This window comes from Oryzias latipes, chromosome 19, assembly GCF_002234675.1.
Source record: "Oryzias latipes chromosome 19, ASM223467v1".
Taxonomy (NCBI): Eukaryota; Metazoa; Chordata; class Actinopteri; order Beloniformes; family Adrianichthyidae; genus Oryzias; species Oryzias latipes.
In genome coordinates this window covers 4,394,861-4,683,218 of record NC_019877.2, presented here as the reverse complement: position 1 = coordinate 4,683,218, position 288,358 = coordinate 4,394,861, and the positions used below count along the sequence as shown (strand labels likewise).

At 41.5% G+C, this 288,358-nt stretch overlaps 7 protein-coding genes across 14 annotated transcripts in view; 6 read left to right on the top strand and 1 right to left on the bottom strand.

Annotated features, from left to right (window-relative positions):
• LOC111946448 (leucine-rich repeat-containing protein 3B-like) overlaps window positions 1–5,060 on the bottom strand; it is a 5,875-nt gene extending 815 nt beyond the window's left edge. Inside the window, exons 1-2 of the mRNA XM_023949775.1 lie at window positions 4,641–5,060; window positions 1–667 (exon numbers count right to left, since the gene is read on the bottom strand). The exon at window positions 1–667 is cut by the window's left edge and continues 815 nt beyond it. Coding sequence (XP_023805543.1) covers window positions 1–643 — 643 coding nt within the window. The 5' untranslated portion in view covers window positions 644–667; window positions 4,641–5,060. The remainder of the gene's footprint in view (window positions 668–4,640) is intronic.
• A 7,370-nt stretch (window positions 5,061–12,430) lies between these two features.
• top2a (DNA topoisomerase II alpha) lies at window positions 12,431–26,940 on the top strand. The gene is made up of 35 exons (XM_023949579.1): window positions 12,431–12,573; window positions 13,183–13,329; window positions 13,774–13,864; window positions 13,960–14,023; window positions 14,119–14,264; window positions 14,347–14,444; window positions 14,520–14,732; window positions 15,330–15,503; window positions 15,805–15,906; window positions 16,106–16,243; window positions 16,316–16,454; window positions 16,634–16,791; window positions 16,864–16,989; window positions 17,640–17,750; window positions 17,974–18,079; window positions 18,216–18,325; window positions 18,416–18,508; window positions 18,582–18,696; window positions 19,058–19,179; window positions 20,202–20,350; window positions 20,440–20,671; window positions 20,745–20,879; window positions 20,955–21,155; window positions 21,230–21,425; window positions 21,561–21,652; window positions 21,733–21,888; window positions 21,967–22,050; window positions 22,129–22,335; window positions 22,413–22,530; window positions 24,989–25,141; window positions 25,321–25,501; window positions 25,573–25,625; window positions 25,709–25,822; window positions 26,261–26,484; window positions 26,569–26,940. The coding sequence occupies exons 1-35, from the start codon at window positions 12,556–12,558 to the stop codon at window positions 26,716–26,718; spliced, it is 4,716 nt and encodes a 1,571-aa protein (XP_023805347.1). The 5' UTR covers window positions 12,431–12,555; the 3' UTR covers window positions 26,719–26,940.
• Window positions 26,941–36,743: 9,803 nt separating this feature from the next.
• On the top strand, window positions 36,744–37,906 carry LOC101173981 (gap junction delta-3 protein-like). The gene has a single exon (XM_020712319.2). The coding sequence runs from the start codon at window positions 36,782–36,784 to the stop codon at window positions 37,556–37,558; it is 777 nt and encodes a 258-aa protein (XP_020567978.1). The 5' UTR covers window positions 36,744–36,781; the 3' UTR covers window positions 37,559–37,906.
• Window positions 37,907–44,059: 6,153 nt separating this feature from the next.
• LOC101173745 (gap junction delta-3 protein) lies at window positions 44,060–46,974 on the top strand. Its single transcript, XM_004080232.4, has one exon. The coding sequence runs from the start codon at window positions 44,385–44,387 to the stop codon at window positions 45,222–45,224; it is 840 nt and encodes a 279-aa protein (XP_004080280.1). The 5' UTR covers window positions 44,060–44,384; the 3' UTR covers window positions 45,225–46,974.
• Window positions 46,975–87,020: 40,046 nt separating this feature from the next.
• LOC100049282 (retinoic acid receptor alpha) lies at window positions 87,021–264,825 on the top strand. 2 transcript variants are annotated; one of them, XM_011487934.3, is made up of 10 exons: window positions 87,021–87,303; window positions 110,067–110,136; window positions 166,831–167,556; window positions 247,693–247,841; window positions 253,409–253,550; window positions 260,431–260,591; window positions 260,684–260,860; window positions 260,937–261,141; window positions 261,229–261,387; window positions 262,528–264,825. In XM_011487934.3, exons 3-10 carry the CDS (start codon window positions 167,403–167,405, stop codon window positions 262,722–262,724), a joined length of 1,344 nt encoding a protein of 447 aa, XP_011486236.1. In that variant the 5' UTR covers window positions 87,021–87,303; window positions 110,067–110,136; window positions 166,831–167,402; the 3' UTR covers window positions 262,725–264,825. The 2 variants fall into 2 exon arrangements, with proteins under 2 accessions (XP_011486236.1, XP_011486237.1); XM_011487935.3 differs by lacking the exons at window positions 87,021–87,303; window positions 110,067–110,136; window positions 166,831–167,556 and adding an exon at window positions 221,551–222,466.
• Window positions 264,826–266,567: 1,742 nt separating this feature from the next.
• On the top strand, window positions 266,568–275,705 carry LOC101173508 (proliferation marker protein Ki-67). Of its 7 annotated transcripts, none has more exons than XM_023949479.1 (16): window positions 266,568–266,738; window positions 267,208–267,308; window positions 267,575–267,656; window positions 267,789–267,904; window positions 268,477–268,546; window positions 268,648–268,723; window positions 268,883–269,500; window positions 269,604–269,833; window positions 269,916–270,287; window positions 270,354–270,867; window positions 270,942–271,060; window positions 271,176–271,347; window positions 271,425–271,553; window positions 271,625–272,598; window positions 272,687–272,726; window positions 273,192–275,705. In XM_023949479.1, the coding sequence occupies exons 2-16, from the start codon at window positions 267,220–267,222 to the stop codon at window positions 275,471–275,473; spliced, it is 5,883 nt and encodes a 1,960-aa protein (XP_023805247.1). In that variant the 5' UTR covers window positions 266,568–266,738; window positions 267,208–267,219; the 3' UTR covers window positions 275,474–275,705. The 7 variants fall into 7 exon arrangements, with proteins under 7 accessions (XP_023805247.1, XP_023805248.1, XP_020567559.1 ...); XM_023949480.1 differs by having other exon boundaries at window positions 269,916–270,292; window positions 270,446–270,867; XM_020711900.2 differs by having other exon boundaries at window positions 269,916–270,532; window positions 270,584–270,867.
• Window positions 275,706–275,973: 268 nt separating this feature from the next.
• Window positions 275,974–285,217, top strand: tut1 (terminal uridylyl transferase 1, U6 snRNA-specific). The gene is made up of 10 exons (XM_004080230.4): window positions 275,974–276,211; window positions 277,274–277,464; window positions 277,535–277,741; window positions 277,842–277,956; window positions 278,254–278,381; window positions 282,005–282,231; window positions 282,309–282,418; window positions 282,793–282,915; window positions 283,164–283,256; window positions 283,901–285,217. The coding sequence occupies exons 1-10, from the start codon at window positions 276,136–276,138 to the stop codon at window positions 285,013–285,015; spliced, it is 2,385 nt and encodes a 794-aa protein (XP_004080278.1). The 5' UTR covers window positions 275,974–276,135; the 3' UTR covers window positions 285,016–285,217.
• The last annotated feature ends 3,141 nt before the right edge of the window (window positions 285,218–288,358 follow it).

Sequence of the window (288,358 nt, the reverse complement as noted above, 5' to 3'; positions counted from 1 at the left end):
CTGGTTTCAACAGGAAGGAATGTCCTTCAACGCCTATTTCCTCTGGGTCAGAAGTCTGGCACACAATGCCTGTGAGCGACACAGGCTCCAGGTCCACGCGGGGCATGGCCATCTGCAAATTGCAGTCACAGTGCCATGGATTGTTCGTTAGGTTGGCATATGCCCGTAGGCCATCAAAGGCCTCGGGGTTAAAGTTAACTAACTTGTTCGAGGACAGGTCTAGGAACTGAAGCGAGGGGCCGAGGCCTCTGAAGGCACCGGGCTCGAGCTGGGTTAATTCATTATGCGATATGTCCAGTTCAATCAAGTTGGATAAACCTCCAAAAGCGTTCGTTGGGACCGAGGTCAAAAGGTTAAAGTCCAAGTAGATGCGTTGTGTGTCATTGGGGATGTCCAGTGGGATCTCTGTGAGCTGAAGGTTGCTGCAGCGCACCGTCTTTCCTCCGGTCTCGCTCTCAGAGCAGTAGCACCGGTTGGAGCACGTGGTGGCAGCATGATGAAAGCAGAAGGTCAGCAGGACCAAACTGTGCAGCAGCAAACACATGACCACTGAGTGGCGCAGTAGCCAGTCTGTAAGCAAGGGCATTGTGGAGAATGAGCATTCTTCAGTAGGACTGTTTGAGTTGAGGGTTGAGGTCCACATCAATCTCTCCAGCTACTGCAGAACCTGGAAAATAAAAGTAAAAAAGTCATGCAGAGGAAAAAAAATTGAAAACAGGAAAAGAAAACAGACTCTGTGACACCGGGGCAGTCCAGAGACTGTTTAACCAGCGCTTTAGCTTCTGTGTTTACATTCTTATAACTATGTAACTATGTAACTATTTAACCATTTAACGCAATTCACGTAATTCCAGTGGGTTTTGAGCAGCGAAAAAGCAGATTTTTGCTGATATGCAATACTTCACAGTAGTAAATTCCTTATGGAATCAGGGTATATCCGCATGAGCGGCTTTATGACATTATGCAACACTTTACGCTAGTACTGTGTTGCTCATCGTCATAAAGCTGATATGAAAAGCAGCTTTTCTCCACGCCAGAGTCAATGGAGTCACTGTGATCTGTAATGGGTTAAAGAGGTACAGTATTTCAAAGAGCGTACATTTTAGAGGTTTCCAGCAACATATCTAGTGTTGAGGACCTACTTCAATAAAAAATTGTGTTTTTGGTGTTTTTAACACGTTCTTGCAGCATTTTTGTAGTGATAGAGATCATATATGAAGAAAATTATGATTAACATTGCTTTTCTGAGTATGTCTTTATTCAAATCTTTAATGAGGAGCAGACAAAAAAATGCAGTTTGGAAAATCATATTTGTGACATTGAAAATACACTGGGCGGAGCTTCCTGCTCCGTTCTGTTCGGATGCATCCCGTTCTAGATGACTAGATCCATGTACATCTTTGTTTTCCTCGTCTGAGTTGACATCTGATTTAAAACTCTACAGCTGGATAACTAAAATAGGGCTCGCCATTTTAGTTGCCTTAGGAATGTTAGGCTGGGGGTGTTATGGACTGTAAGCTAGCAGGGAGAGAGTGTAAACAGAGAGCTCTCAGCTACAGGGAGGGTAAGACGGGCGGGGTTGCGCCTTCCCAATGGTTCCGCCCATAACTCAGTTTTAAATTTTTACTAAACTACTGCTTCTCTACAGAAACTATGACCTAGAAAATGGCATACACAAAAGACAATGGGAAAATGGCTCAAATAGCTCTAAAATACCTCAAAAAATGGGACTGGGAGTGGGACTTTAAAGGGTTAATTTTACAGAGATTGCAGGAAATATTCACACTTTATGTAGGTTTGATTGGGTTTTTTTCTTTAAAAGGCTTATATCATGCTTTTTGTAAGTCTTTCAGAGTAAACTACTGTAAATCTATCTCTCTCTCTCTCTCTCTCTCTCTCTCTCTCTCTCTCTCTATATATATATATATATATATATATGATATATTACATTTGGCACTCTACAAAACACATTTTTTATGAAATATGAGTCATTTTCCGAGCTCAAGGGACTGTTCCTCACTTTGTGATGTCACAATGTAAGAACCTGCTCGTTTTCATGGATTGGGAGGGGCTGAAGCTCAAAGCACAGGATTTGGAGAAATACTTAGAAATGCATGAATGGATCAAAATAACACTTTGGGGTTTTTGCTTGTGAGGAATGAACATTATAATACACTAAAACGCTCAAACAAATTCATTTTGAATGATATATGCCCTTTGACACAGGGGTCCCCAAATCCAGGCCTCGAGGACCGGTGTCCTGCTGGTTTTCCAGAAACCCTGCCTTATCTGCTGCTCATTACCTGGATCAGGTGTCTTTAGCCAATAAGGAGCTTCAATGGCAGGCTGGTTGGAAAACATGCAGGGCACCGGCCCTCAAGGCCTGGATCGGGGACCCCTGCTTTAACAGACCAAAACTAATTGTATGCAGACCTCTCCTTTTTTAGGGGTGGTATTGATGACCACAGCCAGGATGTTCTCTCAGCCTATGACAGTAATTTATTGTTTGGATAAAACTACTTTCCCAGATATGACATTAGCCAACCTTTTCTGATTAACCAATTCAAAAATGTGCAGCATGTAGGCTCAATTGGACCATTTACCTGGTTACACCAGGTGAACTGTGAGGAGCAGTGTGGAAACACACTACGAAAATTCAGCCGCAGCAGCGTCATTTAGGCCCATGCTCGTTCCAGCACACTGACGGTCAGATAATCAAACAATAAAACGTAGCTGCTTCTCCAGAGAGGTCCGAGGATCAAACGCCGCCTTCAACTCTGCAGCCCCATAAACAAGCGAAGAAAATACTTTGGTGTCACTGTGCCTCTTCTATAATTGACGTCCGTGGTGCCGCGCTATTTCAGAGGACAGACACTGTCTGGTCTTCACATTATGATAGAAAGTGAAATAAAATATTCCAAGCTTTGAATAAACACAACAGAAATAAAACTATTTGGAATAATTTGCCATTTAGAGGTCTTATTTTTATATTTGTCGATTCAGTTAACAGTTTCCCTGCTCATTTAGTCAAGAAGTGCAAGTAACACAAAGCCTGCCTGTCAGCCCTGTAAATTACACTTTATATAATGTAGATAGGCCATTGAAAATGGCAGATCTACCCACCCTAACACACTTCATTAATAGCTGATAAGGCTTTACTCCTATCAAGTTACTAATCCTCTTCAGGAAAAACTCCCTCAGTGACTGTAGCATCAACATTGGCCACCCAATCCTTTTGTCGAGGTAAATGCTAACACCGTCAACAGCAACATGACCAACAAAACCGGCGGTGTCAGACAAAAAGGGGATCAGAAATTCCACCAGAGTTTTGAACAGAATCACACTGGGAAGGAATTCTTTATCACAAAATGAAATGAGCCTCCAAAGAGCCTCAAAGTCCGCAGATGGGCAGAAGGAAGCTCTGTGTGCTCCTGGTTTCGTGAAGCCGGTGCTTTCAAGCTCCAGCTGCTGCCGTTCTCCTCATCATGCAGATCACAGTCGGGAAAAGCAACTTTGGCATGATTTCACTGTGGAGCCTGACATCAGCGGGGTGCATTACACACTGCAGAAGCAGATTCTGCCATTACAAGGTCTCACGCGGTTAACACTAAAAGCTGTAGTTTTCCCATCACTTTGTATGCCAGCTCATTATTATTTCCCTGAAAGATAACGTGGGAGCAGAGGAGGGATGGAGGAGGAGAAAGCAACGGCTAAACTGGACACATGTGGAAGATTTAAGGGGGGGGGTCACATAACAAGACCGAGAACAATGACACTAATGCGATGGTGGGGAAGATGGGGAGATAAAGCCTAAAGAGGATAAAAACTGATGAACAGCAGGGTGGGGCAGGAGTGAATAACACATAAATTCACCAAAAAGGGAGTTTGTTCTTAATGAAACACTGTTTGCATCTTAGAATATATGTTTTCCAGATTTCAGAAACGCTTCAGAAATAAATAACCACTTTGCTTTTAACCTAAACAATAAATGCAACATTCTGGAAGATATACTGCCTTCCTGCAGCCACAGGTCAGACTCACTTCATAAATTCTTGGCTGTCAGGGCTGCACTATGAGGCACCGGTTGGAAGAGGAGCAGTCTTGCAAAACCAAATCACAAATAAGCTTCATCATTAAATTTTCTTCTGTGATTTTGTGCTTTTAAAAAGAATGTTAAGCTCAATTTGAAAAACATAAAGATGCATGCATTTTGAAAATTAAAATAATTGTCACTGTAAGATTATATTATTTAAACGGGCAACTCAGTAGAATCAAATATAATGCAATTGGCTTTTATTGTAAATAAGCTACATAGTTTTTCTCTAATTATTCCTACAAATTGTTTTATTTTATCCATAAACGTCCACAAAAAAGCAAAAATGTACTGGAAACACAATAAAATTAAACTTTAAAGCATATCATTTGCAGTCCTCTGTAATTCTATTGCAAATTTAAAAATTTTAGAACTCTTAAATTCATTTTCAAAAAATTAAGACTTTAAAAGTTTGGATTGATCCCCAACATCCTGCTTTGGCGTTAAACTATTTTTTATATAAATAAAGAAAAGCTTTTGTAGATTAATATCTGAATTTAAAAGGACTTTGCGCGTCGAATCATTCTCGCCGAAAACACTGACTTACCTCCTCTCGGCTTTCCTTTTCCCTTCCATCATTTGTTTCTGGCTGTGTGTTTTCTGCAGCGTAGGAGCATCTGCTTCGCTCCCATCAGATCCCCTCGCCGTCCGTTTAACTTGTGCACGATCATGCGCCGCAGGAGAAACGCTCCTGCGCCCCGGAGCTGCAGCTTCTTAGTTTCCACGCAACCAGAAAACGAGGCAACATTTGCCCGAGCAGAGGAGTGCGGCGGCGGGAGGGCTGGACCGTCCCCCTCTGACCCGGGATCATGTGTGAGATAATTAGCGCACCAACTAGTTTAACCGGAACTTTACGCACGCGTCGATGGAGGGAATACCGCAGCGCGAAGGGGCAGAGTCTAGTGCAAACAGTCTGCTATGATTATGTCAATACTGACCATTATGATTGGATTCTGTGCATTTATTCCCATGCAGACTAAATGGGTTTTATGTCCATCCCTTCCCACAGAAATGATCTCATTCATGGCTGGGGTTGAGCCCAGAACACCAATCATGTTTGATTCGAAGCTTGTGTCAAACATGCAGCAGCCAGCTCCGTGGATCTTTGGTCGCCTCCTTTCCTGCCTGCTGCCAGCAGATAAGGAGAACCCAGGCAGATCCAGCATGAAAACAAACCCGAGGAGGCAGCCAAGTGGAAACTCTCTACATATAAATGGAATTCAAATCAATAAAGTTGGATGCTCCATCAATTTTCTCCGTGCTGCTCTATGACAGAATATTTATCATTTCTTTCTTTGAAATGTATTGACTTTTTGACAATTCTAGGGGGGGGGGGGTCAAATGAGCTTCCCTTTTTTTCCAATAAATCTTGCCATTCTTGTAATAAGATTGCATCCAGTCATTTCAAGAACAAATATGGATTCAAATATAAGATGAAATTACTTATCCATGTCACCTAAAGCCTGGTTTTCATTGCTGCTTCCTTCTTTTGCAGCCCCAAAGCTGCACTTGTCAATTAGAAGAAGATCTGATAGGTGGAAAAGCAGTATGACAAGGAACCGGCAGAAAATAGGATTAGTTTCCTCATCGACAGAGGAGAGTGCACCGGCAGTCAGGCTCCCTTGCTTTATCTGATTACTGCAATAGCTCCACTGTGGTCTGCAACTGTGGCTCTCGGTGTTCATTAAAAGCCAACATTTGTCCGGACAGACATCTCCTTTAAGCAAATCTGAAAATGTTTTTCACAGATTTGTCTGAAGGCAGATTTCTAGAATTTAATATCACACCAAAATTAAATATGTTAAGATTTAGCCTTTTTTTCAATCCCATCCTGCCGTATCTGTCAAATGAATACCACTACACAACACTTAAACACACAGCTCCAAGCTCACACTTCTTCCCTGAAAAAGATCAAAGTTCTGCCTTGTCTTTGTGAATTCAGCATTAACCCACTTTATTTATTTATTTCCTCGCTGCCTCCCTTGAACCTTTTAATCAAAAGCACGAGAACAGTGTGTTAAAAGGATTTTCTTGCCACTGCAAGTGTCGGGCGGGTCACCTCACCTCAGCCTGCCTGTGTAGACTCCTGTCTTTGAAGTCTGACACCACTGACATTAAGGAAACAATGGAGAGCCAATATGAAAGCGCTGAGATATTCATTGGAGGTGTGCAGAGCTCTGGACTGTACAAGCTTCACTAAAACAGCCAGGATGTAGATTATAACGAGCTTTATTGGCATTTTGAAGTAGAAGTGGAAACGTCCACTTCAAATGTGTTTCAATTAAAGAAAAAAATTCAAGAGTCTGCAATTTAGAGGCCTATATATTGTTTTTGTTCTTTTTTCTTTGGTTCTTTTTTCTTTCAGAGGAGTTTTATTTGTTTGTTCCATTGCATATGAGACATTCGGTGTTTTGATGTCCCGTCAGATCTTCTCTCCTCACCTTTTTTCAAAATACTCAATGCAAAACAGTCAGTGCCTTGATAATTTTCCTATTCTAAAAGCCTGACCTATTGACTGTATATAAGAACTGGACTGAGTGTGATGTCACCCATAGAGAATGGTTTACTGCCAACTCAAACAAAATTAAGTCACTTCAGTCGCCAGTTTTCTGCGATGCCTGTTGCTGCCATGTTGGAGCCAGAGGACGTCAGTTAAGCAGCGATCAGTCCAAGTCGGTCGGAGTCAAGATTTCCATGACAACCTCTCTCGCCGATCAGGAGTGAGCTTATTGGAAGAATCTGTCAAACGTTTTGAACGTTCAACGAGGGACCACGTACTTTTATTGAGGCATCTGATTCGCCAGTTCAGAACTTGAATAACTTGTGCAACGGAAAAAATATGATAAAAAATTAGGATTAGCCAGAACATATTAAGAAAGGTAGAATTAGAATCAGCTTTATTGATAAGTACTGTATGAGTGCACATACAAGGAATTTGGCTTTGGTGACTTATGCTCTGAGGTAAACCAGGAGGCAAACAAAGGCAAAGTATAAATAGGTGTTAAACAAAAGGGAACAAAAGATAAATACAACATTTAAGCCAGTTTAAAAATTATTTTGCATGTGTTCATCAGAGCGACAGCTCGAGGAAGAAGCTGTCTCTGTGGCGTGTGGTCTTGGCGTACAGAGCCCTAAAACGCCGGCCTGAGGGGAGGATTCTAAAGAAATTGTGTCTGGGGTGTAAGGGGTCGGTTGAGATTTTACCAGCCCACTTCCTAACTCTGGACCGATACCGGTCCTGAATGGAGGGAAGGTCCGAACCAATAATCCTCTCCACCGATCAGGAATGGATATTCTGACAAATAGAATGACTGAGTAATGGCTGTTTTTTTCTCTATAGAAGTCTATGGGATTTTGGCCTCTTGGGACCAGCAGGTACTTCCTGTTTGGAAAGCCAAGAGGGAGGGGTCGCTCAGTCAAGTTCTCTTACACAGTCAATGAACCTGACCTACTGCTCCAAAACAGATGGAATTTTAGGAAAAGAACCATGATTTGTCAATTTTAGGTGGTTGAGGGTGAGAAATCTTAGAAATGCAGCAAACTTAAATGATTATTTATGAATTAAATAATGGACTGACTGATTTAATAATATGCATATGAGATGCGCTTCTTTAATCAATTGCATCACAAGCAGATCTGGGGTTTAATGAAGAGATTCATTGTGTTCCTACTGCATTTTCTACTTTGCCTTCCCTGGTTTGAGCTTGTTTTGGGAAAACGGTGTTTAAGCTTTTTGGGATTTCCCATCCTATCCAACCATCTGCCTACCCTTCCCATTCCTACCCTTTGATAAGTAAACCTCTTTAATTTGCCTCTGTGCACAACAGGTGTTATGCAGGTAAAGCTGCTATAGCCTTTTTTTTTTTTACTAAGTTTTCTCTTAATGTTCAGATTTTTTGAATTTTGCGACAAGTTGAATGATTTTTACTCATCTTTGCAGAAATTCCTTTTTTTTTTTAATTCCTAAGAACTTATTCATCCAAAACTGAAGCTCAAGCATGTGGTTTCTGTTAAGGAAGAAGTTAAAAATGGCCATAAATTATTTCCATATTTATCAGAGCGCTCTTCTTACTTCATAACCAGATTAGAAAACAAAAATCGTGACATTGCCGTTTACTTTGACAACACCATCATTACAATATGTATTGACATCAGGCCAAGGGGAATGTTCTTAAATGTTAAGTTTTTCAAGTCACTTCCAGTTTACCGGCCAACTCTCATTAGCCTTTTAAAAGTACTTAATTTAAAACCCTCATTGTGCAGCTCAGACATGCTCACAATGACAGTCAGGGAGGGGTCCTCCACCCAGAGGTCATGTTGGGATTGAGATGTGTTTCAGCGCCAAGAATGTGAAAGGTCGGCTCTAAACACAGCTGGTGGGTTTTCCCAGGCTTAAATTTTCTGGAGGTAAGTTTCATATTTACGAAAAAAAATCGTGTTGTTAACATGTTCTCGTGGCATTTTTGGAAAAACATCTATAAAAAAAATAGGTTCAAAAACACATTTCTGAGTTGTTGTTTTTTTAATGGTTCTGAATCAGAGCTGAAAAAAAACTTGATTGTTGCATGGAAAATATGCCTGGCGGACACAAGCCCCCTGAGCTCTCAGCAAGGAGGGAAGGGGCAGTGTCGCTCTTTCGAGAACAGTCCCGCCCACAATGTCTAATGAACTACTGCTGCTCTGCAGAAAGTATGTCTAAGAAAAATTTAAAAGAAAGAAAGACTTTCACACTTTAAGAAAGACTTTAAAATAAGTTTGATTTGTTTTCAGGCATAAGTTGTTAAATAATGTTTAAAAATGAAATATTATCATACAAATATCAATCAGCACAAATATCAATCATCCTTAAACAGTGACAGTAAACTGTATAGTTTTTCGTTCAAAAAAATGCCTTACTCATCTGCTGATCATTTGACAGTTACTAGTGTAAGGGTCATTCTCACAAGGAAATAACTGTGTTCACATTAAAAATAACACAGACAAAGGCACAATAGTATTTTTTTAAATTAAGAAAATGTCATTTATGAAATAAAACATACACACATCTTTGACCTTTTAGTCATCTTATCTAAACACGGCAGGAAACAGGTAAACTCATCCATGTTATGGAAGTAGACAAAATTGGCACCAGCGCTCTGTAAAATAAAGACGACACACGATGGTCCCTGAAAAATCTTTAAATTTGCACCAAGAAATTAATCCAGAAAAATCCCATATTGCTTCTGATTTAGTGCTTAACTGAATGATAATAAAAAAATGAAATTTCATTCCATTTCATTTCATTTCATTCAATACTTTTATTTCAATATGCTTGTCTCGTGTTTTCTTATAGATCAGGTTAGACTGTCTCCTGCTCATCATGAGGTCCATGTTCATTGTGGTACACAACATTTTACCAAACAACACAACGGCTGCTGTGACCCTTTTAACCTCTTCAAGCAGCATGTCGCTGATTTGCAACGCACCATTAAATCCAGGACTCTGCTTATTTTATCTCCAACTGGAGCGGGGGGGGGGGGGGGATTGAAGACTTTTTTTTTTTATTGGAAAAAAATTCAGACATGATGTAAACATAATAAGTCCACGTTTGAGCTGTGATGCTCATTTGTAAACACTGTCTTTACATTGCAATGGTCAAATGTGATTCTTTCCCAGGGTAACATCATTTCTCGTTGTTGCTCAAAGGCAAAAAAAGCAATGTTTGTTTTTTATTGGATGATTTTATGTAATTTTTTTTTATGTGATTTTCTGCTTTTTATTTTTCCCAGTTCTTCGGTGTTTTAGTGACCGTTGTGTTGTTTTTTTTAATTGACATAAGAATGTCGCCAATTCTGTTCATGTTTGTGTGTGTTTTGTTAAATCAGCTCAAAACCAATGATGTTAGATGTCAACTGCTGGTATTTGATACGTCTTTGTGTAACTCGATTCCTTCCCTGAATGAGCTCTGAACATCTTGTCAAGTTCTCAGCTGGAACACTTGTCGACACGTCAGTGTCAAAGGCCGTCCACCCAAAGCAAGCAGCTCCTTTGGAGAAGTTTCAGCAGACAACATTCCTTCATGTCACAGAAAATTCCATTTTATTGGGTAAAAGAAAAACCAAAAGTAACTCAAACAGCTTCAGTGAGCAAGCAGCAAAGCAGGTGGGATTGAGAGCATGTCCATCTAGTTTGCTGGAGTATTATTTTTGGATGCTTAGTAGGCCTACTTAGCATTCCCAGTTTCAAACTGCCCACTTATGCTTGATAGCAGGGGTTCTTTGTGAGTGTGTTACAAGATTAGAATCATAATGGATGCAAGTTGAATATCATTTTCAAACAAACTGTTTTTTTTACCCTATTTTTTGTTGCAAAGCTTCAGCAGTGCACACATTTTCACACAAATGTGATTATAGCTGCTTTCTCTTAACATTTGTCTGCAGCAGCATTTCTTTCCAGTTATTTTTCAGGAAAAACAAAATTTACTTGCATGAAGGAATTGATATACAGTTTCCATTTGGCTGGAGCTTATCATTTTCTGGAGTCAACTGTCTTCTGGCACATTTCATTTGAACGAGATACGAACATCAATCATTCAGCATTATACAGCTTATACCAAGTGTTAGAATGTCAGACGAGTGACATATAAAAGCTTTGTGTATAAAGATGGACAGAACGAAGAAGAGATAAAATGTTCGTTTGTTTCAAACAAATTTTAAAGCTGATTTTCAGCTCATTAAATAATGGAACAAATTATCTTAAAGCTACACCTGTTCTACACCTGATCACCCATCAGTCAAAGACCACTCCCCTCAAACTTAATAGACCTTGACTGTAAGTACGTCTATTTCTGTTGTTATGATTCATGTTTATTAGACAATTACTGGTATGAAGTCCATTGCGATGACTATTGATGTAAATATTGGGCTACATAAATAAGAATGGATTCAATTGTTGTAAAGTCAGTCTGTCATTAAAGTTTATTGGGTACAGATTCAATTGTGTAACCTAAAGTTACCTACTGAACAGGAAGTCACATTTTGGCTATTGGGGAAAAATCTCACAAACATCTAAGAATTTCTAACATTTTAATAACAAAATGTATAGATAAAATCAAAATAGATACTGACATCATGCAAACTTCACAAAAAATGTCAAGTAAGTCACATATTGAAAAGATGCATTTATTTCAATCCATTGGGACAAACAGCATAACAACTATAGCGAAGCTGTAATCTTTAACATCAAGACCAACTCTTCTGTCCTCCATCAAAGTTAATATAAATTTCAAACTTCCAGATGTGTATTGAATTATTTATTGGGCATTAACAGCATTATAATCATCCTTTTAGACTGCATGTAAATAAACACAGTACAAAAGGCTAAAAATATATTTTATAGTTTTGGTAAAACAATGTACCGTCGTTTATATTCTTGCCTTTAAACAGATTAGGTTTACAGGTGTTGAGTTAAAAAAAATAGGTTGCAGGTTTAAGATTCTTAATTCATTGAGGTCAAATTGGGTTAACAAAAGAAAACAGATGAGAATATTTTGAAGATTGAATTTATTCCTAAAAATGATAATCCTTTTTTTTTTAGTGTAAAAACACTGCATTTTGGGTTTTTTTTTGTCTTTAAAAACTGACCTTCTAAATTTTTTACACATCCTTTACCAAGCATGGATATAAACAAAGCGTTGCGTGCTACACTATATGCCTGAAGAACACATCAGTAAAAGGTCTGATGGAAATACAACAGCAAACCTCAGGGGGAATGAACCCATTAAATGCTGCAAAGCTTTTAGGCACCTATCATGTATAAATAAATATTGGGTTTGTATGTGCAGTATGTGAGAGAGAGATTAAGGGAAATAAAGAAAGATCGAGATAGTTCATCTTGATTTTCTTATATCTCAGCTAACAACAGAATATTTAAAAGATCAATTATGTAACTGTGGTCTGCAGTGCAAATCTCAATATTTTTCTTTTCTTTGTCTTCAAGTGCAACTTAACTCTTAAAAAATTTAATAACAGAAAAAAAATATAGAAAAAGACAGACATGCACAAACTATTTCTTTCTGGTGAAAAGTAACTTCACAAAGTCACTTGTTTCTCTTTTTCAACTTATTTCCGCTTTTTAAAGTTTATTCGAAACAACAGTCCCTCTAATTTCTATTTTTCATTATAGAGTAGCTGATTGGCCAGCGTGCAGAATGAAGGCGGGGCTTCGTTTTTTGCCATCAACTATTGGCTGTCGTTTTGTATTTCTCTGGAGTTATTCCCTTTTCATTGGAGGAAAGGATTACGTCACCTGCCACCGGATTGGCCAACAAAACTACCGGGAAGCTTTGCGACAAATTTCAAAATTTCTAACGGTAGATCACCTCGTCGACTTTGCTGTTAAGCTGAGAGGTTTTTCAGTGTTTTTTGATACTTAACTATCAAATTATCACTCTAGTGTTTAAAAATTAAAGCAGCAAAAGAAAAATGGCGGAACCACTAAAGGTAAATCGAGATATTCTGGGGTTCTTTGTATCTTTTCCCGTTTTTTTTAGTCTGTTTCTAGCAACGGTAAAGGCTAAAGCTAGCAAGCCAGCGTGTTAGCTCCACGAAAACCTATATGAATCCTGCAACAATCATTGCAATTTGATAACATATATTATAATGTTTAGAATTTTTGCTTTGTTCATCCAATTTAGCGACTTGGTTCTTATTTAAGTTAGGCATATTTGCATTGTTTTTCACATTCCACTGACTTAGAAACTACGAAGGGCAGCTTTTTGTGTAAATAAAAAAAACGACTTTTTTTGTTCGGCTGAATAAAAAGCGCTGTTTATGAAAGTAACTTTGTTATTGAAGTATTATCAACGGAAAATATACATAGTTGTTGTTTCTGCAAATTATTCGGGGGGCTTTAAGGTCTCATCATTTTGCTAAACATCATAAAGTTAAAAAGTCCAGATAAGCAAATATTTAGAGTTGAAGTGTAGTAAAGCTGTTTGGGGTTCTTACCTGTTTATTATTCCACTAAAAATAATCAGTTTAGGTGATTTAACTACAAAAGTCAAGCATTACCGTGTGCCTATAACAAATGATTTTTTTATTTCTTTTTAGGCCCTTTATGAAAACAAACCTCTGGAGAAGACAAAGAAAGACTCCAAACGTCTTTCAGTGGAGAGGATCTATCAGAAAAAGACCCAGTTGGAGCACATTTTGCTCAGACCCGACTCTTACATTGGTTCTGTTGAGCCCGTCACCCAGGTGAGTAAATAGTCTTTTTATATTTTAATCTAATATCAATCTATCACTTTATCTGTGGAGCACCTTTTTTTATCATCATACATAAAGAACTCTATATACAATTAAGTTAAAACAATAATATGAAATAGACTAAAAGTAACGGCAAACAAAAAATGAACATAAAAATGGAAGGAAATGCTGCTATTTGAAAGGAGATCCTATGGATTAAAAGATAAAAAGTACAAATTATAAACAATAAAAGCCACCAAATGCTTCAATGACATAAATATGTGGACTAAATTAGTTATGTGCAGTAAGTTAAAATGATGCATCTTTAATTTACAGAAATAAAATAGAAATATCGAAATCCTTTCAATAATTTTTAACACCAAATTTGATTTTTAGTTGGTGGGAAAAGTTGTGTTTTCATATGTATAATTTGCTCGCTGTCTATTTCCCCATCAGCAAATGTGGGTGTACGATGTGGATGTTGGACTGAACTGCCGGGATGTGACGTTTGTGCCTGGACTTTACAAGATATTTGATGAGATTCTTGGTGAGGAAATCTTTCTAACATATTTGGTTGATCTGCAGTTTTGATAAAGTTTTTATTGATCTTATTAAAATACTTTTTCTTTCATTTTACTAAAGTGAATGCAGCTGACAACAAGCAGCGGGACAAAAGCATGTCATGCATCAAAGTCAACATTGATGTGTAAGCCAAATTTGAATTCTGCCCCTCTGGTTTGGATGCAAAGCATGTGCTTTTGTGATGTTAGCTGCACTGTAACATTTGTGGTTTTTGCTTAGGGAAAACAACACCATCAGCGTATGGAATAACGGGAAGGGGATTCCCGTGGTGGAGCACAAGGTGGAGAAGGTCTACGTTCCTGCTCTCATCTTTGGACAGCTCCTAACTTCCAGTAACTATGACGATGAGCAGAAGAAAGTCACAGGTAAAGCATTTATTATTTATGGTTGAACACAACTTTTGGAAAGTCAAGCATTTGAGTCCTTAATTAAAAATGTATTGTTCAGGTGGACGAAATGGTTACGGTGCCAAGCTGTGCAACATCTTCAGTACAAAGTTTACCGTAGAGACCGCCTGTAAGGAGTCCAGGAAAACATTCAAACAGGTAAGAAGGAAGATTAGTCTACTTGCTGATGTTTGGTAACATTTTATAAAGTCTCTTATTCTGTGTTGTCCATAGACTTGGTACGACAACATGGGGAGAGCAGGAGATACGAACATCAAAGCCTTTGATGGAGAGGAGTTCACTTGCATCACCTTCAAGCCAGATTTGAGCAAATTCAAGATGAGCACCCTGGACAAAGATACGGTGGCTCTGATGACCAGGAGGGCCTACGATGTTGCTGGATCCAGTAAAGGAGTCAAAGTGTTCTTCAATGGCAAAAGGCTGCCTGTAAGTTCTCCTCATGTTGCAACAGAAAGCATAGAGCAGACATTAAAGGCCAACACTGTATAAAAAAAGGGTTCAAGTGTTATTAACATGTTCTTGTGGCATTTTTCTGATGATAAAAGGCATATATTAAGAAAATTAAGCTTAAAATTGTATTTTTAATTAATCATGAACCAAGAAAAAAAACTCTGAGCTGGCCACAAGCTGCTCTTCAGCAAGGAGGGGAAGTGGGGCGGGGTTGCTCCATGATAACAACCCTCCCCACAACTTAGAGGCAAATTTCTAATGAATTCCTACTACTAAGCAGAAAGTGTATCCTAAAAAAAGACTTTTTAAAATGTTTATTTTGACCAAAAAAAACCCCCGCCATCATCCTAATTAGAAGACCGGTGGGAACGCTTTAAAAATTGATCAAAATATGATAGGAGTGGGCAGCTGTTAAAGGGTTGTCAAACCATTAGGAGTATTTATGAGATCCAGAACAGAAATAATATTTAGGTCTAATTTGTTAGAAGTCAGACAAAAATGATTTAAAGATGTTTTTGCTTTTGGAGGACGAGACTTTTTGGAACTGATGAAATGGGTCTCTTCTTGCTTTAGATCACAGGCTTTCGGAGCTACGTTGACATGTATGTGAAGGATAAGGTGGATGAGCTGGGAGGCCCCCTCACTGTGATCCACGAGGCGGTCAATGAGCGCTGGGAGGTTTGCCTCACCATGAGCGAGAAGGGTTTCCAGCAAGTCAGCTTTGTCAACAGCATCGCCACGACTAAGGTAACCTCCTGTGTTTCTCTGTTTGTGCTGCCTTTGTTGTAGAGCTGGATGAACAATAGGAGTCACAACCTCGCTGTCAAATAATGGATTAAAGGTTTTTAATGTCCGAATATCAAACCAATCACTGTTCATGCATTGCCAGCCTTTTAGAAAAATTACATTTGAGTTGATCTATAAAGCATTTCCAAGCAGAACTAGCTGACAGGGTCCACTTGGCACCTAAGTGAAGGTTTGGCAGCTTTCCAAACAAACGTGTTCCTGGTATTAAGATTTATCCACGCCGTTGCTTTTTGCATCTCAGGGTGGCAGACACATCGACTACGTGGCTGACCAGATAGTTGGACGGCTGATCGAAGTGGTGAAGAAGAAAAACAAAGCCGGTGTGGCGGTCAAGCCTTTCCAGGTAATTTAAGCTGCAAAGGTCCACAATTCCAGAGGTGAATTTCTAATTAACTCCTGTCACTCTGGGGAAGTAATCTGTCCTAGAAACCGACTAAAAACGGCATAAATAAGATTTTAAAATGACTGGGAACGATTTTAAATGAATAAAAGAGTGAGATTTTATTGAGGATTAAAACTGTGTCCTTCTTTGCTGATTGCAGGTGAAGAACCACATGTGGCTGTTTGTTAACTGCCTGGTGGAGAACCCCACCTTTGACTCTCAGACCAAAGAGAACATGACCCTTCAGCAGAAGAGCTTTGGCTCCACTTGTTCTCTCAGCGACAAGTTCTTTAAACAGGTGCTGACTCAAACCTCCAGCTATATCATTTTATCGTTTAGGAAATCTTCTGACATCTTCTGCTCCCAACAGGCTACATCTTGTGGGATTGTTGAAAGCATAATGAACTGGGTGAAGTTCAAGGCCCAGACTCAGCTCAACAAGAAGTGCTCGGCTGTCAAACACACAAAAATCAAGGGTGTACCAAAGCTGGACGACGCTAATGATGCAGGCATGTTACAGTGGCAGCAGTTACATGTGCAAAATATCTTCGATCATGTCAAAGATCGGATTAGAATTGAACTATGTACATGGTCGAATAAGTCCAGTGTCAGAAAGAAAACAAAATACTTGATTGCGATAGAAAATTCTTGTAAATGTGGCAGTAACCTCACATTTTACTGTTTGCAGGTGGGAAGAACTCTATCGGCTGCACGCTGATCCTAACGGAGGGAGACTCGGCTAAGACGCTGGCTGTGTCCGGGCTGGGAGTGGTCGGTAGGGACCGCTATGGAGTTTTCCCTCTTCGAGGAAAGATGCTGAACGTTCGGGAGGCCTCGCACAAACAGGTCCAGGACGAGTGTCGGCCGTGCGATTCCCAATCCAAGTGGCGGGTTTCTAAACTCCAGTTTCTTTTGCAGATAATGGAAAATGCCGAAATCAACAATGTCATTAAGATCCTCGGCCTCCAGTACAAGAAGAACTACAGCGACCCAGAATCCCTCAAAAGTCTGCGTTATGGCAAAATCATGATCATGACAGATCAGGTCTTTATTCTTTTTCTCAGACTTTGGCTATGCTTTCTCACACTGCAAAAAGACGTAGCCTGAAAATAGGAAAAGAAGAAGAAAATCCCTAGAAAGTAGTAAAATGATCTGCCCATGCAGCAAGTCACTTTTACTTAAGACACCTTATTACAGGATATAAAACTAGAAACGAGGAGTTCCACATAAGCTTTCAAAAAAATTGAGCCAGTGTTTGACTTTCCTGAATACATTTTCCAGCCCTGGTTTTAATACCCTAAAATGATGCAGACGTCACTCTTATTATTTAACCTATAACTGCACAGATGTGATGGAAACAGAAGCTAAACCAGTACAGCTCAAATTGCGAGACGCTTTATGTGAGCCCCTCTTAGTTTGGTCAAATTGAACAATAGGTTGTGAAATGTGTCCCCATTAACTCTCAGTATAATTGTTAAGCATGAAGACTAGTAATTAACAGCTTCTATTCTGCACCTCCGGAAATCCCACATCTGCACTCTCATTAATTCACTGCTATTTAAAAATAAAATCATCTGCGTGTGAAGCTGAGGCCTTTTTTACTGTTTCCTCTCCTTAAATGACATCGTATTTACACTTTTGATCTTTTATTCTCTTATCAAATCATTGACCTGTGCTGTTTTTGTGTCTGAAAGGATCAAGATGGCTCCCACATCAAAGGTTTGCTCATCAACTTCATCCACCATAACTGGCCGTCGCTGCTGCGCCATAACTTCCTGGAGGAGTTCATCACTCCCATCATCAAGGTATGCAAGTTTTAGGTAATCCAACGCAAAAAAACGTTCAACAAAATAAACCCCCAAAAATATATTTTCAAAAAGAGTTCTCATACAGGGGGAAGCTTGAAAGAATAATGTTTTGCAACACTGCCATCTAGTGGTGAAAAATCATAAATCAAACAGCTGATAAAAACTACCTATTTGGTGACTGTTACAAAATCTACAAAATGTGTCTTTTTTTTTTTTCCAGGCATCAAACAAGAAAAACCAGCTGTCCTTCTACAGCATCCCAGAATTCAATGCTTGGAAAGAGACACAATCTAACCACAAATCCTGGAAAATAAAATACTACAAAGGTTTGTTAAAAACCCCTGTGTGGTAGTAAAACTGACAAGTAAGCCCTCATAATGTTCATGTTGTCTAATGGGTATGAAGGTTGGTTCCATTTGCTGTAGCTTGTCGTTTTTTTTTTCTGTTGCTTTGTAAATCCAGGTTTGGGAACCAGCACATCCCAGGAGGCCAAGGAGTACTTCTCTGACATGGAGAGACACCGGATCCCATTCAAGTACTCGGGGCCTGAAGACGATGAAGCTATCTCCCTCGTAAGATGCTGCATTTCTCTCAGAAGTTCTTTTCTTTGATGGGCAGAAGCTAAGTAGCTGTTTTATCAACTCCAACTTGTGTGCCTGCAGGCCTTTAGCAAAAAGAAAGTGGAGGAGCGGAAAGAGTGGCTCACAAACTTTATGGTTAACAGGCGTCAGCGCCGGGAGCACAACCTCCCCGAGGTAAACGGAGGATCGGTGAGCTCCACTTCTACCAGTTCTGTTTCAGATCACTTCTAATGACTTCTCTCTACAGGATTACCTCTACGGCCAGTCAACCAAGTCTCTGTCCTACAACGACTTCATCAACAAGGAGCTGGTTCTTTTCTCCAACTCTGACAATGAAAGATCCATTCCCTGCTTGGTGGACGGTGAGAAAAAGTCCTGGAAAAGGCAAACTTCAACCGTAAAGACCCACTCTGATGAAAATGGTGTTTTCAACATGCTCTTGTGGTATTTTTCTGATGATGGAGGGCATGTATTAAGAAAATTAGGCTCAAAATTACATTTCTGAAGGTTTTTTATTCAAATTGTTGTAAATCAGGAGAAGATGACAAAAATACAGTTTGAAAAAGACTGTATGAGTGACATAGAAATTACCTGGGCGGGTCACACGCTCCCTGCTCCTCCCACAACTGCGCTGAAGGCTTTTAAAAGATTATTATCTGAGTGGGACTTTTATTGTTGTTTTTTAATAGGGTGGACTTGTAACATGACTCTGTGTGAAATCAGGTTTCAAACCGGGTCAGAGGAAGGTGCTGTTCTGTTGCTTCAAGAGGAACGACAAGCGGGAGGTGAAGGTGGCTCAGCTGGCTGGTTCTGTCGCTGAGATGTCAGCGTACCACCATGGAGAGGTGAGGTGGCTCGGTTCTTTGAGTTCACAACCCAAACGGCGTTTTTTTCAGTCGAGCTGATTGAGTTTTGCATCAGTTGCTCCAGTTTATATGCGTATCTGTACTTTGTGACCCCACGGTGGCCGTAAAGAGTCTTAGTGTCTTAGATTTAATTTAAACTAAAGTAGGGCCTTAATTAAAAAGCCTGACATTATATCAAATAGATCTTAATTTTGCTGTCATCAACTGGATGTGACTTCTTGTCAAACAAAAAATTTTTTATGGGTTTGCTGAGCTATATGGTCCTGACCCGGTCGTAAATCATAAAAATAATTAGCTCACGCTCTTCGCTGCAGGAAAATGGAAAAGTGCACATTTTATGGAGAAACGATTTGAAAATAGGGATTGCTGTTAGTGGTTGGTAAATTTCCAAATGGCCAGCTTTGCTGAAAGACATTTAAAGTTGGCAGGACGGGGATCAAGATGGTCAAAAAAACAGCACTGTTTCATTTTATTTGTACATACAGTCTTAGATTAGATTTGAAGTGTTTTTGAAGATAAATCTGTAGAAAAATGAACTTTTAAATGGAAAACGTTACCTCAAAAAAACACTATCTATTAAATAAAAAAAAGGTTTTGACTAGGCCTCCAAAATAATAAGCAAATTTATTATCATTTAGATATCAAACTGTGCAATACGCATGTCGCAAAAGTCGGTAAAAATTGCGATTGTTTACCTCAAAAGTGCCAGAACAATCTTATGGCAGCTTGAAGTATTTATCAAATCAAATAACTAAGGTATGTTTACGCTTATTTAAATAAACTGTTGCAGTGAATTGGAAATATTATGTTTGGTTGTTTTGCTATTTGTTCATGTATCCCAAGTTCTGTCACCATAGCAGTATTGATCATTAATGTAAAAAGATCACGAGTTTTCCTCATATTGAGCAGCCCTAGTTTAGCCCAAAGGTGGAGAGTTCCAAGAACGATTTGCCGGGAAAAGTTCTAAACTTTGCTAAAATTTTGGACTCTTGAATGCTCAGGTCTCCCTCATGATGACCATCGTCGGCTTAGCCCAGAACTTTGTCGGAAGCAACAACCTGAACCTGCTGCAGCCTCTGGGTCAGTTTGGAACCAGGCTGCACGGAGGCAAAGACTCTGCCAGCCCTCGATACATCTTCACCATGCTCAGGTCAGTGAGAGCCATGCGAGTTCAGTCAGTTTTCTGCGTAAAGTAATCCAAATTTGTCCTTTAAATTCAACCCGGCTCGCCTCTTCCAGCCCCTTGGCCCGCCTCGTTTTCCCGCCCGTGGACGACAACCTGCTCAAGTACAACTATGATGACAACCAGCGCGTGGAGCCGGAATGGTACATCCCCATCATCCCCACTGTGCTGGTGAACGGTGCTGAGGGAATCGGCACCGGCTGGGCCAGCAAGATTCCCAACTACGACATCCGGGAGATCGTCAGCAACATCCACCGAATGCTGGACGGCGAGGAGCCTCTGCCCATGGTGAGCCCCGCCTTTTCTCTGACATCTGTGGTCTTGTTAACAAACGGGTGATATCTGGACTTTCTTCTCACAGCTTCCAAACTACAAAGGCTTCAGAGGCACAATTGATCAGGTTATGAGCAACCAATACATGAACAGCGGAGAGGTGGCCATCATCGACTCCACCACCATCGAGATCTCTGAGCTGCCTGTGAAAACCTGGACTCAGGTGAGCCCAGCCGTCCTTGGATGTAAAAGGAGGTTTGACTCCTGCGTCCAACACTTCTCTGGTTCTGTGGTGCAGGCGTACAAGGAGAACGTGCTAGAACCGATGCTGAACGGCACAGACAAAGTCCCCGCCCTGATCACTGACTACAAGGAATATCACACCGACGCCACCGTGCGCTTTGTGGTCAAGATGACGGAGGAGAAGCTGATGGAGGCGGAGGCTGCCGGCCTGCACAAAGTCTTCAAGCTGCAGAGCCCCCTCACCTGCAACTCCATGGTAATGGACGCGTAAACGGAGGCGCACAGGTCCCAGAATCCTCTCTGATCGCTGTCGGTTCGTCTATGTTTCAGGTTCTGTTCGACTACGCAGGCAGCTTGAAAAAGTACGAGTCCGTGCAGGACATCCTGAAGGACTTCTTTGACCTGAGAATGAAGTACTATGTGCTGAGGAAGGAGTGGCTGGTCGGCATGTTGGGGGCAGAGAGTTCAAAGCTCTCCAACCAGGCCCGCTTCATCCTGGAGAAAATTCAGGGCACTTTGGTCATCGGTGAGAAGCAGCATGTTTCTCTGTTTAAGCTTTGATTCTCTTATTTTTTATGCCAAAAAAAAAAAACAGAAACTTTATTTAAAAACCACATAAAAGTTTAACGATTGCAATCATTACCGCTGCTTCTCTGCTCAGAAAACAAACCCAAGAAGGAGTTGATCCGGATGCTGCAGGAAATGGGCTACGACTCCGACCCCGTCAGGGCGTGGAAAGAGGCGCAGAAGAAGGCAGGACGCCGCTCATGGGTTATTCATCCGTCCAGTCAGAAGGAAAGCCAGTTCCAACATTCAGACTTCTTGTTCCTTAGGATGAAGACGACATGGAGGCAGAGGAAGAGCAGGAGGAAGGAGCGGAGAGAGAGGACCAGAGCAGCGGAGCGGACTACAACTACCTGCTCAGCATGCCTATGTGGTTCCTCACCAAAGAGAAGAAGGAGGATCTCTGCAAGCAGAGGGATGCCAAGGTGGGCCTTGATTTGTTTCACCACACCTGAAAAAATCTGCTGAAAAACATCTGATTTCTGAAACCACTTCTGCTACAGATGACAGAACTGAACACCCTGAAGGGAAAGAGTCCAGCAGATCTGTGGAAGGAAGACCTCGCTGCTTTCTCTGAAGAGCTGGAGGTATTTTAGGCGTTCCTTTGCTCTAGAACACGCCACATGTGGGTTCAGATTCTCTTTAAACTGGGTTCTTTTTTAAAGCGCCTGGAGCAAAAGGAGAAGGACGACGCCTCTGCGCCCGCCAAGCGTCCCGCCAAAGGCAAAAAACCCATGAAGGTGAAGCAGGAGACGTTGCCCACTCCTCAAGGCCGCCGCGTCATCCCCCGCGTCACCAGCACCATGAAAGCCGAAGCGCACAAAAAAGCTGAGCTGAAGAAAGGAGAAGGCCGGAGGGGAAAGAAAGTCAAGGTCAGCTGATGCTAACATAGCTTAGAATGATGGGAAATGCAGTCCAAACTTCAGTTTCTCCTCTTCTGTCGATGCAGAGTGAAGATGTTGTGGTGAAGATGGAGTTTGGCGAAGAATGTGAGAACCTGGAGCAGATCGAGGAAACTGGTCTGGCTGCACGACTGGGCAAGAAAACCAAAACCCAGACTAAAAGAGGTATTTAAAAAAAAACAGTTGTTTTGGTCAGAAAAGGTTGATTAAAAAGCAGGAAACTTAAACCAAAACAGCATCATTTTTCTCTTATTCTCATTCTCATGTAGTAAGACGCTCTCTATATATAATTTCGAAGCAAATATTTTGAAATTTATAACTTTTATCTGGAAAATACAACTGAAACAAAAGTTTTTTTCCTTTAACAATATCTATTTTAATAATGGGATGTATCTGCGCTTTTCTAGATTCTCAAAGCGCTGACAATGTGCCCATTATTCATTCACTCCTCATTTATTCTTGATGGTAACTACTGATGTAGCCACAGCTGCCCGGGGGCAGACTGACAGAGGCGTGGCTGCCAGTTGGTGCCTCCGGCCCCCTTATCCCCGCTCCAATATCTGATACCTGTAACCTGTGTTAGACAAACATTGTGGTTTTGTGATGTAACTGGAACTTAGTGGCCTGAGTCACACAGTTATGAGGAAGCACTTTCACCACAGAAATGTGATTAAACTCAATAACATGGGGCATGCATGCCACTGTTGGCACACGGAGGATCACTCCTTCATGTGGACATCCCTGATGTTACGCCTTTTTATTTTTTTTACTTTTTTTTGCAGAATCAGTTTTTCCTTACCCAGAAGGAGGGTCAAAGGGCAGGGATGCCCACTTTAGCATAGTCTGTTTAGTTCAGTTTAGCCATTATTGAATTCTATGACTTCATGTTCCTTATGATTTCATATAAATACTGCCACTTTTCCTAGTCAGCCTTCATGAATGGATGATTTATATTACTGGGAAAAGGTGTTGTTCCCCCCGGTGACCTGCATTTTTGTAAAATGTTGCAGGTGAGATGAGGGTTTTGGTGACAAAAGGAAAAATCTGAGCGAACGGGATCTGCGAGCTGCACAGGTTCAGGACTGCACAGAATAAGAACCAAGCGAGTTCCGATTAAACCGTGACTTTCTTTCTGTTCTGCCAAATGTTCAAATGAAATGTAAACATGTTTTTTAAGCTGATGGCAACTCCAAAAAAGAAAAAGAAATCATGCTGTCCATTTGCAGAGAATGCATATTACTATAATCAGCAAACTAATTTTACAAGCACTAAAAGCACCATGACAGTATGAACTTGCATGAAGTAGGGGTGGCCGTGGTAGGGCGGTCGACCCCTGACCGGAATATTGCAGGTTCGATTCCTGTTTTGCCATGTGTCGAAGCGTCCCCTGACAAAACGCTGAACCCCATAAACGCCCTGGTGGAAAGTTGGCGCCAGTTTTCGGCAGCTGAGCCGCCATTATAAACCAAAATCAGATTTTTTGAGTAAAGTTTGTTTTTTATTCATTGTGCAATATTTTTATGAAAGCGCTTTTTTGAGTCGATGACAAAATCTGCTTTAAAAACCTATTTCACTCCCTGAAAATAAAATAACAAATATTTTTAATAAAATAACATTTTAGATCTATTGGAAAAGTTCTACTTGGCACAGATGTTCAGGAGAACATTTGGAATTGTCACCGTGTGCCCAAAAACTTTCCTGACCGCTATAATCCTACGCTCACATTTAGATAAGCACAAAAAAGTATTTGCCAGGACTAAATAGCTTTTCTGCTTGTTTGTCAGACAAAGGAATCATTACTCAGATTATTTTTATTTTTCCACTGCAAAAAGAGGTACGGTAGGCTAAAAATAAGAAAATCCTATTTAATATTCATAAAGGGTAACGCAATCTAGAGATGAGTGTTCAAAAATGAAAAAAGAAGCTAATTTTTAGATACAGGGTTCATACGGTCAAGAAAACCTGAAAAGTTTCTAAGAAGCGACATCTTCTCTAAAGTTTTGGAAAAAGTCATGAAATCTTGATTCTTTGGATGCAAAATTTAGCGGAAATGACTCATTTTAGAACAAAATGTCAACAAAAAAAAGAATACAAAGTTGGTATTTCTTGATAATCTCATAAAATCCAAAACCATCACTTATTTTTACAACATAAATCTACATTTTGATTTCTAAAATCATGACAATGAATGCCAGTCCAACTATATTAACCTTTAAAATAACATCCTTCACACTGAATCAGTGCAATTTGAAGTTCTTTGAGTCTCAAATCAAGTTTATGTCAAGATTATGAAGACAAAGCATTTAGTCATCTTAATAATAACTTTCTTGATTATAGATCCTAGATCTAAATGAAACAAAAGAAGCTTTGAGAAAAGCTTATAGACATGCAGAGCAAAGAGAAGTTAAAACAACTTCCAACCTGATCAAAAGTCTTGAACGTTTAAAAACGAGGTTTGAAATCTTTGCAGGGATTGAATGAATGGATGGAGGCCACCTCAACTACTAATGAACAGAGTGAATGGGTTTTCTTGATGCGTTTTAACAAAAAATCATGTCGACTAACATTTTCATGTGTAACTGGCGATTTATTAGGAAGTTTGAAGAGACGTTTTTTCTTCCAGCTCTTTCCAGCAAAGGGAAGCAAACCACTCTTCAGTTCTCGACCGTCTCTAAGAAGCCAAAGAAGAATCCGTGGTCGGATGAGGAATCTGAAGCAGGATCAGATGAGGAATCCCCCGTTGCCCCGAGGGAGCATGTGAACCGTCCCACCAAAGGTGAAACCGCTTTAGGACTTGAAACTGCCATTTTCAATGGATTTGAAAAAAAGCCCCATTTTTTTCCTCGTTCACTGGAACAGGTCCTTCCTGTTGCCTCTAACTATACAGATTTTCACTTTCCTTAAATTGGAATATTTTGCTCCTTTTCTAATCATGGCTCCTGTTTTCCATTATAGCTCCGGTAAAGTACGTTCTGTCTGACAGTGAAGATGAGTTCCATGATCTGGGAAAGACGCGCGCTCCAAAGCGGAAGGCCATCCTCAGTGACGACGACGCCAGCTTCGCGCCAGAGCCCAGCGTCCTCTCTGACAGCGACGTGGCCTCTCCAGCTCCTGCTGTCAAAGCACCAGAGCCGGCGTGAGTTCGAGACTGCAGAGGATGTCTATCCATTTCTGTCCAAAACTAACAGAAAATGTCGTGTTTTCCAGAAAAAAAGTGCCAAAGATGAAAACGGTTAAACCAACCAAAGTCAGCTCGAGCTGTGAGTGTCTACCTTATAATAACTGCTGGTAATGCGATGAAGCAAATTGACTTGACGGTTTTGTTCTTACTGGAATGTTGCAGCTCTGTCTGGGGATTCGGAGCCTCTTTCAAAGGCTCCAGCTAAAGTTAAAGAGGCGGCAGCAAAGAAGGCGGCTCCTTCCAAGAAAGCAGCTGCTTCAAAGAAGAAGGCTGCAGGTGAGGCCACCAGATCAGAGACTTCCCATTCAGGAGCCTTATTTCTTTAAAATAGGATTGTATTTACAGACCAAAGAGCAGAAACAGAATGCATTGCAAAGACGGCTAAAATGATTGTTTTTCTGTGGAATCAATGAGTTACATCTACAGGAAATCCAGTATTCAATTAGAAAAAAAAACAAAACAAAAGTGAAAGTAGCTTTTTGCCTTCTTAAAAACCCATTCCATTCATCTTTTGATGTATTTTGGAAGCGTTCTCAGTGCTCTTTGAACTATGATAATGCAATTTCTAAGCAACACAAAAAAACAAAAACTTGTTTTCTAGGAGGTAGTTTCTGCAGAGCCGCAGGAGTTCATTAGAAATTTCCTCCGAGTTGCCTGATGAAAGCTGTGCCATCTTAAATGACATTATTTGTTTTTTTGTTGTTGTTTTTACAGATGCTAAGCAGCCGTCCATCTTGGATGTTCTCTCAAAGCCTAAAGCTGCAGCCAAAAAGGTTCCTTCTTTTGACTCCAGCGACTCTGAGAGCGAAGGCAAAGCTGCAAAGGCGGCAAAGACCAAACCTGTTGTGAAACGCAAACAGAGCAGCAGTCATGACTCCGACAGCAGCTCAGACAACCTCATGTCACGCCTGAAGAACAAAGCAAGCGTTGGCACCAAGGTCAGTTCACACACTGGACTTCACCAGACTGTCTTTTTGTTTAAATCAAGACGTCATCGTCACCTGAAATGTTTCATTCTGCAGAAAACGAGGAAATGGGATGAAGATGATAGCTTCCAGGTCTCTGATGAAGAAGCAGCGGCTCCTGTTGCCGTGGCGCCACGAGAGAAACCCTCACGAGCGCGAAAACCTGTGGCCTACAAACTGGACTCGGACTCTGATGAAGACGTTTAAATTGATCTGTGGATCACAGAAAAATCCAGTTTTTCTTTGTTTTTACTTACAGAATAGACAGTTTCCTTGTTAAACAGAAGCCAGTTGAAACGTTATTGTTCCATAACCTTTATATGTTGTGTTAAAAATCTTTTCTCAACTGTTCCTGTTTTGTAAATATTTCAACGTGTGTTTATCCCAGTTTTTTAAAGAATAAAGTTTGTATTGTTTGTCGTAAATGTCGAACTTGATGACTTACAAGGTTTTGGAGTCTGCAAAAGCTACAAAGATGACAATAAGAAAACATGTCATATAAAATGACTCATGATTAAATGTCTCTTTTGCTTAGTCATTAACTTTATTCAGCTATTTGCAGTTACTTAAAAGGAAAGTAAGGACCAATACACAGGCTACTATGACATTTTGTGTTTTATCAAAAAATGTGAACACCAACTGATCAAATTACGCACACTTTGATTGGTGGAAGTCCCACTCTTATCTTTTTTCAAAGTGTTCCTAGCTGGTCTTAGTTCTTAGCTGCAGAGTAGAAAGCTTTATAGCTCCAATATTACTCACCAATGTTGATGGACCGCCAATGTTGGCATGGGATATTGAGCAACGGAAGCTAGCAGAAGAGCATTTAAACAAAGGAATAATGGCGAATCAGTGGAGGGTTACTTCTGCACCTACAGTTCCACCCTCAGCTCAGGTGAATTTGTCAGGAACTACTGCTGCTCTGCAGAAACTATGTCCTAAAAAGTGAGTTTTTTTTTTTTTTACTATAGTTTTACAAATAACTACATAATCAACTTGAAAAGGGTTTAAAAGATTGCTAAAAATTGTCAATTGTAAGACATCTTTCATCAGTATGAGATCTGATTGTCTATCAAGATTGTCTATCAACAAATTTTGGATTCTAAGTTGAGTCATCGTTAAATGGAACTCCAGCAGCTTCTTAAATTAGTCGGCAATGTTTGTTTTTTGTTTCGAATTGTGACTTTCTGGATTGCTGCCAGTCACACGTTTAAAGATAAGCATCAAGAATTTATCAACAACACGTTGCAGCGAAAGCAGCCATCATAAATAGTACTGACACAAAAAGTGGAAAAAACTGTTCTTAGACTGTTAGATGACTGCTTAAGCCATATTATCAATAGAAAAACCTCTGGTTTGGGAAACTTCCTTTTGTTTTTATTGTAATCATTAATATCTCCTTCGGCTTCAATTAAAGAGTGTTGTAAATGTTGACATTTTAATCTACAGTTCTAGGAGAAATGTCTGTGTTTTTGTGTGTGAGAAATGGTTAAAAACGTCCTTTACTTTCACACCGGCAGGTGTAGCTTCATTACATTTAAAAGAGAATTATGTTTTCTTTCAAAGCCATTTGAGACCCACAGAAGCCGGAACTACGGAAAAGCAGCCTACCCTTCTTTTTTGCCTGCCTTCTCGTGATAATGACATGAGCTCATAATCATTAAGAAAATTTGATTTGATTTCTGAAACAAAAAGTCCTGAGTGACTGATACACCTCACTGATTTAAATGATGAACCTGTCATGCAGCAGTTTGTAACCACATGGGTGATTTGATTGTTGTTTATGACAGATAAGGTCCACATATTCTCTGAGTTAGACCATGATTCAATTCATCAGCTCTTCTGGTGTTACACATTCTTTGTTGTGCTTCAAATTATAGAGAAATGTAAAAAAGAATTGAAACGGACATTTGGTTTCTCATGATTAGATAGTAGATGTTGTTATCAGAAGAAATGGTTAAAAAATTAAGAAGGGTAGGAAGCTTTGGGCTTCTGTCAAGACCAATTTGTCTTTAAAAAAAGACTCTGTCTGTCTCTGTTGCTGAGTTTGGATCTGCCAGATTTTCCACATTCATTGACGTTTGAAAAACAATCAGGGTTTACCTGTTTTTTCTCATCTGTCAAATTCCAACTCATCATGAAACTGTCCAACTATTTATGCAACTTTAAAAATTCGTCCTTAAAAAGAAAAACTGCTTCTTCAAAGTTCTAATGTCCTGATTACAATGTTTCTTCTGGGCTTGTTCTTCAGGTGCTTCTTTCAATGACTTAAAGCAGAAGGTTTAGTTGATTAAAAAACACAGTTGTTATTTTTATTTGCACTTGTGACATGTGTTTTCTTTAAAAAGGAAAGTACAATGCTGCCCTGTTGGATTAGCTTCGTTTTAAGAAATAGTATAAAAAGGAATGTCAGTGACTTTAGATCAGACATTGTTTGTGCTCCGACAGGTAACACACGGTTCTTTCACACAGAGCTGCAGACATGGCAGAATGGTTATTTGTTGGCACTCACCGTGGAAAACTGGCAAACTCCTTGCATATGCTTGGTTGTCTCTGGCTTTTTTGCCTGCCTGTGTTTCGGATCATAATCCTCACAACCATTGCCAATGACATGTTTGAAGACGAGCAAGAAGAATTTTTCTGTAACACTCCCTATCTCCCAGTACCAGTTCTGGATGTTTCAGATCGTTGTCATCACTACTCCGACCATGGCTTTTCACCTATAAAGATGTAAATTAAGAAAAAAAGGTTTTACATGAGGAAAGGTGTTTCCAGAACTGCTACATTGTCAACCTGCAGAAGTGGGCTTCCTGGTGGGTCATTGGAAGATATACCGCTTTGAGGTGAACGAGGAATAAGAATGTGAACGCTTCCCCTGCCCAAAGATTGTGGACTGTTTCACCTCCCGTCCTGCAGAAAAAAAAACCTCTTCCTCTTCCTCTTCCTCTACTTCTACTTCTCTGTGGGGGTCATTACAGCCATTCTCAGCTTCTTGGATCTCTGCTTCTTCTGCTGCATCAAGTGGGTTTGTTCCACCCAAGAACCACGTGACTGAGACTCCTGCAGTTGTCCGAACCTTGTTAGTAACCAAGAGGAGCAAGAACATTTCAGGTACACACAGACACAAGGTGACTGTATAAAAAAAAACAACTCTTCAGTCTTACTGCTGACTGAAGTGTGAAGATCTAACAATCTCTTCAAGTTTTAATCCGAGCTCAAAGGCACGTAAAAATGCATTCTGGAGTCATTTGAAATGGAAGGATTGTGAACACCCAAGAATAAAAAAGTTCCAATCATCTTTGAAAAGTTTTATTCTTGGAAATGTTGTGCTATAACTTTATATTGTGTCTTTCTATTATTGTTTTTATTAAATCATTTTTTATTGGTTAAGATGTTTTTGTTCTATTGTTCCATTACCATTTTCATCTGATTTATCTGTTGTTCTTAAATTGACTCTTGATTTAAAATGTAAAATGTTTAAAATGTTTTACAATATGTCACCTATATTCATTCATCTTCTAATCCATTTTTCGCTTTCTGGGTCACGGGGCTGCCAGAGCCTTTCCCGGTCACCTGCAGACAAAGGCAGGGGTCACCCTGGACAGGTCACCAGTGTGTCACAGGGCCACAATCACACACCCATGCACACTCACATTCACACCTAGGGACAATTTAGAGTAACCAATGAAGCATGTTTTTGGATTGTAGGAGGAAGCCGGAGACCCCGGAGAAAACCCACACATGCAAACTCCACACAGAAAAGGCCCCCCATTGCCGGGACTTGAACCAGGCGCCTTCTTGCTGCACTAACCACTGCGCCACCGTACAGTAGTACAGATACCGTACGATATATGAAATATTTTATGATATTTCGTTGGGGAAATGAACATTGTCAGATACTCCAAACAGCTGACATTTCATCATCTGATTCCTCCTTTCAAGTCACTGAAATGATTGCAGGAATTATAGCTAATGATGATCTGGGTCCAAAAACAAAGCACACAGTCAACTTGGGTTTCATTTTCTGTTTGCTCCACCATTAGCAACCAATTGTTGTTCAATCCTGTGGTTATCTGGAACCATTTATCAGTGGAGGACTCGTGGTTTAGAACGCGCCCTCCACTGTTAGTCGCTCCTTTCCTCAAAATTAGCTTGTGGTTAGTTTCATTACTTTTACAAACAACAAATTTGAAGTCCATGCCAAGCTGCAATAATGGCGTACTTGTCTCTGTGTTTATCTCCTTTGTTTAATGCAGATATTGGCACAACCACAGTAGTGGTTGTGTTTCCTGGAAAGATTTGATTACCGAGCGTATAAGCTCCTTGTTATGAGCATCTGTCAGTCAGGGATCGTCATCTTCGAATAACGAAGTGGGTCTTATTTTCTACCTTTTTGTCAAGTGTTTATAAGGTACCATATAAACAATGAGATCACTATCATAAGGGAGATCCTTCCCAGACACCCTTAGGTGTATTCTAATCCTCTTTTAGTCATTTTGGCTGAAAGGGTCTCCTCTACTTTTTTTCCATGCTAACAACCCTCCCCACAACTTGGAGGTGAATTTCTAATGAATTCCTGCTACTCTGCAGAAATTATTTCCTAAAAAAATGACAAAGGTTTTTTTGATTTTGACCAAAAAATTCCATAATCCTAATTAGAAGACCGTTGGGAACGCTTTGAAAATAGATCAAAATATGATCAGAGTGGGCAGCTCTTTCAAACCATTAGGAATCTTTATTGAAATCCAGAAGAGAAATAAATTTTAGGTTTAGTTTTCTCTGTTTGTGTTGCGTTCGTTGTGGAGCTGAATGAACAATTGGAGTCACAATCTCGCTGTCAAATAATGGATTAAAGGTTTTTAATGTCCGAATATCAAACCAATCACTGCTCACGCATTGCCAGCCTTTTAGAAAAATTACATTTGAGTTGATCTATAAAGCATTTCCAAGCAGAACTAGTTGACAGGGTCCACTTGGCAGCTAAGTGAAGGTTTGGCTGCTTTCCAAACAAACGTGTTCCTGGTATTAAGATTTATCCACGCCGCTGTTTTTTTGCATCTCAGGGTGGCAGACACGTCGACTACGTGGCTGACCAGATAGTTTGAAGAAAAACAAAGCCGGTGGTCAAACCTTTCCAGGTGATGTCAGATGGTCTGTTTTTTTAATTTTTAATTCAGCTGCAAAGGTCCACAATTCCAGAGGTGAATTTCTAATTAACTCCTGTCACTCTGCTGAAGTAATCTGTTCTAGAACCCGACTAAAAACTGCATAATCCTAACTTTAAAACGACTGGGAACGATTTTAAATGAACAAAAGATTATCAGAGCGAGACTTTAATGAGGATTAAAACTGTGTCTTTTTTTGCTGATTGCAGGTGAAGAACCACATGTGGCTGTTTGTTAACTGCCTGGTGGAGAACCCCACAATCCCGCTTTATCCAATCCCCACTTAGTTTGAAAATTTGAGAAAAACTGAACAACAGGTTCAGAAATGTGTTCCCATTAACTCTCAGTCAGCGTGTTTGTTCAGCATGTAGACTAGTAATTACAACTTCTATCTTGCAAGTTTTGCAATACTGCCATCTAGTGGCAAACATCATAACTCAAACAGCTGATAAAAACTACCTATTTCTTGACTGTAACAAAATCTACAAAATGTGTCTTTTTTTTCCAGGCATCAAACAAGAAAACCCAGCTGTCCTTCTACACCATCCCAGAATTCAATGCTTGGAAAGAGACACAGACTAACCACGAATCCCGGAAAATAAAATACTACAAAGGTTTGTTAAAAACCCCTGTGTGGTAGTAAAACTGACAAGTAAGCCCTCATAATGTTCATGTAGTCTAATGGGTACGAATGTTGGTTCCATTTGCTGGACAGACACCGGATCCCATTCAAGTACTCGGGGCCTGAAGACGATGAAGCTATCTCCCTCGTAAGATGCTGCATTTCTCTCAGAAGTTCTTTTCTTTGTTGGGCCAAAGCCAAGTAGATATTTTATCAACTCCAACTTGTGTGCCTGCAGGCCTTTAGCAAAAAGGAAGTGGAGGAGCGGAAAGAGTGGCTCACAAACTTTATGGTTAACAGGCGTCAGCGCCGGGAGCACAACCTCCCCGAGGTAAACGGAGGATCGGTGAGCTTCACTTCTACCAGTTCTGTTTCAGATCACTTCTAATGACTTCTCTCTACAGGATTACCTCTACGGCCAGTCAACTAAGTCTCTGTCCTACAACGACTTCATCAACAAGGAGCTGGTTTTCTTTTCTCCAACTCTGTTGGAAATGTCCTGGAAAAGGCAAACTTCAACCGTACAGACTCACTCTGATGAAAATGGTGTTTTCAACATGCTCTTGTGGCATTATTCTGATGATGGAGGGCATGTATTAAGAAAATTAGGCTCAAAATTACATTTCTGAAGGTTTTTTTCATTCAAATTTTTGTAAATCAGGAGCAGACGACAAAAATACAGTTTGAAAAAGACTGTATGAGTGACGTGGAAGTACCTGGGCGGGTCACAAGCTCCCTGCTCCTCCCACAACCGATGTGAATTTCCAGTGAACTCCTGCCGCTCTGCAGAAACTATGTCCTAGAAAATGACAGTTTTTATGTTTTTGGCTAAAAATTGCATAAATATAATTAAAAACCAATGGGAAGGCTTTAAAAAAAGATTAAGTATCATCTTAGTGGGACTTTTTACTGTGGATTTATTGCATGAATATGTGTGAAATCAGGTTTCAAACCGAGGTGCTGTTCTGTTGGTTCAAGAGGAATGACAAGTGGGAGGTGAAGGTGAGTGTCTACTTTACAAACTGCTGGTAATGGGATGAAGCAATTTTACTTGGCAGTTTTGTTATTACTGGAATGCTGCAGCTCTTTCTGGGGATCCGACGCCTCTTTCAAAAGCTCCAGCTGCAAGTAAAGCTAAAGAGCCCCGCAGCAAAGAAGGCGGCTCCTTCCGAGAAACCAACTGCTTTGAAGAAGAAGGCTGCACGTGACGGCACCAGGGTTAACTGACAGATCAGAGACTTCCCATTCAGGAGCCTTATTTCTTCAAACATTATTATATTTACAGACCAATGAGCAGAAACAAAAAGCATGTATTTATTTTTTTGTTTTATTTATTTTTAAGTTTTCATATCCAACAGCTGAGCAAACAGATGAGAGCTGATGGTCTCTTGTCTTGGACAAAAGGCTTTTTAACAATCCCACAATCCAGATTGAAGACCAGGGGACACAGGGCCTTTGCTATAAGAGCCCCCAAACTCTGGAACAGTCTCCCAGCAGAGATCATGCTCGCTGAATCCCTACCAGTATTTAAATCTCTTTTGAAAACCTTTATAGGCATGCTTTCAATGATTTTACTGGTTCTGAAATTTAAACTTATGACATTATTGATTTTAGTGATTTCATTCATTTAACCGCTTTAACTGTTCTGTGGGTGTGCTGTGTTTTACTTTGTCATACTGTATGCTGTTTTCAATCTTGCTTTTTTGTCTTTTGTTAATTGTACACCACTTTGAAATCTTGACTTCGAAAAGTGCTATATAAATAAAGTTTATTATTATTTGACAATATATCCCGTCGGTCGTCCATCTCAGTTGCAGGAGGAGGTCCCGTTGGTTTTCCACTGTTTGTCGTTGTTTTGGTCTCAGGTGGTGCTTGACGCCGTTGTTCTGGCACCACTAATTTGGATGCTGCCTGGCCCCTTACAGAAGGGCCCGTTTGGACCTTGGAGCCACCCCATCGTATCTCCTCAATCGTCTCCCTGACTTACTAGATGCCACTGGAATCTGGAGTTTCCTGCAATGGACGGGTGTCAGCTGCCACTGCTGTGTGCCGTTGGGTGTGACCAACGGGCATCAGGACTTTGTAGGGAGTCTGGGAATGCGTACTGGGGCTGCTGGGGTTGTGTGCTCTGACGGGGTCCATCCATTATTTGTGGTGTAACTGGTGTTTTTAAGGTGTCTATGTGTCTCTTTTAGAGTTATTTTAATAACTTTTTTGCAGTAATAAAGATTTGAATGTTCAGTTAGAATGGCAGTCTCTGTGTCCTGTGTCGCAGAGTCCTGCGCTTATCTGTTCTTTTAGTTTTTTGATGGCTGCACTCTGCAGCAAAAGTATTTGGAAAACTATTGGATTCTCCCCACTTAATCCTAAGAACTTAACTACAAAACAAGGAAACACATTTGTTTTCTCATGATTAGATAGTAGATGTCGTCATCACAAGAAAATGGTCAAAATAAAAGTAAGCTGTTCTTGGCTTCCGTGGAGACCAATTTGTCTGTTAAAAAAAGGTTTCTTTTGCTCAGTTTGGTTGTGCCAGATATTCCACATTTATTGTCTCATCTGTAAAGTTTGAGAAAAAAAACAATCAGGGTTTACCTGTTTTTTCTCATCTGTCAAATTCTGACTCATCACGAAACTGTCCAACTATTTATGCATATTTGTCCTTAAAAAGAAAAATTGCTTTTTCAAATTTTTAATGTCCTGATTACAATGTTTCTTCTGGTTTCATTCTTAGGTACTTCTTTTAATGACTTTAAAAACACAGTTGTTAGTTTTTAATTGGATGTGTGACATGTGTTCTCTGTGAAAAAGGAAGTATAATGCTGCCCTGCATGTGGAATTACTTTCGTTTTAAGAAATAGTATAAAAAGGAATCTCAGTGACTTTAGATCAGACATTGTTTGTGCTACTCCGTCCCTGCTTTTTCTCCTGTACGCCTTATCCTGCCGGCGCCATTTCATAAAGCTGGAATCATCCCAGACTGGTTTTCTTGAACATGATAATGAGTTCACTGGACTTAAGTGGCCTCCACAGTCTCCAGATCTCAACCCAATAGAAAACCTTTGGGATGTGGTGAAACGGGAAATTGGCATCGTGGATGTGCAGCCGACAAATCTGCACATCCATGATGCCAATAACTGTGTGATGTCGTCATGTTAACAAGGACCAAACTCTCTGAGGAATGTTTCCAGAACCTTGGTGAGACTTTCCCAGAAAGGGTGAGTAGTGTGACTGTGTAGTTGGAGGACACCCTCTGGACCCCCATCTTTAAAAAAAAGGGCCATCAAAAAATTTTTTTTTTTAAATTAACAAATATATTAACTTCACAAAATAATTTTACTATTTTCTCAACATCTTGACTTTATGGTTTGAATAAGGTTAAATCATCATAAAGCCTTTCTTTTGCTGTTGTTGAGAGTTGTTAGAAAAGCTGCACAGTGTTGGTCAATGCCAAAATGTGGCAGGTGGAGCAGTGCCGCTTTGAATGATTCCACCTGTGCGCACCAGCTGCTCACCAGTATGAAAGTGCTTTCCCTCTGTCAGAGTGAGAGTTGAGCATCAGCCTGCAGCTTCCAGGTTGGACCGGCTGAGCGCTGCCTCAGGCTGCCCAGCGCAGTGACTGCCTGTAGGCTGGGTCCATCCGCAAACGCTGCTCATCACAGAGTTTTATTGCTGAGGGTCATCAAACGCCATGGTGATGAGTGCCCTGATTGCAGCACCAGACATTGGTTTCAATAACCTTTTCTTTATTAATAAAGATTTGAATGTTCAGTTAGAATGCCAGGATCAGTGTCCTATGACGGAGAATCCTGCGCTTATCTGTTTTTTGTTTTTGTTTTTTGGTGGCTCACTCTGCAGCAAAAGTATTTTGAAAAACTATTGGATTCTTCACACCAAATCCTAATAATTTAACTTCATTTAATTTAGTAGATATCGTTATCACAAGAAAACGGTCAACATAATAGTAGGGTAGGCCGTTTTTGGCTTCCGTTGAGACCAGTTTGTTTGTTGAAATAAAGAGTTTCTTTTGCTGAGTTTGGATCTGCCAGATTTTCCACATTCATTGGCTCATCTGTGAAGTTTGAGAAAACAATCAGGGTTTACCTGTTTTTTCTCATCTGTCAAAGTCCGTCTCATCACGAAACTGTCCAACTGTTTATGCAACTTTAAAAATTCGTCCTTACAAAGAAAAATTGATTTTTCAAAGTTCTAATGTCCTGATTACAATGTTTCTTCTGGGTTTGTTCTTCAGGTGCTTCTTTCAATGACTTAAAGCAGAAAGTTTTGTTAATCATAAAACAAAGTTGTTATTTTTTAATTACACTTGTGACATGTGTTCACTGTCAGGAAGGAAGTATGATGCTGCCCTGTGGGGTTAGTTTCGTTTAAGAATATTATAAAAAAGGAATGTCAGTGACTTTAGATCAGACATTGTTTCTGCTCCGGCAGGTAACACACGGTTCTCTCACACAGAGCTGCAGTCATGGGAGAATGGGACTTTGTTGGCAAACACTTTGAAACTCTGGCAAAAGAGTTACCTATGCTTGGTCGTCTCTGGCTTTTTTTCATGCTCGTGTTTCGGATCGTGATCCTCGGGACCGTTGCCGACGACACATTTAGTGACGAGCAAGAAGAATTTACCTGCAACACTCTCCAGCCGGGCTGCAAACAGGTTTGTTTCAACATGGCCTTCCCAATCTCCATGTTCCGGTTCTGGGTGTTTCAGATCATTCTCATCGCTTCTCCGTCCCTGCTTTTCCTGCTGTACGCCACTCATCACTATGAGAAAAGAAAGGACCACGATAAAACATGCAAATTCAGCACTGATAATTTAAAGAAGGAGAGGCGTTTCAAGAATCTCTACAAGGTCAACCTGCTTTTCCGTGTTGCTGTAGAAGTGGGCTTCCTGGTGGGTCAATGGAAGTTATACGGCTTTGACGTGAAAGAGCAATTTGAGTGTGAACGCTTCCCCTGCCCAAAGATTGTGGACTGTTTTACCTCCCGTCCTGCAGAAAAAACAATCTTCCTCCACTTTTACTTCTCCGTGGGAGTCGTATCAATATTTATCAGCATCTTTGAGCTTGGCCACTTCTGCATCAAGAGGCGTAATGAAATTCCAGAACCACATGCCCGGGACTCCTGCAGTTGTTCGAAGCTCATCGATAGTACTCAAGAGGAGCAAGATAATTCTCTGAACAAACAGACAGAGGCAGTAAAAAAGACTGATTCTATCGTGAATCGGTCTTTCTGCGATATTTGAAGCTCTAACAGACTTCTCAATTTTTGATCAAAGTTCAAAGACACGTTAAAATGCATTCTGGAGTCATTTAAATTGGGAGGATTGTGAACACCCCCCCCCCCAAAAAAGGATTCCAATCATCATTGAAAAGTTCATTTCTTGAAAGACATGTTGTGCTATAACTTTGAATCATATTGTGTCTCTTTAATTGTTTTATTTTAAATATAATATTAAATAATATTAAATAATAAATAATATTAATTTGTTCTATTGCTCTGCTGGGATTTATAACAATTTTCATTTGATTTATATATTTTCTTAAATTTCCGTCATTTCAGTACTGTTTTTTGTAAAGCTGTTCTGGATTAAAAATTGATTTAAAAACTAAAATGTTGACTCTTGATTTTAAATGTAGAATGTAAATAGTTTTACTATATTTCATTGGAGAAATTAACATTGCCAGATACTCCAGAATGTCTGTTCTTACAGAGTTTTGTGAAGTTTTCGTTAATTTTTATGATGTTTTGTCTTGTTGATGAGCAAATTTAGCATTTTTTTGGAAACCTTTAAAATAAATAAAGTCCAGATCTTGAGAAAATAGTAATTCATACATTTCTATTTTTTTGGTTGTCTCTTACATTAAAGATGGGGACCCAGATGGTGTCTTCCAACTACAGGGGATTGTACTCCTCATCCTCTCTGGGAAAGTCCATAACAGGGCACCAGAGAGGAGAATTTGGCCGATTGTTAAATGGCGTATACTTATTTAGCGCTTTCTACCTTCTTTCGAAGGCCCAAAGTGCTTTACAGTCACAGTCCCATTCACCCACACGCACACACACACACACACATTCACACACTGATGTGTGAATGCTGCCGAACACTGGCGCCAACCTCCCACCAGTGGCAAGGTGGGGTTCAGTGTCTTGCCCAAGAACACTTTGACACATAGGCATGCAAGGTGGGAATCGAACCTGCAATCTTACGATCATGGGTCGATTGCCCAACCGCTGCACCACGGCCGCCCCATAAATCTCTGATTTGGAAGGAAAATTCTGTTTTTGTCCTAGCTGGGAGAGTCCAAACAGCTGACATGGATATGGTCCCCTTTTTTCCTAATTTGATATAAAATGTCCAGTTTTCTTGAACAATCACCGGCCACAACTGCTTGTTAATGCAAATTTCTAATCAGCCATAGGCTGGACCACAGGCTTTTGTTTATGATGCTCATGGAGCATAAACAAAAAGGAGGAACAACCAGACTGGTTCCAGCTGAAAGAAAGACGACAGGAACTCAAAGAACCGCTGGTTACAACCGAGGTCTGCAGAAGATCAACTCTGAACGCACAACACATCCAACCTTGAAGCAGATGGGCGCAGAAGACCACACCAGGTGTCACTCCTATCAGCTAAGAACAGGAAACTGAGGCTACAGTTCACACAGACTCACCATAACTGGACCGTAGAAGATTGGAAAAATGTCGTCTAGTCTGATGAGTCTCCATTTCTGCTGTGACATTCTGCTGGTAGGGTCGGAATTTGGCGTCAACAACATGAAAACATGGATCCATCCTGTCATGTATCAATGGTTCAGGCTGGTGGTGGTGATATAATGGTGTGGAAAAAGATGCACAGTCTGGTGCCTCCACAGTCACCAGATCTCAACCCAATAGAGAACCTTTGGGATGTGGTGGAACGGGAAATTGGCATCATGGATGTGCAACCAACAAATCTGCAGCTACCGTGAGATGTCGTCATGTCAATATGGACCAAGATCCGAGGAATGTTTCAAGTACTTTGGTGAGTCTTTCCCAGAAAGGGTGAGTAGTGTGACTGTGTAGTTGGAGGACACCCTCTGGTTAGAATAGCTTTACAAAAATAGTATCAAATTAACACAAATGTAAAACATAACTTTTGAAGCAAATGAAAAATGTAATAAATCCCAGCAGAACGATAAAACAAAAACCACAAAATGTTTCACAGTTATAGCACAACAGAAATCCAGAAATCAACAATCAATTATGATTTGAATCACATTCCTCCCATTTTTAGTTTACTCTAGTATTCATAGTAATCCCATTATTGTCATGGTGCCTCTAGCAGCCTTCGCTCACCCTCCCCTCTCTGCTCTGCTCTGCTTATTGGAACCAGCTCTGGATACTCACCTTATCATGCTCCAGCCTTCATAAGGATATCCAGCCCCAGCATTCATTGCCAGTTCGTTACTCTTAATCGGTGCTTATGTCTGGTTGCCAAGTTATCCCTCGTATTTAAGTTTACCTTTGTACTTACCTCGCCTTGTCGCTCCATTCTCAGGTTTTGTCATCATGAGTGTCCACCTGGTTCAATTTCTCAACGAGCTGCTCAATCCATCCTGTTCCAGTCACACCACGCTACACTCCAGCCTTCCATTCAAGCCAAGACTCCAGCCCAGAAACCTTTCGCCACGCTTTGGATCCAACTCCTACGTCATTCAGTATCGGCAAGACTACTGACTTCACCTTAACATCCTACGAACCTTTACCACGTCTCTGGAAAAGAAAAAAATCTGTTAAGCTACTATTTAGCCTGAGTGTTCTTCCGGGTTCCAGCGTTTGGGTCTGCCATGCCATACAAATCCTGACAATTATACTTCCAATACTTAAATGGTAACAAAATCTCAAATGTTACACATTTCTTTCTAAGTACAATATAAATTAATACACAAATATGACACTTTTATTCCTAAATATTAACAATAGATTTCCACAATCTCACAAATGTACTTCAACGTGTCTTTGACCTTGAAAGCTTGAGGAGGGTGGTAGATCTTTGGACTTTTTTTTCTAGATTCCTGATTCCTTCTTTTTTTTCATTCATATTTTCTTCCTCTTCGGTTTTTTTTTTTTTTTTTTTTCAGGAGGTTCTCACAAGTGCAGGAGTCCACAAAACCACTTGATGGAGCAGTAGCAAAGCTCCAAGAAGCTAATAAAAAAGCCGATAAGACCCCACAGAAAAGTAGAATTGGAGGAAGATTGTTTTATTTTCTGCGGGACTGGAGGTGAAACAGTCCGCAATCTTTGGGCAGGGGAAGCGTTTACAAAGTGGGCTTTCACCTCAAAGCCGTATAACTTCCACTGACCCACCACGAAGTCAAGAATAGACGAGTGACTTGGCAGAGTTTCAAAGAGTACCAATGAAGTCAAGTTCTCCCACAACTGCAGCTCTGTGTGCGAGAACCGTGTGTTACCTGTCAGAGCACAGACGACGTCTGATCTAAAGTTACTAAGATTTTTTTTTATAGGAAACTAAGCCCACAGAACAGCATAGTACATCCTTCCTGACAGAGAAGACATGTCCCCACTGCAATTTAAAAAAAACCCCACTGTGTTTTCTAACCTCTTAAGACACGAGCTGATATTTGAGCTGACACTCTTAACATGTAGTCACAGGCCTCAATTATATAAGCAGAATTAACTGCTGTGGTAATATTCCTAGAATGTGTCGTCCACGCACGTGGATGCCAACTATTGAGGAGTTAATAAACTAAACTTTCTGCTTTAAGTTGTGGGGAGAAACCTCTGTGGAAATGTTGTTTAAAGGTGCATTACAGTTTTTCTCAGTCGCTTTAGTACAGTTCTCAGATCAGAATGAAATTCCCAAAACTATTTGTTCAATCTTCACATCATGGTGTCACTTGTGCACATCATATAAGCAGTTTCTCACTTCTTTGAACAAGTTGCAATTGCTTTGGTACATCCATACAAATGATTATGTACAATTCTCTGCTCTTTGCTACATTATCAATTGTTTATGTCATGTTGATCAAAATGTTCACTGTGCAATAGTCTTACTCCACAAAAATTACAGACAAAACCTAAAAGAATTAAAGAAAAAGAAGGAACGATAAAGGATTACAATAGGAATCAATGGTAAATGTTTATCAATTTTAAATTCTGGTTGCTACTAAATAGAGAAGCAGTTCCCAGGGATTCACATGCTTTTTTCTTTTTTGTTACAAATCCTGTTTAGATAAAATAGCAACAAAAAGTGTTAAACAAATCGAAACCAGGTCAAGTCGCATGATATGTTGGACATTATCAGGGTCATAAAGATAGGGACGTGGGCTTATCAGCTCTTTACCAATCTTTACAGCTAAATCTAAAAATCAGTTACATGAAACAGTGACTTCAGTTTTAAATAAGACTCAGCGGCTTGGAGGGCGACTCCTTCCGAGAAATCAGTTCATTCAAAGAAGACGGCAGCAGAGAAAGGCACGTTTATATGACACGCCCACATCTGACGCTTCCAAAGGAACTGATTTGCATTTAACTGCTAAACAATATTTTTAAAGACATAGTTTTTTTCTTTTTTTTTACATTTAGTAGGAAATCTCTCATCAAGCTGAAATATCTAGGTAGAAAAGCTCCTTCTTTTGAATTCAGTGATTTTCAAAATAAAGGCAAAGTTGGAAAACTGAATCTGAATAAAACTTGACCCTTAAATTCCGTTTGAGGGAAAAGCAAAGGCTTCCACCAAATTCATCAGCACACCTTTTCTTCGTGAGCCATGGGCTCTCAGAAAGAGAATGACAGCACCATCATGGATCTGCAAGAATAAAGTCTTTTTGTAAACATCCCCAGAATAAACAACAAATAAATGGTAATGGTGTATTATGTACAGAACCTTTCAAATATTGTTGAAAGGTGCATTTATTTCCATAAATCCATTTAATAGAGTAAGCTTTCAAAGATTCTGGGCCCGCTGTTTAATTGATTTTAAGCATTTATTTTTTATTTTTACATAAATTGGGCTCATAAAGTATGTCAGAATATATCAAAATATCAGAATACTTAGGAGAATTCTGCCAAACGTTTGCAGAACACAAATGTTTTAATTTAAGTTTCACCAACTGATCAGCTACTAAACTCAAAGCACCTGCACAGGTTCCCCACGTTTTTAAATTGGTTCAGTTTGGTTCAATGTGGGGAAAACGTCCGACTTGACAATTGGCCAGAAGACCATCATTGATCCCCTCCATATGATGGGTAAGCCCCACAAATTCCTAGCTATAGGGAGGCTGGCAATTCACAGAGTACTGTGTCCAAACAGATCAACTGAAAGTCCAATGGAAGGGCAAAATGTGGCAGGAGACGTTGCGCCAGCAAAAGAGCCGATCATGGACTTTGGCGGATTATTAAGCAATTCAAGAACTTGGCATTCATCTAGAAAGAGAGGAATGAGGTGGAGGAACAGCTTCAAAAACCACCACATTCAACTGTCGGGTCAAGTCACTTGTGAGTCTGGACCAACGGAAAAGTCTCAACTGGACTGTTGGCCAGAGGTCAAGGGTCCTGTTTTCTGATGGAAGCAGCGTTTGTCTTTCATTTGGGAATCAGGGTCCAAGGGTTTGGAGGAAGACTGAGGAGCGGAACCCAAACTGCTTGATTTAGGCTGCAATGTCCAGCACTGGTGTTGGAAAATTCTGCTTTCTTCAATCTAGAATCACTGCAACAGTCAACCAGAATGTTCTTCATGATTCCTTCTGCTGAGGATCTGGATGGAGATGCAGATTTCCTCTTCCAGCGGAACCTGGACCCTGCCCAGACTTTTGACTTTTAAAGATGGACCTATCATTATGAAAACACTTTACATTGATTGATGTGATCATAACCATGGTCTTTGTCTTTATCTAAAAACTGAGAAGTAAATGGAGATTTCTCCAATGGATTGTTTTCTGAACTCCTGTTTTTATGGTTTAATGAGCTGGAACCCCAATTTATGTAAACCGTGGACCTTGAATCTATCATCAATGGAAGTTTCATTTGAATCACATGTTGTTTTTACAATGTTTTATTTCCTTTATGGCCAAATCTACAGCTTTAGAGTCAAAATTAAGCCTAACAGTTTAGTCAAACTCCTCCTTTGATTCCTTAGTTGTTATTTTCAGATCACACAAAAGGAACATTAAAGACATCAGTGGGTTGTTCAAAAGTTGCTTATGCAAAAGCCAGCACGTGTGCCTCAAATCCATAAGATGATTTGTGACTGACAAGTACTGTAAACTGCCTGAACATGTTAGAAGGTTTTGCTTCTGGATAAGAGATAAGACATAGCAAGTCATAACTGACAAAGCAGAGCTGCTACCTATTTTAACAAAATATGTCGAAGGAATTTACTCAAACACCAAGCGTTACTTCACACAGTTTGTTAAGCTCTTTCTGGCATTTATTCAGCTCCACGTTGGCACATGATTACAGGCTGTGTTGCTTGATTTCACTCAAGTCACAGATTATTGCTCCAGAAACAACTCAGAGAAACTTTCTGTCATCCCTGAAGCTCCTGAAAGCCTTCAGAGGTTTGCTTTTGCTTTCTTGTCTGTATGTGCATTCCCTGGAGGAAATTCCACAAGTTGTTGTGAATCGTTCTCAATTTAGAATATGACACTTGAGGGGAAAGTTTAGAATTAATGAACCAACATCTCCACTTTTTAAATGGTCATTTGGTTTGATTTCCGATTGATAAGAACCTCCTATAGGCTGAAACGTCTGTCTTCACGCCTCTCTGAAGAAGACTAAGGTCAGGCTGAACCAGTTTTCCTGCAGTCTGCATAGTTAGCAGCTCGTAGGCAGACACTCCACAGAACTCCTTCTGGACTGATTTTCCACATGGTCTTCCTTGTTTCCATTTTTTATCATTTTTATTGCGGTTGTTCATCGTTATTGTTTTGTTTTTGACTATAGGTGTGACAGAGTGAACTCTTGACCTGCAGGAGGTTCATAAAGGAGCACTTTTAGTTTCTTCTTCAGTCATTCTGAGGAGTACAGGTTCTGATTGTCTCTGAGTTGTGCCGGACAGAGCTGCAGTCATGGGAGAATGGGGATTTCTCGGCTCGCTTTTTGACACTCTGTCAAGCCACTCGCCTATGCTGGGTCGGTTCTGGCTTTTTCTCATGCTCGTTTTCCGGATCCTGATCCTCGGGACCGTTGCCACTGACATGTTTGAAGATGAACAAGAGGAATTTATCTGCAACACCGCCCAGCCGGGCTGCAAGCAGGTGTGCTACGACATGGCCTTCCCAATCTCCCAGTACCGGTTCTGGGTGTTTCATATCGTTCTCATCGCTACTCCATCCCTGCTTTTTCTCCTGTATGCCACTCATCATCACAACAAAAGAGCCAACCACTCTGACTCTTGCCTACGCAGCAGTAAGAACTTCAGAGAGGAGAAGCGTTTCAAGAGGTTCTACATTATTAACCTGCTTTTCCGTATCGGTGCAGAAGTGGGTTTCATTGTGGGTCAGTGGAAGCTATACGGCTTTGAGGTGAAAGCCCACTTTGAATGTGAGCGCTTCCCCTGCCCAAAGATTGTGGACTGTTTCACCTCCCGTCCCGCAGAGAAAACAATCTTCCTCCACTTCTACTTCTTTGTTGGGGTCTTATCAGCATTCATCAGCTTCTTGGAGCTCTGCTACTGCACCGTCAAGTGGTTTTGTTATACTCAGAGGAAGTCCGCTTCCCTGGACTCCTGCACTTGTGAGAAGATCCTTAATTGTAGCCAAGAGGACCACGAGGAGGAGAAAGACACAAAAAAGACTTTTGTGAGAGCCAAGAGGGGATCAGTGAGAGGCAGTAACAACAGCATCAGAAACAGTGTCCGAAAGCAGAAGAACGGCAAACAGGAAAGCAACAAACCCCACATCGTTTGACAATCGGACCAAAGGAAAGATACATTTTTAAAAGATGTATTTATAAAGAATGGAGGAGTGAGAAATCCATCCTTTTTATTATTCTGCTGTGCAAGTCCTGTCATTTTTTTCTACTTTTTTAAGAATTAAAAGCAGGGGTGACTAGAGAAACATTCAGAAAGACCTTTACTTCATGAAAAAATGTCCTTTTCTCAGAAGAATTCTCATCAAGAGAGTTTTTCAATAGCAAAATAATATATAAAATTCCTCAGAATGACTAGAATTTGTTTCATGAAATAAGAATCCTTGATAAGACCATTTTTCTTATCCTATTGACAGATTTCTTTTTAGGAAATAACTTAACTGCATGATAAAATCCTCTGCAAAAATGTTTGATGCAATGTAATCTGAACTCTGGTTAAAACCAGAAACTTAACCAACAACATTTCTAGTTACTAAACGACTGATGAAAACCAATCAAAATCCTCCTTTGATGCAAAGCAGTCAAATCCTGTGAGAAGTGCCTGTAAACGTGTCAGAAACATGTTTTTTTTTAAAAATAGATTACTTTAATAATCCCAAAGCACAATTGTAATTATTGTCTTGAACTTTTTACAATAGACAAGGAGAGCCTTGAGCTGGAAACTTGCTTTAACTTTTATTTGCATGAAGCAGTTTTGTTTTTGCTGGTTATTTTCTTTTGAACCAGTATTACTAGTTTCTTAATTTAACTAACAAAGGACTGAACTCAGTCTGACAATTACAGGAATTTGTTTGGGACAGTCGTGACATTTAGTTTTTCCATGTGGGGATCTTTTGTAGCAGGGGTTGCCCTTTTTGGGGCTCCAGCATTACAGTCTAGGTTGGGGGACCCTGTTGGTGTCCCCAACCTCTCTTTTAGAATTACACTCATGTTTTTGTTTGCATTGTGTGTGGGAGATCATAAAGTGTTTGTGTCAATGGAGGGGAGGAGGGGGACAAAGGTGTAGGATGGTTTTAATTACATTTTTTTAACTATTTAAATATAGCTTGATTAGTTGAACTGACAAAAACTAAGCCTTTAGGGAAAAAAAAGAAACTTTAAGGATTCAGTTTTTAGATATTTTTATGTCGAATTATTTTTTTAAGCAATTGTAATGAAAACAAAGTCACATCTCAATTTGCATTTGCTTCTTTTAACATTTTTTTGAAAATAAATTCTTTGAAAACATGATTTCCTGTCACTTCTAAAAGTGGAAAAAATGACATGAATATATATGTGAAATGATGACTTGTTGACATCAGTATTTCTGGGAATGTTCCCAGATGTGGCCAAACTTACTGGAAAGCTGAGGCATTTCAAGCCAACAGGAGCTTGTTTGAATCTGTCTTAACCAGCCCTGTTGCATAATGAACAAAAATCCTTTAACTGAGGTCTGCACAAATATTTTTTGATTATTTATCCATTTTTCAGGATGTTTGTTTGTTTGTTAACGCTTCGGGTTTTTAGAAATCCAGTTAAAAAACCCAGAAAAATGTCTTTTTTATTTATTTAAAGTCAAGATGGATTTTTTTTAAATATAATTCCCAAAGGTCTTTTGGATTTTTGTCATCATGAGGGTATTAGGATTCTTTTTTATCAGTTATCTCTTCATCAACACTGAAAAGAATTGACCATGGGGCACTTTGGTTTTGTATGAACTTTCAAATCTATGTTTTGCTTTTTTTTAAACAGTTGTGATGTATGTATACACAAAGCAATTTTGGTGCAAATAAAAAGTTTTTTTTTTTTTACTTTTTATGTCACTTTTTATGTTTAAAATCAGGTTCACCCTGTGGAAGATAATCAGGAAAAAAAAGGTAAAACAGGATGTTTTTGAGAACAAAAAGTCTGACATCAATGTGAAAATTGTATTTTGATTAGAATTTTTGGGAAAAAGTCACAATTCAAAGGTTACAGTCAAAATTCTGACAATGTACATTTTGATGACAATTTTTTTTAATGTTTTAGTATTTGAATGACAAATATGTCGCTTCAATTCACAAAAAAAAAGTTCCAAAAATTTCTAGAATGGATATATGAATGATTCTCGATGTAGCACTTTTTAAAGTGTGTCAGGGCGCCAAAGTGCTTTACAATTAAAAGAGAATCCAACTTTTTTTTTTTAATTGAGCAATTTCAGGAAGAAATAAAAGCATGAAATCAGTTAGAAATAATAAATAGAAGGCGTAATTTTAGAAAAGAAACATTGAAAAGTGAAATTTGGAATTTCAAGAAGTAAAAAAGAAAGGGGTGTGCAACATGAAGTGACGTTTATAAAAAAAAAAGAAAAATTGTGAAAGAAACTTTGAATTTTTGGTTCTAAAAAATGCCATTTCTGTCGTAAACACGGCCTGGGAAAGCTTTGTTGTAATGTTAAATAGACGACATGCCCTAGTGTGAAAATACTGACATACTGACTAAAATCATTGGAAAAAGCAGTAAAAGAAATTTAAAATGTGACATTTCCATTGAAATGTGGATTTGTTTTGTGGAGTGTACTTCCTCTTTTCAACAGCAGGTGGCAGCAGCGCGACAGAAAGGCCGCTTTGGTTATTTTAAACCCTTCATTTTCAGTGAGATGACTTCATTTGCTGCCACATTGTTCACAGTCACATCCTTACGGCACTCATCACCTTCTTTTGTAGATAAATGTTAGTCAGCAGCACATCCCACCGCTCAGCCTCAGAATAAACGAAGCCACATTTAGCTGCTCCACCTGCTCCACCCTGGTGCCTTTCATTCTGACCCCAAATTTCCAGCCTTTTCTGCAGTGTTTGCATTCAGATGAAGAACCTCAGAGGACTTCAGAGGACAGTCACAGATCCGAGTGGATGATCTGAACACACAGTCATCTAAATGCTCTCCAAAGGAGCTTATTTTTAACTCCTGGAAGCAGAAGCACACTCATGCTCACACTCACAACCCTCCTGTGGTTCCCTGAACGCATCATATATGCAGATTGCAAAGCAGGGCGAACTCTTTGATGTGCACAGAACAGAATTCTAGATGTGTTTTATATAACCACTCCAGAGGAAAGGAAGGAAGAGTCAAAGAGGATTACTGTCAAAACTTCCCCGCTTTCCTTTTGTCTGCCCGCGTTTCTACCTCTTCACGGCTGCCTTGTCAAACTGGAAGCCTGCCTGTTTCTCCCTCCTCTCTGATACTCCTTTTCTCCCCCTCTTTCCTTTGCTTCGGCTCCCCTGAATCCGGCGAGGCCTTGCTTTGCCGTCTGCAGGAAAATGTAGGTCATCTGTTTTTCTGCAGCTCCCTTCACTTCAACAGGAGGAAGGAGACAGGAGCGATAACATCTTTCTCTGCATTTGTTTCTCCTTCACCCTCCCTCCCCCACCTCCCTTGTTTGGATGAGACACTTCAGGGGCTCCCAAAGCTTTACCTGTGTCCCCTGTGAGATGTTTTTTTTTTTTGGGGGGGGGGGGGCGTTCTGTGCATGCCTCGATGAGTGACAGCTCTCTGAGCATCATGAGTCCTGCTCGTTCGTACTCATTCATGTCTTTACTAAAAAGGGAAAACAGGAAAACTCTATTGTTAGAGGATTAAAAAAAATTGCCTGCCGCTCTCTCTAAACTGGCATTTTATGTACAATATTGTGGATTCATGCCTCGTAAAGATCCATTCGATCTATTTTTACAGCATTCACAGCCACTATGTACGTTTTGCACGTTTTCCTCATGAAATTTTGCTCTTTTGTGACATGCATGGCATACGTAAGTCATACGTGTTTCTTGGGTTCGTCATTCGTCGGCGTGCGCAGATGTCCGTCGAGGGTTTCAGCCGATGGGTTTTTGCATGAATTTGGTTTCGAGCTGTTCAAAATATTTTGGTCGTTTGAGAATTATGCAGCTTATGTGTGTTCCACGCAGTTGATGCACAATCATTACCTACATTTTCTGCAATTGTGCATGATTTTTTTCTCACATGCACCACCAGTGTTTAAGTTTTATATTGCATTTATGACGCACATTTCAGGTGAAATTTTTGTAATTGATAAATAAATCCCTAATGCATAGCAGCAGTGCAATAATCGCACACGGTTCATGATCTACATTGATTTACGTGGTTTTTTGCGTGGTTAATTCGTACTTCTTCCGTGGTTCTGACGTGGTTCATTTGTGATACATCTGGGAAAATTTCACATAAAGACCACAACTTTTCTCACTTTTTCCTCATATTTATTCACATATGACCAATATGTGCTAAATGTACGTAGTGGCCGTGCGACACAGCCTTTTAATATGATTATGCTGTTTTTAGTCAAAAACCTGTAGTCTTCCAGCACATAGTTTCTGCAGAGCGCTCTAGCTCCTGCTAGCTTACAGCCCCCAACACCCCCAAATTAACATTGACAATAAAACAATGATGGCGAGAAGAATAATAATTTTCATTTGAATAAAATCTACCAATGAAGATGAGAAAAATTGTGTGAAATTTAAGATTTCTTCTTTAAGATATTGTCTAAGAAATGTAATTTCATGTTTATCAATAAAGGCATGCAAATAGTGATTATGATTCAGAAGATGGAATTTGCATCTGAAACAAAATGATACAAAAAAAAACATTTAGAGGTTTTAATTTTTGTGTTTATTTCAGATGTTGTGACTGCAGAACATCCCCACCTCTGCAGCTTCATACGTTTCGGGTCATTGTTCATCTGTGCTGTGAAGTGACATTCATTCAACTCACATCATTTAGCTGAATCAGGCTTTTGTCTTCAGTTGCAGCTTTAACAAACACTAATGACCCAGTTCCGCTGGAAGCCGTCCATGCACACGTCACTCCCCCACCCCCACACCCACCCGCCCGCCCATGCAGATGATGGTTTGGCTTGTTTTGGTCCTCCTGGTCAGATTTCTTTCATTTAAACCACAGAAAGTTCCTGTTTCACCTCTCCCTGGATCTAAAAAAAAAACAGGTTTTTAATCTGGGAAGCTCTGCTAAGATGCAAATGGAATTAAGTCCAGGAAACCCTGTTATGTAACTGTAACTGCAGGACCTTTTTTGACCCGGCGTGGATCACACAGCCGTGTGACCTCTGCCTCGTCACGCGGCCGGTCACCATGCTGATGGCTCACATCTCCTCTTCTCGGCCAGAACAGCTGCGTTTAAGGCGTCACGCAAGCGTTCGGGTCAGTGCTCATCACACCTCCTCCTCCTCCTCATCCATCCATCTGCACCCTCCTCCCCCCTCCTTCCCTTGTTTCCCTCTGTCACGTGGTGCACAGAAATGTCCTCTGTTGTCCCCTCATTTCTTCCTCCACGTGGCGTCCGCTCCACTTCCTGTTTTTTCACCTTAGGGGGGGGATTTAAGGCGTCACTCGAGTGCTGCACTGTCATCCAAATTCACTCCCTCCCCCTCCCCCCTTGCTCCCAATTTCTGCATGGAAATATTGTGCAAAAGCCTTTGGGCTCAGGGCCTGGAGCCATGCTGCACATGGTGGCTGGGGGAGTGGATGTCCCCCCCACCCATGACACAATGGCTTTGCAGGATGAAGATGATGCTCGTTGGCTGCTCTCCTCTCTCCAGTGCAATGTCTTTGACGGCGGTTAAGACAGTTGTTTGGGTTCATTTCCTCCATCAAAGGAGGAAATGTCTTCCTTACTCAGATTGTTTACCAAGAAGCAATATCACCACAATTTTATCTTGGAAACTTATAAATTTCATTTTGAAAATCATAAATACTTTACATTTACAATATATACAAACTTTCATGGACTTGCACCTGCTCCATTAAGGGATTAAATTGCGTTATAATCGACACCCAGTAGGTGTGTAGCCAGATGTGTGCTACAGGCGTACCGAATTTGGATCTGTTCAGGGCTGCAACATCTGGAACAGTGAACCGCTTACCTTAAAAGAGTGTCCAGCTTTTCATACATGTAAAAATTATTTTAAAATTTAGCTACAAACCAAACAACACGCTTGAAGAGGCCGTGTCCCTATACGTTGGATGAACCTACATTTATAAATAGTAAATAGTGTTCAATAGATGGCTTCATTGTTATGGATAATTTATCAATTTTCTTGATAAAATATGTAGATTACCCTGTTTAACTTTCAAACTCCTACTACTTTTTGTGTTTTTTATCATTTTTCCGTCAATCTTTTTGTTTTTTTGCTGTTGACAAACCTCCACCTTGCTCAGCTTTGCAGATATAAAACTAACGTTCATTAATGTGCATTTCCATGTTCAAATAAACATGAAATTAACAAATAAATATTCTCATCCATGTGACTGCAAGATTTTCCAGCAAAAAATGTAAAATAAAACAGTATCGGGGAAGATGATGAGCAATGAAGCGTGGAGACAAAATTAGGTGCACTCTCCTCGGTTTCTGTTGTTTTGGATGTCCTTGTGGTCCTCATGGGAGATGATTGTGTTTGTGTGCGCTGGAGTGGAGATGGTGTTGCGTCCTTGTGACTCGGAACCTGTGTGTGCGTTATTTTTTTTTTCTTTTTTGGTGCGTGCAAGGCTCAGCTGTCCACTGTGGTGTGCTCAGCAGTCGTGCTCGGCTGCACACTAACTCGATGTGACAGGGCAGAAATACCAGTACCGACCGCGCTCTTGCCCACCCACCGTCAAACATCTCCACCCGCCACATCCACACCCCCCTCATCCCTTGTGTCTACCACTCCATCACGCCCACACCCCATTGGCTGACTCCTTCCGTCACTCCATGTCTTCTGCTCGGAGACAGAACCATGAGTCCTTCATGTTCTTCCTTCCCCTTCATTTCACCATCATCCATAAAAACATTTCCTCCTTATTCTTTCCTGCCTGCAAGCAGCATCATGTTGAAACTTCCTGCAATATCAAAGGCTGATGTTGTATAAAAGGGGACACGTTACGCAATATCCCATTACACAACGCCACATTTTTATACATTTATCCGCCCGCCTTATTGAGTTCTTGTTCTCCACTTTTCCGTCTCACCCTGCCTTAAATCTATTCCTCTTGCTTGGTTTGCTTCTGAAACGGTGAGGCGGGATGACAGTCGCGGTGGGAGACATGTCATTTGACATTTGCAGTTGTCACAGTTTGAACCCTGACCTCTGTTTCCGTGCGCTTGGCGGACTCAAGCTGTTAGGACAAGGAGAAATTTAAATACCATACCATCTTCTCATCTTAACATCCTGGTGTTGAGCAGACTTTCCTTTTTTTTTTCTTTTAACCTGCAGCTACCGCAGCCAGAGAGAGCTGATTTATCATGCAGCACCTTGCTTCATATTTAGACCATTACACTTTTTCACGCCTGGATGCTGCGGGATAAAAGGCCAATCTTTGGTCACTGAGCAGCTCCTCTCCTTGTGTTTTTCGTGCCTCAAGCAAAAGACAAATTTGAGCTCACTTGTTGAGCAGGAAGAGGAGCTTTTGAAATACAACATACGCATTTAAGACACAAATAGAACACAATCAGTGACTGCTACAGGATCTAAATGGCCAAAAATTTTAGCTTTTGCTTCTCTAGTTTTCTAGGAAAGAATGAAATTTCTTAACATTATAAAAAATCCTTTATTCAACCTAAAAATGTTCATTAGGACTGAACTAAATCAATTGGAAAATGTCATGTTCTCCCATAACTAGTATAGAAAATGAAAAAAAAAAGAAGCTATAAACATAGTCTATACAATTGAAAGCAGTGGACTGCTATATTACATATATTAAAATGTTAGCAATAATTATAAAAAATAAAACCTGAAAAATGCTTTTTCCCCTCAAAAAAGTCAATATTTGGTCAATATTTGATTCAAAGTGGAAGTTTAAATGAAAGTGACAACCCATAGCAACCATAATGTTTTTTGCAAATCTTGGGCTTATTAATATATTTACCAACTTTCAAGGCAGAACATGAAAACAAATGTTCACATTTCCATTGCAACCAGTGTTTACATTTGTCACATTGTCATTATCCTAATTCATCTTTCTGACTGCTCCTTAGAGCTACAATGTCACCCCCACCAGGCATAACGAACAACGACCCCCGCCTGTCAGAAGTCAGAGCTCTGTCTGCCCCTCTGGTCACCGTCTCCAGAGTACTAAATGCACTTCATCTCCCGGCAACCCCAACGCACAGGTCCTGGATGCCACACACCTGACTCTCGTTTGCAATCACTCACAGTACACATAAGCACCGTACTGAGCCTCACTCAGTGCAAAGTATTATTTCTGCCACTTTTCCTGTATAACAGAGCGGTTTATCTGATTTAACTTTGTGGACTTTTAGCTGAGCTAATAAACCTGCTGCAATTGGAACCATCCTTCTGCCCCGTCTTGTGACACTGCCACATCCCCCAATAAATGATGACATCACAACGGGAGAGACCATCAAAAATATCAATGGGGCCAAAATTTCTTGTGGGGCTCAGAGAATTTTTTTTAAAAATCAATTCATCAAACCAAAACACATGTTGGGGATATCACAAGGAAGTTTAAAGTTATTATGGGATGGCTACATGACTTATGGCTTGGTGGCTATATTGTGGCAAAGTGTGAAATGTGGACACATTTTCACACAATATTGGGGAAAAAAACTTTAATTTGAGCAATCTTATAAAATTGTAAGTCCTTGGGAAGATTCTCCCATCTACAATTTTAAACTTTCTCCTAGGGATTTCTATCTATTGTCTCCTCGAGCATCATTGGGAAGCTATTTGGTAAAAAAATGTTGGTATTAGAAGTTTGTAGATTTTGAACAGTGTTGGCATGTGACGAGCTCTAGAAAATTGGCATTCCCCTGTTGCTCGAACATTTTTTTACGTAATACTGTGAAAAGTGTGTGTAACTAAGTGTAAACATAAGACTCTTGGCGTGGTAAACAAAAAACCTCAGTTGCCATGGAAATTCAATCTTCAAATTCAAATCTTCTAAAATATTATATAGACCTGTTCATCAACCCCAGGCGACCAAACAATTAAATGTTTGCTATGGAGATAAAACCTTCTGGATTGAGCCGTAGGCCTTTTTTTATTTTAGGGATCAAATGTATTACTTTTGGAAAAAGTTTTTGTTTTCTTTTACTTTGATGAACAATCACAGAGTCTAAAACTGTTCATGTGACGTACCTCAACATTTCAAAGCTTTCTGAACCAAAGTATTTTGAAAAGACGTAAATATTAAAAGTTTTAATCAAAACCACTTTTTCGTGAAGCTGTATTTACAATTTTTGAGCTTATCGTCTCCCTTTTTAGATGTCTGGGATTGTGCTGAGACCAATGACACGACATCTTGTTTTTCACCCAAGATCCAAAAAGAGGAGAAAAAAACTTTTTTCTTCTTCTAAGGAAATAGGATTTAAAAAGACAGGGGTTATGATCCAGCCTTCAGACTGAACTGAGCAGCTTCCCATCAGGCAGCATGAGAAAAAAAAAGGGTATTATGAAGTGTGCAGAATCTACTCTCAGGGACTCCCAGATTAAAAATACAGAGCTGAAAATGAGCATAATGTGTCTTTCAAATTGCCACTGAAGGGCCGTTTTGCCACTTTGGCCCTTTGTACACGGAAACCGTTATTAAGACTGAGTACCTGATAATATTTTCTTCTTGCTTTACTGTTCTTTTCACCGCCGTTTCTGTTTGTTTCCTGTCTGTTTGCCTCCCTCTTTACATGTTGTGTGTTTTTCTATCCTCAGGGAGACAGCTGCATGAAGAAGCATCGTGGATCACTGAGCTTTAAGTCCCCCCCATCTCTAAAAATTGCTCCATTTTCAAAAGAAGTTTATCTCTGGATCCCTCAGTGAGACACGATTCTTGATCCGGATCTATTTTCTTTTATATGCATTGGAGCTCATGAATTGCATTTTGATCCCGAACGGACGAATTTTTAAAAAATTCATTCTTGTCACATAGTTTCCTTTTTGCAGATGATTAAAAATGTCAGTTGTTCATCTCCATGGACCACAACTCCTTTTATGACAGAAATATTTTAAAAGCGGATCCACACAGAGGTGCTTGACCCCATGGTTAATCTAAAGTAGTTCCACAATGGTCCCAGAGGCATCCAGTCCAGAGGAGGCGCAGTGGGGAGCATGTTGGAAACTCCATCTTGGTTTTCTTCCAGTCCAGTGGGCATGAAGCAGGTCTCAGAAGCGCCAAGGGTTTCCCTTTTCCCCAGCATGCTCTCCTTGCCGGCTACCAGTTAGAGGAGAGGCTTAACTGGACCCATAATAGATGAGGGCAGGAGTAACAAGCGTAAATCAGGATTAACGGGAGTCACAAAGAGGCACCATGGGAAAAGAGATGATGCGGACAGAGAAGGAAGAGAGTGTGAAGTGCTTCTATAAATAAAGAAAAAACAGCAAATATCCTAGAGTTGCCTCCTACCCCCAACCCCCATCCACCTCTGCTCCACCGCATCTGATTCATCTGTCACACATTCCACACTCAGATGTGCAGCCCTGTGATAGATGTTTATGAGCTAATGTCAATTTTCTTCAGCAAATGTACTGTCAGTGGATGATAAATGCTCTCAATATCACTGTTTATTCATCTCATATCTCCCCTGCAAAACGGCCACGGCAGCCGCTCACAGCCACCAATAGGTGTCATCATTGCCCAGCTTGTTCTCAGGTCACAGAGGCCTCTGATGTCAGAGACACAGCATGCATGCATGTCTTCACAGATGCAACAGTGCTGGTTCAATGCTTGCAGTGACAGACACACTTAATGAGTTTTGGAGATTCTGAGCTTGTTGGAAACCACACTGCCGCTGAAATTGAAGGACGCCGTCTGCACCATCCCATCTCCATCCTTAATGCGTGCACGCTCATGGGTCTCCACTTGTCCTTGTGCTGCACGTGTAAGCGGCCGAGATCAATGCGGAAGGCCCCTGCCCTTTTCCTGGGACCGCCTGAGAAATGTGATGTGACATGTCAGATGAGTAAGATGAAGTGAGGGGGGAGGTGCAGATGGAGGAAGGAAAGGTGAGGCTATTGAAGGTAGATAAACACACATCTGGGTGTTGCTTAAAGAGGGGTTAAAATGCGGGAAGGCTTTCCTTCAGAAGGTTTTTTGCATGTTTTCTCCATTTTAGTGAAACGAGAACTGTGCCAATTTTTCAAGAAGTGCTCCATTTCCACAGGTTTGCATCCCGATCCGTATATTTTGACCAAATTTCAGCGCTGGCTTCTGAGCTTAATGTGAAAAGCGCTCCCTTAAGATGACCAGTGTTTGCCTTGTGTTAACAGCATCTTCACAACCATTAGGCTTGTGATCATAAAGACCTTATTAGTCATCTCCTCAGTTTCCCATTTCAGGCCATGAAAGCTTTACTGCTTAATTGATTCAATTAATTTCAGGTGATTTGTGTTCCTAAGGCGTGTGTGGGGCCTAAAGGGATTAAAAGCCTGTATTAGTGGATGTGCAGAGAGATTTAAATGACACTAAGAGGAAAAAAACTCGTCCATAGCTTTAAAAAACAAACAAACAGTCATTTAGATGCTTTCTGGTGAGAAACAGCTAATTTATTTTTTGCCAAACTGAGATCTGATGGAGAACTTCTGGGTTCTTCAACTTAAGAGGCTTCAAGGCAGATACATTGATAGAAATGTTATTTGGTGCACAGAAACGCACCGTCATCTGTCTGAAGACAAGTCGCTTTTCCACTGTTTACCGTCCCTGTTTACATTCTACAATGGCTGTGGTTCTGTGAGTTTCATCATAGCCGGTAATAATCGTGTCTCCAGAGCACGTGAAGTCATGGTCCGCTCGCCCTCTTTGCTCCACAGAGGAGCAGTTCAAGTCCAAATCTTGCTCTAGGATCTCGGATGCAGCAGGCAGTGGAAGCCTCCAGATGAGTCAAAAGGGAACAGACTACAAACCTCGGAGGAAACACTTCAAGTGCTCAGAGTTCTGCTAAATGACATAAGGAAGCTGATTTGACATGTACAAGAGGACATGTGAGACTTAATGTAAAGGAAGCAGGGTTTAAGACGTACACGTGTATGCAATCTGCTGGTGACGAGGCTGAGGCTTGTCAGGAGGCTGAGAAGTGGATTTCCTGTTTGTAAAATGTTTGCATGTTTGGTGATTAATGGCGCTGCGTGCATCAGTGCATGCCAGGGCGTGTGTGTGTTGTCCCCTCCTCTTTGAGTGTCTCCCAGATGTGTGATCATTGAGTGTAAATGGTGTCAGTGAGGCTGTGCATCTCGAGCTACGTTCACACCGCCGTCGCCAACGTTTGTTCAAGTGACCCCCTCCGATGAAAATTCTAAGTATAAATGTGCGCCTTCGGCTTCCGCATTCAAACTATTTGCAATCACGGTTTGCTACGCAAGTTTCTACGTCCATTTGTGGGCTCTATTTACAAAACAAACAGCCATTGAACTCATGTTAAAAGATAAACCGAGTTGAACTTTGACCAATCAGGGACTCTGATTTGGTAGGGACGTATGGTCGGACTCCCTTCTCATTCACAGATGTGCCAACCATTCGAACATTGATCGTGAAGGAAAAATTAATAATTGCGGTTTGTGCCCGGCTGAAATTATACGACTCCAAGTCTTTCATATACCGGAACAGAGCTGTGAATGAAAAAAAGCCTGGAGCTAGATTTGCGAGATTTTCACCGCTTCGACATTTCGCTTCCTCCAACTGTATGTATATGCGTTAGTATTGGGTAGCTACAGTCCAGTATGAACACCGAATGTTAAAAGCCTGTTCTAGAACCCCTGTTCAGCCCGTTCTAGAACACGAATTTAATGTCCAGTGTATAAGCTACGTTTATATGTTGCTTAAACTTAGCTTATACGACCTTGGACATCCATTCCAGCGACCACTTCCAACAGAAAGTAAATGTAAATTTGCGTTTTGGGGTTCCACGTTCAAAACTAGCTACGAACGTTATTGAACGCGCATTGGTTGAACTTTGACTAAGGCTACGGTCACATACCCCAAAATGCCACCACGCAGTGACCTATGTGAAAGTTTTTCAGCAAATTCAGTTGGTGTCCATGCGGTGGCATTTGTGATTGGGAGGCCGCTGTCGCATTCTTCCATGCTGCGGCACCCGGATGAATTTTTTTGACACCCACCGGTGGCACATTTCCTGGTTGCACCGTGGCAGTCCAGTGACAGGCGGGTCCGAGGGGTCTCCAAGGTCCCGAAATTTGTCTGATGAACCACTTTCAGACTGCCCCCCCCTGCCCCCTTGCTGTATCCCTTTAAATTCAATTGATCACAGAGGAGAAATGAATAATTAGGGTTTGAGCCGGAGTTCTGAATTACATGAAACCAAGTCTTTCATGTATCAGAGTGTAGCTGTCACTGAAAAAGATTTGGGGGGGAGGATTTGCACCACTTTGACATTTCACACCAGATATCTTCAAACTGTAGGTGGCAAACATGCACTAGTAAATAATAGAAAAAGAAGAAGCCCCTCCCTGTGAGTCCAATGTGAACACCATGCCCCAGTGTGTCCGTAGCTCCAGACGAAGGAAAAACAAGTGAGTTATTAGGTTTCTGCAAACATTATCTTAAACTTTTTGTTCTGCTTTACATGTTTCGTTCCCACTGTTTCCTTGTCTTCCTGCCACACCCGGGTGCACTCTGACACCCAGGCCCCTGCTTGGCGTGGCAGAGGCCTGGCCCCGAGCCCTCGCCATCCTAGACCTCCGCCGTCTGACTCTGACCTGCCGTGTTTTACAAGGCTGCAGTGCAGCGAGGGAACCTCTGAGGAAAAGGGCTGCGTTCACCAGCGACAGGAAACGAAGCAAATGCTGGAATGGAGAAGGGGAGTGTGTGTGTATGTGTGTGGGAGGTTGGAGGGGGAATCAGGAAGCAGTATTTCATGGGATGGAACTCCACCATAAAAAGTTTGACATGAAGCGGTATGTGGCTTCCAAGCCAGTTTCGGCGCATGTTGTTCGCCCTGAAATGGAAAATGTTTGATCAAACAAGTCTGGATCTTTTCCACCTGGCTGAAGTGGATTAATCTGCTCTTATTGACATGCTTGGATGAGCTTAATCTCCTTTCTCCTTCACCCTTCACCTCCTCCTCCTCCCTCCCGGCATTAAATCTCACGCATCTCAAGATCTTCTGCTCCTCTCCAACTCTGTTCTATTCCCAAATGGGTTGACCTTCACTCTTTCTCTGCTCTTGCACAGCCGTAAGTCTGCTCTGCTACCTTAATCTATGGCTGAAGACAGCCGTGCACGCACGCGGGGGAAGAAAAACTTGCTATGACCACAGACATGTTTGAGCGCGCACACACATCTGTGTCGTTCCTGGGAGATTTGAGTCCATTAAATGAGAGCGGCCTGGTCCAGTCTCTCAGATCGCTGCCGTTCCCCCCTCTTTGTTCCCCAAATCAGGAACAGCTGTGCTCCTCCGCAGTTGTAAGTCACTCACTCAGTGGAAATTTAAAAGCCATTAACCGAGCCCCTCATTGCTTGTCCAACCCCTTTCTGTGTACGAGTGTGTGCGTCCCTGTTTCCCCTGCATACACTGTGAACATTTAAGACAGCTTTTTTTTTTTTAAGTAGTGAAACATGTTGTGCAAAGCGACAACTCATCTGCCGTACCTTGAACGTCTCACCATGTTTCGATTAGGAAGGGAGGGGGCGGTCACACAAGGTCATGTTGCCTTTGAGTGTGGGACAACAAAAACACGGCCCTGCTGAAATAGCTCCATGCTTGTCCACTTTCTTGGCTTAGCCAGCGAATTACAGCGCCAGGAAAGAACAACAAGCCCGGAGCCTTTCATGAGGCGAGGCCTCCGAGCTCGCCGTGTGGACGCAGGCGCAGCTGTGAGCTCCGTCCCCAGCAGCAAACAGATGTTTGAGGACAGAACGCCACAGCGGCGAGGGAGGGAGGAGACAAAGGAAGGAGATGAACATGAAAAGGAGACACTCAGATGTCAAGAGTCAAATAAATCGCTGGTTCTTTTTGCTGTTTTTCTTTTGTCTCCTCCTCCTCCCTATCTCCTGTGGAGATCTCTCATTTCCTGCAGGCCAAATGTTGATTTCATACTTGAGCTCGGGGCTTAGAGTCTATGGGATGGGATGAGGGGGGTAAACATGAGGAGGCAAAAGCGAGAGGGCATTTGGGCTCGGGCCAAAAACAACCTTTGACTTAACCACTCCGTGCTGAGCGGTTGAAAATGTGAGCAAATAAGTGCCGTGAAAACCACCAGAGAAGCTGCACTCCACTTTCAGCAGATGTCCCATGAGCACAGAGTGGTTCTTATTTGAGTCTGGTTTATTTTTAATCTACCAGAGGCTGTTATCATCGAACCGGGGTGTACCAAACTGTGCCAGGACCAAACCAACATCTGACTGACGGCTGCTGTCCCCAGCTAAGGCCACATCTGTCCATGCAGCTGATCGATGAGATGTTTAGAATCAATCCTGGTTCTTTTCTTTACATTGACTAGATCTGAGGGAAAATGAATTAGGATTGGAATCAGACTGATTAGTCAGAACAAAGTAAAAACTTTTTTATGCTAGAAACTGAACGAAATCCTTTCTGCAGCATTTTAATCCTCTATTCAAACATGTTTGCAGACTCATGCATGGAATAAACATGCAGCCCTACCCAGGTACTTTCTGCACTCATGTATTTGTTTGCACTAAGTGTTTAAGAAAGAAGCAAGTTGCAAGCTAACGTTAGCATGCCCATCAGAGCCTTGCAGTGTTTTAACTTGAAAGACCCACTCCTATGAAAATCTTGTTATCCAAGTCTTTGCGTGTTCTTGTGGCATTTTTCTGATGATGGAGGGCTTGTATCGGGAAAATTGTGCTCAAAATTACTTTGTGATAATTTTTTAAGTAAATGGAAAAAATGCGGTTTGAAAAAGAGCTTATTAGTGAAGCAGAAACTAAACAGAGAGCTCTCAGCAATGGGGAAGGTAATCAGGGGTGGGGTTGCTCTTCCCAACGGCCCCGCCCACAACTAAGAGGTGAAGTTCAGATGAACTACTGCCGCTCTAGAGAAACGATGCCTTCGAAAATTATTATTGTTTTTAATATAATTAAATTATTTTGTTTAGGCTAAAAACCACTGGGAACGCTTTAATAATAGATCAAAAGATTATCAGAGTGGGTCTACAGTATTATCTAATAATAATCTAATTCAAAAACCTAAAATAACAGAACTTTAAATTAATGGTTACATTTGAAATATTAATGCTAAATTTATCTATGTAACTCAATGGTTACAATTTTCATCCATCTTGCAGCAGTCAAACCGTCCCCATCTTCCTCCTAGATGACATGACCACACCTGATCTTATCAGAAAACTTACATTTGTTGGAGAAATGAAAATGGTAAATGCCGTATTCATAAATACTTATACTTATATACTTTATATGTCGCTCTATTTTCTTCGTATAGCACGTTATAGTCACAATTGCTCTGCCTCTGCACCATAACAGAAATAGATCAGACAATTTTAAGTAATATTAATCCAAAAAAAGTATTTGTGTACAATTTTTAATCTAAACTATATTAGACCAACAATACATGTTTCAATACAACAATCAGGAATGTATACTCACAGAGGTCAAATTAGCCTTTGAAGCCACACTGTAACATTCTATTTTAGTAACAAGCCCTCTAGTGGTCACTTGGTGAACTGACCTGACTGTTCTTTTTGATTTCACACATTCTTCATTCAGGAAATCTAAAGATTTGTACTAAATTAGTCATTAATCTAAATCTTAACATTAATAAAAATATACAACCATAAATTTGACAAAGTTATGTAGTGTGTCACATCACATAAAATCTTTTTTTCTCAACTTTAAAGTAGTGTTTACATTTTCTCGTGTTTTAATTTGATTTTTTTGGACTGTTTTTCCATGTTTGTTTTTGTACAGTGTGTATCTGTGTGTGGGGGCTTTTATTACCATGTCTATATTTACCATTCTTTTTATGAACATCTATTTTATGTAGAGCAGTTTGAGGTGTCCTTTTACAGGAAAAGTGCTCTATCGATAGTTGAATTTGAATCATCCATAGAGGTGCCCCTCTATAGAGTTTGGGGTACACTAGTCATCTGACTCATTGCAGAACCATAATGTCCCACAATGCTCTGGTGTGTTTCAGCATTCTACCAAACGTTTAATACTCTTTCATCAACAAGCCCATAACCATCATGGTATTGCAAGTCTTACAGAATTTAAATGCAACTTGAGAAGTCTTTCAATGTTATGCAGATGATTTAATTTACTTTTATTGTCTCCACTTGATCAGTTAGTCTAAATAATTTTGACTTTTGACCTTTTGTGTGTGTGCATGAACCCAGAGGTTACAGTCAAAGTTTTAGTTTCATTCCTGTGGGAAAGGAAAAAGTACCAGTTGAGGCTAAATTTTGCTGTCTGCATGTCTAAATGTGCTCATCAAACCCAGAGCAGAAGAAAAAAAAAACAAAAAAACAATATGTTCTTGTGTCTTGCTGGTACAGACTCAACAATACGCACCATGTGACTTCCAGCATCGCAGATTGTAGCTCAGATAGCTGTGGCACATGAGCAATTTCTGCTTCTCACTTCCTCTCTGTCGTTGTTAGCATAGATGGGGCCTTCTAGACATGAACAGCTGCAGCCCTCAGCTTTCACTTCACCCTCCATGAAACCACACATGTATCTGTTACCACAACAAGTTCCCCAAATGTGGCCTCCAATGCCCTGTGCACCGCTCTCACGCCAGCACACGCACACACTTCCTTCCATTCTGGTGAAAGGCAGAGATGGAGAGGAAAGGTCATCTTTGATCAGTCATATCTGTAAGCACATTATTTTCTCTTTTCTGTTAAACATACTTTCATGATGAATGTGTACAAATTAAATTTTATGACATTTGTCCTAATGTTGGCTCCATTAAAAACACACGAGCCACACAGATCGGTGTTGTGTGAAGGAGGCTTCACGCCTCTTTTCTTGATCTCTGTCGCTCAAAGAAAGCATGAAAACTGTCCTCTCACTGCAGTCCGCAGTCGCCTGTGTGCGCTGTTGTGTGGTTCCGACTGTTTCTGGCTTTTCTTTCTATAAATGCACACATGCAGAAATAGAACGGGCCCTCTCACACACTTTGCAGATCTGTCAGAGTGCCACTGGTATGCACACCCCCACACAAGTGCTGGTTCACCAGCTCAGCTCGCGTGCTGTCTAAATCCACTCCTTGGGACCTTGTTGTAGTGGTTTGTGGATGAAGATCTTTGAACCTTCCATTTTCCTCTTCAATGCTGCTCAACAGCTCTGGGGCGAGACCACTCTCTTGACCAGTCACTGCTGTCATGGAGACGGTTCGTGGATGATTAGGGGAATAAAGGTGCGTCAATTGCCAAAAGCAGGGAGCAATTTGTTGCCAAAACAGCCTCCCTTCCTTCTCTTGATCCTCTGCACCTCTGCCCACAGGCTGAAAGGCTGGGTTTTGTGAAGGTTCAGCTGTGCCCAGGTGGCTAATTAAGCTGTTCCCAAAGCCGTCTGTGTGAGAGGGTCATCCAGTGCCAAGGTGTTGGCAGTTCCCATGGCTCGGTAATGGATGCTTTCAGTCCAATCTTCTCGCTCCCGGCCATCGCGGGAGAAGGGAGCAGTCACACTCCAATGATAAAAAGATGTTGGGTCAAGTGAGCCCTCTGATGGATCTGAATTCAGGCTCCTGACCATCGCTTTTTGTGTCCCTGGATAACAGGCTTGACTAAACGCAATAAGAGTGATTCCCACCCAGGGCCAACTTTGCTAATTCAAATGAAGCTCTACTGTGTTTTTTGCTTTCTCTGGCTTCTTGATGTTCCAGATTCAGGTTCATTGCTTCCTTCTGGACTTTTCTGCTTGTTTGTACTTTTGTACAACTCATGTGCATTTGGTTTGCAACGTTTGCGCTTCCTGTTTGAGGCTTTTCAAAACAAAAGGGCACTGTGTTGGGAGCTTGTAACAAAAGCAGGTTTTTCCCCATTTCCTCCACTGTAAAAAAGCTCAGTTTTGGATCAAAAATAGTTTTTGGTAATTTTAATTCCCCTATTTGTTTCATAAAATGTTTTGCGTTAAAATTGTGCTCTGGGGTGTGACCTTTTGATTGGCAGGTGTCAAATAAATCCATTATGTGCTGTCTACTTTTTTCCCCTTTAACTAATTTACGGAAGTCAGGGTTTTGGGATTTTACATGCACCTGAGCAACTGGCAGGCTAAAATGAGATCCTTATGTGACATCACCCCTATTCACATTTTTAAAATCTAATATGATGTAATATATAATATATTGGATATAAGATCAAATTATTTTGAAAAAAATAAATTGTTATTAATTTTAGTCACAAAAACAAATGTTTTTAAACGGTACTTAGCTATGGTTCCTTTGAAAAAGCAAACGACGTGTTGGTGAGGACAAACTCTGTTAAACCTCACGGGTTGGATGAAGTCATGTCCCTGATCAGCAAGCAGGATAACGCAATGCTCAACTAGTTTAACATAAATCGCCATCATGCTACAAATCGTCAAAACTGCGACACATTTAATGGCGAGCAGTGCACAAGTAAACTCAAACAACTAAAAAGAGGCCACGCAGAAGTTAGCTTCAGCTCGAGAAATAGCCAGGTGGAACAAGCCGTTCAGTGACGGTAATTCGAAAATAAAGCAAAATACATAAATAAACAAAGCTTTTTTTTACCCACATTGGCCCCCAGTCTGAGGCTGGGTTCCTAAATTGGCCCTGCGCTATCAAAACTTTGAGAACCCCTGATATAAAGCATAGAAAAAGCAGCAAAAAAAAACGTTTACTGTTTGTGGTTGGTTACTTTTAGCTTTCTAAAATTTATATTTTCCTCTTCTGAGTCTTTTACATGCCAGGAAGGTTTAGCACCACAAATGGTCTGAAATGGAAACAATTACTTGGGATGAAGGAAATCTATTATGTTTTGTGATCTCATTTAGAAATTATTACTAATAGAGAAAACGATGAGGTTTAAAACTTTAGTTGAGATTGACAAAAGGTCAAAAAGTGGAGAAACCTCACAAGTTGTGCCTCAAAATCTAGCACAAACGTCAGCATAGTGATCATAATCCAAAACCTACTATTGAAGTGTAACACTCCAATCCAAGAAGGTGAGGCTGAATTTCTACAAAGACCTCCTTCTGCCACAATCTTTGTTTGTCATACGAGTTTGGATGCTTTACTTCCAATTATTCATATCGGGATTGAGATGCTTGAGAAAAATTTACATGCATGATCTAAAGAATGCATGAAGTAAATATTTTCATCCTTTGTGAATAGAAGTTTATGTGAAGGAAAAGGCGGGTTGTCCGGATTCATTGTCCCTTTCTAGCAGCGGTCCTATTTGCTGCTCAGATTTTTGTGTCCTTTCACTTTCAATCAGAGATTCCTGCCACAGCTGTAGGTTCTGCATGCATTTTTTGAAATTTGAAAATTCTTTTTTCCCTCCAAAGATTTTCAATTTTGGTTCGATCTTTGAATCTGAAATCAACATTTTAGCTATTTCTAAAGTTCGTGTGCTCAGCTGGAACTTCCATGAGATTTAAGATGGACTTCATTTCAGAGGGGACAGGGAAACAAGCACCTTTTTTCTGTTTCCGCATTTTAGTATACGTTCACATTGGCCGTGTGACGCGCCTTCAAAAATGTGCTAAACCTATGTTCTTGAACGCACATTTGGTCCATGGTGTCCAAACTGAACTGTGGCAGCTCAATACTAGCGCATGTCCACCACCTACAGTTGGCAAAGGCTTGGTGCAAAAAGTCAAAGCGGTGTAAATGCTGCCTAGTCTGGAATGATAATATTTCAGGCGTACATGAGTTTTTAAAACTTTCTTTACTCCGTCTATCTTTTAGAATCTTTGGAAAGAAGGGAATCTTAATATCCTTGCTTTACATTCCAAAATCACACTAGTTTTTTTTTTCCACAGCTCCATTCTTTTAGAGGAAATCCATCGTCCGGACACAAAACCGCATTTATTTTCCTTGATCAATTTTCCAACAGTTGGCACTTCCATGAATTAAAAAGAACACCGTCCAAACATCATTACCAAATCCAAGCCTCTGATTGGTCAAAGTTCAACTGGTTTAATTTTCAAATTGCATTAAATGACCACACGATTTATACATAGAGTCAAAAAGCATTCCTAGAAACTTGATTTGATTTGATTTGATTTGATTTGATTTGATTTGATTTGATTTGATTTATTGATTTATTTCAAGCATTGTAGTCAAAGCAATAAAAGAAATTACACATATTTATCAAAGTCATTACAGAAATGATGAAATGCATAGATTAAAAAGACAGAAAACAAAACAAAAATGTCACTTAAATCACATTTGCTTAATTAAATACAGTGATCATTAACTGAAGTATAAGTAGAGTTTGATTTATTGCTTGAAAAGGAGTGGGAAGAAGCAAGCTTATATAATCCCACCCCTACTGCGTTAATTCATTTGATAGTTTTACAGAGTTTTAAATCCGGTTCTGATCAGATAGATTCTCTTCAAGTAACAAAATCCAGTGCCTAGAAATGATTGATGATCTTCAGAAAACATTCATTCATGATTTCAGTAAACAGTAACGATACCGATATGTAATAATAATTGATTATCATTAGAACACATGATAACATCAAACTAGTAATTATTGCTACACATTGCAGATCAAGTAAATAAAATCAGTAGCTTATTGATTGTAATTTAAACATTTCAGTAATCATTATTGCACATTACAATGTAATACTCAGTGGTTGTAATTAAAAGAGTTTTGATTATTTCACCAAAATCAAGTTCACACATGTATTTGGAATTATTCAAGCACCTGTTGATCCTTGAATCCTCTTATCTTCATATCCTGAAATAAGAGTTTCTTTATACATTTTCTTGAATATTTGAATATTTGAACATTGTTTGAGCTCATTACTTAAACTGTTCCAAAGTTTAGTGCCACACACCGACACACAGAAACTTTTCTTTGTGGTTCTTATCAATTTGATCTTGAAGTTCCTACATCCCCTCAGTCTGTAACCTCCTTCATTTTCTAAGAACTGTTTTTGGATGTTGGATGGTAACAATTTCCAGCTGGCTCTGTATAAAAGTTGCGCAGTGTAAAAATCAACAAGGTCATGCAGTTTTAAAAGTCTTGATTGATAAAATAGATTGTTCGTATGATCAAGATATCCGGCTTTATGTACAATTCTGACGGCTCGTTTTTGAAGTAGAAAGAGAGGATGTAGTGAGCTCTTGTAATTATTACCCCAAATTTCTATACAGTAGGTGAAATATGGTAATATTAAGGAGCAGTACAATAAATATCTGCTGTTGTATCCTAATATATGTTTAGATTTATTTACGATTGAAATACTTTTTGAGACTTTAGTTTGTATGTGTCTGATGTGTGGCTTCCAACTTAGTTTGTCATCGATAAAAACCCCTAAGAATTTTATTTCTGTAACACGTTCAATTAAGACATTATTTATTACAATTGAGGGCTCTTTATTTGTGTTGTAGTTTCCAAAAAACATCACTTTGGTTTTATTTAGGTTCAAAGACAATTTGTTGTAATCCATCCATAATTTTATATTATTTAACTCTGTGTTCATCACCTTTATAAGTTCCCTTTGATTGTCTGTAGAATAGAATATATTTGTGTCATCAGCAAATAATATGAGTTTCATAAGCTTTGAAACATTGAATATATCATTTATGTAAATATTGAATAGCAGCGGGCCCAGAATTGATCCTTGTGGGACACCACAACTTATCTCTTTGGTTTCTGATGTATATTCATCAATCTTGACAAATTGTTTTCTTCCCGTTAAATAGCTTTTGACCCAAGCTAGCGCTAGTCTTCTTATCCCATACACTTCCAGTTTGTCAAGTAGGATGTCATGATTGAGAGTGTCAAATGCTTTTTTTAAGTCAATGAAAATTCCAGCTGCATATTTCTTTTTGTCCAGAGCATTTGTGATTTCCTCCACAGCATCAATGATAGCCAATGAGGTGGATCTATTTTCTCTAAAACCATATTGGTTTTCATTTATAATGTTATATTTTTCAATAAATAAAGCTAATTTATCATTGAATATTTTTTCTAATATTTTTTCTTGCGTCGCTTCTCGTCAATGCTAGAGCTTTGAAAGCGCGATTACATAGACTTTTCACTGAAAGTGGTAGCTAAACGCATGTTGCGTTCAATGACTGCGTGCTTTGTTTATTTAAAACCCAAAAATGGTTGTAGAAACTTGCATAGTGACCCGTGAATGTGAGAATTCTGAAAGGGAAAGCCCAAAACACACGTGTATGCTTGTTTACATAGACCTTTCATTGAAAGTAGTCGCCTGAACGCTCTTTGCAGAGGGCGTAGGGGACGTGACTGAAAAGTTTCATCCTCAGAAATGGGACAAATGCTCACTAAATTTGCAGACACGGGCTGAGCAGATCGTTGGATTCCAGCGCCAGAAACTGCCATGCTCATCCGAGACACCCCCCACCCCCCCATACATCAAAACACCAATATCCTGTCTGTGCACGAGACCCTCAGAGTAGGGGGGGGGGCAAAAGTTGGAGGGAGATTCGCCTGCTGCAAGAGATCAGTTTCACGATTGTAAACATGACCAAGACCCCCCCGCTCCAACACCAAATACCCACCCAAACTTCAAGCAAAAAAGAAAAAAAGCTCTTTTAAAATGCTGGATGGGTGTGGCCCCCCCCCCCCCCCCCCAGCTTCCATCCCCCTCCCCCTTTCCTTTTTGTGTTTCCTGTTGAGCTGGCTAGACTCCTTTGACAGATTTACAACTCTGGGGTCAAAGTTTTCTGACGGCAGCAGATAAATCTTGCAGCGACCCCCCCCCCCCCCCCGTATACACACACACCGCCTTGCTTCTCCTCCACCTGATAAAACGACACACACCCAGAACAGCCGTCCTGCGCTGTCCCTTCCATTAACACACACACCCCCCTCTGCCTCCTCCACCCACCCCACATCCTTTTGGAGTGTAATATCCCTTTTTTTGTTTCTCAGCAAAACAGAGACATGCGTGTCCGTGCACACGCGTGACAGTGTGAGTCCTGAAGAGAACTGTTTGTCAGTCCAGACCTGCAAATGCGTTTAGAGGAGCTTGGCATGTAAACCATGTTTGCCAGCATTTATTTAACAATGATAGCTCCAGCTCTGTGACAGATAACTTCAATTTTACAACACAGAGAAGACCTGAAAGAGGAGAAACCCTAACAGGTCGCCGAGGTCTCCCACTCTTGCAGTCACCTACTTTTTATCCCCTCTGATCTTTTCTCCAGCAGGAGAGGGAATATATCCTGACTCTAAATCTACAGTCTTTGAAAAGGATTTGTTTTAGTACTGAAATAAAACATCCCCCCACATCTCCTCGTGCTCTGCACAGTAATGCCAGTGACACAGACACGCAAAGGTTTGCTCAAAACAACAGAATCTCCCAACAAAGTCGTAATAAAATCACACAATGCATAAAAAATGGAGCTAAACAGTAGGCGTCATTAATAAGTAAGAACCCCAAATCAATCAAGTCGTAAATATTATCAATGTCTTGATTGATCAAAGCGTTGTTTCACTTGTTTCACTTCAGTGTCAGTATCATTGAGTTCAGGTCTGCCCACTGGTCTTCAGACTGGTTTTCACATCTCCCTGCCCCTCTTGCTGCTGCTGATTACCTGGATCAGTTGTTCAGTCAATCACAATGAGGAGGTTTAGCCTCTTCAGGAGTGACGGTTCCCTGTTTCTCTCAACATCCAACACTTCCTCAACGTTAAAGGACTCTCAGGATTGAGAATTCAAATAGCTTGAAGTGGAAAAAGTTTATAATTTCCTAACAGTTTGAGTAAATGAACTTCTTACTGAACATGCATGGAGGTGGCGGGATCATGGCCTGGAGCCTTGCTACTGAAACTTTTCTACCTTTAGATAAAATGAAAATCCATGCAGCACAATTAAAAATAAGTCAAAACCAGAAATGCTTTTTCATTTTCCTTTTGTGTCAAAAAAAGCAGCTTCATTTTGAAAATAAAAAAGCATTTCTGGTTTTGACTTTTATTTTTAATTATGCTACAGAATCGCTTCCATACTTTTCTACTCCTGAAATTAGCATTGATTTGAGATTTTTTTTTTAAAGTGCGTTTTTTTGTCCTCAGGCTTCTTCATTAAAAAGCGAAAAAGAAGCTTTCTTATAAAAGCTGGTTAACTTCGTTACCATGGCAGTGGAACCTCTTTCAATTGTTTTTTTTCCTTTTGAAAGGAAAAGACTGAAAAAATGCTTTTGTTCGATGTAAATACGCCGCTGCATTCAGTCTGAAAACCAAGCTAAAGGTTGGTACATGACCCAAACCCCCTTTTTTTTTCTATGAAGTTAATACATTCCACACTTACTTCTATACGTATGCAAAGAGCACTAAGTCTTCCTCCCAGCCTTCCGTTGTCTTGCAACCTTGTAAATCTGCTTTGATTTTCCACTCATTTGAAAATTACAGCGCTGACACATTATAATGTGCCACATTGAGCATTCGGAAAACAGAAAAGACATATATACATCCCCCCACTGCTGCTGGATCGATAGATATAAATGATTTAGAGGCGCGTCGGCAAGCCGGTCCTGATCAATGTGGGTTTGGGTGACGGCTGCAGACTCTTCATCACTGTCAGTGCAGATGTGCGGCAAAATAAGTATGAGACACTCTTTCATCACTTTCACTGTCTTTGAAAAACAGTTTGTGTGTTTTATTGCTGCTTTAGTTGTTTTATTTTTTATTTTTTTTAGGAAACTGCAATAAATAAGTAGATATAGTCTAAATAAATGTGCTATGAAAAAACTAATGTGCCAAATAAAGTAATAGAGAGTACCTTTATTTCTCTTGGCATAAATTTCCCATAGTATGGGAAACAATACTTAAAGAATTAAGATCTAGTGCCAAACCAGCACAGCAGAGCTGCAGGTCTTCCATCCACTTTTGACACAAAATCGGACATCTGAAGAAATCAGATACTGATCACACATTTGGTGTTCATGCGATGTAACATTCACAAGTTAGTTCAACATTTGAAACTTTGAAAAATCAAACTTCCCTTTTGAATTAGGAGGCTCTTCACATGTGTGGTGACTCAGACGAATCAACTGAGCATTAAGAAACCCTGCCTGGTGTTGTAACCGAGCGTGAAAATGAGTGAAAAAACTCGTTTTCTGCGGCACACCCAGTCCACGGGTCATGCGGCTTCTGCACACACGCACAGCCCTCTTTATCAGAGAGGACCATCGGTGATGCGTTTAGTTGCTTAGCGCCTGACTCTGACCCTAAGCACCCTCCCTGACGTCGCTGTTGGACGTTAAAATAATGGATTAAAGTCAAAGTGCTCCTGACAAAGACCCATAGAGTCATCAGATTTGCAGGCAAGAGCATCAAATATTACAAAACAGCACATTTCTTGTAAAACAGTCCACGCGCTGCAGCGCGCGCTTTGTAAAACAGTGACCTTGAATACTTTAAGTGGCCCCGAGGTGCAGCTCCCCATCCAACCCCCACCCCTCCCTTCAAGGCCCTTCACACATCAGTGCCATGAGAATGAGTGATATGATGGTAAAGGAGGAAGAGATGAAAAAAATTATACAACAAGGTGACAAAGACAGTGAGGGTGGGGCTGAAGATGGAAAATATGGGGGGGAGCTGGGAGTTGGGATCACATTTAAACCGTTTTCTTTTTGCAAAATTCATTTTCAATACTTTTCAGTGGATAAGTCACGTGTTATTTTGCATAGAATCTGATCGTTCTGCTTCTGAACTTCACAATATTTTTCTTACTTGCGTCGAGACATTATAATTCTTTTTTGTTTTTTTTCCACCTCGGATTAATGCGGGACAGCAAGTCATCACACTGCTTTACAGGAAGTCGGAAGTACCGCTGAAAGCGTCCGTCATTCAGATGCAGCTCCTGCTGCATGAATGTAAAGATTGCCATTAAAAGAAAGACTGAAAGAATACCATGAACCCAGACGTGGAGGCGTGATGCCTTTGTAGATAAACCTGAGATCTGGACATCATCTGTGTCTTCCATACATTGTAAATGAGATTTACAGTCAATTCTTCCGTGTAGCGATGAGGCTAAAAAGCTCCACAACTGCATTTCCAAGCCTGGTGTGAACTTCTTATACTCCAGAAAATACGGCATCAATTTGTCTTTACATATAAGAAAGAGATGCAAAAAGAAGCACCAAGGACGAGCTTATGTAACTTTCATTTCCTATTTTATTTATTCTTTTTCTTTTGGCTCCTTATAACTTGTGTGCCATTCCACCAGTTGTGCTGTCCATAATATCAAGTGACAGGGCAGCTTTGCTCTTCCACAAAGTCCTTGAACTGACAGGAAGTGAGGGATGTCCCAGCATAGAAAATAAGAAAATAATCAAGATTGTTGTAAGAGGGATGGAAGATGAGCAGATGAGAGGTCAAAGCTATGGAAACAACATAAAAACAAAGCAGTTTTGCCTTAAAAGCTGCTGCTCTCTGGGTTAGATCCGCCCCACAGCAGCACAGAGGTCGGCGCTTTTATGAGAGATACAGTGACCTTTCAGAGCCAATGATGATGCTAACTTTACATGATTGGTTTGCCTGCTCCACTGCAGAGGGAGATAGAGAAGAGAGACAGGCAGAGAGAATGCACTGTGTTTCTGAAACTAGGCCAGTCACTGTCTAGAAATGTGGAAGCTCTCGTTTCCAACCGTTCCCCAGAGGAGACAGCCTGCCCGCCATCTGCCTGCCTGCATGGCCAGTTCACTGTCCGCTGTGCTGCATTCACTGTCCTCATGCGCACTTTCCTTTCAGCCTTTTATCTTGTACTTTCCTTGCATGATTTTAACTCATTTCAGTGACTTTTTTTAATCAAAATGTGTTATTTTTAAACAAAATGTTTAATTCTTCCAAAACGTTCAGAGAAAAAGAAAACGTTTTACACACACTAACAATATTTAAAAAAGATTTTGATGGACACCCTGAAAAAAACACGCTAATCTTTAGATTTGAATTAATTTAATTTTCTTTTCTGTCATTTTTTTAAAAATTCTTCATACAATAAACGGAAGATTTGCTCTTTTTTTTGTAACTCTCTCGATTCTTCTCTGATGCAGCAAACCTTCTGCGCCTTCAAAGCCAACATCTATCTCCTCCTTGAATAGACAAGGCCTGCACAGAATGTTAACTACTCTCTGTTCTGCATGAACTTATGTGATTAATAAAAAAGCACTTTTAGCCAAATAAATGTGGCATTTCCAACAAAACAAGCATCTGCTTAATGTTGCACCCAGAATAATAAGATATTGTTGTAAATTATGAAATAGTCTGAGAATGCGTACATGAGGAAGGAGGAAAAAGATAAAGGAATGCAAGCGTCAGATTAAAAGGTTGAGAACCTTTGGCTGGTGTGACCTGTTTTCATAATCTACAACCAAACCTCTTATCTGTTCGCTTATCTGCCGAGCGGACAGGGAGCCAGGTGGACGGAAGGGCCACGCTCAAACACAAAACCCTCGTGTCGACATCTGCCAGCCTGCCTACACCTTCATACTGCCTGGCAGTGGCAGCCCATTAGCATCACGCAGCTCCTGGCAGTACACCAGCCGGGACAGCAGAGCCGTAATCTCTTCATCTCTCTCTAAACCACCAACACATCTGGCCACCTACAGATGCAAGAATCACGCCTGCCTCTGCTTATTCTGCAGCCCATGTGGCGCAAATGATAATCCTTTGGGGGGGCCTTATAGCCTTATCTGTACATGGCTATAGGTCAACTCTTATTAATAGACACTGGCTAATCAGCGCGGGTATTATAGGGGGCTCAGACATGCTTGGATTATGAGAAGTCCTATCAGACACTCATCTTCCACTATCATGAGCACGAAGTCCTCCAAACTGACACAAGTTTAAAGACCCACTAAAATAAAATAGTTTTGGTGTTTTAAATATGTCCTTGTGGTGTTTTCCTGATTCTGGAGGGCATATATGAAGAAAATTAAGCATGAAATTGCATTTTTGAGTTTCTTTTTACCACTTAATCCGCAGCAGACGAAAAAATGCCGTCTGAAAAAGAACGTATTTGTGACGTAGAAACTATGATGGGCGGGTCACAAGCTCGCTGCTCCATGTGCGTCTTTGTTTTCCTCGTCTGAGCTGGTATTTGGCTCAAAACTGTAAGCTAGCAGGAGGGCGAATAAAGAGAGAGCTCTCAGAAACGGGGAGGGAAATGGATGTTTCGCCAACAACTCAGAGGTGAATTTGTAATTAACTACTGCCACTCTGCAGAAAATATGTCCTAGAAAATGACAATTTCTTTTTTTTTTTTTTGGTTAAAAATGGCAAAATCATAGTTAAAAGACCACTTGGAATGCTTTTAACCCGTTAACAGTGGAACTTTAGCTGATATGCAGCCCTTCACAGTAGTGATGTGCTTATTCTGTCACAGGGAAAACGCTGCTTTTCTGTGCATCCGAATCAGCTGACTTGCATTGTTCACGTAAACAGCGTGTCTTATTCAGACGCATTAAAGGGGGTTAAAATAGCTCAAAAAGTGATCAGTCTCAAAACACTAAAAAGCACATCAGAAATTGTCAGGGCCATCACAAAATATTGCAAATGTTCGATATTTTGTATTTCAAAAATGTAATAAAATATGTATGATATTATAATTTTATATAATCTGCTATGAACACAACCATCAAAATGAAAAGAAATGAAATCTTCATATTTAAAAATGCTCAACTATTTTGTACTATTCTGGTTTTTGATTGGTGTATGTGTCCTAGTAGCAGCTTTTCTGCGTGTGTGCTATAGGGAACCCATGTTAGCAGAAGAATCTAGAAATGCAGTCATGAGAAGCTGCACTTCCTCTTCCCTCAAGTCCTGGCAGACGCAGACAAACCACACGACCTGTGGCAGAGACAACAGGAAACAGCAGTGTTCTTTTTGTGAATTGACCCCTGCAGCATTTGTAGCGGAAATGTACGGGTATGAGAAACAAATATTTAACATCCAGACTGAATGCTGGAATAATTGACTGTGCATTCTGTAGACTCTGCTTGTTTTTAGTGGACATTACTCATTAGCTCATCTCCTATTGATCTAAGGTTTCTTTTTAAAGGTGTCGACACAGATCCCATGTTAATGTGTAACATGATAAGCAGCTCATCCCTCGACCTCGATCCTCAAGGTTTGGCAGATAAATCCAGAGGAGTTTCCCTTTTCTGCCTCATTTGGATCAGATCCTGGGCAGGTTTTCATTGCAGGATGACTGTGGTCTCTCCTCACTAGCTCTGTTCAGAAATGCAGCTGAAGGGACAGGCTGGTAACATCTGATCCTAAGTAATGAGTAGGAGGGTGCATCATTTCCCTTTTGTGTGCCTTTGTGCAGCGACTCGGTGAGTCAGAATGCAAACATAGGCAGTGCTATTTGGGTTCATGTAAGTGTGCACATGCACTCTTCAGGATTTTTTGCACAATCTTAAACAGACTGAGAACAATTTCTCAACTAAAGCTTGTGATTTCATCCTAACTCCTTGATTTTGCTCAAAGCAACACAAATATGTCAAATTTTGGACAAAAATGCCTTCGGCTATGACTCTGAGCACAGTTGTAAAGGGCACGTGGTGGTGACTGACGCAGGAAACCCCCAGTGAGATCGAGATTTCGGGTGGTGATTAAAGCCTAAAACTTCCGTCGCCAGGCACGAGTTATTTTTTCTTTTTCGAAGCGACATTCTGTAGACTACAACCCTTTCTGGTCTGCTTCTTTGTTCTCTTTCCTTTTCAGGATTTTCTGGAATAAACAACAATGTGAAATGCCCCCCCTTGAACCAACTTGCGATGTTGCTTTAAAAAATCCCTGTTTATTTACTCTCCTGGAGAGTTCACTTCATGCTCGACCCCCTCTGAGATAGTTTCCTGCCCGGCCAAGCATTGCATCCCTCAGTTTTCATCACCTCCAGGTTTTCCCCTGTTGTTTCCCTTGTTCTTGTCACAGCAGGATGTGCTAATCAATAAGCAATTAAAAGAGGTGACATGACACTGGGAGTACATTGGACCTCGGAGGCTGTGTGTGTTTAGTTTTGACTCCCCATGATGAAAAAAAAAGTTTTCTTATTCATGATAAAAGCTGATTAAAGGCAAAATGACATTTACTGTTTGTTCTCTAAATAACACCTGAGGTCCCTCTGGTTGGATGAGTCTTAAAAGGAGGAGGAGACGAGCAACCTCAAGGTCAAAAGATAGTCAGCAGTAATCTTAACCAGGAAGAGGTGTTGAAACCACCCATCCTGTGCAGCGGAATAGCTGCTGCTGGTTTACACGGAATTCACACGCAGCGCTGTTTTCCACCGCCTCATATTCCCTCCACACTCCTGTCGATGCAGCCAAAGCCGTCATCCAACCGCTGTCCCCCAACCGCACGCTCAAACCTGAGGAGCATATTAAGTTTGTCACATGACAGTTTAGACTGAGTTGTTTGCAGACCAAAAAAGGAGGGGGGGTTATTATAAAAAGCTTGGAGCATCTGATCCTGTTTATGATTTGTGGGTGTCTTATGACAATGCTGACACCTCCCTCTGTGGCGTTCAGACCCTGATAGACGGAGACTTGCGGCAGATGTACCCCGTCAGCCCCGCTCGCCATTTCTGATCTGACAAATCTGCTGATCTCCAGCTTCACCACAATCTTTTTAATCCTACATGGTTATGACTTGTTTTTGTTAAGTATCGTGGTTGCAACTGTCTGAAACTCTTTTTATTACGGCTTTTTAAGGCTTTTATCAAACTAAATTAAAAAACCACTTCTGTGACAGAGCACAGGTTTGTGACTGCTTTAGCAGAAGAAAAAAAAAGAAAAAACTTTCCAGAACTGCCCAAAAGTTGGCAGATGATAAGTGTGTTTACTTTCTACAGTGTAAAAGCAGAAAATCCCTTTTTTTTTAGAATCCCAGCTGAGACGCACAAATGCTCTGCATTAATGTGACAGAAACAAAGAGGAGAAAAAGTCGAAACACTAAAGTTGCTTCCCACTTTTCCACTTTCCTGTAACACTTTGTTTTTTACGGGCTGCCATTTCCACTAAATTAGTGCCCAGGGTTTTAATTGCAGTTTATGAAGCTCATTTATTGGCGTGAGAGTCTGAGAGTTTGTGTAATGTGGCATCCAGCGAAGCAGGCAAGTATCAAAGCCTCCCTGTGGTTTTGTATTTCTATTTTTTCTTCCGCCGTTGTTTTCATTCTCCCCGTTCTGCTTTTCTTTTTTTGTCGTTTCTATTCCCCCCCCCCCCTTTCCAGAACGTCGTTGGTCTTAAACTGCACATACTGCTGTTTTTATAGAGAATTAGCACTTCTCTTCGCACTGCTGGCTGTGTGGCTCCACACTGGAAGTGCTGCCTTTAAATCAGCCTCCTCTTTAAAGTGGCCCCGGCGCGTGCCAAGAGCCACACATTCAGCAAACAGAAGCCAGCATTTCTTATGGCTTTAATCAAAACAAACCGTTAACAATGCAACGTTAAAGCGAGAAGACAAACGTGGCATGTTGTTCAGGTTTGTAAAACATGGTTTGAAGTTGGAAGAAAAACAAAGGCTGCATCATGTCGTTGGTGCAGTTTGATCTTTAAATCTGTTTCTCCTCTCTTTTTCTTTCATTCCTCCTCGACTTTGTCCCCTCCGTGGCATTCCACTGACACCCTGGAGGCTAATTAAGCCTTAATTACATTTGTTGGAATTGATTTGTGATTTAGTCTTTCCTCTGTTGTTCCAGCACATTGGCCCCCGCAGAAATGTCATTAATGGACCATTATTTTCACGGGCGGTCTAATTAAAGGGACATACTCTCTGGGTTTCCTCAGATGGGATGCTGGGAAGGGGAATCTGGCGTCCTGATGATGGAAAAATGGAGAACGCGGTAGGAGGGGATGTAAAACAATCCTATGTTTGAGTAAAAAGATGCTGCTGCAGAGACTGAGGTTGGCAGGTGGTTGGTTTGAATGATGTTGTGTCCATGGGGTCTGAATTAGCATTTTCTGCCTTCCTGTCTTCATCCTTCAGTACTCGTGTGCCCAAACGAAACTCTGCAGATTTGCTCCAAATGGTCACAACCAACATCCTTTCAGGGTACCAGCATAACAGCAGTAATCGCTGAGGGTGCAGGGTGAGGGTGAAGAAATAAACCCTTCTCCAGTCCAATGTACTTCATATTTGGTGCACTTCTGCAGAAACTTTCTAATCCTTTTGTTGATTCTGTTGTTGTTTTACAAGCTTTAGGAGGAAAAAATGTTAAGGCTTATTTATGTTTGCGCTTGGAAGGAGTGGTCTAACCCTTGCTGTCACTGGAGCCTATATGCACAGCCACTGTGTGGTGATGATCACCCAGAATAATAGCTAATGCCCCAGGTCGATGCAAACCACAATAAATAACATGTAGACTTGCTGTACACCATTCTAGTGACTGGCAATACCACACTTTTAAGATTTGATACAACATAGATTACTTTTTTTCATAACATATTCGATACCACTTACTGGTAATTTCTTACTGGTGATTTTTTTAAGAGCCTATACCATGCAAAATCAATTTTTTGAGCTTTTAGGTGTGTTATGATGTTAATTCCTCATGAAAAACACCCCAAAGCAGTACTTTGATCCATCCATCTATTCATCTTCTTCCGCTTATCCGGGACCGGGTTGAGGGGGCAGCAGTCTATGCAAAGATGCCCAGACTTCCCTCGCCCTGGCCACTTCCTCCTGCCACTCTGGGGGGACCTCGAGGCGTTCCTAGGCCAGCTGAGAGACGTAGTCTCTCCAGCGTGTCCTGGGTCTTCCCATGGCCTCCGCCTGGTGGGACATTCACCTCCCCAGGGAGGCGTCCAGGACACATACGGACTAGATGCCCGATCCACCTCAACTGCTTCCTTTTGATGTGGAGTAGAAGTGGTTCTACTACTTTGATCCATTCTCGCATTTCTGAATATTTCTCTAGGAACCTGCTCTCTGAGCACCGCTCCCAGCCCACAAAAACGAACGGGTCCTCACATTTAGATAAGTGAAGAACAGCCCCTTCCAGGAAGAATCTGCGCTGCCAGCACCGCCCCCAGATTAACACACACACCCACTTTCTCCGCAGAGCTAGCGATGATCGGCTAAACGCTTTCATTTTATATTCACAACATGTACATCCATCTTTGCAAAAGTTTGGATGTTGTTTGTTTTCGTAGGCAAAAGGTAGACACGCTGTAGAGGCCGACTCTAGGCTGACGTCATGAAATGGAGAAAGGAGAATAAGGCGGAGCCTCAGAGATCGAGTAGTCTTACTTTCGGGTAGGAAAAGAGATTACAAAAATAATTGGTAGGAAGCCGGACTCCCTGGAGAAAACCCACGCATGCACTGGGAGAACATGCAAACTCCACAAAGAAAGGTCCCCCATTGATGTTCTGGTTCAGGTTCCCCCAGCTGGGGCTTTAACCAGGGACCTTCTTGCTGTGAGGCAAGAGCGCTAACCACTGCGCCACCGTGCAGCCTTAAGTATGCACATGGAATTAAATGTTGTTTTCATTTCTCTGGCCTGATTAAATTTTTGACAGCAATACCATATTTATTTTTTGTGAAATTAATTGTTTAATTTTATATTTGAAATTTGTGTGACTTAACATTTGACCTCTAAAATGTTCTTGTAGGCATTTTAGCCTATTTTTGAAAGGTTCATGATTGATGGATGCATCAGAATGGAGCAGAGCCCACCCAGCATTTCTTCTATGTCACAAATTCCATCTTTTTCAAACTGTGTTTTTTTTCATCTGCTCCTGATTCACATGATTTGAATAAGAAAATACTCAAATATTTCTCATCTTGAGCTTAATTGTCTTTATATATGCCCTCCATCATGCCATAAAATGCCCCAAAGACATGTTAAAAACACCAAAAACCCAATTATCATCAGAATGGGTCTTTAAGCCTGTCTTTAAGTTAAGATAAATAATTCATTAACTATCCTTAAATCGCAGACTCAAAAAATTGAATTCAAACTCCTGTGCATGATAAGGAGAAAATCTGACATTTTGTTGGACAAAATAAAGAGAAAAGGGACACAAAAAAGCTCCTGGTGCACATTTTAATGTAATAACTAGTCTGTTCTGTGTCATTTGCCAAAGCGAGAAATAAAGCATCTTTGAAGCATAGCATGGCTAAAAAGCTAAATGCATATCTTCCTCTCCTGCATTAAAAAAGAGGAGAATACAGAGTTTGTGATTCTTTCACAACACAGGACTTTTATTGAGTAGGATTGGGAGCGAAGGCTCTGCGGTGCATTCACATGTGGAAGCCCAAAGGAGCAGCAGACTTTCCCAGCCTGCTCTTGTTTTATGAGGTCTACAGTATCCTGCCCTATCTCACTTTCATCTCTATTTTTTTTTCTTTTCTTCTCTACTGCCCTCAATTTCAGCGCAATTCTCTCAGTTGTCTGCATGTACCCTCTCTGTCCGTTATGATTGTGTATAATGGGCCTCAGTCCAACATGCTGGCCGGCAGGCTGACGGGCGTGTTGGACAACTGCTTCACAGTTGGCTAGCTTCGTAACAGTGGGGGAGTACAGAAAAAGAGAAGGAGGGAGGGAAGGAATGAGAGAAGAGGGTGGAGGGAGGGAACATCAGAGGTGGAGATAGAGCGGGGGAACAGGGAATAGGGTCACTTGAGTTTGTTGCTCGTATCGAGCCGCTCTGCCTCTCCTTCTCCACCCCGTTTAGCAGTCTGGCTCTCCTCCTAACTCCCTTCCTCAGTCCCATCAAAACCGCCATCTTTGGGAGTGTTACTGCAACAACATTATTCCTCACAAGCAGCCTTCTTTGCGTGGTGTAATTCAACAGCAGAAAGCGTAAGAGTTGGTCAAGTGCAAACTGGCCATAAGGCTAAATTAGTAATTGCCTATTTTGTTAATATTTGTAAAAAATAAAAAAGAATGAGGGTAACAATTTCTTTTTTTGAAGGTGCTGCTTGCAGAACTCTGTTTAGGGTTTGCATATAATGTCCACCTATTATTTTTTTTTCTTTTCTTTCAACAGGCCTGTAATTGCTGAGTCATCTGGAAAAAGGGGCACTTCTCTGTCTTTATTCTTGGGTAATGCAGCATAAGAGAATTTCCATTTTTAGCCTCGCTGTAAATTACATTAACCCACGGTTCAGAGAGCTCCAATGCTTGAAAGTAACAGAAATCGACAGTAGTGGATACAAATTTCTTAAAAAACCCTCAGATCCTCTTCCCCGGCCTGTGTTAACATTCGTCTCATTCTGTGCAGAGTGGGAAAAGAAAGGGTTAAACCTGTCTGCGGCACACATCTGGGAAACATTTGAAGCATTCCACAAGGCTTACCACATGTTTTCAGATGGACTAAATCCTGCGAAAGGCTTGCCTGTCAGGGGTTAGGAAAAAAAATCTTTTTTTTTCTTTCTGTTTTACCAGTAGGGGAAAAATGAGAGAGAAAATTAAACTTAAGATTTTACTCTCTGAGGAGACTCAAGGTAGCAGTGTGGGTGGGTTTGCTGAGCCATCGCTGTTTTTTTGTGGGGGGTTGCAACACTGGGACAGCGTGTGCGGGGACGTCCCATGTTGGTGGCATGTTGTTTGAACAAGTTCCGAGTGAAAGCGGTCTCTTAACAACCAAAACATACTTTGAGGCTCAGCTAACTGTTTCCATCCAACTGATAAGCATCTCTACACACCCTCTGGTTCCACGCCTCCCCTCACTTTTCTTCACAGTCTGGCACCATACATTAAATCTTTGTGAAAAGCATTTGGTCTTTCAGCGCGCCTGTCCTGGCACACTTACAGACACATTCGGTTTCTTGTCAAGGAGCTGCTCTTAACCAGTGAAGCACAATGATGCCCGAATTGAAACAAAGCAATAGAACATCTCTGATTAACACCAAGTGGCCTTAAAGCTCTTCTTGAAGAGTCTAATGGTGGCTGCTGTACAGTTTCACCGTCACTCCCCTATGCAGGACAAATAATGGGGTCATTAAAGAGAAGAACTGACACATGGCATTTCCCAAAACTTCTTTGTTTCAGAAGCTAATAGCAAACTCTACAATTTCAAGCACTTCATTTAAAATGAACTGGATGATGCACCAACTCTTGTCACATGACTCACTAATACACCACATCAAACGATTTCTGGCTTTTTTTTATGATCTGTTCTTTGATAAAAGACAAAAAATTCAAAGAGCAAAGGTGCTAATCATGTTGGATTTAGTTAATGGCCATGTTATCACTGATATCAACTTTAAATAAAGGAAAAAAGTGAAATATGTAATGAGATCATTTTCCTGAAATTGAAATATGGAGGTCTTGAAATCCTCCATATTGGGTTGCTGCCTTGCCCTATTGCCAATCCTGTTGGCGTATTGGGGCTTTTACACTAACCTGATTGGTCCACACCAGATATGTTTGACTTGGCAGGTGTGAAAAAGCTCTGGTGCAGACCAGAAAAAGCCTGAAAACCACATGAACCATGAAGAAAAGGGTCTTGGTTCACCTGCAGGCCAACTTTGCAGTGGCACAGCTATGCAGATATATTGTTCACCCTATTAAAAAGCACCTTCAAATCAAAGACCCTAAGTAACATATGTAATATGGTCATAAATATATGTAAAATGAATCCTTCAGCACCACAGATGTCGCTGGCGACACCTAAATAGGCAGAGAGAAGTGGCTTTTCATATCAGCTTTGCACCGATGTGCAACACATTAGTAACGTAGAGCTTGCACAACGGCGCAAAACCGCTTTTCTCTGCTTCAGAATCCTCTGGAACTACAATAATTGTTTAAACAGTTGAAGATTTACGGTAGTCGAAAGATTGTAAACACTGAAACCAAAGCTCCAGTGGTTAAGGGTTACAGAGGACAACAGCTCACAGTTCAAATAACAAAAAGTTGACAAACGTCTCAACAAATATGGTGTTGTGCATGGACAAATCCAAGGAATGGGCCAATAGTCTCTAAAGTCATCAATAGATTTTAACTGAACGACAAAAGTAAGGCTTAAAGGGGGCACACTGACCGGATTTTGGTTGGAAACGGCAGGTTAGGCGGGACTAAAGAAACAAGTTTGGTTAAGACCACTCACATGCCAATCAAAAAAAACACTACTAATCAACAAATTTATGCACAAATGTAATCAAAAGGATTGATTTTTTAACCTCCCCTGTCAAAAATTGTCATTACAAGATAAAAAAAAAAGATAAACATAAAAATGTTTTTGGCATATATATGTCAAAAACTATATGTCAAACAAATATGTGTTACATAGCATAACACATATGTTAACTTTTAGTGTACAATAAACTAACATGAGGGGCAATGGAAAACTGTTAGCTCTTTCTAGTGGTCATTTAAGGAATTGCAATATTTGATACTTCTTAGTTGGCTCTGAAGTGCAACCAAATTCCGTTTTTTTGTATTGCAAAAATATCTATTTACATGAGGGATTAAACTCCACCTTCCTTTCTTGTTGTCACAGTTGGAGGTTTTCAACTTGAAGCAGCACTGGTCTGTGGCAAACATGCAGCACATCAGAAGCATGAACGGCTGTTTTTGCATAATTTACTTAATCCTCCCCAGCTTTTGTCAGGCCTCTCTGTTGAGAATGGGAAAATATTGAAAGGAGCATTCGAATTTTTGGATCGCTGAACCAAGTCCAAACTGTGATTTCTCGTGTCTCAGCAGTGGCCAGATACAAAGCTAATACATGTGCCTTCCTAGCAGAGGTTTAGCCGGTTCCGCAGCACTCAGTGGGCTCAAAGAATTAAACAGAACATTCATTTCTTGGCTTTTCATTGTGTTTGACATGTCCTCATTGCTATACAGTACATGTTGCACTGCAGTCCATGCCCTGCAGAGCAGGGTTTTGCTATAGTAAACTGCTGAGCAGTTAAGATTCAACACCAGTAACTTCCAGCGTAAACCTGGCTACAAGCAGAGGATGCAGCTGGGCTTAAGAGACCCAAGAGACCTTTCTATCCACCCTAGAAATGTGCAGAGGAAACTCTGTGCCTCACGATACAAATCTCTACATAGCAGTTGAGTGAAAGGGGTTGAGTCCATCCAGTTCAACACATGTGGTACGCATGCACGCCGGGCCCGGGTTTCACCTGTCAGGAGGCAGAGGAACAACAACTCCATCCATGATTCACTCATGACAGCAGCCATTTTTTTCATTATTTTTTAGCACGACTCCTTCAGTTCATATTTGCTTGCATGCCTGTGTGTCCCATGTCACAACCAGCTCCTTCAGCTCTGCACATCTCACTTGTGTGGCGATGGTGACAAGTGACACAGTTTAGTGTCACATATGGCTTTCATATGAGAACGCCTTGAAGGCAGAAGAGGAGACAAGGAGGATACTGATGCACTCAGTCTCTCTGTGGGGGTGTCACAGTTCTCTAGAAAATATAAAACACAAGTGTGGGGGAATCGTGCAGACTAAATATGCCAGGAACTGTCTTATGGCCTTTTGTCCTGCATTGTTTGAACACATTTTTAGAAAACTTTGGGGCTGTAGTTTTCTTCTGTTTCCTTGAGAGGCATAAAAACTTTCACCCTCTTCATGAAGTAAAAATGATCACAACAAAGCTTAATATTTTGTCCTCCAAGTCATTAGATCTAACATTGACATTCATTCAAACAGTAATGGAAGAATGGAAAAGATGATCAGGTTAGCACATTTTTTTACTTCTATTAATTCAAAATATATTGAAAATAATTTTGCACTTTGAAATTTTTAATGAAATTTTTTACCTTAAAAATCTACTATGATCATCTTTTGATCCCAGTGGTCTTTTAATTAGGATTGAGGACATAGTTACTGTAAAGTGACAGTAGTTCATCAGAAATTTGCCTATGAGCTGTGGGTGGGACCATCGGTGTGCAGCAACACCGCCCCCTTTCCCATCACCATTGCTGAGAGCTGCTTGATGCCAGCTCAGACGAGGGAAACAAAGACAAACATCACTTATACAATATTTTTCAAACGGTAGTTTTTAAACTGCTCCTGATTCACAACAATTTGAATAAAGAAATACATTTTTATCTTAATTTTCTTAATAATGTCCTCCATCATCAGAGTCAAATGTCCCAAAAAAATGTTTAAAACATAATTTTTATCAGAGTGGCTCTTTAAATCCATCAGATAACATGAACTTCAGACAATAATGGATGAAAGGAAAATATGGTCAGCTTAGACCATAAAATACATTTTCTACTTGTATTGATTAAAAAAAAAGATGCATGTTGCATGTTTTCATTCAAAACATTTATTTTACATAAATATTATATTTTGCCCTAGACTGTTATCTTTTGCCATGTCACTTTATCATAAAATTGCACATAAATACAAAAACAAATAAATCATTTTCACTACCCAGTACAAAAAGGAAACATATTTATTAACATTTCCATTTAAATGCACACATGCAACACAAAACACAAATAACAAACACTATTCCAGGAAAGGAAAACTAGATGTATAAAATATTTTATTCCAATTTTTCATAATGTTGGTAACAGTTGGAACCCAATAATCCTATACATTTCATCACTACGCACTGTGGTATTCCAGTCCTATACAGAACTATGGGATGAAACGTGCTGAAACATATCAGATGTTTTATAGCAGACACTTGTAGGAAGACTATCTGTATTTCAGGAATAAAAATATGCAAAAAGAGGATAACAAACATTCACAGTTGGATAACTTTCAGAGAAATGGATGATTTGGCCTTAATGCTCCTGACAGGGCTGCAGCAACTATTGTGATCAGGTGCAGCGTTCCTCAGGGGGCTTTGTTCGACTGACCAAATGCGAGTGGCTGCAGAAAAAGCAGTGATGGGAGACATTTGAGCAGCTTTAATGGTGTTCACAGCAGGACGTGCAGGAGTAGTCACGCAAAGTAAGGAGGGCCTGACTCATAAAAAATTTATGTTAAAATAAAAACATAAAATTAGATAAATGAGGAAATACATTTATCTGTTTTAATATTTTACTGGAGATCATATGCAAATATTTTAAAATGAAATGTGCTCAATTTGCTTAGTTATCTTTATAATAAAAATATTCAAAGCAAAAAAAAAAAACATTTGGCAATATTAAAAATATTTCAGTTCAGAAAAAACACCAACAATATAATCAAATTATTTCATATCCACAAATGCAATTTTTCATCTAAACCCCCCCCCCCCCCCCCAATATCAGTCTTTTGTTAATTGGAGGGGAAAGAAACACCATGTTGAACCTGCGGAGTCTTCTTAGCAATCAAGACTCATGATGCTTTGGAGTTTGAGTTTAATTCATTAAAATTAAATTAGATGTAATTTAATATATTTTTTAACAAGTTTTATATTTTATTTTATTTGTTTCCTTTTTTTTAAATTTCATTTAATGTAATTTCTAATGGTTTGTTATTGTTACCTTTACTACATCCTGCTGGTATAAATGTTTGCTTGTCTGATTTGTTAATTTATATTTCAATGTTGACAGTAAAAACTTTACATATCCTCAGTAAATGTAAATTTAAAGATTAAATTTGTCCCCCCTTAATACCTAAAAGTGCGTTTTTGCCCCCAAACCAGAAAACGTCACAGACTATTGGATGCATTTCAGTGAAGCGCGTATTAACTGCAGGGAAGCGCATAAAAAATGCATCTTAACAAATGGTGCGCCATTCTCGCTGTAACCCAGCAGAAAAAGGAGCGCACATCTGGAGAGAGCAGGACGTCCTCTGGCAAGGACCGGCTTTCCATATAAGGAAAGGGGGCGGGGCCAGCCCAGGATCTCTCTGCACAAACGTGACTGCAATGGTTGCTTTAGCGAAAGCCGAGACAAACTTGCCAGCACCGTGAAGGCGACACGTCGCCCCTTCAGCTACGATTTGTACGGGACGTCGGGGGACACATATTTTTCAACCGACCCTCGTGAACGGTGCAGCTCGGAGGTCTTTAAAGGAGCCGACAGAAAAGTTTCAAAAGAGACTGCCGCGGTTTGAAAAAGACAGCCGGGCGATCAAACTTCCACCAGCTATCTGAGGGAAGCGGGAGGAGGAGTCAACAGGTCCCAGGTAATGCCATGCATGCACTTGACCGTCAGTCAACACCTGACAGCAGGTCTTCTGCTCCAGAGAGGGCGAGCAGGGTGGTACGTGAAAAAGTCGCCCTTTCACCTGACTGATTTTGAACGCATCATAGGTTGCTTTACATAAAGAGCGCGTGCAAGCGTGTCTGACAGTTCTGTCATCTTCATTTATCAGAAATGAACTCGGTAATCTGCGTAAACCCAAATTTTTAATGCCGCAACGTTCAAAAACTGTATTTTTTTTAAACAAAAATACGACAGTAAGAGTTTCACGTATTTTTAGCTTGTAAACCGGCATGCAAAGCTAACGTTCTTTTTATTCTTGCTAGCAAAATGTAAACACACCTATGCTAATAGTTACCATAGCTTGTTTACTAGTCATTTAGTCAATTGTTGACCTTATCACTCTGAAAAATGCAAAACATTAGGAGTTGATGCGTTTGCGTGCAGCGAAAACGTGTTCATTTTTTATTTTTATTTTTTTTGACGTGGTGCGTTCATGAAAATCCGTGCAAAAATCGAATCCGGCGAACTTGACGTTAACTTTCCAGTAGTGAGCAATGCCCACCTCCCCATCCCCGTCACGAGCTGGGAACTTAATGACCCGCGACAAACATGCTGCCTCCTGTCACACTGCAAGCCGGTAAAACGGAGCAGGGGCAAACTGGCACGTACCCCTAATTTATTAAATTCATTAACGCCACTGATGATGTCCTGACGGGGAAAATGTGGCGGTTCAACGCCTTTTTTTAATCTCGTCTAATTAAAATGCCAGGACCCTGGAGCAAAGGAAATCTTAACTCTAAATCTGCAACTCCTACTTTGCGTGAATCTGCCTTTAATGAAGATTCAGATTTATGAAAATGGTATCTATATGTTTTGTTCGGTACAAAGGAGAAATTGATTCCTTTGGGGGTGGCAGAGGTAAAGGACACCTAACCTTTCACGTGACAACTTGTGAGACTCTAAGCATTAAAAAAAAAAAAAAGTGTCACCCAGTAGGTTGAGGGTTTTCCCACCCTCTCACCTCCTCTGCAAGTGTTATTCACAGCTAAATGCTGTGCCCTTGCCCCCAATTGGCAAGGATAGGACACAAACATCACATTTAATGGGCATTTTATGCTTTTAGGAGACAGTGTCGTTCATTTTCAATGATATATTTCAGGGTTTTTTTGTTTCTAGATTAACCGGCAGTAGCACGGGTGTTTTCTGTCATCAAAACTTCGCTGGCAAGTTTCTGCAGGAAGTTGTGTTTTTTTTTTTTGTCTTATGCAAGCGGTGCCCGTTGAGGGCCTCGCATGCTGCAGTTTCACATGGTACACCAAAACGCATCATCGGAGCGGAGGCTGTGACACATTGACACCTTGCCGGTGCCCCCACGTCCTCATCGTGTCCCTGTCCCTCCTCTTGAGATTGTAAAGTTGTGTATGAGAAACCCATTGAAGGTGTTTCGTTGTTTGCGCTGCAGAGGTGAGTCACAAACCTCTGCTGGGTTCTATTTGGGACGTCGGATGACAGGTCGGCTCGTCGCCTGTGGAAGATCTGATAAAAGTTGGATTTCTGTGCACCATCTAATTGTTCAGTTCATGCATTGCACGTCTGAGTCACTGCGTGACACTGGAATCCTCTGTCTGTAGCATATGAGCCTTTTCGGTGACCTGTATCGGTGTCTTTCTCAGCATTCATGATGTCATTTGCAGCTCGGTGGAGGTTTTTCTCCAACAAAGACAAAGAGGAAACAATTCAAGATTGAAGAGATATGCTTTTGGGTACGTTTGGACCTGGATTTCTGTGAAAACGTCTGTCGATTGTCTCGTGGTTTGGGCCTGTGGTGGTCCGTTGCCACAGCAGCCGGCTTGCAGCCCTTTAGCTGACGAGCAAGGCTGACTCACAAGACTGTGGCAGCGCGGCGCAAACTCATCAGGCGCTGACAGATGAGGCATGCTTCTCACAATGGCAGCGCACTCTGGAGATGCCACCCAACGCTTATTTAATGGTAAACACCTCTCCCCATTTCTGCGCTGTCCCACCCACGGGCTGTCACTGCTATGACAGCTATCTTTTTGAATAAGGAAGCACTTAAAACTGAAACAGCCGCATTCAAAATAGGAAAAACGTGTAGGACTGTGTTCGGTTTTTGAGAATTGGTTTTGATGTAAACAGAGTAGTTTACTACAAAAAAAAAAAAAAAATGAAGTGCAGTTTGTGGGCGTGACAACAACAGAGAGCCACTTCCCCATATAGAGTCCAGTGAGGCATTAACTGTGGCTTTGCACCAGTTAAGCCCCCCTTGACCTAAACTAAAGAGGCTCAGAGTCTGCAAGAAAAAGTAGAAATAAATTGGGATATTAAAGGGTTTTTTTCTGTGGTGCCCAATGACGTAGTCTTTGCCTCAGGGACTGGAGCTAGTGTGGGAAAAGTGGGAGAGAAAAAGGGTGGAAGCCAATATCAGGAGAGTGCAGTCGAGGCTGAGTGGGATTTATTATTTTGTATTTATTGTATTTGGACGGGGGAGCAGAGCTGCTGCAATGCTGGGATGTTGGAGCTTAAAGACCCACTCCGATGAAAATAGTGCTTTGAGGGTTTTAACATGTTCTTGGGGCATATTTCATGTGATTGAAGACGTTTATGTAAAGAAAATTAAACTTAAAATTGTATTTCTGGATACAGTATTTTCCGAGTAGGAGTTGTGTTTTTTTGCGTAGTTTGGCCAGGTGTGCGACTGACACACAGGTGTAACTTGTATAAGATTTTTGGAAAATAAATAGGAAAATAATAGCTAGAGGGCCCTATCAGTATTTGCTACTGTCAGCAATGCAGAAGAAGAAGAAGCACCGTCCAGTCTGATCAGGGGTGAAGCCTAAAACCAACATGAACTGAACTTTAAGATATTTTCCTTCCTTGTACAAGACAGTACTAAAAAGTGCCTTATTTTTGTAGAGCTCCTCAAAATAATCTGACATCATCTGTCTTCAGTTTCCTTGTAAAAGAGATATAGAGACAAAGCTTCCATGTAGGGACGACGCTAAAAAATGTTAATGCTAGCTCCTCCACATATGTCTGGAGATTATGAACCCATTTTTGGACAAGCATTGAACAACAAAAATCGCGTTTCTACGGTGGGCTTGGTGGAAATGTTCAGAAGCGTCGCACCTTTTTCCAAACGTGCGACTTATACTCCGGTGCAGCTTTTACATGATTCTCTTCTCTTCTTTATTAGGCTTTTTTTTTTTTTTTTTTTTGCGGCTTACACTCCGGAGCAACTTTATTGTCCAAAAAATATAGTATTTCTTTATTGAAATCGTTACGAGTCAAGAGTAGATGGAAAAAAAAGCTTGTAGCTGTGACGTAGACACTACAATCGGCAAACTCAGCTCTCAGTTATGGGTAAGGTAAAGGAGGGCGGGGTTGCCCTGCGCTAACAGTCCCACCCACAACCACGAAGCAAATTTCTTACAAACTACTGTCGCTCTGCTTAAACTCTGTCCTAGAATACAGGTTTTTATTTTCGGCTAAAAATGGCATAATCCTAGTTAAAAGACCCCCGGGAACGCTTAAAGTACCTCAAAAGATGAGCGGAATGGGTCTCTGACTTGGCCAGCAGCAGTAGGATGGGCCCGCTTCGGCATACTGATTTCCCTTGTTGCTGCTCTCTTTGCCTTGTCACAAAGGGGTTAACGTCTCTTCCTCACTGGGCTGCCGTCTTCATTTTCATAGCTTTGATTGTATTAAATAATCTTTACGTGTCAGTGTACAGCTCCCGGTGCTCGTGTAAAGAGAGCAAAGGAGCAATTAGGTCAGAGCGGGAGAAAAGTTGGTCTCGTGTCAGCCTTGAAGCAGCAGGGCTCCTCACTTTAGCATTCACCTCAAACCTTCACTGTGGGCTTTTCAAAGAATTGGGGTTATCAAAGCACATAGAGAAGGAATTTCTTTCGTCTCAGTCTTCTCATAATAAAATGTCCCAGAATGGATCATTGGTTGTGATATATTAAGTTTCTCACCATATTAATTTGCCTGAATAATCAGGCCACAGTTGTCTCCTTTTTTTTTTTTGTCTAATGAGGCTGAGTGGAAGACCCATATAAGCTAATATCTTAGTGGTTGTTTGGCTAAACCTTGAAATCGTTGACACATGTGCAGCACATTTTTTTAAATTAGCAAATGGGCTTTGAAGATCACACACTCAACTGGAAGTCTTTGTTCTGTTTTGACACGCTTTTCACATGATCTGTGTTGTTTCCCATCGCCTGCTGTCCCCTTTCCCATTTCCTTTCCATCCCGGCCGGCGTGAAGGTTCTGGTCCATCCCACTCTTTCACTGGCAGAGTCGCCATCGAATTTCATCGTATTTTCCACATGTTTTGTACCTTGGCTTTTTGCGTGAAAGTGTGTCTGCCTAGCCGGACAGTCCCCTGACGTGACTGCTGACATTTCCAGTGAAAGGGCCCTATTGTTGGTTCTTAATCCCCCCCCCCTCCGCCCTCCTCTTCATAAAACAATGGTATCAATTGCTTCCACTGAGTACATCCACAGCTCTCGGAGAGGGAGCCAGGCTGGCGGGGCTTGTTGGCCAGTCTGCCAATCGTCACACCAGGCAGCCAGGGCAACTTCATTTTTCGAGGTAGCTTCAAGCTTTGGCCCACATCTCCTGACACTTGCACTAATAATATCTCTGTATTGGGAAGCAATGTGCAGGCACTGCCACCTCATAAACACACACATAATAGCTGGTGTATTTATTTTCCTGGAGAGAGACGAGGGAGCAGACGGATGGCTTTGGCCCCGCCCCCGCCTTCCTAATGAATGGACTTTATTTCGTTTTCCTTCGTTTTTCCCGAGATACTGCCATTAGCTTTGACAGATGATATGTTCTTCTACTGAAACAATGATCTTCAGCACACTGTCACAGGAAATTGGATTCATACACCCACCCCTCTGCTCGCCTCCCCCCCGTCTCTCTGCTCTCTTCTTATTCCCGATGCTCCCACTCCGTCTGCATCCAGGAACATGCCGTTAATATTCCTGTTAGAGGCATAATACTACCGAGCTGCCAAGTTACCCCCTACTTCCATGAGTCAGATAGCTAGCTTGATAGCAGGTGTCACTTACAGAAACGTCTAGAAGCCAATTTGTCCTAAAGGGCTCCTTGATAATACTTCTCTGAGCCAAATGTGTGTCTACAGTCAGCAATGGCCTTTCAGTTATCCTTTTTAAGAGTGATTACTACTAAGTTAGTCACTTGACAGCTTGTGTGACATTCCCATTCAGCTGTAGGGAGTTAATCTACTGCTTAGCAGTGGGTAAATGCTGTTTTAAACCTTTACTCAAAGCATTTTCAAGCTGATTTTATTCCAAAAAAACACCCATAACTTTTTCTATTATCTCACATTGTTTGGCCATGTTTCTCCGTGTGTAGAAAACAGGCTGGTGGAGAGATAAAGGTTCCAAACAGTGACGGTACTGCCTGTTCCCCTACTAGTACCTGCAACCATCTCCTTGTTAGTGCATAGCATCGTTATTGTAGAGTTCTACTGCCTTGGCTTTCGCCTGCCAAGCTTGTGTAGCTTGTGAGCTGCTCCAGCTTACTCTGTCTACATGAGCTGTCATCACAATGCAGCCAGTCCCAGTGAGGAGCCATCACACCATATCATTGTGCTGAAACCAAGACTGTTGAATGAGTGGATTTCTGTGTATTCGGCAGGAAAGGGCTGACATAAAGCCAGGAAATTTCAAGAAGGAGGCCAATGAATTGTCAGAGTAGTGCATTAACTAATAACTGAAGGTAGGATGCACCAACAAATAAACCGAGTCCTCAAATTTTCCATGTTACAGACCCTACCATACGAGCAATTCTACATAATTCAGTTCTCCAATTGATTTTTTTTTTGGCGTATGTGAACACATCTGAGTCTGTCTTCCCCTTGTTCATTCTGCTGTTGGCAGTGTAAAAATAGTTGTACGTAAGACGTAACAACACAGATGAAAAAGTCACTGACGTGCACAAACACTCTGCAAGTAGCAAACGATGAATGATGAAACCGTAGCCATACATTTTTTTGCTCAATTTAGTGCCTGCTCCAACCCTAGAGCTACAGTTGCTTAAAAATAGCAGTATAAAGCCGTTTTATTTTTATTCAATTTTTAAAAATTTGCTCAAATAAAAAATAAAAAACCCCAAAAAAGCAGATTTTTGTTTGTGTATGATGTCATTCCATTACCTGAGAGGAAATTCAAGCGACCAATTATAAATATTGGAGGATCTCACTTTTCAGCTCATTAAATCTTTATTTGTGCATCTTAAGTCTGAAGCTTTGTAAATAATTTGTAAACCTTCTATAAAAAAAATATTGATAATTTTTCAGAATTTCCCCCAGATTTTTTCTTCTTCTGTGAAATACAAAGCCTTTAGTTGTAGTAGAGATCCTTCCACTAATGGCAGATCGTTTGCTGGGTATTATACCTTACTCTGTGTCAACACCATTTCCATTTTTCTTGGCTATCTTCGTGCTGCAGAAATAATTCTGTAATATGCGACGCAGGCAGCATATGGGTGCCATTTATGATCAACAGCTTCTATAAAGAGGTGACGGGAATATGCAAATGTCAGCATGCTAATGGAACAGTAATGTAATGAAGAACGTTGTATATGGGCAGTAATGATCTGTGGTTATTGAGTGTTGATGACTCCTTCTCAGCCAACCATTGTTGTTCCACAAGCAGCTTTCTTGTTTATTTTCTTGGCACTCTTGCACATCATCACCCAAAAAGCGCGGGCACATAAAAAGGAGCCGGTACACTTGCACACAAATTTAGATGCATGAACATTGCTTTCTTATTGATTCATGGCCTTGGGTGAAAGGCATATTGATAAATACCTGGAGTACTTGGCCATTGAAATGGTGAAACTAAATTGGGCAGAACTGAGACAGATGTGGCGCAGTAAATTAAACAAGCGATCTTCTCTGTTGGCTGACAGCACAATGGTGATTAGGGTTTCATGTGTGCTGCCCTACATTATTTATGGCCATGCTGTGGGCTGCCTACAGTTGAATAGACCCACAGTCCATTGACTGGGCATATCATTGGAGGCTGACTAGTGTTAGGAGTGGGGTTAAAAATGGCTTTATTTCCTCTTGAGGAGGTCCATTTTCATCTAAATGAAGGTGAAAGCCCCAAGCGTGTTCTTTCCAAGGCCTGCATGTGGGAAATGTGTTGACTGTGTTCCAGTACGCTTTTCGAGGTTACTCTGCTTCATGATTTAAAGGGATTTCTGCTCAATGTCTTATTTACTCAAACCAGCCATTCCTTCTTTTTTTGTCATTGCCTTTTAATGTTGTACAGGTTGACAAAGCACAATATGCGGAAATTTCTGGGCTGGATTTGTTCAGAGAAATCTATTTTACCCTCATTACTCCCTAAAGAACTATTGCAGGAAACAATGGAGTAAGAGAATGCAATGTTTTTGATAGGGGATACAAATCAAGGCATGTTGACTTAATTTTACATATCTAGGGTGCTTTTTTCAATACTATTTAGATTAAATCAAACTTAATAACACTTGAGGACTCAAACTTCCATGTTAGTTGATCAAATGAGGTTAAGTTTTTGCCGAAGTGTCTTTAGTTTGAAAACCCGCAAACTTTTTTTAACCTAACCAAAAATAGCCCAGCAAATTGTCATTATGACTAGGGCTGCATGATATGAGGATTTGTGATGAGTGATACTAGTGATCAACATTGTAATGACAATAGGACTTGTGATACATGAACAAATAGAAAAAAGACAACAACCAATACATCATTTCCATTTTTCTGTAAAGGTTTTATGTAAATAAGAGTACCGGTAAACATAAATTATACTGCAAGTTATCTCAATAGGAGACCGTTAAGATGTCAGGGAAACACACCAAAGCACGATAGTTATCATCTACCTTTCTAGCAGTACTATCGGTAATAATAACCAGTGGTAGAGCTACAATATTTTATGGGGGGTAGAAGTCTTTGGTAGGGTGGCAAATAGGAACAGCAGTGTGGATGTTGATTACAAAGAAAATATGTGTTTTAAACAGCTTTTTTTTATTGTTTTTAATACAATTAATATTAAAATAGCTGAGGTGCTATTACTGAGGCTTTAGGCAGCCTGTATTGATGATTTGTTTTTTTTATATATTTCTATAATGATTTTAATATTGACTCAAAAATTGAGGGGTAAAGCTTTTAGCCCCCCACCTTGCCCTCCTGTAGCTCTGCCCCTGGTAGTTACTAATATGGATGAGGATAAAGAACAAAATTGGTAGTGTGCACTTGGGCTTTTTTTTTTTTAAACAATGGTTTGTTTGTCTATTAATGTGTCTACACATTTAAGGTAGTAATTAATTGCGGTCTATGCGGTCTTTTGCAATGCGTGTATTGCGCAAGGTAACATTGCAATGTCGATACATTTTTAGTTAATAGTGCAGGCCTAATTATGATGATAACTTTTTTTGTCTTTTCCACAAGAAATCAATTTTTTCATTCATATTCCCCAACAAAGTCGTCCTGTTCACAGAAAATATTTATTTTCATATAAATAAAACTTATCAGTTTTGCATAGCCCCTATTTTAAAACCCATTGAGACCTGAAGTAGTACAAACTGGGCTTGTTATCCTCTGAAGCACATCTTGACATTTGAAATTGTTTGTATAATTTCCTTTTAAGACTACCTCATTGCAAAGTAGCTTTTCCATTATGTGCAAGACAAAAAGCTCACTCAAAAACAATTTTTTTTAAACTTTCCATTTTGAAGGAACAAATAACTTACTCTTAAGAGTTTTTCCAATAAATGACAGTACAGTTAGAGTTTTGCCCAAGAGCAGTTGTGCAGGTATTTGATTCAGTATTCATCTGTTTGATGCTATAGTCCATGACTAACTGCACATTTATATCCATCCAAAATCCTATGGGGAATTGGGGTGCCAGAGTCTTCCTAGTAGTATCTTCCATTGCCATAACAACAAAATAAAAGTTATCCATATTCATTCCATTAAACTAAGGATGTGGACATATAGAGTATTAATTATGGAGCTCACTGATCTTTTGTTTTTTATGACAATTTTACTTGACTTTTGCTTTGTTCTCAGTCAAGGAACCTGTGAGTGAACTCCTCATCCTCCCATTTCAGCAGACATTTATCAGATAATTAAAAATAAACATACTTCTAAGTTGCTCTAGCTAGCTGAGATTGAATATCTTGCCTTAGGCCTGCACAATAAATCGCAAATTTATCATTATCGCGATTTCAAGCTGTGTAATATGCATTTTGCAAAAGTCAGCGAAAATTGCAATAAATGTTAAACCTTAAATGTCCTAAACCAATCTTATGGCAACTTGAAGTATTTAATGAATTGAATAAATCCCTTTATCCATTTGACCAATCAGATAGAGCCCTTCCCGTTGTTGACCAATCAGGTGGACCTTTTATGTTAGATGTTGCCCTCCGAATTAGACGAGGATCATTTAGAGATTAATTTAAGGTATTTTGACTCTTATTTAAATTAAACTCTTGCAGTGAAATGGAAATGTTTTTGTTGTTTTTGCCATTTGTTCACATATCGCAAGTTATATCGTCATCGCAATATTGATCACTAATATCGAATATCGCGCGTTTTCCTCATATCCTGCTGCCCTATCTTGCCTCGTCCTCTGAAATGGTTGCAATATTTGACTGAACGGGGAGCCATCTTTGCAAAGGCATAGTGACGTTGTCAGATGAAGGACACCGCCAATTCCAGCCTTTGGGAACGTCATGGCAGGGATGATTTCCACCACATGGCTGCCAGAGGTCATGCCTTCACTGGGTCAATAGATCAGACAAAGATGAAGGATCACATGGGAAACAAACTACCTAATTCCAAATGCTAGCTTTCAATTCTAAATAGCCTCTGATGAACTTAGCCAATTGCCCTTACATTGAAACGTTATTAATGATATGGTGTCTCAAGAAACACTGTGGGAGGTCAGAAGTAATCAAGGTTTTCATAAGAATGCTCCAAGTGTCTTGCAGATTTCTTTTGGGTGGATCCACACTTTTGTCAGCTTCCTCTAACCACTGTTGTTCTGCACATATCGCTTTTTAATGTTGGGCTGTTGTCCATGTGTTGTAGTTTTCCTTTCTGCTCTGTCACTTAAGTCACAGGGTTTTATTATGTTTTTGTGTGGAGATGTTTAAGAATAAATCGTTGTCATAGAAAAGCTTATTTTTACTATAAATAATTAAGGGTTGATTAGATTTTTTTTAGTAATCCAGTTTATAATTGTTTAGTTTTGTTATTTGGAACTAATTCTTAATTCTTAAAACTAAACTAATTCTTTAATTTAGTCCAGTTTATACTTATATGAAAGATGTTTTATGAAGGAAACAGGCATGACATTTCTTAGAAATGTATTGTGTGTAGTTCTTGATTGTTCTGAGTAGACTGTCTTTGAGTTGGCAACAATTTATGTGGTCAAATTAGCTTCTAGATTGAATAGTTTATATTTTGAGCTTTGCAGATTGTCACTTTATGAGCTTTCAATCTGTGGAATTGTATAACAGATCTTAAAACTGACTCACAAAGATGGCTTAAACAGAGTTTTGTCATTAAAAAATAAAAAGAAAGTAATGAATTTTGGAAATGGAAATGACATCGGACAATGGGAAGCTTTGCATTTCTATAAGAAACATAAGAGAGCTGTGGAGGCTTTCAGTGCACTGCAAAACAGCCCCTGAGATGTATGTTCAAAAGTTCTTAAGATTTTATTTAAAAAGGGAAGAAAAAAATGGACAATGAGGGAAACCAATGGTCTTACCGAGAACTTATTTCAAGAAAACAAATATTAAATAAAAAAGATGATATGAATGTGAAAGAGACTGTTTTCTCAAAGTAAGATTATTTTGACATTGAAAAACTTTAAAAGATTCTTTTTTTTGGCATACAGAAAATAAAAGCATTTTCTCTAAGTGTCTCCTTAGTTTCTTAAGAATAATGTTTCTGTGTGTGTTGCTGTGTTTTTCTGTTTCTATTCCTTTAAAAATTGAAGGTCTATTGCACCAACATTTCTCAAAAAGTTTAAGTTTCGTTTTTTTACTATTGAAAAAATGGTAGTTTGAGTATAGATGTAATAGAACATAGCAGAAGGTAACACGTGAGTTTGGGTTTTTTCTTCTATCACTTCAGGGGCATCTGACACAAATAAATGAACTGAGATCATTTCTTGGCTCTAAGAGCATCTGGATTACTGACGGAGTATATACAACATTTTCTTTTCATAACCGGCTGTGTTTTTCTAACCCTTCTGTTCTTTACTGACAAAGTGAAAGGGCGTGTTATCAAGTTAAAGGCCGGGAATATTGTTCCGTTACGAAAAAGCAGATATTCCACAGTCTTTGTCTTTTAAGGCCTTGTTGTCCAACATTTTTGTCCCTGCTATCTATCTTCACATTGTCTGTGAAAGTTCTCATTCATTCAAGTGACATCCTGATGTTGAGTCATGGCAAATAGACTTAAAGACCCACTCCAACTATATGTTTTTCTATTGGAAAATCATTCCCAGTGACCCTTTTTAAGTATGATTTTGCAGTTTCTGGCCAAAATCAAAACACCTGTGTCGTTTTTTGCTGCACATCAGTTGGAGGTACTAGAAATTCACCGTTGGGTAGTGGAGAAGTTAGCTTTGGCTAAATTCCCATCAACCCTTTGTTTACACTTTCTACCGCCAGCTTATAGCACCCCACAAGCCCAAGCTAAGCATTATCGGCACTATCCAGCTATACAGTTCTAAGCCAGATGCTAGCTCAGATGAGGAAAATGAAAACGTCAATGCATCTATTTGTCGCCAAAATGGATGTTTAAGAATTGGAGTAGAGAAGGGAGACTTTGGCCCACCCATGGAAGTTGTAATCCGAGCTCTTTCAAACCGAGCTCTTTTATTTGCTCCTGGTCCATCGTGATTTGAATAAGGAAATACTCAAAACGCAGTTTTGATCTTTAAAATTTTTCATCCATTATGAAAAGAACGCTACAAGAACATATTAAAACACGAGTGAGTCCTTTTAGCCTCATAGTTTTTATTAAAATCAAGCACTTCCATCCTTTTTCCTATAAATGTTCTCAACCGTGAGGAACATATCTCCAACGTTTTTGTTTTGTAAGTCAACAACTTGAATTACCAAAAAGACCAGTTTTAGAGGTTGATGCAAATATCTGAACATTTCAGCAGATAATGAGATCGTGGCTGATGGACAATGAAGTATGTGTAATGATTTTCTCTCTCCATTGGAAGTGTGGCGTGCCATGAATGCCATTGCTAATTTCTGTTTAGTTTGTGCATTTCTCATCCCAGATTATCCACCCATGCACACGTTATGAAATGGCCAACAAAAAGGTTCTGTTTGTTATATTTGTGAAATGAACTGTCATCTCTGGTTGATGGATGTTTGTTGAGTAAGTATGTCGTAATTGTCTTTCTATACAACAGTGTGTGTTCATGCCCACGGTACGCACATGGAGTTCACTTCACTTGTCCAGAACGCCAGACATTACCAAGCTGCCTTGCCTTGCTCACTCACAGTGCCTGTATCAAACAGTCCCACTGAAAATGTGGTGTTTTCTAGTGTTCAATTGCTCCTTTGTTTTATGCCTGGATGTGACTGTCATTGTGGTGGAGCTGAGGGTTTGTGGATTCCCCATGTTCAGCTATCTTGGGTGGCTTCCATTAAGTCTTGGAAGTGCTGCTTGTCCGCCCGCTAAAAACACAACGCTTTCCTCCTCCAGCCATTGTTAACCTATCTAACCAAAACCTATTCTCAAGGTTCTCTTATGAAGCATGAAATACAACCCCTTTATATTGGCATTGGCAGGTATTTAAACTTCTAATTTGGGCCAGCCTGTTCTCATTAAATCGTCAGAATGATGTAACGTTTCGCCGCTGCTACTGTGTGCCAGCATGGCATGTTTTTCCAGTTACTCGTCTCTGTTGTAAACACAGGGCATCTGTTTGGACTTTGAAACGTGGCTGAATTGCTTCATGGAGAAGCTGCCTTTTTCATTTAGCAGCTTGCACAGGTATGATAAATGTTACTTATCACCTATTGACCCTAAAAGGTCAATCCTCTGCCCTATGACCCATCACCCTCCACCTTCCTGCTGACTCTGTGCCCTGTGGATAGCCTTTGCTTTTCTTATTTCAGTCAACTGTGAGATGCTTTCCCTGTTCCCATTTATCTTTCTGTTAAATATCTACTCTTTGGCTGATCATAATACAGGTATGATTGAAAACGGAGAGCCAAATCTGATACGCTGTTCTTTCTTTCCCCTGAGGTTTAACTCTAACGTTGTAGTCTAGCTTTAAGGATTTGGTGTGCAGAAGTGGCATGTTATATAGCATTGTGATCAGAATATGAATATTTTTCAAAAACAAAATAAGCCATCTAGAATATTAAAGATGGGTTTGTGCACAAGGTGAGCAATGCGGACTTTTATTCCCCACAGGCAGTGGAAAGAATCGAAGAGGAGCTTTTGTTTGTTTGAAAATCCACCTGATAATGTTGGTTGCTGGCTCCCTAACTGAGCTGGCTGGATTTAAGAGGCAGAATCATAAAAAGGGAAAACACACACACAATGGAGACTCCAGTGCCCAGCTTAGTGTTACACACTTTATTCACCCAACACAGTGGCCTAGATTCTCTACAACTCTCTCGAGAAATGGTGCTGGCTTTTGAATCCTTCAGAAGTCGATGTTGAATGTCATTTTCAAGTAGTAGTAGTCCTTCAGGATTGAGGGGTGCAGCTCAGGTAGCAGTGGTGGGTGTAACACAATAATGGCACAAGCAGGATGCCAAGTTTTCTGGGTTCACCGATAGGCCCAACTTTCCACTAAAATGGTCCACATGAGACAGATTGAGCCATTTCGCACCGCTAAGCCGCGTGAAGAGTGCTACTTTTATAATAGAAGAATACTGCTAAATCAGGGCTTGACAAATCTACTTTCTCCATGTCCCCATGCTGAGGGCTGGAGGATTAGCCTCTAATTTTAGTGCCACTTATCTCTTCAGCTGCTTTTAAGAATTAGTTCCAAATAACCAAAAAAGGGGTGAAAATGCGAGGGGCTGGTTGGGAGGGAGCATTTTCTATTGTCAGGGAAGCTGGGACTGAAGAAAAAACAGTCTAATCTTTTGCATAACAGTCAAAATGTACTTATAAATCTCTTGAAGACAAAAATGAGGAATTGCTTTCAAAAGGGAAGGAAAATATATACGCCTGTCTTGCTTTAACCCACAACTTGGACGTGGTTTGCTAAAATCCCAACCATAAAGCATCAATGCCCCCATTTACATGCTAACCATTCATAATGTGGTTCATTCGTGATACGTCTGTGAAGACTTCACATAAAAACCATAACTTTTCTCACTTTTTCTCACATATATTTAAGTATGACCAGTTTTCATCTGTGCAATATGTACAAAATGTATGTATTGGCTGTGTGACATAGCCTGTAATGACCACTGGGAAGGCTTTTAAAATAGATCAAAATATGAACGGAGTGGGACATAAGCTATCAGATTTTTTTAAGGAATGTGTAGACAGGTTAATTGGGTGCCCTTTGGTAATGACAGCTATCCAAAAAAGAACCCATAAACACCTAGATTTCCCCCCGAAGCCAATAATTCCTAATATGGATCTGTGCATGTGTAAACAAAATTTAGGAGACAGAAGTCCCACGAGACCCATGTTAGCCTTATAAATATATATATATATATATACAAGGCAACAGATGTTACTTCCTTGCAGAGTACAGGAAGTTGTCTTTTTATGTGATTCCAAATTGTCATAGCTAATGCTACAACCATCTGCACCACCTTGTTTGTGAGGAGCAGGCAGGTGTAGGGTTTTGAAAGTAACAGGTACTTTAAAATATACATCATTGCGTATAGGGACAGCACGGTGGCACAGTGGTTGGCACTCTTGCCTCACAGCAAGAAGGCCTTCAATGTGGGACCTTTCTGTGTGGAGTTTGCATGTTCTGCCCGTGCATGCGTGGGTTCTCTCCGTCCCACTGTCCAAAAACATGCTCCATAGGTCAATTGGCAACTCTAAATTGTCCATAGGTGTGAGTGTGAGAATGAATGGGTTTGTGATATGTGGCCCTGCGATAAACTGGCGACCTGTTCAGGGTGTCCCCTGCCTTCGCCCGAAAGTGGCCGGGATAGGCTCCGGCAGCCCTGTGAGCCCGTAAGGGACAAAACGGAAGAAGATGAATGAATCATTGCAGAAAAGTAAATTTCTTTTGTTTTGTTTTTCCATGTAGATCAATATTTTTTTATCGGATTTCCATAGCCAATTTGCATACTTATTTATTTCCTTCTTATTGGATTTTTCTGGGCATTTAAATGTACTTCCACTATAGAATCTTACATGTGAAAGACACCTGAATTTGCCTCCAGTTTTGTTTACTCATTCTAACATTCACCTTTTGTCATGCAAGTCAGCTTCCCTTTTAGCTTGGAGGAAACAAATCACTTTTTTAAAGCAACGACAGACTCGGATAGTTTAACACATTCCATCTTGTGTGTATTTGACTGTTGTGACATGTCATCAATACCAAACCATTATCAATACATTGCCTTGGGCAGCTGCATTTAAAACAATCCGGGATGCGTTCAGCACTTTTGAATAGCCGCCCGTGCATTGATTCCCGCCTCAAGGACGGCAATAAGTCTTCACAGCCTGTTCCTTTTTGTTTGTGATGGCGGAGGACAAATGCTTGTTAAAGGTGTTTTTTTTTTAAAGTTGGTAGATGGGATCTAATATTTAACCAGATTGGACAGTTTCCACTCATGTGATATCTTGCATTCCTTGACAATGAGTGAGGACAGTGTTTGGGTGCGATTATGTCATTTATCAGGCTGTAGCCATAAAGCAAAGAGGGCGGGCTAAGTAGCTAAAAGGTAATAGCAGTCCTGATGATGATTGCAACTGCCCAAAGGCAGGAATGTTTTGTGCACCGATGTGTCCGACAGGTGGCAAGAAGGCGCTAATTGATTAATGATCGGGTTGATGTATGAGCTAACCTCCACAAAAAGCCTCCGAGCACTGGTGTCTCCCTGAAGGCCCGTACACACCGGGACGAATATTCGCCAGGCGTTTTTCGCCAGCGTTTTTCGCCACGTCTTTTGTGTTCACACCCAGGCGATTTTCGCTGACGATGAGTGGAGTGAACATGCAATTTCATTCCCTGACATTAGATGGCGCTTAATGTAAACAGAAATACTCCTGTACACAAGGTGGCGCTGCGCAACTTTACGCTTCTTAAAGTCACTTTTCACTCAGAAGAAGAGAGCAAGTATTTACACGCTTGTCAGAATCAAACAAAGAAAACATGAATATTTCAAGCACCAGTAGCTCCAACTGGTGCTTGGTTCGGGGATGTTTTAGAATGTCCGTCATTATTGCTTCGCGGCTGTGTAGACGCTACTTGGCGTCTATCTTCTTCGCTGGTATGTGTGCTCAGCAAGGCAGTTTTGTGTTTGAGCGCCCCCAAGTTGTGTTTTACTGTAACTTCAGAAGCTCCAGACACGTGAGCAAAAGCGCCGTTCTCATTGGTCGAGTAGATTTCGACGCGACGCGTCGAAAAAAAAAAACGAACCCGAGGCGTTTTTTTTTTTTGACGCTTCAACGCCTGGCGTTTTTTCGCGTCGGTGTGCACACTCTCATTGGGGCCCATTGTTTAGTCACGAGGCGTTAAACGTCGGCGAAAATCGCCGGCGAAATTCGTCCCGGTGTGAACAGGCCTTAAATCATTTCCTACCAGGCCAGTAAACCCCAAACACCTCCCTCGTTAGCATTTGAAAGCCTGGTCACGAGGGGGAATGTGGCTTTCAGGGCTTTTGTACAATCGCCATTGTCAACATCCAGAGTCTGAATGAACAGGCTCACATTTTATGTCACATGAATAAGGACAAAAAAAGCTGGTTTTATCATAAGGTCACTTAGCAGTTTGGAATAATTAAGATCTGAACAATGTAATCCTCTTCGATAATGTTTGGATTTTATTCCTTGTTTTTGTCAATGCCTTACTTTTTAGCTGATAAAGCCAACGGAAAAATCAGCTAATTGCTTCACATCGTATATTTAGGGACATATTTGTGTCCATCTTACTTCAATTTAAGTGTCTGGAAATTAGAAAATGTTTATTAGCTGTGAAAGCATCCATTCTTTCCCCAAAAAAAGAATGCAACTATTGCTACTATCCCAGCTACGGTTGGGCTAAGGCAGGGTACACTCTGGACGGGTCGCCAGGCTGTCACAGACACATCTAGACTTACTTGCATGATCTACTCCTAGGGACAATTAAGAATCATCAAAGAACCTACAAAGTATGTTTTTATGATTGTGGAAGGAAGTTTTTACTATACCTGACTTCCAATCTATACTTTTTCACCACCAATGGGGTATTGTTTTCAATCTGGAAAAAATACAAGAACAAAAAAACTGCTCTAATTTAACACACACAAAAAGTAGGAAGACTTTTCTGAGGAATCCAAAAAATATTGACTACAAATTCCTGTAATACATATATTGACATACCTTATTTCACAGTTTACTGTTCGATGCCCTCCATGTACCCTATTATTTTATGATAAGGAACGCCTCGTAGTGCTTTATCCTTTACATAATATATAGTTGAGGTGTTATGGGATTGTCGTAGGGATTATTCCGTTAACCCAAAGCAGAATTAACAAAGTCGCACAATGTTGATGTCACAGCAGCACATGCTACATACAGGGACACCAAGAGCGATGTAAGACCATTGACTGTATGTCTACGACGCCTTTTTCAGCTCAGTTCAAATAAAATGTTTATAAAAGTAAATGACTATGACGTCTTTGTGTGTTTGTAGTTTGTAGTCTGCTTTTGTCTCCCACTGATCATTGGAGGTCATCACTTATTCTTAAATGATTATCTACATTTGTCACAATAGTCTTAAACCTAAGAGTTATTGTGTAAGACCAAATAAATATATAAGGGTTGGGCTACTTTGGGATTTCTCAACCATGTTTTTGTTGAGTTGAAAGGTCAATTTTTTTCTTCTAACTTCCTTAGTTTCTCTGTCTCTCTAAACATCAACCTCACACTTCTGTAGTTTTACCATTCTACAGGGGAGACTGGCGTGACGCCATTCATTGTTTCCCTTAGACGACTGAAGGACAATGACAGTCTTGGCCGGCGCTTAGCGTGTGTGAATCTGTTACCATTGGGAATTGTGTCCTCCAGTGTCAAGAGGGGTTATGTGATCTCACTGAAGGGGCTTTCCACCACCGAGAGTCAGAGCCTCAACAGAAGAAGCTTATCTTTTCTCAATGCAAAGCTCACAGGCAGCTGATGGAATTTCAGAAAACCCAGCAAGTTGAAACGAAGCTACATCTTGTTATGCAAGTGCACGCTGCTAATTTGTATCTGCGATAACATCATTTAGAGGGAAAAAAATTGGCCGCTACCTGATGATGAGTTTTTCATGAAAGTTGATTTGCTTGATGTAAATCTTCAAAACTTAGCATCCCAGAACACAGGCTCCGATGGGGTTCTAGGCTGTGCAATGGGCGTCTGCATGTTGGTTTGTGTCTTTTTCCTTGTGAAATTCCTCTTCCAGTTCTTTTGTGCAGCACACTTAAAAATTCAAACATCTCTGTTAAGTCTCCTTTTTCCCAATTATTTGTGTACCTGTGTTTGTGCTAGAAGTGTGTGTCTGCAGCGAGCTTTAGCGAAAACAAAGATGTAATTACCTGAGGCTATTCTTGTCTGCAGTCATCAGTGTAGCCTCCAGGCTGTAACACGCAAACACACAAGAACTTACGCACACAAAGACATGCACGCATGCAAGCAGGCAGAATGGGCCTTATGGGGAGAATTTACGTATGCATCCGAAAATCAGACAATCATTTTATACTCGATCTAACTTTCTTTATAATCTGAACTCACATTTGAGTTCTAACCCAACAACACAGATGAACGTTTCTACTTCATGCAGCCTCCTGTTCCTAGAAACCAAGCTGCTCTTGTTCCAACCATTTATCAAAAATGCATACTTTAAACACCATTCATTTCCACAAACAGGAAGTGAGGGCGTGCTCTTAAACAGGAAGTGCCAAGTCGAGGCTTCTGCTCAAATCAGTGGCTTATTGTTCAGCTCGAAAAGATGAAAAAAGGAGAACAGCGTGAATAAGATCTATCTATCAAAGTTTTAAAACTCTTTACTTAGTAAAAAGAGATAAAACATAAACAGATACTAGCATGTGCAACATTAGCTTTACTTTCAGTTTCCAAATCTATTTCATGCATTTTAGCTTTGGATGAGGTTTACCTAAAGTGTGTGCTTTGGGTTTTGTTGTTAGCCTTATTTCTACTGCAAATATTGAATCAAATCTTTGCAACAGGATGCTCAAAGAGATGTTTTTGTTTTTGTTTTTATGGACACTAACAACACACGTGTTGGGGATATCCAAAAGAGGTTTTAAAATTATTATAGGATGGCAGCAGAACCTAAGGCTTGGCTGCCATTTTGTAGCATACACCAACACATTAAGTGTACAACCACAACCAAAGTTTCTTTGACCTTTGCCCTAAGGAAGCGGTCACCATCTTGAAATTTCCAAAAAAGAAGTCACAATTAGTAACTCATACCATTTTAAAATTCTAGGAATGCCGATCAATCACCTATTAAGTCTTCAAGTATCATTGGGAAGCAACCAGGGACAAAAAAATGTTGAAATTAGAAGTTGTAGGCCTGGGGATATATCATTTTTTATATCGTTATATAGTTTTTTTCATACCAGGCCATAACGATATATATCATGAAATAATCCAAATAACTATATGTCAATTCGAACACATCAGCATGTTGTTTAGATTTAAATATTTCTTTTCTATCATCCTTTAAACATAACAGATGCACTGAAGGAATATGATTAAAGCTAAAGCTTTCAAGTTTTAAAAGAGGACATAAATAAAACCGACCACTAAACTGTTTCATGAGTTCCATTTGAAAACAAAACATCAATTCTAGAAATAAATTATAATGCTTCCAAGTTTTACAGCACAAACCTAAAATTGACAAACATTTTTGCCAACATCCTTTGGATAAGCTAGGAACTAAATGCAATTTCTCCGAATTTCTTCCGGTACTTTAAACTGTTGCTGCTGTGCAGGTGGAACATTTGTTGTTTTTGTGGGAGAATCATCGTTCATTTCAGTCTGAGATTGAACATGCTTGGCAGCTCTGCTTCATGTGATAAAACAGGTTGGTGGTATTTCTGGTGAATTTTTTATTTTTATTTTTTTATCACCGGCCAACGCAAATTTTCTGCCAAATTATAACTGTTTTACACAGAAATGCCATCTTCCTTCTGATTTTTTTCCTAAGAAAATGAAATAGCATAAAAGTAATTTATAAATGGTATGAGCACGTCTTTATTATTAGTAAAAAATTATTGTCATCAAACTGTAAACTCAAATTTAAACGTGCTGAGGAAACTGATTTACGATAAAGTTCCTATTCCTGCACCAGGTGATCACATTTTCTGTTGAATCATAACAAAAGACAGCCTATCGCGATAGACTCATAATTCTATTATTAAAAAATTAAAGCAAGATATATGTATTGTTTTATCGCCCAGCCCTACAAGCTTGCAAAAGTGGCGTTCCTTTATTGCTCGCAATTTATTTTTCCAGAATATTCTGAAAATGGAATACATGAGTGAATCACTGACTCAAGCCGAACAAAACAACATAACGTATGATCTGAACATTTCGGGAATGTGGGGATGATCAACCAAAAAACCTCCGTTGTCAAGGAAATCCAAAAGTTTAATTTAGCAGATTATTCGTAAAATGTACATAGACCTGTTTGTCACCCCCAGGCGACCAAAAAATAAAATGGTTACTATGGAGGTAATATCAACAGAAATATGTGCTTTTATGAGTTTGTCATGTGCAGCTCTGGGGTGGCAGAGTAGCAGCCTCTTAGCCCTTGAGGGGGGGGTTAATGGCACAAAAATTGAAGCCACTCGCAGTTTATATTTTACTTTGGTTCTGTTTGCGACTGCCTATTTAATACTATGTCCATAAAATGCAGTAGTAAAATCTGGATAGTCATTAAAATTAAGTGCTTTGCTTTTGTATTTAAATTTTGACATTAAGCTTTCCACAAAAAAAAAAAAAAAACTGTTTTATACCTGACAGAAACCTTCCTCTTCTGGTGGTACATGTGAGAATGACATGTTAGCCTGTCCTATTATGACTAAAGTGTTTGCTGCCAAATCCTAAGGTAATTCCAGATCGGGGAAACAGGCATGAGTCTCGACATGAAACCAGCATTAGCAGACATTTATCTTCTGTCTGATCAAAAATCTGCTGCATCTTTTAGCCTGAGGTAAAGACGGATGATGTGAGCCAAAACACCTGATTGATCGATTGTCAACTCTTAAATCAATCTCAAATATTTCAACACTATCAGTTTCGGAGCGGTCTTCGACTATCGCAAGCAGCTTGAGTCATGGGAAAAAGAAGTCATCCATATGGAAACCTGAGCAGACCTGTGACAAATTTGCTTTAACGGAAAGATTTGTCAGATCCTGAATCCTAAAAAGACAGATTCCAAAAGTGAGGTCTTCAAAGTTTGAAATCTAAGTACAGTGTGTATGTCAAAGTACGGTTCTTCCTCTCGTCCACTTTCTTCGGGAGCTTGTGACAAATTAGTGTGAAATTCATTTGCTGCTTGTTAAATGCCACCAAAGCCACCTCAGACTTGTGGGATTTTTCTTCTTCTTTTCTGCAGTGTTTTTCCTCCCAACCATAAGTGAAACCTTTGGGAGAGTTATGTGAAATAAACCGAGCCCTATCACACATTTTTTGGCCTCCCTTGACTTTTCCACATGTCTGGCCAAGATATGCTAAAATGTGAGCTCTCCCTCTCAGTTTTCCTCCTAGCCTAAGCTATTTTGTGTTCGTGCCGTGATTATGCAGTTCTGTTGAGTCCGTGATATCCAGCCGTTGCTGCAATTCTTCATCCAGTTGTTTTCATTTAGGCGTGCATGCAAGTCCAAGTTCCCTACGCTGCATACTTTATATTTATTAGATTTCTGAGATGCCATGTGACACTTTCAGTTTAGATCTAGATCCGTTTAGACCTTCTGTCAAACACTTGCTAAAGCACATCATAAAACAATTGCTTTATTCACACGCTCTCTTCAAACTAGTGCTGCCAGATCACCTGCAAAGCATCGGCCTATCTGCTCTGCCACGAAGAGATGACACGCCATTTAAGATTTTCCTTTGTCCTGTCAATGAAAGCGCCTCTGTTTCCCTATTTATGCATCAGGCTAAGGGGATTTCTAGGACGCCACCTGATTCACATTGCTGTAATTGAGTTGTGGCCATAAGCACTACTGTGCCTACCGAAGCCCTAGGTAATTCACACACCACAAAAGCACTGTTTCATTCCACTTTTCACATGATGTCTGGGGCACAAATGCATCAAGTGAGAAAGTCCGATCTATCGGAAAAGGGTGGGGAGATTACAAGGAGTATGCAAAGGAAAAAGAGTGTCAGAGTTTTCATGTAGCCATGCAGGCCTCTCTGCCAGAACGGCTCGGGAGTCACTGAGTCTGCAACACGTGGAGAAGAGCCACAAAGCCCTTGGTTTCAAATATCTTTCTCTCCGTTTCTTTCTCTTGCAGAGTGAAGGAGCTGCAATCGATTCAAAGGGAGATTTTCTCGGCCAAAGACGGAAAGACTGACGGTTTTGGGGTAAGCCTGAATTTGCCGTTGCGTTTGGCTCTGGATAATTGAACTTTAAACACGTGTCTGTGGGCATTGTTGCCTCTCCTGTCACATGCTGCATTGGTACTGTGGTCACAAGGCTAAATGTGTAGGCTCATGATTGATTCTGTTGTCGTTTTCCCAAGAAGCATCTTCTGCTTTTTGCTGGCTTTCTAAAGGTCAGTATTTCTGCAAGCTGGCTTGTTGTCAGACCTGTAGAATCACTTTCACACAGTCAATCACACACACACACACACACACACACACGCGCACACACTGCTAGTATTGGATCAAGGTTAATCCTCTCTTTCACCTGAGTAGAGGCTAACACCAAAGAGATTTAGTCTGCTGAAGTTAGAGTGACCAAGGCCATGAAAAACAATTGTTGGGTTTCAGAAAGTTCTTTCTTTGTTCACCTTTGATTTATTTTTTCTTTTGAATATTTGTGTTAAAGTTAAAAAGCTTTTTTGTTCTTGTTCAGTTTCAACTGACAGAGAAGGTTGACAAATATCTTCTGAGGCAGCATAACTCCCGTTTTGTGTTATATATCGTCCTGAAGTCCAAAAAGGACATTTACCGTCCCGTCCTTTTATACAGCTTCCTGTCTCTCACCATAGAAAGGTGACCTCTTCCTCTAAATGAGCATCCATCCTCAATCAAGTCTCCATGCATTTCTAAACAGGTATTTGTAGTAAATATTCAGAGGAATGCAGACATCTTTCACCAAGCTCTTGCTTCACTTGTTGCCCACATGGCACCCAAAGATGATGCTAATGTTGCAAGAAGGATGTCAGTCAGACATTCCTGCCGGCAGTTTCTTCAATGTTTGTCTGAATCTGTGCTTTTTTGAACAGTAATACTTTGATTCCTGTTTCCTTAATCAATCAGGCGATAATTGCTAGTTAGCTTTAGTCTTCAGTCCGAAGTGTTTTTGTCTACAGTTGTCTCTTGGTTTTATTCAGTTCACCTTTTGCAGTCTCGCTGTTTTACCTACTTATTTTTGTAGGTTTTATTGTCAGTGCATTGTGTTCTGCTCTCTGATTGGCTGTGGAGCATTGTCAATAAATCTCCCCCATGCCATGTTTCCTAAATCTTTGATTTGTTTTCATTCTATCACAGTAGTCCCTCCCTATGTCAAGGTTCACTTTTAGCGGTCTTGCTGTTTCTCGAAAATGTTTTATTGTGTTCTGCATCCTGATTGGTTGTAGGCCTCGTCAGTAAACTCCTTCATTTCCTGTCTCCTGTATAGAATGCGTTCAGCTGTCCCAATCTACATAAATCTTCAATAGCAAGCAGACCTTTGTTTTTATTCTAAAATCCTGGACTTATTTGTCAACAAAGGTTTTAAATGGAAAAGTGTAAAGACAGAAAAGTCTGAAAATGTTAATGTCTGTCTGAGAAATGTGTATAAGGTTTGTAGTAATGGGCTTAATATACTAATTGTAAAAAATGAAGTTTACTACTTTATCAGATTTCGTCTGTCGCAGATTATTTTTAGAACGTAATTAATGAGGGACCACCGTATTTCGTTTTTCTCTGAATTCGAATGGCTGAGTTGTAGGTATTGCGGTGATTAGAAGTCAATTTTCATTTCCATTTCTCAAATAAATCAGCCTTTGGTGCTAAACTTGGTGCCAAATAAACCATAAACCCAAGCTGCCACATTTTTATGTATTTCTGTACGCCTACCAACAAGCTTTAGATATCAAAAAAGAGCCTTAATGCTAAATATTTACATTCTTATGACATTTTTTAACTTGCAGTTAACCCTTGTGCTATCTTGTGGGGTCCAGATGACCCCACTTCCATGCCTTGGAGGCACGTAAACGTTGGCATTGGGGTCATCTGGACCCCACAAGATAGTGCAAGGTTGAGAACAGCATGCAGTACAGTAATGGGAAAATGGGGACAATTTTATGCATCTTTGGGATCTTTTTCGACCATTCTATCTCTCTTCTAGATGCTTGTAATGTCTTGTTTGTAAAGTGATCTATCATTGACTTTGCTTCAAACTGACTTTTGCTTCGGTTTGAAAGGTAAACACCTGAGAAATCGGTGGGGCTAAGGTGTAAAATTGAGATCAAACCCTGAAAGACGCACTTCGATGAAACTGTGATTTTGATCCTTTTAACATGTTCTTGTGGCATTTTTCTGATGATGGAGGACATTTATAGAGAATTTAGAGCTTTAAGTGGCATTTTTGAGTAAATGGCGTATACTTATATAGCACTTGTCTACCTATAAGGCCCAATGCGCTTTACAGTCACAGACCCATTCACCCAGTCACACACACATTCACACACTAGTGGCGGCTCCGTTGCCGAACACTGGCGCCAACCTCCCACCACAGGCAAGGTGGGGTTCAGTGTCTTGCCCAAGGACACATCGACTTGCAAGGCGGGAATCGAACCTGCAATCATGGGTTGACCGCCCTGCCGCTGCACCGCGGCCGCCCCAAGTGCAGTATTTCTCTATTCAAACTGTTGTAAAATCAGGAACAGAAAAAAAAAAAAGCTATGAGGACAAATAGGTTATTTGTAACGGAAAAATATACACTGAGCGGGCTACAAGCTCCCTGCTCTAAGCTTGGGAGGGGAAAGGGGGCGGGGTTTCTCCATGCCGATGGCCCTGCCCACAGAAAACAACAAGCTTTTTGATTTAGGCTAAAACGGCATATTCATAATTAAAAAATGATTGTCGTGAGTCTTTAAATTGAAAAGTATCATAGTACTCCTGGAGCTTCAGCTAATTTTTCCTATAAACACATTGAATATTTTTGTATTATTTTTAAGTTCTATTTATTCAACTCATAAATAGGATTAGCTATGTTAAAGTAGTCACTTTAGACTTTATCAATACGAAAATTCTGTGGAAATTTTTTCAAGTTTAGTTGCCGAAATTATGGATGGCAGCAAATATTAGATTTTTTTTTTTTTACATTCGGTTTTAACATATTTTTTTATGTGTGAGTGAAAAAGGTTCACCCTGACTTAAAAATGAGAAACATTTTAGGCTAAAAATGCAGAAATCTGTGTGAAATCAGTAGCTGAATAAATGACGTCACTGAAATGATGAAAGTATTCCACATTTCTGCACCATTCACAGCCTTAAAGTTATCAAACAGAGCCTTCCACACATGTTGGAACTGAAGAAAGTCGATTTTCCTGTTCAGTTTCATTCTCTTCATCTGTTCATAATGGAACGTCACACGTTGTGGACTTTCTTTAATTATTCCATTAGCTGATTTGTTTATGCAGCGTTGCTCCGTCCTGGCGGAGGAAACGTGCAGTTCTCCCACTGTTTCTGACTGCTGGTGTGCAGGTCTGGGGTTTTCATTTCCATGAAATGTCATTAAGGCTCCCGCCATCATAATTTGGATTCAGTCAGAAGTTGGTTGGGAAGCAGCCCCAGCCCCAGCAGTTGATGTGGAACACATGAAGGTAATGATTCACACTCAGTGCGGTAGGTCGTTGATGACTGCTGAGCCTGCTGCTTCTCGTTCTGTCTGAGATGGGACCCCTGTGTTGTTCTTCGGTCTTTTCATCGCCGTCCTGCACACATGGAAAATTCAAGAGACATTTCTAGAAATGCATGCTTTTTCTCTGATCGTACCTCACACCCTCAAAGTCAGAGTTTTTGGTTTCTATGATATTTTGCGCTGCTAAACTCCATTTTTTGGGGGTAAAGGATCTGAACTCATGCTGTGTGGCATCATAGCCGCACACTTCTGCTATTCTGTTCACAAAATAGCAGAAGTGTGCCGGTGCTCAATTGGTTTTCAGTCGAGGGAAAGCATGATTACAAAATTCCACAGTTCAGTAGATTCAAACAAATGTAACCAGTGGATTTCTTTTGTGCATTCAACCATTCCAGTTTACCGTCAGTGCAGCGTGTTCATGGGAAGAGTCTGCCTATAAATACACGTGCCAGCATCCCAGCTGACAATAAATGTCAGACTGATGGCTAAAATGTCTTTAAAACGAATGGAAGTAGCTTCCAGCTTCTTTTGTTGTTTTCCCATCCAGTCTTCCCTTCGTCTTTTCATAAATGCTTCCATCTTTTGTTCTTCCTCTGCTCTCTATGCATCTTTTTTCTTTTGTCTTCCCATCTTGGGCCCCCGCTCCATTTGTGTGGCCTTGTCCGACCCTTCCTTCCTGCACTCGTACGCACACATTCATCCTTCAGCGCACGCTGACAACACACTAACTGGACATCACACTTGCACGTGAAGACGGACGGCATGTCTCAGGCATATCTGTGGACAGCTTTTTTTCCTTTCTGTGTAACTTTATGTGGAACACAAATGAATGAAATGATTTCAAGAATGTGTCAGGGGGTGCTTTTATTTATTCTTCAGTAATTGTGGCAGGATGTTTGGGTTATATAACTGTGAGTTATTAACTTAAGCCTTGTGCTGTGTGCACACCTAACGTGACACAGTCGCGTCCTCCAAATTGCGCCGCAGGACCTCTGATCGTATCTGTACATTGACTTAACATTGAAACTGGACGCCCCTGCCGCACAAATCAAGTTTGGTGTGAACGCAACTTTGGAAATGAGGAAATTAGATGATCAGAATGTAGTTTGTGTGGGCGTCCTATAAGCACTTAAGTGCTAAAGTGACTGGCGTAAGGAACCCGTCCATCATAAGTTTGTCCAACTTCCATTAGCCTGGTGTTAGGTTTTCACTAGCCTTAGCAATATACATCCAAGTGACCGTTTCCAGTAAAAAGCCTATGTAAAACACATATATGGGTTTTTCGGGCTTCCACGTTCAAAATAGGGTTGTGCCGATGGACGATATCATCGTCCATCGTGATGGGTGACTGACATCCCGATGGAGAGACCACCATCGTGATGCCACGCCCCCGCCACGTTGCGCGTCGACATCATAAGCCGCGGTTACATGTACAAAATATCTTGATGGGATCAATGGTCGGATTAGAATCCAACCGTGTAGATGGGCCCAGAAAAATGTTTTCAGAATATAAAAACGTTCACTAAGGTCACAATTTCGGTCGGAATAAATCATTCGCACACGCGCAGTATTCGCACATGCGCAGTTTGAAAACCGGAAGAGGATACAACTTCCGCCGAGCAGCTTTTTTTCCAAACTTTATTGAAGGTAACAATTCAATACAAAACGATAACAGCGGCGAGCAGCTATATACATTGACATGTCAGCTCGGTAAAATACGAGACGATCTTCTAAACGTGCTTTTAATAATGTTACGGTTATTATGAAACACCTGTTCGCTCATCATTTGAATTTTAATCCGTGTGGTCGGTGCTTTTTCTGAACGTAGCCAGGATTAGCAGTATGCTAACACGGGCTAACAACATTAGCTTTGGGTGGCGCTGCATCCTGTGAATAACATCAGCCTTTATTTAGTCGGGACACGACTGGAAACACAAATCCACGTGATTGATTGAATGTTTTTCTAAGGACTGTCCCGACATTTCTCCGGGACGGATCGCAGTCTTAAATCTCCCACACATACCGCTCATGTACCCCCCCCCCCCCTTCCCATCAAACATAAAGCTGTAAATCCGCCCTCCGCCGGTCCACTTCGCTAGTGAAGTGCGGGAGCGGACCACTTCTTTTCTATTTTGCTTGTTACTTTTTCTGTTAAAGTCACTTCCCTCAGTTTATACTGGATCATCGCGGATTAACCATTAGTTGGGAAATAAAATGAAAAAAGCAAAATAACGAATAGCAGTTATATAAGAACGAAAAATGTAAAAATACCCCCCCCCCCCCCCCCCCCGACGATGTCATCGTCCATCCCGATGGTTGACAGCAAACATCGTCAACGGCCAAATTAGGGGACATCGCCCAACCCTAGTTCAAAACATGCAAGTTTTTAAGTCCATTTATGGGTTGTGGGTACAAAAGGAGCGGTTTGTGCCTGGCCTGATATAGATGACACCAAGTCCCTCATAAATGGGAACAGAGCTGTGGAAAAAAAAAGCTTGGAGCAAGATTCTTGAGGTTTGCACCGCTTCGACGTGTCGCACAGCCTAAGTCTAAGCCAACTGTGAAAACATGCGCCACTATTGAGTAGCAACTGTCCAGTGCAGGGGTGTCAGAAATCAGACCTAGAGGGCTGTCCTCCTGTTGGTTACCTGGATCAGGTGTGTTTAACCAATTAGGAGCTTCAATGGCAGGTTGGTTGGAAAATGTATAGAACACCTGCCTTTCCAGTGGGACCACCGTAGGCTTAAAGCACAAACAGGAACCCGTGTTCATCACGATTTTGAACGCAGGTCACATACCCAGTCTGTAGGTAGCATTACAGATACTTTGCAATGCATTTACCAGATGCATGGCAATGGAGACCCTCCAAGAACCTGCGGACAACCCAAAGACCCGCAACACCAATACGAGTCAACTCCCGTTTGGGTGCATGTGACTGAGGCTTTATGGGCTCCGTTTACCAAGTTTTTAATGTAGGTGCTTTTAAATCCCCACAATCCACTGTGTTACAGAGTGACCCTCGTAAAGTGTCGCTCCGATGAAATCACGCCCTTCTGTTTTTTGGCGAAACAAATTTGCTGTAAATCCTCTACTGGTAATAAACGCATCATTGTAGTTTTTTTATGCAATTTGTTTCTCTCAGTTCTGGTTTTTGAGCGACAAAGGAGGCGCATTAAGGAGTTTATGAGAGATGAAATTGATGAAGAGACCTCCCTGGATACAAGATTGGCTGCAAAGCACCACCCATTACTGTATGCAGAAAGTCCTACTTACTAGGAAGGAGGGCGTAGCTCATAGTACCGAGTAGTCTGCAGCTTCTCTTTGGGGCGCCTCCTGACAGGAACTTGGCAGCAAGGAAATATAAACAAATTCCCTGTGGTGGGCTGGCAGGCTGAGCGGCGCGGTTCCACTGTGTTACCATACATGCACAGTGAAGCGCAGCCGTGCTCGGGCTGGCCTGCTCTGCCCAGAACCCGCAAGCTGTGAGAAAGAGATCTCAAAGGGACAGGTGCTCCCGTCCTTCTTTAAAGAGACCCAGGCCCGCTTTTGCCAGTACATCATCATACTTGCGTACGAGCCAGCTTTGTTGTGATGATGTGAGCCCGACAGTGATGCGTGTCACTGCTGACGCTCCCGACCTCTCTGAGCAATGACATGCAAACATTGCCTGGAGGAGGTGAACTGATACCAGCAGAACCAGGACGGCTGCTAGTGCTGAGGTGGCAAAAAAAGCAGCAGTAATGATGAGGTAACCATGGACCTCAGCTGTCGTGTTGCAATCGCACAACTCAAGCCGATGCTCAGGTTTTGTTTGGATTATACGTTTGTGTGCAGGCAGAGGTCTGCACTTCTTTCTTTTCCCTCTTCTCTCCATCTCCAAACACAGGGGTGTATTGTGCAGTCTGCCCTGGTCCCTGTCCAAAGGCAAAGAGAACCCAGATTGCTGAAACAGAGGGCCACTACTAATAGGCTGACCAGGCAGGAGTTGTTAAAGCCTGCTGTTGCTGTCCAAACCAACAGGGACAGCTCGCTGAGTCCAGAATCTCAGTGCATGTGTGAGTCCATGCACTTTCTTTTTGATCTGTTTTTTTCGAAGGAGCCGACATGGCACCTCACTGCAATTTCATGAGCGCTGGGAAAGGCATTTGACTGACTTTTAGTAGTCCACCTTCTCCCTAACGTTACCCAAACGGACTATTTTCAACCATGCATTTGGAGCCTCGCTCGTGGACTTCAGAGAAGAAGTGGAGTTGTTGGAGGACGTGATTCTCCTTCAGCTCCCACTAGGAGGATTAAATGCATCAGCGGATTTAGCGGTCTGCTTGACTCGCTCGTCTGTGTGTGACTTTGTGTGATTAGCAGCAGTAAGAAAGCTGTAAAGTTACAAAGAACATTTTTGTTTTGTTGTTTGTCAAGGGTATATTTCTGTGCATAGGAAATATCTGTGCTTTTCACAACTTATGTGATCCATGATCGCTGATGCAGCATTTTGAGTAACCAGCTTCTGCATTGGATTTTCTTTTTTTTTTTCAAAAAAGCTGCTTCATTTCCCATTTCGATGAAAATCAATGTTTTTTGTGTCTTTATTATCTTCTTGTGGCGTTTATCTGATTATGAAGGACAAATATAAAGGAACTTGAGCTTAAACTTGCATTTCTGAGTATTCTTTTTAATTAAAGTGGTTGTGAATCGGGAGCAGGTATAGAATGCTGATTGAAAAAGCTTGTAGATGGGACGTAGAAGCTACAATCGACAGGCCACGAGGATACAGGACAGACTGGATAGCTCTTGTGTTGCACCGGTAATGTTAGGTTGGGGGCTGTAAGCTAGTGGAAGAGTGTTTAAACAGATGGATGATGGGAAGTGGAGAAAACTTACTCCACGGCAACAGTTCCAATCACAATTCCGAGGCAGATTTACTACTGCAGCTCTGCAGAAATTATTTCCTAGAAAACGACCCAGGTTTCTTATTTTGGCTTGTATGTAAGTTGTAAAAATGTATATATCCATTGTTCCACATATTTCCTATTATCTATTTTTACTTTAATATGTAAGTCACTTTATATTTTCTTGCTCAAGCAGCTGGAGAGCACCAGAAATTTCGTTGTAACAAGCTTCTTGTGTACAATGATATTAAAAGGATTCTGATTCTGAATGCTTTTACAACAGATCAAATGATGATCAGTGTGTCTTTAAACTTTCTTACACCTGCAATACCACCGAAATCTGTGATTTTAATCATTTTAAAAAGAGTTGTGTTGCAGTGCACCACAGCAAAGCCCGTTACCACAAGTCACAACCGCTTGCAATCACACAAAATCATCAACATTTCTGGAAAATCATCACAGCAGCTTCAACATGATGTCTCTGTCAGACGTTTTTTTAAAGGCAACACAGCTGCTGCTGTCCCAGTTACGTTCGCTGTGTGTGCGAGAGACGATAGAAGAGTGAACACCGTCAACGTGAGGAGCCGAGTGGGTGGAAGGAAGAGGATGAAGAGGTGACAGAAAGTCTTAGGATCAAGCCCGTCCGCTGGGAGCGCAGCAGAGGCTGCTGATGTGCTGCTTCAATGCACAGAGAAAAAGCTGAACAGAAACGGGGAGGAAACGGAAAAGAATGCCACCAAAAGTGAGTTGGGAGACTCCAAATATGTCTGCGGCGCTGAAGACTTGATTGAGGACACTCAAAATAGGAGAAAAGAAGAAAAAGAGGAAGCTTTTTGATGTGGCACAGGTCTATAGGGACACGTGTGTGTGTGTGTGTGTGCATGCCGGTACTGTGTATTTAATCCTGTGCATAATGCTCCTGCTAATGCATGTACTTGTCCACCCTCTCTGCTTTAAGCCGTGTGTGTTCCACCACTCAAGTAGAGTAAAACCTCCCCATCAATGAAGTGAAGAAGACCGCAACAAGGGCCCCAGATGTATCTTTACCCCCCATCCCTTCTCCTGTGTCCCAGTAGGCGCATCTCTGTAATGGCCCCCTATCGATTCTGAGGCCTCCTTGTCCACACTCAATGCCCATCGATCGGCACCTCGCAAAGAGTCTCGGGAGGCTGCTACACATCCTGTCGCCGTGGAGCGCCCAACAGATAGGGTGTGCACCGTGTATATGTGTGTAAAGTGCCACTTGTTTATTCCAATCTTTTTCTTCTTACCAGAACCAGCAGCTTCATACATTGTGTGCAGGAATGTGTGTGTCCATACCGACTCCTCTACGTTAATCTAGCTGAAGACCTTCGGCTCCGCTGCACCATGAAGGATTGGCCTCCTTCTCATTAAACCATAAAAGATTCAGGCCTCCTGGTCTTGAAAGGGGGCAGCACCCGACAAATGAAGAGTCGCACAAGACAAGGCAAGGAAATAGAAACGCTGCCGTTTGCGTCCAAAAAAAGAACTGATTGATCAGTTGGAGCCACGTAAGAAACATTGCTTGTTACTATTGTTGTTTGATTTATTGAAAGCTGAGATCTGGGTCAAGCCCCTCCCCCTGTTTTTTTACTATTATTTTTATTTAGTCCTCTCTTCAAACTTTTTTTTTTTTTACCCTCATTGCCTTTTTTTCCAGCCTAAATAAGCGCCAACCCCCCCCCCCCCCCCTCTCTATGTCTCTTCCCTTTGTCTCTCATCTGGTTTTCTGTTTTTGTTAAAGGGTAGTTGATTAATGGTGCATTAGACAATAGCCGCAGTCTGTTGTCAGCGCGAGCTGAGACGGGGGACTCACTCGAGGTAACCCAAAACACGTGTGCTCCGGACAGCCACTGGAAACTCTTGAGGAGGGAGAAAGATGGAAGGGAAAAGCCAGAGGAAGTTAACGACAGTGCTTGTTGATTTAAAATGTGCAGCAATGTATTTCCTTCCTGCCTGCACTCGTAATTGTGCAGCAAAAAGAGCCGATCTTCTGAGTTTTTGACTTTTGTTTCCTGTTCCAGCACAGCTTCATCTCTCATTTTCTAAGGACTGACGAGACTCCTCGTCGCCGGTATTGTTACTCGCCTGTAGGCTTCTCAGGATAAAACATTAGGCAACCTTACTGAATGACAGTCGAGTGTGTAATTTCTGCGTTCCCTCCACTGCATTGTCAGTTGGCGTTGTAATGGTAAGAGCTGACACTCATGACCCGCTTTATTGCAGCACACTTCAAAGTTTGTGAAGCATTGACGTGGTTTAATTGGGCGCTCTTGCTGCCTAAGGTAAACATGTCCTCTTAAGAGTTATTACTTAGAGGATATTGGCTAATAACAGTTATGTGTTTTTGTTATATGACCATGAGTCAATGGCGCGTTCCACTGCTTGTCAGTTCAGGCCTTCTTGTATAGTACGCTGTGAGCCGATACAGACACATAATGGTCTTGAAAGGAATGTATAAGGGGAGATTGTGATTGCTTAAGTCTCCTTATTGTCTCTTTGCTTTTATTTATGTCAGCATAAAATCTTTGCCAATAATGTGCCACTAAGGTCATGCACCATACATCAATCTGACTCTGGGCTGAGAGATTCTAGAAAATAAGATCTAAAACTTGCCGGGTTTATTGCAGTAAATGCTGTATTTCGCCACGAATGCTCCAGAATGTTTGAACAACAATAAACGAGTGTTGCAGGAGGACCACAGCTACCCTACAAAGTCACTGACCGACGGCAAAGCCGTCAGCCTTTGTGCCACTGATGGAAGGATGAGGCCGTCTTGACAAGTCTGTAGCATTCATCCATTGCCTCTTGCTGAGTGACACTGTGTGCCGTCTCTCTGGGTTCCTCGGCTCACAGACAGAATGATGCCGAAGCATTACTGTCGGCCTCCAGGGGATTAGCCGTTGAGGTTCCAGGAGATATGGCAGTCTGGGATAATTGAACTTTCTTTATAATATAGTGGGCCGTATGAGGTGTTTTTAATAAACTAGTATAGTGTACGAATATTTGCAGCAATTTCAAATGAGGTCCAGAGTTTTATCATGAAAGAAAACCTCAGTGAAGTAGGCGATAATGCTGGAAAAAGCTGAAAACATTCACTTTTGACCATTCTGGAATAACAAGATAAATGTATACTAAATCGAGGTGAGAAGGGTTATAATCAAGAGTATAGAAGTAGACACACCCGAGTTTTTCTCAGTTTCATTGGCACCTGAGCTTTGGTGTGGTTAAGAACTGGCCCGTCTGAAAACGAGGGTCTCTGAGGAGCTGCAAGTGAATCCTGGTGTGTTCAGCAGCAGTGTGAATGATGACGGATCAATTAGAAAGTGGTTCATGGGGCATTTGGTACCGGACCGCAGAGGAAAAAAAAAACACAACCTACATTTTTTTCCATTTAATTTATAGTGTGAGTCTGCAGAAAATTTTATTTGGAAAACAACTAGATCCCCTGTACTAAATCCAACAATAATAATGCCGACTATTCAGCAACTGGCTGTCTAATGTAATGAGGATGCTGCTAATGAAGTTGTAGATTCATGTTTATATTTAGAAAATACCAGTTTTAGTAATGAATTTCTTTTTGTATTTATCCATCACACCTTTAAGTTGGACGAGGCTGAAGTTGACGTCCGATTTCATTTTAGCTTCCACTTTGACATTTTTGGGTTAAGGGAAAATCTATGTCACATTTTAATGGTTTCTACCTTAAATCTAGTGAACAAGTAAAGTTTAAAGCAGCTGCAGGTATTTGACAGAGCATGAAGATCAACTTTACCCTCAAGTTAAAGAAAACTGGAGGTTAAAAGTAAAAATAAACAAATCGGATGCTGGAGGCTGACCACTTTGAGCTCATTTCTTTTTTTTGGTTGAAGCTCATTTCAGGAAGCACCTCCCCCAAATGGGCAGCTGTGTGATATTTCCATGCAGTTTGGTTCTGTCAAGTCTGAAGATAAACAGTGAAGGTGTGAAAACTTTCAGCGTTTGAGCTCAATCTGCAGGTTTAGAGCAGCTTCCTGAGTGTCCTCAACATTTATTTTTGTATCGCGCCTTAGTTTATGAGTAACAGTAGACTTATATGGGCATTGAATCTAAAAGTTAAAGCACATAGACACAGTACTTGAGATATTTTTGACCCCGTGATTTGCTTTGTATCTGGAACAGTGCGGTCCAAACTAGCTTGGTTATCTGCGCTGATGAGCACAGAGCCAAGTGGTTTTTCTTTTCTTGAGTTTATTAGATTGAGAGCGTGTTAATAATTCATCTCCACTTTCTCTGGAAGGCTCAGCTGTGCCTGTCTGTCCTTATTTCTCGTCACTGGACACTCAAGCCAGTTCCCCTTTTGGACTGCAAGGTATTTACTCACTTACACCGCCGACCCCCCCACCCTCCATTGTGCACCTGCCTGAATGGGCAGATGATGCTACAGAGCTAGAGGCGGAGGTGAAGTAGCTTTGGCATGAGTGTCTGTTCTGTTTTTGTAATTTTGTCTGATTTGAACCAACCGCTCGTCCCTCCTGGTGCCGTCTCGTGGTACTTTCGGTTTGGTGTGAACTCCCTGTCAGTGACCCCCTCCTTTGCATGCCTGTATTGTTTACATTGCATAACCAGCTGTTTCTAACCCTTGGGTTGTGCCTTCGTATCTCTTTTTATCTATTTTTTCTATGTTTCCCCCAACTATCCTCATTCTTAAACCCCATTTGCTTTCTTTTCTTCTTCTCCAGATCTTTTATTTTTACTGCATCACCCTTTTCTTTCCTCCTCCTTTAAATTCCTTCTTCCCCTTGCTCATCTTCCTTCTCCCTCCTTCTGCTCTCAGTTCTCCCTGCGGTCTCATTAGGCACGAAGAGGCTGCCTAGTGTGTACGTGTGTTCTCGTAGCCAAAGTCTCACTTGACTTAGCATGCCCCCTGTACTAGCAAGGGCCTGGGCTCCATTATCACCACAAAGCTGTCACAAATAGTATATAAAGTAGTCTCCCGTTGCCAAGAAGTGGGTGGTCAGAGAAGCCGTCCTCATAAGACGAGCAGTTGTTGCCATGGTTGTTGAAGCCAGCGCACATCTATGCAGATAAAGAGCCCAACTTCTTCACAGCAGCAATTTACGCACACAGAACTGCTGAGTTTTCTGCCGGCACACACAGCCACATACCAAACACATCTGTCTCTTCTCTTAATGACACCCCACCTTTGTGATCCCGCCTCTGGGACGTCTTCCTATCTACCGAGGGGATGAGTGATTATATATGTAAGCTTGGAAGTGTGTGTGTGTGTGTGTGTCCACAACTGTTTTGCTAGGGTCTGGTTACAGGATTGGGCCCCTTTGCAGGAATGGGCCTCTTGGCTTCCTCGCTTGCAAGCCTGACCCCAGCAGGTCATCGTCCATTACCCGCCTGAAAACGAAATGTCAAGCGCCAAAGCCATGTGTGGCTCACCCGGCCGGGATTCCTGCAAGCGAATTTACCTGCTATTCAACATCAGTTTGCAGGAGCGGAGTTCATCTGAAAGAACACAACCTTGACGTACACCAGCTTTACGGTGTCTGTGAGAAAAGAAAACTGAAACTGCAGATGTTCTGCTCCTTCTCATTCGGGGATAAATTGCAATTGGCAACTCCTTTTCCTCATTTAGTCTACGCTTGACAGTTGACCAAGATTTGGCAGCATCGGAACTGTGCAAAAGGGGAAGCAGTCGCGCAAGAGCTGAGCAGAAAAAGCTGCTGAAACCTATTTTACGAGGCAACGTCGTGCAAAAGATTCATTAACTGTTTGAGGATTTATCTTTGGTGGTGATTAATTCTGGAAAACATCTTGAAACTGGTACAACACCTCATCTGTTCCTGCTCACCTGAAAGGTTTTGGAAGCTCCAGTCGATGCGGAGGAGCATTTTATCCCCTCCTCTCCTGATGAGTCCTAACAGCCGTTATCAGAAAACACTCCTCCATCGCTTCTTACTCACATTGTTAAGCAACAGCAATCCATTTTTATAGATAAAAGGAAGAGAGCTGGCTTTATGAAAGCTACAGTAAATGTGCGCACACGCTCATGCACGTATATAAACATACGGCTTGTTTACAGCGTGCTGTCATCCATGTGTCCTCATGATAAATAAACAGTGAAGCATCTCCTTTTTAATGATGGCATACACAGGCCTGCTCGCCAAATATTGACGGGAAGATTGAAAGCGTCCTCAAGGGCCTTTCTAACATGACATATGGCTCTCAGTTTTTTTTTTTTTTTTTTCCCCTCCGTCCTTCGTTGTTAGCCTCTGCTTCCTCTTCGCCCGCCTCTGCTTTTAGTTTTTTCTGACACCGGCTTATGCAAAAGGTTTTTAAAGACTTTGAGCAACATCCATGTGGCTCTCCTTTGCCGGTTTGGAGTGACAAATGAATGCTATAATGCTTTTAATTTTCAGCCCTCGGTAGATTATTGTTTTTGCTGTCAGAGACTCAGAAAACTACAGAAAATGGGGAGTAAAACTCTAATGGTTTCACCTCATAGGAGAAATTTTAGCACAAAAAATCTGCCAATGGAATAAACAGTTTGTCTTGGTAAGATTTCTTAAAATTAGGAATGATTTTCTGCCTGTTAAAGACGATTACATTTTGAAATGACTGTATGTTATTTAACACAGGCCGCACCGTCAGCGTATGGTCTATTTTCAAACTGATGTTGCATACATATAAGGCGCACTGAACTATAGGGCGCATTAAGCGAGACAAGAGTCATAGATAGGTCTGTCAGCCAGACAGATCTTTTTAACTGCGTTCAGTTATTTTAGAACTTATTTAAAACGGAGGAAAAGCCCCCCGCCGGCGCGTCGGCCCGTCTGCTTCCTTCCCAGCTGCTAAAGAATATTTAACAGTGAGCAACAGCTGGTTCCACCGGTTCCTGAATTGCTATAACCGAAGCTTGTGCCCCTGCACGGAGAAATGGTATCAGCTGACTCAGAAGCGGACGGAAAATATCCTGAAATGCTGAGGAAGATAATCGCGGAGAGTAATTATCATCTGGATGAATGGATGAATGAATTGATGAAACCGTCCTCTTCTGGAAGAAGCGACGCTCAAAACACGCTGCTGCTGGGCCGAGGTACCGTGCCCGAGGCTCAAATCGCCCTGCAGGACCTCTCGAACGAGGAAGCACGGGGTTTTAAGGCACAGAGAGACCGTGTCTGCTATAAAGTACACAGTATTGCTCTGAATAAAAGTAAAACTCTTTATGTTGCGCAATATTCCAATGTTCTTTAATGAATGTTTGGTACCTAACCTCCGCAAATACCTGGGGAATCTTGTATATATTCAATTTTAAGCTATTTTTAAATATTTTATTTTAATCATCTAATCTAATTTGACTGTTCTGCTGTTTTTGACAGACTAATGTATGTTTATGGACCCAACAGTAAAGTTTATCTGTCTATTCTATCAAACTCTTGCAGGGATTTGGACATAGTTGGGCGCTTACGAGCCTCAAGGTTTCATTTGTCTCCATAAGTCAATGTTGTAGACTTTGACTTAAAATGACTAAAATGGAAGACAGTAAATAAGTTTTCAAAGTATAAATTACCCAGATTGTGGTCTTCAGTTGGATTTAAATCACAGTCAATGTTTGCTTTTTAAACAATGTTGAGCTTTTTTTCGCCTCAAACTTTAAGTTCAGTTGCTGCATTTATAAGGTTTTAGTTTCAGACTTAAAAAAAAAAAAGCTAAAAGCTTTGTGCATTTTTTTTTATTTCTGACCCACTTAAAAAAAAACCCAAACATATGTATGTGGTTTGAGAGATTACTGCTTTTTTCTGGTCATGTCAAAGTCAGAGTGTCCTGTGCAGTCAGGTTAACGGATGCCCTCTGAAGTCGCCGCTTTGGCGGTTACTCGCTTTGGCCTTTCAAATTTGCCATTTAACCCCATCGTGTGATTGGGTCTATGCGCGGCGGCTAAGAGCCGGTTTATGGAGACGCTGAATTTGTGTTTGACTCCCAGTTGCCTCACAAAGATGAAGAGCTCCCTCTTTACTTAAGAGGGGTGGGGTTTGGCCTTACTGTCCTCCCCCTGCCCCCCCTTCCACCACCATATCTACGGCCCCAGCCACCCCCCCCCCCCCTTTCTTCCACCACCTCTCCACTCTGATAAATGGGATTTTCTTAAGCAGAGGAGGTGGTTGGTTTAGAGGAGTTTCATTTAATGTAGCTTTTTTTCCCCCCCAGTGGGTGTAGCTTGCTAATGCAGTGCAGCGCCGGGCCATGCAGCAGAGCTCTGCAGACTCGGAGGCAGGCCCGCAACCTCGACCCCAGCATCATTTGTTTGGACGAGGGCCGTCAGCGGCTGTCACGGGGCCCATGATGAAGTGTCAGTTGGTAATTGTCCCCGCGATGCATCCCCATCTCATGGGGTGATGGTGGAGGGAGGGAGGGTGGGGGAGGCATAGAGCTGACAGGGAGAGAAATGACACCCTGGGCTCCTCCTATTCTCTCCCTTTCCTTTCTACTTCCCCCCTTTTCTTTCTGGTGTCTATACCCCCCTCTGCTCTCTACCTACAGCTGCACTCATTGGAAGGACTGAGTGGCTGTCTCAGACCGGTGACGTCCGTGAGCTTTATCTGGACTCCAGTATCAACACGATTTGTGCAAATGGTAATCTGTGGAAAGGTAAAAGCACCGAAAGTGCGCCCCAACCTTTGTGTACGCTCCCCGTCTAGGTAATCTATTACCAAACCACTCATCAAGCACTCCCTTTTTTTTTCAGCCTTTTACATCCCGGTTCGGTCTTGTTGCTTCCTTTTCAAATGTTTCTTTTTTTTTGGCTGGAGTCCTTTCCAGCCAGAATTGCAGCTCTACTCCCTCAGCCATTTTAAAAATACATATATTCTAGCCCATGTCGCTTTGGCAATTAGATTTAGCAGGGTCTCATATTGATTGAACAATGTCGCTATGTAATGAAAAGGTTTTACAGGACGCACTGCAGCTATTTATAGTCCAATCCATAATGCCATGCCATACATTGAGGTCCCTAATGCACATTACCCCGGCTCCTGTCCATAAATTGCCAGCAGAGGTTTAAAGTCAGATTCCAATATCAGTGCAGCGTGATGGATTGATGGGGGATCAAAAAGTCAGATAAGTGAAGGGGAAAAAAGAAATAGAAGGTGCAGGGATATTAAAGAATGAAAAAACGGAAATGACAAGGATGGAAGAGCGTTTGACCTGGAGAAAAAGTGCAGAAAATAATAATGGAAAGGGAGCTTGGAAGGAAAGAGGAGAGAATGAAGTGAGGTGAGTCCTCCCTAATGCGCTATCTTCGCAATTCCACGATGAAAACTATTATGCATCAAGTTTTATGCCGGAGTAAGGTCGGATGAGAGGAACAACGAGAGCGAAGGATCCAAAGATAAGCTGCTGACGCAACAAAGGAAGAAGTACTTGGTGGTGGAAGAAGAGAAGAAAAGATTCTGTTTTTTTGGCTTGTGGCCACCCGTGACACCCCGAGGACAGCAGGTGAAATACGAGGTGGCAGATGGGAGGCATCCTGGTCCCGGTAGCTGTGTCTGCTGGCTGCAGGCAGAACCAAGCCGGCTCCTGGAGTCTAAATGAGGATCCCCTCTCCTCCCGTGTCACACTTTCCCCATTCTTTCACTTTTAAGCCACACTGGCCTGAGGCGCTTAACCAGCTTCCTCTGGTACAACACACAAACAGCAAGCACACAGGCTTTTTAGCCGCCCGAGACGGCCTTAAACATGCTGGAAGCTGCACCAAACTTGGGGGGGAAAGAAGGGGGCTAAACTATTCCCCAGTCTGTGAGATGATGAATCGAGTCCGTGATTACTTAGTTGACGAGGGAGGCCCTCCGCTTAGACTCTTTAATAGGCCATCATTTGAAAGATAACTCCATTGTCCAATCCCTCTTGACATTTAGATCTATTCAAACACTGTGGTCCACGACAAGGGAAGCAGAAAGGGGTCTGTCCAGCTTTCTTCTTGGTTGCCTGTTAGATAATAGAGAATAATCCATAATGTTAATTATTACATTCTATTTTAAATCTAGAGCATAACATTATAAAGAACAAATTCCATAAAGGAGAAACTCCAAGGCTTCCCTTCTGCACCTTAGTAGCACGGATGAGATGCTCTGTTCGGTCAACGCTTCCCTTTCATCTTCTTCATTAGAGGAGAATAGACACAGCAGCAGCCAGAGCCCATGAAAAGATGACATGGAGGAGAATTCCACAGGCTGCCACTGGTTCCACACAATGGTGCTTAATCGTGGGAAGTAATAGGAAAAGGGTGCTTCTAATTGTTTCTTTGGACGGCGCGGTGCGCTCTACAGCAGCTGTTTCCTCATGCTCAAACCGCCCGAGCGAAATCCAGCACAACTTTTTTTCCTTTTTCATCCAGAGCTCATGAGCAATAAATGCGTGTAGACGAGCCAATTTCCTCTGGCGAGGCGTCCCGCTGAGTGGAGGATCTGGGCCTCGGTCGATGAGAACCACCTGGTGCTAAGGGAAGTGATTAGGGCTGGCACCACCTTGAGCGAGGAGCTCTTTTGTTTTGGTGGATGGAGATGCATATGGAGGGGGGAAGCTCAGCTTTGTTGAGTTTACTGCAGAAATATTCATCTTGTGTACTCGCGAGAGCAACATCTGAAAAAGCAAGATCTTGTTTTGTTGGTGCTTAATTATCCGGAAGTATTTTTGTTACAGCATCTGTTTGAAGTCACAACACTGGTGCTCATTGTCAGAAATTTGGAGAGCGGTTCATGGCAAAACAGTGGGGTTATGCTCCCATACAGACTATATACATACCCACTTAAAAGTTAAACAAGTGAATAAAGCGGCTAACCATGGAGCAGATCAACACTGTCTGCTCTACTGAGAATTTTATTGCAACCTCAAATATTTGTCTGTATAGAGATTCAGTTAATGCACGGCAGGGATTCCTGAATTTTGTTTTAAAGAGCCACTCCACTGAAAATCCTGTTTGTGACACGTTAGTGTTGCACTTTTCTCATGATGGAAGACATTTACAAAGAAAATTAAGCTAAAAATGGCATTTCTGAGTTTTTCTGTTTCCAATTTTTGTGAACCAGGAGCAAATGCCGTTTGAAAAAGATCGTATTTGTGACGTAGAAAATATCCTGGGATGCCAATGTATAAGGTTAAAAAAAAAAGATGTTTTTTTTGCGTCTGGAAACAAGAGAAAAGATCAAGAGGTCCAAACCACTATCCAACAGGTAAATCTGACTTTCCTGCAACCTGTAGTACAACTCGTACTTTGATAGAAAGTTTTCTTGGTAGAACATAAATGCTTTGTAAAGATAATTGTGAAATTATTTTGTACAGTGGCCGAGACTCACTATCACAGCAAAAAAAGACATATGTATTTGTGCAAAATGGAAAAACACTGCAAATAAATAAAAAAAACGCTGCTTTTATTTTCAGCGTTTCTTTTTGTGTTTTCACAGTTACCTTTGGGATGCGATTGTGCGTCTCTGCCACTGTAATTTTGGCTTATTCCTTTTAGCAAGATAAGATGATAAACATCCTGATTTTCTTTGTGTCTGTCTTCTAATGTCTCAGTCTATCTTTGCTAGCTCTGGATCATTGTTGTGCAAGCTTTAGCAAGCCAATGTAAATGGTAAAATGGCGTAGACTTGCAAAGCACTCTTCTACCTTCCTCGTAGGCCCAAAGCGCTTAACAGTCACAAACCCATTCACCCAAACACACACTGATGGCGGCTCCGCTGCCAAACACTGGCGCCAACCTTCCACCAGAGGCAACGTGGGGTTCAGTGTCTTGCCCAAGTACACTTTGACACACAAAGCTGGAATTGAACCTGCAGTCTTCTGATCATAGGTTGATCGCCTTACCACTGCACCATTTGTTTTAACTCCTTAGAGACCTTTATTATGTCCAAAATACTCTGTAACCCCTCTATCTAAATACCAGGATAGTCCAGTAAAGTACATTTTTTACAAATTAATTGTGTGGTGATTTGATTTTACAATGCACTTTTGAGGCCACACTACACTCCCTCTAAATACAATGCAAAAACAACAGCTCCTTGACCATAAACCAATGAAAATACCAAGCAGGCTTACAGTCAATGCATTTAATTTGATTTATTTGAGGTCTAACCTTGTTGGGATGTCAATTTTTGGAAAATGTGGAAACTTTTTTTTTTTTGGTATTTTGTCAAACTATTCATGACACAGAAGGAAAATTATTGCTGAATATCTGTTCATTTATCACAGTTGACCTCTCTTTTTTCCCCGTTTGGCATTGTTTATCAAACACGCAAATTCTGAGGCGTAAATAATGAAGAAAACCAACCTTTCATCAGACAAAGAAAAACTTTTTGTTGCTTATTCTTAAATGAAAACAGTATTTCACCAGGCGTGCTCTTTGTTAAATGTGCACAAATGCATAAAAATAAAGCATCATTTGACTTTTAATTACCTTCTTTGCTAGAAACCTCTGAGCTGCTGAACAATTGGTCTGATCTCCCAGATCTTGATGCTCGTTGAACTGACTTGACCTTCTAACTCAGTTGGGCGTCCGTGTTGGAGTTCAGTCATAGTCATGTGTGCTTTTGTTCACGCCTGGCCTGGCCACGGGGTTTGCTGCAGCCGACCGAAAGTTGGCTTGTAGACGGTTGCTGTGATCCCACTCGACGATGGAAATGCAGCACATACCGCTGAGGCTTGTGGGTGTGTTAATGTCATTTTCTGTATGTGTTTACAGAGGCAGAGAACTAGCGTGCTCATTATGCATGTGATGATAGTTTCATATTTGTTTATTCTTTCTTTTCTGGTGCTGTCACAGTCGAGGCTTTTCTTTTTCTTTTTTTTTATTGTTTTTGTTCTTATTTTACCAGATCTTTTTCCCTATTCACCCATTCTTTCTTATCAATTTCTTTAAGAGGATTGTGTTTTGTGCTGCCTTATTTATAATTATGATGGATTTTGCCCTTCTTCCTGCTGCCGCCTGGCTCCCTCATTCATCTTTTAATCATCTCTCCTCAGTCTGCATCTTGGAATTTAGGCCTCTAATTGAGCTAGCGTCACTTAAATACTTCATGAAGCGGGAAAAGAAACAGTCATTGTTTTCTGGCACTGTGTTCAGAGAGCAGACTGCTTTTCTGTTTGAGACAGTGAAAATATATGTTTGAAATCCACTTTTATTTATATTATACTTGTGTTTGTAGCTTTTGTCTACCTTTTTTTTTTCCTAGACAGAACATTTTCCTTTAAGTGTTTTTGGCCGGACAAAAAAAAGACCCGCTAGGCTCTGAACTTGGACTATTTTCTGATCCGGCTTATCAGAAAATTCTGCGGAAAAGAATTGTTAGTTGCAGCTGGCTGGGATCCGTTATCTTTATATGAAGCATGAGCAAGTCAACTTAAAGCAGCTGTGTGTGAATGAGGGGGTGTCAGAACAACAGGGACCATATGTGAAACATTTTCATCCAGACTCTGATTAGATTTTTTTCTTATGAAATCCAAACACAGAGCAGGGGGGAGTTGAGTGATGGAACCTAAAATGGCCAAACAAGAAAAAAAAAGATCAAAACTTCAAATATATGGTTTGAAAAAAGCGATTATTTCATCATTTTTCAACAGTCGGACATCTTTTTTATTCTGGGATTGAAATTATAAAGCCATAACATTTCTTTGTGTGTCATAAAATTGACTCTATAACAAAAAATTATATATTTTAAGATTCCCCGTTTTAACTTAAAAAAAGATAATTTTATACTTATGTATTCATAATTTTAAAAAGTAGAATGTCAACTGTGTTATTTTATTATGAGTATTTTTTCTATGACTATGCTAAATAAAAGAAATTCAATCTTTTTTAAAACGTTATACTTTATAAAAACTAAAACATTATGTTTTTAAACAGACAGCACTTTCAGTAATATTGTAGAGCATCAGAATTACAATTTTTTTTGTTTTCTGAAGACCCACTCCAATAAAAATTGTGTTTTAACATGTTCTGGTGGCACTTTTCTGATAATAGAGGAGAAATATAAGGAAAATGAAGCTTAAAATTGCATTTCTGAATCTTTGATCATTCAAATTGTTGTGAATCAGGAGCAGATGAAAAAATTCAGCTTGAAAAAGATTCAATTTGTGGTGTAGAAAACGGCATAATCCTAGTTTTAAAGACCTCTGGGAATGTTTAGGAAAAACATCAAAAGATGATCAGAGTGGGACTTTACTCCCAATAAAAGGTGCCTAGTGAGAAAGTGTTCAAATGTTTTTAATCCTTAAAGATGTATGGATTGTAGGAAATTTAAAGAATGATATTCTTGGACAAACTTTGACCTTTATGTTGTTTTAATTTCAAATGAAAACTTCTGCAGTTCAGACTCGCCTGTTATACAGTATGAGAGTGCATCCATTTGCTTCTATAGACTGAACTCTGACCTGAGGAGCAGCTCAGCTTCTTCTCCTGCTCCACGTTTAGGTAAAAACCTCCATCCCTGGAAAAAAAATAATCGAATGAACCTGGTTGAACCGATTCGATTTCTGCTCATGCTTCCAAAATATGAGCAAATACGTGCACACGCAGAACACCGAAAACAAACCCCCGATCAAGTACACTGCACTGCAGAGATCCTTATCAATCCCTGCTGCACTTGTTGCAATCCCTTTTCCTCCCAGAAACGGACTGTTTGAGCCGTGCGAGGAACTCAGGTGAGGAGGGGAGGAGGAAGAAAAGTGCAAGTAAGTGAGAAAGCGGGGTGGGGCAGAGAAAGAAATGTTCTGGGCTCTCGAGTTGCAGACTGAAAGACGAGCCTCTGCAGGACACCCTACAGGCAACAAACGCATCTCACACACAGGAGGCTGATATATGAAACAGTGGCCGGGCACGTCAGCACACACAGATTGAGGGGCTTGCATGGGCGCTGACACTGACATGTACACCAAACTCTGCGTGGGTGTGTGTGTCTGCGCGTCTTTGTTCAGTCTGGCTGTCCTCTTGGCACGTAACTCATAATGGATCTCATTATCCCGCTGGGATGGCTTGGTGGGGCCTGTCTGGGAGGAGATGATAGCTGAACGGCTGAGGGGCTGCCATAATGCTCACACTAATATGAGCCATATATGGCATGCTTTTTTGCCTGCTTCTAAACGAGCGTTTGTGACCAAAAAAAAGAAAAAAAAAATCTTGATAATAAAGGCAACACCAGCAGACTTGTGTGCATTTGCAGCTCATCCAGACACAATGGACATTAGAGGCTCAGCTTGCCATCAGGCACAAGTGATGCAGAGAGGGAGGGAAGGACGGGGAATGGGCTTTCTGCTTTTTTTTTTTTCCCAAGCCATCCCGCTTTCTTTATCTCTTTTTCCATGCTATCCATCACTTTTCTTACATTTTCTCCACTCCAAGTGCACCATCATCACCCAAGATGCAGGGAAGTCATGAATCACCAGACAAAGCAGGAACAAATGTCGGGTTGTGTCGTTAAATCCCGGGTTTTGTCAGCCGGGCTGCAGCCGTTCCGTGTCCCAGCAGCGCCGGTTCTTGTGCTGTGAATACAGGCGGAGCAGTTGGTTGCACCTAACATGGTTAGGGCCAACACTATTTGTCTGGACATGACCATTAGCCAAGCCAATTACAGGCTGGTGTACAGACTGGTTGCCAGCGAGCTAATGTTTTCCCGTCATGCCTGCCTCCTCTTCAAAACCCCTCCCTCTACAAACACACACAAATGGGCAGAAGGAGGAGGAGGAGGGGGGGCTGGAAAAGGATAGAGAGGAAGGATGGTGGGCCTGGGGCAAAACTCCCCACCCCATCTGACTTGACTGATTGATATAGCTAATAAACTTTCATTTAAGTTAATGTTTCTTTTTTCCTCCACTCTTCTCTCCTTTGTTACCTCTCTGCTGCGTTTTGGAGTCTTTATTCGTCCTTTTATCTGCATATTTGTATGACGGAAATTCTGAATCATCAACCAGCCAGAAGCAACGTCGCACCAACAGAAAAGCACTCCGTCTGGAGTGTAGCAGGCAGAATCCCCGGGCTGCGGACCGGCACCGGTCCGTGGGACAGTTGGTACCAGGCTGCAAAGAAAAAAAACCTACATTTTTTTCCATTTTAGTTCTAATCAGATTCTGAATGAAGTCTTATTCTAGAAATCTACTGCATTCTCTCAAACATCACATCCGACTCATTCTTGACACAAGTCAAGTCGCTCGGTCAAAAAATATATCCCCATTGCGACTGTTGTTCCCACAGAACAACAGTTCAGTTCAGTTCAGTTGGGGCGGCCATGGTGCAGCGGTAGGGCGGTCGACCCATGATCGTAAGATTGCAGGTTCGATTCCCGCCTTGCACGCCCATGTGTCGAAGTGTACTTGGGCAAGACACTGAACCCCACCTTGCCTCTGGTGGGAGGTTGGCGCCAGTGTTCGGCAGCGGAGCCGCCATCAGTGTGTGAATGTGTGTGTGACTGTGTGTTTGCATGGGTGAATGGGACTGGGACTGTAAAGCGCTTTGGGCCTTCATAAGAGGGTAGAAAGCGCTATATAAGTATACGCCATTTACCATTTACAGACCATAAAAATGCAATAATAGTGCAAAATACTCAGCAACCGGCTGTCTAATGTTATGAGGATGATGCCAATAAAGTTGGGGATTCATGTTTATCATTATATTTAGAAAATACCAGTTTTAATGGCTGTTTTTCTTTTTGTATTTATCCTTCGCACCTTAAAAGTCAGACGAGGCTGAAGTTGGCGCTGATTTTTTTTAGCTTCCACTTTGACAATTATGGGTTAAAAGCAAATCAGTGTCACATTTTAATGGTTTTCTAGAGCATAAATACAGTTTAAACAATTTGCAGATATTTTAGATGAAGATAAACTTTACCCTGAAAAGCTGAGGGGAACTAAAGGCTAAAAGAAAAAAAACTTTGGATGCCGTCTTCAGCCTTGCACAGGCCGGTCTGTGAAGATATTGGTTGACCCTAAACTGGTTGGGAACCACTGAAACACCTCGTTATGAGACGGGCTTTCACAAATAAAAATGAAGCTTTGTTGCTGTAAAACGTTACCAACAAATCAGAGATTCAAACTTAGTCTTTGAGGCACTTTTTTTGTTTCAATTATTAGTTTCACAATTTTTATTTCTTTTCATTTCCACAAATCAACAAAAAGCGGAAAGATGTGCAGCTTTCGGCAAATCCTAGTCTAAACTAGGATTTTTGTAGGGTTTTAATGCGCGTCCTGTGATAACTCTGCATTTGGTTCTACGTCATACGATGGAGAAGCTTCTCCATCAGTTGTAGAAAAGTCTGAAGCCACTTTTATGGCTGTTTGCTAAATTCAAAGCTGCTTCCATCCTCAGGCCACGAACGTCCCTGCGTTTTTGTGAATTATTGATTGAGAGACATATTTTCCAATTAAATATGCTTTATTTCTTGAAGATTGTGTTTTTACTAAAAGACTAGAGGTCTTTAGAATATCTGGATAATGGAATTTAAAAGGAAAGTAGAGGATAAAAGCAGCACTTTTCTTGGAAACCACGGTAATAACGTTTTGTTTTTTTTACTAAATCACTGCTTTAGAATTCTGAAAGCTCTGATAGTATAAACTTTAATGAGTTTATATGAGAGCAAATTGCTTTTTAAGCTTTTACCAAATCACATCACGAATTGCAGTATCTGGTTTGTAACAAAATAACCAGTGAGGTGCCTTAACCTTAGTGCTGCGCATCACTACCAAAATACTGTTTAGATTTGATTCAAACTCACAAATTATTGATTCAATTCACGACAGGATTTGATTAGGTATTGATTAGTAAAAAGGTGGATTCTTAAGTCAAGAATTGACCAAAGCATTTAGTTTATTTTGTGTTTTTGAACTCATCTCTGGGGTTCTTCTTTACCCTTGTGCTATCTTATGGGGTCCAGATGACCCGATCCTTACATTGACGTGTTATCCCTACCATGACAAACAACAGGCACCTTATTGAGGTATTCGTTTAGGATCTGAATAACTTGCTCTACTTAAAGCATATTATGAAGAAAAATTAGGATTGTCAAGTACATATTTTTAGAAAAGTAGCAGAGAGAGAAATAGCAACTAAACTAAGCAATAGCTGCTCATTTCTCTATAGAAGGATTTTGGAGGGGTCACTCAATCCAGTTCTCATATCCAGTCAATGGTCACACATGAGGATCAATAGTTCACACCCAAAGCTGACGCCATGACAACAGGAGACGTCCACTAGACAGGGAAGCACTCCCCCCCCATCTGAACCGGCAGAGGGTCAGCCGTGCTGTCTGCACATCCTATCTGGAAGGCTGAGGCTTACAGCGTTAGTATTTCTTTATAATAAAACGTGTAATAACAATAAATCCTACAGGCTAATCACTCAGAAAGCCCCCCTTTTCTCCCTCCAAGTACCAAACTCAGGCGATGCTCCTATCCTGCCGCTTTCAATTACACCATTCATCATGTGTCTTATCTGGCTGCTGGTTTGATCGAGTATGAAGTGGGGGGTGTGGGGGGGTGCAAATCCTGCATTCTGTGTGTGTTTGTGTGCTGACAGTTATGGAAAACTGCATTTGGGCAGTGAGGGAATGTGGGCGCATGCGGGTTGTATAACCGAGGCTACAGGAGTGTATAAATCAAGTGAGATGACCCCCCCCCTCTCTCTCTGATGGTGCCTGCTACTGCCAGTTCATCCCCCCCCCACCTGCCACCATTACTGTACATCCTTTTCTTTTTCGCCTCTTCCACGTCTCTGCAACAGATTTGTCTGGAGGCCCCGCATAATCTCCAGCAATGCCGACTGCAGGGAGACGGGCGACAAATTTTAATAAGCAACTGGGTGCTGTAATTCAGCGGCCTGGGAGGAAGATTAGGCTGATTGATGCCGGGCTGGGCTAATGGTCCAGCCTACGGCTCCCGGCCCAAATTGGTGGTAATGAAAGTTTTGTGCAAATTGAGATGGGAGACATAAGGATTCCTCTCATCTTCTTTCACTCTCCGTCTTCATTCTTTATTCCTTTCCATGTTCATCTTTTCACTCTGCTCTCAGTCTTTTTGACGCGCGATGTGTTTCCTCTTTTTTCTTTTCTTACTTCCAACTGTTGTCTCCTTTCTGCAGGCTGCCCTTCACTCTTGCCTTAACTTTGCACCTTTACCAAAATCAATTCATCACTTCAATGTTTCCCTCTGTTTCTTCGCATTCACAACTTTTTTTTTTCATCTTTCAGGCACTCAACTCCTTGTGCATTACTTATTTAGTTTTATTTAGTCTTTCTATTTCCTCTCTCTGTTTGTTGGCATCTTGGCGACAGTGGCTCAGGTGGTTGAGCGGGTCGTCCAATGATCGAAGGGTTGGCGGTTCGATCCCCGCTCCCACCAGCCAAAATGTTGTTGTGTCCTTGGGCAAGACACTTCACCCTCCTTGCCTCCAGTGTGGCTCCACTGGTGTGTGAATGCGCATAAATGATCCTGGTGATGGTCAGAGGGGCCGTAGGCGCGAACTGGCAGCCACGCCTCTGTCAGTCTGCCCCAGGGCAGCTGTGGCTACAACCATAGCTTACCATCACCAAGTATGAATGAGGAGTGAATGAATAATGGACACAATGTAAGCGCTTTGGGTGTCTTGAAAAGCGCAGATAAATCCAATCCATTATTATTATTATCTTTTTATCTCTGCCGATGCTATAAAAATATTTTATTCCAAAAAATACATTAAATAACTGTCATACTTTTTGGGAAAAAGGCTTTCCCAAAATGTTACAGGTAGGGATGTCCGGATCTGATCAGAAATCTTGTCCTATCACGGAGCTTCGGAATCGGATGTTGTGGCCCGATCAGAGATCGGATATTCATTTTATGTATTTATTTTGACCACTTACTTTTTAAAAGTAAGTAAATGATCTAAATGACCCTGGACACGTGGTCAGTCTGTTGCAGGCAGTGACACTCACAATCAGACCTAGGGGCAATGTAGAGTCACCATTCAACCTATGACGCATGTTTTTGGACTGTGGGAGGAGACCAGAGAAAAGCCACGAATGCAACCCTCCACACAGGAAGGTAGCAGCCGGGATTTGAAACCAGGGCCTTCTCGCTGTGAGGCAAGAGGGTTGACCACTACATCACCATGCAGCCACAATGTCATCATGGAGAAATCTTGTTTCTACTGCTAACAACTTATGGTCTACAGGAAGACCACTGGAGGTGTTACGCATCACCATAGAACAGTGTTTTTCAACCTTTTTTGAGCCACGGCACACTTTAACCTTGACAAAAATCCCGCGGCACACCAGCATCCAAAAAAAAAAAAAAACAGAAATTCATGGTCTGTATTGATCGACAGCCCCGCCCGCAATCTCACGTGCATTTTTGTGATAATTGTGGCCGGAAAAGCAGGAAGTTGCGGCTGTTTTTTTCTAAGAGATGAAATGAAAGTTAAATTAGAAAATTTAGAAACTGTTAGTTTGTTCGGGTTTCAAGGCGTTTCGCAAGGACAACTCATTGTGCACTGGCCCTTTAAGCCAATGCATCATGGGAGATGTAGCGTGAAAACTGCCGAAAACTTGCAGAAAGACTTGCGTCAATGAGCTTCATTGTATTGTCCACTTGTTTCACGGTCTGACACCGGACTCTGTGGAAAGCTACACCGCTAAAGAAGAGCTTTAGCTGGTATTTTTGTTAGAACTGAGCGACTTTATCAGCAGAATTAAGAACAAGGAAGTGAAGACTTTAAGCACTTCTGATTGGTCAGACTGATGACATGTGATTAAGCCTTCAAGAATGATTGGTGGAGACAGTTAAAGGGACGGGACTTTTCCGCAAACTGTCATAGCTGCAGCTAACTCGCAGTACCGTCATTCTTATCAAAATTTCTTTAATAGAATTAAATAAACACAAAGAAAAAGTAATTTTAAGATCTTTTATATTCCTAACTACTCAGTGTTTTATTAGGGCCTGTTTGGATGAACAAAGAGCTGATATCCTGGAGATGGGAAATGTTTTTAGATCAGTTAATGAGGGCAATTTCTCCACGGCACACTTGACCATCTCCCACGGCACACTAGTGTGCCGCGGCACACTGGTTGAAAAACACTGCCATAGAAGAAGAATAAAAATCAAAAGATAAAAACAGAAAATGAAGCTGAACTGTTGTAAAGAATGAGAATGTTTCTCAGAAAACAAAGCTGAAGGTTTTTAGATGAAGTTTCATGAAACTCTCAAATGAAAGCTTTGAGACTTCAGTCTGTAAAATCTCAGTTACCTGGTGGTTTTACTATTTACTGTCAATTACATCCTCAAAAACTGACTATATGGAGACCAGAGTCTAGAGAAACTAAGTTTTTTAACCTTCAAATGGTAAAGTGTGATCCAGAATGAAAGAAAAAAAATCCTATTTAAAGAAAACAAATAAAAAAAAGTTAGTGTATTACCTTGAGTTAAACTTTTTTCTGCTTTATTTTTAACCTTGACACAAAATCTGCCAAAGAAATCCAGGCTGTAGATCCGTTTTTTCCCAGACCAAATCTCAACTAAAACCCATAATTTTGCATTCAGCTTTAGCTTTTTGCATTCAAAGACGGCTTTTTTGTACTAGAACCATTTGGTTTGACGGAATTAAACTTGTAGGAAAAGTCATTCTATTAAGAACACAAACTGGAAAAAGGAAAATAGAAGCTCAAAAATAATTGAACATCCCTGCTACTGGGGATGGAGGACACAGAGCTCGAGAAAACAGCTCGTTTCTTTTCTGGATGTGAGTTCGTATGCAGCAAAGGAATATGTTGTCTTGAAGACTTTACATGAACAAACCATCGTCTAAAAAAAAAAATAGAAAAACGTCCTTTGACCACCGCTGTACGAACAGTGAAATGCACATAAACATAGAGAGTGTGCACCGAATGCAGGGAATTGGAGGGTTGCCTTAAGGGTGGAGTGGAGTGGAGGGTTTCCAGCATTAATCTGTTAGTAATAGAAGACTTCAGCCTCACATATAATGTTTCATATTTTGCACTTCAGTGACACGCTGTTCTTTCTTAAAGGATTTTTAAAGTCAATTGGGATTTCTAGAAGTTTGGTTGTGATTTTTTTTTTCTTTTTTCGCGTTCCTGGTAACATTTTGTGCACACAGGCGTGCTTTTCAGTGTTTACATTCTTCTTTGTTTTCCTATCGTCAAAATATAAAATATGAATGCGTCTCCCTCTGCCCAAAAAGATGAAGATTTCTTGGCACATTCCCTTCCCCCTTTCCCTCCGTTCACACTCAGCCCTGTGCTTGTAGTATTATTTCTATAAGCAGTTCTGGCAACCCAGAGTTATGCTCTGATCTGTCATTATGGGTTCATTTCTCTCTGAAGTTCAGGCTTATTTCTCTCTGGTTGGATGCACATCAGATCCACATCAGATTTTGTTTTCTCAGACAGTTGATTTTCTTTTGGCAAGTGTAAAAGCTCATTTAAACTCTGGGGTGGACTAAACAATCAAACCTAAGTTGACTTTGGTTTGCTTGCAAGTGAATCCTGCTGGAAGTTTAACACCATTGTTAAGGCAGGTGGGCTTTCCAGAAAAATTATGGTAGATAGTAAAAAATAAATAAAAATATTCAGTACTAGCGGTTTTTCTTCAGGTGGGTCTTGCTGATTCCTTGAGGCTCTTACAGTCTCCTAAAGGGGCATCCTAAAAATGGAACAACGCCAACAGGCTTTCCATCTTACTTTTACCCTTGCGCAAGTAAGTGTTTGGTACGACCTGTTGCCTGCAGCATACCCATAGAAAAAATGTGCATGAACATTTTCGCTCTATGGGCTCACAGAGCGATGTACGACCTTAATATTTCGCATGTGCACAACTGCATGCCCAGTACAGGTTTGACCCTTTTTTTGCCCGCCAACAGCCTGCTTCCAGCGATAGGGGCAGTTGTGTCTTAGGCTTTAGTTTCTTGTTTCCAGGCAGCTATAAAGAAAAAGGAATGGAGGTCTAACTTTATTCTCTGTTTGAACCTAGTCTGTCGATGTTTCGCCAAACGCCTTTACTTTTCAACTACATCCTGTTTGCCAAGAAAATATTTTCTTAAATATTATTTTTTTGTATTTGGGATGTTTTTTTGTTTTTTACTGCAGTTCTATAATTTACTCTTTATGTATTTATTTGAATTCTTTGGTTCTTTGCATTGCAATAGTGCATTCACACTGCATCCATACTGAGACCTTTCTTTTCACGTGGACAGAAGATTTCTCGTTAAGTCGTATCAGAGTTGGGGATAAGTTGCCAAAAGAAGTAAAGCATCTGAGGCAAAGCAGCCCAAAGAGAATGAACCCAGTGAGTTTCCATCATAGGACTTGTTTAGTGCCCCACAAATGCCTTCCTTCCCTTGTTACTCCGTTGAGTACCTTTTTTATTATTTGACCCAAGAAGCAACCTTTCGCAATATCTTGGAAAAATGTGGGCAAGAAGAGCTTTTATTTATTCCAAAACCAATCTGCATCTAAGCCTGTAAATAAGCAGCGACTGTCTGGAGTTTATCTTGGCGAAAGGCACCCCTTGTTGATTGCTCACAAGAGTCTGTGGTTGGAATGCCAGACAACACAATATAATCTTCCCTCCCAACTGCCTGGGTGCAAAGTGGTGGTGGAGCTGGATGGGAGGTTTTCAGATTAGTCGAAGCCTCGCTCCGCAGGAGCTGTTAAGGCTTCGTAGGTTTCACACTCTGCTTGCCAGTTTGGTTTGTTACATTTCTTTGGCTAGACGATGGTGGTAGAAGAGCAGAAGGGAGACGGATTATTGCCTGTATTGTAAAAAAAAAAAAGCTGGTATTTTTTCATCCCTCTTTTCCTTTCTACGGTTATATCTAGTTTAAAACATCCTGTGGTGAGGCGTGCAGTAATTTGGCAGAGCGCCGTGCACACTTCAGTGCCGGCCTTCTCGTAAACCTATAAAGACGAGTCCATTTTGCTGGTGTGGTGACTAATGCTCTGCTGCTTTTTTCCGTCTAACTTACAAATGTTTGCTGTTTCATATAAGATGTGAAGGGATCAGCGGCTCCCCGCTTAAAAGCTCGTGGATGAGCCATAATGGAGGACACCTAAGAGCAGTTGAGTAGTCCTCTCCTCCCGCCTCGTAGTTTTATGGTGGATGATGCTGTAAGATATTAAATGGGGCGATGGAACACTTTGAAGTTCGCCTCCACATGATTGGGGGATATGCGTGATAGTAGGAGCTCCAGGGGAGGCGGTGAGGGGGGGGGGTCTTATTCCCCTGACTGGTTGCAAAGGATGTGAAGAATGGTAGGGAATGAGGGGCGTACGTTGGGGGAGGAAAGGAGAAGGGCGAGGTGCTGATGGGAAATAGACGAATGGCGTGCCAGTGTCAGAGGTGGTCATGTGCAGAGGAAAGAGTTGAGAGAAGGGGGGGTGGGGGGGGGTGGAAGGAGGGCTTGACTGATTAACCTGTTTACCTCCCTGAAAATGCTCCAGGCGCCGTTCTGATTAAACTTCAGTCTTTCATCTATCATCGCCGCCGCCATCTTGAACCTTCGGAGCTGCCGATACCCAACACTTTTGTGGCGCTTAAACCCATCACCTGCGTCTTCACCACACCCCGCAGTAGCAATACTCTCAATCAGGCACATGATTTGCATCACATCCTTCCTTGTCGCCTCTTAGGCACAGCCTTTTATGTCAGGCTCTCCCTTTCGTGCTGTAGCTGTTTGTCTTTTTCCTTCTTGCTCTAAGCTCTTGTGCTCCCTCCAATGACGTGCTCTCCCAACTTAAGGCTTTTAGCACCTCCAGCATAATACGATTCCATCCTTTTGGGGACAGGAAATCGCCAACAGCTTTCTATAAACTTGTCTGCGGAGCCGTCATATTAGCGGGAGAAGTGGACTGTAGGAAGTGATGGGCAGAGGCTGCGGTACATCCAGCACAGTGCTGTGGCCACTCAAGCACAAATGTTAGCCTTTAAGAGCTTTTCGCACTGTCATGAGCCCGCTGTGGGTGAGGATAGTCAGATGGAAAAAGCAGATGATAGTTTGCCTATTAAGTCAGCTTTAGAGCCTCCGGCGATCTGCAATAAAGGCAGGATCAGTCCGTGGAACACGTTCATCTGTGCTGAAATGTCAACCGTTTACTACAGGTTCACCGTTAAGTTTGATCGAAATTGACCTGTAAAGAATTTATTTTCAATTTTAGTTTTATAAGAGTTGCGTGTTGAGTCGTTTCTTATTCATTGTACATAATAAAGGCAGAAATTCATCAAAACAAATGTTCTTTTCTTTTATTGCAGTTTTTAAAAGTAACCTGTCAGAAGCCAAACATGAGGACCTGTGGACTTTTTGCTCCATTTTTGATTTATTCTTTTGTGATTGTACCTAACAGCGTTCTTTTAAACCCCACCTCGATGAAAATTATGGATTTTGACGTTCTCATTGGATTTTTCTGATAATTGAAGGCGTGTATTGAGGAAATTGAGCTCAAATTTGTGTCTCTGAGTATTTCTTTATTCAATTCTTCGTAATCCAGGACCAGAAGAAAAAATACCTTTTTTATTTTTAATTATTAAAATAAAATAAAAAAGGCTTAATCAATTATTCAAAATTGTTAAATTGATTGATTTCTAATGATTTTACTTCACCTACTCCAAAAACTGAAACATTGATTAATGATTTTTCCTAATGTAACATAATTTGCACATATTTTAACTTTTGATACTTGATACATTTTTACTATGAAGGTTTTTGAAACATTGTTATGTCTATTTTACTGATATAGTATTATTTTTATTAATCATATACTTGATTATTATATGTAACATAATCTGCGTATATTTTGGATAACTGATCTTCATTTTCCATGTTGATTTCTAAAATAGTTATGTCTATATTTACATAATAATTAAGACAGTTAACTGGATAGTTCGCCATTGGGGTTGTAAGGGGCTGTAAGCAAGCAGGAAACGATGTAAACAAAGGGATCATGGGAAATGAGTGGAGGCTTACTTCTGAGTCAACAGTCCCGCCCATAACTCAGACATGAATTTTCTAGTGAACTACTGCCGGGCTGCAGAAACTTATGTCCTAGAAAGCAACACGAGTGTAACAAATGTGGCTAAAAACGGCATAATCATAAATAAAATACCTCTGGGAACGCTTTTACAAAAAGATAAAAGATTGGAGTGGGTTTATAAACTCATCCAGTTTTACACAGAAGCACCCAGAAACAGCTGTTGAATTTTAAAAGGGATACTTATTCCAACATTTTCATTTTTTTTTCCAAACTTACATCAAGTTAGCACATATAAAATAGATAAAAACGGCAGTTTAGCTTAAAACTTTCCTTTTAACGCTTCAAATCAGCATTAAGGCATATCTTTGGTCAGAAAAAAACCCCCACCACAGCCCATAATGGGTGCAAAAATGATTGATTTGAATGAATAATTTTGAATAATTTATAAAGTATTAGTACTTCAAAATTTAAAAAATCTTTTTGTTTTCTATTGAGATTAGAGATCAGAGTTAATAATGGAATATATGCTAAATTATTTATTCAAAGACATAAGATTTTTTTCTGGATATTTTATCAACCAGTTTACTGCAACAGGAGGACAATTTGATAAAGAAATGGCAAACTAAAAGGAATAAAAGAGAGAAAAAAGAGAATAAAATTGGTAATGTGCAAAGTTTTACTTTAACTTGTGGTTTTCTTGTGATGCAGCTTTAATTTTTCACACACCACAAACCAAAAACTTGCAAATGTGTGCAAACCCTTATCTTGAAAGTTGATTTGAGTTGTGCAGGAGCTCGTCTTTGCAACAGTTGATTTATCTTTAAATTTTTTATAAGGAATGACCCTTTGCACCCACTCCCCTCCACGTGTTGTTGTTGTGCTCTTGCTTAGACCCAGTCTCATGGACTGGAGTTTGTCAGGTATTGATTTAATGTAAGCTGGTGCCTTGTGGCATACAGATGCATTGTAGCTGGTTCTTTTTACAGCGTCTGTTGCCATAACATGCCCCTGCACACCTCAACATTTAATACTTGCTGTCTTAACCAACATTTCCAGAGGATCTGGGCGGATTTTGTCAAATAGTGAGCTTGTAGCCGCTTGTTATAGCTGCTGTATCGCTGTTTCTACATACTGTGTTCAGAATGATGAGAGTAATATTCATTTATGAGATGCTGAGGACGTCTGTGTAAATAGGAGGTTCTATCAGTGAACATAGACCTTAACACCGGGGGCAACAGGGCAGGTTCAGGTGATTCCACATCAGCGCAGACAGCTTATATGATGTTACAGCAGCCTGTGATGGACTGATTTAATTCCACTGATGGTCCTTGTGACACGCAGAAGGAGGGATGGGCATTTGTGCACACACATAAAGTCTAAAGTTGCCCCTCGGACACAGATGATGAGGGATTGGGGGTGTGAGAGTGAAAGAAAGAGGTCACAGGGGCTAACTCAGTCCCCTGGCTGATCTCAAGGTTAATGTGAAGCTGACAGGGGATGCTATTAGCAGCCTTCGCATGGTTCCCACCTCCAATATGCAGAGCTGAATCATCCCAGTGGCAACAGTGCATTAAGACGTAACAGCTTTATTCCCAGATCTCACTCATCCGTTCCGACAGACCCTACATCACAATGTTATATTTCCTATTAACTCCTATTACCTATGCGCTACTGTGACGATCCATTAAGCGGATGGATGCCGTGGTTACTGCCTTACTCGCACAGGTCACTCACCACCTTCTATATGTCATTATTTGCCGTCGTCTCATTGTGTGTTAATTGAATTACCGCGTGCATTGTCTGTATGGTCCATTAAAAGGACAGGAGCCCTGTTGCCGTGTGTCACCGCTGCATACGGAGCGAGCTCATTAATTTGAACGTCTGCGTTCGACTCGTACAAAGGAGAGGTGGAAAAAAAGCAGCCGCTGATGTGCACGTCGGAGTCTCACCTCAACCATTTAAAGCTCATTTACATATTAATCCAAAGTCATTAAACAGATGCTCTTATCAAGTGCACGTTGATGTTTGGCATCACGCTCAAGGACACTTTGATCAGTAGGGTTGCACAGTTTAATGACAAGAGCCTGATAAGCAGTTCTCCTTTTCCCTCTTCATTTAAGACCATTTTTGCAAAAAACATCTAATGATCATTGCGAATAGTGGCGCAAAGGTTAAAGTCGCACTCAGATCATCTTTTGATCTGTTTTTAAAGCGCTCCCAGTGGTCTTTTAATTATGATTACAATCCAAAAACCTGTGTTGTTTTCTAAAACACAGTTTCTGCAGAGTGACAGGAGGTCATAGGATGAGGAGGTCTCCACTTATATCCCATAATCCCTTATTTTACCACTCTCTCCCGCTAGCTGAAAAGCCCTCACTGTACCAACCTAACAATACGGGTGCAAAAGAAAAAAAAATCAAGAGGACCGGGCGGCAGACGTCAACATCTGGAACCGGAAGTCCTCCCACATCGCTCGAATAAACGTTACTTTGCCTAGCAACTCTAACAGTTACGATTTTCCCGTTTTAAGATTTACTAGGTTTCTTTTAGGGTTAGGGTAAGTTGCAAAATTTTCTTCTCCCGGCCAATGATTTCAGGCATTTTTTTAATCTGCTTCATGCTTTTCATCTGCTCCTGGTTCATAACAATTTGATCAACGAAGTGAACGACCCTGGGAGTATTTCAGGCAGGCAACTCGAGCAGTGTGTTGACCCGGTTACTCCTCCCCCCGGGCGGTTCAGTCTAATCAACTCACCTGTTCAGCGTCCTACTTAAGTTCCAGGTGCGGTCCAATCCCTCTTCTTCGATTTCCGCGAGCTCTGCGTTCCTTACCCCACCCTCCTCCCCCCCGGCTTCCACCTGTGAGCTCCGTTAGGGTAGCTTAATACCCAGAGTTTTCAATGGTGATCTTTGTTTTATGTATCTGAACAGAGCCTTATGCCAAACTAAAAGAAATATGGAATAAATCTTCTTTACTGCACGAGTTGTTTGACTGAAATAATCATAATTTGAATCTTTATTTTCTTTATCTATGTCCCCCATGATGAGAAAAATGATCCAAGAAGATGTTTTCATCAAAGTGGGTCTTTAAGAGTAAGAACATGCAAAAACACACTTTCATCTCCTTTCATTTCATAGTTGGGGTTGCTGACACCAAAGAATCCTCATACCAGGATGCCCAAACGTCAGGTCGCCACATCACACCACAAGAAAGCCAACATGAGAAAATGATTTCTGCCCTCTTCATTCTTTATTCTTGTACATCTCTTTCTCTGCTTTCCCCTCTGCCTCTCTGCCTGCACCTTAATGGAAAACAACACTCCCTAGCTGCCGTCAGCAGCTATAGCTGGCTACACTATAACACCGTTAATAGACTGGCTTGACAGCTTATGGAGCCCATGCATTTTTAAATGTGAATTTTATGACTCTTGCAGAACTGGAATATGCTAGAGTTTTGTTCTTGGGTTTATCCAATGAAGAGGCTATTCTGATAAATAAAAGTGACAAAACATACTCAAATAAGACAAAAATGTGTATTAAATAAAGCTAAAGCACTCATTTTGATAGATACGTGAAGCCCAAAGGTTTGTTGCTTATCTCTTATCGTCTAGACATTTAATCGTAGATGTTGTGAAGGACAAGTCTTTGTTTTTATGTCTTCTGCCTTGATTCATCTCTTACGTCTCGATTGCCATCAAATCCTATAAGAGCTAAACCGTCATTTGGACGACCTTATTTCAGCCATCATCGCAGTCACTTGTGCTTCATTTTGCTTGATGAATCAAAAAATGCTCATGCACATAACCATAAACAGAGAAGGTCACCATTGCTATTAACCCTGTTACCAGGCAGAATGTACACCAGTAAACAAAATCTGGCTGTCGTAGTTCCGTTTCTGCTCAGATTCACATGCTTCCGCATGGATGAGGAGGATGATGTGTGCATTTGGGTTATGCACATTCCTAATCTAACAGCTTTGGTAATTCTGTAATGACCTGTGGCCTCATTTCTGACCTCGGCTATAGCTGGGACGTTTTGTCGCATTAGGACCATGCTTCATAAGGACTGACAGGGTCAGTGATTGGACCAGACGGGTCCTAATGAGGGGGCCCGGTTAAAAAAAAAAAAAAAGACGTAAAAAAAAAAAGAAAAACACGCACACAATATTGGAAAGCTATTGCATGTGTCCCAGAGAGGTCGTAGCTGTTGACCTCTTCTTTGTGGCATTCATCTCTGTGGCTTGACCCACATACCCCGACCCACTGTTTTATATAAGCATTAGCACACACGAATAAGCACTCACACACAGACGCATAGTGGCAGTGCTCTAAGTGATCTCACTTTGACCCACATACTGCCACTGATGACTTGTGTAGCTGATGGCGCCCATGTTGAGCTATAGAAATATGCATCTTCTCTTCAGGGAGAAAGCATGACACGCAGGCGGGGGGTTATCGTGTTTACGAAGTGATGTTTGATGGGGACACGGCCTCAGATGGTGGCAACTAGGGGTACGTTAGCCTTATGCATGTTGCAGTATGCTTTTTGAAACCTGTTCATTGATGTTTTAGTGCACGTTGACTTGCAGCCTCCAGTGCAGGATTTTTGGCCATTTCTGATGAGGAATTTTCAGACTTTCTGAAATATTGAGGAATATTTTTGCAGATTCAAATATAATTTCGTAAACTAGCTATACGACTTTTCAAATTAAAGTGCTTTTGAAGATAATTGATGATCTGGGAACCAAAAAACACTAAGAGAGGGAAAGAAAAAACCTAAAAATAACTGTTTAATTTTTCCGAAAAGTTTGTTCTTTTTTTAAAGACTAAGTTCAAGTCTTCATTTATTTATTTTTTTATATTATTATTTTTTTTTTTTTGTTTATTTATTTATACCTGCTGAGCCCTGCATCTGCAGCATTTGGGTTTTATACTTTCAAGTTTAATTGGATATTCTGTGGTTCTTACCATTTATGTAGTATCAAATTAAAACTGCAGAATCATCTCATTTTCCATCTGCACCAAATCCTGTGTTGTTTCAGCTGCAGAGGAGTGAACATCCTAATTAAATGCCGAGTCACTCAGCCACCATGTCCGTTTTGCACATTTTCCAGGTATGAAATTTCTGTCTTCCATGATACATTGGTTTTTCGTGCATCAACAACAATCTGGATTAGATCAAGGTTGTCAGAATCCAGGGCTGAAGGGCCAGTGTCCAACATATTTTCCAACCAACTTGCCATTGAAGCTCCTTATTGGCTAATCACACCTGGTCCAGGTAATCAGCAGGAAATAAGGCAGAATTTCTGGAAAACAAGCAGGAGGCTGTGAATTACCTTTACAGTTTCTCTTTAGCATGAACCTTTCACTTAGCAGTTAATAATAGAATAACTATGTACAATAAACATTAAATTCATACTTGAATAAATAATTAAAACTGTTTGGGTTCATCCATCTTCCTATAGTATTGATTGGCTCCACAGACTTCTATTGTTTCCAATGGGAATGAAAAGCATCTTTAGATGTACTTCAGATTTCCTGCTGGAAACTTCAGCGCTCCCCTTATGTTTGTTTCTACCCAACTAAAATAAACCAAAACAACTTATATTCACATGTAAGCCCATTGTGTTTTCTCTTTCCTCTCAGCGTCGGCTTCCTGCAGACCAATTCGAGGGTTGTCATTAATCTCAACTGGGGTCAGAGTTATTTGCTTCTTAAAAGCTTCAAAAACAATTGATAAAGGGGTGACGTTGGGGTCATTGAGTGCTGCCTTCAACTTTTTCCTTTATTAAAAAACATTTGCTTGTTTTTGAAATACTTCTTAAAGCGTGTCGTTTTCTGGCTTTTTAACTCTGATTTGTGATTTTATATTCTTTTTGGCAGCAGGCCGACAATGTGACATTCCACAGCAATTACCGGACCTGCCGTTCTGCGGTTGTTTGTCAGTGCTTTAGATGATTTAGAAACATGGACGTCATATTTTTCCCAGTATCTGATGGTTTTGGTCATAACAACATCGTAGGAGAGATTAAAGAATAACTTGTAGAGACAAAACAGGCTTTTTGAGATATTTTTGACCATTCAGAAGTGTGTGACTGCCTGACCTGGAGGTGGAATGGAATCATTAACCGGTTTAACTGAGTGGATTAAATGGATATTTTTTTGAGTTTTTCCTTGGAACCTAATATTTACGCATTTAATAAAATGTTTTTTCTTTTTTCTTTTAATGACAAAAAACTGTATGTACAGATGTTAGAGATGGTGGAGTTTTATTGAAGTGACTTTTATCTAATAACAGAGATTGGAGGATGACTCACTTTTCACCTCACACTTTCCCCTTGACTACAAAACGGTGGCCACATCACCTTCGCCAATGGTGCATTTAAACTTCTAATGTCATCACTGCAGCGCACACTGATCTGCTTATTGATCTACTCCAATCATCTTTTGTTATATTTTCAAATATGATAAAATGATTATGTTGTTTATTAGAAATTCACTTCTGAGTTGTGTACGAGGCAACCATGCCCCGTTCCCCTCCCCGTTGCTGAGAGCTCTCTGTTTACACTCCCACTAGCTTACAGCCCCTAACAACCTAACATTACCAGTGCAACAAAATGGTGAGCAATATTGGAGCTATCCAGATGTACAGTTTAGAGCCAGATAGCAGCTCAGATGAGGAAGACAGAGAAGTAAATGGATCTAGTCGTCCACAAGTGGACGTGGAGCTTGTGGCCCCGCCCAGCGTGTTTCCTACTTCACACATACGCTCTTTTTTTAAACTGCATTATTTTCATCTGCTCGTGATTCACAAAGATTTAAATAAAGAAATACACATTAATGAAATTTTAGGCTTAATCTTCTATATAAATGTCATCCATCATCAGAAAAATACAAGAAGACAGGAAAAATACAAAAAACACCAATTTTATAATGCTAAAGTTATTTCACATTTTCAAAAAAACTAGTTATTGTTCACATCTAAACAGATCAGTGTTCACCTTCAGATCTGAGTTCTGATGTTGTCCCTTTAGTGTTGGTATAATTGATTTGTATGTTTTAAAGCCCCGGTGTTGTTGACTGGAGGAGCCGCCGACCGCCTCCTTCAAACAGAGCGCAGCGCCTGAGAGCGAGCTGCTGTTTGATCCTCCGTCGCCAGAGTGGCAGTATAAACAGGAAGGGGCCTCTGCGCTTTAGTGCGTCATTAGCGCTTGTGTCATCAGATCTTCTGTGCTGAAGGAGTTTCACAGAACATTGTTAGGCAGATATCCCGGATAGGTACAAGAAGGTGAACTAACCTTAAAGGCACGAATGCACACAAAACTCCTGGTGCTGTGGGTGTGATGTGAAGGCCACAGGAAAAGTGAAACATCCTCTTGAGGCAGCTGCTCTCTTTTCCCTTATGAGGCAAGAGTGATGTAAAGGTGTGTGCACATATTTTCTTTGAGTTTATGCATGTGAGGTATGACAGCTTAAGTGTTTGACCAGAGATGTTATGTCTGCGCACAAGTGTGTGTGTGTCAGGAATATGGAATTCATTTCTGCGGGGCCTCTCCCACTAACTGGAACAAGGTTTGAGGCAACAGACCCACCCTCAAACACAGTCCAGAGCAAGTCCACCTGGTTTAGCACACGCTCTGCCACTTATCCGCGCAGGAAACAGAATTTTCTTCTGTTGCTGTAGTCCAGGCTTTAACTCAATCTTCCCCCTCAGAAATGTTTTCCTGCTTTGAATAAAGTAAACCTATTTTTGTCTGTGATTATTTGCAGTTGAAGTGTTTGTACCGCTGGAGGATCTGAAGTACTGCACTCCGTCCTTTAGGCACAAACACTCAAAATCATGTTGATTTTCGAGTACAACCTTAGCATGTCCATTGTGAATGGTGATTGGAAATAAAAGCATGACGTAAAAGTGTTTATATACAGTTTTTCTGCAACAAAAAAAGAAAAATTTCAGAGATTTATCAGGCTAACAACAGAGATCCAGACCTGCTGGAACGTATGTAAGTGGGCTTTCCCCATTGACTGTATATGAAAACTGGACTGAGTGACCCATCCCCCCCGCCATTCCAAACAGGAAGTACCCATGGGCAAAAAGCTAAAATCTTATAGATTTCTATAGAGAAATAAACAGGTGTTACTCAGTGATTCTATTTGTCAGAATAACCATTCTTGCTCTGCTGCCTGTTTGTAACAAGTTCTTGATTATCCTATTTTTTCATATTTTTTTGTTGTGCAAGTCATTCCAGTCACAAATTGGCCAATTAGCTAACACAGTAAAAGTAGGTGGAGCCCACTGGCCACAACATCCACCGTTTGAAATATTTGACAGATTTCGTGTAGTTGTAGGGGTGTGGACATCCAACACGATCACACCTGAATGGCGCGAGTGGTTGCCACAGAAACGTTGACTCAGACCGACTCAGACCAATCAGTACTTACTGATGGCATCTGGCTGCGACGTGGCGGCTTAAAAAAAAGTCGGAAAAGTCGCAAGTAAGCCATTTTTTATGTGACTTCACACTCAGTCCAGTTCTTATACACAGTCAATGGGTTTCATACTGAGCTGTTTGGTCCAGACCAGAGTTATTTGTTTCATGTTCACAGAAGTAAGTTCTCCTCTTTGCTCATGTGTATACTAGACTAAAAAAGCCAAATCCACGTGAAACTAGGGGTCTGTGTTGACTTGCAGGTGAACCTTGGTGTGAATTAGCTCGTGTGCTACTGCGGATGGACTTTACACCAAACCAAATGGCAGAAGCAAGCAGGAAACAAAAGCCCTCATTGAACTGATTGATATGGTACGGTGAATAAAAAATGAAGTAGATTGAGTGCCACTTGTGTGGAGAGGCAGCCTTGTTCAGCACAGCTGACCTACTTTTTAGAAAACCTTAGAGCCTCTAAACTTCAGTGTGAGTTTAAACTGGAAGAGTGATCAGGCTAATTTATGTGTGATAATTTAATGGCGCATACTTATAAAGCGCTTGTCTACCTACAAGGCCCAAAGTGCTTTACAGTCACAGTCCCATTCACCCAGTCACACACACATTCACACACACTAGTAGCAGCCCTGTTGCCGAACACTGGCGCCAACCAGAGGCAAGGTGGGGTTCAGTGTCTTGCCCAAGGACACATCGACTCATGGGCGTGCAAGGTGGGAATCGAACCTGCAATGTTGCGATCATGGGTCGACCGCCCTACCGCTGCACCACGGTCGCCCCCCCTTTAACATATCACAGATTCATTATACAGTTGAATAGATGTTTGCAGTGAGCCATTGTTTTTGTAAATTTACATTAGATCCCATCAATACTGAAGCCTCTTCAGTTTGTTGTCAGGATGCAGCAGATTCGCCTCTCAGAATCATCTGTATCTTGATCAATGGGACCACGGCTATTACTTTGGTTTTTAATGAAAACAATCCCATGTTTAATCAGCATTGCACCACTCTGCTTCAGTGTTCTGTGAGACAAACATACTGTATTTCAATCAGAAACAAAAAACGGTATTAAGACACAAAAATGGGAAAAACTTTAAGGACTCACTCCAATGAAAGTGGCGTTTTTAACATGTTCTTGTGGCATTTCTCTGATTATAGAGGACATAAATGAAGAAAATTAAGCTCTTGATGTAAAGACAGAAACAGGAAGGGAAATTACAAGGCTGAATCTAGAACAACAAATGTGTGAGACAACAACCAGAAACAGAAAGATGGAATTATTTCTAACCACAACCATGCCACCGTTTACTGAATTAACATGTAATTACAGCATCTATAGGCAAATTTACTGCTAAAGATTTACGAGCTCTGTGATTGCTTTAATAACAGGAAACTCTGAATACATCAGAGCCAATTTTTTAAATGTTTTAGTTTTATATTTTCTGTAGCAAATCTGAGATTTATACCAAAGTTAAAATCATGCAAAAAATACATTTTATTTCTTCACATTTCATGCCCTAATGGGAAATCTTTTACAGCTCAAAAATGTCCTTCAACTCGGCTTTAGACTGAGGTGCACATTTCTTCACATAAATTAAATAAAGACAGATTTTTTTTTCTTCAACTAAAAATCCGGCTGAAAAAGAATGCTACAGACAGGTATGTGTTCGCCTTTGTGAGGGACCAAGCGGCCAAATGGGGACATCAGTAACTTTTTTTTTTTAAGAAAAACGTACAAACTAGGCCCTTAAGAGAGGTCAACAAAGAAAGTCAACTCAGGGAAAAAACTCGACTTTAACTTCAACAACTCAAAAGACCAAGTTCTTAAAGTTCTGCCGGATTAGACGTCAAACCAAACAAATGGAACTAGATCTTGTTTTTTAATGTATTTATTTATGTTTTTAACACGAGTTTCTGCAGCCCATGATTTTAAAGGCTCAGAAGAGAAATAGTTGCATGGTTTTCTTTCAAAAGTTTTCTTTTAGAAGAAATATTTTTGGTTAAGCATTTATTAAATATTGGCAACCATTCATTCATTCAACCATTATTGGAACCAAAAGGTCAAAATGTTTACAAGGACCTCGCTGATGATTTAAATTTAATTAACTCAGGCAGTAAAATATATTTTTGCACTGCTTTTATTAGGATTTTAAAAGAGAAACAGCATTCAACACATAACAGTCCTAATTTTTTTCATGAATGACCCTGAGATAAGGATAAATCTGCTATGGAATTTGTTATTCTGGTCTGTCCCTCTCACTAACTTTGCCCCGTCTGCCTCTGGCTCTGACTTTATGCACATCAGCTGGTCCAAATGTGCCATTTTATCCAGAATCTTAATGTGATTCATTAATCCAAAGCCTTTTTCACAATCTGCACCTCGAAATGTTGCACAAAAATCTACAAGCTGTGAGTTTTCCCTTTAGCTCCTCACATCAAAGTGCTGCAGCCAGCATATCCAAAAATGTGCCATTTGACCCCCTGTTTAAATAATTTTACTCACATTTTCATGTCTATTGGTGAAGAATAGCCTCATACTTCTTTGCTGTCGTAGCCCTTTCTTGTGATCCATACTGAAAATTGACGTCTGATTGCAGTCTATCTTCATAAGAAAGTGGTATATTCACTTATGAGAGGATTTTCTACACATCTTTACATTTTCCAACCTTTGTCTACATTATTTTTATCTGCTAAAGCTTCAACTTTGTTGTGCTTTTCCATCATTACTGAGACGCCATTGCATTTCAGCATCAGCATTCTCTGCAAGTCCAGTCCATGCTTGGAGTGATGCACAATATCATGGGTTGTGCATGCAGTACAGCTCACATCATCTTCCTCCCTATACATAAAATATAGGACTAGCATTTGTGCTCCGTTATCCTTACACCCTCGTCTACGTCAAGGGTTTGCCAGGAGGCATTTTAGATGCTGTGCATCAACTTCCTCTGTACTCTCCTTCATTTAACTCCAACTCAAAGGCTTTTAGGTTTTCTTACAAACCTACTCAGTTGATGGTGGATTTGTTGAACTGACAGCATTGATTCGTTCATGGTTATAGACAATTGTTGACAAGTCAGATTTCTTCTTGTATATTTGCTCATTCTTCTTCTTCTTCTCAGTCTGTTGCGTTCTCCTCCACCTATTCCTGTCCTGTTTGCACAATTCCAAAAGCATTCAAATGACTTTTCCGTTGAATGTGATGCTCGAGGTACTCCCACTTCCGTTCAGTCCAAATATTTCCTCCGAAAACTCTTGGAGCAATTTTTACAGAGCAGTCCGCTCTTGTTATTCCGTTTTAGCACATTTTGATAGCCAGGCCACCTTAAAAGAACCACATCTTTTTTTTATTTTTGGGATCCTGTGCAGATTTGCTCTGCGTGGAGATAACAGGAGCAGTTTCAGGAGCAACCAATTTCAATAGAGAAATAGTCAGAAATGCATTTCCTACATTTAAGTGGATCTAAGTTTTGAAGAATAATGTATATATTATGATTTATCCTAAAAGTAGATTCAATGTATTTCTGGATAGGTCTAGCAGGCTAGGAAAGTAGCAATGAATGAGAGAAAGCAGATTCTGATTAGTGGGAAAGCAAAGCACGCAGAGCAGACCCCAGACCGCAGGAGGCTCGACGGCCTCCCCACTGAAACCTCAAGGCTTTCTCGTCTGTTTACTCTCCGCTCCTCTTTAGTCATCTGCACAGTCTCCTTGCTCAGATTCAACATAGCCGCTCTGTATTTCTTTTTCCGCCTCATCTGCTTCTTTATCTGAATGACTTACTTCCTGCCCCCCCCCCCTCCCCTTTCTTGTTGAGAGCACTTTTAGCCCGTTTCTCTGATAGCCCGTTACCGTCATCACAACACCCCTCTCGCTTGGCTCCCTTCCCACTTTTCTCCCATGCAGTCTCACCTCTCCACTCTCTTCATATTTCATATTAAGCAATCCTTTCCACGGAGACAGCTGTGTAAACAATAGAGACCAGCCCTCCGTGAAAAATACTGGAAAAGAAAGCCGAGCTGCACGGAGCTCGCTGCACGCCGTCTTCGCTGATGATCTATGGCCCTTTGTCTCTGTGACCCCCTTTGAGCACTAGGAGGATCCTCGCTGCACATTTACTGTTCCTGGTATGTGTGTTAAGCTTACAGTAGTGCGTTTGTGTGTGTTTGCGAGCTTTCTGTTACCATAGCCCCTTGCAAATATTGATTTTAGCTGAATGGCTACGACGGGCCACTCAAAAGCAAACACAGCGTGCCAGTTGTTGCGTCACCAAATTTTCTTTCTTCCTGGAATACAAAATCTATCCCTCTGAATGTCTTCCTAGATGCACTTTTCGCAATTTTCTGTATTTTGGCTGATCATTATTAAGAAGGAGCTTTAGCCTGTATTCCTTTATTCTGTCAGCTCCTTAATTGAACACAGATGCTGCTCAAAGTTGTTGGTTTCCTGCTCTTCCTTCCATACCTGCAATAAGGTCATTTGTTGTCCACTTTAAGGGTCTAGGAGACTAGCACAGCTCAACATTGTGCATGTGCAGGTTTGTCCAGTCTTCGTGCATCTACACAGGTGGGCAGATGGTCCAGTTCTGCGCTGACAGCCTCATTGCATGCAAGCGTGGCACTCTCACCGCGACACATGCACCGCTCCTCCCTAGCTTTATATTTTTCGCAGGTGCGGTGCTTGCTGGCATTTGAGATAATTAAAGGCTGACCTTTCTAAAGTGAGCAGAAATGTCACCAAGCCGGCATCACTGACAAGAGGATTCACCCCACAGGGGCTTCTGGCACAGCGGTAGGGGCTTCCCACCGCATGGTGATGTGCACTTAGCACCCTTTAGCCTCCTTGAGCCAGCCTGACTGATATGGAGAAAGAGCTCCCACCTCGCACTCTGTCATCTGCAGGGTGTCTGCTCTCTGTGGCTCTCATCAGCTGCAGAATCCACTCAAGAGAGAAGCGCTGAGGTGGAAATTTCGTTGGGTCAGACAGTTTGAAAAGGTTTCCTCACATTTTTTCTTTCAAAATGCTGTATTTTAACAGATTAAAAATGTATTGATTAGCAGTTTAGCCCTGTACATCCACTTGACCTTTCTGATTCCTCACTGGCTTGCGCTCGTGTTAATCTTAATAATCCAATAAGTGGCAATATGTACTCCTAATGTTGGTTTATCATCCATCAATAGAGCAACAAAAGGCACTACTATGTTAGAAGGAATCTACAATCGCATAAAAAGTGAGTGGCCTTTCTTCTCAACCATGAGCATGAAAAAAACTTAAATAGCTCTGAAGTATATATGTATATAATAAAATTTGTCAAAAGTTCTTACCCCCCCTTGACAGATTTTCTTTAAGTAAAATAATCTACCAATGTGGTAAGAAAAATGGTCTTATCAAGAATTTTTATTTTAAGAAAAAAATTGTAGTCACAAAGAAATGTTTTCTCAAACTTGTATTGTTTTGTTTTCAAGATTAATTTTCTTTTCTATTCTGTTTTATATTGATGCAAAGCCACTTTTGGCCCTGCCAGAATCAGTTGGTTTCCATTTATTGCATAAGCGTTGCAGCTAATCTCTCCTCCAGAATCTGTTGGAATTGCATTGATCGCGTTAACGGTTGAAGAGTTACAGTTATTCAAAGAACGCCAACACTAGTGCTATAGCAGCATTCGTACCGCCATCAGCAATGCACATTGAAGTGGTCACTTCCAATAAAAGGTCAATGTAAACACACAAAATAAAAATAAAATCTTTCCTTTGTACATAGCTTTGCAAGTTTCAACAGCCATTTTCGGGCTCCACATATAAAATGCGTGGCCACTGAATGCCAAACCAGTGGCCTATAGATAGCATCCACTTTAATTCACGGAAGTGCCAACTGTTTGAAAATTGATTATGGGGGACAAATCAATAGTTGGGGTTTGTGCACGGCCGGAATTATATAAAACCAATTTTAGCGAGAGATTTGCACAAACATCGACATTTTGCTCTGAACCTCTTCCGACTTTAAGTGGTAGAGGCCATGCGCTAGTTTACAGTGGCAAAAGAAGAAGAAGAAGAAGCTCCTCCCAGCTTGTCCAGTATAAAGACCATGGGCTAAACGCACAAGAATGTGCACTTACCTGGTGTGAACGTATCTTTAAAGAGTTAAACATTTTTAAAGACATTGTGGCTTTTCCAATTTTTTACAAATGACTATAATGTCAACCGTCTTCTATCAGCTTTTGTGCTGTTTTTATTTCTCTTATCTAAAGGTGGATTGGTTGGATACAGGACACCCCTCATATCCAAAATTTCGTATTAGCTTGGGGGCAGCTTTGAGACTGTTTGACAGATGTTCACTTGAACACGACCAATTAAATCTTGATAGTCAGGTCAAGCTCTCTGTGACCTCTAAATAAATTTGCCATAACTCAAAAATTAATATATTAATTCTGACAAAATCTCGCACAAACGTCCAAGAAGATAAAGTGAGGAAGTGATGACATTTTATATGTGAAAGGTCAGCTGTCAACTCAGTTGAGATGTTATGTTTTAGAAAAACATTTCTCTCATCCTGTTCTCCATTTAGAAAGAAAACAAAAGCAAAGACAATTCACATGAGGTCTGAAACCTTTTAAAATCTATAAACCAAATAAGCGGCCATTGGATGGTTATTATGTCCTCAACTTTAGTTTGCAAAGATTAAATTAAGCTTTCTCCCTAAAACTAACAAATGGGAAGTACAAAAACCCTGCTTGTCATCACCACATAGTATAAATGCTTAGTCCACGCCTTGTTTAGCACTCTAGCTATACTGGTTATTCTTAAAGCTATCAGTTTGTTTGTTTTAAAATCTGTCTGTATTTCTTTGTTGAATCCACTTTAGAACCAGCCATCGTTCACACTGAGGTACAAGCATCCAAGCAGATAAAAAGGGTGTTTTAGGAGCTGTTTTTGTCTCCATAGAGCTTGATTGGAAGTCTTTACCCTCAAAGTAATGGGAAATGTGTAACAGTTATTGTCAAATATTAGCAGCATAAAAACTGTGGTTAAATGCTGCTGTTTTAGTTTGACATGTGTAGGAGTCTCTCCACGCTCTGGGTTTGATTTTTCCACTGACAGCCTCAGCAGAAAATTAGTCAATTGTGATGTAAAGATCGCAGCAATGACGCAAATTCAATTAATCTCTGGAACTTTGCCCAATTGCTTTTACGCAACTTTGGCCAGTCGCTCTAATTTTGAAATATTTCTGTGCCCAACATTTATGCTTAGCGGCAAAAACATATACGTCATCAGTCTAACCAATTAAAAGTGCTTGACATCCAACAAAACGATAAAGCCGGCTACTAATCCTACACTATTCTACATTTTGGTCTAGGATTCTATAACTTTCTTTCACAACAAAAGCAAATATATGATAGTCTCTTACAAGAGGTTACAAATATTTTTCATTGAAATGGAAGCGACAGTTGTGTTTTCCAATGTGGTGTTGGAAAACACACGTTTTTCTTGTTTAAGCTCTCAAAGTTGAAAACGTTTGTATAAAAAATAAGTCCAGGATTACAGAATGAAATCAAAGATCTGATTATGATCAAAGATTTATGTAGAGGAGACATGGCACAGAGGGCATTGATTGACAAGGTCCCCAGCCAATAGGGATGCAGAACACAATGCAGTGTTAAAAATACCAAATTTCAGTGGGAAAAAAAATCGTCCAGACAGCTAGAGCTGAACCCTAATATGGCGAAGGAACTGTACCGGTCTGTACCAGTATGAGCTAAACACAGAGTTTTGGTACCAATCTTAAAATTGCATTGTAATATTTGAAAATAACTGCTTAAGTTAAATATTATTATTGGAAAATGATCAAACTTGCCACAACTTCAGGCTTTTTATATCTCAACAGCAACAATCAGTTCCTGGAGGGACAGATTTTTTTTCCACTGTAACTGATGATTAGTAACACTTGGAGAATAAAAGTTTTATAGATTTTTATGGTATTCTTCTGATATCATCATCACCATGTTGCATAAATAAAACAACATTTAAGCTGCACCTACAGTATATAAGAAACCTTTTTTTAAGGTACATACCATGAGCTCCTAAATAATGCACATTGCTCAGGACTTGTCCAAGGACCCCCACTTTGCCGTCAACCTCTTTCACCTCACAAAACATGTGGCTCAGACTTTATGCAAAGCCGATGTAATGTACGGTAAATGCAGTGTACTGGAAGACGGTCCCTCAGGGCTAAAGGATGACATGCATGTGTGATTCAGGGCGTAACTTAGGCACACATTAATGAGCACACACTCACAAAAACTCTACATGTGACTGTATTTGTGTATTTGTCCAGGACAGTCCTCCTCTCCACGAGTGCACCATTGCGTACACGTCAGCATAAGCGCATAAGGCTTTCCGTTTTTCTCCCACAGTATCCTCCCTCACTTTTGACGTATGTAATCACCCACGCCGCTGTCCTCATAAAAATTTGAATGCATCGCGCTTGAGCGGTTTCCATTTTGTTTGCAGCTGCCATATGTGTTTGCGTCAGAGTCCACTCAGAATGTTTAAAGGATGACATCCACTCTTGGCTCTTGTATCCAGCAGAGATGCACTTTTGCACTTACCGTAGTTACTTTCTTAGTTATCGTCAATGCGTTTAAAAACAAATGAGAAGTTTCCTCAAAGTGCCTGATAGAAATGGTTTTATGCTGTTATTGTCCTTTGGTATGTGTTGTCTGTCTTTAAATGAAATGCAGTTAAAGCAGCAGTGCTCCCTCTGAGCTATCGTACCATGCTTAAGATTACGGTCACATATCCCAAAATGCCACGACGCAATGATCGGCAGGTGGCCGCGCGATGGCATTTGTTATCGCATTTTTACTCACCACGCCAAGGTTTTAAGAAAAAGTTTCAAAAGTATGACATTCTTTTGACATTTGGAGGTCGCGGGGTAGAAGTCTAGTGACATTGACTGACAGGAGGGTCTCCAAGGTCTACAAAATCAGACAAACAAATACACAGCATTAGTTCCAGCCATATGGATAATATGATGTTCTAGAGTAGCGGTCCCTAACCCCCGGGCTGCGGACCAGTACCGGTCCGTGGGTCATTTTTTACCAGGCTGCACAGAAAGAATAAATAAATAACTTACATTACTTCTGTTGTATTTATTTCGGAGTCTGAAAGATGTTTTATTTTGAAAAATTGCCAGATTCTCTGTTCCATCCGTCTATGTGACTCTTGACACAGGCCAAGGCGCTCATCTCGGTCACGTGATAAGTTACCGCTAAAATAAAACCCAGGAACTAGCAAAGTCTTTGCAAAGTTGCTTTCCCAAGAAAAAAACGTCCAGCCAGGAGACAGAAGAGGAGCCTTTGACTTCCAAAAAAAGAAAGCTACATTTAATAGACAATACTTCTTTTTTGCACCATGAGTGTGGGAAGGGGAGAGGATGAGGACACCTGTGCGATGTACAATGTCATGCCTGCCAAAATAAAAGCTCAGAGTTTGTCTTATCATGTCTCTGTTCCTCCTTCACCGTAGCGCTGCTGCAACAAACGTTCACCACATCTCATTGACCGGTCCGTGAAAACTTCTAATGACGTCATACTGGTCCGCGGCGTAAAAAAAGGTTGGGGACCACTGTTCTAGAGGATCTGTGTGTGTACAGTAATATCCTTTGACGCTCTGATTTGAAGAATCCCACCGCTGACAACGACTGGAATGTTTTGCTTTCGGTCGTTGACCTCTTTAAACTTTGTTTTTGTGCGCCCTTACGGTTCACTTACGCACATCTGCGCATTTAAGCGCACACCAGAGTGTCTCTGTATGTCATGCGTTGCATCGGCAGTCCCCCGTGGCTGTATTTTGCGTGTTGTACGCCCGTCCGACCTGACCTCGCGCTGCCATTTACTGCCTTCTCTGGTTATTAATTCAGTGTTTGCTGTCACAACCAATCACAGTCTTTCATGTCCCACAACCCTTAACCTTTCCTTCCTTCTGCCTGTTGCACGCCGAAGAGAGTTAAGGAGCAAGTGACCCAGATTGTTTGTTTATTTTCTCTGTCTGCTGAAAGCGATCGCATGCATCCCCTGAGGTGCTGCCCTCTATGCATCACCTTGCTTCTGAATCTCCGAGTATGTCGAGGAGAAGTTGACAGAAGCTAAGAAACCTTTGTAAATCTTAAAAAAGATTTGCATTAATGAGATGATTCAAGGCCTCGAGGACTCGGTGCATGTCTAAACTACTGAATCACACTTTCATCTACGACCCATGTTTCCTACAAATGTAGCTGAATGTAAATACGCCACGTGTGGATGATGATGGCATGCATATCGACGGCTCAGATCCTGTTTGTAGTGTTTGCATTTTCACATGCATTCGTCTGGATGATTGGGAGCAGCACCTGACTGCATGGCATTGTGCATTCAGCTACTCCCTGTTTGTACTCTTCCCCTCAATGAACCCTCTGTGTCAGCCGTTGCATATGATTAACAAACGTGCAACGGGAGGCACCTGCCTCTGAGATTTAAGAGCTCCGTGTTTACACACTGTGTAGCTGACCGTTGTTCGTCGTTTTGGAGGTTTGCAGTTCCCTGGGGTTAGATCGGAGCACACAGCTGATTTTGAGAAAGGTGATGGGATGAACTTTGATGGAAGATTTGGGTATTATGTGTGCAGTTCTCCAGCGTGCCTTGACTCTTAAAATTGTGTCTGTATGACCTGATGCTTATTGAAGACCCACTCCAATCCTCTTTTGAGCTATTTTCCAAGCATTCTCAGTGGTCTTTTAATTATGATTATACCGTTTTATTTTTAGCTTACATCAAAAATCTTGCAGACGTTCATTAAAAATTTGCCTCTGAACTGTTGATGTGGAAGTAAGTCTCCACTCATTTCCCATGATCCCTTTGCTTACAATGTCTCCCGTTAGCTTGCAGGACCTTACAACCCCAAGCTAACATTATCATTATAACAAAAATGGCGAACAATATTGTAGCTAACCAAGCTGCACAGTTTGGAGCCAGATACCAGCTCAGACCAGGAAAACAAAGACGTTCAATAGATCTATTTTTTACGTAGCAAGTACGATCTTTGTGAAAAGGCACTTTTTTCGTCTGATCCGGATTCACAACAATTTGAATTCTCAAACGTACTCAGAAATGCAGTATCAGGCTTAATTTTCATTACATATGTCCTCTATCATCAGAGAAATGCCACAAAGATGCTAAAAACACCAAAAACCTCATTTTCATCGGAGTTGGTCTTTAAAGAGCTAAACAATCAATTTGGTCATATGACCAGTTGAGGAGGTGAACTCAGGCAATATTTAACCAATTTGGTCACCACCATGTTGGCGAGATCAATCATCACTGAACCATTTCCCAAAATGGACAAACAAGCCCCGCCCATTTTTCTAACCATTGTTTTAGAACAGAAAAAAGTTGACCTATCAGCCAATTGACCTAATCCCTCTTTGTATCCAGATTTTAAGGTAACAAATTAAATGAAATAAGGTCTATTAAAATGTGTCTCCAACTGAAGCTGAAATAAATGTCAAATCTAACCTTCAACTAGTTGAACTTGTTGAGGTTACAGATAAAAGAAGTGTGTTTTAGAAGTGTAAATAATAAAATTAATTTTTTTGTCTACTGACTGTCTTTGTATACTTGAAGTGCGTCTGTACAAAGCAAACAAGCTTGTATTTTCCAGTTACTTTTACAGTGAGTTAAATAATTCATCCATGAAAGCACATTCAAGGTGACAAAAGCTTTTAATTTTAAAAAAAGAAGTCTGCAGTTTAAAGAGACTCTTTTTAACCAAACCCAAAAGCTTTGATGTTTTTTAGTTAAACGTCGGATTTTCTGCAGACAACTTGTATTTTTATATAAACTTCAAAAACTGAATCTTAAGAAAGTAAAAAAGAACCTTGCTTTAAGAAAAATTGCCTTATTTTTAGTCTTGCAAAAATCTTATCAAGAAAATTTTTCAATAGAAAAATAATCTTAGTTTGAGAAAATATGTCGGAATTTTAATACTTATTTTTATGGGGGATTTTTTACGACATGGTTAGTTTCCAGAATTAAAATCAGAAGTTGTGCGTGTGCGTGTCCTTGGATCTTACTAATCTTCAGCTGTGCGTGAACAGTATTTACAAAGCTGGCAGCTCTGCAGCCATGTTGCTTATCCCTGTGCATTTAATGTGACATCAGTAAAAGGTATTAGACATAAATGCACCTCAGCAGAAGCAAAACACAGCACACCTATTTGAAGGCTAAGGGAAAATATTTCATCCTCCGGTGGACTTCATTTACCTCTTTTGTTTTTGGGCTGTGGAAAAGCAGAAGGAAAACTGCTCAAACTGAATGCTATTTCCCCATAGAGATATGATAAATGTCATTCAGAATAGTCTGTAATAAGCTCACAGATGGTGGTGAAGGAAGTTGTATGTCAGTCCTGTAGTTTCTGAGAGTCCATGGAAGTTGCAGTTCCACATTTAGACCTTCTCCTGGGCATCGCCTGGAAAAAATGTTTGTACTTAAATCACTCCAGCGTCTCTTTTTTTTAATACTTCTCTTTGCACTGTTTCTCAGATACAGTGGAGGTCTTTTAAGATTAGTGATGTAACTTGTTTGTTTTTAAACAAATTTAATTTACACTTGATTATCTTGCAAGGAATCTGGAAAACATCACCTGCGCTGTTCAGTATCCAGGTATTTATCTCTGATAAACATGTCCTGGATCAATTTTAGGTTAGTGAATCCAATCGTGCAAAATGAATCAGAATCGACTATGAATCTTATGAGCAACCACAAATTATGATATAAATTGAACCGTTGTTAAGATGAATCTAAGGTGATATTTAATAATGGTAATGCCTCTGGAATCAGACCTAAAGCTGGCTGGGTAGTGAGGAAAGTTGCATAACCACCAGCTTCACGTTCAAAATATAGAATTTTATTGTTGATGCATTCCATGAATCTAAACTCAGGCACTATTGTACCTCCCAGCTCTCTCTGCTGCACTCAGGTGCTCTGCATCATACAAGTGGAAACAAGTACGAAACATGTATGACTCGACCCGGTCTGCTCTACAGGAGTTCATCCGTTCTGTCATTTATGTCCGAGTGCCACATTCCGAAAAGCACATTCCTCCAGCGAGGTCTGGGCATGACTTTTAGTGCCTTTTAGTTTTTTTACCGCTGTGCATTACAAGTCCTCATAAAAAAAATTAAAAAAAAGGTCATTACTTTGTAGTGGAATAAAAGAAAACGTTGTCCTGTGTTATGACAAGCTGTTTTTGAAGAAATGCTGTTTCTCATGCTATATTATGCGATGCTAATGTGGTGTTTTATGGTAATTGCTTTCCTCTGGTGTATAGCTGTCAGTGTGCTGATGTGGGGTCGCACTTTCTGCTGTGATTACAGGTCTCTCTGTTCCTGTCTTACCCTTAATTTGTAAGAGAGCTCTGCAGCAGGAGTCTCTGGTGGTTCCAGGAATGGCACCTTGGGTCTCACCCCTCTGCCGACTGCAAGCGCTGTAATTAGCAGAGTTTTCCTTTGTGTTGCTCTCTTCATTTTATGTTTTGGCTCGCCTCCCTCTGTATTTGTAGAGTGTCACCGTTAATGAGCATGCGGAGCTGTGAGAAGACATCACACACACCCACTGCTCTCCTTGCAATTTTAACACTCCATTAGATAATTAAGGGGGATGGGGTGTTTTGGTAACATTTCAGATGAGACATTATCATTAATTAGTAGGAAAAAGAAAAGGAATGCCTTTTGCTCAAGCACTTATGTGGGCTACTAAAGGGAAGTGATCTCTTTAGCTTGTCACTGAAGTAGTAAGTGATCTTCTTCTCTTTCTGTCTGTGTTTTTTTTTTCTTTCTTCTTAGGCTTTGCAACCACAAAGAGGAGGCCCGTCGAAGGAGAACAACTCTCTTGGCATCATGTGATCTGTACATTCCCCTGGATTGCTCTGCAACAGAGGAGGGAATCTGCTCTCCGGTGGAAACATCCAAAACACTAACACCCCCCTATCACTACCGAGTCGCCCCTTCATGACTCAACTTGCCTTTTTCTCCCCCTTCATCTTCAAGATAAGAAATGGCTGTGCTAGTTCCCTGTCCCTCCAACGCCTCTTGTAAATAAAGTCTTTTTGACTGTTTAACAATAGCAGAGAAAGGAGGGATAAAAGACCCTGCCGTCTCCTTTGATACTTCTACTCTTTCTTTTTGTCCTTGGTAACTGAAGCCTTTAGTACACACACTGACTCAACCAGATTTTTTTGTTTGTTTTTTCTTCTATTCAGAACGTTTTTAAAACCTCAAGGAGATTTGTATTTTTTTTTTTCCTCTTGGAGTCTTTTGGAATATCTGCCCGTCTATGGGGGATTAAGTCTCTCCAGGATTCTACCAGAACTTTTTTCTTCAAATTCTGTTTCCGTCTGGAGCTGGACTGAGCCATAATGGCTGGAAAGGGCAACCCGGTGCCGGGCGGCCACCTAAACGGCTTCCCCGTGCCCACCTACTCCTACTTTTTTCCCCACATGCTGGGCAGCTTGTCGCCTCCAGCGCTGCCCGGTCTGCCCCTCAGCGGATACAGCACCCCCTCCCCAGCTAGTAAGTAAACTTCTTTGACCCGCACTCTGCCGCATTGCTTTTCTGCTGCTTAGTTTATGATTGACAAGATATGGGGGGGAAGATTTACTTTCCTTTTTGCGTGTGTCCTGGATTACCTGAGCGGCACGCCGATTCCTGCACAGCTCTCATGAATGTGTACATATGTGTATTCCCCCAAGTCTGCTGGTGAAAGATTTCAGATTACTCCTGTTTGAAAACCGCGTGTTGTCGGTAAACACAGAGACGGCCACACAACCGCTTCGCCCCCAGCGCTGTCCTTAATTTACCAACCCAACACATCAGAGCAGAGACACACAGGGAAACATCAGCAGGGATCACAAGGAAATGAGGCAGAACGCTCAAAAAGTGCATTGTTTATTTGCGGAACACACCTTTGGCTGGCGTTCAGGGATGTCTCTGCCAACGGTCACGACACATTCCCCTCAAACAATGCCTCTATGTTTAATCAAAACTCAGGTGTTGAACTGCGTGTCCCTGCGAGTGTGCAGACACGCTCCGTTCCACTTCACAACTGTCTCTGAAGGTTCACGTCGTCTGCAATCGGGACTCTAGTGCTCTTGGCTTCTCACTTTGTTCTCTTGGATTATTGTGAAATACATCCTAATTTCCTCTGTTGGGTTGGCCATTACCTTGTATTTCCCATTTTATTTCCCATTTTTTCAGATTAGATGACAGTTGAGGAAAGAAACTTGCAGTTGAGGGTTATTGATCCCTCTACCTCTGCTGTCAGGCAGGTCTTGATAAATCAGAAAAGTATCACAGTTTTCTTTACTAAGGTGCACTTAGAAATGGCGTAAATGGTATATAGTTATATCCCTCTTTACTACCTTCCATTTAAGGGCCAAAACGCTTTGCTGTCACAGTTCCATTCACACATGCACGCAGTGTTCTGCTGCCGAACACTAGTGCCAACCTATAACCACCAGAAGTAATACTGTGGGGTTCAGCGTTTTGCCCATGGACACTTTAAAACATGGGAGAGCAGGTTGGGAACCAAACTTACCATCTTCCACCTTTATATATAGAGTATTTCTGGTTGAGCTTACAGATGTTGAAGCGATTTTGAGAGTTGAACGGCACAAAACATCAGTATGTTTGTTACGAGTTGCAAACAAGATTGGGTGTTGTTATGAATACCCCAACGCCACTAACGTGTATCAATGTCGGACAGTGTTTTTTTTTAATGTGTTACCAACAAGGTAAAGAGTAAGCGTAGTCGCATTATCATTTGTTATAGCGGTATCAGTTTGTTTGAATTCAATGTACACACTGGGCATGTGATGCACATTCAAGAACACACTGAACCCGGGGTCTTGAACGTGCTTTTAGCATATGGTGTTCACATGGGACTGTCGCTTCCTGATACCAGTCCATGTACTCAAAATTGGAAGAGGCTTGACACGGAATGTTGAAGTGGTGCAAATCTTGTGAATCTTTCTCCAGGCGTCTTATTTCACAGCTCCATTCCGATATATGAAAGACTTGGAGTCATATAGTTCCAGTCGGGCACAAACCGCCATTATTAATTTCTCCCCCATGATCTTTTTTCAAACGGTTGGCACTTCCATAAATTTAAAGGGACCCCATCCATATGTCACTACCAAATCTGAGTCCCTGATTGGGAAAAGTTGAACTGGTTCAACTTTCAATACGTGTTCAATGGCCACGTGTTTTGTACGTAGAACCCCAAAACTTGCATAGCAATGCGTGAATGCGAGAGTTTTGATCGCGGATGCCAGAAATGCACATATGTGTTCAATTAGATAGACTTTTCAATGAAAGTGGTCGCTTGCATGCTTGATTTGCTGATGGTGGTGTGAACAAAGCATTACAGGTATTGTTATTACGCTAGCGTGTAGCGTATCACAAAATATGTTCAAGAGTTACTGTGAACGCAGTTAATAGTGTGACTGACCGACAGACTTTTCTCTGACTTTAGTCTCGTTTAATGCGTCTTGTATATGTCATAAGTTTGAAAATAGATGATAATTGGTGGTTATTATGCGGTGCGTATATAGCGCAAAAAATATGGCACTGAATAGAAATAATGATGTTTTTTTAGCTAATTATTTAATATAATGTAAAAAGTTTGTTGGCATGTGCCCAATTTATTTTGATTGTTTTATTGTTGGATTGGTAATTAAAATAAATAGGTTATACATTTTCTAAATATAAAAAAAACCTTCAGCTTTTGTTCGAAAATGACACAGAATTTAGAGGAATTAAGGAGAAATCATCCGACAGCCACAGAGATGTCATGCCAGCCAGTCTTAAAAAACAAAAAAAAAGGGAAAGAAACTTGTATTTTAGACCACAGACTGTATGACAAAGGCAAAAACACAAATTTCATGTCATAAAAGGAGAAGAGCTCTTGTGCAAACAGCTGTTGCAACACAGTCAGTGGATATTTAACCTCTCTAGTGAGTTTACTCAAACATCAGCGTTGCATTGTGTCAGTACTTCTCCAGGCCCCGTCTTACACGCTTGCCTTACATGTGTTTCTGTGCAGAGTTTGAATGCATCTGCATGCAAAACACCAACTTTTCACTGCTGGTTTTTGCCTTAAACAAATACTTTTATAGATCAAAATGTTAGTTTTTCTTTTCCCACTAACACAAATTTCTCAATTACAACCTAAGTTCCTTCAATTATAGCCTGTTGATTACTTACAATCTTCAGACTATTAAAATACAGTCATGTCAATCTGGCTTTATTGAAATAGCATAAATTATTTAATTATTTGCACAGAAAAAATTAAATATTAACCATTGTAATTATTTATATATTTGCTCGATTTAATGTTTCATTATATATTGATTTATAAACAACTTCTATCACCTAGTTGATGTTTTTTTTTTTAAAAGATGCACAAGAATAAAAAATAATGGTAATCCAGATTATTTGTAATTATCCTCAGTGGCCTTTGTTGTAGGATTATTGTACAGACTTGGTTCTAATGGTTGGAGAAAGTTTAAAACCTTCACGTCTTTTGATTAGGTTATGACACTGGAGTGATCCAAACCTTCTGGAAATGTCTCACAGTCACAGCAGTTGCTCATTTGGGGCCAGTATTGCATAAAACCCGACTCTGACGAGCAAGAAATCAAGTAAGAAGAAAGCCGGCCAATTCTGCTGGTTCCCTTTTAGTCTCCTATGTTTGTTGTTGTGAAGCATCTCTGCTTCCACACTGCAATATATTTTACTATCAGGACATTTAGGACCTTTGAACTCTATTTTAGAAAACCTACTGGTGTGAACCAACAAGCACATTGTGAAACCATCAGATTGTAACATTTCTTTCATGTTTTTTTAATTGTAATATTTGCTTACATTAAAAATTTGCTGTTAATGTTTTCATTAGAAAATACTGAACAAAAAAATTCATATTTTTTCAGTTCCGTGCGGCTGAAGCTGAGAAAACGGAGTGACGGTTAGGTTGTTTTGCACAAAAAGTGCAATGACAAACACACACTTGTAGAAGTCCTAAAAAGCTGAGCTACTTTTTTTCAAAATTACTTGTACTAAGCCTCAAAAAGTTGATTGCTGCATAATGTAGTAAAATGATACTAATTTTGAGCATTTTAACAAAAAGTTATGGAGATTTTTTCCTCTCTCTCTGTGTGGGGTGGGTGGTGCCGGGCCTGGGGTGTCGGCGCCTCCGGGGGTGGGCCCCTGGGCTGGGTGGCCCTGGCCCCTTTGCTGGGGGTGGGCTGGGGGACGGCTGTTTGACCACCGGGGGACAGTCTACCAGCTGTCCCCAACTTACCCCCTTCCTTATATAACCTCATATTAGGGTGAGGGGGTGGGGGGTTTAGCCTGCGATGCGCCTTGGGGGGGGGCTACTTGGGAGTGGCCCCCCTCCTATGGTTGCCGTATGGAGTGGGCCCCCCCTCTTTCGGTTTTATTTGCACCTTAGACATGTAGGGTCCTTGGTAGGGGGGGTGCTTGGACATCACTGCAAGCAAGCAGCAGATGTCCTCCTGGCACCCTACCCGCCAATTTTAACCGCACCTTAGACACTTAGGGCCCCTTGGTGTGGAGGGTGAGGGGACATCACTGTGAGTAATCAGGAGATGTCCCCTTAGTGCCCTACTCGCCAATTTTAACTGCACCCCCCTTAGTACACACACCCCTCCCCCTTCAATATATACATTCAAACATAAACACACACACATGCACACAAACACCCTCTCAAACACCCATACACGCACACACATTTTACAAGGAAGGTGGGACCTGGGTCCATCTGTCCCCTACCCCGTCCCTGGTGGGGGGTGCGGGCCCCTTGGCGATGGCGGCCGTGTCCCTTGGGTGCCGGCTCCCTGGGCCCGGCGGTGCTCTCTCCGCGCGGTGGGGGGGTTCATATTACACCTGAGCCGGGGGTGTTCGTGTCCCTGGGGGGTGGGTCCTGGTCCTTGCCCCTGGGCGCTGGGCCCCGCCAAACTTCCAACATGGCCGAGCCTGGTCGGGCCATATTTATAACATCCCTTATGGGCCGCCCTTTTTTCCCCGGGGTTCCCCCCTCCTGGGCGGGGGCGGCGGGCCCCTGCCTTGCTCCTACCTGGACCAACCGTGGGCCGGGTGGGTGGCTGCCTGGAGTGCGGAGCGGGTCTCCCTTGGGGGGTCCTGGCTCGTACCTGGGGTCGGGGCGGGGGGATGCCCGGAACTCCTGGGTGGTGGTGGGGTGCTCGTCTGGGGCTGTGGGCGTCCCTCTCCGGTGGGGCCCTGCGTTGGGCTCTTCCGGCGCGGCGGGGGGCTGCTTTCCTGGCTGGGCTGGGGCGGCGCTCTCTTTCCCTCTGCGCCTCCCTGCTCTCTGGCTCTGGGGGCCTCGCGGCGGTCCTGCTGGCCCTGGCCTGGGTGGCGGTCTTGGTCGCCCGGGGGGCGGTTGTTCCCTGCCTGTTCCCGTGTGGCGCTGGGGGAATTCCGGCTGCCGCTGCTGCTGCGGCGGGGGTATGGGTGTGGGGGTGGCTGGGCGCTCCTCCTCCTTCTTTTCACATTCCACCATCCATTTTAGAAGAACATAAACACTCACCTGAGCACAGGTGTTAGCTCACCTTTGCACTAATAGTTTGCATGATTGAATGAATGAAAGATTTCACACTAGTTGGTTTAAAGGCATAGGTATGCGTTCGTGAACACTATCTGTTTTGTGTGCATGTTGACATGTGGACATTTCTGCGGCTAGCAGGTGTGTTGATAATATTTGAGTGTGTGTGAACAGGCCCCGCCCTTTTTGTACTACATTTGAACCGTACCGTAACGATAAACAACCAGTAAACCTGTCTGCTCTATGCTGCTTCATGGTCTTACCCCCCTTCCCCTCCTATTATCACCCTCCTACCCCCCCCTCTCTCTAACGTCCCTCTCTCTTGTTCCCCTCTTTCCTTTTCCGTCCGGTCCAACACCAAAGATTTTCAAACATGATTGAAATTAATAAAGTTTGGCCTCAATTACAAAAGGGGTTTATTCAGACATACCTTTGGTTTGTCTGAAGATGAATAACCCCTCTTGTTAGAATAAAATATGTCCAACACAAGAGGCCCTCAGCTCTCATCTGTTTGCCTAGCTGTTGGACAGGACAAGTAAAAAAAAAAAAAAAAAAAAAAAAAAAAAAAAAAAAAAAAAAAAAAAAAAGTTATGGAGATTTTTAGGCCTTCTGTCAACCCTGATTGGTATATTTGTGAGAGGTGAGGTGAGAAAGTTTTACTCTATTTTTCTATTATTTATTCTGTTATTTTCTACGGGCTGTACCTGCAGAGAACAAGTTTCCAAACGGGAATACACATGTTTTGCATTAACCACTGAAATGCTGAAAAAGGATCCCAGATTTCAGTTTCATTGTCCAAATCTCCAAACAGGAGTGCTATTAGGAGTACCATGAACCGAAAGGAGGGCAGATGGAGGCGCAGACGCGGTTTGTGTGTGTGTGTGTGTGTGCATGAGTGTGAACAGGCCCAGCAGACTGTGGCTGCAGTCTCACGGGTTCAGAGGGGGTCACTGTATTGACTTTCTATCTGCTGGAGTTTGCATTGGCAGTCGGTGTACAGAGGAAGTGAAGAGCAGTTGGTATCCAACCCAATCACTCCCACTTCCCCAATACGAAATGCCCCACGGTCGCTCACAGCGACTGAAACTCCGATCAGATTCCTCTTTTTACAACGCAAAATGGTTCGACTTCTTGCTTCCTTAAAGCGGTTTACGATGTTCCTGTGATTGTTTCATTCACTCTGAATTTCGCTTTATTTGAATGCCACCAATCCACAATAAATGGGATGTCAGGGTGGGGTAGAGAGGCAGAAATCTAAATGATGCTCAGAATTTTGTGATCTGAATAGAATTTGATCTAACATTTGAACAGATCGTGGTTTTTGATGGCAGAACATGACTGAAAATGTGCGGACGCATATCCTAACAAGCAGACAAGCACTTCAGACTGAGCGAAAGCTGGTGGTTTTGCAAAGCCGTGTGTATTTCCATGCGTCCGTGTGTGTTTGCTACATGGGACGGCCAGATTTCTTCCCTTTTGCCTGGATAAACATTTCCTTTTGGTAAACATTGGGGAGCCAGGGACACCACTGATTCCTTACATGCACGAGTGCACACTCACACTTGTGCTCAACGTAAACACAATGTTCGCCCTTCACGCCATCTCACTTTGCCCGACTCCCCCTTCCTCCTAGCATGCAGATAACTGCAGGCATGATGCACACACGCTCCCACACATGCTCCCATAAAACCCCGGCCTCCATCCCTCTTTTGTCTGCAGAAAAATGGCGTCACTCTTTCGTTTTCTCCTTCCTATCCGCTTTCTGTCAGGCGATCATTCTTTCTCTGTTGCTATTGCCTTTTTCCTCACAGATATACACAAACACTCAGAGCTATGTTTGGTTCTTCAATGGGGAGGGATTTGCAAAATGTCAGATTGGAAGCAAAAAAAAAGCCAAGCACTGTCCTTGATGGATTTCAAATGTTGTAGAGCCTGCAGTGTAGGCTTAATGCACATGGTCTTCTTGTGATTGCTGGCTTTCATAACCCCATTTCACAGAATACTTTTCTTGTTCCTCTTTGTAATCTTAAATATACTTCATCAGACTTTATTTATTGTTTTTCCATTGCTTCATTGCGGTTTTGTTGCCTGATGGCTTTGCCTTCGTCTCATGCACCTGGACGGGCAGGTTGACAGTTATGACCTAAGAGTGTCGTTGAAAGGTGAAATTTAAAAACAAAATTCACTCAACTGTGATTAATGTGGAGTATTCCCAATTAATTAGTTAATAATTAATTTGGGTTTTTTTTCAAAATGATAAGTTTATTCAAAGGAATAATTTGACTTAATCTGGATAGGATAGGTTGATGCTTGTATCCTAGAGAAAATTTTTGCAGCAATGGATTTAAAAAAATATTCTGATGTTGAGAACAGAAATTAAAGTAAAATAAAATGGTTTCCTCTGCCCTTGTGTGTTTCTTGTTGTGTAAATTATAATGTTATTGCTGCTTCCATTGTCGTTTTACTAATATAACTAAAATATAACTAATAAAAATGTTGAATAAATGAATGATAAAATTAAATGAATTTCCCCATTGTGAGATTAATAAAGTCATCTAACTAAAAAATAAAAATATGAGCATATACGGCTCAATTGGACTAACTGGGAGAATTATTACAACTTTTCTATAGAACGTTCTTGATTACAACTCAACTACCAAGAAGAAACAGAAAAAAAATGGTCGATTTATTCTTGTTTATGTGCTAAAACGTCCAAATGAAGAAGATGGTATGAAGGTGATCAGTCGCTCTGACAGCGGCCTTCGGCTTCTCTGCATTGTTGGTTCCGGTGTCTCACATTCTTCCATTCTTCATAGATTTCTTGTGGTGTTTAGGTCAGATGTGTTTGCTGGCCAATTTATCACAAACATGAAGAAGATTTCATTTTGGCAGTGCGAGCAGCTCCCACATCCCGCTGGGCAAATGAAGACCACAAAATCTGGGCAACACTTTGATTATCTTTGTTTTTGGTTCAGGAGTGGCTTCACAGTGGAAACACACACCTGGACAGATCTCACACAACCCACCTTTGAATCCACTTGGAGTTTCCTGAGTGGTTAACTCGGCTGTTTATGTAATTGCTGTCTTGATACAGAACTCTGTTCTCTGTTCAGAACAATGAATTTATTCCATTTGTTTTGGGTTCTAATGAATCAGGGTTTTTAGGGTTCAATACATTTTGATTCTTTCCTGAGTATCAGAATAGTTATTCCCTTTAAGCTCTAAATCTCTCGTATAATTAAGGCAAAACATTTAAATTGGACTCACTCTTTACAAATGGTTTCATAAATAATTCACTCAAGGCTGGGATATTTGGGATCTCTCCATAATATACACTACTCTTTCATTAGAAGATGGAAAAAAATGACTAAATTAGAAATTTAGGAGGGAAGCCTTGGCATAAATTGTTAATGTTGAGTGAAGAATTCTCAAAGCTTAAACTGTCGTTTCTTATTATATCGGAATTTCCTTCCAGATGTTTGGATCTGAGCATGCATTTTAGCCCCACAGCCAGGAACGCACAATCATCTTTTGATCTATTTTTAAAGTGTTTCCAGTTGTCTTTTAGTTGTGATCTTGCTGTTTTTAGCCAAACATTTTTGGGGAAAAAACTTGTTTTCTAGGACATAGTTTCTGCAGAGCGACAATAATCCATCAGAGAAACTTCACCTACTGTTGCTGACCCGTTGCAGACCGGAGCAGGGACCCATCCACTGCATTTTCCTGCATCACAGATAAGCTCTTTTTCAAACAAGAATTTGAATAAAGAAATACTCAAAATGCAATCTTGACCTTAATTTTAAGTTTAAGTTTTTAAGTCCTCCATCATCCGAAAAGTGCCACAAGAACATGTTAAAAACCCCATTTTTGTTGCAGTGTTTGACCAAAGCAGATCAGTTAAAGAATATTAATACTACAGTCATAGCTGGCGGCCTTCAGGGTTATTTGAATCACTGTGGATTGACCTCCTGCACGGCCCAGTAGCCACAACTTTCCGTATTTTCTCTTAAATCCCTGATTGCGCGCTTGAAAGAGGACTGATCAGGTAATAATAGCGTAACTTTTCATTATTTTTGTCATCAAGCCCAATGCTGTCTGTCAGCGGGTCCAACACTTGGTGGATGGTATGAGGGATCATAATGAATGAAGCCGACACGCTACCTGCTGCCGCCACTGACTAATTGGCTTTTCCCCACAGAAGCGCTCTTGTTTCGACAGAGTAATTGCTTGCTACAGGAGGACAGCTTCCGCCTAAGCACCAGCTCTTTTGACCTATTGAGGGGTAAAAAAGAATGACAAATATGAATGTATTTTGAAGCAGTTGATGAAATGTGGTGTTTTGGGGTCTTAATGAGGGCGGTGTTTGTGTGTGTGCTCTCTGACCCACGAAGACGCCTACGGCGGCGTGTTCTGACCACAGGTAAACACCAGGATGTTGAGCGGAAAGAGTCTGTGCTGCTTTCTCGACAGACAGGTGGTTCCTCTAATGCTTGGTGGTCTGTTGGGGGTGGGAAGCTTCATGGGTGGCAAAAACACACCCACTTTGTCGCTCAGGAGGCATGTGTGGTTGATATAAGCAGGGTGGCTGGTAGAAGCGGTTACGCTGCTGTTTTGGCAGCAGTCCCGTGTTTGTTTGTGTGTTGCGTTGAGTGAGCAGCTCTGCTATCAGGTTACCAGGTGCCAGCCATTAAAGCCATTCAGAAGAGCCAATGAGTGACACGCAGAAGCAGCTCCTCTGGGGAGACGATCTTCATTATTGGAAAGTCATTTGAGAAGTGCCGATACACTCTGTGGACACAGACTTATTAAACACAGAGTGTAAAATGTGTCGAGCATGGCAGCGGCGGGGCCGCTCTCCAGCAGCTTAATGGCCTCGTTATTTAACTGCTTAGAACTTGGAGGTTGAAGAATTAGCTCAAGGACCTTTCTATTCTTAAATCTTCCAAGGAGCCGGTTCTGATGAACACTGGTACATTCATCTGGCTGAGTTTCACAGAGATCCTTTGTACTGGATAATGGATGAAGATAGTTGATTTCTACCAGTAAAGAAGAGAAAAATCCGAAGATTCCTTCATCGTGCTGGAAAAAAAGGAAACTGGATTGAAAACCAGGATCTGTGTATTCCATCGAGTTTGTTTTTTTTCATTAAATTATTCTTACAAATGCGTCATCTTTTAAAGTACCAGTGCTAATTTTTAATGTTGGCACTGGTTTACCAATTCAACCCTGGCATGTCCAAAGCCTGGCCCATGGGCCAAATGCGAAGTTCAACTGGTTAACCTTTAATGCCTGATCAATGGAAGCACATTTTGTTCCTAGAGTCCAAAAACAGAGGTAACTATTTGTATAGCGACATGGGAACCTGAATGTTTGAACACGGAAGCCCAAACGTGCATTTACATGCATTTTCATATACTTTTTATTGGAAATGCACATTTCTGAGGCTGGTGTGAATGCAGCATAAGTCGATTATTAGTGTTTGTGCAGCTGTTGTCCGGATGCAGATGAAGAATAAAGGACAAAAATCCTCAAAACAAGTAGGACAGTGATTCTTGGAGTTGTCCATCCCTGATGCAGACAATTAATCACATGAAAAGATTAAAAGACAACAATCCAAATTCAATCAACATGGGCCAGATGTGGCCCCTAAAGCCTCTAAATCTGGCCCTCTAAATAAAAGATATTGTTTATTCTGTTGACAATAGAAGGTGGATCTCTGGTTGATGTCACACACAATTTGTACAAGTTTTATTTGTAAAGCCAGATGAAAAATAAGTCAACTAAACTCTATTGTCTGGCTGCTAGGAAACACATTTAGTACTATTATTTGTCCAATACGATATTATGTTATCTTTAACGCTTTTCCTCCACACAAAAATGAGAAAAACTGAAAAGAATGAACTGATCCGACACATTTCCATATCAACCCAACTTTAATGAATCATTGCTGTTCACACTCGTCTTCTATTTCATCATTTCTGATCTGAGAGACAGCTTTACAGTGTTTCTTTGCTTCTGTCATCAGATTGGCTAATTTACTGGTTGAAAATGAGCTTCTGTCATTTTTATGGAGAGCCCGTTTGACTGCTGCTTGTTGGGACAGCAGGCGGTTCCTGCTTTTATTGTGAAGTGTTGATACGCCAAAGAAGGATTGTAGTGTTAGGAAAAAGCCAGAAAAGGAGAAAAATGTTTCCATAAAAAGAGAGAAATATGACTAAAAAGTGTTGCAAGTACAGATGTGAAAGAAGCAGAGCCGGACTGCGTTCCTGACTGGTTTTCCTCCACCCGCCTCATATTTCTTCAGCCTTTCTCTGAGACTTTTCGTCTCCTCAATGCTTGTTCCTCTGTCTCTCACTATTTGTTATTCCCCTTTCTTCCAACCCGTGCTTTCACCGCTGTGGGACTTGACAGAGTTATTATTACCCTTCCACCTATTTATTTGCTACCTATTAATTTCTATCGACTTGGAGGAGACCTTAGGCCAAATCACTGCCCACAGTTCTCCATCCTCGCCTCAGGATTTATCCCCAATAGGCTTGGCAAGGGTGGTGCACTGCCCCACACCCCCTTCTTTTTCCTCCTAATCTTTTCGCCTTTCTTTCACTTTTACTTACTCTTTCATTCTGTTTTTCTTCACAGTTTTTATTTTATTTTCATGGCCATTTTTTGCAAATACAGGCTTTCTTCTTAAAGAGCTACCCATAATCCAAAGGATGGCTTCATCTTTGAGGGCCCACACCACTTACGATGGGAATGGCACACACAATCTTATCAGGAATCCAAGGACACTTGGATGCATTCGCGTACTTGCACATATGGATGCGTGCACCCTCCTCTGCAGAAGCGGTTATATTTTTGAGCTGCTAGTGCTTTAACGGCCATAAAAACCAGCAAGCTGTCGCCAGCAGCCGCCCGGCTCGCAGTTGGGTAAACACTGGCATAATCTAAATCTCTCTGATGCACCAGCGCAATTCTCTTTTATTCCTGGGCTCTTCAAAGGCCCCTCAAGGAAGTCAAGACAAGGGTAAAGCGATAACTCCTGTTCTTTTATCTTTTTTCTTTTTTTTCCTCCACCGCTCTCCTTTTTCTCCCACCTAAGCAGTGATTGCACTTAGCCTCTTCTCTCCATTCCTCATCCTGCACGCTCAGACGTATATGCACATGCATACATCTCTATCTTCACATGCCCTTTCTGCAGCATCCATTGCGTAAGGCCATAATTCATGCCGCTGCATACATTCAAATGTCAATAGCTCTCTCCTAGCCATCAGTCTTTTATTGTCCTTTGATATGAAGCGGGAATGACGACATCTGTAAGATATAGGGCAGTTACCTAATGGAGGAGATGAGGAAGGAGGAAAAGGAGAGGGCTTAGGACGGATGTGCGGTTCTGTCCCGCACGGTGATTGAATTATCAAGCAGAGCTTTGCTTGTTGTCCAACAGGGGGGGTTTCATTGGGGAAAGCCCTTTTCTCAGCAGCTAATGCGCTTTTTCAGTCTGGCACAATGGGCAACTGTGTTGCGCAAAGGAGCTAAGAGAGCTCTGTTGGGCCGGAGCTTATGGGGCCACCAGGTCTCTCTTGGCACCTCTCTAAGGGGCCTCTGGCCATACTTAACCTCAAGCCTGTCCACCAGCATTAGCACATAACGTCCTCAGAGTGGAAAGACAATGCCCTTGTGACAACATTAGCTCATTATAGGGTGAGTGTACCATAGGCTGGCTAATGCGACGTGAATAGTGTTGTGTTTAATTAATCATTAGCATTCCAGAGGTTTGTGTACAGCCCATGTTTAATGTTTGTGTGACCTCTATGTCCCCCCTTGTGTGCGTTTGTGAAAAATGGGGTTTTATTGTCGTACCTTCTTTTGTTTCTTTGTGGTCTGGTTACTTTTTTACTTGAGGCTAATCATTAGATCTCTGTAAGAAGTCCCTCTGTCTCTTCTCTTCTTGAGCTGCAAAGAGTCCCTGATCCTTCAGCTTTTCATTCCAAGGTTTCTACTAGTGCTGGGTTTGAAAAATCCATTCATCAAACCCATCAGATCTTTACTTTCAAAGGGGGAAATCGATTGATCACATTCACGAATTGGCTCTCTGTTTAACCCTTTAATACTGGAAATGTAGCCAGCAACACCAAAAGAACTCTCCCATACATACAACATACATACAACCAAATATGCGATCAACATGAATCAGCTGATTCTGGCGTGGAGAAGAGCGGCTTTTCATTTGGGCCTTACATCAATTTGCAGAACATTACTTATGCAAAGTGTTGTATATTAACGCAAAACTGCTTTTGTCTGTTTGACCATGTAATCTGGTTCGCCAAACTAAAATCAATTATGTTGATAATCCTTACTAGCGATTTATTTTCCCTTTAATTCCAGCATAGATGGCAAATTATAAATACATAAAGTCAATGGATTTATGTTGAATAGAAGTCTGTGGGATTTTGGCTTCTTGGAGCCAACAGGTACTTCCTGTTTGGAACGTCGTGGGGATTTAGTGGGGGTCACTAAATCCATTTAGAGTCAGTGGTCTCCACTGATGACTAGCAGGTCTTGTCCGGAGCTTCATCAATATATAGTCATTTTTAATATGGACGGTGAAGAAATATGCTAGAAATATGCACAGTGTTTAAGTGGAAATTCTAATGACAGTTTGTATCTAAGTAGCAGGAACATTTTTTGTCATTTGGATTTTTTTCTTTAAACCCCAATAGGTTATTAAACCAAGTGAAGTTAGCTAAAGAATCCAAAGAAAAAGGTAAAAAAATGATTTAAATAATATATTTGTGAAGAAAAAATATATAAATAGTGTAGTTGCTATGTTCTATTTCATCACTTATATTTAAACAATTTATTTTTTGCTTGTTGACAATCCTCAAGGACTAGATCATGCCTCTTAAGGGGTTATCCTTCAAAATAAAAGCCCAAGTAAATATTTTTTAATCTTTATTGGTCTTTGTAAATATATATCTATATACCGCTGCCCAAAGGTTATTAATGGGCAGATTGTTTGTATTGTTCAGCTGTTTGGCTCCAATCTAGTCTAAGTCTTTCTAGTCTTCTGTGTTTCCACAAACAAACGTTTCAGATTGGTGATTTGGTGACCCTAACTGTGTGATGTGTTGATCCAAATAGATACTCACTTGTTTTGTATATTCCCCACACACAGTCTGTTGTCGTCACACTTTCTAGACGGAAAAAAAAAATCAGAAACATTCTCCATTTTACGGGTCAGACACTTTAAGAAAGAATTATGTCTTCGATTTTTGTTTTCCATTTGAGATGTTCTGCTGATCCACCTATAATCTCCAATTTTCCTCAAGAAATATATCAAGCCTAAGCACACTTTTTCCAATCTCACTAGCAGATGTTCGCTGACCCTGGATTTGGATCTGTAATAGATATTTAGGACTTTAATTATTACTGGCGCAGAGCTGAAAGAAACACAAACACAAGCCTCAGATGGGACTGAAATCACTGAGTACCACATGCAATATTAAAATCAACAAACCTGCCTTACATAAATAATTCCACCTGCATAATGTATGCGACGTGCATGTGTCACATGACACACGGACACGAGCTGTGCACACACATTTAATCCTCCAGAATTACAGTCTTTGACTGAAAAACGATCAGTTCTTCTTTCTTCTGTGTTTTTAATTATAGTCAAGAAGAAAGCAAAGGTTCATCATTATTTATCTAGCATCCGGAGGGCTGCTTTTAATTGGCTCAGATAATATGATTGAGCATATTTTGCAGCTTTTTGTTAACAATGGCAACCATTTTAAATCCGTGGGCTTTTATTTTGGTGAACCAGACCTTTTATTTGGACCAGTTGTGGCGTTTATCTGTGTCATTGGAGTCTTTTTTTTTGGCATCAATATGTCATAATCAGGTACTTTGACTTTGTTACTCCTGTTTTTTCTGTTTTGTTGGCTTTTTTACTAGTGTTTATCTTTTTTTTTTCACCCAATACTCCTTCCTTTTAGTCAAGAACAGCTTATAAAGAGCCTCCAATCAGTCCTTTTAATTAGGATTTTAGCCCAAATCTAAAAATCTAGGACATAGTTTCTGCAGAGCGGCAGTAGTTTATTAGAAATTTTCCTCTGCTAGCTCACAGCCCCTTACACCCCCTCAACTTGACACTACCCATGCAACAACAATGGTGAGCAATATTGGTGCCAGCTGCCGAGACATACCGCCCATTGTAGTTTTAACGTAACATGTTTAGCTTAAAAGTCAGATTTTATTTCCTGAAACTGCTTGATCGATTGATCCCCGTTGATCTCAAACTGTTGTCTTTTTCCCATCATGCAACCGGCAAAGTCATTTTTTTTTGCAGACGCACTTCGAGCTGCAGCCGCGCTTCACCTGTATTTTTTATGGCTGTCACCACCATAACCCAATTATTCTGAGCTGTTTAACAAAAAATGAAGTGGTGGTGATAAAACATGCGCAGGGTCACCAGTGAACCTGCACTCCACGCCGTCTTCACACTCAAACAGTTCATGGTTTTGACAGTAGTCCAATTCCCTCAAGTTAGAAAGAACTTCCAGCACATTTGCATTAAATAATCAGAAACAGTTTGGAAAGTTTGCAGGAATTCATTTTTTTAAGTTGAAGAAAAAACTTTTACTGTATTACTCTATTATTAATTCCACAGCCTGATCATTTATTAGTGTAATTGTTTGAGAACAAACATGGCATTTGGTGGTCACTTGGCTTGCCTTGCATCCAGCTGCAGCCCAGCAGATGTTGCCACAACAGCCTTCATGCTTCAGCTTAAATGTCATTTTCATGAAATGAACAAGTTTTTTTGCTTCTGCTGTTTTGTTAGAAATAAAATCAACAAATAAAATCTTAAAAAAGTATTTTTCATAGGAGAACACCATCTGAATTTATTTCACATTTATGTCACAGTAGAAACAGGAAATGTAACTAGAACACTGGATGGTGTGCTTTTTGCGGGTCCAACATGCTTTGTGTGTTTAGCAAATACTGGGAAAAAGATATTAAAAGGACATGCATCATGACTGTATAATATATAAACAAAGTTCCAACTTAATCTACAGAATTTGGGATAGATTTAGAATTTAAAAGTAGGAAATTAGCTCATAGAATATCTGGAAGTAAAAAAAATGTGTATCAACCCTATTAACCATCTCACAAGAGTAACAAATGTTTGATTTAAAGAGCCACTCAAATGAAAATGATGTTCTTAGCATGTTTATGCAGCATCTTGTCTGATGGAGAAGAACATATATATATATATATAAAGAAAATTGATCTTAAAATTGCTTTTGCATGTACAGTATTTACCGCCCTATAAGGCACACCTTAAAGCCTTACATTTTTTTCAAAAAATGACTACTAGCCTAATAATCCGGAACATCTTATAGTCACAAAATGATGTCAGGCTCTGTTTTGTTACTGTAAATACGCCAATACGGCTGACGTGTAGCATGTTGGACTATGTTTCTTTTATGTGTTACTGACGAGGTTGGGAGTTAGCGTGATCACATTAATGTATGTTTTTAGCGGTATCAGTTAGTTTTTATGAATTACAATTGAGGCTGGGAGTCACAGGTATGCCTAGGTCACTGGGTACGTAGTTAATAAAGTCTGACTGACGGACTTATCTCAGACTCTCTTGGCTCGCTTTATACGCCTTATTGTTCGGTGCGACTTATACGTGACACAAGTTCACAAATGGGCCTTTCATTGAACGTGCGCCCTATAGTACAGAAGCTATTTCTGTACTATTTCTTTATTCAAATGGTTGTAAAATCAGGAACATATGTAAAAATGCTAGGCGGGCGCTAAGCTCTCTGCTCCAAGCCCACAACTCAGAGGCAAATTTCTGATGAACCACTGAAGAAACTACAGTGTGTCCTAGAAAATGACAGTTTGTTTTGTTATTTTTGGCTTAAAACTGTAAAAAGATCAGAGTGGGTCTTTAATGCAGATTTGAGAAGTTCACAAAGGCACTAATAGTAACCGAGGCTTTTGGCAGCTCTCACACACTCAGGACAGGACATGTCAGGGGTAGGAAGCTCTTGTGATTGAGAAATGAAGTGGCACCCACCGGAGGTCACACCCAGAGTCTTTGAAAGCAGGACACGAAGCTGAGAAGCAGCACTGGAGACAAAGTGAATGAGGGAAGAAGTGAAAGCACCCTGCAGGCGTCTTAAATCACTGCAAGCCCAGACGTTTCCCCCCTACAATCAAACAAGAATCTGGAGCAGATTTGCACTTGCCACAAGTGACCACTGACTGACTAAAACAGCCTGCAGGTAGGTGCGTGTGGACGGAAAGCCGTCCTAACCTGAATGTTTGTGTTTTTGTTTTTTTCGGATTGCGCCGAAGCTTTTTCTGTCCCAGAATGTGGCTAAAGCGCTTCTGTTTACTGTACACACAGAAGGCAGAAGCGAACAGAGAGGTCAGGTAATGCCAGAGACGGGTTTTTGCTGATTCAATATTTACTCCTCAAACAGGACTATTTCCTGTAAGCTCTTGGCCACTTTCTCTGTATTTGTCCCTTTCCACCAGCCTCCTGGCTGCTCACCGTCAGTCTTTGAGCCTTCAGAGGATTCGTTCTCTCACGTCACTGCTTGATGTTTCCCCTTCCCTATCTGATTTCCCAGGAATCAGAGGTTTCCTTCTCCCCTTCCACTCCAAACTCCCTACAGCGATGGTGTGACTTTGGAGTCGGGCTGATAATGCGTCTGTGTGCCCAGCCGCTTAACCCAAAAATACCTTTTTTTTCTCCTTTTCTTTAGTATTTAAGTTGCTGAGGTTCTCATGGGTGTGTGCTTTGACATTTGATGAAGTCCAGGAAAAGTCTACACCTTTTTAATGATCGGCATTTGAGTTTGTCTTTCTTTGTCTCCGTGGGTTTGGCTCTGCACACAGGAGAAGACCAGGCCACGGACAGAGAGCACGCGTGTGTGGCTGAGCTTCAAACTGGCGTGTGCACAAACCTTGCTGCTTTCGGGCCATTCGAGGTCCGTTATTTTTACCTGACATCAAGTTTTTTTTGTTTCAGGAGGGAGCATTAATTGGGAAATGATTTGAGTCGTTGCATTGAAGGAAGTTGTCAGTCTGTCAATCCCATTATTGTTCAAGGCCAGGAAGTGATGAGGATTTCCCCTGTGAAGCTCGCACATTTGCAGTTTTGTGCCGTCACACCACTTTCCTTCACTTTTTTTCTTGGTTATTTATGATCCTAGTGAGAAAAAAGCTGGACTAATATTACTACGGTGGCCCTGAAGTGCAAATCACATCAACAAATCACTCAACCCAAGAACAAATGTTGACAAAACACGGCTCCAGGAGGAGTGGTTTACAATCTGTTTTAAACAGTAGTTTTGTGTCTGATTCACAACAATTTCAATAAAGAAATTCTCAGAAATATATTATATATGTTCTCCATCATCAAAAAAAAACCCCAAGAACATGTTAAAACACCATCAGAGTGGGTTTTGAAGCTTCTGGCCAAAGCCGGTGCTAACATTTGGCAATTGCTTAATCAACTGTTTAGCACAGTTTGGGGAAAACATCCTTCTGCTTTCCCTCTAACGTCAGCAATATCCCATAATGCCTACTTTTCCTGGTTTCTTATTCCGTTTCATTTTTTATCTTTTTATTGAATTTCTGGAAATTACATTTGTCTTTTGAAATGTTTTGTTTTCTGGAATTTTAAAATGTAATGTTGTAGTTTTTTTATTATTATTATTTCTTTTGCTTTTTTTTTAAATAATGACATGTTTAGTGTGAAAATGAAAAGTTTCATAGCGATCTGAATGAAGACATACTTTGACAATTTAATTTTCAGCCCAATTTTCTTTAGATATGTTGTCTATCAATCAGGAAAAAGTCACAATTGTTGTTATCTCTACTATATTATTGTGTTTATGCGATTTGCCCTTCAGGGCCACCGTATGTTACCCTTCCTTCCGCAACATTAGCCCAGCTTACACAATCACTTGTAGCTGTGCCACAACTGGGTTTTAGACAAGTAGTCATGATGTCATTTCCTGTACCTCCACTCTTATTGGAGCACTTCCTGTAACCCAGGAAGGTTTTATCAGATATGGAAACAATCAAGAAAATATTCAATACTGAATTTTAATGAACTGTTTATATCTTCTCTAAAATAATGACATGTTTAGTGTGATATGGAAAGTTTGTTTTATTCAAATCAAAAACTTGCCACCGTGAGACCCGCGGTTTACCTGCTCGTGGCTTCAGTGTTGTCCCTGATGGGAATATATTTATAATGTGGTTTACATTCATACCTATCAGCCTCCTAAATCAACTCTGTAAACTGGCTTACTGGTATTTTCTGGGATTTATGTCCGTGAAGCTGATCTCCATCTATGCTGGAGGCTGATGAAGCCATCAGATCTGACATCTTTGACCAGATGTTGCTTTTGTGGAAATGAAACTGCATCTCCAGGACTCTGGTGTCTTCATCGGAGGTTTGTTGTCACGGCTACCTTTGAGGATTTCAAGACGGCGATAGAATGAGTCTCCTTCTTTCCCACACACACACACACACACACCCACACTCGCTAAGGCTGAGGGAAAGTGGCTCCTCCCTCCGCAGACTTCAAAGCCAGCTGTCTCTTGAGGGACTTCAAACGCTGGGGAGGCTATTAAAAGACAAAAATTATTTTCTGTAAGGTCATGATTTATTTGATTGAAAAATGAAACCTCACCCAGCAGACATTATTCCCCCCTCCTTTCCAGGGCGGCTCTACCAGGCACAGCAGAAATTGCTGCCAGGTGGGAAGCCTCTTAAGAGCAGGAAGGCCTCGCTTGAGGAGCACAACTTCTTTTGCTTTCTTGTTTTTGCAGCCTGCCTCCTCTTCTTACTGTGTGTCCTGCTTCATTTTTTAGGCTGTCATTAGCAGCAAACTGGATAAATGCACACACGCTAACTTCTCTGCTTGAGACCTGCTGGGTTTAGTGTAGCACGCATAAATGAACGGCCTGCAGAGCAGAGAAAACAGCCGCTCGCGGAAATCAGTCAAGATAGAGGTGGAAGAGGAGGAAGGTGGAGGCTCTGAGACATTAAGGCAACTCAGATTTGTGAGCAAAGGTGCAGGTTAGAAATGAGCAATAACAAATACCTGGAGGTAATATAAAGGTGGGAAAAAAACTAAATTCTTGCGCAGAAAAAAACTTAACATTTTTATGCGGTGACTTACCCAGTTCAGTTGTGTCCATTTTCAGTTTAAAGTCTGCATAAAAATAAGAAACAGCTTTTAAAAATCAAAATGACAAGGTTTGATCAATAATATCAGTAAAAGCAATTTGTGGAACAGTTTAAGGCGAGCTCAAAATCTAAAAGTCCCACTCTGATCATCTTTTGATCTGTTGTTTAAGACTTTCCAGGGGCTTTTAATTATTGATTTAGCCGTTTTTAGCCCAAATAGAAAATTAAAAAAATGGTGATGTTTGGGACATAGTTTTTTTCAGAGCAGCAATACTGAAGTCCATCAGAAATTTGCCTCAGAGTTGTTTTGGTGCAGTACCACCCCGCCCCTCTTCCCCTCCCTTTTGCTGAGAGTTCTATGTTTACACTCTCTCCTGCTAGCTTACAGCCCCTCACACTCCCAACTTAATGTTACCTTGGCAACATTTATGGCAATATTAGTGCTATCCAGTCGTACAGGTTTGAGCCTGATGCCAGCTCCAACGAGGAAAACAAAGACGACCATTAGTCATCCCCGCCCCCCTTCCCCTCCCCGTTGCTGACAGCTTGAGAAAGGGAGGTTGGGCCCTGCCCAGTGTATTTTCTGCATCGCATTTTCGCATGGCAATCTGAATGAAGACATACTTTGAAATGTAATTTTCAGCCTAATTTTTATGGCCTCCATCAATCAGAAAAATACCACAGGAACACGTTAAAATCCCTAAAATCTCATTGAAGTGGGTCTTTAAAGGGCACCAGATATCCGGACGAACTTTGTTTACAATCCCTCCGTTTGAAAATTGGGCTTCAGCTTTTATCCAGATAACATTTGAGAGTACAACAAACCAACAAAAGCGTTAGATCTGTTGTTAAAGAATTGATTTTATCTCATAAACACACAGCTGTGACACAGCAGGCAGTAATCAGGAACAATTTGGGTGGATTGCGTCCTAACTGCACTATTCCATCGTTAAAACTGATTGCATACTACACATGATCACATAAACGCTTCCCCTTTTCCTGAATGCTCTGATGTAAAAAGATGACTGAGGATTATAATTATTATCAAAGCAGGAGAAGTTAGAGGGAAACCCGGCAGAGTTTGTCGAACTAAAAATAAGAATTTTGTCAATTTTTTGTGGTCATTTGATGCATTCATTTCTCTTCAGATCAGGGTTATCCACTGAAAACAAAATTCTGCTTTCACACTGCACTCTTAGGTGTGGACTAAACCATCAGGCCGATCATTTGGAGGGGGGGGGGGGGGGTTTCACCACACCACAGTTGAAACTCTTTGTCCTTTTATTTTCCTTCGACGAATTTTTCCAAAATCTTCCAATGTTTTGCACTTATTTCAGTTTTGGTGAATGTTTCCACTTTCCAGAGTGGATCGAAGAGCTCGCTACTGTTGTGTGTAAGCAGAGCATTTCCTGAATGCTGAGATCTTTACAAGTGTCTTTACTCTGAACGTTAAATTTATAGATGGAGGGGAGTAGCTTTATCTTTTATTTTTTATTTTTACGGAGCTGCATTAAGCAGAGAATAAATCCAAAGGCTACATGCTGTCATCGCTGTCCGTAGAACATCTGTTATCCTATAACTTTCTATTTTTTATGTTAGTATTGTATTTCCCGTATTTTCTTCACCTTTGTAGATTTATCTGAAGTTCCTGGAGTTCTTACAGAATGGGGAAGATTTTTCATTTCATAACCACCTAGAGAACAATAAAAAAAACAAAAAAGTGTCATACATTGAATAGTCTTGTCAGTAAGGGAACACATATTTGTTCTTGTGTTTCCCGGCCTGCTCTCCTCCTGCTTCTTGCTTGGTAGATTTTAGGAAAAAGTCGTGGAGTTGTTTAGAAAACCAGAGCTTGCCAGCGCTTTTCGTGGTTCACAAGATCATGGCATCTGCTCCGCCTGTGGAGCGTCTGCTCATGCTGAAGTCCCAACAACAATCACAGCATCATTTGTGGAACATTAGATATATTCAAATCTTAAACTTCAAGCTGATTAGAATTTATCTGTTGGTTAAAAGCCAATTGAGGGTCTCAAAGTAAATGAGTATTCCTAAGATTATTTAGGGAACTTTGCATACAAATCTTTAATATTTGCCAGAATAGTGCTAGTCAGCTCTCATCAGGGCTGTATGATTGTTTGTAGAGTCTATCTTGTGCAAAAACGACTTCAGTATCTGAACAAGCTTTGGTTGTGTAAACTTGCAGCTGGAAAACATTTAACTGCCCCTTTTTTTTCCTTTCAAAGGCAGCATTTCAGAGTAATGGAACTCCCTGAGCGAGCTTCACTGCCAACCTTCAGAACGTCATTCAGATTCACACAAATGCTTTGATTACGGTATATATTTGTCTGTTTATGCTGCAATGAAGCACAGCAAAGTAGCTTTCTGCTACCGCAGGGACACAGCATTAGAGGCATTTATTGTATTCTATGATATTCATATTGTTAATAAGTTAAATCGAAAGAATCACACTTTTTATCCATTTAAAGCCCCTTTTTGTTGCCGAGTTTTCTGCACCCACACAGACTAAGAACAGCTGCCATTTATCTTCGATCACCTTATTTGATAATCGTATCAGACGAGCCTTTTTAAGACCCGTTGAGGTATCTGATTTCCTGTGACGGTTAATGAAGCCATCCCGCATTTTGTCCTCCCCTCACACAGCCGCTGATGTTTGAAACCAGGCGAGGCCACCGGAGGATTTTGATTTAATTAGAAGCCAGCAGTTTGTTTCCCCCCAGTGTGCGTAACAGCATAACAGCGTCGTGTGGTTGTCATCACCTTATTGCCACCAAAACAATCCAATCCGAGCTCCTTTTTTTTTTTTTTTTTTTGTCAGACGCATGAACAAAAGCGTGTCAGAACTTTGGAGAGGATGACGTGGGTGGAGAAAAATAGATTCAAGGCGCAGCAGGAAAGTTTTTCTCTAGATTTGATCTGGAACTTGGGATCTGCAAAGAAACGTGTGTGAGGCCGCTCAGCTGCAGAGAGATTGCTGTTTTCTTTGCACAGTGGTCAGAGTTTCTGTTTTCTGTAATGTTGACAGGGTATTGTTTGCCTTTGCTGAGGGGAACGCAGGAAAAAGTGTATTTTTTGCAGCTTAACTTTTTAACCAAGCGTCTGGCCTTTCAGCTCATGAATCTCTCATTTCAAATACCGTATGTCTGTGTGTTGCTGACTGTATCTCCTTCTTCCAAGAAGAACAGTTTGTTTATAGGTCCATCTGTGTGTGTGTGTGTGTGTACGCACACACCATTGATGAAATTGCATCCCCGCCTCCACCACCATCTCCTCTTCCTCCTCCGCCTCTTCCTAATGTCATCTCACTTCCTCTGGGCCTCTGACAAACCCACCGAACAGAGAGAAAATAGAGCACTTTATTGGGACGCCTGTCAGGACTCCCCCTGGATTTATGGCCAACAGACGGCGTTTATCACTCATCCAAGAGGGAAAGTAAAAAAGAGCTGCGGGGGTGGGAAGGGAAAGGGGGGGAAACAGAGTGATCCTCTCCTCCATTTTCCTACAGACCCATCGAAGCTGGAGGGAACTTTTCCTGGAAAACGTTCAGTAAATCATCACCGTGGTGGAAACTAACTCTGAATCTTTATTGGTTGGAAGCCTGCGGAATAAACGTAACCTGCTTGATCTGGTGGTGACAAGGTGCTAAGAGGCGATGGAGCCTTGAATGTTTTGCTTGTAATCAGCTTCTGTTGGGTCCTCTGGTTCAGCCACATGCCTCCTGATGAATCAAGTCTGTTTTCCATTTGGTTCTACCATTTTCCACTGATACCTCAGAAACAATTTTCTGCAGACAAAATCTTTCTTTTCAAATCAGATTTTATGTGACTTTTGACTTTGTATGAACAGCAATAAAAAAAAATGTTTTTAAGCCTGAAATCAACAGACGTGATGTGGAGCATCATTTTACAGTTTTGCATCACACTGGTGTTGCGTAACTGATGTTAAGTCTTTAGAGAAATATGCTGGCGATTTATCTCAACCTCTGTACCACAGAACTGAGCTCTAGTCCTTCTCTGCACAGCAACGTCTGCATGCTTTGCTTAATATTGCCTGAATGCAGAGCAAAGCGGAACCAAGCAAAAGAACTTTTGGGGTCAAATGTAATTGGTAACTATACCGGTTTGAATAGACCCCAGGTGATGGATTCAAACTAGTCTGGTTCATTGAATCCGTGTTGTTTGGACACAGGGAAAAGCGCATCTGAACTTCGGCCTTATCCCTTTAAAGGGCCTATGCCATGCTATTCTTAGGCCTTTTAGAGTAAACTATATTAGTTTATATGATAATATATTACCTTTGGCACACCAAAGAAAATATTAGTTATTTTACTTAAATATATTATTTTACTTAAATATTTTTTTATTTTACTTAAGACGACTCGATCTCTGAGGCTCCGCCTTTTGCTCCTTTTGGGTGCCGCCCATTTCGTGAGGTCAACCTAGAGTCAGCCTCTGCAGCGTGTCTGCGTTTCACCTTCAAAAACAAACAAAACCCGAATGAATAGCTCTGCGGAGAAAGTGTGTACGTTAGCCTATGGGTGGCGCTGGCAGGACAGGCTTTTCCTGTATTGGGTGTTTCTGTCATATGTATGAATGTGAGAACCCGTACGTTTGGTAGGGGCTGGTGTTTAGAGTGCAGGTTTTTAGAGGACTACTCAGAGATGCGTGAATGGATCAAAAAAACGCTTTGGGGTTGATTTTTTTGTGAGGAATGAACACTATAATACACTCAAAAAGTTGATTTTGCACGATGTTTCTATAACATTGAAGCCTTAGCTCCTATGTTGGCATTTTTGGCGATAGACAACAATTTGCATCAATTGGACAGTGAATTTGTCCAGGGTGGCAACATCTCTGGTGTTAAAGGTTGAAAACTGCCAACTTCATGGTGATATTTAATGTCCAGTCAACTAAATAGGGGTTAAAAATGTTAGCAATGTGCATTTCAAATAGGATAAAAGCCTGCAGAATGTATATTAAAAAATGCAATCAATGAAAAATAGAAAAAAAAGTTTGATTAAAGAAACATTGCTTGCTCTTGGGTTTTTGTTTTTGTTTTACATTGGCTTATTGAAGTTTGTATCTATGCAATAGGCCAGCTAGTCCTTCTGATGTTGCATTGTGAATAAAGCTGCATCCAATTAATCCTTTGGCATGACTGGACAAGGACACAAACCAGAGATTATTATCCTGTCCCGCCTTGTGAGAAATTGGCGCTGTTTTCACTCACTGCCGGGAATCTGATAGCCATGATTCAGCAGACAGTCTCAGCAGTTGATTTAGACTTTACACAGCAATGGCCGCAGTTACTATCATGCCCCCCCTCCAGGTATCTGAGCTACTTGTACATTATTTAATGCATTTTTTCACTTATGGACAGTAGGTTTAACCACACACACAAAAAAAAAGCCAAAAGCACGAATAGCCTGCTAATGCCGCTTTCTCCTGCTCTGTTTGATTCTTTAACATCCCAAAAACAATGATAATCTGGAGGCGATTCAATCAAATTGCAAATGTGATTGGTTTTCTGATATCTCTTAAACAGAGATTTGGGTAAAATCTTCCATCGTTTTCATTCCTACAGTTGCAAATCATTTCTAGTGGCTGATCTCATTCTGATAGTTTGCTACATTTGGGATCTTTGAAAACTGAACAACCCTGGTTTGATTGAGAAATGTGTGTGACGCGCTTCATTTGTACATGAGTGCAGAAAAAGGCTATATCCGAAATCCCTCCCAACTCCCTGACTCCAAAAACGATATAGTGCTGGACTATTCAGTGCCATGGATTTTTGAGGCAATTCGGACAGCATGCTCACTACATATTTTTTAATTGTAACTGGCAAACATGTCGTCACCGACTTCACAAAGCAAAAATCTAATGAACACAAGCTTTTGAAATGGCTATTTATGAATCCACTGTGTTCTCATGATAAAAACCTGGATGGTTTATAAAAAAAAAAATCAATTAAATTACATTTATTTCACAAAAATTGTTCATATACATCACGTTGTGGTCTATATTTGCCAATTCAGTGAGTATCGATGTCTGCTGTTTTTTTTGCAGAGACTTCTGGGAAATTTCCAGGTACTCCATTTTGGAATTTCAGATTCAGACAGCAAAATGGCAAAGTATGTAGTGTAGTAAAGGACACAAACTCAACTTTTTGCGGACCAAAGAGTAGATGGTTTTCTTCTTTGTGGTTTATTTTTACTTCCTGGACAGATCTGGTTCACTGCCTCCATCCTGCGGGTGGAACTGCAGGATTTTGTTTGTTTGTTTTTAGGCAGTTTGGTCCTCATCCCTCTTTGGTTAACTCTGGAGAGTGCTGTGTCTTTAAGAAAACCAAATATGGATATAAAAAACAATCTAGTAGATATTCAAAAACCACATTTTTATAACTACGTCTCACCTGCTTCACCCTTACTCACCCTTGCATGTTCTTCAAGTGTTCACCACAACCTGTCGCCTGCAGCATGTCTGTAGAAAAACCTGTGCATGATCACCAAATGATCTTAGACTTTAATTAGTTTTTTTACCGCTGGTCACTTGCATGACCCATGCAGGTTTGGCCTTTTTTCGCCCGCAGGTGGCCTACATCCACCCGTAAGGGCTGATGTGACTTAGCCATTTGAGTTGACTATATGGGCCGTGTATACGTCTTTATATTTTCTTGCTTTTATAGATTTTCCTCACAATCAAAACAATAAACAGAAACAAGTTAAACTGCGATTTGCCAAAGTACTGCCTGCATGGTCTATTTACCTTGAACAATTGTGCGTGCGTCTCTTAAGTAGCAGTACAAATTTCTGAAAGCTAGCACTATCCTACCCGCCGTTAATGCTGCAGAAGAACCCAAACGACGAAGAAAAACTGCTTCTTGCTTAAACAAGCACATAATGTTTTAACAATTCATTTAAGTGATGCCGTTAAACCAAACGGTGCACTTAAATGCGGAGCTGTTTGCTCCTTGTAAACTAACAGGATGGAGGCAGCTATGATGGTTGTATGGTCTTCTATTGAAGGGGAAAGAAAAAGAGAAGGAGAAGTGGTTGAACGGTTACTAACACTATTTAATTGGTTTGATTTTGTGCGGTGCGATGTTTTGATGTGGACTGGAGGGGGGAAGATTATTCTTTTCCCATGCTACATCCCTCCTTCCCGCCCCTCAGGGGTTCCCTCCATATTGATCGCTTTTGCTCACCTTCTCCTTTCCTCCGTCTTTTCTTCTAAAACATCCTGTTTTGCATGCCCCCTCCTAATCACACTCCCACTTTTCTCCTCTCTGTTGCTTCTTCTCCTTCGCCTGAAGGTTCAAGTGTATTAAGTTTTTAAAGCCCCCAAACAAGCTCTCAGTAAGAGCCCACTGAGAGAGTCAGCAGGGGCACTCGGTTCCCTCCTTCTGTCTCTGCTGTGAGAACTGACCTCAGAGCTTCTTAGGCTCTCGCATTCACTCATGGGGGGCTTGTGTTCCCCACAAACTGAAGAAAAGCCAAGAGGCATTGCTTTTTTTACAATGTCTTTAGAAATTGTTCAGTTCCTTCTTTGATATTAGTGGAGCTGGATAGGTGGATATTTCAGACAAATCATGCATTTGGTGGTACAAGCAACAACTTTGACATGGATGTACCTTAAGGTTCCCCTCTTTTGAAGCAGCAGCGAGAAAAATCCAACATGGCAGCCATACACTCAAAAAACCCCGCCCTCTCACCCTTCCACGGGGGGTTTCTCGTCCAAGCTCAGGTCCTCTACCAGAGACCTGGGAGCTTGAGGGTCCTTCAGTATCTTAGCTGTTCCTAGCACTGCGCTTTTCTGGACTGAGAGGTCTGAGGTCTTTCCAGGTATCTGTTGTAGCCACTCCTCCAGCTTGGGGGTTACTGCCCCGAGTGCTCCAATTACCACAGACACCACTGTCACCTTCACTTTCCAGGCTTTCTCCAGTTCTTCTCTGAGTCCCTGGTATTTCTCCAGTTTCTCATGTTCCTTCTTCCTTATGTTCCCATCGCTTAGCACTGCCACATCCACCACAACGGCTTTCCTCTGTTCTTTGTCCACCGCTACAATGCCATTACCATCCTATCAGTCTGGATCTGGAAGTCCCATTCTCTAACACTTTCGGAGGTGTTTCCCATTTTGACCTTGGTTTCCAGTCCATATTCTGCACACATGTTCCTGTATATTATTCCAGCCACTTGATTGTGGCGCTCCATTAATGCTTTCCCTGACAGCATCTTATACCCTGCAGTTATGTGCTGGATTGTTTCAGGCGCCTTTTTGCACGGCCTACACCTTACTTACTACATAATGTTACGTACTATTTACTTTGTGCGGGATTTTTGAGAGATGCATAAAGGACCGTTCCACATATGTCTAAAGGACTTTTCACGCATGTTCCACCAATATCTAACTTCTTTGCGGCGAACATGTCACGTAAAAATTATGTAATTGACGCACAAATCCCTAATGAATTGCATATAAACAGCTTAATAATCACGCAATGTTCATGTTTTACATTGATTTACGTGTTCTTTGCGTGATTTACTTGTTCTTCTTCCATGGTTTTAACATGGTTCATATGTGATACAACTGTGACAATTTCACGCAAAGACCACAACTTTTCTCACTTTTTCCATGTGTATTTACGTAAGACCAATTTTAATATGGGCAATATGGGCAAATGTTCATAGTGGCTGTGTGACATTGCCTTTGGAACATCACCTGTAGTGGAGCCAAGATTCTCTTTACACTTAGGGACTGGATCATCCAGAACCCTGTCTGGGTTCTGCATGCAACACGTCTGCTGCATCAGAACGCCTCCGATTAGCAGAGCACGTCCAGTGAGTGCACACATAACTGTTGATCATTTTGCCAAATGAGAGCCAAAAAACTAGGACAGACGGTGTAGCCCAGAAAAGCCTCTTCATCTCCTCTTTTCTTCTTTCATTATAGCATTTTTTTTAAGGTTTCTCCTTTTTCTGAAGCCTTTAAAAAGAGCCCTCCTTCCTCCTTTCGCCCACAGGCCACCTTATTTCAGCAGCCGGGTGAATAATTAATGCCAGGAGGGCAAGTTGATTAAAATAACACATCAGGGCTCCGTTGGTAGATAGAGCCACAGCAGTGCTGTGATAGTGCTGTAGTTAAAGCCACGACAAAGGGTAGACCTATTCTTTACATTTTCACTGATTGACAGATTTTTCTTTTTTCTTATCCATGAATAAGAAAAAAGGTGGGTGAAAGTTTGAATGAGGGCATATCTAAGGCTAAAGGCCCATTTACATTCATTTAGTTCATTTGCAAAGCAGCAATTTACAACAAGGTCTCAAAATACATAAAGATTGCCTGAAAAGCACATAACCAGGCAAATGCTACCATCAATTCAAATAAAGATAGTCCAGCTCAATCCAGGTCAATAAAGATTGCCATGGTCCACATTGGTCCAGATCATTTTACTTGTTAGTTATCACACACTGGACTGTGTAAAATCCGTACTTCCTTGTGGGAATGATGAGAGTCGCATGGAGTTTATGAAGCATTTGGGAGTTAAACTCCCCAAACCACATAGTCAATCAGTGGGGCATTGGGTTCCCATTTTCAAATTTGGTTCTGTTTGTTATTTTCTTTAATGAAACCAATTGATCTTTTCTGCATTTGAACAAAAGGTGATAAACATTTGCATAAATAAAGTGTTGGTGTAGACCCGCATTGTAAACAAACATTTGGGTGACTTGTGTAGAACTTCAATCTTGGTTGGTCACATTCTAAATGCCTTAATATGACTTTTTTTTTTTGAAGCTGCAGTTGAAATGTTTGACAATTGTCAACCATCTTTTATGACATCTTACTTTTTCGTAACATTCTGCATCTTTACCATTAATGTTACAATTTGAAGGGGTCTACTTTTGGTCTGGCTGCATCAGAACACTACCATGCCATTTTTAAACTTAAACAGAGTTCCAGAGTTTTTTTCTGTATCTCTTTTGGAGGTCCTAAGCACAGGATTAGTAAATAAATGACATAAAACAAATTTTTTAAATATTGATTGGTTAGCTATAGACCAAAGAGTCCATAAGTAGTAGTGCTTTAATTACTTCTGATAGATGTTGGAGTTTCTTTTTAGGTATTATGTCTCTTGTTTGAAATTTATTAAAATGTATTTAACTTGTTCTTGATATTAAATAAAACAACAACCCGACACTAAATATGTTCAACTAACCAAGGATTGGTTGGTTTGCTGAAGAAGCTCAGAAAATGTAAATATTTCCACCATTCACTCTTTCTCCTTTTGCCTTTGTGTTCTTCACAAGGAGCTTAATTAAAGCAGATGGCAATCATAGCTGACACATGATGTATTCTCATGCTTGCTAATTATGTCTTTGCTGGGTCATTGGCTGTTTCCCTTTATTCGCCTGCCACAACATACTTCCCCTGTCAACAGTCAGTCCCAATCAACTGTAAAAACCTGCCAAGCCCTCATGGTTTCATCAGTCTGTTAAGGATCTGACCCCTGTATCATTCACACATTAGACTTTTCTGATAACACTAACAAGGTCATTCAGACAGACTGAAGTTTAATGTCAGACTTTTCCTCCAAAAGTGTAAAAGAAATGTAAAAAAAAATGTGAAAGAATAGAGCAGAAACGGGCTGAAAAGCCCTAAAAATAGCAGACCCGTTGGTTTGTCTGTCATTCACCTTCATTTTCTAGTCCTTCAGCTCTCACTTGTGTTGAAAGTGACATGTCACTTGGTCTTTAGACTGCACAGACGGTCCAGGAAAAGCTCCAGGCGGGTCATTCACACATGACTCCAACACGTTCTGCTGGCACCAGATTAACAGAAAGCAGTCCATGTGTGAAACTGCTTCTTTTGCGTTGGATATCTTCAAAGAGGCCACCCAACAAATGCCATGGAATCGAGGGCGGTGTGAAAAAGTCAATGCGATCACAAGTGTGTGGACAGTTCCCCCGTTTGAGCGAGCCTGTTTCCTTTAATGCTATTGAGTGGACGCTCAAGTGGGCTTGTTTACCATTCTGCTGCTGTGAACTGTGAGAGGCTGACCCACCGAACACCCCTAATGAGCTGCTTCCCAGTCCTCTTCCAGAGACACAAACACCCTTTCTCCTGTCTACTCCAAAAGCGTCACAGGGGTCAGCCACTGGGGGTCATTGTTCTCTGTGTTCTCAAAGGTCCTGAGTATTTCAGCGAGTACTTGAGTATGTGCTTACGAGCTCATTCCCAGTTTGAGTCACCATGACTCCCAGACCAGCACTGCCTTACACAAAACAGATCAGCACGTTGCTTGTTAATACAGCACAGCCAGTCTGAAGAAAAGCAGTTTGTGTTGCAACTCTCTGAATGATTCATTTCCTTACAATGTTTTCCATGAAAAGCATCTTTAGTTTCATGCAAGGAAGACTTTTCACTGTTTTATTTACATGACATGAGCTATAAATGTGGAGCTTGTTTTCGACTCTTGGAACATACTTCTGTCCTGCGTGTGGTAAGAGTATCATGAAGTATTTGTAAGGCTAATGGAAGTTGCATGCACTTATGATGTACAGCTGATGCTGTTGTACATGGCCCTTATGCCACATTCTAGTCGTTAGTAAGGTGCGAATATTGACCCCTCATCAACCTTGTGCGTATGCCGCATGCACGACGTGTGAATGCGATACCTCAGTGCCCATAGAACACCTGAAGAAACCCCATACAAAATACATTTTGATTGATAAATTTCAAGGAGTGTGCACTTATCTTTTGAACTGTATTTGCAGATTGGGGAGTCTCTAAGAAAGGAAAATCAGTACAACACGGCTACGTCTCACCCACTTTACCCTTACTTACTCTTGCATGTTAAGTCTACATGGGCCAGACGCACAATTGGGGCTTTCGCGTTCATGTGTAGCTACACAAATTTTAACAATTGTTTTTGGGTTCTATGACAAAACGCTTTACCATTAAACGCATGTTGCCAGCTAAACCAGGGTCAAAGTTTGACCAGTCAGGAACTCGGATTTGGTAGTGACTGTGAAACTCACACAAGAGTGTTTCTGGTTTATCTAGTTAGCCCAGACACCAAGATGAGCCTGACCACTTCTGTGTTAGTTTTTCAAATAAAGATAAACCAAGGCATGAACCTGACATGATGGTGATACATATCAACAAAATCCATTGCAAGGACACTAGCAATCAACTGAACCGTTTCGTATCCAAATTGCAAGATTTGCACCATTTTGCAACAAGCTTCTTTTAACTTTAGGTGGTGAGCACTAGTCAACAGCAGAAAAAGAAGAACCCTATCCCTTCTTGTTTCTTGTGAACACTGTTCACCTATGACTGTGTGATTGGTGAAACCTTTTAGGGAAGTGTGTATTAACTGAAGCCTGCGTATTTTTTAGGTTTGTGTGGGTCCTCTAAAATTATTAAAATTAAGCCTAGGCGTTGTGGAGACGTGTTGCTAGAGGCACCCTTATGGAGAGAAATTAGACTCAGTCGGATTTGTGCGTGCGTAATTCTTGATTTGTGCGTAAATTAGGATTTGTTTTTGCATATTCTTGCTTTGTGCGTGCGTAAATTAGGATTTGTGCATAAATTTGGATTTGTGCGTGATTTGTTACTCACATAAGACGTTTTGTGTATAAGTTAAATATAAAATGAAAAAAATACAAAATGCAATTTACGTATGCACAAATTAAGATTACAACAGCTTGAAACTACTTACACATACACATCTTTAAAAAACACGCACGAATCCCTTGTTACGCACACACGAAGCCAAAGTTACCCACGGATCTACCGTGAGACTGTTTTCACGTCTCACAAATTCGTCCGTAAGTGCTGCGTTTAAATACCAGTGAAATGCTCGGTCATTAGAATTTTCCTATCAGCCTTCCCTTCTAAACGTATCCAGACAATGACTCAATCAATACATGAAGACAGTAGATGTTAGTGTTGAACATAGAGGCTACTTACTTCGGGGCGCTGACCACCGAGATGGGCCGCCATTCTTCCCGTGACTCTCTCAGTCTGACTGCCTTTGATTTTTCCGAAAGATAAAAATAGTGCCCCCTACTGGTCGCTCCTGTTACGCATTTTGTATCAATTCGGTGTCTCGGAGAATAATATACTTTTAATATATATATTAGCATTTAAAAGTGAACGTCATATTCTCAGATAATAATTTTTATTTTCCTTTAAAGTTTTTTTAAGCCCTGCTACACCCACTGAAGGAATTACGTTATTTCCTTCAGTGGGTACGTGTTTTTTATACGTGTTTTTTAAAGACGTGTGTGTAAGTAGTTTCAAGCTGTTGTAATCTTAATTTGTGCATACCTAAATTGCATTTTGTATTTTTATTTTATTTTATATTTTTTGAACTTATACACAAAACGTATTATGTGAGTAACAAATCATGCACAAATCCAAATTTATGCACAAACCCTAATTCACGCACGCACAAAGCAAGAATATGCATACACAAATCCTAATTTACGCACAAATCAAGAATTACGCACGCACAAATCCGACTGAGTCTAATTTCTCTCCATACACCCTCACCTTGTTGCGAGGTCTGTCTGACTGCTTTTTAAATGAATGGACAATCTAGAAGACTGAAAATTGTCCATTGAGGATTTAGTTTTAACCAATCAGCATTTGACCCACACATCTCATCATCTTGTTGAGCTGTATTCTATTGTTTTTTTTAAAGTTGCACAAAAGCCGGTCTGTACTAACTGAGCGTTCCAAATCCTTCACTCCATCTGCGTTGACTGAAGTTGACGAAATACCTTTGTGCTTCCATAAATGAGCTTTTAGAAGTCCGTGCCAGATATTAATGGAATTACTATTTGACCCTTGACCCCATGGGGGAACTTGTTAAGTACACAGCAAGCACATGATGACTAGAGGATTAACGCTTGATCCATGGATATACTAAAGCTTGCTGGGTCAAGAAACCAACCCATCAACTGTCCCAAATCTGGACTGCCCAGACGGACAAGAAGCACACGGAACACCAAGTGACCATGTGTTCCTGTTTTCTTTACAATCAGCTTTCTCTGGATTGTAGCTCAGCCAGACGCACTCCCCTTTGCTCCCTTTCTCATCACAGAGAATGACTGTTTTATGAGGTCTGCTTGTAGTAAAAGCGGAGGGTTGTAGGGGGGCACAGAAGGCTGTCAGAGGGGATGTAAATTACTCAAATAAAACTCCAGACTGGCACTGAGACTTCCCCCAAGAGAGAGACAGAGACTGGGGGAAGTGAAGTGGGACAGAAACAAAGAGCCTTGGAAAAAAAAGAAAAACTGGTTCAGTGGAGCATCAATGCAAGGGAAGAAGCAGAAGGGAAACTTCAGGAGAAAAAATATGTGGCAGTGTACTTCTGTATTTTTCACAGAGGTGGCACCTGTCTTTCATTGAGCCAAGAAGAGTAGAGACTGTTTTGAAGCAGTGTTGATGTCACTGTGCACACAAAGTGAGTGTTGCACTCAACCGCAACTTCACGGGCTTGAATCATCAGTGTCTGTCGAATTTGCCTTTTTGTGTTACTACCTCTTCTGATTTGAGAAGAAAAAAATATTAAACGGATACAGCGTCCTGCTTTTCTTTGTCTTATGCAGAAACGAGTAACACCAGACCACTCAAATATACAGCGATAAGTTGGCTCTGATCTTTTGTTTTGTTTTGTTTGCAGCATTTCGGTCTTTCCTCAGAAACTGGTTCTTCATAAAAACTCCTGAAATTTGAGATTTTTCAGAAATTCTGTTGGTTACCCAACTTTACAAGATTTACGCAACTTTTCAGAAACTGTAACTCAGACAAAAATGACTCATGTTCATGTCAGAATAATGATCCCACCCAGGTCACTGAAGTCAGCTGGGGTTTGACATAAGCATCAGTGTCCGGTTGCTCAAAATATGACGCCGTGATCTTGATGTTGCAGATTGTATCGGGAAGAGCGCAAGCTGATGTCGTAACACAATTACAAAATGTGATTCCTCATAACGAGTTAAGATTCTGTACCAGAATCCACATTTATGCCTTGTTCCTGCACAGCAAGAGGGACACCTGGGAAGTCGTGATTGATTATAGGCATGATCATATGGGGAAAGCCAGTATTATCATACGTCGTTGTACATTTCTTTATGTTCAAGTTGAAATCTCCTAGAGTCATTTTCATTGCTTTTGAAGTTAACATATATCAATTTTTTTATTTGTTAATTAAGTATTCAGTAAAAATAAATGTGGAAAAGACTGAAAAGGACCTAGAGATGACTTCTCTGATGACCAGGGGTTTGTTTTACAGAATTTTCAGCTTTAAAAACACAGAAGGATCATACGAGCCTATCAGTTGTTGTCCTGTAAGGCTCCTCTAGAGCTACAAATTAAACAGTCACTTGTCACTCAAAAGACAATTTCTTGATTGATATAAGAAAATCTCAAATCAAAGCTATTGCAAATTGATTTTTATAACAAAAGTTCTTGCAGTTTAATCTGTGGCTTATTGAATACTAGTAGTAGTTTTTTTTCCCTCATCCACGGCCCTAAACTCACGAATTGGTGAAAAGAAATGTACAGTTGTTTTTAAGGTATGTAAAGAATTTGTACAATGGAAGCCGGGAAGACAGAGGCTTGTACACCACTAAAACACACAAACTGAGAGAGTCTCGTTAGTCACCGCAACCACTGAGAGCAGCAGATGAGAAGCAGCTGGATCTTCTGTCTCTGACTGCCTGGGCATCTGACAACTTCACCATAAGCCGAGGAAATGCAGTCGTGTGACCAGTCAGCCTTAAAGCTGCTCAGTTCAGCGGCAGACGGCAGAGCAGTTAAGTTGATTATGCAGAGTCGTACATTTCCTCCTCAGACTACGGATCTGCCGAGCAACATGAGTGATGCTGAAAAGAATGGTAGGAGAAGCGTCGGACAGATCATTTTAAATCAAAGGAGCAAGATAAGAGAAAGGAGAGGAAATTATGTGTTGAAGCAAGCAGATATGCCCACAGATGCAGGCTAAACGAGGCACAATCGTTAATTTTCCCCATGAAGCAACATTTGGACTTGCATTTTGAGAATATTTCCAACAAACCAATTAGAGGAAAAAATTCTCTGTTCTACAGCATGTTTTTCTCTGATCCATCCTTTCTCTGCAACTCGGATAAAAGCTAACATGGTAGAGCTTGATGACGGCACAAGAGCAGTACTTGTGTTTTCTTTTGCTTTGTCTGTTATTACGACCCTCTCATTTTTGTTTTGTTCATTTCTTAGAATTAAATGTTCATTTCCACGAAAATTGATGTGTTTTTTTTCCTTGGTCAAACAATTTCATGATTGCGTTTGTTCCCATGCCAACATAGTTCTTGTTAGCCTTCACTGAAGTGTTTTTCTCCTATTTTTCAACTATTTAAAAACACTAGTCGATTTAGCTGTCCATTTAGATAGCCATTGGTCTGGAGATGGCTTGCTGGTGAAGCTCTAAGCACAACCTGACTAGCATTTGGTCTGCTGCTACTATGACTATCGCTGTCATGTGTGCCAGTCTGTGGTAGAGAGGACACATGGAAAGTCATTGCATTAAAAATGCTTTTTAATGGTCATAAGCGCCAATGCCTCTGCACAGTAAACTGTTAACAGAGACGATGCCCAGCTCTGGCTGCCCCCAAAAATGGGCAAAAGGCTGGTTTGAGCAGAAGCAGGTCCAGGAACATGCCCATTGGTCTAACTATAACCCAAAGGAGGTAATGCTCGCCTACCAGAGCGACTGTAACCGGTTAGAGGTTGGATCCATGCAAGGCATGAATGTGTCTGCATGGGTAAATGGGACATGGAAGTGCTTTGAGCTTTAACCGTTTACCCCCAGAGATTTAGCGTTTTTACATTCTTTAGACTACCATAACTCTTCAACTGCGTATACGCAATTTACGTCCTTCCAATGGATTCAGAAGCTGTTACGTTACTATGCAACACTTTGTTAGAAATGTGCTGAATATCTGTGCAAAGCCTAAAAAAAAAAACTTTTGTCTGCGTTGGAATCAGCTAATTATCGTTAATTGCGTAGAAGTAAAAAAGTTACGATATTCCCAAGATTTTGTGTTATTAAGGTGTCATTGCCAGTGACATCTCCAGTGTTAAAGGGTTAAAGCAAGGTGCCACATAAGTATGTTCCATTTGCCATTTACCTGGCAGTCAAAAGGCCACGCCCCTATTTTTTTCTGCAGATTTGATCTTGAATATAAACTTTATTTGAAGATGCAAAAAATTACTTTTGAAAACTAGGCAGTAATTACAGTTTATTTGTGCTGTGTGAAATACTTGAATGTGGAGTGAATAGGTGCTGATTTGCTCATGCAAAAAACCCCTAGTGGTGACTTTATGAACTGCCCTGACTCCAAATACATTTTTAAATTAGCTTCAATTTGAAAGTCAGTGATTGTCAGTCAGTAGAAAACTATTATATGTTTTTATAGTTTCTACAGTGACTGAACCTTGTTTAAATCTGTTGAACCAGTAAATATTGTGCATATTTAAACTGAATATAATCAAAATATTTTTTTATTACTTGACCAAAGAATTTTATTTATTTATTTTTAAAAGGTTTTTCGGAAAGATTCTGCTCTTTAAAGAGAAGATGATCGTGGATTTAGTCCCCTCCACATGCCACCCTTTTCATTGATTTTATTACATTTTAAACAATTTTCTTTCCCAAATTTCAAGGTGTGGAATATTATGTAACAGAGAGAGGGGGGGGGGGGTGATACCTTCCTGTGTGATCTTGGTCTGTGCTGTCACAATACTTAAGAAATCCAGAGAGCTCACAGAAGGACCTGTTTCTATTCTCATGCACTCTCAGAGGAACTGCTTTTGCAATGTATTTTCTCAAGGACTTTGTTGATTAATTTGATCGTTTCTACATTTTGTTTGGATGTTTTTTTACTTCCCTTCTGTTGAATTTTTCATCACGCTGACAGAGGAGTGGGTGTTGTTTTCTGTTGAAAGCAGCTTTTGAATAGATGTCAGTTGAAACGCCTCTGATTTGTTTCGAATAGTAATTCCTTTCTTTGTTATAAAAGCTGTTTTTATAAACTGTTTAGCTTTATCTAAAAGACTTGAACTAAATGATTACAATGTAATTGAGACAATACAAAAGGCACATTTTTAAAATCAAGCCTCAAAATGAGGTTTTGTGCAGTTCAGCCTGATTGCCACTTTGGTCGGTGCCATGTGGTGGAGTTTGTCTTTGGACAAAAAAAAAAAAAGCCACAGGATGATGTGTCCATGTCAGCTCTTTTGCCAGATGAGTGGCTTTTTGGCACACAGAGGCAGCGATAGAGACGACATGCTCCCATTGTCCTCTTTTTGCTGGAATGATCGCGCACCTGCATGCTGCTGATGGTGGGATTTGCTGCGCTACCTTTGCTAACCTTTTCCACAAATTTCGAATAGCAGTTGTGGGTTCAGATACGAACCGCACACACACACACACACACACACACACACACCACTCTGGGTTGGTAACACCTCACAGAAGGTCAGCTGCGGCCGTGACAGGCAGTCTCAGGAGTCGCTGCATTTCTGGCCGTCGTTACTCGCCGGATGCTTCTCTGACATAAATTATGATCATTACTTTGAGCTCTGCCTGCAGAACTCTGAATAACTGGCTGCAGCTGACAGGTAAAGTCTGAGGTGTAGTCTGGCAGAAGCCTCAGCGCCATGCCTGCAGGGCTTTAAGTCAGAGTGAGAGTGAAAGTGGAGTCACAGGAATGCATTGGAATTCGAATTATGCAATTTGCAAAAAAAAAAAGATCTCTTTTTGACGTCATATGTTGTTAAAGTGCAGGAAAGTAGAAAAACTGTTAGGATTTAATTGAAAATGTTACAATATTGCATGTTGAAAGAGGAGTGCCAGTTTGGGGAAAATTAGTAAGAACTCCCCTTAAGGGTGGATCCGGGCTGTCTGCTGGTGAAAAATGGGTAAACCTGTACGAGGCACACAAAATCTTTAGGATCGTACACCTCGAAAATATTCATGCTTCCTTTTTTTTATATGCATACTGCGAGTGACAGATTGGAGCGTACACTTATACAACATGCAAAAGAAAGAAATGGTTAAGTGGGAGAAATGTTCTTGTGTATCATGTGCATACCCCTTGGACTATTACTCACACTTTACGAACGAGTACAGGGTTCTGTAAGGGCGCCATGCAACAGCATCACCCATGCGCCGCCAGAAGTGGGTGCAACTTACATTAGCCTTGTAATTACTTCACAAAACTCACCACGCACACAACAACGTCCCATTTCCCTGACAATCCTCAAGCAACACACACCTGTGCTCCCTTTAAAGACCCACTCCAATGAAAATGGGGCTTTTACCATGTTTTTTGTGGCATTTTTCTGATGATGGAGGACATATTTAAAGAAAAACTTAAAATTGTATTTCTGAGTATTTCTTTATTCAAATCGTTGTGAATCAGAAGCAGAAGAAAAACATTCAGTTTGGAAAAGAGCATGTTTTTGATAGAAAAATACGCTGGGTGGGCCGCAACCTCCCTGCTTCGAGCTCTCACCAACGGGGAGGGGAGTGGGGGCGGGGTTGCTCTTCACCAACGGTCCTGCCCACAACTCGGAGGAGAATTTCTAAAAAACTCCTTCTGCTCTGCTAAAACGTTGCCCAAGGTTATTTTTATTTTATTTTTTTTGCAATTTGGACTAAAAATGACATAAGCGCAACTAAAAGACCACTGGTAACACTTTAAAAATAGTTTAAAAGATGATAAGAGTGGGTGTTTGCTCCGTATGACCCCCCATGGGCCCAGACAACCCCAACCTTTGTTTGATATGAATATACCAATCAAATTCATTGCTTAGACCCTTGAAAATAACGATCTAATAGTATTGTGGAATAAGTTTATTTAAAATGTGCAAGACTATCAAACGTTGCGGAGTCTGCCGACTATTTACATGAAGTTTTCTATAGAGATCTGACCAATTTATGTCATGTGAGGATCTAAACAAATATTGTAAAGTAAAAAAATTGGAATAAGGAGCTCCTGCCGGCAAAATGTAAAAAATATATAACTTTTTTTGTACTATTACACCACGGTAAACAAAAATAAACAAGCAGCCTTGAGAACTTTTAGCAACATTCAAAAATAAACCAGAGCAGCAAAGCAGTGCAGCTCATAAGAAAACTTGCTTCCATCACATGAAGCCAAGGTGAAGCGCGCTCTTCCTCTCAAACTCGGGAAAACTGAACAGAAACAACTTGCGCTTTGACAACATCAACATTGTTTTAGCACACCTTCCTCCCGCTGCTGACAGAAAACTGTAAAAAACAAGTTTTTTATTGCTCAACTGACTTCCGCTGTATATTCTAGTGATGAAGGGATGAAAAGTAAATTAAAAAAAACCATTACTCTGAGCTGCACTTTGATATAACCCTTTAAATAACAGCCCTTTCATACAGACTCACTGTTTAATTCACGAGGCACGTTACATTTTCTAGTGCCGCATCTGCCGCTTTATGAGGATTTTTTTATCCGAACGGGTGAATGTCAACAGATCCATTATCCTTTATCTGAACTCCCGACAGCAGAGCGAGGCGGAAAAATTGCATGGATGGACGGAAGGAAGGATGGATGGATGGATAAAACATTGCTGTCCTGTGACACACTCTTGTTAACTGTCACTTCTGTCCTTTATGAATTATGCACCCCCAGTTTCTTACTTGTACTAGAAAATCTCTCAAACCTATAAATATGCATTTTATTTTATTAAAACGTTTGCTGGCAACAGTAAATATCTTTATACAATTCTGCAGGTTTTGGAAAAAGCACATGTTTTATTTTTGTCGGCTTTTAAACCATTACTTGCAAATGCAGAGGTGTTCCGGGTGTGAGCAGTGAGGCGGTGAGGATCGGCTCTATTAGAACTTCAGGTGTATGCTCGGATCAAACCTGCTGATTCAATCCACTTGGCAACTGTTGCCGCTCAATCACCACATTGCAGCAACTAAAGGAAGTGCAGAACCCCTACTTCTGTACTTTCCAGTTATGTGTCAAGGCTGTTCCAATTCTCGAGTTTCACTGTAATGCTTGAGATCAGACCCGTCCACTCCCTTTTTGTTGGACAATTCATCAGGAATTTAGTTGAGCTGTAGAAGGCAGAGGAATGCTGGGATTTGGGAGGAGGGGCCTGTTGGATCGGCACCTCCCATCACAGATGTTTGCTTGGATTAGAGCCAGCACTCACAGGAGGCTTAGATCCAGACTCTTGCATCTCTGAGCCATTAAACCCCCTGTCCCACTTCTCCTCCACCAAAGTGCTTCTAATGTAGAAGGGGTTGCATCACTCAAGCATCACATCTGGGGCCTTACCGCTGCATCATAGTCTGCTGTATGATTTATTGTTTTATTTGGAGTTCTTTCTATGCAAAATGGAACAAGTAAGACTGACAGGAGTCTGTGTTGTTTTTGCCTTCTTAAATCTTGAATCAGAATTGAAAAAAAAAGGGATGTGGTTCTGGTTTGGAGGAATTTTGCAGAACGGATTGAAAAGAGGGGAGCTGGAAAGAGGAGGGCTTTTTTTTTCCAAGTTGGTTGGAGGTGTGAATGTTGATGTCTGCTTGGTTGCATAGAAACTATTTCACTGTCCAAACACACAGAGCAAGCGGGCCGACATCTCAACTGTCTAGACGGGGGAGATGCTGACTGAAATGTGCTCATGAGTGTGATTGCACATTTATTCTCCTGCTTTGATGAAGTTTTCTAGTCTTCAAAGACCCACTCTGATTAAAAGTTTTGTTTTTTAACATGTTTTAGTGGCATTTTTCTGATGATATATTTGAGTATTTCTTTATTAATTATTAAACTATTAAATGCAACAGGGAAACAGGGGGGGGGGGTTCTTTATGCTAACAGTCCTGCCCCCAATGGAAATTTCTGATGACCCACTGTTGCTCTGCAGAAACTATGGCTTGGAAAACATCTGGGGTTTTTTTTCAGTTTGCTACACTTTGAACGCTTTCAAAATGGCTCAAAAATTGATTGAAGTGGGTCTTTAAATACGTTTATCCCCCGGTTCTAATGCCTGTACCTACAGTTGGAGGAGGCTTGGTCCTAAATGTCCACATGGTGCAAATCTTGTAAAGAATTGCAATTATGTATTTTTTCCTTCCTGATAAATTTTCCATCCGTTGGCACTTCCATGAATTAAGAAGGACACTACCCCTACATAACTACTAAATCGGAGTCCCTGATAGGTCAAAGTTCAGCTGATTTAACGTTTAACGCACGTTTTGCACAAAAAGCCCGAAAACGGTCATAAAAACTTGCAAAGCAACGCATGAACACGAAAGTTTTGAACGCACAAGCCTGAAATGTGCAGAATCGAGCGTTTACTTAAACCTTTAGTTGGAAGAGGCACTGGAACGCGCGTTCCCGAGGGCGGAGCATAAGCCAGATATTAGATGAGCCGATAAAGCTTTGGAAGTATTTTAGTCTCTGCTCACACAGCTGAGGGTGGTTTAGCAAAAAAAAAAAAAAAACTTTAATGATTAATAATGAAAGATGCAATCTCCACAGGTTTGTGTTCTCCCTCCCCCCTCCCAAATAATTATGCAAATACTGACATAGTGCCAAATGATCTTATATAATCTTGCAGACAAGAGCCCATGCCGGCACACACCTCTGCGCTCTTAGATCGCCATTCAAGCCTATCCTCTGTTTTTATTTTTTGCAAGAGTTGTTAGCTGCCGGGAAGAGAAGACAGAAGAAGCTCCAGAGACGGAGGAAGGAGGGAGGTGGAAGAAAAGGAGGCAGAACGGTGCTCTCCATCATGCTGTCAGTGAGGTGCAGCTTTAGCCTTAGCGAGGAATAAAGAGTGTTTTTAAAAGATGCTGCGAGGTGCAACAAAGATGAGTCGGATAAATGACTTCTCTTTTTCATTCAAAGAGCCCAGCAGAGCCCGCCAGGTCACTGCAAGTGTGCGTGTTTTTGTGTGTATGTGTGTGTGTGTGTGTGTGTGTGTGTGTGTGCGTTAGGAGGAGATAAAAAACCGCCTGCATGCGCATACGAGGGAGGAATCTGAGCCATGCTCTTTGCCTGGAGTTTGCATGAGCAACCCAGACTTTTGACATGGCTGGCTGCTGTTTTTGTTGCCCCTGACACCATAACATATTGTGTCTCTTTCGGCTCTTGCCCCCTTTTCTTTCTGCACTGAGTGGGAAAAGTAATGTAGTTCAGGGGGGGCATGTAAGGTGGAACAATAGCTCAAAAATATTGAATAAAGACTGAAAAGAAGCCATAGTCAGAATGACAATGAGCCTGGAGCAGAGCAAAAGGACTGATGATGTGTGGGGGGGTGATGATCCAGATTAATGATGGAGCTCTGTTGGTTAAATATTATCAGGCCTCTTTTTCATGTATCACCCCTCCTCCTCTTCTGGTATCATGCAGAGAATAGCAAGATGCATCCTCATAATGATGTGCTCCTCTGTGGCTTTCACGTTTTGTCTCGGCCTATTTACTTACTTTCTGAGATCCCCCCCCCCCCCCCCATCCCATCTGAGGGTTCACAACACAGATGGCTCGGAGAACCATTGTGATGGCCAGCCATTAGTCCAAAGCGACAGCATTTTTGAAAAAACTCTCTCTCTTCTTTGCCTTAATGAAATCCTCCAATTTGAGAGGATATTGGTAAAACTTCTGAGTTCCAAGTCTTTTTTACTTGACTGAGATTGGTTAGCTTAGAGCATCTTTTGTGCCGCCTGGGACTAAATTTGAACAGTAGAAAAAAATGCACCATGCTGCTGTACTGTTTGTAATAAATAATTGTTTTATGTTAACCTCAGCTCTCAGATTTCCTTTCTTGACCTTGAGGACTGGATTTTGATTGAATTATCTTCCTCAAGTCATTTATATTTACACCAACATACTCTAGACTTGGAGTTGAGCTCTGTAGTGAGCAATAAGGGCACTTCTTCCCCATTTTGTGGTATGGAAAGTGCATTTACACTGCACTATTGAGAACAAATGGGAGTAGTACATCCCACACGCCTGGTCGTGTATCTTATGTGTATCAGGCAACACTGACCAGAGGGGGAGTTTCCCAAATAGTTTTTAATCTAAACTGGATTTTCACTCGTGTTGTGTTTACATCCCTTCTGCTCTTAGATAATGTATTGGGGCTTCCACATTCAAAACGTACACGTTCATGCAAGTTAAACCAGTTGAACTTTGACCAATCAGGGACTTTGATTTGGTAGTAATGCATGGGTAGTGTTCTTTTTAATTCATAGAAGGGACAACTGATTGAAAATTGACCATGGAGAAGAAATAAATAATTGGAGTTTGTGCCTGGCCGGCCAAGTCTTTAATATACCGGAATAGAGCTGTGGAAGAAAAAGTCTGGAGCAAGATTTGCATCGCTTCAACATTTCGCACAAGACCTCTACCAACAGAATGTCCAAGAACCTGCATTCAGTGCATACTCGAATGTGCGACACAAGCCCGGTGGGAACGTAGCATAAGATGTTTGTATGTAAATGGACCAGAGTTCTGTTGTTCGCTCCAAGCCTAAGTATGACACTCTCACAACGGTCCAGGTGAAGGGGTTTGTTCATGGAAACAAACTTTGGTCCAAACCAAATAGCCCAGGTCCAAGAGTTAAAAAAGCTGCTCTCTATTCCCATCCCACAGACATCCATTCCAATAACCCTACTTCCTTCTCCATGGTAGAATAGTGCAGGAGCCTCTCCTTACCTCCATGTAAAATGCAGAGCAACAGGGGCCACAGTGGTGGCAGAGGCATTTGTCATACTCCAAGCCGTCGCAGTCTGTTGCTCTCCCAAGGGCTTTTGTTGTCCCCCCCCCGCCTAAAACCTGCTGGCTAAGCAAGAGATTTCACATTTTTTCATTAACATCTAAACCAGCTCTGCACTTTTGAAAACTTCCCATTTTAAGATTCAAACCTGCAGGAGCGTAAAACATGGAAGTCGGTATAAAGCAGGTGGACATGCTGAAAGGAGAGCAGTCACTATTACAGCAGAACAAAGCAGGATTAGAGCTGTATTACAGAAACCCCCGCTTCCCCCACACACACACACACGCACACACAAACACGTGCACACCACACGTTTAGTCTTTGTGCAACAAGCACAACAACTGCTGTGCCCTGCCTGGCGCTGGTGTTAGGGGCACCACTTAAGTGGAGGTCACTCGTGAAAGTGTTATGTTTTGGGTTGGGCACAAAACTGAGGACAATCCACAATCCACTTAAAGCATACCCACTCACACACACACACACACACACACACACTTTTCTTTCAGATCGCTTTAAGCATCACACCTCTGAATAGAAAACAGCACATTTGCTCCACTTAGCTCTTCAGATAGCAAAGAGAGCAATGGCAATTGGAAGAAGATGAAATGCTTTAAATCATCGCAAAAGGCAAAATCAAAAGCTTCAAATCTTTTGAGATAAAGACACAGTTTTGCTTCTCCCTCTCATTGTGTCCCTCTGTTCTCCCCAGCAGGAGTTCATCTCATTCATCACTCTCCCTGTGCAATGCCTCCATGATGGCTTCTAACTGTTTTATCTGCTAGGTCATTAATTAATGTCTTGGTTTAGGGCCATTCATGTTAATAGGAAGCCATGACATGTGCAAAAAGCAGAAGAAAAAGAGAGTTAATGAAGAAATGTCCTTCCAATTTGAAAAAAGATTTTGCTTGAGCTGTCTCAGTGGAGGATTTTTTACCCCCGTCATCTTTTATTAAAATGCATTGCATAATAAACTTCAGAGATATTCTCTGTGAATGTTAAAATACAACTTAAACAGACACATTCAAGCATCTCATAATGTCCGTCTGACCAGTTTTTAATAATTCAAGTACCAGAAATCAATTTGAAATTAGGACTTTCTCAGCAAAGATAACTTAACCCTTTAATACCAGACATGTTGCCAGTGACTCCTACATAACATACGCACTGTGACATATTGCAAATCTTTAACTGTTTGAATCATTCAGCTGATTATGACACGGCTTTGCACCAATGTGCAACACTAAATGAACATAAAGTATTGCACATTGACGCAACGATGGATCCGTTGATTTACATTCTGCTTTGATCCGTTTCAGAATTTGCTAGAATTACAATCATTGCGTTAGCGTTTGAAGAACCCAACGGTTGTCGAAAAAGTGTCAACACTAGAGCTTTAATCCAGTATTAAAGGGTTCAAATTCCACTCTGATTATGTTCTTATTTATTTCAAAAGCATTCCCAGTGGTTTCATTTATGATTATGCCATTTTTAGCCGAAATAAAAAATCCTATGTCGTCTTCTAGGACATAATTGCTGCAAAACGGCAAGAGATTTTTAGAATTTAACCTCTGAGTTGCTGGTAAGACTGTTGGCGCGGTGTGTGTGCCTGCCCTTACCTACTTTCCATCATCCTTTTGTCGCCCACAAGCTATCTTACAGCCTCTCACATCCCCAAGCTAACATTAGTGGTGCAATAAAAATAGCAAGCAATATTGGAGCTATCCAGTCATACAGCTTTGATCCAGATTTCAGTGAATCAGGAGCGTATATCCATCTGCTCCTGATTCACAATGATTTGAATATACAAAATACTCAGAAATGCAATTTTAAGCCTAATTTTCTTCATTAAACACCAAAAATATGTTTTCTATTGGAGTGGGTCTTCAAGGTACATTGACTTTTAGAGGTGCTCCAAGTAGATGTTCCCCCAGAACAGTTTTTTATAAAGCTGCCACTTTTTATGTCCCTTTTTCCCCCCACTAGAATTTTCTTTGTGTCCATCTGTATGTACTAAGTGCCTCCCTGTATCTGACAGCTAATGGGGGCCATTTTAAGTCCTGCATGATAGATATTGGGATACTGTTCCTCCAGGGTAACATCCATTGCAATTTTCTCTTGATTTGCTGAGTGATGGAGTCATTGCAAAAGAACATGTAGGCCCAATAATCATTGAGGAGATGGTCTCTAACGGAAGGCTGTAGAGGAAGGACTGTTTCAGGCTTGACAATAAGCTGCGTCTCCTCCCTCCTCCTCTTTCTTTTTCTTCTCCGACTGCTGAGGTATTTCCAGAATGCCGCTGGCCTCGATGGATTTATAGGTTGGCCATACTTTCGTAAACACCGATGGTGGGCAGCTTTGTCCCCCACTTTAATGATATACTGAAGGCCCCCATAAAAAATGAGAAAACCAGGTTACGGCCGCCATAAAGCTTGGCCAAACAATAAAAGGCTTTATGGGCAGATATAGACCCGTACCATAGAGGCTGGTATCTGCTGTCGCAAGGACATTAAATGGATAATGATCAGAGGGTGCCTTGACCGAGACCCATGCAGCCACACAGGCAAACACAGAGGAGAGGGAAAACCAATGTGATCCATACCACAGTTTAACTTGAGGTTCTGGTTTGTTGTTTATCCATTAGATTGACGGACGGAGTTGGATGTAGTGCTGTGTGCATCGATAACTAGCACTTGTTCTCACATGGAAGGGTCGGGCCCTCATTACACTTTGGCTGTCTATTGGGGAACACAGTTGTTGGGTTTGGCTGGTGCTGTCTGTACAGGCTGTCCAAAACCAGCTGTGCAAATAAGCCCAGAAACTCTAAAGGCAGTAAAAGGAATAGAGGGGTTACACACAGGCTGTGGATTTTCAGGTAGGTTTGAAAGCAAACAGGCACGCACTCGAGGGAAATGTGATCATGGCACGAGGAAGTCGGCAGCTTGTAGCAAGTGGGACGGAAGGGGGGCTGGCGCAGGAGAGGGATTATGGCACTGATCGTCGCCGCCGTCGTCGGATAATGCCGCTGACGTGTACATGTTTTGTCCCACCGCCTGACAGGGCAGCATAATCGTTATCTCAGGGTTTGTTGCTTTTCCGATCAGGACACATTTCGGTGCTTCCTTGCCTGACATCTCTTCCTTTATCCCCCCGCTGTGCTGCTTTATTAGGTTGGTGGGAAGATTTAAGAAAGATAGAAAGCTTTGCAGAGGCTTGTCCCAGCTCCTTTTATCGTCTGGGCATTAGCCATCTGCTGGTACATGTGCAGGAGTGCTTGGGGGGAGGTGTAGCTGTGAATGCCTGTAGTAGCCACTATGGCAGACAGGAACTCTAAAATTAGGCCCTGGCCACTCCAACTCGAACATGTCTGGCCTTATCTTGTCAGGGTATGGCTTTTACCCAAACAAAGTGTTGTCCTAGTGATACAGCAGGTCTGATCCTTTTTTTTTCTCTCTCTCTTTTAAGTGTCTGCAGGCAACCAGAGCTTAGCACTTTTCCCTGCTGACTTTAAGATAGTTTGATTGTGTTTTGATTTTGCTGTCCACTCCAATAAAGAGCACACTGTGCAGGAAGTTGACTTGGAGCACGGAGGGGAAAAGGAATATGTCTCTAGAGTGCAGGAACACAAGGGTCAAAGGACAGCTGATTGCAGATGTTGGTGGATTTTCCCCAGAACTCAAATTATCACTGTTTTGCTAAACCAGTCTGCTCCAGCACAGTTGATTCCACTGTTGGAAAAAAAGAAAAGAAAAAAGCGGTCTTTCCCTCCTCCTTTTATCATCCCCAATAATCCAGATGACAAAACAACCCCATTGTTTGTTCTAACCTGTCAGCTCATCTCCTTTGGAAAGGAATGGCCAGGGAAGCACTTTTTTTTTTACTACTTCTAACAACCCTGATTGGACTGAGCGAGATGGTGAGTGGGGGCAGTAAAAATAGTTTGACACCATCAAGGTCCAGGCAGCAATCTCTTTTCCACCCTTGCCCATAAAACTCTTTGAATTCCTTCCTAAAATCCTCCTTTGGCTCTCCCCCCTTTCCCTCTCCACCTCTGCACTCATTTGAAGCTCTACTGCATGTTTACCACGCCCGGTATCCCTCCGATTAGTTTTTTTTGCTTGCGCAACAATTCTTTCCCCTCAGTCGGAATACCGTTTTTCTTGGACTTTATGCCCTTGAAAGCCTTCGGTCCGCATCTGAGACCTGACTTTCAGCGACAGCTTAAGGGATTGAAGCTCAATCTCTTTCTCTCTGACTTTGCCACTCCAAAGTACTTTTCCATGTTCTCAGGAGCATGGCACTTGTTGATGCCGAAACATGTAAAGCCACCTGGACGGCTGTGTAAATGTGGTCTGAACCTCTTGTGGCTGCAGCTCCACTCAGTGTTTGCTGTCAAGAGGATGCAGTAGAGACCTCTGACAGCTCTTACTCTCCCAGGTTCCCATGTATTTGTCGCACACATACACTCAAATTTAGGCCAAGTGGTTCCTCTAAACGTGTGAATATCTGAGACATTTCAAAGCAAGGTTATCATGCCCTTTGCTCTCTGCTGCGTTTCACTGGCCTGCTGACTCTGTGCTGCTTTTCTATCGACATATCGACCAAACTATGCTCAAATGATAGGTGGCTGCAAGCTCACATTGAGGTTGGAAGTATTGGGCTGTTCCTGGTTGACCTATTACATTACACATTACATCCATTGACCAAAAATCCAGCCGGTGGCAAAATGGTAGCATGTCAAATGTTAATGTGGAGAACTTTACAGTACGAGGCGGCGTCTGTATCACTGTACACATTTAACACTGACAGTGGTGCAAAATCAAGCAGGGTTGAACAATAAATCTATCGATTAGATTTATTTTTTTGTGTTATACAAATTCTTGAAGTGGAATCGGTTGTTCAAGCAGAGCTTTAGGTGGCCTGTGGAAAAAACTGTGACAACATGGTCAACAGTAGGAATGTAAAACACCTGTTACTCCCTATTGTGTCCATAACAATACAACCCTATCAATCCATCTGTGCATCTGAATTTGACCCCCTCAAACGGAAATAATTATGCTTTCTATTTACCAGTGGAAAATGATTTCAGAATAAGGGGGCATATTTGTTTTGAATATTGAAATACTCTAAAATTTAGGTCTTTTTTTGTTTGTTTTTGCTACAATTTGTTAGCAATAATAATTCACAGCAAAACTGCAAACAGCGTTTTTACCCCTGATTCGATACATTGAAAGGTGACTTTTGGGTAATAATTTGCATACACAAGGTTTTTTCAACTCTGTCTGCTATGTTTAAAACATTATTAAAAGTTTTTTTGAATTTAAATCAGAGCTTTAGGCTAACTTTCTGCATCCATGTGGCAAACCTTTTCTTCTTGGTCGCATCAGCATTAAAGTGAAGCGCCCACACATTTTTTGGCTGCATTGCATTTAACGGCACACTTTTTGTTCTTGAATAGCTGTCCATTTGCTGCTGAAATGGAGGGGGGACACTCGGGCAGGGTCTTTATCGCAGCATGAAATGTCTTGAATAGATGCAGAGCTTTTTCAGCGTTTCAACTCCAAATGTTGATGAACCAGTCACAAATGCACTATTGCCAGCTATCATCTTCCCACAGTCTTTTACAATAAACACAGTGCGTTATGTCTTGAGCTTTACTGTACCTGAGCAGGAAAACTGGTCGAACCACCTTTTTGGACATGAATATGTTAGAGATTTAGCACCTTAATGCTTGAAAATAGATTATTAAATGATCAGCCAGAAATGCGATTTTGGTTTAATCATCACAATCGTTTTTTCCTTCCTCACTCTCTGCACTGAAATTCCCATTAAAACAGTTGTAAAATTCTTTCATGTCAGTAAAATAAGACAAATACAGCATTTATTACATCACCAACTCCATTTTCCAGACCTTCAATTTGCATTTTTAGCAGCATTATTCTCTGCTTTATATCATCAAAAACAGGAATATCGCCAAATGTGACATTACTGGTTATGTTGGTACTTCTGTCTGTCTTTCTCAATTTAGCCTTTTTCTGTCAGAAGAATATTCATTTGAGGAAAAAGCTGGTTTATTCTGAAAATATTTGATCCATTGACCATATATGGAGGCCTTTTCAAATGTATTCATCTTATACCTCAAACTGGTTTCTGTAAAAGACGACTGTCTCGAACTTGTTAGAATTGTTTCTAATGGAAGTGGCACCACTGTGGAACCGAAGTAAAACATGTCCAGTGGTATCACATTTTTAAAATTTTACTACAGACGATTCATGAAAATTCTGAAAGACCAACTTCGATGATAATTATGTTTTGATGTTTCTAAAGTGTTCTTGTGGTATGTTTAGGATATATAGAGAAAAATATGCTTAAAATTGCATTTCTAAGTATGTCTTTATTCAAATCATTTTCAATCAGGAAAGTCAGTCAGTCTTTGTTTTCCTCGGCTAAGCTAACATCTGGCCCTAAACTTTATAGCTAGATAGCTTCAATATTGCTAGTTGTGTTCCACCAGTAATATTAGGTTGGGGTTGTAAACAGAGAGCTCTCAGCAATGGGGATGGAAAAAGGGGAGGGGTATCTCTGTGCCAACTGTCCCGCCCACAACTCAGCTGTGAATTTCTAATGAACTTCTGCCGCTCTGCAGTGTCTTTTGTCCTAGAAATTTACAGATTTTTTTTTAAAATTTTGGCTAAAAACTGCATCATCATAATTAAAAGACCACTGGGAACGCTTTGAAAACAGTTCAAAAGATGATCGGAGTGGCTTTTTAACAAAAATAGTCACTCTCTTATTTTGCTCTCATCATCTAAGGACTACTCTGTTTATATGAATGAAGGAATATCGGTACACCGGCCAATCAGAGATGAAGCTGTGCCTTTCACTATCTCTGATTGGTTTTGACCACAATATGGGATTCATGTGCTGCATTCAGAGTCACATCAAAGTTTTTCTTTTTTATATACAACTGGGTGCACCTGAAGATTTTTCTTTTAGCTAAATGTGGCTGCAGATTGGTTTAATCTGTTACTTCTCCCTGCTCTACTAAGTAATGGTCAACATTCTGTTATCTCTTTGATTGTCTCATGCAATCACACCTAAGGTTGAATGCTCTCCCCTCAGAGAAGAAGACGGAGCCCAGGAAATCAGCATTTTCTGACAGCCGTTACTCAAAGGGGTTAATCCCGTCAAGGAATGCGTGGCTATCAATGCAGCCTGCGGGTTGCCATGGCCCGTGGATTGGCTCTTATCAGGGAGGGTAAACACACTGAGGCCTGCATTAAGTGTCACAGTCCACGGGGGCGGAGCAGGCAAAGGCCCCCCTGCCAGTTTCCATGCTGATAAGTGTTCCCCAAAACTGCAGTGGTCTGACCCAGCTGTGGCCGCTGGCTCAGGTGGAGGGCCAGCAGGGAGGCGGGTGTTGTTATGCCAGGTCAGTCGGGCGCAGATTAAGGCGTAGCTCTGGGAAAACGAGTCCAGTGTTTTCTGTCACGTCAGGAACCTTTTGTTTTTATAAGGCTGTGTGAGAAATGTTGGTTTCATGGTCATTCTATCTTCCACTAACTGATGAGTAACAATTCTTTTGGATTTAGTCATTTAAGTTCACTTTTTGGCACTTGATCTTCATGTGCATGGGGTCAAATCAGGATCATACTTGAAAAATTTAACTTGAAAAAAATTCGGAAAGTTTGAAGAAAGGTTTGAAACTTGAATAAAAACTACAAACCCAAACTGTTACTAAATGAATATGTTTAGTTGTAACAGCTGCATTGACTGCTCACGAGAACTGGACTCTCGTGACGTCCTCCGTAAAAATCGACTTACTTCCGGCTCCAACCAAATGAAGCCCATTAAGTCGCCATTTTATCGCAATTTGATGACAGTAAAATACTGGAGCTAAACAAAGTTCTTTTAAAACGCATCCTTTTGTATAGTGTGAAAATATCAAGGTTGATGCAAGATTTTAATGCAAAGAGTCAAATAAAAACACCTCAAAGTCAGCAGCTGTGAGTTTTAGATTAAAGTTTGACACTTGAGGAAGTGTTTGACTTGTTTTGACTGTTACTAGCTGGTTGGTTCTGCGCATCACTTGGCTTTGAAAAGATAAACAGCACGCTTTTCCAGGTCTGTTGCAATTATATTGGCAAGGAGTCGATCTTCATGCATGACACGGCTACACGTCTGGATGATAAGAATGTTGGAGTGGTTAATCATTTCTGGAGGAATCCGATGCAGCTCGGCGACTCAACAAGCTTCACTCCAGCTGCAAGGAAGCTGTGAGAAAAGTGTCAGTCACTGTGACGGGGTGACTTTTCCACTTTTTGTTTCTTTTTGTGTGTTAGTGGCGAGGCGCCTCTCTGGGCATCACTTGAGGAAATGTGTAATGGTGTTACTCCGGGTGTACAAGGTGGGAAACCTCGAATAATGTGGGATGAGAGCGAGCCACAGAGACAAATCCAAGTCAGGCTGTGGGTCACCAGGAGGTGAGGCTGCCTTCTTCCCTGGGTTCAGGAAAAGTTCAGCAGCATAGCATTAGGCAAATTAGGGAGATGGAGGTTGGGGGAGAGGGGAAAATCGGAGGGTGAGGAGCATGGGGGTCAATTTGTATGGAGGGAGGAGCCTGAACTTGTTGAAAAAGAAAAAAAAAAGTTGAAGAAACTTCCAGGAAAAAGAGGATGGAGCTTGCATTCTTGTGGGTGAATATCCTAAAAACTAATTAATTAGCTCATATAACTTGATCAAGTCCTCAAATGCGTTTCTGTTTAAAGCCTCCGCGGTCACAGAGGGGTGGTGACGTCTCCGAAAGGGTTAAAAGTGGGAGGGGCGTCGCATGAAAGGCGCTCGGAAGGGGGGGGCAGAGAAAGAGCCCGTGGGAGGCGGAGCCTAAGCCCTCAGCTGCTGCGCCTCGTCACATTTCTGCAGAAGACGGCAGCGGCGCGCTTTGCTGCGGGAACGATCCAGCCCTCTCTGCCCGCACCGACTCACGCATCGCCCCGAACCCGGATGGAGAGCAGCTTCTGACACCTGAGAGCCGCCGGTGGCCCGCAGCACCACAGCCGGGAGCGTCCGGTCACAGGAGCGCAGGCGCGGCGCGCGCTAACGGGACAGCCCGACCCTAAAGGACAACTCGGCGGAATTTCCACAGACAGAGAGATTTAGCATCCCACCCGAGGGGTCCGTGGCCAGATCGAGGTTTCCCGGATCAGATCCGCCCCCTCCCCTCCGGATAGAGGCTCACATGTTGTGTGAGTGAGCGGGGAAGTTGCAGGGCTCTGTCCGTTTCTGCTGCTCGGTCGGAGTCGGACGGACACAATGCGGGCTGTTCTTCTCGATCTGAAGCGAAGCGCGGCGGATTAAGCTCCTCCAGACGGTCGTCGCTTGTTTGGTTTCCGATCAATAAGAAGATGCCAAATGCCCCCATGCTCCCCCTGGGGTCGGATCTACCACTTTTCCCTCATTTTTGATGCAGTTCCCCCCTCCCCTCCCGTCTGGCCCTCTCATTCTACCTCCGCTGGTGGCGAGCCGACGAGGCTCGGCTGTCTGTCTGCGCGTCCGCGCTCGGCTTTCCTGGTAACGCTGGTTTCCCCGCCGCCTCCCTGCCGCGTATGATGTACGAGAGTGTGGACGTTGTGGGACTGAACCCCAGCCCGAACCCCTTCTTAATGATGGATTACTACAACCAGAGCAGAGGATGCTTGATCCCAGAGAAAGGACTGGTGCCCGGGGCGCCGCATCCCTACAGCACGTCCATCAGGAACCAGCACTGGAACGGCTCCAATCACTGTAGGTGTTGTGCGTAAATGCGCGCGTTCCAAACGTCGCAGAAAGTGTCACAGCTTGATTACAACATGTTGTCCAGACCAGAGCGGCGTTGCGCGTTATCGCCATCAGCACGCGTCTCTGCTGCGATATATATACTTGACCCACTTTCTTGTGTCTGAGAACAGCGCGCAGGTCTGTGTTTTCCTCCTGAGAAAACCTCAGCCAGGCTGCTGCGCTCTGATCCAAGCCCCCTTAATCTGAGGCTTTGGCGTTCCTGAAATATGCACTTAATACAAACAATGTTTGGAAGAAACGCCAGCTCTAATCAGCTCAAACTTTCCTTCCAGAGTTCCTCTCTGCAGCTCTTGTTGGATTTGCCACTCCCGACTTTAATGCATTGCAATGTTTGGGGTCTTATTTGTTGGGTGCACTTCCACAGGGGTTTATTTTGACTGCAGCGAGGGTTTTATTGCAGAGCATCTCTGAGGCCAGATCCATTCTTTCCCCTCAAAGGAGCTGCACCACATGGAGGCCTTTATGCAACACACTTCTGTTGTCTTTCATAGCTGGAGGAGCGTAAAAGGCAGGAATCTCCAAAGGCTCTTATGGGCCAATTTCCTCCTCGTTTTATGTCTATAGGAACAAGCAACAAAGAGAAATTTAGACCGGGATTTCTTAAGTTCGGCAGCACCTAAAAAGTGGTTTCAGCGCAGAGGGCTTGATGGTGTTCATCACACCGGTCCTCAGCTCTTGTGGCAGCATTGATTCAAACCATGTGAGCTCGTCTGCGGGAGACTGTGGGGGTTTGGCCTAGGAAAAGACCTCTGATCCCTGGACTCCACATTGTTTTGCTCAAAGGAGGAATTGTGTGTGTGTGTGGTGGGGGGAATTGTGTGTCTGGGACTTGAAAGTAATAAAAAATTGAATGCACATCCCGCGGAGGTTGGTCGAAGAAACATCTATCTGTTTGTGTTATCATGTGGATCAGACCGCCTCTCCTTCTCGGTTTCTTGGGTCAAAATCCAAACCAGTCGAGCTCAAAAACCCAAGAAAAGCTCCAAAACATCTGGCTTTATCAGCTTATCAACAGTCCCCCCCCTCAAAAAAAAAGTCTACAAGAGGGTCCTGCTATTAAAAGCGAGATCTCCACTGAAGTGAATCGGGCCTAAAATGGCCTTCTGGGCCCATTAAAGTAGCAGAGTGTTAATCCAGATGAATGCTTCATCCCTGGCGTTACCAGTTCTTCAGAGTTGCTTCTTCCTCGTCTTCCTCTCTGCTTGTAAATTGGTTTCCACCGGTTCTGAGCGCCTGTGGTGCAAAGTCCAGAGCTTCCCAGCTGAAATGTGCTTTTTTTTCTTCCTCCTGCCGAGTGCCCATCAGAACCCTCAGCAGACTTAGGGGCTCATGCATGAAAGAATGTGCATGACCTTGTTCACATGACTGTCACACACTAAATTAAAAAAACTGAGGGTATAAAGCACGGAGAGGGATTGCATCAGGAACACAAAGAAGTTAGGATGACTGGTTTGTCTTCTCAGAGCAAGGAACGCAAAACCAGCAACATGGCTGTTGTGTGTCAGAGAGACGAGTAGCTGGCAGCCTAATCTGGCTCATGTGGTATTTTAGTGCGGAAGTCCTTTTGCTTCAGAGATGAGGCCCACAAAAAACAGATGGTGCTTTATTGTTTCTTGGTGCAGTGGCCTGTAGGAACAGGATTCCTTTTCAGCCGTGTGTATAAACATGGATATTTGATGCGTTCTGTTGGATAAACAAAGAACACGCCTGCAAAGTTGTCAGTCCAGAAGCTGTAGAATCGAGGAACATACGTGTTTCTGATCCTCAGGACTGTCTGGATGTACAGAAAAATTAAAAAAACAGTTGATCTGCCTTTAACCCTTAAGAACCCAGACCCATTTTCCTGAGAAATTAAATAATGTCGAATAGACTACGAATCAAGTAGACAAACAAACACAATTCCGATATTTTTCTGTGACTCTAAAGAAAATCATCTTTTTGACTTTTTTTGCGTTTTCCTGACAAATAAGGACATACATTAAGACAATTAAGTCTAAATTTGTGTGTGTATTTTTTTTATTCAAATCGTTGTGAATTGTGAGCAGATGAAAAAAAATGCAGTTTGAAAAAAGATTGTATTTGTGACGTAGAAAATACTCTGGGCGGCCCACAAGCTTCCTGTTCTGCTTGTAGAAGACTAGATCCATGTCAGATGTGAGGGGCTGTAAGCCAACAGGAGAGCATGTAAACAGAGAGCTCTCGGTATCAGGGAGGGGAACAGCCACCAGTCCCAACCACGGCTAAGGCAGAAAATTCCAATAAACTGCTGCCGCTCTGCAGAAAGGAAACCTAAAAGATGGATTGATTATGGCTAAAAACGGCACAATCATGATTTAAAAAAAAAACTGGGATCCCCATGAAAATTGATCAAAAGTTGATCAGAATGGGACTTGAAGCTTTATTGTTAGTTGAAAACAAAAATAAATGCCATTGGCAAAAAGTAGTATTCTTAAGTATTAGTGTAGTAAGTCTACTACAGACCATGTATGTGTAGTGTAGGCAGTATACAGAATATATTTCAAACTCAACTGGAGCATTTTAAGTTTACAATAGCCTAAGGCAAACATCAAGTATACAAACTCACTTTTAATCAACTTAAATAGACGACTTTATCTTACAACATTTGCCTTCGATTTGTGGGACAGTTTATGTGAAACAGGTAATCATAATTTCACTGTTTTGTTTTTTTGGGCTTAAAATGGGATAAACATAATTAAAAGACCACTGGGAACACAAATAATAGATCAAAATATGATCCGAGTTGGTCTTTAAGAGTCTCCTTCCTGGCAGGTTCTGGATAAATCCTGACAGTTGTTGGTCTCAACCGACTGAATTAAAGTAAAAATGAGTTGCAAACAGGAAAAAAAGGCTCAATCGTGAACTAAAATGCTCTTAAGTGCTGATTTCTTTTGGGGGGTGGGGTATGAGGGATGTCCGGACCCTTTCAGCCTCTGCTGACAGTGATTTAGTAAACTGGGCCCTCACAAAAGCACAGGCTTTTGTGCGTGAAAAGAGACGGCAGAGATGAGTTTGTCCGAAGTGAAATGCTCGCCTTCACCTTCAGGTGAACATCAATAACATATTTTGTCACGGAGGTATGTTTGCAATGACGGCGGCGAGGGGGTGAAGTGAGTTCAGCGCCGCTGCCACTGCTCTCCTGGGAAAGGCTGCAGGGCAGCATTTCACAACCTGCCGTCACTCGCTCCAAAAACAGCACCTTGCCACCAACCTTGAAAGCTACTTCTCCCCCCTCCCTACCTCCCTCCCACACCCACTTTCATGCAAGTCATCATTTGCTAAATTGAGATGCCCTCGGAAGCGGGAGTTTCACCCTGCGAGCCAAAAGGCGGGGCTTTGCTTGTTCCCGTGCATCGTACTGTATAAGGAACGGGTGTGTCTCGTCACCTTGAATGTTGGCAGATCAACTGGCTTTTCGACACGCACAGACAATGCCAGCTGATGGGTAACCGGGGATTCTATATCTCCAGGGTGTTGTTTGGCTTTTGGCGTACATCAGGAGGATTGTCCCACTCGTAAACAGTGGCTGAAGCGGGTTTACGGTTAGAGCGAATTAGCTGGAGGCGGCCGTCACATCGGACTCTGTGCCCGTTTGGTTTGATCCCCAAACAAGAGTTTATGTTCACTGCAGAGCTCACTTTGATGAGCGGAGCCGGGCAGACAGAGTGCTTCATCGATAAGGGCTTACGCTGATTGCAGACGCTATGACAATAGGGTCCTGATCTCGCTATCAATAAATGCATTCTTCCCCTGCCCTGAACTCAGATGCACAGGAAGGAAGATCAAACCAGTTCAGGTAGGAGGCAGGTGGAGTGCACGGGGGGGTTGGGGGACTGCCCTATAAAATATTCATAGCCTCTTCATTTAAATCAATTCCTCTCAACAGGGCCAGTCAAGCATCAACTGTCAGAAATTGAGCTGGGGCTGTTGTAATCACTTCTTTACTTATTTCTACAGATGGCTTGTTCGCAATGGGCTCTGCATGGCTAGTTCACCCGAACACTCTCCCCTTTCCCGTCTCTGAGGGCCCATATCCAGCCCCCCCCCACCCCCTTTCCATAATGGAACATGCATAGATTCGTCTGAGTATTGAACCGCGGGCATTCATCACCCCAGAAATCATCTGCGAGGCGTTTTCATTCTCGAAAGTGTCTCTTTTCTCTCCGTTTCCAGCTCGGCGCTGGCGTTCTCTGCATGGCGAGCCCGAGCCGAGCGGTCAGTGTCATGATTAATCTTTAATGCCCGCCTGCTCTAATTTTCCCTCATATTTTACACGATTTTTTCTTCTTTTATTTTTTGTCCTCAACTCCCCCAGCTGCTGCTATATATAGTGCGATTCCATCCTTCGTTGCAGCAGACCCTCCAGACCAGATCTCCCAAACTGTGGCTGTCACCCAGCGCGCTCATCCGGCCTCCCTGTGGGCGCCTGTGACAACTGTGCGCATCTCAAGCAGTTAGCGTGTACGCTGCAGTGGAATGCCCTCCTATTTTGAGAGTGGGACAGCCGAGGAAATGGGGTAGAGGTTTGGAGGCTAAAAATACAAGAGCCCGTCAGTTTCTGCCGGAGCGAAAAATAGCCGTGTGTTGCTGTCGTCTCAGTCAGCTTTGTTAATGGAGGAGCCAGAGAGAGCGCTCGCCTCAACTTTCTGTTTAATGCATGAAACAAGTTCTGAAAAGAAGTCTGATTCACTCAGACTTAGCCATATTTATAATTTGCACACAGCAGCAGAAAGGCCCCTTGGCTATAGCCATGTTTGTGAAGCAGGGAGACGATCTTTTCAGATAGTGGAGCGTTTCAGAGTCAGATGAGCTTAGCTGAGTTTATAATTAGAGGTTTTTTTTTATTTTTTTATCTGAATGTTTTCAAAAGAGACCAGACGAATCGAAAAGACCGTCTTGTATGTATGAATGAGTTTCTCTGGGGTTGTCCGAGCTCCACTCACACGGCTCTGCTCCCTTTCCCACAGTCCCCCAGAATCATTTCATATTCATTACGTGTCTGGCTGCAGGCCGGCCTCTGACATTTGACTCCTAAAGACCCACCTGGGACCGGGATGGAATGGACTGCCAACAGTGAGTTGGAGGTGAGAAGGCAGAGTGTAGTGGCGGATGGTGATAGATGGGACAGCATGTTCAGCCCGAGGAGGCTGACATGCTCGGGTTACCGGGGAGCTTGTTGACTCGGGACCCTGTTGGTGCGATGCTTTATGCATTGTGTTGGCTGAGAGATGCCCTTTTAGCTGAACAGCTTCAAAACAGGTTTTTTTGGAAAATGAATGAGCAGAAAAACCCAAACGACGAACGGGATCCCGTTTCCCATGAATGGAAGCTCTGTGTGCTAAAAGGGACACCTTCTGATATCCAGCAGCCCCTTATTTTCAAATAGAGATATTATTTTACAGCCTTTGTTGGGACCTGTTGGGAGCCATTGTTGGTGAAATACTTTGGCACGGAGATGGATTCGTCGGAGTCGCATTCGATCCTTTCAAATTGAGAATAATTGCACAGTGCTCCGGTCAGATGAGGTTGCTTCCACTTGTGTCTGATATTCTCCCTCAGATAAAATCCTCACTGTGGCATTGGCCTTCTAAAAAAAACGCACAGAAAAATGTTCCTCCTTCCTAGTAATCTTATTTAGAAGCTCCGTCAGTCCGGATGTCTCTTCAGTCTGGGAAGACGGTTATTCAGACGTATGCGCTCACATCAGTTGGGAGCGCTGAGGGTACATTCTTTTATTCTGTGGGATTTTCAACAGCTGCGTGCAAAAAGCTTTTTTTGTTGTTGTATTGGACTAAAAAGACGAGAAGAAGGTAGGATGGAAAATTGAGGTCTTGTTAATTATGCTTTTGAGCAAGAAAAACATTTTTCCTAAAAGCCCCGCTCCCATGAAAATTGTAGTTTTAGTATGTTTTTGTGGAATTTTTCTAATGGAGGACATATGAAAAGAAAATTAAGCTGAAAATTGAATTTCTGAGTATTTGTTCATTCACATTGTTGTGAATCATAAGCAGATGAAAAAAACGTTATTACCAAAATGAACAAACCAAGAAAGGTCAAAGTACCTTTAAAAGTCCAGAAAAATGTTGCTCTTGGGTTCCCAGAGGTTAAAAGACCACTGGAAACATCATTAAGACCCATTCTGATTAAAATGCTGTTTAGAACATGTTCTTGTGGCAGTTTTCTGATTATGGAGGAAAAAATAGATAAAAAAAATTAGGCTTAAATTTGCTTTTTTTGAGTTTGTGAATCAGGAGCTGATGAATAAATGCTGTTGGAAAAGGCTTGGATGTCGGACGTAGAACCTACAATCGACGAACCACAAGCTTGCAGACAAATAGATCCATGAACGTCTTTGTTTTCCTTGTCTGAGCTGGAATCTGTTTAAAACTGTACGGCTGGATGGCTCCAATATTGCTCGCCATTGTGGTTGCACCATTATTTGTTAGGTTGGGTGTGTGGAGGGCTGTAAGGTAGTGGGAGTCAGAGACTCAGGTGAATTTCCATTGAAGTAGTCGCCGCTCTGCAGAAACTATTGTTTAGAAAAAGACACATGTTTTTTGATTTTTGGATATAAATGGCATTATCATAATAAAAAGATCTCTGGATCACTAAAAAAGTAAAAATCTTAAGATGACTGTAGTGGGATTTAATTTGAATTAGATTATATTTATATAAGAGTCCTGTCTTTCTGCACTGCATTCTCCAGCCTCATGTGTGGTTCCAGCCTGGTCCAGCACTATTTCAGATCAGCTTTATTAGCATTTTCTTTTGACTTCTCTTTTCTGGAAGTGTTGTTGTGTTTTTTTTGCTTTGACCAGTGTCGTCAGCTTTCAACTCTCTGGATTAGTTCCAGCGTTTTCTTGCGGCGCGGCGGTTTATGGAAAAGCCTCCCTGTGATCCGGGCAGATAAAGCCAGAGGTGCCGGAGCTCTTTGAAGAGCCGACTGATGGGAAAGTGTGTTCCCCTGGCGTTGTGGAGTGCTGCGAGCGTCTCCTTTAGCCCCGGCGGTGACACTCCGCTCTGCCCTCCCGCCAGACGTGGGAAACCTTCGCACAGTGATGCTGCCGCCGTGGTGGTTCCACAATGGAGTTGGATTATGGTGTCTGGACTGTCAGCACCTCTCAGCTGAAAGAAAATGAGAGGGATCTGAAGCACTGGGGGGTGGCATTTTCAAATCTCCTGGGAGCCTTTCAGAGAGTTTAATGTCATTTTTTGGCCTCTAGATTTTCGCCCTTTTCTCCTTTTTGAACAAAAAGCAGCTAAGCGGGAACGGGGAGGGAAAGAATGAGGAAATATGGGTAGGGAGAAAAAGCGAGGAGCGAGTACGGGCTCAATGGCTGATATTATCCGTGTTCTCGTGTTACCGATGGGGACTTGGCCCACATCCAGTGGCTGCTAACAGGCGGCTGGTGGTAAATTGAGTTTGCCACAGAATCTATGTCTTATTTAACATGTCACAGCACTACTTCAGAGTGTCTGGTGTCGTCGTTTATTCTTTGTTTGTCATGAAACAACAGCCTTGTGTGTGATTTTGGAGCCCAGTCGCTTTGGGAAAAAACTTCACAAGAGAGCCTTGTGACTTGTTCTGATAATCGAGTCAGTTCAGTGGCGGAGATCAAACACAAAAACAAGTCTGGAGTGCTTGAAAAAGTAGGGATGTCCTAAACCGATCGCGTCGTATGTTGAATCCCAATCAGGGATTGGAAAGGGTTTTTTAGGCTCATGTCATTCGCACACATTGACGTGCGACCAAGCACAAAATCGGATAAAATTCATGTTGAGATGCGCATTGCGGCATTGCCCGCATGCATTTTACATGCGTCCAAGGCTAAATGTCGTTATTGATCGCCAACCCTAACTGTTGCCCTCCCTCCAGGGGAGGGGTGTCAAACTGATTTTAACAGAGGGCCACATCACCATAGTGGCTGTGCTCAAAGGGCCAGATATAACTTATACATGTAAGTAAATGTAATGAAAAATACATGTAACTACTCCTTAATTTTAAATAACTCATTTATTTATTATAACTTTTTAAAGTGACAATTACAGTTACGTAGAAAACACATGTTTGCTTGTTACTTTAGCATAAATCCATTTAATTTTGATTCTGTCAGGTTAGGTTATATGGACAGTGTTTAAGTCCTTTATGTTTAGTTGCCCAATCCGATATTTCAAGTCTGCTTCCCCCTAGATATGAATAAACACAATTTTAATGTTTTATTTCAAGAAGTTAAAAACATTTATGCTCTCGTTGGCCACATAAAATGACATGGTGGGCCACTTTTGGCCTGCGGGCTTTTAGTTTGACACATGTGCTCTAGGGTATGTGTGGCCAAGAATAAAGGTCGACACTTTCTGTATTTTCTATTATCATTTTGAGGAGCACTATATATTTGTCAAGCTTACTATTACAGATAAATATTCTACTAGAAGTCATTATATATTGAACGGATCACGACCTTTTATCGCCGTGAAGCGCAGCAGAATATGGCACTAGTTTGAGCAGGAGACACCCAGAAACAGTTCTGTAAAGCAAGTAAGATATTTACAAATTCAGACTTCCAGGATTAATAACTCTTGTTAAACACCAAAAACTGACAGCAACTGCCTCTATTGGTGTGTCTTAACCCAAACTATGACTGACAAAGTCGTTTCAAAAGATAGAAGATTAATTTTTTATGTGAATTGAACTGATAGACAGCTGCCAAGGGAAGGTCTACAAAATGCAAGCTCTGGGAAAAAACTTAACTTTTATTTTTTCTATTTGATTGCTCTATTTTTGCTTGATTGTTTAGCTATTTGACAGAAACAAAATTAGAGAAGAATCTCTATCAGTTTTATTTTGTTAATTTTTAAAAATGTTTTCCAAAAGTATCTGAACAGGACTCGTTCTTAAAATCAAATGAATCTGATCGAGGCCAAAAAGACCCGATCGGGACATCCCTATCAAAGACTGCGTTTCTCTGGCTGTATGAAGTGGAAACGAGGATGAGGAGGGTGCCTTTCCTGACCCTCCTCATCCTCACAACAGGTATTCCCTGTCTTTGCCACCCAGACTCTGCTTCCTCACTCCCATCATCTCTAATGAACCTCCAAAGCAACACACATCCTGAAACTGGCTTCAGAAGAATCTGCTCCATCACATCTGCCTGCTTTTATGTCCGTAATCCCCAAGAACCCAGAAGGGCAGCATGGGAATTTCGGTCAGCTGACATTAAAGAGAGAGGAAGAGAATCAGGAGCTGTTGAAGCCTAAGCCCCCCCTCCTTCCTAAAGCCTGCCGGGATTCTCTGTGGGCTTGACATAACCAACCTCACCTGCCTGCACTGCTCAGCGAGGAGTTCCATCAGCCGCTTCCCCTGAGCTGGCCTACCAGGGACTGTTTGATCTTATTGTGGAAGATGCAGCCTGCCCGCTGCCTGGCAGGCAGGGAGAATTCCTTGATGCTGGGGGTTGGAGAGGTGGAGCAGGCTTCAGTGGAGAGGCTTAATAACTGTATTAACATCTGTGGCTCCCCAAGGAGGCACGCCTACACGGCAAGAGGGCTGAGGTTAGGAGGCTTTCTCTCTCCCTTTCAGCTCCGGACTAACTTTCTCCTGGCTGAGGTTTCTGACACACATTCAAAGTCGACATTTGTTTGTTACCACATCTTTGCATCCTTGTTTCTTTGATTTGCAGTGATGGCTCGCTCAGTTATTCATGTCTGTTGGTTTTGTTTTTGATTATGGAGGGATGAATAGTTTAAAATATTTGGTCAAATATACGGTAATCAAATAAACCTAGATAAACAGCATATAAACTCAGGATGGGTGTAATGTCATATTCTGTGGTCACTGATTTTAGTTGATTTTGGTTCAACAAATTCCACCATGGTGACTCAGAGAGAAATGTCTGGGTACTGAACAGTGCAGCTGAAGTTTTAAATATGTGTACAAACAAACAAGTAAACAAGAATGAACTAACTCGAAAGCCATTTAGTTGCCACCTCATAATAATCCAAATGGAACAATATTCGAGCATTCTACCACACTGTATGGTCACATGTCTATGCAATATTCATAGTGTTTCAAAACATTGGACTGTAATGATGGCTTGGTCTTTATTTATTTATTTTTGCTGTCATCACATTTTTAAACACTTGTCTCCACGGACTTCTAGACTTCCTGCTCCATAGCGATTACCCACTCTTTCTAATTTACAATTCTAATTTAGAAAAGTTTAATAGCAAGATAAAACTCTGGATAAATAAAAAGCCTTCGATTTGAAATCTAAAAATAAATGAAAGACAGATCATCACTTGAAAAAAAAATCCTAAAATTAGTTTTTTTTTTTTTCCCTTTTATTCTGGAAAGTTACCTCAAAAATGAAAGAAAGTACTCTTTCCTCACCTGCATTCATGACAGTCCCCCATATCCCTTGAATTATACATCGTGAAGGGTTTAATAATGAATAGGCCTCACTTAGCTTAATGGACAGAGTTAACTGTGTGCTTTTCTATTATAGTGAAACGGGGTTTAAAAAAAAAGGAACCCAGTCACCCCTGGGGTCATAATGAAGCCCAGGCGTAAGCCCAAGAGAGGCGGGTGGTAAAGGCCAGCTGTCTTGGGGTTAACTGGACCCCTGAGGAAGAGAGGGGGGGGGCTCACCTGAAAGGCCAGCTCTGGTTTCTTCCTCTCACTTTTCTGACAGCTTGCTTACTAGTTTGTGCGATAAAAGCAGGAGAGATTTCACCTGTTGTGTTCCTGCACAATTGTCAGATAAATGCATCCAGGTGTAGACGAGGCAGCCTTTAAACTGGAAACTCATTTATGGTCTAGATTAACTTGAAAGTCTTGTAGATATGTTGATATGGATTTTTTTTTTTTTGAGGGAAAGGTAAACGAGAATACACATTTTTTAAGTACCAGCATTGTTATTATTATACTGGAGCTGCACGATATGAGAAAAACATGTAATATTGGTCATCTATACTGCGATGACGATATGACATGCGATACATAAACAAATAGCAAAGAACAAATACATACTTTTCATTTCATTTTATTTAAATAAAAGTCAACAGAACTTGAATTAAACTCCAAATAACTTATGTCTACATAGGAGGCAGGTATCTAAAGGCTCGTTTCCACCAGTCTGGTTTAAAATGGTTCAGGCAAGTGTTTCCTCTCAAAGTTAAGCCACCCCGGCACATGCGGGGAGTAGATCTATTGCGTAGCTTTGCGCCATAGTAGTGCAAGCTTTCAAAAACAGCAATGGAGGTCGTCCAGCAGCTCACTTTTTCCACACTTGGCTTTTGCAGGATTGCAAGAGGAAGACGAATTTGCTGGCGCTGGTTTGGGGCTTTCTTTTGTCGTAATTAACCATCTGCCAATCATCAGTTTGATGACAGTAGCCCCGCCCTTCCATTTTTCTATGGACCTACAAGCAACGGGGATCAAAGATGGTGCCGTTTGGTCCAGCTTAATGGGTTCATTTTTATAATGGAAGCGCTCATAAAACTGTACCGCTCAGTGGAAACGATTGGTCAAAAAGCTAAAGGGTGTCCATCCGATTGGTCAGATTTATAAAGGGCTCTATTTGATTTGTTAAATTTGTGCATATGTAAACATTTAAGGTAACCATTTATCCCAATTTACATCATCTTTTGCAATACACGTATCGTACAAGCTGATATCACGATACATTTTTTATTTATTGTGCATGTCTATAGACGGTAATATTTTGACTTTTATTTTTAATGATTATAAAGTTTTGTCTAACCGCACAGTTGCAGGAAATCTTGTTTATGCCACCAACGCATGAGCTATTTCAATTTAATGGCTTCTTTTCCCACACTATTCTTAAATGGATAAACTGTTTTATTTATTTTAAATTGTGGCTTTCTTTTTCCTAATGGAAACCTCCTTTTGTTTTGGGAAAAGATCAACCCTGTCTTAGAGTCCAGTCTGCTGACTGGTGGGCAGCCATATCACAGGAAATGGTGTGTGTTTTGTGCATGTGTGTTGTGATCCAATGGCTCCCCCAGGCTACAGTGAAAGGTCAGGGATCTATGCAGGAAATTAGTGTCTGCAGAGGCACACACATTCAAACACACAGGGCAAACGCACAACTCATACCGGGGGAAAAGCTAAACATGTCCTTCATTAAATTCTGGTAACATCCCTCTGCACTCCCCCTGATGACTCCAGCTGCTCTCATCATCTATTTGTCTGCACACTTTATATCCTTATTGACAAGGACCTACATTTTGACTTAAAAATTTTTTGCATTAACCCTGACACCGAAGACAGATGATTCGGCCTTTTTCCCGCCCACCCCTTTACAACTTGCTCTGTCCAGATTTTCCTCTAAGTAGCCCCCTGACGCTCCGCATCAGACATCTAAATCAAATGCATGTCATCGCTCATCATTAGGGTGCATAACAGGAGAGCAGTGGCTGGTTTTGCTAAATTTAATGCAAAGTATTTATAGGCTCAATTGTCCTTCTCTGTGGATTTATACACCTGGCTTTGTGCAGCCAATGTGAGCTGACAGCTTCAACTTTGCCCCAGATCAGGGTATCTTAATGTGCTTCCTCACCACAGCTGTTTGGTTCAGAGTTTCTTTCCTCGAATAGAGTCTGAAGTCTGGCACGGCCAAGCAGAAATGACTACAATTGGTTGCAGCTAAACCATGGTACGTTTAAGTACAATCTGAAAGCAATTAGACCAACGTGTCTTTTTTAGTATAAAGTACATATGTGGAAGCTTAATCTCACTTTTTTCCCTTTAGCTACATGCTTTTTCTTGACCTGAACACCAAGAAAACCAGCTGTTGTAGCTTCCTAGTTTGAGAAAACTCAACGAAGTAAAAAAATAGAAGATCGTTTCCAATCTTAGGAAATTCCGTCAATGCTAGCCTGAACACATCCGTCTGTCCCCTTATCTTTACCTGATTTTGATTTATAAGGCAAGGCTCCTGCTACCATCAAACTCTTTAAAAGCTCAGTGACAGTGTAACGACACACCTGCCCCACCTAGTCCACGCCTTGGCAAATATTACCTCTTAGAAGCGAAATAATACCCCTTTCAGCTCTCAACCTGACACTGGCACTTTGAGCTAATTTATGATGGTAACGTTTTGTCTGTCTTGTGTTCTGCGGCGGTATGCACCTTGACCTGCCGAGGCTTGAAGGTAAATTACACGCAATTCATCCAATGGCCTTAACTCATGTAGACAAGTACGAGGAGGGACAAACCTGCAAAGTTTCAGGGTTAGGAGAGAAACGGCGCAGAGAAAGGGCACATTATTTAGCATCGCTGAGCACACGGTCTCATCGACCCGAGTCACGCACATGCTGCACCCGTGACCTCGCCCCCACTTCCACTGTCATGCTCCTGCTCTGAAGTTGAGAAGATCAAACCCTTGTAATCTATTCCCCCCATGATTGACTATTGTGTTATCCACAGAGAGGGGGGGGCGAGGAGGAGAAAGGGAGTACATGCGTTGAGAGAGGTGGTTTAACATGACAAAGCCTGTCCCGGGCGATCCTCTCTCTTCTCATCAGGTCCTCTGAGCCTCTTCTCTTTCTTCCTTTTCTCTTGATCCCTTGTTCTCCCTTATTTTACCTTCCCCTCCTCCTTCTCCTCTATCCGTGTCCACTACAGCCCTGTAATGCAAATAGCCTGCCCCCTTCATATTTATGACCCCACTTTATCCAGTGTTGAATATGCGCTTAACCACAGAGAGCATTGAATGCTGCCAGTCACATTGGATTAGCGAGTGTCAATAGGAAGATAACCTCTCTGTTAGTGAGAGGGGAGCAAACACTCCAGCACAGGCATTCATGACCACTCTGTGTGTGGCACGCAGCCCATCGGAGGACAATGGGGTGTTGGTTAATGTGTAGAGGTGTAATCTCAGAAGGCAGGCAGGCTCTTGTTTTAATGCTTTCCCCATTTTTTTTTTCCGTCTCTAGCTGACAGTTAGTGCACGCTGAAGGCAGAAATGTGTTCACAGAGCTCTCTGTAAATGCAATCAGCTGTCCCAAATCTCAACCATGATGTTTCTGATGGTTTCCATGCTCACAACTCAACTCCCTGAGATGATTTTCATGTTTTTACCATCCGTTTCTTCATATTATCTGTCGTTTTTACAGACACTCACTACAACCATGTTTTTAGCAATGATGATTTGGACTTCATCAAAGAATCAGCCCGACGGGCGCCGTGGTTGGGGTTTTCTTTGGCACCCTTCTGGCTCCGGGATGCATGAGTGCAGATTTGTAATCGTTGGGGTGGGGAAGCACGCACACTGTCGCTCACTTGGGCACGACGAGGCGATGTTAAAATTCGCCAAGAAGCGATGTTTCATGAAGTCATTTGCACAGTCGGAGCAAAAAGCGAGGAGGAGTTTGTCTGAGTCTGCGCTTTTACTTCCTCCAAGCAGCAACCTCGATCGTGAATTATGCGTCTAAAGATATCACAGCCATGAAAGCTCTGAGTGATGTCTTATTTGGTTCTAAAGGAGACTGTAGTGAGATTTCCTCTTGAAATTGAAAGGAACTCTTTTCAAAGCCTCTAATATAGGTCAGCTAGGATCCTCAGTTCAAGTCATAGTCGATCAGCTTCTATGAATAGCTTTTTGTTCCTCTGAAGATTGTAAACTATATGAAATTTGGGGATTCATTACTGACAAATCAAATCCTAGCTGCACACATTCTCTCCATAGAAGCTCGCTTACTTACATTTTCTCGAATGCATATCATGCATGTAGGATTAGCACAGAAAGCTTCGACGTGCTGTTATGATTGGACGCGTCCTGGCTTCTCGCTCCTGACGAGGGCTGACTTTTACCCCGTCGTGCCCTCCATCATGTCCCACGCCATCAACTAATGCCACATATCCGCCATCAGCCTGTGGCATGTGCCAACTCGCATCGTCCTGCTGTCAGTCAGCAGGCAGAGTTGCGGCGTGCTCCTCGTGGACGCAGGGGAACGCTGCGGCCAAGTTTCTCCTGCTTCTCGCAGATGCTCTTGTCAATAGCGCCTGTAAATAATGGAGTGCATGCAGGATGTTGGAAATGTTGTAGCCGTTCTGCTCTTTGTCAGGAGACTCATAATTAATTCACCTGGGTCTGGATTTCTGCGGCTGAAACGAACGGCGTGAAGGTCTTTGCTCACCTTTTCCGCCTTCTTCATCGCCCCCCGTCCCTCTAGTTTGTCCACATGTGTTCTCGGTTCTGTTTCCATCTGCCGGCTTGCAGTGATAGCAAAAACCTGGTGTGTTGTTATTTCAGAGGCCTGGCAGGGTAAAGGCAGGGTAGAGGTTGACTTGGGAGGAGGAATCATGAGCACGGTGGGGGCCACTGTGCTGATAAAAACCAGGCCTGGTTTACATGTGGTGGTACTCCAGACGCACACAAGCTACAGAGCATGCACTAACCCAGGGTTACACAAAGCCCGTGCACTTGTGTTGGTATTCTTCCTTAGTAACAATCAAACAGGAAGTAGGGTTTCCTCTGATTTGCATACATTCATGGTAACAATCATCAGATCAACCTTATGTAAAGAAGTGTTTTTTTTTAACTCATTTATAGTTTGTGGTGTTCAGGTTGGACTGATGAGCAGCTTCCTGCCCCGCACCTCCGTGTCCTTTGGCTTCTGCTCAGGCACCAATTTATCACTCATGTATGTGTGTGTTTTCCTTGTCGTAACACCCAGGAGGGGGGCAATCTGGGCTCAATTTGGAGCTCCATCCATCAAAATGTGGATGTTGGTGTTGCCTTCAAATTTCAAACTTAGACTGTCACCTTAATCTCTGCGTCATCTGCAAACAATTCAATGTCGACAACATTTGGAAAAACAGGAATATATGTAATAGGAGCCAAAAATAAATTCACCTGAATGTTGATGTCAAACACTAAATTTGATGGTTTCTACTAAGGAGGCTGAGAATCTGAGGGACAACATATAGACAAATTTGAAGTAGAGTTGCAGGTTTTTTGTTTTTTTTGGTCCAAACCTTCTTGGATTCTTCAGTCTTTTACTCTGCCTGTATCTACAATGAGATATTGGTCTCTGGTATTGACATCAAGCCGCTTAAGTGGAGCAAATCAAACAGGGGAATCCTCGGTAATCCCCCTAATCCTGCCTCATAAAAGTGGAAGCGGTGACAAAAGGGCTGCAGTGGAACATACCTCTGATTAAGAAAAACAAATAAAAACATCTAAACATGATTTCAGGATTTGTGAATTTTTCATTTTGTCTTGTTTCATCTTCATAAAACCCTTTTTCAATTGGACAGTAGGTTAATAAAATCATCTTGTAGTTCACATAAGCACCTCGGTGCTCATGTCTTGCTGATCTGAGAAACCTTTGTTTTTGAGCAGTTTGAGAAAGTCGTGGATTTGCTGTTAGACCAAACTCACATGACTGCGTTTTCAATGAAAAACACAGACAGAAACATGATGTTCTTTACGGAAACCAACGTCACGACTCAAAGACGAAAATAAGGGATTGTAATCTAAAACTCTATCACTGCCAGCTCATAACATGTTCTCAGTAGTTTTTGCTTTTCTTTTGTAGGTGACAGCAGTAGAAAGCTGCTGGTACTGAGATTATCAGTCATTTTTTACTCAGATATTTTGATCTATTTTAAAAGCGTTCCCAGTGGTCTTTTGATTACGATTATGCCATTTTTAGCCAAAATCAAAAACCTGCAGAGCGGCAGTAGTCATTCAAAATTCACCTCTGAGTTGTAAGGGGGATCATTGGCACAAAGTGAGCCTGCCTCCACTTCCCGTCATTCATCTGTTTACATGCTCTCCCCGCTATCTTACAGCCTCTTACAACCCCTAAGCTAACATTGTCGGTGCACCAACAAGACGTACGTGGATCTAGTCGTCTACAGGTGGATGCATCTGAATGGAGCGGAGCAGGGAGCTTGTGGCCCAGCGTATTTCTTTATGTTACAAATCGGACCTTTTTTTCAACAGAGTTTTTGATGAAGATGTTTGTGAAAACTTGAAATAATGAATGTGTGTGTTTTTATTTTATTTTATCTTATTTATTTGGTATATTACATATACAAATTCTGGAATTTTAGTCTGTTGGTGAACATGTATAAATAAATTAAAATAAAAGAATCCACAGAAATGCAGTTTTAGGCGTAATTTTCCTAACATATGTCCTCCATAATCAGACATGAATTTGTTAAAAGCACAATTTTCATTGAAGTGGGTCTCAATCCTGCAGCTGTAGGATTTCCACAGAAAGCCAACAGTAGGAGGAGCAGCAGAATGCCAGAGTCACAGGCAGACATTCAAAGGGAGATGGAGGTAATAAAGGGAGGGCTGGATTGGGTTACATTGAATGCAGGAGGTGTGAGGCTTTGCCGTCGACTCTCCTGGCTGAACTTAACCTCCGGTGGCTCTCCTTCCTCTTCTTGTGTGTGTTTTCACTTACGCCTGGCCGCCCTGCCATCAGCTTCCTCCCTCTCTCCTGTTTAATAACTGTTCACACTCAGTGTTGGAACACAAACACACCCCGCTGGTGCTCTCCTTACAGCTGGCGCTTGGTGCGTTCAAGCGACAGTGTGATCCCGCATGTGCCGGCTTATAGCCTTAGATTTTAAGATCGGTGTTGAGCCCAGTCCATTTTTGCAGAAAGCTGTTAGGCTTTTTCGTCAGAGAATGGCAGGATTTTCCTGTAAGCAAGGAAATACTCCCATTTCCCCTTTCAGTAATTGACAAGTGCTGACAAAGCAGTCCTCATTCATGAGCATGTGTTGTTTTTCCTGGTCCTCATTCCTTCACGAAAACCTGAAAACGTCTGGACATTTATGGGTGATTTTCCTTTTGTCGATTCAAAATCCTTTTTTTTTTTTTGCTTTTCTTTTGGGACAGTAATGTTCCTGTAATGTTTAACCCACTCTGATCATCTTTAGAGTTATTTTAATAATGATTTCAGTGGTTTTTTGTCGTTTTCTATGACATGCATGGTGGCAGAAGTTCATTGGAAAATCACCTCTGAGTTGTGGGCGGGACTGTTGGTGTTGAGCAACCCCACCCCCACTTCCTTTCACCTATCTGTTTACGCGCTCTTCTGCTAGCTTGAAGCCCCTCACACCCCCAACCTGACCTTACTGGTGCAACAAAAATAGCGGGCAGTAGTGAAGCTATCCAGTTTAGGGCTAGATCAGACGAGGAAAATGAACACTGATCTTTTTGTCTACAGTTGGAGCGGAGCAGGAAGCTTGTGGCCCCGCCCAGCAGATCTTCTACGTCACAAATAGGATCTGTTTTTAACAGAAATTTTTGTTTGCTCCTGATTCACAATTTAAAATAAAGAAGTACTAAGAAAGGCAATTTTGAGCTTAATTTTCTTTATAAATGTACTCCACCATCAGACAATGGCTACAAAACCATGTTGAAAACTCTAAGACACAAATTTTCCTTTAAGTGGGTCTTGGTCTCCTGCATCAGCATCCCACTGGAGTGTTTCAGGCCGACTTTAAAGGGAGCCTGAAGGCAGCCGCCTGTTGCATGGTGGTCTCCTCCTGCGTTATGTCTTCTTTGCATGTTCACTGTGAGGAACGACAAGGGAATCTCTTGTCCCTCCATGTATGTAATACATGGTGATCATGTGTGTGCCCAGCTATACCCAGTGAGCACAATGGGTCAATAGCTGGGTCGGGCTTGACAAAGAGCAAGGCCTTTACCCCCTCCCTCGTTCCGTCTGCCCTCTATTTCCCCAGTTCTTTTGACCACCGTCCAGCCTGCTAATGTAGTTAGCTTCCCTCTAATGACGGTGAAATCTCATTAATATGCTTCACAGCCAGGCCCAGTAACCAGTGGGGAAGATGGTAATCAAATCCCAGAGGACTAACCCAGAGCTGAACCTCAAGAACGGCTCAGCTGGACTGGGTCCAGAATGCGGCGCGTCTGGAGGCTTGATAATAGCCAGTGGGCTTGTTGTGCGATTGTGTTGCTTCTTGGTCTCACTGCTTTTGAGGTGATGATGTTAGCCAGGCTATCTGACGTCCACATGGAAGCTGAGAGCAGTTCATCATCAAAATAGATTTCGTTTGGGTCTCGTGCGTGTTGCTACATTTAAGTCCAGTCCTTCTGTAATTGCTTATGGAGGATGTGGCTGCGCTGGGCGGCCTGTAGTCTAAGTGCACTTGAGGCTCATGATGTATGCAAAGTGAATTTGAAGAGCTGCATTACAGACCACTCACACTTGAACTTAATGAAATCAGCCGTCCTTTGGCTCAGAGTTAAAGAACGCCACACTAGATTATGCTCACAAACAACACAAACACACTCAATCTTTGATGCACCTGTTGTTTGCAATTGGTTTTATGACATAAGCAGGTCCTTAAATTATATTTAGGTAGTACTTATAATGCCTTTGTGGTTATTAGTGGTATTTAAATGCTGATATAATTTACAAACCATCAGATTGTGTAATATTTATCCTGAAAAACACGTTCGGAATCAGTGGTCAGACGGTTGGTGACTTGAACCGACCTTTGAAAGCATCTGGCTCGGTTTTCCAGTTTTGCTTGATGGTTTGTCATTTTAGTTTTTTTTCGTCTCGTGCTGCTGGGACCAGTCAGACCACATACCAGACTGCTCACTTTAATTCACATTAAGTCTGATTAATGGTTTGTGCATTGCCTCCCAGTCCTAACTGCAGTGGATTTCCCATCAGCAGTTTGTTGATGTTGGTTCTCAGTTTTGCGTGTAGTCCATGCATCCTAATATAAAGCACAAATATTTGTTCATTGAATAAGAGTTCCTGTACCTTAGGCATTACATTGGTGACTACGAAGGACCACTGTTTGCTCCACCTTGTATTTTTTTTCCGCTGTAAACCGTACAAGAGGCCTGTTTGTATGATGGTGTGTGTCGATTGGAGTTTGGATGTGTCTGGAGGGTAGGAAGTTCTGTCCGATCTGCTGAGTCTCTCTGCCTGGGTTCCTCTCTGTCCACAGGCCTGCCATTGTTGTGCTCCATGCCTCAGCTTGACAGGGCTCCAGAAGCCAGCCATTGTATTTAATTACAGGTCACCAGCCCCCTCACAGACTCTTGTCCTTGTGTCCTAGATTTTCATGGGTGCTCTCATTAAGGGAGTGTGCGTTCTGCGTTTGTGTTCAGCCGATGGTTCTTCCTAAATAGGCATTTGAAAGCGTACAACTTGTTTAAATTTCCGAACAAATGCCATATTTTGGATCTTTGTGGGTGCAGCAGTAATGTGGACAAAAAAAAAAACATTCAGAAGAGGAATCCGTCCGCATCAAGAGATGCAGAAGAGGCCTGAATGGCTGCTTGCTAATGAGAAAATATGTCTCGTTATGTAAGGGCTGCTCTGTTTAAGCTTAATTTGCTTGACATGAGTGTAGTGACTGCATCGCCCCACTGGCATGGGCCACAATGCCTCATAATGACACCAGTACAAAAGAAATAAGCAGCAACGTTTCTCTCTTTGTGCCCTTTTTCTCACGTTTACTGTGAGGGTTTCTTTACCTCTTTGGAAAAACTACTTCCTGTTTTTCTTGATAAACAAATTAATCGTTTTTTTAAAACCCATCTTGAATTTATGGTAAACTAAAAAAAAGTTTTTTACTTACCCAAACTGCAGAAAGCTCTTTATTACATAAAATATATGTGGTGCTACTTTGAAAATGCTGCTGTATTTACTCATTTTATGTCGTTGATTTGAACAAAATGAAAAGTTTCACATCCTCTTTGTGTTGTAAACGTGGCACAGAGAGTGACTCATGCCTGAATTGGTGTCACTAGGACTCAGACATGCAAAGTTCCGCAATGACGGCAGGTTGTGTTGATGTCCAAATCCTGTGATTGCGTGTGTCAATTTTCTCAGAAATTGTAGAACCGGCGTGCTCCTCCGGTGGGTTTATTTCGGTTACTTTGAATGTAATCTTCATCTGCTCCATCTGCTGCAGGTAAAAGGACACCAACAGGCAGAGACTTGCACTTGATTGCAGTCAAAGGATGGTATAGCTTGTGCCAATCCCAGTTAAAAGGGAACGTGTTCTCGCTTTGCATTTCTTGGGCGTGCGTTTGAACTGGACGTGTTTAAATGGACTGCTTTGACTCACGACACGCGGAGAGTGTTCCGGCGGCAGAACCAGTCCAGCTTGCTGTGATAAATATATTTATCTTGTTTACACATGAGTGCGGAGGTGCAGACAGCTCTTCAGCCTCTTGCCAGCATTCTGTACTTTCTTCTCTATTGACCTGACGTTGCAGTTCAGAGCAGCAGACATGTTCATCCTCGACGTTTCAGGAGTTGCTCCGTGCGCCAAAGTTGTAGATTAGCTTGTGTTTAATTTGAGGTCATTTCATTAAAGTTGCGTTTGTCATATTAGCATTAAAGTGGCTTCACTTGAGCTCAAGTAGGACACAGCAAAACATCCAGAGGCTGTTGTTTAAAACGGATTAGGCATACATCAGCTGCTGGAATAAAGTGGACTGGACACTGTGCTGTCATACAGACTCTGACTAAACATGAAAGACCAACATTTTTCTTCTTTTGTATAATACTTGTTTAAGATGCAATAAAATGAAAAGTTTTGTCCGAAGCCGGATAAAAATGAAAACACTTGAGCAATGTGGAGGGGAACAGGGGTATACCCTTGTTTGGATCTCCTAAAGAGATCCAAAACCGAATACCGAATAGTTACCGACTTATGAAATGTGGATTTTTTTTTAAATTTAATTTAAAATACAGTTGCCATATCGTAGTTCACCTTTCATGGTCTCACTGTTTCAGCAGATTTTTTTTTAATCTGCATCCTGATTGGCCTTTGTCGTTATCAGTCAATCCCGTCTGTGCCAAGTCTGCCGTACAGAATCCGTTCAGCTAGCCAGAGTTGTATACATCCTCCATAGTGATCAGATCTTTGTTCTTATTTTGCAATTCTGGATTTTTCTCTATGAAGGTTTAAAGTTTGCGAGTTAAAATAAGACAGAAAAGCGTGGAAATGTTCATGTCTATTTGAGACAGCCTTAAAAATTTATAATACTAATCTGCGGATTTTAGCAATCGTGGGTTATTTTTAGAATGTAACTTTCACGATAAATAAGGGAACACTGTCTTGTAAAAATAGTCTGGAACAAATTTTAGATAAATAAAGTCAATGTTTAAATCAGGTAAGCACACATTGGAGAAATAGCTCCTTTTCGGTATTGTGTTAGGGAGTTTACTGTACTCCAGAAGCCTACAAAAGTCACTGAATTGTTGATCATCTAAAGCCTTGTTCTCCATTTGGCACTATCCTTTGCGAACGTTTTCAAATACGTCGGCCACCAATGGAGTGCTGCCAGCTTTCCTTTTAGCTGCTGCAGCAGTCTCTCTCGTATTCGTCATGCTGTTCTGGCTTTCTTAATGGCTAATTAATGCAGAGGTGCTAAAGGTTTTAGCAGATGAACCCCATTTTAATGATTTGGTTCCAGATTTGCTGCAAACTGCAGTCCCTAATGTTGCTCTCAATCACCTTAAAATACCTCCACACTGGGGCTGCACGATATGAGGAAAACTCGTGAATTGCGATATTACTGATCAACATTACGATATAATTTACGATACATGAAGAAATAGCAAAATAACCAAAAACATACTTTCCATTTCACAGCAGCAGTTTAATTTAAATATGAGTCAACATACCTTAAACTACACTCCAAATGACCCTCGTCTACATACAGTAGGAGGTGAGCCTCTAACACAAAAGAGCTCCATCCGATTGGTCAACAACGTGAAGGCGTCTATCCGATTGGTCAAATGCATAAAGGGATTTGTTTAATACTTCAAGCTACCATAAGATTGTTCTAGCACATTTAAGGTAACCATTTTCGCTATTTTGCAGTCTGGGCGTATTGCACAGCTTGATATCGCGATAACGAGAAATTTACCATTTATTGTGCAGCCCTTCTCCACACTGGCGACGTTTTTAAGAAAGCAGAAGATCGTCAATGGACGTTGATTAACCAAACTTTGATTGCGTCAATGCCTCACACGCCGCTATTTGGCCTTAATTTAACTCACTCCCACTAAGGTTGCCAAATACTCAATGCACCCACATTAATTTATCAATTTTTTTGTCCTGATGTACAGAGAGGTGGCATTTAAAGTGTAGCAATTTTATCTGCTATCAAAGTCAATATTCGAAGTAAAATACACATTGCTATGGGTTATTAATTGCAAAATGGTCTTCTTTTAAACTGGTGTATCAAAACCTTGGGTTGTCTGCTTCCCTACACCTGACAAACCCATCTTTTGTTGTTCAGAAAGCCACCAGAGCAGGAATGTTTTCTGCGCAAAGTGAGACCTGCAGAGTTACCCTCTGAGAGCTCACATCACCGCAGAGTGAACTTGTTTGGCAAGGGTTTGATCGTATCAGGTGTTGATTTTTCATGCAAAAGGTCCCGCTCTGTAGTTTCAACTGTGGAACTGAGACGTGGGGATTGAGTCATGATTTTCTCCAGGTGCAGGAGCAACAAGCGGCTTTTATCCAGGTGGACACACCAGCCACACAATCAAGCAGCCTTTCTAACGGCACCTCCACACTCCAATGCTGATGCTCACTCAGTTTGAATGGGGGAGGAATACCAGAAATTTCACACCTCTGTGTGGTTTTGAGATTACAACTTCCTTTACCATCTCTAATGCAATATTAGGACAGTAAAATCTGCTAAAATAGATTTTGATGATTTCTTTTTAAAGGAAAACATATATTCTCCAATAAATAAGACAAATACGTTTTTCTTTCACTAGAATAACTTTCAAACAAAAACGGAAGTAATATTACAGAAAGGAAAGTAAAAGAGATTTACTTTCACAGATTAAATTCTTTCTCTCAACTGACCCAGCATGAAAGTGAAATGAAAGTTTTATTTATTTTTTGTCTACAAAGAACCATATTGTGGTAAAAGTCATAGCTCATTGTCATGATAAGAATTTAAGTCTTTTGTGATAAAAAAGCTTATTTGAGCTAAAATTCCACAGATTTTTAGTAGTGTCCTTGCAGAAAATGTTGGAATTGATCTTTTCAGACCAATCCTGTAATTATTCATCTTTATTTCTTTCCAAGTAGCAAAGTTTCTGCACTATAGGGATTATAATGAATGGTCTACTTTTGAAGTTATGTCATAAATAGGCACAATAAGCAGGATAAAAGTGTCAGAGATAAATTTGTCGTCCAGTCTGACACATTAATTGCATTCACAGTAACTATAGAACTTGTTTGGAACATGTTAGCCACGGTAGCGTATTTACAATAACACCCAAACTTGTTTGCGTAAAAAAAATAGACTGAGGTCAGAAGGATAGCCAGCTCTAAAAGCTACGGTTCCTCCTTGAAAAACGCTTTGGGACACCACTACAACTTCAAATGCCCCTGAAGATGGGAGGAGCCTGAGGGGTAGGGAAGCCAATCGGATTCGACCTAAGACGAGAAAATGATGATGCTCAGTGTTTGTCTGAATTTAAATGGTGAAAATTCCTTAAAAAAAACAATTTAGTTTAGTTTCAACTGGATACAAGTAAATGGAACAAAAAAATCCTCCTAATATTAGCAGGAATCAATTTATTTAAAGAGATTCAGCATAAACCGTAAGGGATTACGGATTTGACCGGTCAAGGGCTGAAGGTCAGCATTGTGAATATTTGTTTTTCTAATTGATTAAAGAGCTGTGTTTTATAACACACATGATATTGAGGTCAAAGTCCAAGACATATTATACGAGGACAGATTAGGTCCTCATAATCCTTGCCCATATGTTGTTTTTTTTTCTTCCTATGTAACCTGTTCTGGATGGAGCCCATTTGATTTCTTGTTTACTGGAGCTACATTAATTAAATGTATTTTTTTAAAGGTTTTGGGTGAATTAAACTGTTTTTCTTTGTGTTGGAAGAACAACAACTATTTTCACTCATTTAATCTTGATTTCAGTGCCTCAGTGGTGGGATTATTTGGAGTTTTTTCAAATAAATGAATGACTTTTTCTCTTGTATCTAACCTGAATGTGCCCAAACTGGAAGTTGATTTGCAACTACTAGTTGCTCTCCTGAAAAAGAGGTTTTAATGCTTCACACTTATTAATCCATCTGTACCCGTGGACTCATTTTTTATGTCTTTTTCTTCTCTTCAGCGATAGAGACCCAGAGTACCAGCTCAGAGGAGATAGTGCCAAGCCCGCCCTCGCCCCCCCCACCGCCCCGTGTCTACAAGCCCTGCTTTGTGTGCCAGGACAAGTCCTCAGGGTACCACTATGGTGTCAGCGCCTGTGAAGGCTGCAAGGTGAGCCTCCCAGCCTGCCTCCGAATCTGCCACGCAGGCATGATCTTCATCGATCATGCAGCTGTCATGTGATTTGCATGCAACGGAAAGTGATGTGCGACGAGAATATAGATTTGCATCCGAGTGATGAGGGAGTCTGAATAGGAAAGTCAGAAGAGTTGTTTGTTTTTGTTTTTCAGAGACGGTATCAGGGACTCATCTTATCACATGTTTTCTTGCATAACCATCGATGTGAAGTGGACGTCTCTCTCTCTCTGGCCTCTTTCAACACTCGTGCTAGCATTCCTTGTAAAACAAGATAATCTCATATGACAGACGGGGCTCTTGTCATGCGCAGTTTGGGAAGTCCGTGAAGATTTTCTGCTTTCTGAAGGTTGTTCGCTTTGCTGAATTGCGAAAGATCAATGGCGCCCTGTTGCACAGGTGCTAAAGAGGCTTCGCAACCCCCATCTGCTTTATTATCAGTTGATGGCTGCTGTGCGTGCGTGCATGTTCTCTTGCTAACACAGAACTCCTTATCCTGCTGCTGTCAAAAGGCGGATATGTGGTTGCTTAGAGGAGGATGCTGAGGAAGAGGAGGGATCCGCGGAAAATTAAGATAAAATGTTATCACCATAAAGGCAAAAAAGAAAATCATTTTTTTTTGCAGATGATATTGCTTTATTTGGAAGAGACCTTCTGTGTGGGTGCAATTGTTGCTGTGGACGGGGTTCAGGGGCTGCAGCTGAACTCACTGACACCGACGGGAGGCCAGTGAGGGCCTCAGCGCAGGGCGGTGGGTGGGGAAGGGGAGTGCGCGTATATCGCACGCCCATAGCCCTTTAAACACCAACCCTCCGAGTGATCCGTGAAACTTAACCCACTTCCCCAATGGAACATATAAAAACTCAACAGCAAATCTGGGCCGGCTCCTGTTCCCTTTTTCTGCAGGCGTCCAAAATGCAGTTACACCCAACTGCACAAGTGTTCTTCCAATACTGTGGAAAGATCAAAGGAGGTGTGCAACCCTTTGCATGTCAGTGAATCCGATAGGAAAGTCAGCCTGAGCATGTGAGGAGCTGGTTTGATTGAATTTCCTCTGAAGTATGTAATCAGATTTCATAACCCATGTTTCAAAACTTTGAGACAAATATTTTGGTCACGAGGAGTAAGTTGAAATGGGTTCAGCTAATGCATTTTCTCTGCAGCTGCACGTCATTTCACCTTAATGCAGATGTTTGGGGCGGTGAGTCACAGCAGAGTTTTGCCGCTGTAGTTTGTATCAATATTTTCTGTGACCCTGAGCAGTTTTTCTGAACTTCTAGTCTCAGGTTACGTGCTAATGGGTTACATACCAGTCGATGTAAAGTCTGTAGAGCTGCCCCCTTGCTTCCCACCAACACACAAGCATTCACTAATTAGGGAAGCATTGCTGCTCTGATAAGCAACTGTAAGGCTTCAGAGGGATGTCTTCTAATCAGAAAGATACCCAAACTATTAATATGAATTAGAAGATCTTTTTTTTTTTAGCTAAACAGGAACTTGTGTAGTGTGAAAATGTCCCACTTTCTTTATCTCTGATCATATGATGTGTATGTTTTGGACTAATCATCTCCTGTACCCCATTGGGGTGGCCATGGTGCAGCGGTAGGGCGGTCGACCCATGATCTTAACATGCAGGTTTGATTCCCGCCATGTGTCGAAGTGTCTTTGGGCAAGACACTGACCCCACCATGCCTCTGGTGGCAAGGTGGGGTTCTCTACCAAATCCTATTTTTGGTGTTCGGTAGAGAACATATAAGAAGAAAATAGGATTGTTGGGATGAGGGAGAAAAAACGCAGAAATGCAGAAACTACGTCCTAAAAATGGTTAATTTATTTTGGCTATAAACAGCATAATCATAATTAAAAGACAACTGGGAACACTTTGAAAAAGATCATGACGTGTGAGGAAAGGTTAGCTTGACCTTCATTCGATTTTTTCTTTTTGACTGTGGCGAGTTATTAATCTAAAATGAATGTAAAACAATATTAAAAGTTTATCATCTTTCAACAATGTGTGCACTAAACGCAGAGAGTAAAAAAACAAGCCTGCTCATGTGATGTTGTCAGTACAGTGACAGTGTTGCTAATCAAATTCTCAAATTTGAAATATCTGTCCCAGCTTCCTGTGGGTACGGCTGATTTCGGAATTGAGTCATCTTCATGTGTGAACTGGTTAACCAGCTGATGTTTTAATTTGTCGGTTCAGAAAAATGGGTTCAGCAGCTCAGATCAGCTGCTGGAATCCAGCCGCCCCTTTGATATCTGCAGTGTTAATTTAAAAAATGGAGGCTGCCTTTGCCGTATCTCCAACTTCAGAGGAGATGACTTGGCATAGCCTGGTTAATAATTCAAGACTACAGGCGTGTGAATGTATATGGCGCCTCATTGGAGACTGGGGTAAGACGGGGGTTAGCTGCTTGAGCTGTGCTGCAGCGTGCCAAACTACAAAAGCATTTCCTGGGGGGCTGCAGCGAACGTAGGAACCAGGGGGTGCGTGCTGAGCTCTGCTGCATGGAGACTGCTCGTTCGTTTGTTGTTCAAGCTCTACCGCCTGCACATACTTACCAGGAATCCCCTGCAGATATTAACACTTAAGCATTAAATATGCATGCCCACCCCCTCATGTTTATGTTTTTGTCTTGGAGGCATGGGAATGCGGAGAAAAACGATATGTCTTCCTTGTGTTCACTGCATATCAGCCCCGCATCTCCTAGTTTGAACGTTCGTCCCCTCTTTGATTTTTTTTTTCTTCTGCTAACTGTCATACCAGACGCACGTCTGCTGTGGGGTGTGGTTTGCAGCGTTTGCGGTTTCGGGGGCGCAGCAATGATCACACGTGCAGGATCCCAGCGGGAGGCTGGGAAGGCCTTCTTAATCTGGGAACAGCAGGAAAGTCGTGGAGGACGGGATTCCTGCGCTTCCGCGTGAACTCAATACCCCCACTGCTCCCAAACATTGCATTCTTGCATCCCTCCACACACTTGTACAGTAGCCCACGAACACACGAGGCTCATCAAAGGTCACCGTGAAGAACGCTGTTGAAGGGCGCACAGAACGAGTAAACACAATTGTGTTGTTGCCCATCTGTGCCCCCCCCAACATTCTGGCAGCTCTCATCTCCTCCAAACGCTGCAGGGTGGCTGTCAGACCCGCTGAGGGCTCTTGTCGCCCGTTGGATTAAGTGCTGATACAAAAAGAGGCTTAAAAGCCGCAGGAAGCACCGACTCCGAGGAGAAAAGAGAGAGGGGGGGGGGGGGGGCTGGCAAACCGTTAGCAACACCCAATCAAGAGATGCGAGGGGGCACCTGCGCTTTGTGGTTTCAGGAGGGAGTGGGTCAATCCCCTTATGACCCCGAGGTCTGGGTCAGGACACCGGATCAAAGAGGAGATGATGGACGCTCGCACAGAAACCACAGACTAATCCCACCCCCACCCCCTCCCACCCCCGGCATCAGCAGACACAAATAACAGCAAAACGACAATCCACCTCGTCTTCACCAGAATGTCAGAACCGCCTTTGATGTCACCATTTCTGATTGACACACTTCCAATGAAAAGGTTGTGGTAAACACGCATAAATGTGCGTTCAGAGCTGTGGTGTTGACACGTATCGACACAAATGACAACACTTTCTATGTACAAAACTCCTCAACCTTTTGCGCAATTATTGTAATTCCAACACTTAAGTGTTGCACATCAGCACAAAGCTGCTTCCCTCCACATCAGAATCAGTTGGAATTACGTTATTTGCGCAAACGGTTAAATCGTTACGGTAATTCAAAGAGGGTGAACATTGGAGCTAAAGCTTCTGTGTTGAGCGCTCACTCTGAGGTTATGTAGGAATTCACTCACTGATCCTTGATTGCGCTTCAGTTGGGCCACTTGGAATTTCGGAAATTTCCCAGAAATCTCTGAGGAAAACGAGTGTGCATCGATGCCCACCAGACTCGCAAATATAGACCACAATGCATTGCGTTAATAAAAGGTATATGCATTCGTTTTTTTATATATCATCCAAGTTTTCATCATCAGAACAGTGGATTTATGTATATTCTCATTAATTTGAATGGGTTAAATCTTTGATCGTGAGCAGATCTTTGTTTTCCGTCTATGATACTGGACTCACTTTTCTACACAAGTTTGAAATTTGAGTTTAAAAGTGAAAAAGCTGTAAAAGTGTTTGTCAGTGAGGAGTTTTACAGCCCTAAAACATGTATATGGATAGTCATAAAATAAAGAGGGCTTCTTTTCCAGATCTCTTATAAACGAGGAACCATTCGGACACAGCCTTAAATAGAAACCATCAAAACTTAAAGAAGCATGGCAGGCCAGGCAGGCTTCCCTTTTGTAGTCCATCTGAAACGGGAGTCACTTCCCCTCTGTGGTGGTGGACAGGAGATGTGAGAAGAGGCTGGTGATCTCCAAAGGACAAACCGTAGGGCTTACGTCCACCGGCCATCTGTCGGCTAGCAAAGCTAATCCTTCGGCGTGGGATGAGGCTCCCTGGAAGCTCCCCCTCCCTCTCTTATCTCCCGCCGCCGCTGCCCATCAAAACATTACCCACTCGGTTACATCAGTCCTGACCTGTGGCGCTCTCATCCACAGCCAGGCTCGCTGCCTGCTTACCCACTTGTTCTTGATTTGCATTAACCCCTTTTTTTTTTATCTTTTTGACACACATGTTTAATCAACAGAACCACTGGGATTAACGCAAATACTTTCTTCTCCTCGGTCGCATGGTATTAAAAATAACTAGATGCTTCTCCGCTGATTTGTTATTGTTGTCGAGTGTCACATGGGTATGTGTTTACAACGCCCCAAACGAGAAAAATAGAAGGAAGCTTTGGAATCATGTTTGGTTTGACATTTGCAGAGAAAATTCCTCTGGTACATGAATTTATTTGTGTTTGTAATCCCAAGGAATCAGAGGAAACTTTTGGATTTAGGAGGACAGATGCATTTATTGGCCTTACACAACCCTGTGATGCAGAACTCTTCCTGCACGCCTCTGTCTGCTGGCCTGGATCGACAATGACTTATTTGAAGCTTTCTGAACTGGGTCACAGTTGTGTGCCAACCACGTGGCTTTTGACCTAAAACCCTTTGAGGCTTTTTAACATCTCAAAAGCATTTTCTTTTTCCTTTAAACCTTATATAGACAAGCTGGTGGGCAACATTATGAGCCTATACGACTGTTGACAGTACAGTAGTTCTTCTGGCAAATGAGCAAGCTCCGCTGGTTTTCTGTAATAAACTGGAATGCTGTTGGCTCGGGGAAGAAGCCACCGCCATTTCCGGCTTCATTTCTAAATGGAATGCGCCATATGTCTCAGATTAAGCCCTTTATGGACTTAACTGCTTGATGGTTTAGTGCTTTTCATCTGCATCGGTGTGTGGTATTGTTGGCTTTTTCCTAATATCAACCCCTATTTCATCCTGAAAAACATGCTGCTTTGTTTTACCTGGATTAAAGGTGTAGCAGCATCCTATAGAGCCGTGCTGTGGTTTGTTTAGCCTCACCGCTGCGTTCTTCTGCCACGCAGGGCTTCTTTCGGAGAAGCATCCAGAAAAACATGGTGTACACTTGTCACCGGGAGAAGAACTGCATCATCAACAAAGTCACCCGCAACCGCTGCCAGTACTGTCGGTTACAGAAGTGCCTGGAAGTCGGCATGTCGAAGGAATGTGAGTAAAGATCCCCGTTGTTCCCACCTACACAGGATCTCATGTTGTTGGGTTTAATCGCAGTAGTTCAGAGTTTGTTCTCCTGCTTGCAGCTTTTAATTAATTTGGTTCAATTTTTGTGTTTTTCAAGGCTTTAAAATTACAGCTGAAAATCAATGCAGTGGAATAATTCTTTATTTGACTGCTGGGTTTATTGGTTCGATTTTTGACCGTAGAAATAAAAGCGGTCAGAGAGGCTCTGTGTCTCAGGAGATCAGATTTTGTTCTTCTTTTTTTAAATACAATCTTTTTGCTGCTCACAATGAGCCTAAATAAACACATTTATTCTTAAAAAGATGTAATAGACCAAAGATTTTTTAAGAAGGGCCTGAGAAGTTTCAATTAAATCTGAGCAAAATAAACTTTTTTGTTTGTTCCGTTGCTAGAATTAGACAAAAGTTAAGTTTTTATGGATTTCTGCCTTAATTCCATAGTTGGCCTTTTCATACAGATTTCATAGATTTAAATAGACTTTTTAACAGAAAAAGAAAGAAGTTAATACTTTTTTTGTTCTTATTTAACCTTTTAGGACCTCAATTTATCTCCTTGTTTCCCTTAATCATGTTGTGTGGGTTACCTAAACTTTGTCATGCTTGTGGTGTTTTAGTTTTAGGCTGCAATAATAAAATAATGAATGATTTGGTTTAGATAATGCACTATGAAAAAAACAATATTTTTTTCTTGTTTTTTAATCATAAATTGAGCCAAATTATACCAAAACTTGACTAATCCAAAAGGTACAACACATTTCATTGACGGGGAGGGAAAAACAATGAAAATATAAAAAGAAAATAAGTAATTTGTGAATTCTGAAGCTTCAATAACTGAAAACCTTTTCCAGTTTTTTTTGTAAGGTCATCAAAAGGCTGAACCTCTTGTTTGTTGGAGTTTATTTTTAAGATTTTCAAAAGAAAAGCAGTATTTTTTTCTTCTTCTTTTACCTAAATTGACAAAAAGAAGCCCTGAACCAGATGATTTGTTTAATGTTTTTTCCAAATACTAAGATTAGAAAATCCACTTTGAGGGTGTATCCATTTTTTCCTGTATTAGAGCTTTAAAATCCGGTTACAATTTTCAAAACAAAAATAACAAAAGTATATTTTATATCTTAATACTATATGCTTGTCATTCATGATGTATTTCTGATGTGACAGTAGTAACTGCAGATTCAAATCTCCACCCACGCTTTGGACAGTGATTTTCTTAAAAAATAAGAAATAAATGAAAGCTCTGGCTTTAATTCAGGTGTGTGTATTCATGGCCAATTGATCTTTTTTTTTCAAGACTGTCCATCGTATTGTCCTGTGAAATCATGAAGCTGCCATTATGTCCGAGATGGATTCCTCATCATTCCTGTGAAAGCTTTTCCTCCCCAGCTCTTCCATCCATCAGCTTCCCACAAATCCTATTTTATTTCAAATGATTAGCTGCAGCATTAGCCCGGTGAGAGTTTTGTCTGCGTTTGGTTGTTTAATCTGCAGGATAAACCGTGTTGGTAGCAGCGAGGGCAGAAGCGATGGAGACGGGCAGCAACAGTCGCCGTGTCTCCAGACTTGGCAGGCCTGGGTGATGAATATGTTCTCACCTGCCGAGAGTGAAAGAGCAGGCGTCTGCTCCCATCATTGCACCCCGGGGGCTGTGTGAACACACACACACGGGCAGTCAGACTTGATGAAGTAATTGGTGGAGGTGTGACCACGGAGAGCTCAAAGGCCAGCAGGGTTTATACCTCACCTGATCACATGACGCGGCGGCGCCCGCAGCCATGAGCTATAAATGCACTGCGTCCTTTCTCCCCACCTGCCTATAAACACATTATGTCTTTGCTACTGATGCCCCCCCCCCCCCTCCATATCCACAGCACTGTTGCTTACAGTTAAAAAAAAGTTATCCTCTGAGCTCCTTACCTTTGAACGGTGCCATTAATCATAGTTAGAAACACCACAGCAGCCAGTTCTTTTACACCCAATTTCACTTGGTGGCAAACAGCACAAAAGGTGGAGTTAGAGTGCCCTCTAGTGGTAGAAAAACTAAACTTTTGAAGAATTTCTTTTTTCGAAGGGACTCCTTTTTTGCTAATCATGTCCGATAAATACACCTCCTGTTTTATAATAAAGCCCTGTTCAGCCCAAACATTTTGTGCAGAGTGGGCAGATTGCTCGACTTTTTGTCACAGCAGTGACTTTGGCCCGCCAAACTGGTCTGGGTCGGTGCCGGAGGCAGCGGAGACGCGAACCATCTGCAGCCTGCAGGGACTCTCCGACAGCACGGGGCACGCGCCCGTCAGAGCGCTCGATTATGCACGCTCACCCGCTCACTGCGGCGTTACGCAGGTTCAAGGTGACAACACGGAGTGGAGTGAATTAAAATGCAAAGAAAGAAAGAAAAAAGATAAACAAGAAAGGAGCTGGGACGGTTCCACATTCAGAGAGCGTGCACCCACACATCCAGAAGGCTGGACCCCCTGCTAGCACGGAGGGACGTCCGGGTGACCTTATGTATGCTGGCAGACAGCTCCAGACAACAGCTCCAGGCTTGCTGCCAGGTGGCAATGCCAAGTAAGACTGCATCAGTGAGAAAGGCGGATTGTTGGGAGCAAGCAGAAAGTAACAAAGAAAGTGCTCATAATGTCAGTTCAGCAGTTACCTGGCAGGGTTTGGTGGAAGCAGGTGACTTCTGATGCCCCGAGTGAAAGGGGACGCAAAACAAGGCATTACAAAAAGAATAGACTTAAGGTCAGATGATGAAATACATTTCGATCAGTCGTGCACTGCAAAAAGCGAATCTTAAGTAAACACTCCTGGTTTCAAGAAAAATAGATATTTTCTGTATTGCAAGAAAAATAATTTTATCTATAAAGTTTTCAGTTTCAAAAACATCTTTGTTAAGAGAACATGTTTTAGTGACTCGAATTCTTTATTAGAGAATAAGAATTCTTGCCCCATCTTCAGACATTTTCTTTCCTTATTTGAATTTTGTTTTCAAATTTTACAATTTTAGTTCTTTTAAATCTATTTCTAGGTGGTTTTTTTTAGTGGGAATAAATGCTTTTACTCAGTTTTTTTACTTTAAAAAGACCCTGATGTGAACAAATCTAGCTGAGTTTGAAGGAACGGTTTCTTAGTTTCATTTGGCACACAGCAGACATTTGGTCTTACACAGAGATGTTCAACAACAACGTTCTTTCTTGTAGCTCAGGTTCTGGACTTGTCAGTTTTTTTTCATCACTTCTGGTGGGGATCGGTCAATCTTTAGAAGTGGGCGTGGTTGATTATGTGATGTAATCATTGATTGCATATGAGAACTGGAGTGAATGGCCCCTCACCCCTGATGTTCCAAACAGGAAGTACCCGCTGGCTCCAAGAAGCCAAAATCCCATAGACTTAGAAAGAAACGGCTGTTATTCAGTCCTTCTAGTGTCAGAAGAACCATTCTTGCTCTGATACCTCTTTTAAACACGTTTTTGATAATTTACCTTTTTTATATATTTTTTTTTTCTGTAGTGCAAGTTATTCAAATTATAAACTGACCAATCAGACCTCAATTAAAGTGGGCGGTCTCATTTCAAATGTTTGATTGACAGATTCTCCTGAGCCTCCTTTCAAGTGGTGTGGACTCACTCGTGATTGGTGAGAGTGGTTGCCATAGAAACGATGGCTCAGACCAACCCGAACCAATCACTGCTTACTGATGACTTCTGGTTCCAACATGGCGGGGTCTGTATAGCAAATAAATGGTGATTTGGTTGAAGCCAGAAGTAAAAGTGTTTTCTGTGGGTGACGCCGCTCCCTGAGTCTGGTGTTCAGTGAATGGACAAAATTAACAGATTTGTTTTTAAATTAACAAATTGGAGTCCACTTCTTCACGAAACGTCCCCTCCTCTTCCTCACTTTTCTACCGTAAAAAGGCATTCTTTGCCTTTTTCTGTCCATAGTCCAAACCATTACCCTACCACTGCCGTGTTTGACAATGTATTTGCTCTGTTCTTTCATGAGCATATTGTAACACAAAGTCCTTTGGGATTTTCAGAGGAAACTTAGCATCTGAGCTCCCTAAAACATTAGCAGTGCTTTCATCGCCGTAATTAGGATCTCCAGAGTTTGTAGAGTCCAATCATTTTTTTTTTTTAGCTTTCAGTCATTTCGTTGGGCGTTTTTACCCTAAAAACCTTTGGATGTTTTTCCCCCAAATGGTCCAACAACAAGTCGCTGACTGTGGCAGCGGACACAAAACAAAAAACCTTGAGGGGAAATCATATCTTTAACCTACATTTATCCAATAATACTAGACTGGTTTCATTTAAACCAGTGTCCTGTCTTCAGGTTTCACTGACGTATCAAACTTCCGATCAGGCAGAGGATGTCCTCAGGTTTTGCTGTGGATGTAGATCGCTTCAGGAGGAAGTACAGTCTCATTTATGCACATTTTGATCTTGGCGAGGTACAGATCCGCCCTTCTGTGGGACTTCTGTGTCTTTAAGGGATCATTAGATGCAAAACTGTCTCCCCTTTTATCTTAGCTTTCTACTTAAAGCTTCAGGCGTCTCAACATCAAAGCATCAAGGTGAAGGCCAATTTTTGCTTGCAATCCCAGCAGCTAATAGACAAATAATCTCTAGCAGATGATGTTTTTGTGACATTTCAGCAGAGGATGGTTTATATTCTCTTGTTTGAAACATTTTTTTTTATCTTAAGTCCTTTTTTATGCATTATGGATGACGGTGCGACACAGACGCACATCTTCCTCCCCGTGTTTGTTGAAGTTCAAAGCCGCCTCTCTTCTCCTTTTATTTGACAAACTCACAAAGTTTTCATATGTTCCTCGAGGAAGGTGCCATGCAGGCGTAGAAAAAGTAATAAAAGTTCAATGAGATGAAGCAGAGGGTGATGGAGAGCGCTGCAAAGCGAGGACAGCGGCAGGCGAAGGCGGCAGAGTCCCGGCCCAGGATGAAGGCTGTAAGGGGGTGTGGGCGAGAATGAAATCTGGAGTTGGGGTAGGAGGAATGAGGAACTGCCGATGAAGGCTTTGCAGGAGCAAAAAAAAAAAAAAAAGGGGGGGGGGGGGTTAACGTTGACATTTTTATCTTTCCGTTGAATTTAATCTGTGTGATGGACGAGCTGCCAGCGCTTTAATTTTCCACACACGAATTATCCCAGTCCGCCCACCTCCCTCTGTCTTCCACACAAACAGCATAGCGGCGAAAGCCACGACGAGAACGAACGCCGCCACCGTTTTCTGTCCTCCCGTCGTTTGGAGCCGTCTTGAAATCTGCAAAAAAAAAAAAAAAAAAGAGTCCCGTAGGCTTGATTGAAGCTTAAAAAAACCCAGCTTCAACAAAAACAATAAAAAAAATCGGAGCCATATTTCTTTCTTTGAACCCCCCCCCCCCCCCAAGTTATTGCATGTGGCAATTCAGCATGACAGATCGGCAGTCATGCCTAATAGTTCTTTAATGGCTTCATTAAACTGTGTTGTGCGGCTTATGATTGTGCTGCCAATTTGTCAGTGCCGGTAATGTCTGGGCACCAGGGATGCCCCACTTTTATTTGTGAATTAATTGCACATGGACTCCGTTGCAGCCCCCCCCCCCCCCTCCCCTCCCCTCCCCTCCCCTCTCACCATCACCAACTGAATCCAAATCAGCTCCACAAGCGGCGCTGGCCCAGATCTGCTGAGCAGCTTACTGGAGTTTTACATAACCGGCTTCCAAAGCCGGCTCTGGTGAAACGGGGTGTTCCTCGGCTGGACCGCGTCTGCGACCTTCGGGGGGGGGGGGGGGGGGGGGGGATTTCCATCCTTTTGTTGTTGTTTTTTGATGGGTGTCAATAAAGACGCTTCTTTAGGTTCCTGCTGCTTATCTGTAACGTAATGCAGGATCAGCCACCCCCCCCCCCCTCTCCCGCCTTTATCCTTCCATCAATGTTCTCCCAGGAAGGGAGGCCTGATGAATGTGCAGCCTCGCTTTGGTGCCCCCCCCCATCCCCACCTCGGCCGGCCTCGGTCCAGGCCTCTCTGTCACCCTGAGCCTGAACAACCTCAGCCGTCAAGGTTGGGATTAAGACGCCCCTGACCTTCGATGATATTAGGAACAGTGGATGATATAAAAAGGGGGGGGGGGGGGGTAGGCAATTATGAAGCAAACTATGGGAGACGACAGTGAGAGCTGTATAAGCAGAGAGAAGGAGCCGCCAGGCTTCTTTTTTTTTTTTTTTTCTTGCAGCAGAGCCTTCTTAAAACCATTAGAGGTGGGATATTTGTCATATTATGTTATTAGATTAGCTGGGACCCCTAATGAAAGCTGTGGCAACTTGTCAGCCTTATGGATAGCTCCGCTCCCCACCTCTATTTATCAACCGGCACCCCCGTCTCGCCCCAGTCCACCCCCCACCCCCCCAGCCTCAGCACAAACACACACGGGCGCGTCACAGCCGGCGTGGATGGGCTGCGAGAAATGGATCGAGCTCGTAATGAGATCTCGATGCTAAACACCCCCGCCTGGGGCTTTTCTGTCATTTGGAGCGAGCACACTGGTTTCAGCCAAATCACCCAGAGGGAAACAGAGGTTCATGTCGAGATTTTTCTCCCCCCCCCCACCCTCCTGTCCCTCACAACAGCACTTCCTGGATGGCGCTGTCTCGCAACATTAAGATGAAGCTGCCGTTTCTCTCCCAGTTTTTCCTCCAAACCATGTCCGTAAATCTCCCATCTACGAGCGTTGAGTCGTAGAAAAGCGTTGAAAGCGAAACAGAAATGTGTCAAAAGTGATTTCACCACGTCTGCTGTGATGTACGGATGCATGTCTAGAGCATGGGCTTTTTTTTTTTTGTCTCCCCTTCTGCAGCGGTGAGGAATGACAGGAACAAGAAGAAGAAGGATGAGAAGAAGCAGGAGTGCACGGAGAGCTACGTGCTGAGTCCCGACACGGAGCAGATGATCGACAGGGTTCGCAAGGCACATCAGGAAACTTTCCCCTCTCTCTGCCAGCTGGGCAAATACACTACGGTCAGTAGCACAAACCGGCGCATCTGGAGGTTTTTATTTTTTTTTACTACTTTCAGGAGTGCACTGATTTGTGAAAACGTTTGGATTTGCAGTCTAACAGCTCAGAACGCCGCGTTTCCTTGGACATTGACCTGTGGGACAAGTTCAGCGAGCTCTCCACCAAGTGCATCATCAAGACGGTGGAGTTTGCAAAGCAGCTGCCCGGCTTCACCACGCTCACCATCGCTGACCAGATCACTCTGCTCAAGGCCGCCTGTCTGGACATTCTGGTACAAACTCGGAAACGTTCAAAAATGCTCTTTATTTAATCACGCCGCAGCGTCAAAACACGTCTGTGCTCCTCAGATTCTGCGGATCTGCACACGCTACACGCCGGAACAGGACACCATGACCTTCTCCGACGGACTCACGTTAAACCGGACCCAGATGCACAACGCCGGCTTCGGCCCGCTCACGGACCTGGTTTTCGCTTTCGCCAACCAACTCCTCCCTCTGGAGATGGACGATGCAGAGACGGGACTGCTGAGCGCCATCTGCCTGCTGTGTGGAGGTACTACAACCTCCAGTTTCCCCGCCCACTCAAAGTCCATAAACGGAGTTCAATCACTTCATTTTTTTTGTTTTGTTTTTTTCACAGATCGGCAGGACTTGGAAGAGGCAGACAAAGTGGACGTCCTGCAGGAGCCACTTCTGGAGGCGCTGAAGATTTACGTGAGGAAGAGAAGGCCCCACAAACCGCACATGTTCCCCAAGATGTTGATGAAGATCACCGACCTGAGAAGCATCAGCGCTAAAGGTCTGTTTTCTGATCATTTTTTTTAGCTGTTATCAATGCGGTGATCATAATTGAAAGGCGGTCTTTCAATTACGATCACCGCATTTTCTGCACGATAGGACGCACCGACAATGAAAGGTCTATTTTTGAACGTGTGTCATATATAAGGCGGATTATGCGTGACAAAGGAGTCAGAGAAAAGTCAGACTTTATTAACTCCATTTGCAGTAATTCTGGTAATTGTTTGTAGCACGCTACATGTTAGCCGCATCAGCGTGTCAACTATCCCTTTAACTCCTTATTTGCATCATGCAAAATAACCAGACTAGTAAGATAAGATAAGACTTTATTTATCCCACGATGGGGAAATTATTTTGTCAGCAGCAGCAAAAAAGACATACAAATAGCAAAAGTGGTAAAAAAGACACTATATATTTAAAACATAAAATTTAATAAAAAAAAATTTAAAAAAATGAAAAAGGGCTTCTACAAATATACACCTTGGCTGTCCGAAGATACATAAGCACTTATTGTAATAGTAAAATCTGTCCAACACAAAAGGCCTTCTTCAGCTTTCATCTGTTTGCTCAGTTGTTGGACAGGACAAGTTAAAAACCAAAAAATGTTATGCCACTAAATACAAACTTTGCTGGGACTACACAAACTCAGTCTGACTGCATCTCGCAAAAGAAAAAACACATTTTGACAGGAAGCACAACCAGAAATAATTCATATATGAGACGCTGAGGATTATTTTTGGGGAAAAAAGAAATGAAGGCGTTTAAGTGCGCTATATAGTGGAGAAAATATACAATATGCTGTTTTTAGCTGAATTTAAAATAAAAAAAACCTTCGTCGTTCTCTAAGACATCGTTTCGTTTCTACAGAGCGGCAAGAGTTCATTTACCTCTGATCAGTGGGCGGGACTGTTTCCATGACTGTTTCCCCCAAACACCATTTTTTTCGTCTGCCCCTGATTCACAATTTAAATAAAAATATACTCGGGAATGCAATTCTAAGCTTAAACTTCTTTGTATATCCTCCATCGTCAGAAAATGCTGTAAGAACATGCTAAAAACCCTGTTTTCATTCATCAGGTTTTGAAACTAATCTTTGACATTATTGACTATGAAACCATTTCTTCCGACTGTCTCTCTGCAGGAGCCGAGCGCGTCATCACCCTGAAGATGGAGATCCCCGGCTCCATGCCGCCTCTCATCCAGGAGATGCTTGAGAACTCGGAGGGCCTGGAAAGCGGGGCTGTGGGCGGCCGACCCAGCGGCGCCCCCCCTGGCAGCTGCAGTCCCAGTCTGTCCCCCAGCTCTGCCCAAAGCAGCCCCGCCACCCAGTCGCCGTAGTCGCGGCTCACTGTTAGATTTTCCTTCCTCCTCTCCGTCTCACACGCCGGCACTCTGACGGGGGGCGGTGGGGACTTGTCCCAGCAAGTCCCCACCTTCCCGATCTGTCTCGGGGCACTGCGGGGCTCTAACCAGGTGTGAGGCGGGTTCGGGCCCGGCCGGCCGGTGGGGGGCCTCAGAGAGAACACACCGTAAACACTGCTTACGCCTCCCCCTCCACTCTCCTCTACACCTCTCTCCGAAGAACTGATGGAAAACAGGCGTGGGCGGGTTCTGAAGGATCCGGGGAGCTGAGCTGAGCTGAGCGCGGCACAGCGGGACAAACAACAGAACAAGGACTCTGAACGCAGACTGACTTGACAAACACCAGACACTTTTCGTTTTGTTTCTCTTTAGTTGTATTCTGAGGCAGACTACAGCTTAGGGACTTTTTCAAAAGACCTCACTCCTCAAAGACTTTGGGTCTTTTTATTTTTTTTCCAATAAAAAAAAAAAACAGATTTCGTACAGAAGATATATAAATATATATATAGAAAACTTAAGGAACTATTGTGATGGGCATGTCCAGAACAGAATTTCAGGTTGGACATGTTTACTGAGCTGAGATTAGAAGTTGTTGTATTCCTTCACCGTTTGATTCTTTTCTTACCTCTCGAGTGTAATAAGAGAGATGTTTCAGTTTGTATATTGTCCTAATTAACAAAAAAACAACAAAAAAAACATGAATTTCCTCTCGAGTCTGCACATGAAATCACACAGACACACAAAAAAGTGCACAGAAAACCAGTGAGTATCACCTCCTATTCCAGATTGGTTCTGTTTGCAAATTTTTTTCCCTTTTTTCTTGTCGTTTTCTTTCAAGAGAATGAAAAAAAATGATTAAACTGATTGTATGAACGTGGTTGTATTATATGGTCACAGGTCCTTTCAAGTAAATCAAATTAATGAAGATTCATTATTAAGGTGTATTTTAAGTGGCCTTTAAGTTTGTGTATATAAGCTGTATTCATTTCTTTAAAACTATGAAGAGTTTTAGGCTTCACCTGTTTTTTTTAATGCCTTTTATGTGTTTTGTTTATAGATTTGTGAGTCATGAAAATACATTTTGAGCACATTGTACTGAAGGAAGTTCTTTCATGTTTTTTGTCCTACAGAGAGTAGTGGACAGACATTTCACAGATCACTGGCTGTTCAGAATGTGGCTTTTTTTTGCCAACGATGTAAACTTTTTTGCCCCTTTTTCAATTTAAAAAAAAGTGTTTTATGTACAGTAGATGACAGAGTAGCACTCCCGCTGGGGCATAGCTTTTTTTTTCTTTTTTTTTTTTTTCCTCACCCCTGCAGCATAAAGAAAATTGGTGCGATAGATGTCATCAAGCTTTGAAGAGAAGATGTGAGGAGCGGTGTACATCGCTGTTCAAGCCAGTATGTGAAGGTCCCAAAATAGGATGCAACCCCCCCCCCCCCCTTTCATTCCTGGAAACCTGTGATAGTAACTAATGACTTTTCTTTTTTCTTTTTCTTTTTCTTTTTTTTTGCTGGATCCTCACTGTTTCACCAAAAACGCCTTCACCATGAATTCATCTGGACCATCTTTACTGTAAACGCACCGATGTCTCAGGAAGGAATCATTTTTGTGTGCTCAGCCTGTTATTTGTATATCTGTGATGCAAACCCCACCCCCCACACCTTTCCCCCCCCAAGCCTCTGATCACAAATGCACATGTGGACACATTTCTGCTACTGAGCCCCTTGAATCCCCTCCATTCCTCCCTCCCTCCAGCACACACAAACAATCACCCAGCATTGTTAAGGTCTGCCAGACCAGGACTGGTGCAGAGAGACTCGGCCCGCCGCAGTCGTCTCCTACTTTTTGTTTTTTTTGTACGGTTAAAAAAAGAAAAAAGCTGCTTTCATCCTTGCGGATTTACTTGTCCAGAACGGCGCACAACGTTTCCCTCCACAGCTAATCTGGAATAGCAAGAGACACACCATCAGTTTGAGAAGAATATGTTGCAATTTTGTCAAGATTATCAAGGAACTTTAAAAAAAGACAAAAAAATCTAATAAAAAATAATAAAACCAACATTTAATAATTAAATGTGCGTGTCCCTTGTGTTTTCTTGTGCCAGCCCCACTTGGTGATAAGCTCTTAGAAACTTCTAATCAGGAAATGATCATCCACTAGAGATTGTCTGCACTAATCAGAATCTTCATTAAAACTAGATTAGGTCATAATCTTGTAACCCAGAATGTTCCTTAATTTCTTAAAACTCTATTCCAGGCTAACAAAATACAATCTGCTGAAGGGATGGCTGGAAAGACAAAAACAATAATTTGAGGCAATTAAATTCTGTTCACGTTTACAATTTGGAGGAAAATTGGATTCACTATTACTGCAGCAAAAAAGAAGAATTGTATTATTCCTGTCATGTTTGATCTTTTATTTTCAGCAACTAATATGAAAATGCCACATTTAAAATCAGTGATTAAACAGAGCAAAACTTAATTTAATAAAAGAAAGTTGTGTTTCTTAATCTATTTTTTTATTTTTACTCTTAAGCTTGGTTAGTGGTTTTGGACCAGTTTAAGAGATAAGCGATATACATCATGATTTAATTCTGTTTTCTGCTCATAAAAAAGGTTCCACCAAAGCAATATGACATTTGAAAAATTCAGACTTAAAAAATGAATTGTAGGTTTAACAAAAGGCACATTTTTGCTTTTGTATGAGACCAAAACTGTATGTGCACTGGACTTCATAAGAAATTTAAAAAATAGGGGTGTGATTCTGTATTTCTATTTGAAATTAACTTATTTTCTTTCAAAATAGTGCAATTTTTTTATTCTCAAATCTTTTTGGTAGCTTGATTAGTGAGCAAAACAATAAAAAATATGATCTTTCAAAAACCAGTTGCTGAAAATGTCCCTTATGATACTGAGGCCTTCCTTGAAATAGGTTTAAAGATACAACAAAACTAGTTGTTATAATATTAAACAAAAATAGGCAGTTCGTACTTATTTTACTATGCCTGTTATTCTTTTCAGTTTTATTAATTTGAACTATTATTTTTAGATTTTCAATTTAAGCCTTTAAGAAATAATGTGTTTAATCTTCTTCAAATGAGTTTTATTATTACCGTTTTCGTATCAAAATATTTTTAGGTTAAGAATTCAATAAAGCTGTTCAAAATGTAATTTAGCAAATCATATTTTATTTACTATATGTAGTATATATGTAGTATAAATATATGCAAAATATAGTTCTCTTTTATTTTTTTTCTAGAAAAATGTATTTATCCTTTTTTTTGGCCGTTGTTCATACATAATTTCCCGTAATACAAAAGCAGGAAATTAGTTTAAATCAAATGTGATTAGCAGAGGGAAAAAAAAGTCTGAACGACGGAGGAGAGAAAAAAATTAACAAATAAAATGAAAATACTAAATATATTTTCTAAATGTAGATATTTGCATAAATGTATTTCGCTTTTTTAAACACCCGGGAGCATTAATGTCTTTATAAGTACTAGACCCCGCCTTTTAAACCTTGTTGTGACGTTTACCAATCAGAGCCCTTCGCGCGGAATTTCAAATATTTTCAAATCACATTTCAACATCGTAGTGAGATCGCTCCGCCAAATTGGTAAACAAAGTAGTCCATTCTCCACAGATTCAAGTAAAAATTCATTTATATCGTCCAACAAAACTTAAAACAACCTTCAAATGAATTAAAGTACAAACAGTTGTTTAAATTTTTGTTTAAAGCATACTAATATTCTGAAAGTAATAGCCAGTAGTAGCCAGCTGTTTTGCGGAGCAATACGCCGGCATCCTGAAGTAAGAGATGAGCCACAGGAAGGGAAACTAGTCCGCTAAGGTTTACGTTGAGAACTCGACGTTTTTGTGAATGCTTTCTGGGGTTAGAAGATAATGTAATCTTATTTGCTCCAGGACTACGGGCTGGTTTTATATGGATTTCCAGAAAGCAGGGTATTTCTGAGCGGAATCACACAGGTATGATTTGACAAGAAATTTTAGTAAACTCTTTCTTGTTTTTTCTGTTTTTATATTATCATAAACTAAAGGATGGCGACACGACGTGAAGTCGTAATGTTTAAGATAAAACGTCTAAGGAAAGGACAATCCTCGAAAACAATAGTTTATAGTTTTATTTTTTTCGCGTATCCTTTTTATGTTCTTCTTGGAATAGTTTTCAACAGCTAGTAGTGTCATGGCGACTTGGCACGCGGAGTTTTTCCCCCATAGGTTTTCTGTTATTTTCGTGTTTCATCTTATTAACAAATTGTTGCCTACTAATCGACTAAAATCTACTTTTTAAATAAATCTGTATAGCTCTGTAAGGTTCGTCTACCTTCCCTTTTTGTCTTTAAATGTTTCTGAAGAGGGTAAAATTTCGTATTTTTTACCGACATTAAGCTTTATTATCATGAAATATGACGTCCAGTTGCTGTATTGTTTCCAGGTAACGTAGAAAATGCCGTTACACGGAAAAATTGTCGTGATTAAGAGAAGTGGGGTGGACGGGACTGAATTTCCTCTCACTGCATCATGTTTGTTTGGAAGGTAAGATCAGAAGGGAAAATTGTTTTTTTTCAATGTTTTAATTTAGTTAAAGCTTCTTTTGTTTGATATATTTATGTAGCTGACGGATGACATGTTGAGGCTTTCTGTTGAGACTATTATGCATGTGGTGAAGGTCATAGGTCAAAATGTGGCTTTAGTCACGTGTGTGCTTCCTCATATGTGATATTTAGATGTTGGGGTTATAAATTCTTCAATTCTTTTGCACAGAATATGTATTAATTTGCTGTGTTTACTGGATTTCACAGAAAACCGGATTGTGATATCCGTATCCAGCTTCCACAAGTCTCCAAGGAACATTGCAGAATTGACTTAAATGAAAATAAAGAGGTAAACCGTCAGGATGTAGTTTCTAAAGTCCATGTTTGACATTTTTTGATAGTATTTTATAATGCAAGTTGATAAATAAGGTATAAATAGATTCAAGTCAGTGTTATTTGAATGTGTGTCTCTTTCTTTCAGGTTATTTTGACCAATCTGAGCACAGCCAACCCGACACGTGTCAATGGAGAAGTTCTGGCTCAGTCTGAACGCTTGAAACACGGAGATACTATAACTATTGTTGACCGTTCTTTCAGGTCAGAATGAATTAAAGAAATGATCTTCTATTTCTTTGCCTTTAAGTTGTCCAAACTACTATAATATTTTTAGTTTAAGGGGGGAAAAACAATGAAAAAATCTCTGATATACCATAATCAGAACCTTCTAATGTTCGGCAGAAAAGATAAATTGTTTTGCACTAAAGTCAAATACCTAAATGACAATAAATACGATTTTATGTAGCATTAGCTGTTATGTAAGCAGTAAAAAAGCATTTGCACCTCTATCATCTGCTTTTCCAATTAGAGGAATTTGCTTTTCAGATTTATTATCTGACTTGATATTTAAAGAATGTTTAGTAGATTGACTGTTTACAGTATATAGGAGCTGTGTTTAAAATGTAACCAGTAACAAATAAAAGCACTAAAAAGATTTTTACAATTTTTTTTCCAGACAGTTGCAGAGATTTTTTTTTTAATTTCTCGGAAAAGTTTAGATCCAATGAACAACTTAAAAGCTTATTTTTTTATTCCAATCCTGGGAAATATGAACTTTTTTTTGCCTCTAAATGCAAACGATGTTTTTGATTTTAACTTGTGTAATTGTTCAGGTTTGAGTATCCACCTGCACCTACACCTAAGAAGAGGTCTTCATCTGGAGGGAAGACAGAGACTCTCAAAGTAATTTACATCATCCTCATTATGTATACATTTATATATCATCCTTGTGTTCATGATTTTGAATTCTTACAACTTTATTAACAGAAATATTTTCTGTCTAGGTTCGTCAGGACCAGCAAGTGGCAGTGGCTGTTTGTCCCGGGACCGGAGAGAAAAGGACTTCAGAAGTGACAACAGGTGAGACGGTGATGGAGGGAAAATCTCTTTCTACAGGCAAGAGGGAAATGATCCCAAAAATGTCATTTTTGAAGGTGACATTCTATATTTAGTGGAAAAAATTGTATTTAAAATGTGATTCTCAGACTTTTTTCCTTTCTAAACAATCTGCTTTTATAGGTTCTCATTTGAAAGATGGAGCTCACCACGACAACATCCAGCGATCTCTGGAGAAAACTTTGGAGATGGAGTCCACGGAAGCAAGTCAGGAGCAAACCAAAAACGACTCTCCATTCAGCGATCTGTATCACATGATCAAGAAATCGCTGGAAATCAAGACTCCCTGCAAATCATCTGCCAGTCAGGCTCAGACGCCGTCCTCAAAGTTCTGCACCCCAAATCCGGCTTCAGTCAGGAAGAGCACAAATAAACCGGCAACTCCCACCCCCGAAAATGATCAGCCTAAAGGCAGCGAGACCCCGCAGACTGCTAAGAAGCAGGCGAAGACCATCCGGGTTCCTGCTGGTGATGAGCCGAGAATGGAGGAGCCCAACGCCAGTTCTGAAGGGCCTTCCCAAAAGAGAAGAAGCAGTGGGACATCCCAGAAGTTCACAGCGATGGAGATTATTGAGCAAATATCTGGGCAAACACTTAAATCCCCAGCTGGACGAAGAAGTAAGGAAGCAACACCGACCGGAGCTGAAGCATCCAAGCCCCAAGCGAAGCAGAACATGAAGTCTCCCAAAGCAAAGTCTCCTGGAAGAGCATCACCCGGCAACTCGGGGACGACTGAGACAGGTGTCAGCATCTTGTTTTTATGGTCAAGTTCAATGTTTAAAATGCAGAAGCACACTCAGTAGAATGTCAAATTGTAATATTCAAGTTTCTTTTTCTTTCTCAGTAAAAGCGGCACCCAAAAAACGCAAAAGTGGTGAGCTCAGGAAAGACCAGCTCTCTCCACAGAAGAAGAAACGCGTCTCCTTTGGAGGCCAGCTGAGCCCAGAGTTATTCGACAAACGACTGCCTCCTAACTCCCCCTTACGCAAGGGAGCTACTCCGAGGAGAAGTCTGATGGTGTTTAGACCCAAATCCACCCTCCTTAGGAGAGCTTCTGTCATCGGTTTGATAAAGGTAAGGCCAACGAATTTGACTTTGTTTTGATTGTAGTTTGTCCTGCTGTGTAATTTTACTTTATTTTATTTTTTTTACCTAGGAGCAAAGTCCTGCTAAAGCAAGAACCCCATCACCCAAGAAACCCAAAGCTGGAAAGAGTGCCTCCCCCAAAGCAGCTTCTCCTGCTCAAAAGTCTCCAAAATCCAGATCTGCTTCCCCCAAAGCAGCTTCCCCAGCACAAAAGTCTCCAAAATCCAAGTCTGTTTTACCCAAATCACCAACTTCTGCTCAGAAGTCGCCAAAATCCAGATCTGCTTCCCCTAAAGCAGCTTCCCCAGCACAAAAGTCTCCAAAATCCAAGTCTGTTTTACCCAAATCACCAACTTCTGCTCAGAAGTCGCCAAAATCCAGATCTGCTTCCCCTAAAGCAGCTTCTCCTGCTCAAAAGTCTCCAAAATCCAGGTCTGCTTCTCCCAAATCAGCTTCTCCTGCTCAAAAGTCTCCAAAATCCAGATCTGCTTCCCCCAAAGCAGCTTCCCCAGCACAAAAGTCTCCAAAATCCAAGTCTGTTTTACCCAAATCACCAACTTCTGCTCAGAAGTCTCCAAAATCCAGGTCTGCTTCCCCTAAAGCAGCTTCTCCTGCTCAAAAGTCTCCAAAATCCAGATCTGCTTCTCCCAAAGCAGCTTCTCCTGCTCAAAAGTCTCCAAAATCCAGGTCTGCTTCCCCTAAAGCAGCTTCTCCTGCTCAAAAGTCTCCAAAATCCAGGTCTGCTTCCCCTAAAGCCAAATCTATGGGTGGTGCATCACCTAAAACTCCCTTGAATTCAGGAGTCCAGACCCAAACACTGCAAGGACGCTTCTCAGTGTCCCGCATCAGCACCCCGTCTCCCACTGCAGAAGCCAAGCCTGTTAAGGAGCCTTTAGTCACCCCCAAAATCCCCATAAAGAGGAAGAGCATGAAGAGCAGCGCACAAAAAACCCCACGTTCTGCCAAAAGTGCCGCAAAGATGCTGCAGAGACGAAGCGGGGCGTCCCGCATCTCTATGAAAGGTTTGTTTCTTACATTCACACATTTATAGCATTTGATCACTGCTGAAAACTGCTTTTGTTATTCCTCTCCACAGCATTAAGTTCCTGGGCAGGAATAGTGAAATTTGGTAAAACTAAACCTCAAGTTTTCGTTCCATCTAAAAAAAAGACTCCTCAAAAGACCAAGAAGAAAGCTGCAAAGTGCAAACCGCAGGTTAGCCAGCGTTTGAGTTCTTTTTTCATTCATTACAAAATGAATGGAATGCGAATAATGCGATATCTTTACTCTGATATTTTGAAATCTTTATTTATTTTTGTTGTTGTCGAAGACCCCTGCCAGGGTACCGAAGGGCCACGTGAGCACCGGACACGCCGATTCCCCGGCTACCATTGTTGTGGGCAGAGCTCACAAAAAACATGTTGTGGTTGGAGCTGCGCCCAGAGTGGTCACCAACACCGTCCTCATCAAGAAACGGATGAAAATGGACGAGGACTTGACCGGTGACTTCTTCTTTCAGTTCATCTGCAAAAATCCTCTGGAGTTTTTCCTCTTTCTGATGGCATGTTCTGTTTTTCAGGTATTTCTGAAATGTTTCAAACCCCTGTTGCTGAGAAGAAACGTCGATCTCTGACCAATGACCCGGAGGTTGTGAAGACACCGGGGGGCAGCCTGAGTGCATCTGTGATGAGCACACCTGAGGAGTCAGGTAGTTTATTTCCTGACTGTGGAGTGAGTCATTGTTTGTCTGCAAGAACTAGCAGGCGGTCTCTCTTTCAGGTGAGATGATTGTGTCTCCTCTCAGTGTCGCGTCTGCCATCAAGAACAGGCGGTACAACAGCGAGGCTGTTCAGCGTCTCCTGGATGGAGAAGAGTCCAGTTTTGCTGCCGACGACCTCACTGTGAACACAGAGTCCACAAATCAGAACAAAGACGGGAAGACGGCTGCTGCCATAACTCCCAAACAGAACGCCCCAAAACCAGAAGGTCTCACCGGGGTCAAGAGGATCGTGAAGACTCCGAAACAGAAAACGGAGCCTCTCGAAGACCTCCGAGGCAAGATTCTGAAAACCCCCAAACAGAAACCGGAGCAACGGGAGTGCCTGACTGGAGTGAAGAGGATCATGAAGACCCCGAAACACAAAGCGGAGCCCCTCGAAGACCTCCGAGGCAAGATTCTGAAAACTCCTAAGCAGAAAACGGAACAGCAGGAGTGTCTGACCGGAGTGAAAAGGATCATGAAGACCCCAAAACACAAAGCAGAACCTCTAGAGGACCTCAGAGGAAACCTCCTGAAAACCCCCAAACAGAAACCGGAACAGCAGGAGTGTCTGACCGGCGTTAGGAGAATCTTTAAGACTCCGCAGCAAGAAGCTGAACCCGTTGAAGATCTCAGAGAGAAACTCTCGAAGACCCCAAAAGACATGGAGATGCTTGATGTGAGTTTGGACGGAGTTGAAGAACTCCTCAAGACGCCTGCTAATGATGAGGCCAAAAATCCCCAAACAATGAGCGCACAGAGCTCCTCCCCTGCCAAGAAAACACCGAGGCAGAAAAGTTCTCCCGTCCAAGATCTGGTTGGTTTGAAGAGGCCCGTGCGTACCCCCAAACAGAAGGGGGAACCTGTGGAGGACAACTTCGGGATCAAGAGGCTGATGAAATCGCCAAGGATGAGAGGAAATCCTCCAGTGGAAGACTTTGAGGGACTTCAGGAGCTCATGGAGGAGCCACAGACGGATCTGCCGACAGACGAGGTGAGGAAGAAAACATCCAAAGTCCTGATGGTCACACGTGTTTTGGTTGGTGCTTCTGTTCTTTAAGTTTGTCATCTTTTGTTTTCAGCAGGATGAAGGGTCCATGGAGTGTGCTGCTCTAACAACAGGTGAGTTCAATGTGATCAAAGTTGATCTATAAGATCAGCCATTAGGAATTCCTGTTGTTTCTTGGTTCACACTGAACTGACAGGTGCTGACTGTCAGAATCCCCGAAGGCAAAGCAAAATGTCAATTTCAACTCTAAATTATTTTGGTCTAGCTTTTTTCCTGGTTTACATTTTGCTTTAAGCAGAGCATTTTTTTCTTCCCGTCAATCATTTAAAGGGAGATGGAATTAAGTCTGTCAGTGAGAAGAAAAATGTCCTGAAACTGCCAACCTGTGTTACTGCGCTTTGTCTTCCCTCAGGGATCTGTTTGCTGAAAAGTCGTGTTTTTTTGTTTTGTTTTTTAACATTTTTTGGTTGCGTGTGAACTTTTTCAGCTTTCATGAGTGCGGGGGTTCACAGTGAAAATGTTGTAGTGTTCTAGGTTGTGTCTTAAACATTAGATTGACTTCATTTTTCTTGTTGCAGAGCCTGAAGGAGTCGACGACGGGAACAGCTCAGAGAGGCTGAATGAAAGCTGTAGCCATGAGCCTGCAGAGGCTCAGGGAGATTCTCTCCCTTTTGTAGATGCTGAAGCTTCACAACAGCCCGATGCAGACAAGGTCGACGAGATCAACGCTGACAAAGTCCCTAAGGTGGATCCTTTGGAGCAAAACAAAAAGGCTAATCGAGGCAGACGTACAAAAGCAGTGGAGTCTGAAGACGTTGGGGACAGAAATGAGGCGCCCGAACCTCCTGAAGAACCTGCTCCCGTCCTCCCAGTGAGAGGGAGAAGAGGGAAGAAAACTGAGGCCACAGCATCATCTGCTGTCAGACCCACGAGGGGCAGAAATGCAAAGATCTCAGGGGAAGAGAGCGCTCCTCAGGTTTCCAAAGCTGCCAACAGACGGGAAACGGGAAGAAATGCAAAACATGAAGAGAAAGGAGAGCAGGTCACAGAGGACACGGTCACTGCAGAGAACCAAGAGCTTGAGCATCAGGGAACGTCAGCAATGATCAGCAGAGCAAAGAGAGCAAAGGGAGTCCAAAATGAGGCTCCAGTCAGGGCTAAGAGAGGAAGAAACGCCAAACACGAGGACGAAGAAGTCGACAGAGTTTCACAAGATGTAACCGACTGCCAGCAGGCTTCTGTTGAGGAAAAGACAAACAAGTCTGAGGAAATTGTTGCTCTACACCAGGAAGAACCTGCTGCTGTTGAAGCTCTGACAACAAAACCAAGGAGAGGAGGGCGAAAAGCAAAACAAGACGCTCCTGCAGCTTCTACTGAAGTACAAGAGCCTCTTCGTGTCCCCACAGAGAAACCTGTGAGAGGAAGAAGAGGGAAGCCGGTCCCAGAGGACGCCGTCACTGCTGAGAACCAAGAGCTGGAGCCTGAACATCAGGAAACAGAAGAAAGAATCGGTAAACCCAGCAGAGCTGTGGCTCCAGGCAGAGCTAAAAGAGGAAGAAACGCCAAACATGAGGACGAAGAAGTCGACAAAGTTTTACAAGATGTAACCAACTTCCAGCAGGCTTCTGTTGAGGAACTAACAAACAAGTCTGAGGAAATTAATGCTCCACACCAGGAAGAACCTGCTGCTGTTGATACACAGCCTCCAAAACCAAGGAGAGGAGGCAGAAAAGCAAAACAAGACGCTCCTGCAGCTTCTACTGAAGTACAAGAACCTCTCTGTGTCTCCACAGAGAAACCTGTGAGAGGAAGAAGAGGGAGACAGGTCCCAGGGGACACGGTCACTGCTGAGAGCCAAAACCTGGAGCCTGAACATCAGGAAACGACGGAAAAAGTCGGCAGAGCGAAGAGAACAAAAGTAGTCCAAAATGAGGTTCCAGTCAGAGCTAAGAGAGGAAGAAACGCCAAACATGAGGAGAAAGAAGTCGACAAGGTTTCACAAGATGTAACCAACTCCCAGCAGGCTTCTGTGGAGGAGAGACCAAAGGAAATTGTTGTCCCACAACAGGAAGAACCTGCAAAACCAAGGAGAGGAGGACGAAAAGCAAAACAAGACGCTGAAAGTGTGGCTGCTGCACCTTCTACTGAAGTACAAGAGCCTCTCCGTGTCTCCACAGACAAACCTGTGAGAGGAAGAAGAGGGAAACGGGTCCCAGAGGACGCCGTCACTGCTGAGAGCCTAGAGCTGGAGCCTGAACATCAGGAAACCACTGAAAAAGTCTGCAAATCCAGCAGAACAAAGAGAGAAAAGGCGGCCCAAAATGAGGTAGCAAAAGCCACCCCAGTTAAGAGAGCTCAGCGAGGAGCAGCTCCAGCAGGTGAGACAGCGGAACAACTCACTCTGTCTGTACCAGAACCGGCTCCAGGTGTCGCTGCCCCAAAAGCAAAGAGAGGAAGACGGGTGGCAGCAAAGCAATCACCTGAAGAGGTGAGCAGTGAGCAGACGAGCCCTGCTGAAGAAGAAGGCAAGCCTGTGGTGGAGGAATCAAAGAAGCCATCGCGGTTTGTCTCGTGGAAAGCAGATCTGGAGATCTGTGATATTCCAAAAGCACTTCCTGTAAAGGCTGCTCGTGGTAGGAAGTCAAAACTCAACGCTCACAATGAAAACAAAAATGTCTCTGATGCCGACGCGGCCAAAGGGGAGGAGCTCTCAGGGGACGCTGTCCAAACTGTGCCCGCCAAGAGAAGCAGGCGAGGAGTTCATGGCGGCGATGTGGCGGCGGCTTCCACAAGCAAGAGTGGTCTTAAAGAAAATGAACCTCAGCCAAAAACCCGACGAGGAAGAGCAGCTAAGAAATAACTGTCTTTGTTAGTGACAGTTATTATTCTCCCGTTTTTGTAATTGCAAAGTATTGTAGAATGTAGTTTTGGTGACTGAAAACAAAGCACTGCTTTATTTGCCCGTTCAGCAGGGACTTGTTTTTAATTCTTTTATCTTTTTTGTTTTTCTATCCTTTTTATGTCTGAGGGGAAAAAATATTTTACTGTTGAGCAGGGAGAGGGGTCTAATAAATTTTTGTACTTGATTGGAATTATTGGTGTGATTTCTTTATTGTTTTTATAGTTTGAAACTCCCCAAAAAGGGGTTAATATCAAGTGTATATTATATTATTTATTAGAAAAAGGCAAATCTTTTTATCTTCAATTTGGGAGATTTTTGACAGATAAAACAAATATTTTATGTGGTGTTAGAAAACATGAGATGTTTTCTATTTGTATTTATTATTTGTTGGAGAATTGAGAAAAACCTCAAGTTGATTTTCGCGTTTGCGGAACAGGAACGTTTACTGAAAAGATATACAAACCACCCGGACACATTTTGGAGACGGACCGAACGCAAGCCCAACGCTGGAGGGAGATTTAAGAGGCGCGTGCAAGCACGAAGGCGGTTCCAAACTATGTTAATGGTCCCAGGACCTGCATTTTAAAGTCCAGTTTTAGTTATTTTATTTAAGCATCATAATGTCGTCGGACGGCGATATAAAGACAACGCCGAGAGGCTTTCAGTGTGTTCTGTGCAACGTCAACCTACCTAATAGTGAGTTAACGAAGCTAAAGTGGGTTTTTTTCGTGGTGCCTAGTAGCTAGTAACACACGACAATTTTCTTTTTAAATAGTTACCCGAACAGTTGCTCAACCTGTGGAAAATTGTATGTATTTTTCACAAATTGAACGCTAATCATTTTGAAAATGCAATTTAAGTAACCTTAATAAAGTTCTTTTTCATATTTTATGGAGTTTACCTCGGCTACAGCATCAAGTCCCACATATTTTGGGGGGGGGGGGGGGGGTCGTATTTTAGTGCTGCACCGTAGTTTTATGCTCATGGTGGGCAAAACTTTCCTTCACCAACCTGCAACTGTTCATCCTCATTCATGGTGTTTGGCGTGGTTGAGATCAGAACTGCATGCATTTCTTACCCAGCAAATAATACTTTGATGGATGCTACTTTTCATACTCAGATAGGGAACGGAAATCATGAAGCCCTTAGTTAGAGTTCGTTTCACTGGAGCTAAGGGATCATGCACAGGTCCTAAAGTCAGCCCCACACCATGATAAGCCCTCCACCAAACATTGAACTGGATTCAATGTGATCAGCAGACAAAGTTCTCCTTGCAACCTCCAAACCAGAAACCGGGGAATCAAACTGGAATTAGCTGAAAGCAGCTCAGTCTTTCATACATTTTTGTATGAAACTCGCCTATGTTGATGATTTAAAACCCTCTGTTTATGAAAGTGGTTGGAAAAACCAAATTCAGTCATTTGGATGGGTGGTTAAGTCCTTTTGGCAATATAGTTTTTATTCTAAAAAAAAAAAATCAATAGAGCAATGGAAGAAACACCAGTATCAGTTGAAAACTACAGATACAAACAAGACAATGTTTAAAATCGAGCAGGAAGTAAATAATTGGTTTTTGACTCTTCCTGTTGAGTCTGCCTTTATATAAATAAGTGACGCAAACAAGAAGACGTCCAATCAAAAAGTCGGTTAACTTACAATGGGTTGAAGGTGAACCACAACGAGGGATGTGTGTGTGCACGCTAAACGTGTGATAACCTTTTGTTTCACCTAAAAGCATGGCGTCTGTCTGACCTGCAGTGTCCAGTGTGGATCAGCACGTAAAGGGGCGGAAGCACCAGACTCTGAGTTCTGTTCGAACCACCAGGAAAACCCACGAGGAGCGCAGCGTGTTTGTCAGCGGCATCAAGCCTGAAGTCTCTCAGTCTGACCTAACCGAGCACTTCCAGCAGTTCGGGCCGATCGCTGATGTCATCATGGATAAAGAAAAGGTCGAGGCGAACCACGGTTTGAATGGTCAGGGAGACTGTGAGAGTAATTTCTGTCTTACTGGCTTTGCAGGGAGTGTTTGCCATAGTGCAGTTTGCTGAGACTGAGAGCGCACACGCTGCTCTGACCTGTGTGGAGCATCTGATGAAAGGCCTGAAGCTCAGAGTTAAACCTCGAGAGAGGAAGGAGTTCAAGTTGATTCCAAAGAAGAGGAACGATGCTCAGAGCCTGGAACAAATGTTTGAGCGTCTCAAACCCGAGCTGTGTCAGCTGCCGTCCGTGAGAACCCGACACTTTACGACACTGGAAACACACCAAAGCAAACCTGACAAACATCTGCTTTTGAGGGTCAAACTGAAAGCTGCTTGTTCCCCGGCAGGTGGACGCTCAGATGCAGTACGTGGTGGAGCGGCTGCAGCTGGGAGAGAATGAAAAGAAGGCTCGCGAGTTGCTGGTTCAACTCCTGCAGGAAATCTTTGTTGAATTTTTCCCAGGTATTTCAAATCAAGTCAAACTTTATTTATAAAAAGCAGTTCTCTTGTGTTGTTCGGCTTTAGAATTAAAAACAAAAACATTACACATACGCCCCATGACCCCACACACAGGGAATAGGAATTAAACTGATGGTCTGACTCTGCTGGGAGGAAACAGGATATCGGGAATCTATTCGTACCAGGAGCCAGCTCAGCCATAGTAACATTGCCACAGTGCCCACCTACACCGGGACGGCAGCACGGGTCATTTAGTTTTTATGACATGAAGTACAGCAATTGTTCTACTTTTCTTTGCAGACAGTGAGATTTTGCCGTTTGGCTCTTCTGTCAACACTTTCGGAATCCACTCCTGTGATTTAGACCTTTTCCTGGACCTGGAGAACACAAAGACGTTCCAGGCCCGGGCCAAGTCCACCACAGAACAGGTTCGTCTGGGTTTGGTCCCGAAAGCCCTTCCGAGTGGATACGGGCGAAAGATGGCCAATTCTGTGCGGGGCGAGTTGAGAGAAAATGTTTGTGAAAGATCACAACACATTAACTCACAACACAACACATTAACTCACAACACAACGCAAGTGCATGCTCCTTGCACTAAGTGCATGCTCCTTGCACTAAGTGCATGCTCCTTGCACTAAGTGCATGCTCCTTGCGTGCACCCAGACTGTTAGAAATTAGGAAAATCCACCATCATCCACCGGGCGTCCTGCAGGCACATCACCTGCACGTGCTGCAATTGCGTGCTGTCAGTTAGGTTATGACTAGAGTGTTGCACAACTGCGTGCAACTTGCATGATTCTTACAAATACTTCACGTTACACTTTCCACACGCATGCCAATGATACGTTCTATTTTCACGACGTCCCGCATTTGCCTCCAAAACGCACCTTACGATGCAGCCGCTCCTCTGTGCGATCCTCTACGTACGACAACCCAAGAGCCCGCAGCGTTCATGATCCTGTTGTGCACTTTCACTTCCACCGTGCTACTTTTTGTACTACTCTGATTTCACGTACCCGTGTTGACTAATTGCTCCTTTTGGTCCAGCTGTGTTCACAGTATTCAACTAAGTACTCCTTCAAAATTCAAATTCCATTCAAAGTTGCTTTAGTTTTCCGGTAGGAACTTCCTTTGCCGGTGGAACACCGAGTAGAGACAAGCAATCATCAGTAAAATCAAAACAACACAGCTGCATTCAGTAAAGTACAGTAAAAAAGATGTATTTGGAACTGCTGCAAAGTCATTGCTGTCTTAGCGATTTAAAATGAAGGTTGGTACAAAACTCCTTCCCTGCCTGTTCGTTGTATCCCGCTCGCGTTCTAGCTGCTTTTTCTTATCTGCTGTTTCACGTTTGCGACTTAGTTCTGACCCAGTTGGAGTCCTCCGTCCCTCAGAGTTTCTGCTGTGTTTGTCGCAGCAAATCATGAAACACAACAGCAAATCATGAAACACAACAGCAAATCATGAAACACAACAGCAAATACTGAAACACAACAGCAAATACTGAAACAGAACTGCAACTCACGAAACACAACAGCAACTCACGAAACACAACAGAAAATCATGAAACACAACAGCAAATACTGAAACACAACAGCAAATCATGAAACACAACAGCAAATCATGAAACACAACAGCAAATCATGAAACACAACAGCAAATCATGAAACACAACAGCAAATCATGAAACACAACAGCAAATCATGAAACACAACAGCAAATCATGAAACACAACAGCAAATCATGAAACACAACAGCAAATCATGAAACACAACAGCAAATCATGAAACACAACAGCAAATCATGAAACACAACAGCAAATCATGAAACACAACAGCAAATACTGAAACAGAACTGCAACTCACGAAACACAACAGCAAATCACGCAACACAACAGCAAATCACGCAACACAACAGCAAATCACGCAACACAACAGCAAATACTGAAACACAACAGCAAATCATGAAACACAACAGCAAATCATGAAACACAACAGCAAATCATGAAACACAACAGCAAATCATGAAACAGAACTGCAACTCACGAAACACAACAGCAACTCACGAAACACAACAGCAAATCACGCAACACAACAGCAAATACTGAAACACAACAGCAAACCACGGAACACAACAGCAAATCATGAAACACAACAGCAAATACTGAAACACAACAGCAAATACTGAAACAGAACTGCAACTCACGAAACACAACAGCAACTCACGAAACACAACAGCAAATCACGCAACACAACAGCAAATCATGAAACACAACAGCAAATACTGAAACACAACAGCAAATCATGAAACACAACAGCAAATCATGAAACACAACAGCAAATCATGAAACACAACAGCAAATCATGAAACAGAACTGCAACGCACGAAACACAACAGCAAATCACGCAACACAACAGCAAATCATGAAACACAACAGCAAATCATGAAACAGAACTGCAACTCACGAAACACAACAGCAACTCACGAAACACAACAGCAAATCACGCAACACAACAGCAAATCACGCAACACAACAGCAAATCATGAAACACAACAGCAAATACTGAAACAGAACTGCAACTCACGAAACACAACAGCAAATCACGCAACACAACAGCAAATCACGAAACACAACAGCAACTCACGAAACACAACAGCAAATCACGCAACACAACAGCAAATCACGCAACACAACAGCAAATCACGCAACACAACAGCAAATCACGCAACACAACAGCAAATACTGAAACACAACAGCAAATCATGAAACACAACAGCAAATACTGAAACAGAACTGCAACTCACGAAACACAACAGCAAATCACGAAACACAACAGCAAATCACGCAACACAACAGCAAATCATGAAACAAAACAGCAAATCACGCAACACAACAGCAAATCACGCAACACAACAGCAAATACTGAAACACAACAGCAAATCATGAAACACAACAGCAAATCATGAAACACAACAGCAAATCATGAAACACAACAGCAAATACTGAAACAGAACTGCAACTCACGAAACACAACAGCAAATCACGAAACACAACAGCAAATCACGCAACACAACAGCAAATCATGAAACAAAACAGCAAATCACGCAACACAACAGCAAATCACGCAACACAACAGCAAATCACGCAACACAACAGCAAATACTGAAACACAACAGCAAATCATGAAACAGAACTGCAACTCACGCAACACAACAGCAAATCATGAAACAAAACAGCAAATCACGCAACACAACAGCAAATACTGAAACACAACAGCAAATCAATTGTGTATGATTTTTTAAACACTATTAATAACTGTTTTCTTTATGTGGACATTTTAAATACATGAAACAGTCCTGAAGCATTCTTGCTAGAGTGGTCTTTACGAAGAGGGAATACCCTTAATACCGGAAAAGCAAAAACTTTACCTTGTTAAACGTTGCTGTAATTTTTATTGTAGTAATACAATTGAAGAAATGCTTTTGGACTGTCTCGTGTATTGAAAATGTCCACTAAAAAAAGACAGTAATAAGGAAATGTAAAAAATAATACACAATTAGTTTTATATTACGTCACTTCTGGGATTCAGGACGTTCCGTTTCAGTTAGACGCCGTTTCTCAGCTTTCCTTTTTGTGTTTCTGGATTTGTTCATTTGTATCGAGATTGTTTTTTTAATTCAGTATTTGTTAGTTTTCACTCAAAATTGCTTTTGTGTTTCAGGACTCTGTCATTTGTTCCGTGGTTTGCTGTTGTGTTTCAGTATTTGCTGTTGTGTTTCGTGATTTGTTCATTTGTACTGGGATTTGCTGTTGCTGTATCTTAAATGTAAGCGTGTCTTGCACCTCTCAGCCACCGTAGGGATCCCCCCTCCACCTCTTCTGTGGTGTCATCCACCCTCGGCAGCGTCTCACCGGGGATTCCGGATTCTCCTCCGTTTCTGGAAGTTCCCTGGCGCTCTCCTTCACGAGCCCTTAACTCTCCAAATAAACGTCTTGACTTTGTTCTGTGCGTGCCTCTGCTTTTCTTTTATTTATTTTTTTTACCTCCAGGTTGGTGAGGGAGTGTCTGATGACGGCCGTTCCGAGGACTCCATCTTGTCAGATATCGATCTGACCACAGCCTCCCCCGCCGAGGTGCTTGACCTTGTGGCGACCATCCTGAAGCGCTGCGTCCCCAACGTGCACAAGGTGCATGTGGTCGGCACCGCTCGCCTTCCTGTCGTCAAGTTCCAGCACCACAAGCTGAACCTGCAGGGGGACATCACCATCAACAACAGGTCGGGGGGGGGGCTGTTCTTGTATATAAAGGTGTCTGACAGAAGCAGAATGAGAGCGTTAAACACTGTCTGAGCAGGCTGGGAGTGAGGAACACACGCTTCCTCCAGCTGTGTTCTGGGATGGAGGAGCGCCTGAGGCCTCTGGTGTACACCATCCGATTCTGGGCCAGGCAGAAGAAGCTGGCTGGTAACGTGCTCTTATTTTAAGAACCTTTTGGGGTTTTTGTAAGCTCATAACCATTTTGTTTTTGTGCGATAAGAACAGTGTGGAAAATAGTTCTTGGTTTGAATTGGCTGCTATTTCATTCTTTGACCAACAGGTGTCACTGGAGCTGCACCGTGCTTCTCTAAACACAACTAGACTTTTATTTTGAAGTAAATGTTTGACTCAAAATGTATTTTGTATCATGTCAAACATGTCATCTTGGAGAAACATAGTAAAATATATAAACTTTATTGTATTTTTGAGCACAGAGTCAATCTAAACAGGAGACAAAGCAGCAGATAGACTGAATAGTTTTATTGACTTTTTGGATTACAGTTTCCTGTTTTGACCTGCAGGTAACCCCAGCGGCGCCGGCCCCCTCCTCAACAACTACGCTCTGACCCTGCTGGTCATTTTTTACCTGCAGAACTGCGAGCCTCCTGTTCTCCCCACAGTGGAGCAGCTGAAAGACATGGCCTGTAAGTGCTGCCTTCCTCTGATGCGTTTTTAAGCATTTTCTCCATTTTCTGATGACCTGCAGCTATGAACAGGAAGTGACCGCTGCTCTATAGGCTGAAAGGATAAAAGGGAAAAAGCTTGAGTTGGGATGTTTGAATACATTTTCCTCTTCTAGGGTTTTGTTTGTTTAGGTGCCGCAAAAAATATTCTTGCACATTTAAAAAAATAAAATAAATTAACTTTATTGTTTTGGTTTTTCTCTGTGCAGGTGAGGAAGAGGAGTGTGTGATTGAAGGCTGGAACTGCACCTTCCCCAGTCAACCCATTGCTGTGCTTCCCAGCAAGAACACACAGGACCTCTGTAAGTGACTTTAATCAGACAGAAATGTCCTTTACGGCACCGGTCCCCCACCCCCGGTCCCTGGGACAGTTGGTACCGCGTTAGGGTTCCGTTTTATTTATAATCTGATTCTGAAGGAGGTTTTATTTTGAAAACTAATGGAAAAGAGTCAGTGAGGAAACAGAAGAGGAGCTTTTGAAAATATCTGCATTCAACAGACAAATACCAGGAGTCTTAGCTCCAAATATGGATTTATTGTGACATTTGTTCCCACACACCATAATAATGATGCAGAAAATCCAACAACCGGCTGTCTAATGTTAAGAGGATGCTGCTAATAAAGTTGTTTAAATTTTAATTTTCCGTCGGAAGTTGAAGTCGGACGAGGCTGAAGTTGGCGTCTTATTTTTTATGCTTCCACTTTGATAGTTCTGGGTTAAAAGAAAATCTGTGTCCCATGTTAAGGGTCTCTACATGAAATCTTAATTTAAAACAGCTGCAGGTATTTTACAGAGGATGAACCTTTCTCACAAAATGAAGGGAAATTAGAGTCTTCGACTTCAGCCTCGTACAGAACAGTCTGTGAAAATATTGTGTGGCGTTCAAGCGGTGGGGGATTTCTGCTTTATGGGGTCTAAATGTGACTTTCTGTCTTCCTCCTGCAGCCTCCTTGCTGGCTGGTTTCTTCTCCTTCTATGCAAAGTTTGATTTTGCCAGCAATGTCGTATCCTTAAGGGAGGGGCGCGCACTTCCTGTTGTAGATTTTCTTGGCAAAGGCAAAGAAGAGGAGGAAAACCCCCCCAAAGGCAGTCGCCAACACCCCAAATTGGGCTCCATGACTCTCCTGGATCCTTTTGAGCTCTCCCACAACGTAGCCGGAAACCTGAACGAGCGCTCCCACCACAACTTCCAGAGGGAATGCCAGGAGGCGGAGAAGTACTGCCGCAGCCTGCAGTACCAGCACAAGTCCGCCAAGGGCAAGTCATGGGGGCTGGTGCGCTTGTTTACCCCTCATGGGGAAGTCTCGCTCAACAAAGCAGAGCAGCTGAGCATCAGCATCCCTTTTAAATCAACGTCGCTCCCTGAGGCGATGCGCAGCGAGCTGCACACGGCGGGAGAGGATTTTCGCCGTCTGTGGTTCCAGAAGGTTCTCTCTGCTGTGGAACAGGTGTTCAGAGCCGTTCTCCAGTGTCACCTCACGGTGTCCTCTGACGCTGCAGCAGGAGAGGAGGCAGCAGAAGGCCCGCCAGCTTCCATGAACTCCTCAGGAAATGACAGTTTTGATGGCGTTCCACCTCAGACGGAACAAAGTCCTCAGGACGCGGTGGTGGTCGGAGCAAAGAGGTTGCTCTCTTCAGGCAGCGACACCTCAGTTTCGCCCCAAGGCAAAAAAGCCAGGCTGATGAAAAGAGGAAAGCCGGATGCGCCCCCGTGGATCTGTACGCAGAAGTATCCGGTGTGGGCCGGCAGGAGGAAAGTGAAGCGGGAAATCCTGAAGGGCCCGGACTCCGGGGCCGAGGGCAGCTGTGCAGAGCTGGAGTCCAAGGTCACAGCCCACATCCAGGAGAAAGAAGCCCAACTCAAGGAAGCCCTGGAGTTCAGAGTTCAGCCCCAGGTGGTGGGGGGGACAGAGAGCACAAAGGCGGTGCTCCGGCTGCAGCCTAGCAGCGACAAACCGGGAGCTTTCCACGACTTTTTTCACTTTCTGGAGGTTTTTGTACCCAAGATGGTCGACACGTTGCTGGAAAAAGAAGCGCAGAACCAGATGACTTGTGACTAAACTGAGCCACAACACAGATGTTCCTCAGCAGAAATCAGAGATTTACTTTAGTTTGAATGTTGGTTTGACGTCACAGTGTTACTGTTTTCATTTATACTGTATTTTTGTAATAAAAAGGGAATTATTGTTTAACGTTTCTGTTCAGAACGGCTCAAAAAGGCTGAAACTTTGAAAATAAAAAACATTTTTTGGCTGAAGGAGAGTCGGGAACATTCATTTACTCGAGCACCACATCAACACATTTTACTGAAAGACCCCCACACGCATTTCTCTCATGATGGAGGACATATATTAGGAAAATTGGGATTAAAATGGCATTTCTTAGTTTTTCCTAATTCAAATTCTTTCTTAGTTTTTCCTAATTCAAATTCTAATTCAAATCATTGAATCATTGAGGATCAGATGCAGCGTTAGAAATCAGGGGGAAAAAATGGTTGTCCTCCAGACAACCAGGCAAGTAATATTTGGTTGTCCTCCCCAATTTTTGGTTGTCCTTCGATACCAATATTCGACAGCAACGAAACCTACTCAGATGTCAGTACTTGCATCTTTAGTTTTTCTATACATCTAATATCAACTGCCTCTTATGATGGACATTTAAAAAACTCTTTAAATATTAAAAACAAACTTTTTACTAAATATTGAAGCATCTGGTTACACAAAGTATTGCCAAAAACTTGAAACTAATATCTTTATGAGTATCTTCACACAGATTTAAATATATTGGTTCTTTTTTTTTTTTGGTTTTGATAATTGTTGCTTAAATATTATAAAATCCAAAGACTGTTGTAAAATTTAGAATATCACAATCCCATGGGAAAAGTTTTTTTTTCAGCTCATGTCAGTCTGTTCTGTTTTATGAATGTGTTTTAAATCTTCTGTTAATGGGTTATTTTGAATGTGTTTTGGAGACCTCTAGCGGTTGCGCCAGGTACTGTTGTTCAACACATTTATTTGAATAATCTTTATTGAAAAGTTCACATGTAGAAACAGAAAGGATTCGCTAGCATGCACGCACTTCGTTTGTCAGTGGAAAGAATTTGCTGCATACGTCTCAATTCAGAGGCTGCCACAAACTAACCCTTGAAACTTGAAAAATAGTTGAAAATTCCGAAATGTTGAATAAAAGACCAGGTTGTCACATGGACAACCAACTCCAACTCAGTGGCCAGTTTTTGCTGAACTCCTACCGCTCTGCAGAGACTTTCCTAGAAAACAGATTTTTTTTTCCCTTTAAAAACAGCAAAATTTTAATTAAAAGACCACCGGGAACGCTTTGAAAATAGACGATCGCAGTGAAACTCTAAAGAATGTAGTAATACAACAGAAAAGAAGAATTAAGGCGTTTGCTTTTTCTTCCTCCGGCTGCACCGCCTGCCTAAAACAGTTGTTATAGAGTCACATCTTTGCTGGTCAAGACAGATGAGAGTAATTACTCAGGGAGGCAGTCTGCTTTATTACAGCTGGACAAGGTGGAGCTGAGCGATGCACACAGCTCCTGTGTGCTGAGAAACACCATTCATCTGCTTCTAATGGGGAAATGCAGACAGCCGGCTGCCTGGATGAAGAGCTGTCAGAGATCTTCTGTTCATTTGACACCATTTCAATTTGGAGATGGGCTATGGATGTTTGATCTGATGACATCGCTGCGCTTTGTCTGTTTTTTTATTACTGTCACTGCTACAAATTTGCCTTTTTTTCGTCTGCTCCTCATTCACAATGATTTGAACAAAGAAATATGTTAATGTTAAGCTTTGTTTTCTCCATTACGACATGTTAAAAACAGCATTTTCACTGAAGTGGATCCTGTAAATGTAGATAAACACGTATGTGAGGCTGAACATTGGTTCTTTGGTCTCAAACGTTTCATGGGTTTTTCTGGAGCATCACTTAAACATCAGCTCCAACCACGCCAGACACTCCAGGCTTCTCCTATTTCACCTCCGCGCTCAAAGGTGCGCCTGATATACGACCACTCTCACTTACCTCTAAGCTTCGGAATTACAGTGATTGATTTCAAAACAGGAGCTTTGTTTGCAAGAAAACAATCCCTGAAGCGGGCTTCTCTGTGGAGACAGAGCCATTCGCTTCAAGTTCCCTTTCATCACAGAAAGCAATCTGTTGGAAAGAGCCAAGGCACATGCAGCCACAGGTGTCTTAACTTTGTTTGAGTCCTTTTTCAGGTTGTTAACCACCAACTGCTTTCATATGGCCAATCTGCTGTATTTACTATTAAAGCCATCTGTGTGGGGCTTGGTCTTCTTGTAGACCTCTCAGTTTTTCTTGTTTAATTAAAATATATATATATATATTTCAGACAGTCCCAAGAGTTTTGAAATCTGTTCAGCTTTTTGGAGCCATCGTCTGTTTTCAATCTGCTGTGAAGCGTGGATCCACTGAGTCACATCTCACACCGCCATGCGTCACAGCCGGATTCGTCCACGGCCGATTTTGGCAGAGTGGATCTGACGCTTTGGTCAAGGATGAACATTATTTATGGAGTTCAATCTAAAATGCTCGCCGAGTGAAAAATAGTTGTTTTATGGTCGATTTGAACAATTGATAAACAAAACCACGGATAATACCAAACAAACTAAAACTGCATTTTAAACATTTTAAACTGCTGCCTTTTGAAAAAGGAAAACAAACTTCCTGGTTGAATGAATTGGGGGGGGGGAATTGCTGCTACCTTTTTTTTTTCTTCAAGAAAACACAAATATTTAATATGTTAGAGAAAAGTCATTCTCAAACTCAAATAGAGTTTTCATAAAGTAATAATGTTATTTTGTTTCTATGAAGAACAGATTTTAACATTGTTGTGAGCAAAAACCTACCAAATCACCCATTGTATTATAATTAATTCTGTCTGTATCTCATAAAAAATGATGTTGTAACATTTGTTTTATGGATTTCATCAAAGGGTAAAAACATCTTAACTAAAAAAAAAATTCTGTTAAAATTAATTCTTTGATGTTGTGGGTCATCCATCCATCCATTTTCTAAACCCGTTTTGCCCCTTTTGGGGTCACGGGGCTGACAGAGCCTAACCCGGCCACTCGTGGGTGAAGGCGGGGGGCATTCTAGGCTGTGTCCAAACTGGAGGGCAGCGTTCTTCCTGGGCTGCATTTGTAGGCTGCTGTCCAAATGCAACGACTCCTTCAAATGTAGCCAACGAATACGGCCTTCTTTTTCCCGATTTCAAGGATTGGTCTGGTGTTTCCTTCTATGCTGTCCATATCCCAAGATGCATTGCGGCCGAACCTGGAGATTTTCTGATACCAATGGCGGACTGTGAAGCGGTAGATTAAAAGTTGACTCAAATAAGCCAGGAAAATGTCTAGCT

Bases quoted from the DNA above. Each gene is read 5' to 3' on its own strand.
- top2a (XM_023949579.1), top strand. The intron at 14,265-14,346 runs GTAAAGCATTTA...TGTATTGTTCAG, and splicing joins TGAGCAGAAGAAAGTCACAG to GTGGACGAAATGGTTACGGT. The intron at 20,880-20,954 runs GTGAGCCCAGCC...TCTGTGGTGCAG, and splicing joins CTGTGAAAACCTGGACTCAG to GCGTACAAGGAGAACGTGCT.
- LOC101173745 (XM_004080232.4), top strand. From the start codon at position 44,385: ATGGGAGAATGGGGATTTCTCGGCTCGCTTTTTGACACTCTGTCAAGC.
- tut1 (XM_004080230.4), top strand. From the start codon at position 276,136: ATGTCGTCGGACGGCGATATAAAGACAACGCCGAGAGGCTTTCAGTGT. The intron at 277,957-278,253 runs GTATTTCAAATC...TTTTCTTTGCAG, and splicing joins CTTTGTTGAATTTTTCCCAG to ACAGTGAGATTTTGCCGTTT. The intron at 282,232-282,308 runs GTCGGGGGGGGG...CTGTCTGAGCAG, and splicing joins GACATCACCATCAACAACAG to GCTGGGAGTGAGGAACACAC.
- LOC100049282 (XM_011487935.3), top strand. From the start codon at position 222,289: ATGATGTACGAGAGTGTGGACGTTGTGGGACTGAACCCCAGCCCGAAC. The intron at 253,551-260,430 runs GTGAGTAAAGAT...CCCCTTCTGCAG, and splicing joins AGTCGGCATGTCGAAGGAAT to CGGTGAGGAATGACAGGAAC. The intron at 261,142-261,228 runs GTACTACAACCT...TTTTTTTCACAG, and splicing joins CATCTGCCTGCTGTGTGGAG to ATCGGCAGGACTTGGAAGAG.
- LOC101173508 (XM_011487928.3), top strand. From the start codon at position 267,220: ATGCCGTTACACGGAAAAATTGTCGTGATTAAGAGAAGTGGGGTGGAC. The intron at 269,834-269,915 runs GTAAGGCCAACG...TTTTTTACCTAG, and splicing joins CTGTCATCGGTTTGATAAAG to GAGCAAAGTCCTGCTAAAGC. The intron at 271,348-271,424 runs GTGACTTCTTCT...TCTGTTTTTCAG, and splicing joins AATGGACGAGGACTTGACCG to GTATTTCTGAAATGTTTCAA.
- LOC101173981 (XM_020712319.2), top strand. From the start codon at position 36,782: ATGGGAGAATGGGACTTTGTTGGCAAACACTTTGAAACTCTGGCAAAA.